At 52.9% G+C, this 282218-nt stretch overlaps 7 protein-coding genes, 3 long non-coding RNA genes and 1 other non-coding gene across 18 annotated transcripts; 1 reads left to right on the top strand and 10 right to left on the bottom strand.

Annotated features, from left to right (window-relative positions):
- Positions 1-15145: 15145 nt before the first annotated feature.
- Positions 15146-89789, bottom strand: CRTC3 (CREB regulated transcription coactivator 3). 4 transcript variants are annotated; one of them, XM_028502215.2, is made up of 15 exons: positions 89462-89789; positions 81006-81104; positions 47045-47161; positions 41026-41087; positions 39602-39664; positions 37953-38053; positions 33262-33297; positions 30997-31094; positions 29230-29279; positions 26407-26624; positions 24501-24802; positions 20670-20870; positions 20501-20581; positions 19133-19235; positions 15146-18711 (listed from the first exon to the last, which is right to left on the bottom strand). In XM_028502215.2, exons 1-15 carry the CDS (start codon positions 89591-89593, stop codon positions 18497-18499), a joined length of 1878 nt encoding a protein of 625 aa, XP_028358016.1. In that variant the 5' UTR covers positions 89594-89789; the 3' UTR covers positions 15146-18496. The 4 variants fall into 4 exon arrangements, with proteins under 4 accessions (XP_028358016.1, XP_028358017.1, XP_035868231.1 ...); XM_028502216.2 differs by having other exon boundaries at positions 15146-18708; XM_036012338.1 differs by having other exon boundaries at positions 33286-33297.
- A 9383-nt stretch (positions 89790-99172) lies between these two features.
- Positions 99173-170594, bottom strand: IQGAP1 (IQ motif containing GTPase activating protein 1). 2 transcript variants are annotated; one of them, XM_028502185.2, is made up of 38 exons: positions 170400-170594; positions 168522-168621; positions 143791-143947; positions 142291-142368; positions 137879-137955; positions 134665-134732; positions 132966-133079; positions 132257-132435; positions 131554-131638; positions 131262-131425; positions 130443-130527; positions 129556-129719; positions 129204-129364; positions 127891-128015; positions 126223-126386; positions 123113-123203; positions 122746-122913; positions 121900-122042; positions 120947-121117; positions 120445-120528; positions 120280-120351; positions 120114-120183; positions 119562-119770; positions 118784-118939; positions 118361-118524; positions 117754-117978; positions 115420-115560; positions 115230-115314; positions 113987-114219; positions 113276-113408; positions 112222-112324; positions 111383-111518; positions 110872-110959; positions 108348-108560; positions 107560-107726; positions 105674-105796; positions 103673-103781; positions 99173-101482 (listed from the first exon to the last, which is right to left on the bottom strand). In XM_028502185.2, exons 1-38 carry the CDS (start codon positions 170452-170454, stop codon positions 101369-101371), a joined length of 4974 nt encoding a protein of 1657 aa, XP_028357986.1. In that variant the 5' UTR covers positions 170455-170594; the 3' UTR covers positions 99173-101368. The 2 variants fall into 2 exon arrangements, with proteins under 2 accessions (XP_028357986.1, XP_035868209.1); XM_036012316.1 differs by lacking the exons at positions 168522-168621; positions 170400-170594 and adding an exon at positions 151763-151767 and having other exon boundaries at positions 101155-101482.
- LOC114488706 lies at positions 147324-147466 on the bottom strand. The gene has a single exon (XR_003683818.1). It is a non-coding gene; the product is annotated as a small nucleolar RNA SNORA57 (small nucleolar RNA).
- A 10960-nt stretch (positions 170595-181554) lies between the features above and the next one.
- ZNF774 (zinc finger protein 774) lies at positions 181555-186320 on the bottom strand. Its single transcript, XM_028502442.2, is given in 6 exon segments — positions 181555-182534; positions 182536-182927; positions 182929-183028; positions 183030-183711; positions 184559-184656; positions 186155-186320. Coding segments are annotated over 6 exon segments (1416 nt in total). The 5' UTR covers positions 186262-186320; the 3' UTR covers positions 181555-182497.
- Positions 186321-197800: 11480 nt separating this feature from the next.
- ZSCAN2 (zinc finger and SCAN domain containing 2) lies at positions 197801-205448 on the top strand. Its single transcript, XM_028502308.2, has 2 exons — positions 197801-198203; positions 202710-205448. Exons 1-2 carry the CDS (start codon positions 197801-197803, stop codon positions 204149-204151), a joined length of 1845 nt encoding a protein of 614 aa, XP_028358109.1. The 3' UTR covers positions 204152-205448.
- Positions 205449-206466: 1018 nt separating this feature from the next.
- WDR73 (WD repeat domain 73) lies at positions 206467-217427 on the bottom strand. Its single transcript, XM_028502415.2, has 8 exons — positions 217337-217427; positions 216752-216819; positions 216430-216518; positions 214765-214853; positions 214105-214169; positions 208924-209088; positions 208273-208626; positions 206467-207280 (listed from the first exon to the last, which is right to left on the bottom strand). The coding sequence occupies exons 1-8, from the start codon at positions 217375-217377 to the stop codon at positions 207045-207047; spliced, it is 1107 nt and encodes a 368-aa protein (XP_028358216.1). The 5' UTR covers positions 217378-217427; the 3' UTR covers positions 206467-207044.
- An 847-nt stretch (positions 217428-218274) lies between these two features.
- NMB (neuromedin B) lies at positions 218275-221943 on the bottom strand. 3 transcript variants are annotated; one of them, XM_036012356.1, is made up of 3 exons: positions 221027-221943; positions 220234-220414; positions 218275-218576 (listed from the first exon to the last, which is right to left on the bottom strand). In XM_036012356.1, exons 1-3 carry the CDS (start codon positions 221181-221183, stop codon positions 218387-218389), a joined length of 528 nt encoding a protein of 175 aa, XP_035868249.1. In that variant the 5' UTR covers positions 221184-221943; the 3' UTR covers positions 218275-218386. The 3 variants fall into 3 exon arrangements, with proteins under 3 accessions (XP_035868249.1, XP_028357983.1, XP_035868248.1); XM_028502182.2 differs by having other exon boundaries at positions 218275-218551; positions 220242-220414; positions 221027-221941; XM_036012355.1 differs by having other exon boundaries at positions 218383-218556; positions 220242-220414; positions 221027-221940.
- Positions 221944-229993: 8050 nt separating this feature from the next.
- SEC11A (SEC11 homolog A, signal peptidase complex subunit) lies at positions 229994-253413 on the bottom strand. The gene is made up of 6 exons (XM_028502293.2): positions 253060-253413; positions 243548-243657; positions 239573-239722; positions 234905-235024; positions 230774-230831; positions 229994-230327 (listed from the first exon to the last, which is right to left on the bottom strand). The coding sequence occupies exons 1-6, from the start codon at positions 253108-253110 to the stop codon at positions 230277-230279; spliced, it is 540 nt and encodes a 179-aa protein (XP_028358094.1). The 5' UTR covers positions 253111-253413; the 3' UTR covers positions 229994-230276.
- Positions 253414-258158: 4745 nt separating this feature from the next.
- On the bottom strand, positions 258159-265136 carry LOC118497572. The gene is made up of 3 exons (XR_004900101.1): positions 264578-265136; positions 258687-258778; positions 258159-258481 (listed from the first exon to the last, which is right to left on the bottom strand). It is a non-coding gene; the product is annotated as an uncharacterized LOC118497572 (long non-coding RNA).
- Positions 261045-262637, bottom strand: LOC118497576. Its single transcript, XR_004900109.1, has 2 exons — positions 262541-262637; positions 261045-261234 (listed from the first exon to the last, which is right to left on the bottom strand). It is a non-coding gene; the product is annotated as an uncharacterized LOC118497576 (long non-coding RNA).
- A 2207-nt stretch (positions 265137-267343) lies between the features above and the next one.
- LOC118497571 lies at positions 267344-270801 on the bottom strand. Of its 2 annotated transcripts, none has more exons than XR_004900099.1 (2): positions 270274-270801; positions 267344-267671 (listed from the first exon to the last, which is right to left on the bottom strand). It is a non-coding gene; the product is annotated as an uncharacterized LOC118497571 (long non-coding RNA). The 2 variants fall into 2 exon arrangements; XR_004900100.1 differs by lacking the exon at positions 270274-270801 and adding an exon at positions 268867-268983.
- Between the last annotated feature and the right edge of the window lie 11417 nt (positions 270802-282218).

The following is a 282218-nucleotide window of genomic DNA, read 5'->3' as shown; positions in this document are numbered from 1 at the left end:
CAGTGACCCACCCAAAGGGTTTGTTCTGCGTTCCCTTTCTGTCTGTGACAACCTCACACAGATCTGGTTGTTACCACATTGGTGTCAGTATCCTTCCCTGTTCTTTAAAAAAAAACAACAACAACAAAAAAAACTGGCCCTGACCGATGTGGCTCAGTGGATTGGGTGTCATCCCACAACGTGAAAGGTGGCCGGTTCGATTCCCGGTCCGGGTTTCGGGCAGGTCCCTGGTTGGGCGCACAGGAGAGGCAACCGATCGATGTTTCTCTCTCACATCGAGGCTCGCTCCCTTTCTCCTTCCTGCCCCCTCTCTCTAAAAAGAAATAAATACAATCTTAAACAAAACAGAGTTAACATTAAAAATAAAAAGAATATCTAAAGACAACCGGATCCCCAGCCTTTTGGGGGAGCTGGCACAGAGTGCCCCAGCCAAACGCCCTGTGTGAAAGGGAGGGCACCTCCCCGGCCTCTCCGAGCCTCTTCTCGGAGCAGACGATCAGCAAACCACCTTCCAGTCTGAGTCCCGCTTCCTCACCAAGGCGGGCCCCTCCCTGCTCAGTGACGGATGCGGTTTTGGGACAAGGGTTTTCCCAGAACTCGGAAAACACTCCCTATTCATTCCGCACTGAAGATGTAAACTGGGTGTTTGCGAGTGAAACGACAACACAGATTTCGGCGGGGCCCCGAGCCATAAACAGTTGCCCCCGTGCCTTCTTCCCAGAAAGAGAGGGAGGCGACGCAGCTGTGTGACGGTGTGGCACGGGTTCCAGGCCGCGGGAGGAGCGTTTAACCACGGGGCTCCTGGCCCGTCTCCAAAGCCAAGTTTCTAGAAAGCACTGGCTGGGTGCTGTGCTTTGCTCTCTCGCCTCCTGCAGGCCAGCGTCTGTGGTTTCCATCCACCCACGGCGCCTGCTCTCACCCGGGACCTCACCGACCTCCCGTCACGCCGTCCAGAGCCTCACTCCGTCAGTCCTCGCTCCTCGCCATTCTCCGAGGCCACAGGGCATCCGGAGCCGCCTCATCCTCCAAAGCCTCCCTTTCCCCAGAGTCTGTGGGCAGCTCTGACACGGGACGCGGGGACAGGAACATGTGGGTGGGTGGGTGGGGGGAATGAGGTGCGTGCTGAGAGAGCTTAACCTCCATCTTCCACAGAGGGAGGCCCGAAATCAGTCGGGGATGATCAAATGGAAAAAATTCATCACTGATCATACGAGCACATTGTGGAGAATTTCAGAAGTCAATGCCAGAAGAACTGACCCAAACGTTTGAACTTTTCGGGGCTGGATGAGGGGACTGTTGCTACTGAACCAGAGTTTACTGAGCAGAGGGAAATCAAATCAGGAAAATAAGTAAAACGGATCAAGCCAGAGCCGCTCTGTGTGAGCCAGGAGCGGGGCCCGGCCCGCCCACCGCTGGGCCTCTCGCGGCGTCACCGGTCAGCAGGCGCACCGTGGTTCCGAGAAACTCCCGGGAAGCGAGAGAGAGAACCACCAAACGCCCCCCACCAGACACAGCCCCCCGGACCGCAGCCTGTGTTCATTTTGTGCTTCAGGATGGGGGGACGTTGCTGCCTGTAGCTCCCACAAAGAGGCCGTGCGGACCTCTCCCCTGCGGGGTCCATTCGGCCTTCAGAATGCAGAAGGAGCGGGACTCTCTGGCAGGCTGCAGGGCCCGGAACCTACCCCCTGTCCTGGCCCCCTCGCGGGAGAAGCTGCGTCGTTGGGGATGGTTCCTGCTGGCCGAGGACGATGAGCCTTCCTGGCCCTGCGTTCACGGAGACACGACGAGGAGGGCTTGACGCAGGGCGCAGGAGAACGCCCGGCTCCAGAGCCATCTCTGACAGCACATAGAATTTTCCCAGACACAATCTTGGCCGGTTTACCTCAGGGAAATTGCATATTTGGGGTGGATGCTTCCTGGGCCAAATTTTTAACATAGATTTCCAGCGATGTCAATGCCAGGTGTATAATTATAGTATTTTTAAACGGCGGAGAGGCTCCATGGAGATGCTAATGCAACATGCCGCATTTAGAAAGCCTTTCTTCCTGAACCGCGTAGAGCAGGGATGCACCCTTGCTATCTTAGCTCACAGTGGCATGCGGAGTGTGTCCTTTTCAAGCCTTGGGGACTCGTGTGTTTGCAACATCTGCAAAAGGCAGTGTGACGGGGATTTCCAGGAGCACCTCTTTTGTGGGGCTTCTAACGGGGAAATTTTTTGCGCTGTGTCCCCAGGCTTTGTGGCTGATCCGAGGACTCTGCACACACAATGCCACCCCACAGGGAGCCCTGCCTGCTCCCCGAGACAGACCGCAGGACAGAGGGTGGCTGGCCCCGGGGAACGCTTCAGAGGTGGGGCCAATCCATCTCTCTCTCTGCCCGGGCGACTTTGCGGTCGGAGTGTTCAGAGACAGGGTTGGTCAGTACGGACACCGAACCCGTTAGGGCCATGGGAGGAAGATCAGCCGCATCTCCGTCGGTCTGCGGAGAGGGGGAGAGAGGAGGAAGCAGGTGTGCTGGGGGAGCAGAGGTGAGAGAGCTCATGTCATTAGAGAGACGGGCTGCCAGGCAGAGACTGAAAGAGGCCAGGAGACAGCAAACGACAGGAAGACGGAAGGACAGAGACAGGGGCACGATAAGGAAAAGACAAAACGACGGAGAGAGAGAGAGAGAGAGGCACAGACTGAGAGACAGACAAAGGGGCCAGGAGCCTGGTCTTGGCTCCCCACTTGTCCACCCACCCCAGGCCAGACCCCCCACCCCCCAAATGCAGAAGCTGGCCCTGCTGCCCTCCGCAGGTGAATCACCGTTTCGCCTTAACTTGGTGGGAGGGACCAGTCGGCACAATCCTGGGCGAGTCAGTGACGGGACAGGGCTTTGTGTCTGCTCTGGGCATTTGTTTGCATCCTTCTTGGGGAGAGGGGGCATTCAGTGCTTTTCTTTGCCCCCCAAAGGGACTGGAGTTAAGCCTGTCAGTCAGTACAATAAAACGTGCTAAGCATGTCTCTGGTCAGACGGTGATATTTTTTTTCCTGTCTCCAGTCATCAAGTCAAGGCTGCTGTAGAAGTGACAGGTCACCGGGTTTTTAATTTTGTCCCCAAGGTACGAAAAGCACTGTCCACTTCTCTCACTGCGCACAAGCTGGGTGATGTGGCCAAAGCGATTGCTCTGGAGCTCCAGGGGGCCAGAACCGAACAGTGGAAATCCGCTGATTTCCATAGAAATCTACCTGGTCATCCCTGTGGAGCCAAAAACCCCATGACAGCCGATTTCGGGACTGCTGTGCCCGCCAGCTTGCAGTGTGTGGCAGCTACTCAATAATCACAGTTGAAAACAATGGATGTGGGATGTGTAAACGGGAATGCATGGATATAACCTGGTCCCAGCTGGCAGGAGTGGGAGGGAGGAAAGCAGGGGACCGAGGATCTGGGCTTCAGGGGTCCCGTCCGTTCCCAGGGGAGCCCTGGGGGCCCCTCCCTGCACGTGGCTGGCCGTGACACTCCCCTGGATGGAGCTGGGCTGGCCGTGGGAGGCCGAGGCTCAGGAAGAAGGGGGCAGGATGTGCTCATTTCTCGCCTGGCTTATATCTGTGCACAAAAGCTGCCTCCTGGTTTGGAGGGTTGAGCTCACAAGGGTGGGAGCCACAGGGGATCCGAGAGAGGGACGTGGGATGCCTTTTCTCATCACAGCGAACAGGTGAGGCTGGGCCCCAGTTCTGCAGGGGCGGGGGGCAGCGGGGCGGTGTGCGTGCCGAGCCCGAGTCCACCCCAGCTGCACCAAGTGCCCGCAGGGTCTGGAGAGACTGCCCCCTGGGCTCCACCCCGGGCCGAGGAGCCCACGGTGCTGCGGAAGGGGCGGGCTGGGCTGCACGGGTCCCCGGCAGGGAAGGCAGGAGTGACCAAGAGCGCTCCCTTTCAGGTGTCCTTTAGTCTTCGCTTTGGCCAAAGGCCCTCCAGGCCATTTTCCTGAGTTTCTGGGTCTGAGATTTCCTTGAAGGTCTGTCTTTCCGACTTCGGGAGTCCTGGGAGGCTCCCCTCCCTTCAGGATTCCGAGTTTTCACTCGACTGCCTCAGGCAATGGCGGCTGCCCTGGGAAGTTCAAAGCCAGCTTGACTATCAAAATTTTTAAGAGTCATCTGGCTTTGTTTTTTCCTGCTTGAAATTTGGGAGAGGTTTTTCTTTTTTTCCACCACATTTAGGAATTCCTACAGGATGTATCTTAAGGTCAGGCTGGCTTCTCATTTTACCTGGTACGGGAAGACCCATCTGGGTTCATTACAGTGTCATCTGCCCATTTACTTAACAAGTGTTAAAGGCTGGCTGTGTGCTGGGCACCGTTTTAGGTTCTGGGGAGACAGCAGTAAAGAAGTGAGAAGGGGGAATAACCAAGTTTCGATCATCGATTCTGTTTCACTCGATTTACTCAGAAACGTCAGAGATTTTGTCTTCATGTTGTGTTTTTTATAAACACTTTAATTATTTTAGAGTGAGGAAGGAAGAAAGAGAGGAAAAGAAACACCAATGTGAGGTTGCCTCTCATACGCCCCCTACTGGGGACCTGGCTTGCAACCCAGGCATGTGCCCTGATGGGAATCGAACTGGTGACCCTCTGGTTCGTAGGCCAGCACTCAGCCCACTGAGCCACACCGGCCGGGGTGGACTTTTCCCCATATTCTATCATCATGCTCTATCCTAGGAGTCTGGCATTTTCCCTAGCCTTCCTTTCATCTCTTGTTAATTCCCCCCTTTGCCACATGGGTTTGTCTGTCTTCTGTTTAACAATCCAGCCCCTGTGGCCCTGCTCCTCACAGCTCCCAGGGACCAGCCAGTGTCACAGGGCACCAGCCTGCCCTGTTCCCCTGCCCTGTCCCTGTCCGACCACCCGAGAGCAGGTGACGGCCGTTCCCTCTTCCTGGGAGAGGCCTTTTCAGAGGGTAGGATCGCCCACACCACGGCCCTGCTTTCCGCTTTTACTCCTGTGCTCGGGGGTCAGCTTCCTTCCTCAGATTCGGGTTTCCTTGCACTTCTCGTGTTAACCCAACAAGAGCAAGTGGGCCTTTAAATAAACTGCAGTGTGCACGTGTTCAACATGGAACAGCGATAAGAAAGAGGGAAGGAGAAGAAAGGGGAAGGGGGGAGGGGAGGCTCGTTTCCTGTCTTTGCACTCAGGGCCTGCCCCACCGGAGCCCAGGTGGACGACGCAAGGGGGCCGAGTTCTCTGGGGGCCCTGGGTCCCCCGCGCCCCTCACACTGTGGGCATCGATCGCTCCGTATGGAGTGAGACTGCAATGTCGAAGAGCGTGCGTTTTTCCTGCAAGACCCAGAAGGCAGCCCCAGCGCTCCCTCGGGTGCTCAGCCGAAGAGACAGCCATCTGTTCCCACTTGGAAAGCAGAAGTGGCTGAACTGGAATTTTTGGAGGCGGTACGGGAGGGCAGGGAGATTTGGGGGTCACATAAGGGGTGTTCACGGATAACTCTTTGACACCGGGGTGTGAAGACTTCACGGAGACTTCAGAGTCGGATCCTCAGGGAGGCTGCACCCCCCCACTGGACGAGACCCGTCAACCCCAGCGTCTGGGATGCCACAGCCCCTTCTGGTCGACTCAGAAGTGGGGTGGATACCTCTCCCCAGAGCCCCCACTTTATAGGTGCCCCACAACTAGAAAGCAGGTGGGGGCCGGTTCGTGCAGGCCTGTGGGCCCCAGCTGGGCGTCTGTACTGTGTCCTGAGGGCGGTGGGGAGTCACGAGTCATTGACGGACCCCCACATCCTGGTGCCCCCACATATGCCTCTGTCGCCCTTCCCACACAGAACACGGCCGGCCTGTGTAACCACCGGCGGGCTGCAGAAACGAGAGGTGAGACTCGGCCTTGCGCTCCCTGAGCGCTGCCTCGGGGGAAGCCGGCCGCCATGCTGCCAGGACACTCAAGCAGCCCCATGGGTGGCTGCTGGTGGGGCACGAAGCCCTCCTGCGGACAGCCGGTGACGGGACATCTCGGGGGTGGCTCTTCCAGCCCCGCCAACGCCGTCAGATGAGTCCGGCTCCAGCTGACGTCTCCGCTCCAGCTTCATGCGAGACCCCGGGCCAGAACCGCCGCCCGGCTAAGCAGCTCCGAGTCCCCGACCCCTCCGCATGTGACATCACCAATGTTTGTTGTTCCGAGCCACCGAGTTTTGGGGTAATTTGCTACCTCTATCCGCTGCACACAGCCGGTGTCTGTGTTGCTTGGCGGGTGCCCATGCCTCCGTATTTTGACTGTCAGTGGGAGTGGTGACACAGAGAGGAGTCGTGAATGAGCCCAAGTGGCGGAGGCAGAGGGAGAAGCTGCACCCTGGGCGGGCTGAGTCACCCGCGCTCGCAGGCGGAGGACCGAGCGCGGATCCGCCGCCCAGCCTGGGGACAGTGGTGACTCCCCCTGGACCCGGAGGGTTCTGGGTTCGCACGCTGACAGCGTCCTCACTGTCTGTTGATGCCCCGTGACTCGGGTGGTGCAGGTCGGCGCCCGCCCTGGCTCTGAGCCTGATGTCGGGGGGCCGGGCAGAGCGCTCAGCCCACAAACGGGCACGGGGCTCGGCCGCTGGCAGACGCCGCCTTCTCTCTGCTCCCCCTGCAGTCACGGCCCCATCCTCGCCCCACAGCCGCCTCCCCGGCCCGGCGGGTGGGACCGTGCGAAGGGAATGCACTCCGTCATCTCTTTCATGAGGTGGGGCCGGGTCACACGGGGCCCTGGGCCTCCTTCTGGGTTCTGCCCGCGCCTGAGAGTCCGTGTGGGTTGATTTCAAGGACACTTCAGTGGGACTTAGGGACAGGAGGTGACGGGACTTCAGCTCACTCTGTTACAGAACAAACAAGGGGGGGGGGGCCTGGGACGATATAAAGAAGCCTCCCAGGTCCGTTATGTCCGCCACCAGAAGAAAGACGTCTCTCAATGCCAGAGATTCGTGAAAAGGAAAGGAAACGTTTATTTAATGCTGTACAGACTTAAAGTAGGGACCTAATGTCTTCACCAAAAATCCTGAAGTCCCTTAAAGCACCCACAAACAGACACAGTCCTTCCTTCCTTCCCCCTTTGCCCAGTCCAGGGTACCGTATCTCCTAAAGCTGCGGGGGTCCCTACTCTGGCAAAGGCACGTGGTCCTCTCTCCCTGGACCACGGAAGTCCCCACCCCATCAAGGCCACGTGGTTCTCTCCCTCAGGGCCGCAAGAGTCTTCACCCTGCTGAAGATGTATGGTTCTCTCTTGCAGGGCTGCACATGGTTCCCCCCCACCCCCAAATGGCTGCCGCGTCTCGGTTTAAATCCCGGCGCCAATCTTCCTCTGCAGCCCCATTCCCGGCTCCTCTCACAATTGGCCACAGCTGCCAGATTCCGGGCAGGTGTGGCCCTGTGGCGTGGAGCCAATTATCTCCAGGCTCTTCTGGATCTTATTACAGGTCCCTATTTGAGGCTCCCCTCTTGGCTGCACCCTGTTACAACTCTAATAGTTAGCTGAAAATCATATACGCAGCATTTCCCCCCATTTTGGGCATTAATTTACAAAACATGTCTCTGATTACTTAGACTTCCTCCGGTTCTTCTCCAATACAAATCGGCCACACTCGCTCACATCTCCACGTGCAGCGGGGCAGGCCTTTCAAAGAAAAGATTCCCAGATGCCTACTGGCAGAGAGTCCGCGGGTGCTTCCGATGGCCCTGCAAGACCCCGCCAGCACGGAACTCTGGCAGCTTCCAGAACGTTCCTCTCCTGCCAACGCTGGACACCATCCACCTTGAAATGTGCATTTCTTGGATCCGTAGTGAGCAGAAGTGCCGTTCCTCGGCCGGAGGCCAGTCTAAGTTTTGCTCCCGTGAACCGCCTGTTCTTATCCTCGGACTGTTTAGGTGCTGGAACGATAAAGCTTTATTTGGCCTTTGGTGGGAAGCGCCTCTTCATATTCCCGGTGACTACGCGTGTTGCATCCACTGGGTCGCTTGTCTTGTGCCTTTGATACGGTCCCTAGTCCTGCTGATGTTTCCCATGTTTGAGGTCCAGTCCGTCCATTTTTTTTTTAGATTTATGGTTTCTAGGTTTCGTGTCTTGCTTAGCTAGGTTTTCCCACTTCGAGTACAAAAAACACTGTATCATATTTTCCTCCAGTACTCTTAAGACTTCCACTTGGTAGCGAATGGCAGATCGTCCTCCGGAAAGTTTGCACCAATTCGCACCCCACCGGCCGGCCGTGGAGGTGACCCCGTCCCCCCACACCCTCCCGGGCCCTGCGCATCCAAAATGTTTTCACATCTCCGCTAAAAGTGAGCCATACGTGTGTCTCATGGTCTCACTCGGCGTTTCTTTAGTTATGGGTGAGATCCAGAACCTTCACAGGGGCACCGGTACTTGTGTTTCGTTCTCTGTGAACTTACTGACACCGTTTTGGCCCCATTTTTCCTGTCGGCCGTTGGTCTTTATCTTATTGATAAAGGGCTGGTTGTTTTTGGAGGAAGTGAGCCCTGGGTCCCACCCCTGCGTGGTGAATGAGTTCCTCATCTATCCTGATCTCCCTGCCCTCTGCTGGTCCTGCTCTGATGGCTGCGTGGTGCTGTGGTTCCGGCGCCGAGGGAGGAGCCAGCCTCCCCCACCTCCCCGGTCACCTGGCCCCACCTCGGAACCCCCCACCTGCCCGGGGCGCTGGGCACGCCCCTAAGGCCCACCCCTGAGCATCTGTGCTTAGATTTTTACCTTCGATTCCACCCCATCTATTGGCCTTTAGCTTTCCTGCATCCTTTATTTATTTCTCATCAGTTCTGATCGTGAGGATATCCCTTGGTAGTTTCTAGCCCCCCGAGAGATATTTTAAACACATCTTTCCAGGCATGTTTCGGGGGCTGGGTTGGAATGGGGGGCTGGGACGGTGGCCGGAACAAGGGCTCAAGCTGCCATCTTGAGGTCATCCCTTCACCATTAGTTCTTACGTAGTCACCGCACTGCTTCCTCTTATTGCTTCTCGTGGCTTTAAGTTTGATTTCCTTCAAGCCCTCGAGCCTAGAATCCTGTCCTTTTCAAACAGCGATCATTCTGCCGAAGACATTGTAACCAGCCTACACTGGAGAGCCACCCTCTCATCCACACAAGCTAGATGACCGGGCAGACATTTTTGAATTGGAAAAAAAAATTTAAAAACCAGCTTCCAGGTCAGAGGCTGCCGGCCAGCCAGCCCGGCCCGGGTCGGGTGCCCCAGGTGGGTCCCACGGGGGGTAGGGGGGAGGAGGGCGAGGCCCCTCCCCAGGCAGCATCAGCCTCGGGCGTGGCTTCCTTGGCAGTGGCTCATTTACCTGAACGTTTGTGATCAGCGGGTGCAACAACATTCATGGCTCGGTGGGAGGCACCTCAGGCTTCCCTGAACAGCGCCGCCCGCTGGGTCCTCCCAGGTGGGGGCTCTGGGTGGGCTCTCGTCCTTTCCCCGGGCTCTTTCTCGGGTTTTTGCTCCACCCTTTCCGCTCTCCTCCTCTGATCCTTTCAGAGTCTAATCCCCTCCCGCGCCCTGCCCTCGTCCTTCCCCTTCCCATGCCTTTCCCAGTGTGTTGCACGGAGTATCGGCCTCACGAGATGGTCCCCACAAAGGGAGTCAGGGGTCAGACAAGTCTGAGAAAGGCTAACTACCACTGTCAACCCCCCGGACGCGGGCCGGCCCTGGACAGCCTCCGGGATGCCCTTCGACGCAGACATGTCAGCGCTGCTGCCCCGGCCCGCGCCGGCTGCCAGGGCCCGCGGTGGGAAGTGGTTAAACGGCACACTGTTCGCAGCGGCGAGAGGCGTGGGATGGTGCGACGCTGCAAGTTCCCCAGAGCCTGGGCAGGGAGGTCATCTCTCTTCAGAAAGAACCTGTGGCTCCGTGGGTTGGCGGTCATCCCACAAAGCAAAAGGTTACTGGTTCAATTCCCGGTCAGGGCACAGGACTGGGTTGCGGGTTTGGTCCCCGGTTGGGGCAAACTCAAGAGGCAACCAACTGATGTTTCTGTCTCATGTCTCTGCCTGTCTTTCTCCCTCCCTTCCCCTCTCTCCAGAAATAAATCAATAACGGAAGGAAGGAAGGAAGGAAGGAAGGAAGGAAGGAAGGAAGGAAGGAAGGAAGGAAGGAAACGTGGAACAAAAAGTGGCATGCTTCGCCAGCTGCCGCCGCCTGGTCCAAGAGAGACACAGAAGGCTGAGCTGTGGAGACAGGAGACCAGACAGCAGGCCGGCCCCGCAGGCCGGGGCCGGGACAGAGCCGCTGCAGCTCCCCGGCCGCTCCCGGAAAGTTCAGACTTCGGAAGCTGCTGAAGCAAGTCCCGGCTCCAGGGGATTTGCAAGGACATGAGTGGGTAGCACCGACTTGGAGTAGCTGCTGAACGCCAGGCTCCTGGCGGCAGAACAGTGGCCACTCGGGGGCCCAGCCCGGAACCCTGTCTCTAGGCCACCAGTGTGGCTCCAGTTCAACAGCCCCCAGACTCTGTGTGTCTCCCATTCAAGCTTTAAGTTGCTGCGGGGAAAACACCTGACTGGCCAAGAGGATGAAGCCAGCGCGCAGGGGATGGGTCTGCGCCCACATGACCTCCAGGCTGCATGGCTCTGCCTGCCCGCAACCAGTCAAACCGGCCCCTTGGAGCGTGCAGGGCTTGGAGGAGGGAAAGGAAGTCCCTGCAGAAAAACCACTTAAGGCAGACTCAGTGCTGGCAAGCACTTACTCACCTGCCAGGCTCCCAGCGGGTCAGTCAGCAGCGTTTAAGGATGGCCGGAGGCCCCTGAACCAGGAACCCGGTGCATCAGAAGCCCCCCGCCCCCGGGGGGGCTGCTGGTGTCCTGGCCAGACTGGTTAGCCTCTCCAGCTCCTCAGCAGGAGGGAGGGGGCTCAGGCAAACCCTTGTGTTGTGTTTCTGAGGTCTAGCAATGTCGAATATTCACTTAATAAAAAGAATAACATGAAAATGATAGCAAGGGTAGGAAGTGCTTCCTAGTGTTAGGCACAACCTAATGCGGTGGGTCTCATCACCCCATTTTATGAAGAAACTGAGGCACACAAAGGCCACTGACTTGTCCCGGCTTCACAGTCAAAGGGCGGAGGCCAGACTGGAACCCGGGTCTGTGTAACTGCAGAACCCACGCACTTGTACCCTAAGCAACACCACTGCTAGGTCTCGTTCCTATTCACGGGCTGAGCCTGGGTCCCTGCTTGCGTCTGCTGTCCTGGCACGGCTATTAACAGGGCCTCCTTTCACTCTCAGAAGTATCCTGGTGGGGATGATAAAGTAGAAGGAAACCAGGCCAGGTGGAACCTAGGTTACCAGGACAAGATGCTGGAGGGCAGAGCCAGGGAAACCCAGCTGGCGGCTGCCCCACGCTGCCCCAGACCCTGGCTCCCAGTGCTGCTCCCCCGTTGGGTCTGGGCGAGGCCAGGGAGCCGGCCCCACTGCCTGGGCACTCTGCAAGGCCGCTCTCTGGGATTCCACACCCTAAGCCTCTTGGTTCGTGTTTGGACAAAGGGCTCGGCACTCTCCCTGCTCCCGGTCCCTACTGCACTTACCGGGGCCTGTCTGCACACGTTACTAGCCTGGCTAGGAGAGCAGCCGCCGGGGTCCCCGGAGCTCCCAGGTAGGGGCGCCTGTGCCTGAGGGTCCTCCCTAGTGGTGGGTCCCAAAGCTCAGGGCTTTGGAGCCTTCCTGTCCAAGCCTGCAGGTGAGTCCTGAAAGCAGCGGCCTTGGGCTCTCCACTCAGACCAGGCTGTCCTGGAGAGAGGGCAGGTGGGAAGGATGACGTCGGGTGCCTTTTAGCTGGGCACCGGGGAGTCGGGATTGAATCAGACAGCCTTTTCCTGACACTGCTCGTGGGCCTGGGCGGGGGCGGTGGGGTGGGGGCAGGCTCTGTCACGACATTAGCCTTAGCATTAAGAAAGCTATGGGAACCAAGTGCAGCTCAGAATCAAAAAGGAAACCAACAGAGGTTGCCAGCCAGTTATTGCCACAGTAACGCTGCAGGACAAGTGGCCCCGTAGCTCACGGCTCCCTGTTACGAGCATTTATTTCTGGCTCCTGTGTTTCTGCAGATTCACTGGGTCAGTCCTGGCAACGTGAGGGAGGCCTGCCTGGTGGCAGGTGGGCATGGGTGTGAGGAGGTGTGCCCCGTCCCTCGTGCTGCTGGAACCAGAGGCGACACAGTGGGGGAGCTGTGCCGGTGGCAACGGCGGAAGCCCAAGGGGCCCGGCTCTGCCATCCGGGGCAGGTCCAGGCTCCACTCTGGGTTCATCCCCAAACAAACACCTCACTGGCCAAAGCCAGCCACAGAACACGGCCCAAGGGCAAGGGGCCCCAGAGGTCGGAGGTCGACTGCCCCGCAGAGTGCGGGAGAGGAAGGAAATATCAGCGAGTGTCGAACAACAGTCCCAGCCTCACAGAAGGCTTCACAGAGGAGGTGTCACTGGACCTGGGCCCTCAAGGACACATTGGGTTTTTCCAAGTGAAGATGAGACAGGGCACCACCCTCGAAGGGATGGAATGGGGGGTGGGGTCCTTATGGTAGTGCCCCCCCACCCCGTCATAGAGGTCCCCTGAGCTAGAGACCTGGTATGAACTCCCTTTGAACACAGGACTCTCCGGGTCCCTCGCCCCGGTCATCTTCTCTCCAAGTTCCGAACCTTCAACTCTGCGTCACCAAACCCGAGCGTTAAGACTCAGTTCTCAGCAAGGAGTCATCTTGTCCCTCAACGGCGGGTTTGTGCCCTCTGACAGCCCCCGGCCACTTCGGGGTTCGGGCTGCCCACCTGGCAGCGCGGAGCGGCACCCCTGTGGTCGCTGCAGCCCTTCCCGAACAGACCCCTGGAGGACGGAGGCCAGGCGGCCACGGGCGAGTCCAAGTAAAGCACGTGGGCATGGGGGGCCGGGAAAGCCGTTCTGCAGGGGCAGGCGGTGCACGGGGACCGAGCACGCACGGGGAGCTGGGGCGGAACAATGGAGGGAAGGACGGCCGCTGGACAGGATGCCACCGGCAGGGACGCTGACAATGTGCCGCCGAGCGCTCACCGGCGGGGCGCAGGGCGGGAGGTGGGAAGCGGGTGAGCTCATTTCCTCCTCCCACGGCGCGGGCTGTCTGGAGATGCCATCTACAGCCGAACGCGGGTCTAAAGCACGAATCCGGCTTCTGGGCATCTTTCCTTTCCTTCCAGAGAAACCATGAGGAAGCACAATGATTTGCAGTTTGGCAGTTTCTAGGTACACCTAGGCTTTCTCTTTTGTCCTGTTCAATTTAAGCGCTTTATCCGAAGACAGCATGTATGTGTCTTTTTTTTTTTTTTTTTTTGGTAAAAAGTTCCGTCCATACACCTGCTCCTTCCCCTGAATACATGGAGGAGGAGGCGCCTCCATTGCTGTTGCCCTCTTCGGTGTCGTGTGGATTCCTGACAGTGGGTGTGCTCTAGTGCGATAAAAGCAAAGCCTTAAAGAAATTTTCTGGAAGAGAAATTGCTTTGCTCCTTAGCCGGCACCTCTCACCCCAGCATCCTGCTCCCAGGGGCGGCTCCTCGGGCAGCTCACCGCCCGCTGTCCGCCGTGAGGAAGGGTGCGTTTGCGTGGTTCAGCCCTGGGACGGAGCCTCTCTGGGCCTGCTTCCTCATGCAGGGGCCCGAGAAGTCAGCCTGGCCCTGCCTGCCTCCCAGGCTGCAGTGAGGGGTGCACGATGGGGTGTCTCGCCGTCCACAGGGGACTGACTGCGCACTAGGGAGGCTTATCTGCATTGTGCCATCAGGGGACGCAGCTCTAGCCAACACCAGTGCCAACCCCATCCGAGTCCGAAGGCTCCGTCTGAGAGCATCAGGGAGCTCTGTCTGGGTATTTTGAGCCCTGAGAGCCACTCTTGTGGTCTCAGCTCCATCTAGTGTCCACATCGGGGCACAGTCACACATAGGGTGTGGCAAAAGTAGGTTTACAGTTGTTCATATGGAAAACAACGTGACCATTAATAAATAACAGCACAATAAACTGTTTTGTGCACTCACAGCTGTAACCCTACTTTTGCCCCACCCTGAATAGCCGGCTTACTGCAGAACCCTGAGGTCCGTACTTGCAGAAGGTGCAGCACTCACTGAGCAGACAGGACCCTGAGGTCCGTACTTGCAGAAGGTGCAGCGCTCATTGAGCAGACAGGACCTAAACAAGACCGAGGCAGGATATTCCTCCCCTACTAAGACCAGGTGCTTCAAAGCACGCATTGCACAAGTTTAGTGTTTCTATAGATTTGTGCATCCTGTCTCTGAAGAGAACGCACTCAAGCGTGTTCAAGGGATAATGACACTGATTGTAACCGACCCTGAGGGAGCTGTGCCCCACCCCCATGCCCGGAGGACAAGTGAGGGCCTTCAGGGCAGGTCCAGGTGCACCCAGGGGCAGGAGAGGGCTGAGTGGGGCTCCAGACAGGGGGTGGCCAAGAGCCAGGCAGGGGGAGGGCTGGGGAGGGGGGCATAAAGGCCACTGACCCAGGGGACTAGGCCTGGGAAGGGAGGGAAGCTGGGAGAGGGTGGACAGGCAGAGAGAAGAAGGGACAAGGGACAGGTTCCCAGTGGCATCAAAGGACAGGGCACTTGGGGACCAAAACAGAAACGAAGGCTCAGGAACCTGGAGTCAGAGCCGGGATTTCTGAGTAAGATTTCAGAAGAGTCACCTGCATGACAACTTCTGGGCATGGCTGACAAGCGGGTCTCTGAGGACACTGGCTGTTGGATGGGCCGGGCTGTGAGCCCTGCTGGGACTCGGGGCAGGGGAGGGGGGCGGGGCTAAAGGCAGGCAGGCGCAGGACCCGGAGGGTCTGGAGGGTCTGTGGCCTGACCTGAACCCCCACAGGGGAGGGGTGTCAGAGGAGGCAGGAGCGGGTCTGCAGGGGTGCGGCAGAGGGAGCAGAACACGGAGGCGCAGCCAGGACGCCCTCTGCCCTTGGTGCTCCCAGCTTCAGAGGAGCCCCGAGCCTTAGCCCTTTCCGAGCTTCCGCCTGGAGTGCACGCATGACCCGCAGGTCCCGGCAGGGCCCGCCCAGCCAAGGACCAGAAACCCCTCACTGCAGGCAGAGCTGCACGGGGGGGGGGGCGAGAGAGAAAGGCTGTCCCCCAGTTCATCTCGTCCGAGGAGAGGCTGAAGGAGAACACCAAATGCAGATACAACCTCATTGTGCTTTTAATTACGAAAGATGTAACATGATGCATTATAAAACTCGGAAGCTACTTTATACAAATTCCAATCCTTAAATATTGTTTAACAAGGGGCCTGGGAACTAGGACACTGGCTGATTAGCTGCTGCGAAGGTTCCGTCACGAGCAGTGCGGACTCGCTCGGGACCGTCTGTGCATCAACCCTAAGAGCCGGCGAGAGTCGGAGCGGGAAACGTCCTCAGATATGCAAACAGGCTGGAATACACACTGTTCAGCTCAGGTAATAATGTACAGTAGACTTAGGAGACAGGAAACGGGACAAAGGAGAATTTAGGTTCATCTTGACACGATCAAGAAAATTTTCCCCTAACACCTTAAGTTCTAAAAACCACAACCGTAGAGAAAGAAAAGACTGGAAACACAGACAGGCTTTAGTTCTATGCTGTTTAACCGCTAGTAAATGAGTAGTACAGCCGTTGATTTCTTGTAACAACTCTAAATATTGCAAAACATTTAATATGCAGCCACTTCAGGTGCTGAGGCTCACACTTGGTTTGTTTTAAAGGCACCTGTGAGTGCAGACTTACCTGCCGACGGTCACGGCAGCCACCTGCCCTGGACACCAGGTAGGCAAAGTGGGTTGTGCAATGCCCAAGACCTTTTCACAGGAAAAGATCGGACTGATGGACCTAAGGATACATTGAATCCAGTGCTAAACCTCACTGTCATTCTTATACTTCCCCAAACAGGTCACTGTTCCGGGGAGGCCCCAGGCCAGGAGCCGCCTGGAGCGAGGCCCCGGGCAGCACAGCCGTCCTGGAGGTCGGTGAGGTGGGGCTGCCCTGCAGGCAGAGCGGGCCGGGACGCCCGCCCCAGCGACCGTGTGCGTAAGGCACTGTGAGTTATGCTGGGAGCTCCGCTCCTCATGAAAACCTCTTCTAACATCAGCACCACTCCCGGTCTGAAAGGCCCCACCAGAAGTCGGGGGCCTTGGACATGGGAAAGGCAGGAGGCAGTCGGCTTCCTTTGGCACAGCGGGGTGCTGCGTACCGCTAGAAGGAAAGGCCCTTCGCTTTAACAGAGCGCTCCCCACACCCTTCTGAGGCGTGGAGTACAAAGGGATATGAAAGTTCGGCTGGAATAAAGCTGGGAGCGCAGGCCAGCGTTCCCTGCCTGGGCCAGCACTTAGCAAGGGTTTGGTTTCCTGATTCAGCAGTGGGGGCTGGGGCTGACGTGAACTGGGAAGCCTCGAGTTCCAGTGAGAGATAGAGTGGTACCCCATCAGGGCTGTCGGAGAGGAAGGAGGGCAGGCAAGCCCCCAGCAGGCTGAAGAGGAATGGGACCTGCGCAGGAGAGGCCAGCAGTCCAGGGCACCGTCCAGGACAGAGTCCTCCCGCCATGAGGTGCGCAAGTGTCGGGTTCAGACCTGCGTGGCTCGGCCCTGATGCTCTGGGCTGGGAGCAGCCTAGCGACCCTCAGGCAGGGACACTCCTGGTATCTCCTGGAAGGCCAGTGGCTGTCTAGGCAAAGGTTCCGGGGCCTCTCACCTCTCCTTCAGTGGCCCTGTCCTCCCCACCTAGTCTGCCGTGCCCGAATTCTGCCTAGACCCCTCCCCAGGGGTGCTCAGCAGTGCCCGCCCCCTCCGCCCCCTTCGAATCCACCCGTCAGGCCTCTCTGGTCAGGGGGTGGCCTAGCCTAAGTTAGAGGGGGCAGGCAGTGGTGGAAATATGGTAATCCTATTCTGTGCTAAGATATTAATAACTAATGATAATTTCATGACTCAGGCCTTCTTTTTACTACAGAATTTCTTCAACCTCAAAGAATGAATGTCTATTTTAAAGCAATTTAGAGCAAAATTATGGGTCTGAGAGGGAAGCACTTTGAGGTGGGGCCTGCCAGGACCCCTGAGGCACCTGGGAGGCCTCAGCTCACTCAGCCAGGCCGAACGCCCTCAGGAGACGGTGCACACCTACCTGCGGTGGAGCGCAGCCCAAGGGGGACAGGTAGGTGCCCACCTAAGTCTGACGGCGGGTTTGGTCACCTAGTGTTAAAAGCGTATTAAAGTGCATGCTCGACTTAACCACAGGCACGAGTGTCTGGAAGCCACAGCTCGGGGGAGATTTGGCAAGGAGCAGGGAGAGCTGAAGATCAGACCGCCTCGCAGCAGGCAGATCGCGCATTCACGCACCCTCCACGCATTCGCTCACGTGTCCATCCACGCGTACATTCGTTCACGCATTCGACATGCTGTGACAGAGCACCCGTTCAGTGCCAGGCACTTGTTGGTAGTAGGGATTCGACGATGAGTAAGGCACAGTCCCTGCCTGCCCTCGAGGGGCTTGGGTCCAGGAGGGCTGACACTCCCGTTCCGCAGAGAGAGCTTCGCTCTGCCGCTGCTCGGCTCCCAGCCAAACCTCCAGCCGGCCCCTCCAGGGGGTTGTCCGGAAGGAGGCCTGTGCCCGTCTGGGGCGGCCCAGAGCGCATCTGCAGAATGCGGTACGTCTGCGAGATGCCCTCAGGCCCCCCTCTTGCTTCCACGGCCCCCAAGAAGCACTGTTCTTTCTCTCCAGGCTCATCCATTAGCAGGGGACTCTCCTTCAGTGACTGAACACAATAGTCTTCCTTTCCCCCTGGTCCATAGGAAAAGGTGAACCGAAGCAGCAGAAAAGAGATTGCAATTGGGAAGAAAACAAATTACTGCTCAGCTTGCTTAACACAAGTCTGTTCTGGGACTCGTGGTGCAAATTCTTCTTCATATTAGAATTAAGGCATCTGAGGGCAAGGGCGCAGCGGCTCTCCGGGCTGCCCCGAGCCCCCTGCCGGGAGCTGGCAGGTGCCCAGCTGTGACAGCGAGGGCAGAGAAGGCCCGTGGTGCTGTGGTACCGTTGCTCAACACTGAGCCGGCTCCGGAAGGCCCGCGGCCCCAGCTGCCACCCACGGCAGCCGGGCCCCATCTTCAGCGTCGAGGGGGATCAGTGGTTCCGAGCACCGCGCAGTGCTGCTGGGCCCTCCGGTCCGCGGTCTTCGCTGCTTTCACACGCTGACCGACTAGACAGCCCACCAAAAGATGTGATGGTGACTGCAATCACCACCCCTCCGGAAGCTCCGAGTCGGCCCGCCTGCGGCCACCTGACGGGCACCGCGGCCTGAGAGGCCGTGCAGAGCTCTGTGATCTGGAATACGCCGCGGTATATGAGAACGGACCTCGGCAGAAAGCCAGGGGCCGTAGAATGGGTTCTTTCCACGTCAGAAGCCCGAGATAACTAAAGCCCAGGGGTGTATTTGGCTCCACTATATTCCGTTTTATTTTAGCTGTTTCAGATGTAAGTTCTCTTGTTCTGTTCTGTTCTGTTCACAGCCGGTCAGCTCGAAATGTCTCTTCAATAGTGGGGTCAAGCAGGCCCATGCTGGGGTCACTTAGCATGTTGAGTCCGTCCAGGCTCAGGGGTTCAATCTGGAGATCTTCTTCCAATGCAAATGGAGTGTCAGTGTCCACACCCAGACTGACCTCTGGCATGGCCGCCAGTGCACCGCTGAGGTCTTTGAAGAGGCTGGAATTGGAGTCTTCTAGAAGAAGCGGACAACAGGGCAGATTAGGAGGCGTGAGGGCCGCAGGCTAACAGCACAGCTGACGATGTCCCCGAGCGCCGGCCAAGACAGTGATCACGGTGTCCCAACCCCTCCCGGGCCCACAGCCCTGCTCTGGCATCTGTGTCCCTCCCGGTCAGCCCCACAACTCCCAGCTTTCGCAGGCTTTCTCCACTGGAGCCACTGCCAATCAATCACTTAAAAGTAAGCCCTTCAGAAAACACTCACTGCCTCAAAGTCTCTGGGCTGGATGTTTGCAGCTTGAAAAGGAAAAGCTGAGCTGGGGAACTTCCATTTTTCGCTTTATCTAACGCTGCTGTTCAAACTATCTTACAGTGGAATCTGTGAGAACACAGCAGAAGAGCCACAGTGAAGAAGCGGAGGGCTGGCTCACACTCACCTGTCAAGGCATTGCTCGGGAAATTCCCGCAGTTGGAATACAGGTTTGGTCTCGGATGAAATGCATCCTGTGGTTCCTGGGGGCCTGGCTGCACCAGGGGCACCTGGGGACACCGAAGGTTACGTTGTGAGGAACAAGCTCTGCTTCCGAGGGGGGTAATGCCACGGGCCCCCAAAGCCGGCCCAGACGGAAAACATCTTCCAGCCCCTTCTTGCAGCACCCCGGAGTGCTGCGCGGTCGCGGGAACCTACTCTGCAGGAAATGCTTCCCGGGCAGGCGGACGCTGGCATGGACGCGGAGGCCCCGCTCACACGCCGCCCGGCCCACGGGGCCACCCGAGGAGACACTCAGGGCTGTGGCTTCCGTGTCCTTCAGGTCTCAGGCCTGCTGCTGCTCCTCAGTCACACTGAGGCCCGTGAAAACTGCCACCTGGGGGAACCCTGTCACAGCTCCCCAAGGAGGACCAAAGGAATGATGCAGCCAGAGGCTCTTTTCTTCGGTTTCCAGAAAAATGAGAAAGTGGAGCCCCTTTTTCTCATGCGCAGAGGGGGAGCCTCGGGCAAGCCCCCGGTCTGTGAGAAAGCCTCTCGGAAGACGGACAACAACTGACCCTACGGTGGGTGCCTTTCTGGAAACTAATGTCCCAAACTGCTTTTAAAAACCTCTCAGCGGCAGGTGTTTCCGTCATTTTTCTGGGAGACGCTGCCTCACCGAGACTACGCCGGCCTCTCCAGACACCGGGGAGGCAGGACTGCCGGTTCTCACCCTGAGGCTTCCCCGTGGCCTCCTCGGGAGACAGGTCTTTATTTATGTCCCTGTTCTTAAGTTCTGGAAAGTGCTCCTCCTGTCCTGAATCCATCCCAGAACCCAGTCATGCTTACTAAACGTTCTAAAGTTGACAGATATTAAAAATGGTCAGTGTCATAGAAAAATTAAAAAGCAAAAGGAAATGGCGGAGTGAAAATATCTTAGGGAAGGGCCCTGCCCACCACGACCAAGCCCTCCTGCGAGGCGGCTCCCGCGCGGGGCACCGCAGCCGGGCCTGCGGGCTCAGGCCCTGCCCGTGGCCCAGCCTCCTGCACAGGACGGCTGAGTCGGCTGCTGCGGCCCTGCCCGTGCGAACAGTTCTGTAGCTCAGCGACCAGCGTGTCCTCAGGAGGCTCCCGCCCCTTGTCCAAACAGTCCCTGAGGCCAGACACGAAGGCGGCCAGCACCGGCACGTCAGGGCTGGGGGAGACTGCAGCTTCTCCTGGCCACCAGGCACGTCTGAAGTCAGAGCAGGACAGTGCCTGGTCTGCGGGCTGCGGGCCCCACATACCGACCGGCTCCTGCTCTGAGAGGGGCGGGCGCTCCGGGGCGGTCACTCACCTGCTGAGTGAAGGCTGGGCCCGGTCTCAAGGACTGCTGGTCAAAGCTCACATCTGGGAAGAAGTTGGTCAAAGCGGAGCCCTTCGGGGAATAAGGAGGGGATGGTTTAGTTTGGAACTCACGGCACAGCAGGCACCCCCTCCACACCACCGCTCCTGCTGGGACGCACCTGGTCCGGGAGGAGCTGGAAGTCCGGCTGCGGCAGTGCGGAGACCGCCTGTGGCTGCTGAGCAGGGGGCTCTTGGATGCAGGGCTGCTGCAGGAGGGGCTGGGGCAGCGGCTGGGGCGTGGGGTAAGGGGGCGGCGGGGGCCTTTGAGTTTGCGCTTCCATTGGCAGGAAGGAAAGTGGGCTTCGATCCGAGGACACCATCTGAAAACCAGAGTCACTAATTAGCTCAGCTTCTGAGTTTCTGGTAGTAGGTCCTTTGAGATGAGGAGGTCGTCTTCACCAAGGCGTTCTACGCTGTGCTCTGAGAAGCCTGTTTATTTCTGCCTCTTCAAAGCACATCTCAAATCTCCCCTTCCCCCAAAGCGTTTCCCATTCCATGACAATTTCTATTGTCCTAAAGAACAAAACAAAACAAAACAAAACCCCCCAGCCAATGTAGCAGTTTCCTCTCAGATTTGTAAGTAAAAACCATGTTTTTTTATTTTTTTATTTCTAAAGATATAATTTCTGGTTAAAGATGGAAGACTGAAAAAAGCATTCCGCTCTACGGTCTCCCAAAATTCTACTGAAAACACTACAACAACACTAAGCAACAGTAAACATTCATAAACAACTCTAAAACAATAAGAACAAAACGGTAAACAACACAAGGACAAAAAGAATAGGAGAGAAGCAAATGGCAACAGAATCTGGAAAACGAAAAGCAGATGGACAAGCAGCGCCTGGCGCGGCCGGGCCGAGAAGGCCAAGTGCTAAGCTGGCAGCGGGCAGACCAAGGCCCGGTCTGCTTTCCGTCACAGGGTCCCGAAGGCAGAAGACAGAGCTGAGGCCGGGAGGGTCTTGCCGAAGTGTAGGTGAGAGGCAGTTAGGCTCCCGGGCCCTGGCCTGCGGGAGCCTGGAGGGTTTGTTCCAGAGAGAGGGCAGCGGGGGTCTCCAGACCGGGCGCGCTGCTGGCCATGCCAGCTGTCGGGGGAACTTGAGCACTCCGCCTTTCTTTCCCAACTCGGCGCTCAGGAAAAGAAAGCGTCACAGAAATGATTAAAGAAAAAACTTCCCAGAAATGAAGGATATGAATTTTCAGATTGAAGAAAGCCACCGAATACCCAGACTCATGTCAAGCCACGTTATCCTGAAGTTTCAAAAAACTGGGGACAGAGCGAAGATCCTATAAACTTCCAGAAGGGGAAAGAAAAGAAAAGATTTCATTCATAGTATTAAGAATCAGGATGAGCACTGGCTGGTGTAGCTCAGTGGATTGAGCGCGGGCTGCGAACCAGGCATCGCAGGTTCGATTCCCAGTCAGGACACATGCCTGGGTTGCAGGCCATAACCCCCAGCAACCACACATTGATATCTCTCTCTCTCTCTCTCCCCTTCCCTCTAAAAAAATAATAAATAAATAAACTCTTTTAAAAAGTTTTAAAAAATTTAAAAAAAAGAATCAGGATGAAATTGAATTTCTCAATAGCAGCTCTAGAAACTAAGAGGGCAATGGATTAATAATGTCAACATTTCAAGAAAAAGTTATTTCGAATTTAGTATTCTCTGTTCAGCCAATTATTAATGAAATGCTGGGTAGAATAAAGACACATTTGAATCTGGCCACGTTAGCTGTACTGAGAGAAGACCCCTCAATTCTGAGGGGTTGGGATTGAATTCGTAAACAGAAGTAGAAAACCAGACCAACAAAGTAAGACATTTATTAACTCCGAGAAGGAGAAAAAATGTTCCTTTTGTTAGTTCACAGTACACTTTATGGTTAAACTCTGACTACATTATTCTAGCTGTGAAAACGTTGGACACTGAGTACTATTCTAAACAAAACCGTAATAAATCACATTGTGGAGAATGAGGAGGCGGAGGAGGAAATATGGATGCGTGTGTCGGGAGCACTGGGGAGCCGGAAGAGACAAAACACTAATCTTCCATGGTAGGATGTCATTAGGAAAAACCTCACACTGAAAATGTAGAACGAAACAAGCAGGAAAGTAGCATGATTATGCCACAGCGATTAGCTAAGATGGTTGCAAGCAGTCACCTCCAGGGAGTGAGAGATATGAATGGGAGGGGAAACACCTCGAACTTTGGAACAAGTCCTTTAGAACTATTTGACTTCTTTAACTATTAGCATGCACATGGCTTTTTTTTTTAAATCTAAATAGAAAGCGAATTAAAAAATGGAAACACCTGAAAGAGGATGTTCTCTATCTACAGTCTCCCTAAAGTGTATCTAGGAAGCCCAAGTAACATATTTTTTTTTAACTTATCAAATAATTACCTGGCTGGTGTAGCTCAGTGGATTGAGTGCAGGCTGGGAACCAAAGTGTCCCAGGTTCAATTCCCAGACAGGGCACATGCCTGGGTTGCAGGCCATAACCCCCAGCAACTGCACATTGATGTTTCTCTCTATTTCCCTCCCTTCCCTCTCTAAAAATAAATAAATAAAATATTTTTTAAAAACTTATCAAATAATTGTTTTTTTTTAAAGATTTTATTTACTTATTTTTAGAGAGGGAAGGGAGAGAGAGAGAGAGAAACATCAATGTGCGGTTGCTGGGGGTTATGGCCTGCAACCCAGGCATGTGCCCTGGCTGGGAATCAAACCTGGGACACTTTGGTTCCCAGCCCGCGCTCAATCCACTGAGCTACGCCAGCCAGGGATCAAATAATTGTTTTTATCCTCACTCAAGGACATTTTTTCACTGCATTTAGAGAAACAGAAAGGTGGGGGGGAGAGAGAAAAACATCGATGTGAGAGAGAAACATCAATTTGTTGCCTTCTCATATGTGCCCTGACCAGGGATCAAACCCACAACCAGGGTCTGTGCGCTGACTGGGAATCGAACCCAAGAACTTTAAGTCTACGGGATGACACTCCAATCTACTGAGCCACGATGGCCAAGTCTCATATAATTTTGCAAAATAAAATTAATATCATAAAAATGACCATTAAAAAAACAATTACGAAATACACTCTTACCCCTCCCGAAAAGCATTACTCATATAATCAGGATCCCGAAGCCAGTCATTGGTAGAGAATGACTTCATAACTGGAGCTGCCAGCCCTCCATTGTGCTCCGCCCACCCCCCTCGCTAAGTCATTCCTCGCTTCCGGAGAAGTGGCTAGTGAACGATGTCATACTGTATCCAGGGAGTGACCAACAGATTAAAAATACATTCATTGATGACTTTGGCAAGGAGAAACACCCTAACAGCTTAGAATAAAAACAAAGTCAGCAAGTCAAAATGTGATGTTTCAGCCCGAGCTTCCTTCTGTAAGAGCACTGGGACTTCAGCCTCTCTCTCAACCTTTTTTGGTTCTTTCATAGTGATACAATACTCGTTATACCTATTATTTCATGAACAATAAAAGCACTGTTTCCCGAATCTTTGGTCATAGTTAGGGAAGAGGTCTCATATCAAGCTTCAGGAATACATTAAATGTCTTCTGCAGCTTTTCCTCATGGTTTAAATTACTTGTAGGGCCAATTCTTGATTTTCCGTACCGATTTTAAAATCCCAGCCTGTTTCCCGTGGCTAAGGTAGACACATCTGGACGGCGTCCTCCACCCCTTGCCCTTGGCCCGAACCCCGACTTAGAGCGTTCCAGTGACTGCAAGCTGTCCGGTGTCTGCTGAGGCACCGTCAGCACAAGGCCGCTCTCAGAAAGCCATCAGTGCACTCCGGGCCAGCCACACTTCCACGCTCTGACTCCTCAAGCAAGCCACCTTACGGATGACGCGCTTGGTGCCATGTACCCAACCCGAACTCAGACAGAGAAGGAAAACAAGTCCTAAATTCTCCAGTCTGTCCCACTGTAGTGATTTTTACCTGCGAGGCTGGGTATGGGTTCAGTGGGCTGGTCGAAGAGAGCTGTCTGCCAAAACCCTGATGTGCTTCCGGGCCAGGAGAGAGAGTGAGAGGGCTGACGGGCGGCTGTCGGCGCCGAGCGGGGGGGACACTCAGGTTGGTGGTGGGGAGAGACGGGTTGCTGAGGGAAAAGAGACGAAGCGAAGGCTGCAGAGCAGAGGCGCTGGGAGCAGATGTCTGCGGGTGGCTGTTCATGGACGAGGAAAGCGCTGTCTTATTGAGCGTGGCCTGGATGGAGGGGTTGCTCCGGGAACTCTGGAGACCTGGAAGACAGCAAGTCCGCAAGTTACTGATCCTGATTTCAGACCAAATCATTTGTTTTCCAAAGATTAAAGAACACTCAGCTTCCTCTGGCAGACGATGACTCTGTATGTGAAGGAGCTCCTGGGAAACCCCTACTGGACGTGTACCACACAGACCAATGGTGAGAAAAAGGCACCCTTGAGAGGAGACCGGTTTTCTGGAGAGGAGGGTGCCGCGTACAGGACGCTGGGAGGGCAGGGCCTGGTGAGCAGGGGTAACAGAGGCCCGTGGGCAGTGTGCTGCCCTCCAGCCCTGGGCGACAACCCGGGGCCGTGCGCCCAACTCCGTTCAGAGCCCCAGAATGCCTCGGGCCCAGGCACCCTGCCCGAGCCCTCTGCCACTTCCGTGTCTTTTCACCGAGACAACTGTGTGTACCGTGCATTTTAAGCCCCACGCACAGGAATCAGAAAAACTTGACACTGGTTCTGACATGTTCTGGAGCAAATAATGCTTGTCTGAGGAAAATGACAGCCAATGATTACACTCAGGGTCTGCAGCTAAAGCACACGCTGGAGGCTGTACTGGAGAGGGCCAGCTTCCCCGAGACCCAGGGGAGCTACGTGCCGATGCCACTGGACTTACGGGACTTATGGGGCCTTGAATGTCTCTGGTCACACAGACTTGACCGGAGTCACATAAGTAAAGCAGCAGAATGAAAAATGACGGCAAGAGCCAAAAATAAAGGTGATCGCTGAAATCGACTCTTGAGACCTAAATTTCTGCTGCAAAGCATCAGAGAGCCTTGCAGGCAACCACCCTGAAGGGGCCCCTGCCATCGGAGTGGTGAGCTCCGACGTGCGGAGACAAGTCACGGCGAGCCCAGGCGGAAGCCAGCAAGCACCTTCCCCACAGGCAGACCACCGCCGAGGACCTTCCGGAGGTCCACCGCGCAAGGCGCAGGACCGCGACCGCGGGGCCGTAGCGTGCCCCTGCGGGGAGGGGCAGGAGTGACGCCTGCCCCCCACACTGACAGGAGCATGTGCCAGGGTTCCAGCAAACGTAGTCACCCGGGGTCTGAGCTGGACATGCTCACACTCACACAGGAACACCCAGGTCACAGGATGGGCAGCATCTCATACAGCTACATGCCACATCGCTTCTGAAAAGTGCGGCCAATCATTCTGAACTGTGGTCAATTTCTACTTAACACACATATCTATTAAGTTTAAATACTGTCATTGTAGTCACTGTAAGTGTTCTAAAATTCAAAATGCTCCCTTTTGAAACCCAGTGGGCAACCGGAGGGATCTAGGGAGACAGCCGTGATGGTTAAACACCCTCGCACACGGAGAAGACCACCAGCACGGCTCGGCCAGCGCGGAGCAGAGCGGACACTGACTTCCTGACTCTCAACTCAAGTCTTACTCTCCAGGTCCCTGGGACACTCGGGCTGAGAAAGGTGATGAAAAAGCAGGTTTAGCAGAGCCAAGAGCTACGAGAACAGGTATGTTGTGTTATCTAACTCGGATGCAGTCACTCTTCCTCCATGACCCACCAACAGGCCGCCTGGCTAGGGACCACACCTACCATGAGGCCACCAGCAGACACGGGCGGGGACACTTACCAGAAGGGTGTCTTATGCCCAGGTGAGTCATAGCAGCAGGGAGGTTGCCCACGCTGTTCCCCATGCTCATGCTCCCGAAGAGGTGGTCGCCGGCGTCCAGGGAGGCCGGCTGGGGCCCCGAGTAGTGGAGGTTGGTCAGATCCGGCAGCGACCCTCCGGTGTTCAGGGTCCCCAGGAAGGGCGTGAGGCCTATGTTTTGACTGTTGTGTGGGAAAGCGCTGAAAAAGACAAGATAAGTATTACTTTCTAGAACCACCAGGCCTTGGGGAGTAGGACGTATCTGAGATGTTTCCTTGCCAGATGAAAGCAGTGGCTGTCGAAGCTCCCGGTCCTCACACAAGCTCTGCCTCTCCTTGTCCTGAGAACTCGCTTTCCGGCCTCACCTCTCTGAGGTGCCACTCCCCACCTGTTAGGTTGGACTGAGGATGCCAACCATGCCCACTTTAGGGGACTATTTTCCAAGACCAGATGAGAACACTAATGCAAAAGTACTTTAAAAATCAGAAGGCACCATGTAACAAGTGAGGCACTGATGTATAATCTGTTTGCTGGATTTCTAAATTATCACTCCTATAAGAAAAAAAAGTTAAAGTAAAGTATCTCTCTATCAACCAGACACCTTCCAAGATGCGGCTTTTCCGTGGCGGTGTGGAGGACGGCTTAGGGGAGCAGAAAGAGAGCAGGGAGGGCCAGCCGGAAACTACCACTGTGGTCCAGGAAGAGGCGGAGGGGAATGAATTCGATGGAGGACACTTCGTTCAACAGAGCACCATCAGCAGGCCACCTCCTAGGAACCAGCCACGGACACTGGGGCCTCGAGAGGCTCGGACAAAGCCGGGAGACAGCGCCAAATGGAAATACCTTGCCATATAACACAACTGGGCAGTGCGCTGCCACGGCCTGGCAGTCTCTGCGTGGAGACGGTACCTGGCAGGCCGGAGGGGCTACCTGGAGTTCCACCTGAGTTGAGTTGGGAGGCTAAAGAATTCGGATGATTTATGCAGGAAAATCACAGCAGGCAGAGCTTGGGCAAAGCAGAAGAGTGTGACACCACAGTGTGCCCTAGGAGCTTAGACACTGCAGGAAGGTCAGGTTTAAGAGAGGTGGGTGGTGAAGGGAGAGGGCCCTGGAGGCGCAGGCAGAGAGCAGATGGGGCTGGAACTGACGTGCTGACGGCAGGAAGCCGGTGGAGAGCTGAGCGCAAAGACGCTCACTCCTTCTCAGGACGGCTGGCCTGCAGGCGGGGGCCGTGCGGGCCGGGGGCAGAGAGGGGAGTCACGATGCTGCTGACCAACCAGACAAGATGTAACTGGAGCATGGTGACGGTGAGAGGCATGGGTTCGAGAGGTACTCAAGGGAGTACTCAGGAGTGATCCCTGACTGTCTGCCGGGGCGGGGTGGGGGGGCCTGACGGAGCCACCCACTGAGACGGGACCCTGTGGAGTAAGAGCAGACGGGGGATAAGGCTGAGTGGTATGGGTAGCGTGACGAATTCTGTTTTAGACACCGGGTTTCTGTCATACAGAAAGACACGTCACAGGGGTGTTTCTTGAGGACAGCTCGACTGGAACAGTGAAGGGGGGGCGGGTGCCAGCCCAGGGGTGGACAGCAGGAAGGTGGACTCAAGACTAAATACTACCGTACCACTGTCCAGCTGTGAGTCCTGGCAGGCCTGCGACTGTCTGAAGAGAGGGTCCACAACCCTCATCCCAGCTCAGGGGGCTATCAATGACACTGCCTGCGGGTTCAGATGTGACCAGCCACAGAGAAGTCTGCGCCGCAGGGGAGAGCCCTGAACTCGGTGCTCCTCCAACCGCAGGGAAAGCGCTGCTGGAGGACAGATCATCGAAGGCCTGCCTGACGGAGACCGCGTTCAGCTCCTGCCCCCCGAGCGTGGGTGCTCGAACTCTGCCGGATCGGGCGAGGGTCCCATTTTCACGCCGCACTACTCTGGCCCGGGGGAGACTGGCTGCTTCTGAGCTGGTCTGACCCCAGGCCACGGCGCAGCCTCGTGCGGCCCCTCGGTGCTCTCTCGGGACACTGGCACCAAGTGCCAGGGGTCGGTCCTCTCTGCGAAGACCTGTGGAGCGCGTCCTCCCCCGGCGACCGCCTGTCCGTATGTCTAACTGACCTCACTGGTGGGCGCCCCCTGGCACCTGTCCGTGCAGGCTTCACGGCCTCTGTCGTCTCCCTGGTCCTCCCCGGCTCCAGCTGCCTCACGAACTTCTCCCTGGACCTTTCTGTACCATGCGTATTCTTGTGAGGTGTCTCAGTTCTTTTAGGGAGTGAAATTCTACACTCCTAAACTCATACATTCATGAACGGTTCCATAGAAACTTTTTATATCATAAATTTTCCTATTTATTTATCTTCCACTGATTTTTAAATTGATGGTAAAACGCACGCCACACACCACTTACCCCTTTTACGTGCACGGTCCCGTGACACCAGGTACCTCTGCAGAAGCCTAACAGACCCCCATGGCCCCGAGGGGCCGGGTCCCTGCAGCAGGAGGCGGGTAGGCCTCTCCCAGCGTCTGCAGGCTCCTGCTCCACATGTGTGTTTACCGACATCAGCTGTGGTATTCTCACATGTATTTATGGCAGTTTTATTTGTTATTGCAGTCATGTAACATAATTACTTTAAATAAATGCAATATGAGTACCCAAAGAAAGCTGTTGTTCTTATAAAAATTCAGTTGACTTGCAACGTACACAGAACAAGCGAGGTTTCCCAGAGTTCTGTGAGGAGGCAGTGAGCCCTTCCTTTCGGGAAGACCTTCGGTTCAGGCCCTGAGCCACGCACAGAAAGAGCGTTACTTACTTGCCACCTGGAACATCACAGGACCGAGGGCGCCCGGACAGGGACTGGAGCTGGGGAGAGACACGAAGCCGGGGTCACTCACTGTACAGCCAAACTCAAGGTTTTAAAAGTGTCTGTGCAGGTATCTCGGGGCTCCAGTCAGTGCGACAGCCAGGGAGCAGCACCCTCCCCCGGCAGCCCTTTCCGTTTGCAGGAGACTTTTCCAGGGACAACATTAATAAGTTTTCTTAATGCGATGCTTTATCAGCTTATCTTCTAGATGAACATTATTTCCTTCAAAAAGGCCAATGTTTTACATTTAAATAAACATTCCTTTACCGATTGGCCCAAAAGGAAAAGAAGAATACAAAAAATAAAACAGGATGCAAAAGAAGAAATTAATATCAGAAGAAAAAAAATATTTCAACCAGAAAATACGCTGAGGCCAGGTGGGGTGCGGGGCAGGGCCTGGGTTGGCGTGTTCACTGCGGGAGCGGCCAGCAAAAGGGGCTCAGACACACGGGGATGTGGGAAAACGTGGATGAGCCGCGGGCATGAGTCTCCTCCCGGACATGACTGACGGGGGGGGGCTGCACACCCTTCAGAATGAAGGGAGAGGCCCTGGGCCCAGAGGAGAGTGGGTGCCGCGGCCCCCCCTGCTGGAGAAGACGCGGCCGCCCTCTGAGAAAGCCTCCAAGGTGACTGTGTCTCCACGGCCGAAAAACTGAGGGGGGCTGCTTATCCCACAGTCAAGGGCATGAACTTTAATCATATCTCTCTTCCCCCAAACGACGGCACACCGAGCACATCTTGCTTTCACAGAAGACCTCCCAAGCCCACTCGGATGCGGAAGGGGGTCCCTGTGGCGTGGCAGGAGAAGGCGGACAGGGAGCGGAAACGGGCGGGCGGGGCGGCGAGGCACAGAGGCAACACGAGCACGTGCATGCTCCCCGAGGGCTGCGGCGACCGTTCCTTTCAGAGCCGCCCAGCTTTCCTGTGGGGCGGGGGGCCGGGCAAGGACCCCGGGACCTGCCTCTGCCCCGTGGGAGCGGGAGCGTGGGGGCTCACCAGCACACGTGCAGGCACAAATGCTCAAAGGCTCGTAGAGATCATGAAACGCATGCCTTGTTTACTCACTCCCTGAAGACCTGGGTCAAATGTCCTGGATTTAAAAAGGGGTACCTCGCCCTGGCTGGTGTGGCTCAGTGGACTGAGCGCCAGTCCGTGAACCAAAAGGTGGCCGGTTGGATTCTCTGTCAGGGCACACGCCTGGGTTGCAGGCCAGGTCTCCAGTTGGGGGCGTGTGAGAGGCAACCACACACTGATGTTTCACTCCCTCTCTCTCCCTCCCTTCCCTGCTCTAGAAATAAATAAATAAATAAATAAATAAATAAATAAATAAAATTAAAAAGGAGTATCTGGTGAACCGGCAATTCTGGACAGATGCTGGTGACTGGCAGGCGGTATTGGCTACAAAACAGAAAAGTCTGCCTGTGGCTGGTAACCAGGGCTCAGCGCTCTCAGTAATATGAATGGGGGACGGAGGACAAGGATAGGTTTTTCTGAATGAGTCAGTTCATATGCAAATCACTTTGCTAACTCATCAACCAAATGTGGCGATTTTTATTTGAACCACCACTCTCTAGCGTATCCTTCCTATCTCTGACCCCAGACAATCCTCTCTCACTTTCCCCCCAATTCCTCATTTTCCCCCCTGCGGGATCTTATGATGACCTCTGAGGTGCAAATATTCCGGACAATGAACACGGCCGAGTCCAGTTCACCCACCTCCTTGGTCTCCCACAGCTGCTTGGGCAGTGGCTTGGGGACGGCCAGCAGGTTCTCTTCTCTCAGCAGGCCCTGGCCCGGGCCTGGGAAAGGGGCCCCTGGAAGGAGAGGGGGAGGAAGCACAGTCGTTGCATTAGACGGCAGCCGGCCCTCCTTGGGCCAAACCGAATATCTTCGTCAAAAGATGATTTCTTTCCCAAGTACGCAGTGCTGTTCTCGGAGAAAGACCAGAAGACAAGGACCAGCCCTCAGGAGTTCAGGGGCCTGCTGCCGGGAAGGGGGTTCGCCGTGGGAGACACTGGCTCAGAGCCACGCACGCAGCTAGGTTTTGGCCACCACGGGAGCTCTGGCTTGACCGTCATGACTGAATGCTGTAGCCCCACACAGGCACCCAAGGGTAACGGACCCCAGAAAGAAGTCACTTAAAATGGGGACCACAATTTCAGAGGAAATCATGAGAAAAAGGTTTGCAAAGTGGGAAGGAAAATTCTAAAATAAGCTTAACTTATAAATGTAAAACTCAGGACAGGCCCGCACCGGTGGACGGCTGGAAGGGGCTGAGGGCAAGGGAGGCCCCACGTCCCTGACGGACGGCCGGAGCTGCGCAGCGACCTCACAGCGCACCCCTCCCCTGGGTGCTGGCAGCTGCCCTCCCCCGCCACCCGCCAGGCTTCGCCCACGCTCCGGGGCCCTCTCTCAACGGTGACAGTCCAGCTACTCTGAAGAACTGATGTTGCCAACATCCTTGTTTGGTTTCCTTCTCTTGGCTTGCTGGGGAGACCTGAGGGCGGTGCCAGGTGCACGCGGCTCCACGGCCGACTCTCCGCCTGGAGGGCAGGAGCGGCAGGCTCGGGACCCTGCGTGAGGCCAGACCACGAGCCTCTGGAGAACAAACAACTGCTCTTTAAGGCACTGATGGATGACCGGAAAAGTTTCAAGGACTGAGCGAGGTGGCTTCGGGACTCAAGGCTACTTCTCCTAAGAGCTTGGTCGCAGGAATAAGGCTGGGGCAGACGCCAAGGCCTTGGAGAAGATTGCTTCCTTAGAGAAGTTCATTGTTTTTAGTCCCTTCTATTCTCCGAGGCTGACTGGGAATTCCTGAGAGAGCTCACTGGGGGAATGCGAGGAAGCTCGAAGCAAATTGCTTATCCCTGCCCCAGAGGACATGTAGGCTGAGGCCAGAGGCCTGTGCCTCTGGGGCAAGGCGCTTACCTCAGCAACACACAAACCTAACTGAGCCCTTCACTTCCAGACTGTAAAAACCAAATTTCATATTATTAAGATTTAGGGAGTAGCCCTGGCTGGCGTAGCTCAGTGGATTGAGCGCGGGCTGGGAACCAAAGTGTCTCAGGTTCGATTCCCAGCCAGGGCACATGCCTGGGTTGCAGGCCATAACCCCCAGCAACCACACATTGATGTTTCTCTCTCTCTCTATCTCCCTCCCTTCCCTCTCTAAAAATAAATAAATACATAAATAAATAAGATTTAGGGAGCAGAAAACACTGCCTGGTGCTGAGTGAACAAGAGAACTGCATCAGATTCTTATTTGTCTGTGGCTTTGTGCGTCACTTCAGTGGATCTCCAAAGTCATGTTCATCGCTTTAAAACTCGGCATCTTCTGCAACATCTGCAATTGCGTCTTGCCATCAATTTACATTCTCTTCCCATTGCTTATTTGCATCTGTCAATCACTGACTCAAAACTTCCTAAATGGGCCCTGGCTGGTGTGGCTCAGTGGATTGAGTTCCAGCCTGCAAACCAAAGGGTCGCCGGTTCGATTCCCAGTCAGGGCACATGCCTGGGCTGCAGGCCAGGTCCCCAGTGAGGGGACACATGAGAGGCAACCACACATGGATGTTTCCCTCCCTCCCTTTCTTCCTCCCTTTCCCTCTCTGTAAAAATAAATAAATAAATAAATATTTTTAAAAAACCCAAAACTTTCTAAATGGGCAAAGACAGGCAGCTCTGGAGGGAGGGACATTGGAATAACTCAGAGTTTACGTGAACAGTTCATTAATAGTTTTATGCGATGACAACTTTTGCTTCCCTGCACAACCCTGGGACTCTGGGACCGTGGGACTCAGGGGATGAGGGACCTCTGTAACCCAACTGCCCATTTCCTTTCTCGTGGCCATGGTCCTGGGCAGCCCTAATGTTACCAAGAGTCTCAGAAAACTAAACCAGCGGGCAGTTGTTGGCATTCTGGAAAGTTCTGAAACGCGAGTATGAAGGGGCCCAGGCGCACGGAGGCAGATACATCCCTACCTTCCCCTCGTCCGTCATGCTCACCGTCACAGAAACCTGGTGGGAGGAAAAACACACACTTTCATCCCGTGTCTCCATCTCACCGATTCCTGAATGAGTCGCTCTTTCTGACGTGAAATGGAATTTTAAAAATCCTAACAAATTCTGGTATACTGCTTGATGTTCATCTAAGGTACATTGGCATTTATGCTAAAATTTAGATAGATACGGCCAGTTTAAGTCTGAAGTTGGTCCCCATCCGCATTTCTCCTCCTTGAAAACCCTGATCTCATTCTTAAGTTGTCTCACTGCCTCTGTCCTGAAAGAAAAACAGTTTACAAGGTCTGAGCACCTCTCTTCAGCTTACGAGGTGAAGAAGTTCGGACGGAAGCCTCTCCCCAGCGCTTTGTCCCGGGGAAGGGAGGGGCCTCCCAGCCCGACACACGGCTGCCCGCCCACCGGGAGGGCCCACATGGGAAGCTCCCTCCATACTGTGTGTTGGTCTGTATATACTTCTTACAAAGAATCACATTATGTTTAAAAAATCATTTACCTGGAGTCTCAGTCAATTTAAATAGTATGTGGCAATAGCTTTTCACAAAAATTTAGTAACTTCACTTTGAATACACTCTGGCTGAATCAAGTATTTTCAACCCCATAACATACGGTGCTAATGACAGGCACGGCACACCCGACTGCTCTAGGCGGACACCAAAGGCCTGTGCCAAGGACGTCAGGTTGTTCTTCTCCTTAGGGGCAGCAAATATGCCAAATGGGTTTTCAGGACAAAATCAGGAGAAAATTTTAAGTTCTCAGCCTTTAAATATAGGTTTACTTAAAGTTTAGATATGTTTCTGGGTAAGCTTAATCTGTAAGCAACCTGACTAGTCTAGAAAGACTTAAAATAAAGACCTATCAACTGTTCCCACAACATATATGAAGTTCCTACAGTACATGCTACATGCGGCCAAGAGGCAGAGTGTGGGGAGAAGCCAACACCCAGGTTGTGAGTTCTGTGACCAGAGACATGGTGGTGGCGGCAGCACCTGGAACGCTGGCAGCGAGCTGACACACGGCCGAGAGACGCGAGCCAGGGTTTCCATCATAGGACACAACTAGAAACGGAGGGTCACACATGAAGAGGAACAAGCGGTGACGGGACCGCTGGGAAGAGGACGCTCACTCGCACAGTCCCACAGGGGGCGGAGCGACCGTGCCTGTGTCCCCAAACCTCATGGCCTCAGAGCCAGGGAGGGGGCTTCCTTCTCCAGCGCACCCGAGTCCGCGCCCCCAGGCCCGACAGAGCCAACTTCTCAGGCAGTCTGCACTCACTGACCGGAGGGGCAGCGAGAGGTGGGTCGCCTACCCAGAGCGGGCCCTTTAAGAAGCCTCTGGGGCCTCAGTCTCCTCATTCTGGGCCCTCCTGACATCTAGGTGACACTTACTGTCCCTCTTTATGGCCTGGGATGTGAGTGCCTGTCCCCTCTCCCTCCAGTGTCATGGACAGGCTCACTTATTCCAGGTTTATCTGCATTTCAAAACTTTTCCTTCACTGCGCAGGGCAGAGTGCGTCGCCTGCTGCAAGGTCACTGCCGTCTGGGCCTCTGCCTGTCCCGGGGCGGCAGCTCAGGGCTGTGCTCGGCTTCCAGAGCTCGGGGTGCAGAAAAGACAAGCACCCCGCTCTCTTGGGTCCTGCGCTCACAGACTGCTCTCTGGGAGGACGCGGGCCATCCCCGGCCCTCTGTCACAGGCTGGCCAAGGGCCGAGGAGAGTTGAGGGACAGTCCTAGGCTTTGGGACAAGAAAGTGCCACGGAGAGCCCTTTATTGCCTCTGCATATGTGTGAAATGATAATTAAGCTGCACAGGCCACCGGGGAAGGATCAACATTTCTTCTTATGGATTCTAGATAATTAAACAAGAAGAAATAACAAAAACCTCATTTGGTTGTATAAAAGTTAATTTCCACCATTTATATCAATGGCTGATCACTTATGCGCAATTGTCATGCCAGTCAATAGCCTTTATGAAAACAGCCACTCCTGTATCAGAACAATGGCTCTGTGTCCTTGGACACAAACCCCTGCTCATGAACCGACGCAAACTCGCTGCTCACGCAGTTTGGCTCTGAGCAGGTGCTGCTCTACCACCCGCTCACCACGACGACAGAAGCCAGTGGGGACGTCCCCTGGTGCTGCCCCACCGCGCTCAGGGAAGGTTCCCAGGGACGGGCGGTGAGCGCCGCTCCTGCCGCGACGCCCCATTCTGGGCTCCAATTACATTTTCCCATCACTCGTTTAATCTTTATTTGGTCGGTCCTAGAATAAGAAATACCTTTTTGCAAAGCTAGTCGATATTTTTAAAAGCCAAAAGGAAAAGAAAAGGGAAAACTTTAATGAATTACAGGGGGAAATGCATGAAACTATTTAAAATAGCTCCCACCAGCAAATATAATTCTCCAGAAATAATTCCCATCCTTGGAGACTTGAATAACATTTTAAACACACTGGCCTTCCCATGTAAACACGTCCATATTTGGATGTGTTTCTGGGTCCTGCGATACTCCAACTGCACAGAAGCAGCCTCGCAGTCAGGCTGGAGGGCCGCCCACCTTCCGCGGCCACCAGGCGTCCAGCGGCCGAGGTGACGGAAGCGCCTACCACGACTCCCGAGTGCACCCAGGAGCTCCGCTCTAGGGCGTCTTTCTCTCGCTGCTGTGCCTCCCTGTCAGGGCCACGTGTGCCCTCTCCTGCCCGCCTTCCTCACACGCACTCACACCTTCGGTCATTGCTCGCCTCTCCCCTCGGAAGGCTGCATCACTCTTAACATAAATACTTAACGCAATTAATCGCTCTCTTTAGTTACTTTCTCTTCTCTTTGTATGCAAGCCTTAAGAGCTCCTTCCTTAAATTTGCTATGGTTTCCTTGTTCTCTCCAGGCCTTTACCCTGGTGAGAGCAAACTCCGCCCAGAAGGAACGGCAGAGGCAGATATGCAGCTCTTTATTCGGGGCACAGACCAACCCGCCCGGTTCGCTCCCGCTGCAGGGAGGCCAAGATCTTCCTGTGGTCACGGCCCCCACCAATCACAGGCTCTGCTTCTCCGGGACTTTGTCTGTACCTTCCCATCTCTACCCAGTCTGAGCTCAGCTACTCCGCCTGCCCAGGGAGCCCGGGTCTCTAGCCCACACCCAATTCCAATGGAACTGCCACCTTTGCTCTCATCTCCCCACGTGGGGACACACGGCTAGATGGCCTCAACCGGTTCTAAAAGGCCTCACCCTTCACCAGCTAACAACTATGCAGGCAAATGTGGTCACCTCTGAATTGCACCAAGGGGACAAATACGGCAACAATTGTTGTTACATTCTATCCTTACTACGTGCAAGAAAATAAGAGCAGGTACATTCACCTTGGCAGGAATAGACTATTTAGCCTTTAAGATGTCTAAAAAGTAAAGAAACCAGAAAAGCTGGTGTTATCTGGTCTGAAGGTTTACTCACCTGTTCCAAGATCAAACACATAAGTGCTTCCTGTTTGTGGACAAGCGTCAACCTGGAATATTGACTGGCGTACGGAAGGGAGAAACCCAAACCACTGCTCCCACTAGCTTACACAGCCCCGAAAGGCAGGCTCGGACCGTGTCTCAGTGAGCCGGCCCCGCACACATGGCCGTTGCGTAGCCCCCGCACACTGCCCCACCGCAGAGGGCTCCCCGGGGACAAGCCCAGGAAGGTGCTGACAGCAAGAAATTCGCCCTGAGCACGGGAGTGAAGCACAACCATGAGAAAGGCAGTCACGAGTGGCACAGGTGCATGTAGGCACTTTGGGGTGTGCGAAGGACGTGGGCAGTTCCGGGCTGGCCAAGACAGGAAGGTCGAGGATGGCTCCACAGACAGGGTGACAAAGCTGAGGTGCTGACCGGGCCCAGGGGACAGTTAAGAAAGGAAGAGATGGGAACAGGAAGAACAGTAGCAGAACCCGACCTGGTTCCCACGGCTGCCTCGGCAAGCGAGAAGGGAGAGAGGCGGGTGAGGGCCAGGGTCCCCTTCACTCTGGCCCAAGGGAGGTGGAACGATGCTCTGCCCGGCAAAATGGGGCGCTAGTGGGCCAGCCATGTCCGGCCCCGGGCCAGCCCCCTCCATCCCAGGGCGCTCCTGCTCTGCTCGGCCCTGCCCTTCCGTCTGCCCTCAGCTCTCTCATGGTGGCTGCCCTGGGCGGGGGCTACGGGGCAGCCAGCCTCATTCTGGGGTTCAGGTACAACAGGCATGGGCTCACAGAGAGAAGCCATGCACGCTGGTTTTCAATAAAGATGATACGTGGCTCCATCTGTCACTTCTGATTTTATGTCTCAGTTTGCTCAGATCTTAGACGGGAAGAGAGGGCCTTCAGACGACCCACGTGAAACTGGATAAGAGGTACACGGGACTGGAAATGAGGAGAGCGGGGATGAAGCTATGATGAGTCCACATGCATATAATGAGTACAGTGGGGAAGAACGGCACCTGCAGGACTGAGAGATGCCAAGGAGGGAGAATCTGCCATAGGAGAGGCAGGAACAATGTGACCTCTTAAGCTCCATTCCCATTTCCCACGAGCACACGCACCTTTCCCCCACCAGCTTCTTGTCTGACGACTACCAGGCCAGGGCAGTGCACGCACCAGGTAAGACCCTCACAGAAAGCCCAGGCAGGAAGCACGGCCGCCGCATCTTACCCGTGTATGGGGCTGGCCAGACCGACTGGCCCCCTCCTCCGTAGGGGTCCTGGGGCTTGGTGCTCAGAGCACTTGTGTGGAGAGCAGAGTCAGAATTGGTCCTAAGGGCGGGAAGAGAGAGTCTAGCTGAAAATCCATTTCTCCTTAGTGAAAATGCAATATTCTTCACTGCACATCACCAGTGGTAGAGAAGGTAAGGATAACGATTTACAATAACCCACAAAATGAGGGGTCTGGACCTACCTGGAGTCCCTGCATCAATAACAGCCTGTGGATCACCCACACCACCCAGATGACTTGAACCTGTGCTCACACGGCTTTACGCCTTGAAGCTGACGCACAGCATAATGACCTATTTCAACAAGGCGTCAGACGTGGGGCCCCCAGAGGCCTGCCCGTCCTTCCTCCTGTGCGAGGCTCGCCGACAGCAGCGGGCTCGCAGCCCCTCCGGGAAGAGCGCAAGTCAAGGTGACTTCCGATTAATCCTAGAAAGCGCTTTGCCCCTTCACTCATCCTCTGCTGGGCGCAGTGGCGTTCTGCGGCCGCTACGGCCATGGCCGGGGCCACGGGCGGGACCGTAGGCAGAGAATCCAGCTGTCAGTCAGGAGACTTGTTAAAGGGATCACAACGCCACTCTTCTCAATAAATGTTTTCTTTTGGAATATGTAACTTTCTTAAAAATATATTTATGCTAACATGAAGTGAGTTTGTTATTTTTATTTCATCGTTTTAAAATTCACTAATTAAGTAATGTTTAAAAATCTCTCAACTGAATTTCTACTCTCAGTAGAGAAATACCAATAGATACACCCACATAAGACATATAGACAGGCATTAGGTAATATTAATGAGTTATGGCTAATTTATTAAGTGTAATAATGGAATTGTGGCTACTTTTTTTAAAGGTTCTCAGCAGCCTTCTACCATTCGCTGCAGCTACAGGGGAAGCCAGTGCCCAGCCGGCGTGGGACGGGCGTGGGGCCGGGAAGCAGCGAGGCTGGTGGGGTGTTGAGGGCTGACGCCGAAGGGTGAGCACCGGGACCGCGTCCAGCTCTTCCTTCTTTTGTGTATGTTTAAAATTTTGCACTAGAAAAAGGTTTTTTTAATCTGTTTCATCACATAGGAGCTAAATGGCCTGGGACGAGTCATGAACCCCTCAGAACGAAGGCATGGGGAAGCCCTCATTCTCACATCCTGATAACAGGACGTTATCAGGATGGAAAAAATGTCCCGGAGAGACGCCAACCACTGGAGCCCGGCCCCAAGTGACTGAGACAAGAGCCGACGCGCACTGACTGCGTGCCATTCCCGTGTGTTCTGGAACCCTCACGGCCACCCCCTGACATGGGCACTACTATCTCCCTTTTCCAGACGAGTAAGCCGAGGCACAGGGCAGTTACAGAACGTGTTCAGGTCACGTGGCAAGAGGCCCGTGGCCCCACCCCAGAGCTCACGCTCCTACCCTGAGCCGTCCTGTCCTCTGTGGACATTCAGTATGCGGTGGGGGCTTGGGGTTTGTTTGTTTTAACACTTCACATAAACAGAACGGATAGGAGGAGACCCGGGCAACTAGACAATCAAGAACACCAGGCGACCGAATGGACTAGCTGTCTCGAAAAGTTGTGTCTACTGGGAAGCGACGCATGTACCTGTTAAGCGCAGATGTCAGCCTGAAGCCAGGATGCTTTTCTTCTTTCCAAGGAGGGTGCTGCCTTTAAAAACCAGAGTAACATAAAAAGACAAGTCCAGTCTACAAGTGGCAGAGAAGAATCTCAGACCCGAGTCGGACAGCTCTTCCTCACCCCGCTGCACAGCCGAGGGCGGGCCCTGCAGCCTGCCCATTTGGTCCCCGCTGTCAAAATGAGGCCAGACCGAACCATCTCTCCAGGCCCATGATCGCTGATTTCAACGGTAAAAACTACCGCCAATCCATGGGCACGGGACTGGCTAGCCGGGTGCATAAGGAGTCTAACAAAGCGGTGGGCAGTAAAGCACCTTCAAATACCTTTTGAAATAGCTGGAATCTATGACAGCTGCTCTCTGGGGCACACAAGGCCTTACTCTAGACGTGTGAAACGCCGCCCTCGTCACACACCCCGCGTGTGCACCGGGCATGCTGGGGCAGTACAGGTGCAAAGGCTTTGCGCTCCTTCACAGGGGGCCGCGACAAGGCATACAACTGTCACCGTCACCCGGTTTAGGAAAACACCCATCCAATCCCAGTGCTCTGGAAAGTGCAAGACCTTTTTTCTCGGACACTAATTTTAAAATATAAGTTTGGACATACCTTTTTATGATTTAAAATACTGCACTTATCCTACAACCTTGGGTCTCAAGATTCCTGAGGGTAGTTGAAAACCCTCTTGAGGTAGGGCCGGCTGCCGCCCCCCTTTACACGGACCGTTGCCAGGTCCTGCCCGCATCAGCCGCAGCAAGTGCTTGGTGACTGTGCGCCCCGCAAATGGATGGAGGACACACCTCCACCCAGAGAGCTAATCGTTTGCAATGTGTGCACTTCACATGCCTCCTGAATCTGGCTTGATCTGGACATGATGCCACGCATATGGTAGATGCAGCAGTCTTTTCAGGTAATTTTATATTGTTACCTTCTATACAGAAAACAAAACTATTTTTGGGGGTGTATACCTCTGTATACCAGAATATTCAGAGAGACCTTTAATCAAATCCACCGCATAAATGACCTCTTTGGGAGCTTCCCAAAGCTTGTTTCTGTTCGTTCCCACAGCTTCCTTCTTATACACCCCGAAGACAGGCGTTCACTTTTCCATGTTTCGAATATCAGAATGACAAGTCAGTATTCTACTGGTAAATGTATTCCACACGTGTTTCTATTAGGTTTTAAAAGTGAAGACCTAGCTTTATTTAAATAACTTTTTACCTTACTTTCATGTAAGCCTATGATTATACATGAAGAGACAAGCTTTATCAGAGCAAACAAGAGCCTATGCTTTATATTAGAAATGCCTAAAACAGCATTCAAGGTAGATAAAATACAGTGAAAGCATCCAAAAATAACATGTGCCCATCATATCTTTAAAATAGGGTTGCTTACCTTGGCCAGCTCTCATCCAGGGGCTGTGAGGGGTAACCGACTCCAAAAGAACTCCCATCAAAGTAGAATTTTTAATAAAGGAAAAATAAACTTAATGAAAAGGTGAAGCAGAACGAAGACACTGGAATTGTACGGAGTTAAACGACTGCGTTTGGGGCTCTTATCTTCATCTCTGCGCCCACTCGCTCTTCCTCCAGGCTTTCTCTCATCAGCTTCCTCCGGAGAGTCCATGCCCCTATCTTCTAACCAGTGCCTCTCTGCATGATTCATGTAGGGTGTTTCTTGTTTTCACGCCTGCCCTGCAGCTTGTGTTCGTCAGAACACCCTCCCCCGACCCACCCTAGACCTGGTGAGGCGCGCTCTGTGTGTGGGCCTCCCGGCCCCCCCGAGGGAGGGACCCAGGCCCTGCCTTTCCGGGCAGGTTCCTTCCTCCCCCGGAAACAGGGACTGGTCCAGGGATGGGCTGATGAGACACGCAGACTGGAGAGTGCTCCCGAGGGGAGGAGTAAGGAGCTCCCCCCGTTGAGGTGGCAGAAGCCCGTCCGCAAGTGGCATCAACCCAAAGGCGGCCTTGCGCACATACAGGGTCCCCGTGCTATTGTTGGAACCCCTGGACCCAGCCTCGGGGTGACATAAGCCAACACATTTCCTTTTTTTCAAGTTAAGGAGGGTTCCTGTTACTCAGGACAAAAAGAGCTGCCCTAGATGGCGGAGAAGCGTAAACTTCCTTCTGTGGTCGGGGACGGCGTCTCACGCAGTCTGTGTTGGTACAGATGCGTGGAGGAACAGGCGTGTTCCCGAGCACACGCACGGAGTGCAGCGGAGACGCTGTGGCTGGCTGAGTTCGCTGCACTGAAAGAACACTTCTCTGCAAGTTTTTGACCCCGTTTCCCTCCTACTAAAAAGCCATCCGTGACTCCCGAGGCAAGGAGCCGTCACGCTGGGCTCGGGAGGGAGCGGAGCCTGGACGGCGACGGGGCCAACACGCAGGCTGGGCTGGGAGCCCCGGGCCAACGCAGACTCTGGCGTCGGTGAAACGTGGGCACGAAGCTGATGAACTCTCAGCGACTTAGTGTGAAACACTTCCTTTGCCAGGAGACGCTTTATCATCACCAGTTTCACTTTCCGTGCATTAGTTTTGTCATGTCTAGTTATCTCGTTTCTTAATTGGAACCTTTTTTCAGAAGAGACCTTTCTTCAGTGTTAATTTAATTAGCCTCAATTAGAGGAGGTACAGATTTAGAAGGCACTACGACAGGAGACAGAAGAGGAAACACCGGTAAGGAAACGAGGAGGCCCCCGAGAGCCGGGCCGCAGCAGCCACCGAGTCCCCCAGCCCGTGGGACCTGCCTTTCTCTTTTCTTCAGAGTTTGCTAACTGTCCAGGACACTTCCGTCTCAGCAGGCAGGAGTCAACTGCTTCTCTCCGCACCTGCCGCCCTCGAAGCCATTGCGTCCGGTCGCCCAGCACCGGTACCACCAATCAGAAAGCAGGGGTGTGGCAGTGACAGAACATCCGACTCCAAGCCCTCGGTGCCAGGCATGGTCGGTGTCGCAGCCCTTCCGATGGCGATGTCACACAGTTCCTCCCGTGTAACGGAGGACACCACCCACCCGGTGCTCCAGGTGGGCACCCCAGAGTCTCCCCAAGTCCCTGCAGGCCCGAGGAGGAAAACCCCTGCCCCGTCTGCCGACAAGGGGACTCCTACTCCTTCCGTGCTCGGGGAGTGGCGGAGGGAAAGTTCTTGCTCCTCCCCAAAGACAGGGGAGCCGCTCTCCTGGCGATAAGAGGAGACGTCTGTTGGCCCACTCACCCGTGGGTGGGGACGCTGAGCCACAGAGGCCCCAAACAAGTCCCACCCTGTCTGCTGTGTGCTGCCCGCCCGTGGCTGGCGAGCAGCGCGGGTTCTTCTTTTGGTTTCCTGTTCCCGTGTGGTAAGTGCACCTGGGGCCGGGCGCAGGAACTGCCCTCCGGGGGCAGCCCGGGGCTGCCTCCTTCCCCCCACCCGACCCTCAGGAACTCGGACCGGGGCAGCGTGGGTAAGGCAGGCCCGGGACCTCTCGTGCGGCTGGTGGGATGAGTGAAGTTGGAGCTGGCTGCACCCACCCCGCCCACCGACGTGTGCTCCAGGGTCAGAGTTAATACATAAAGTTGGTCACTATGTTGGGTCCTTCTTAATTTCCCAAGCGTGCCTTCACCCTCACTCTACTTCCTCTTGTCCTTTTACCTCCAGCTCCGTCCTGCAGAACACACGTGAAGGCACGTGTTAAGGGAGGTGGGTGAGCGGCATCTTGTTGAGTCTTTGCGTCCACGAGAACATCTTAGTTCCCTTAGCTTGTGAGTGAAAGACAGAGGCCATGTGGAATTTTGAAGTCTGAATATTTTCCCCTTAGGACTCTAAAAACCAGCATTTCCTTGTCCTTTGAGATGAAAATCTCTAATGGGTGTGAGGTAAAAATTGGATTTTGTGATCAAATAAATTTTGGAAACCCTGGGCTAAAGATAAGCTTCTTATCTGCAGGGATTCCGGAGCCCGGTATGAACTGACAGAGCCGGGAAGGAGAGCAGCAGTATCCTTGAAACCAACGCTCTGGAACCTTCCCCTTGTTGAATGCAAAGAGCCACAGCAAGGCCTGGGCCAAAGAGGACCGCCATCCCAGCTGGCAGGTCCTGGCTGCGCACGCTGGTTTCCTGGGGGCAGCACGCTCTCCTGGGAACAGAGATCAGAAATGTTCCACACGTTTGTTTCACTCTTTCTAAAAACACGTTTCTTTAGAGGAAGGCATTTTCTGTGATTCGCCAGTGTTTTCCTTTCTTTCTCAATGTGTTACCCACAGGTCTGAGATACCATCACATTTGCTGTAAATGCATGTTAATAGTTCAGAAATGCAACGAGACGGCGTTTGGGGCACACGTCTGCTGCCCGTGAGGAGTGAGGGCTGGGAGGGCTGGTGAAGACCTGAGCGGCTGCAGAAAGGTGGGAGAGCTCCTACTCTGAGTCCTCAGGCCTGGTCCCCGCCTCTCCTCTGCCTGGAGGGTGGCCCCCGGCCAGAGCCCTGCTGGGCAGTGCCCGGCTCTGTGCTCGCGGTGCCTGCCCACGCCGACAGCAGCGCCGGCCTCCTCTGCGGGGACGGCCGCCCACCACAGAAGGAATCTCCCCGTGCCGGCGCTCTGTTCTGGCTGCCCACTCGGGGAGGAAGCTGGAATGTCTGTTAAACAATGTGTGTTTCGTCTGAGATCACAGTATCATAGGGCCAAACCCTTGGCCAGGCCAGCCTGCCCATTCTAAAGTAACACCCAGGAAACAGCTGTGATGAGAGAAATCTGAATACAATTTTTCTTTTTGTTCTAGCAAAGATTCAAACCAGTGTTAATACTTTCAAGTGATACAACTTTATCAAGGAGGCAACTGAGAAGCGGAAAAGGCAACATCAAATGGACGCATGCCGCTACAGGAAAGATGGAATCACAGCCCTCTTCCTCTAAGAGTTCTGCCGAACGTGTTAGCACCTTCACCAGAAGATCACCCCACTCCCGTCTTCCACTGGACCTCACGGTCCCTCGATTGCTCAGAACAGACTCACTGTCCGTTAGCGGGCAGGCCTACGTTAAAGAGCTTTCTCTGATGTTAACTGGGTCCCTGCTTCTCCTCCCCTCAGGAGTCCGTCTGCACTGCTGATGCTCTCACAGAAGCTGAGCCACACACCGGGCCAGGTCAGAGCCCGGGACACATTCCCTGAAAAGAGACACAGTCCCCTGACCCACAGCACGGCCTCCCGCTCCGGGACTCTGCACGAGTTATTCCCTTCCCAGCGACCTTCCTCTCTCTCTGAGATTACCGTCTTAATCATTTTTTTTTTTTACCCGTTTGCTGTTTGTCATATCCCACAAGACTGTAACCTCAAGAAGGCAGGGCATGTCTGTCTCATCACCACTGAGCCCCCAGAGCTCACAGCAGTGCCTTGTACAGAGAAGCAGCTCCGTAAATATCTGCTGGGTAAATGAACACACGATCCTCTAACTTATCCTTCAAACCTCCGATTTCCCTCCAGGATGTCTTCTCTGCACACCCGCCACCCTGCTCGCCCAGGCCGCCCCTGTAAGCTCGCACAGGCCCTGGGTGGCCTGCCCGTCGGCCACCGCCCTGGGCTGTGACCACTTCCTTGCCTAGCTGTCTCTCGCACCGAACTAGAAGCATCCTGAGGGTAGGGGCCGTGCTGCGTTTGCCATAACATCAGCAGCATCTGCCCTGGTGCCTGACGCCAGCAGATACTTAAATCGTTATGTGAATGAACATTCCTCTCCGTGGCTCTTCTTCAATCCCCTTCTCTTCCAAGTGATTCCTTTGGTTGTAACAGCTGTGAGCGAGTGTGTACATTTAGACTCTACTTGCTGCAAAAAGGATCTAACTACACACACATACACAGTATTCAGAGAGAATGCCTACACAGAAAGAGGAAATAGAGAAACAGAAGAAGATACATTGTTAAAACCAAGCAAAGAAACACTCACAGACTTTTGCTTGAAAATTCCAAGAGATCTGACAACGGTTCGAGGCAGGCCCCGCCCACACACGTGTGAATCTGCTGAGGCCCCGCCTCCCTCTCCTGGCCTTCTGCATTCCGTGTGAAGGCGACCACACTTCCCAGAAACAAATTCTCGACATCAGTTGTCATCTTCCTCTCCCTAATAACAGCCGCACGGTATCCACAAGGAGGAGTCAGGGAACCAGTGAGCTATGTCCCTGGGGGCAGGAGGGAGGGGAGAGATAACTGTCCCCAGGGAACACCCTTTGCCTCAAATAGCTGAAAAACTGCAGGGAGCCTGCAGGCAAGAGAAGCAGCAGCCTCCTCTGTGCGCCTCTCTGCCCCCCCTCCCCGCCCCGCCTCAACGAGCCTTCCTTGCGCATGGTCCTGGGCACAACCGAGTGCACATACGTGGTGCAGTGAAGGGTGAGCCCAGGCGGGGCAGCCAGCCTAACCCGAGCTGAATCTGGGCTTCCCCAACCTCAGCAGGGGAATCTTGGGCAAGAAACCTGAACACTCAGTCTCCTCACTGGAAAATGGGGTTAAAAAAATAAACCGCTCGGTAGGTCTTGAGGACTCAATGACAAGCGAGCTGCCCAGCACAGTGCCTGGCACGGGGAGGTGCTCAGTAAACACGGGTGTCCTCCCCGCCACTTCCTGGTTTTCAGACGCCTGAAGCCAGTTCTCCCATCGCTGCCAGGAATTCAGCTGGGCGGCGAGGCTCTCCCCGCCTCTGTGCCTTCTTCCACCTCTGTGTGCGAGGAGTGGGGAGGGAGGGCAGGGCCCCCCGGCACGCTCATCCTACGTCCTCACCCCAAAATCCACATCGGCACCGTGCCCTCCAAGCCGCACCCTCAGCACAACGCTGCCCGTCCAGCAGGACAGCCCGTTCGGCCCCCGAGAAGGTCTGGGCAAACAGGGCCGTCAGGTGACTGCACACCCCTCTCCCTGCGCCCACCGAACAGCCCGGGGGCGCGCCTCACTGTATAGGAATTTCCCTAAACATCAGCTTTATACTTCGGTTGTCATTCACTGAGTTTGAAACCCCATAAATAGAAAATCATACGAAATTTCTTCTGTAAGTTCTAACAGCAGGTCAGGTCAGCAGAAACAAACCTAAATCACGTATCTGGTTAGCTGTTTTAGCTAGATACCTCAATCTCTCAAAGCGATTCAAAGTCAGCTTTAACTCCGACTATTGATTTTTCGAGCAAGTGCTGAGCAGGCCTTGCGATGGGGCTGAATGGCACGCTGCTTACGCTCAGCTGCTTCATCGCACGGGCCCGCCCTCCCTGATGTTTCTGTGAACACCTGCAAGGGCCTTTCCAGCGGCTGCAGGGGTGTCTCCAGTTTCCAACTCACTTATTTTCATTGCCTCCGTTCATCAGGTAAAATGAGGGTTTTGAAGCCAAAGAGGGATCCCAGGGAAGGCAAATCCTGAAAACCGTCCCAACATCTCAGAATGTACACTCTCCGCAGACCAGAAAGGATATTTGTCGTCCCGGCTTGTCTGCAGGACGCCGGTGCAGGGGGTGGTAGCGGGTCCTCGAGGCCCTCTCCACCAGCCCGTGGTGGCGGGTCCCACGTACGCTGTCCACCTGCTGGAAGGGCTGCGAACAGAAGGGGAGGAGAGCGGCCTGTGAGCACGGCAGTGCCAACAACCACCGACAAAAACAAACAAGTCACAGAGCGATCGTCTAGTTTTCCTACATGACTGTGCCTCGCTCGAGGTAAATACCGTAGGCGTTTCTGTATAGTCACAGAGTAATTAAAAATAGTCTTTCGTGTGTTGAGACGAGAGCGGGAAGGATAATACGTTCATGTAAGTTGTCAGAGTTAGGAGGTGGAGAATCAGGGGACTATTAATTCACACATCGAATCCCAGCAACTAGGAAGTACACTTGAAATGTAAAATGTAAAATTTAAGATGGAAATAAAGTGGATACCTACAGTATCCACTGTCCAGAAACAGAGATACAGTATCAGAAATAAAATGAGATCACTACAGACTGGGGACTATTTATTCTGCAGAGTGACTTTTTATAATTTTGACTCAATTGACAACATCTAAAAATTCAGACTTAGCCCTGGCTGGTGTAGTGCAGTGGATTGATCGCAGGCTGAAAAGCAAACGGTCGCTGGTCCGATTCCCAGTCACGGCACATGCCTGGGTTGCAGACCAGGTCCCCAGTGGGGGCCATGTGAGAGGCAAGCACACATTGATGTTTCTCTCCCTTTCTTTCTCCCTCCCTTCCCCTCTCTCTAAAAATAAATAAATAAAACCTTTTTTTAAAAAAATCCAGACTTAGGGGCTCCCAGGGAAAAAGTGGAACCCCTTGGCCACACTGGTCCCACCCCCGTGCTTGCAGTGCTCACGCTGGGCCTCTGGGCCGACTCAGCGCACTGGACATTTGACTTTGTAGCCCAAGTTGAAGAGAAAAAAGAATACTCTCCAAATACAAGTGGAAAGCATGCAACTCATCACTCCCAACATGACAGCAGTGAAAGTACAAACACATTCAAGGTAAATCCATGGTCAATAAATCCCAAATCCTTTCTTAAGGGGTGCAGGGGGCACACCCTTAACATTTTTGAGAATGGCGCCATAAAGGATGTTTTTGGTTGCCAAAGAACGGACCCTCGGCTGGACCTCTGCATCCCGCACGGCAGGGCCAGGCGGTGCGTGCGGCCTACACACAGGTGTGCCTGTGTGTGAAACACGTGAAATAAGATTTTTAGTTCAGCTGAATCATACATCAAATAGCTCGCATACTATGGAAGGAGTCCTCTGGAGGAATATGTTTTCATTGGGAGCTTCCTTTAGCTGAGAATTGATCGAGCATTCTTCTTTGTAAAATATGTGAATTTTCTCACATTGGATTTGGAAATTACTGCTATTTTTCCTGAGTGGGCTGATAACATGTCTGGGCTGATTAAGTTGGTTTCGATCTGTTTGTACAATCTAAATCTATTAACCCCTAAAACAGAGAGATCTTACTAGGAACTGCTTCTGGGCCTGGAAGAAAATACCCGTCGTGACAGGTGCGCTCGAGGGTGCGCGATTCCCTCGGCGCCTGTGCTGACCCAGGGGATGCGCACCACGGCACAGTTCATCGGAACCCGGTCACGACTCACAAGGCAGGTGACTGTTCCCGGACAGTCAAAGGGGAGCACTGTCCAGAGACACAGTCGCCGCTCACCACGGTGACACTCAGTGTGCCTGCACACACAGCACTTCCATCGGGGAGTCTCGGAGCACAGCCAGGACAGACCGGCTCCGGGGGCCAGCCTACCGGGGCTGAGGGTCTCAGACAGCTCTTGGAGTGTCCCCCAGACTCCCTATTACACACATATTTTCTGTAAGAAACCTGCCTTTTCACATTAGCCCCTGCCGGCCCAAATCCTGTGCTGCTTGGACTGAGTGTTGGGGGGATGGGTCTTTGCTTACATTCGATACTTTCTTTTCTTCCTCGCTGTGGCCCAGCTTCCGTTCCTGCCCCTAGAGTAGCAGATCGTCCAAGCTACATTTGGCCCCAGCCTTCTCAAGTCCCAGGGCCCTGCCCTGCTGATTGGTGGAGTTAGAGAGCAGTTGTCCGGCCAGGGATGCTGGGCTGGGGGGTTTCAGAGTGAAGGAGCCTGTCAGACACCATGGTGTGTGACACCGGGCCTAAGTGTCTAGGTCCCCAAAAAACTAGTGACAACAGACACATGGTTCTCTGATTTGCACCAGCTTCTAACTTGTCTTGCTAGAGCTAAAATTCTGTCATTCAAAAGTGTATTTGTTAAGTCAACTTAAAAACAACAACAAAACCCTGCCACCCTGAAGACAAAGTACAAAGGGGAGAGTAGATTTACAGCTGTGAGTACACGAAACAGTTCATTCTTGCACTTTTATTAATTATTGTATTATGTTCCGTATGAACAATTGTAAACCTGCTTTTTTCCCCGCCGTGTACTTCATTTTTTGTTTCTTTGCAAGTTTTATCCATAGTTTTTTAACCATAATTTTACATGGTTGTACCAACAGAGGACATATATTTTTGTGATCTATTTTTGTACTTGACATTACTTTGTAAATAATTTTCCATATATTATGTAATCCTTATTAATTCAATAAGTGTGCGGTATTTCATGTCCAGTGTTCATAAGGCCAACATTCTGTGTTGCAGATCAAAGAACATGTGATTTGGAACCAAAGAAACAGCTCTAGTCCAGGATCCTGTACTTACTAAGAAGTTACTTCATCCTCCTTATCTGTGAGGTGGAAAGGATGACTCTGATAACTTCCTCGCAGGCTTGCGGAGAACACTGAATCAGGTATTGTACACGCTGCCTTACCCCGGGGTACTGGCTGTTGTGGACTGAGCTGTATCCTCCAGACCCCACAGGTTGAAGCTCCAACCTGCGGTGTATTTGGATACGGGGCCTCTCGGGAGGGAGCTGAGAGTCAAGGAGGTCACATGCGTGCACTCTAATCCAGGGGGACGAGTGTCCTTGCAGAGGAAGAGAGGCCAGAGGGAAGGCCACACAAGTACACAGCCAGAAGGTGGCTGTTTGCAAGTCAGGAGCAAAGCCTCACCAAAACCCAACCCTGCCTACACCTTGATCTTGGACTTCTAGCCTCTGGAACTATGAGGAAATACACGCCTGCGGTTTCAGTCCCCCAGCCTGCGGTACTGCATTAGGGCGGCTGAGCTGACAATACACTGGGCACTCGAAGAAGAATGGATGTCCAGGCGGTTGACACCAAGAAGCACCTAGTTAAAAGGTGAGGCGCCACCCTACAGAGTCCTTCTGGGACAGCAAGAGGAGCATCATTGTTAGGGGCTTCCCCAGCCCTCTGAGCCTTGCAAAGTCTTCCCCAAGGGACCGAGACCTCAGCTAGGCATCCACCTGCTGCCCGCGCCGGGCACCTCAGAGGCTGCAGCCTGGGCAGGATGGCTGAAAAGAACGCTAGCAGGGCCTGTGGCTTTCTTTAGGCAACGGCTCATGAGCAAACATGATGCGTATCTTATCTAAACATGCAAATACTCTTTCCTTCTGCCATGAGAATGCCCTGTCTCCAATAGGGGGTGCTCCTTCAGCCCTGGTTGTCATTCTCAGCTCCTGCATATGCCTGCGTTCACATCTGCCTTCCCCTCCCCCACACAGCTCAGGAGGGACAGGGGACTGGCTGGACATTTAACAGGTCGGAAAGGTGCCAGGTAGGGTGAGTTAATGCTTGGCCCTGAGGCCACACTAACATGCATTACTTTGCTGTACAGGATCTCCGCCTGGCCCGTAATGGTGCTCAGCACTTGGCTTCTTTGGTTCCTGGTGAATGCATGAAAGACTACCCCTAATACTGAATACACTGCTCTTGGGGAAGGCGTAGGCAGGCAGGCAAGTTCCTGGAGCTCTCGGAGCTCTTTACTTACATGCAGGGCTATAGTTACGGGAGACAGTCTAAAACGGGCAGGTCTCACAAAGAGACAACTGTGCCCCTCTTGGGAACCCAGCTGGCGATCATTCTAGCCACAGCCAGGGCCTCCTTTGGTTCTCGTGACGAAGGAAGCCGTGAAGACCTGCCCTCAACAAAGATGAGGCTATGATTTCACTGCCTTGGTGTTAAATGGACCGTTTAATTCTACCTTACAAACTGAGTAGAATAAAAAGGATTTCATAGCTTGGGTTTAAAAAAAGCCTTAAAGAGAAATTCAAAACACTTGACAAATGTCCAGGGTCAGACTGGCCAGAGCCTTGCCAGCCCTCCTTGACTGAAGGCCCCCACCCTCTCCCTTTGCCCTCCTGGTGGCGGCCCTGGGCAGGAGCTGGTGCTTATTCATGCCTGCCAGAGGGCGAGGTCCTGGGTTCACGAAACTCCTGAAGGGCTCCTAGCTTCTGGGAACACGGCAAAGCTCTTCTCCCAGCAGCCTGCCAGTACCACGCTATCTTCAAGCTAGACTTATTACAGCCTTGCAGAGTAACTGGAGTCTCAGAGCCCGTGAATCTTCTGGATGGGTAGTGTGTTTGTTGTTTTATTTATTGATTTGAGGGAGGGAGAGGAACAAAGATTTGTTGTTCCACTTACTGATGTACTCATTGGTTGATTCTTGTGTGTGCCCTGACGGGGGATCGAACCTGCAACCTTGGCATGTTGGGACACTGGTCTAACTAACTGAGCTACTAGGCCAGGGCCAATAGTTTGTTTTTGATTTGGTTTTGAAACATGGAGACCATGCCTTTTTGACCAATGGCATTTGGGGTCCAATCTTTTCCGAAGGATGGTAAGAGTCCTCTGTAAGGAAGGAGAGAGGCTACGAAGAGCAGAGCAGGCCAGAGGGGCGCTGGCCCCCATCCTCTGACCCGAGGCCGGGCCTGCCATCATGCCCCTGGTGCTGCTCCTTCCCAGTGCTTACTAGGTAAGGTAATTGAAAGGTAAAAGGGAAGTAAAGTTAGTAAGATAAACTAAGCTAAATAATTATTCTTTAAAAATTCACAGATAAAATGGTTTGTTTTCTTAAGGCGGCAAAAATTCTCTCTCTCTTTCACACACACACACACACACACACACACACACACACGGCAATCAGAATGATCTCAGAGGTCCAGGCTAAATATCAAAATAAGAAATAACAAGAAAGCATAAAAACTCAGACTGCAGGGCCTAGGGTTCCCGCTGGGGGCTCCTGTTCAGAAAAAGGCGATGAGCAAGTCCCCGCCCCAGGTAGGGCTCGGGGATGCTTCTGCCCGGGAGAGGCCAGTGCGACCTTCCGCCGGCCCGGAGGCTGCAGCGGTGAGGCTGCCATCCTGCCTCGGCCCCGTGTCCCCCAGCAGTGTCTGTGACGGCAGGTTCCAACACACGCTTGGCAAACCACCGCTCTGTTTCTACGTCCCCGGGCTGCCCACAGTGCCCATGCCGCCCAGGGGGGAGACGAGAAGTTCATATGGTGGAGAGAAGACACCAGAAGCTCTGTTTCCACTTAGTTTTCTGTTTTTGTGTACATGATGCAATAGTACAGTGGTACACGTGTGTAACTTACAAACACACACACATACCCACATTGGGCATACAAAATTCATGTTTACTACTAGGATGAGTGATCAAAAAGTTTAAATAACAAAATGTTACTAATTACTGAAACTGGAGCATAGCTTAAATTTTCCGTAATAAAATGAGGAGTTTCCACTTCAGATCCGAGGGGATGGGTGTGGGCCTGGCGGGAGTGAATGCAGACCCAGGCCTCGAAGAGCCTGTTCCTGTCCTTCCAGGAAACGCTACTGAGCCCCCACAGAGGTAGAAGTCTGAAACTGCCTGGCCCCCACCCCCACCTTCCTGCCTGGCGAGATGTGTTCCGTGGAGAGAGGCCTTCCGCTGAGTGCAGTTCCCCTTTCAACTTTGCTAGTAAGATCACGACTAGAACAACTAGTTGAGGGTACATCGGGTCTGCCCGTTTATTTCCTCCGGCAGAAGCTGATTTGCTTCTTCTCATGGTGATGACAAATCATGGAAAGGAACTGGAAGAATTGTTGTTTTTTTTTTAGCTAAGACTTCAGCAGTGACAGGGCAGAAGGTGCCTGGCCCAGGGGCAGGCCACCCAGGAATGCAACTGGACAACAGAGGAAGGCCAAAGGCACCCTCAGAGGCCGGAGGGGTCAAGTGGTAGTTTAGGTCCAGTAGGCAAGGAGGCAAAGTGCCGGACCCCTAGTTTCCTCCCATCACCTGCCTCTTCCTGTCGTAGGGCAAGGACATAAGAAATAGTCACTGGCTGGCACTGCCCACCCTCCCCCCTCCTTCCAGTCACGCTGCAATCTAAGCAGCTCAAGGCACACCACTGTGCCTGAACTTGGTAAGACCCCTCACTGGGCTTAACAGAGATCTGTAAGTCAGAATTTTAAAAAGCGGGGCAGGGATAGATGAAACAAAATCAGAAAATGTTGGAAATTATGAGGGGTAGGAATAGGTGAAGGTGGTCAAAAGGTACGAACTTCCTGTATTATGATAAATGAGTTCTGGCAATGGCGACTGTAGTTAACAAGAGCGTACTGTGTATTTGAAAGTGGCTAAAAGAGTAGATCCTGAAAGTTCTCATCACGAAATACAAAATCTGTAACTATGTGAGGTGATGGAGGATAACTAGACTTACTGTGGTAACCATTTCGCAACACAGTTAACACCTGGACAACACGGGTTTGAACTGCATGGGCCCACTTATGCGGACTTTTCTCAGCACCTGTACTGCTTGGGACCCACAGCTGGGAGTCTGTGGGTGCAGAGGGCTGACTGTGTGCATTGATTTATGGCATTTTTACACAGGGGATTTGAGCATCCTCAGATTTTGGTATCCGAGGGAGGTCTTGAAACTAATCCATTGTGGAGGCCAACAGACAACGTAAGCTTTTTGGGAACCAGAAGTTACATATAGACTTTCGACTACACGGGTCTGTGCCGATGTCCTCACGTTGTTCAGGGGCCAACTATGTACATGCAGCAACTCATTATGTTGTATACCTGAAGCGTACAATGTTTTATGACAATTATATCTCAATAAAACAAAAAAAATATTGAAACTGATAAGTATAAAGGAGTTCATTATTCTATTCTCTACTTTGAGTATATTGAAAATTTCTAAATAAAACATTTAAAAAAATAAAATAAAATTGTGCCCTGGCTGGTGTGGCTCAGTGGATTGAGCAATGGCTTGCAAAGCAAAAGAAGGTCGCAGGTTGGATTTCCGGTCGGGGCACACGCCTGGGTTGGGGCAGAGGTTCTCCAACTGGGGGCGTGTGAGGGGCAAACAAACTCTGTATCTCTCATGTATTGACGTTTCTCTCCCTCTCTTTCTCCCTTTCTTCCCTTCTCTCTAAAAAGTAAATAAATAACATCTTTTAAAAAAATAAAATTGTGACACTGTAATAAACTAAGGGTGCCCTTTTTTAGTTTTAACCAAATAACTTCTACAGACATGAAAGAAGAGACAAAGGCCAACACCTAGCCAGCAAAAATTATTACTAAGATTCTTTTGTCCACATGACCTTACAGGACAAAGAAACACCTGACTTCACAAAGGAACTAGAAAAGTATCAAGAGAAAATGTTTCTGGAGGGAGTAAAATAATCTGGAATATTTAGTTAGGTATAACAGCACATGGCAATTCTAAATAAAGCATATTGAGTAAAAAAAAATGTACATCCTGTTTTTGATCTAAAAGAGCCTAGGGTACTTTTTCATCTGGCTACTTGCTTCTGAAGAGGCACACACAGTGTCCTGTTCTGTCTGGATTCACAGTCACAAGAGTTCAGAACGCCCTGACAGGGCGGCCAATCAACTGCGTAGCATCCTCACCCCTGGCCGTCCAGCCTCCGTGAGGCCCCGCCAGAGATGGGAACCACTACTTTCCCAGGCAGGCCACTCCCTTGTCAGACAGCCATGCTTCTGGTTTTTCCCTTAGGCTGATCTGTGAGCGTCCTTGGGGGAATCTGCTCAGATGAGAGGTTTCTAAAAATTCTTCATTGTAAGATCATTCTTTTCACGAGGAAGCAAGCTTCCAAAAGTGGAAGAATAGGTCTGTGGGACCAGGTTCTCCTTTTAGTTTGAGTTAAAACTGCGGATGAGCCTGGCTGCTAGCTCGGAGACTCCGAGTTAAGCTGATTTAGCATTCCTTTGGCCAACCGGACAGACCGGGCAGGACTCACGAGGAGGAAGCCTTTTCTTTTTACCTACAAGTGCCCACCACCTCTGCCTGCCTCCTTTGGATGGGCTATGATTTAATCAATGAAGCCTCCATAACACCCCAAAAGGATGGGGTTCAACACCTGGAGCTTCGGGGAGAGTGGAGCTCTTGGAGAGGGCATGGGAGTTCCTCGTCCCTTCCCATATACCTTGCCCTCACCTGCGTATCTTCATGTTCATGTTCATCGGTACCTTTCTGTACCACACATAAGTGTTTCCCTGAGTTCTGGGTTGATCTAGCAAAGTTACTGAATCCAAAGGGAGAGGTCATGGGAACAGACAATTTGCAGCTAAATTGGACAGTGTCGTGAATGACCTGGGGACATGCACTTGCGGCTGGCATCAGAAGTATGTGTAGGACCGAGCCCTTAATTTGTAGCATCTGATGCTATCTCCTGGTACATAGTGTCAGAACTGAGTTGAATCGTAGGAGAACTGCTTGTTGATGTGCAGAACACCCTCCACACACACCCACACGGTGAAACTGGGTGCAGAACCCTTAAAGGCCCATGAGCCCAGCTGTGACTGACACGGCCAGGACGTGCCAGAGCTGACCCAAGATCCGGGACTGTCCACTTCCCCAGGGCTGCTGGTCCCCAGCAGGGAAGCGTGGAGGAAAGGCAAACATTCACACCTCAGTATTTCCTGGTCCTCAAAGACCAGGGACACAGTCCTCAGGCCAGAGTGTACTTCGCTGTGGTGCACAGATGCAGAGTAACCGAGAAGTCACATACATCCAGTGCCACAGGGACTAGGAAAATTCAGGGTCTGTGGAAACCATTACTTTTAAAGAAAACCAACGAACTTAGATCAAATTATTTTAAAAAGTAATGCACTTCTATTCTTGAATAAAGAACATAGAGATGGACAGTGGAGAAGCAATCTCCAACTCCTGTGGCCCTTCCCTCCAGCTCCCGCCTCCTAATGTCTAACCGGATTACTAGTTCCTCGTGGCCCCTTCCAAATACTGGTGATGCACGCACAGCAAATACGAATATATGTTGCTTCTGCTCCTTTTTGATACAAACGGTAGTGTACTAAAACATTGCTCTGAATATGACTTTTTAACTTAATCTCCACTAAATTTCTAAAACTGATTCTAATTTTTAGGAGTTCTTTCTCTAAATTCTCAAAATATAGAAACAGCCAGACATAAGTCTTAGAAAACAGTGAAATTAGAAGTCCAGCCCATCAGAGAACAGGCAGCAACGCGGTAACTGGAGCACTCTCTTCTCGGCAGCTCACGCTGGCCAACTTCTCGAAGCCTTAGATCCATCGCGGTATTTCCTGGTGCTCAGAGGAGAGGACCGCACACCTCGTCCCCTCTCCCTGTAAACACACCGAGCCTGTCCCGCAAGGGAGGGTTGACACATAACCTGATACGTCATTTTTCGCCCCCCAGCCTCTTGCCCCTTCTCTTCTTCGTGGCCCAGCTTCATGACACAGGAGCTGCCTCGACCCCTTCCACGACTCCCACTTGACCCTTTGCCCCCTGACCCTCCACTCCCGGGAAATTCCCGTCCAAGATAACCACAGACTTTCCTCCGCACCGAATCAAACAGGACTTTTTCAGCCCTTCCATTACTTCATCTCTCAGAAGCATCTGAACTCACTGACAATTCACTCTTTTGAAAACGGTCTCGTCTCTCTTAGCTTCTGTGATCCACTCTTTGCTGGTTTTCCTCCTACCTCTCTGGGCTTTTCTTTCCAGTCTTTGCAGACTCCTGAACTCCGTACCCATACTCAAAATGCTGGGTTCTTCAGGGCTCTGTCATACAAGTCCATCTCCAGCCCAGGGCTCTCTCCAAAGCTTCAGACATGTATATTCAGCAGCCCACTGCACGACTCTTCTAGGAACTGCCTGCAGCCATTTCAAACTCAACAGGTTTAGAAGCGAATCTGTCATCTTCCTCCCAAACCAGCCCTACCTCATGTGTTTCAAATCTCCGGGAACAACACCACCCAACTGCTTCACCCGGAAAGTTTGGGGTCATCCTTGAGTGCTTCCTCCCCCACCCCATCCAACCCGCAGCATCACCAAGCCTGGTCACTCTGACCCCCTGAACACCTCGAAAACCCACTGCTGTCCTCAATTCCCCACCATCCCATTCTACCCAGGATTACTGCAACAACTTTGCAACTGGTCTTTCTGTCTCTGAGCTTGCTTCCCTCAACCCAGTTGTCACACTGCAGAGTAATCTTCCTAAAATACCAGTCTGATCCCATCACTCAGCTGCATAAAACCCATTAATGACAGGATTTAAACAAAAAAATCCTAACAAGCTGATTTTGAAGTTCATCTGGAAAAATAAACATGCAAGGATAGACTGGAAAAATCACTAAAAAGAAATATGAGAATGAATTAACCCTACCAGGATATAATATAAAGCTATAATAATCAGTTAAAACAGTGTAGTTCGCTTGTATGAATAGACACAAATGAATAAAAGAGAATAGCAAGTCTCAAAACATAATCTAACGTCATGTGGGATTTCAGTATAGGACAGGAGCGACCACTTAAATTGGTGGGAAGAAAGGTGGTATCCGATAAGCAGTGTGGGGACAACGGGCGGGCAGACGCAGAGGAAAGGAGTCAGATCCACACTGCACATCTTACATCAGCGCAAACTCCTGACGGATCAAAGATTTCTAAATCTGAAGATGAGGGCACAATGCATTACAAGAAGTAAAGAGAAGAGTTTTTAGCATGGTAAAAATAAACAAGATGAGCCCTGGCTGGCGTAGCTCAGTGGATTGAGCGCGGGCTGCGAACCAAAGTGTCGCAGGTTCGATTCCCAGCCAGGGCACATGCCTGGGTTGCAGGCCACGACCCCCAGCAACCAAACATTGATGTTTCTCTCTCTCTCTATCTCCCTCCCTTCCCTCTCTAAAAAGAAATAAATAAAATCTTTAAAAAAATAAACAAGATGCTATAAAAAACATTAAAAAATTAAATAGCTGCCTTGAAAAACTCATCATAAAGAAAATCAAAGACAAATTGGGACATTATTTACAACTTGTATCACAGGTAAATGCCTACTTTTTCTAATATATTAAGAGCTCCTAAAAAATCAGTAAGAAAAACGCCAACTACCCAAAAGAATTAAGGACAAAAGACATGAACAAATTGTTCACAGTTAAGATAATACAAATGATTCCTAAACATAGGGAACATTGTTAGAAATGCACCTCACCCAGAATAAGAGTAATACAACCTATAACTACACAAAAACATGATTCTTCATCTATAAGACTGACAACGATCAGTTTGATAAAACACTGAGCTGGGGAGGATGTGGGCAAACTCTCCTGCATGGAGGGTAGGATGTGAACTGGTGCGACTTCTACAGAAGGCAACCCGACACTATCAAAACCACGAATGCATACACTCAGTGACCTAGCAATTCCACATCTAGGATTTTTCAGGCAGCTATACCTGCATATGTATAAAATCTGTGTATAAGGTTGTTCATTGCAACATAGTTTGCATATTTTAGAAGCATGTAAAGAAATGTACATCAGTCAGGAACTAGTTGACTGAATTATGATAAATCCATACAATAGGGTACTGTGTACTCAAAACCAAGACAAGAATAAGCGTGTTCTTTGTGAGCGGATAATGGAAAGATCTCCACTATACACTAGGAGAAAAAAGGTGCAGAACTGTGTGCCGTTGGCCACCTTCTGGGCCAAAGGGTGGGGTACAGTGTATCATGTAGTCACATTTGCTGGCATCTCCACAAAATATCCCTGAAGGAATAAACAAATGCTGATAACACTAGTTGCCTGTGGGAAGTGAACTGGGTGACTAGGGCAAACATGTAAGGGATTATTTTTCATTTTATGATCTTTTGATTATCTTCAATCTTGAACCATATAAATAATACACATATATCTCTATTCAAAAACAACTACAATTAAAGTCAAAGAATGTACAACTACATTGATGTGGAAATAAACAGAGAAACAGCTACATCAATGAACAAAACAAACCAAAAACCAGAGAAAAAAACATATAAAAAATAAACTATTCCAGAACTTAAAAAAATAGGTTAACCACAGAGGGGAAAAAAGTGGGATCTCTGTTTCAAGTCTCACGTCAAAATTAATTGCAAAGTAATCACAGCGTTAGAATACAGTATGGGTTTTAAAAGGGGGTGAAATGTTTGAGAAATCTTGAAGTGGTGAAGGCCACTCTAAACACACTACAAATTATAATAGCAGCCATGAAAAGCCCAACACACTGGCTTCATAAAAATTACAGCAGAAGACTCCCAAATAAAAATTACTAAATGAAAAAAGTGTTACGTATATACGGCAGTCTGTGGCACACAGGCTTGAAGGTGTCTACTACTGACCCCCCCCCACCCCCCCGCTGGTGTTCATGCAGTGTGCGATTCCCAGCTGCTGAGGGTGGGCAAGGACCTGTGGTTTTTTTCTAACCGAAGGGCTATGGCAGTGGAGTCATTCTATTTTGGTGTCTGTAAGAGGGAGAGACTCCTCTTCACTGGCCTGCGGGAGCTGAGGGGAGTCTCTGGCAAGAAACTGATGCCTCAGTCCTGCGACCACAAGAAGATGAACTCTGTTGGCCTGGTGGACCTGGGAAGACGAGACGGAGCCAAAATATGGATGGCACAGCCTGGTGAGACCCTGAAGCAGAGAACCCAGACAAGTAGAAGAGAGATTTTTGACCACAAAAACTGTGAGATTATAAGATGTGAGCTGTTTTAAGCCAGTAAGCGTCTAGTAATTGGTTACACAGCAATGGAAAACGAATGCACACGAGAAAACCAGTTCCCTGCACACAGCCTCGGGCACAGCACAGCGGTGTTTCGGTCAGCAAGGGTAGGGGCGCCCGGACAGGAGGCTGGGCCCGTAAGATTACAACGAAGCTGAAGAAGTCCTGTCACCTGTGACGTGTGCCCGTCCTGGTAAGGTCCTAGCAAGGAATTACTACTTTGTGCCATCTCAGTGTATCCATAGAAACGCCTAGGGGTGCTCGGGCCAGACCGAGGGGAAGCTACCGCAGATGTCCACCTTTTCCAAACCCACGTGACAAACAGGCCAAGAACTCTTGTGTTTCTTGTGGTTGAAAGGTGCCCTTCAGCGAAACCCACCCAGAAACTTTGAACAAAAAAATTTTTTTACAGGCCCCAGAAATACAAGGTACCCAGAGAGTACACGAAGAGGTCAGCGCTAGTGACAGCACAAGAGCACAGACGCAAGCACCCACGCCGCACTCACAGACCTACGCCCGCCCGCATTCATGCAGACCAAGCACGTACTGGCACTGATGGACGCAAGTCTGCCCGCATGTACCCTGGCGCCTACGCACAGAGATCACGTCTGTTCCCTGGTATGCACGCAAACCCCCATGCCCCGCTTACACAGATTTACACATGCCCGCATTCAAGCGGACCAGGCACGTACTGGTACTGACGGACGTAAGTCTGCCCCCAGGTACCCTCACGCCTACGCACATAGACCACATGTGCACTCCTGTAAACACGCAAGTCCCCATGCACGCCTCCACGTATGCACACATGCGCCCACCTAAGCACCCCCAGACATACGCTCTGCCCCTCGCACAAACACAGGCCCCGCCCTCCCACAAACGCATGTGCACAATTAAGCAGGGACTCATTGGGGTTAAAGGTGGGGGCTTAAGGTTTCATGGAGGCACTATTAATTGGTGACTTTAAAACCCAAGAGTGGGAATTTAAAGTAGGGAAGAGAAAAAGCGAACGGCCCCAGTGCTCGGTTAGCCCCTTAGCCAAGATCTGAGACAGAGGCGGCAGCCTGGCTCTGTGGCGCCAGCAGGGTGCTTATGGGAGAGAGAAATAGCCTTCGTTGAAGCAGAGATGCCTGTTAAAGCTTAAGTCAGGCACTTTCATTTCAAAAAGAAAACTTGAGTGTGGGCTCAGAGGGCAATTATTCCGGTGTCAACAAATCTCCCCACTGCCAGTCAGTCTCACGGAAGCACTGCAGGGACCATCGCACTCCCGGGCTGGACCAAGCGGGTCGGTGGGAGCGTGCTCTGGGGTGTCCCCGCGACCACAGCACCTCCTCGCGGACACACTTCTCAGAGCATATCCCCATCAGTATGCGGGGCTTGACTTATATAATAAAGAGCTTTTTATACACCAATAAGAAGATAAAGTACTCAATGGGAAAATAGGCAAAAGACCTAAAAACATAGTCTGTAGAACAGTAAATACAAATGTCCAAAGAAACAAAAAGAGATGCTCAATCTATCTTCCGTGTTATGTCCTTAGCACTTTGGAAAAGTGCCAGACACTCAGAGGTGCCACTCAACATCTATTTGTTGAATGAACGGATACCTTCCACTCATAATTAATTAAACACCCATTGGAACAATGAAATGCCATGTTTATACCTGTTAGAGTGGCAAATATTAAAAAGATGTATAACAGACATTTCACCAAAGATACCTTACAAATTGTCAAAAAGGGCATGAAAAGGTACGCAGCATCACTGGCACTGGAGAAATGCGAATCAAACACAATCAGGTGCCACTTCCCACGTATTAGGATGACTGCCATCAAAAACACAGACAATAACAAGTGTCGGAGAGAATATGGAGAGACTGGAGCCCTTGTGTACTGCCGGTGAGAATGTAAGTGGAAAACAGTGTGGCTGTTCCTCAAAATATTTAAAATAGAATTACCATATGAGCCAGCGATTCCTTTTCTAAGCATACATCCAAAAGAAGTGAAACAAGATTTCAAAGAAATATTTGCACACCCATGTTCATAACAGCATTATTCATAATAGTCAAGTTGTGGCAGCAACCCACGTGTCCTTTGATTAATAAATGGATAAACAAAATGTGGAATATACATTTAACGGAGTATTATTCAGTCTTTAAAAAAGAAGGCAATCTTGTCACATGCTATAACATGAATGAGCCTGGAGGACATTATTCTAAGTAAAAAGGCACAAAAAGATGAATACTGTATAACTCCATTTGTATGAGATGCCTAGAGTGGTCAAATTCATAGAATAAAAAGTATGCATTTCTATTCTATGAAATTCAGTGGCTGCCAGGGGCAAGGGGGGCAGGGGGAGGGGGAACAGGGATTTGTTTAATGGGAATAGAGCTTCTGTTTTACAAGAAGAAAAGTTCTGGAATGCACTTAGCCCTGCTGAAACTGTCTGCTTAAAAACGGTAAAGATGGGCCCTGGCTGTGTAGCTCAGGTGATAAGAGCATCATCCCAGTATTCCAAAGCTGACGGTTCAATCCCCAGTCAGGACACATGTGAGCATCACCTGATGAATACACAAATAAGTGAAACAACAAATCAATGTTTCTCTCTCCCTTCTTCACTGTCTCCCTAAAAATTAATAAATAAAATTTTTTTAAAGATGGTACATTTTATCTTATTTTTTTACCACATTTTTTAAAAAGATTTTATTTATTTTTAGAGAGGGAAGAGAGGGAGATAGATAGAGAGAGAGAGAGAGAGAAACATCAATGTGCGGTTGCTGGGTGTCATGGCCTGCAACCTAGGCATGTACTCTGACTGGGAATCGAACCTGTGACACTTTGGTTCACAGCCCCCGTTCAATCCACTGAGCTACGCCAGCCAGGGATTTTTACCACAATTTTTAAAAATGGGTATATGCCATAATGAAGATGATATGAAGAAAGAGACACTCTCACAATGTTGGTGGGAACAGAAAGTGTAACCATATCTAGGGACTAATCTGGAAATATCTACCTTAACTTTAAATACACAAACCCTCTTACCCAGCTGTTTTACTTCTAGGAACATGCACTGCAGATACCTTTACAAAAATACTCAAAGTTGTATATTTAACAAGGATGCCCACTGCCATTTTGATTTATAACAGCAAAAAACTAGACATAGTTTAAATGTCCTTCAGTAAGAGCCCGGGTAACAGCGGGGCAGCTCTGTGCGAACACATACGGTGCTGACATTGACAAGAGTGCGCGCTGCATGTACTGGGAGGGAAAGGGGTCCAAGATGCACAAGCCTTGTTTTTCAGGGGGAAGTTACTCAGTAGGGCCCGGCCCCACTTGTGGAAAGAGAAAGGACGTACCTTATATAATCCGTGCGCACATACACACAGAAAACTTCTGAGAGGGCGCAAAAGAAACGCTTAACAGTTAGCTGGTACCTCTGGGAATCAGATGTGATGCGGGTGCAAAAAAGAGAAGGGGAGGCTTAATGTTCTCTTGTATGGTTCTAAATCATTTGACATTTTGCCACAAACATGTATTACTTTTATTTAAAAATAAAAGTAATCAATTTGGAAGAACAAGTGACCAAGCAAAGAAATACTTTTTCCAGCAGCTTTCCACGGCCCTGAGGAGAAAACCTAAACTCCTTAAGAAGGAAACTCCTTTGTGACCTGGTGCCTGCTTCGCCCTGCGGCCTCACCTGTCGCTACCCGCACCTCCCACTTCATCTACGTTCCGGTCTCACCAAACTTCCAGTTCCTCAAGCAGGACATACTCTTCTCTTGCTTCCCAGCTTTGCCCGGTGCTGTTTCTTTTGCTTGGAACGCTCCCCATTCCAACCTTCAGTTAGTTCCATAGCCCTCAGGTCCCAGCTCAGGTTTCTTCCTCCAGGAAGCCTTCCCAGGTGCTCCCTGCCCCCAGTCTGGATTAGGCTGCATTCAGATGTACTCCGCCGACCCCTGAAGTGCTCCACCTGGGTTTATCAGGTCTCACGGTGATCTGTAAAGTCATCTGCTTCTCCCCCTGGAAGGAAGTTCCCCGAGCAGTGACCATGCCTGTCCAAATCACTGTCCTGTCTCCAGCATCCAGTGTGGTGTCTGGCACACAGACAGTGTCCAATAAGTGTCTGTGAAACTAGACTTTTATTACAGAACAAGTGGAACCACGCTATCGACAAGTCAGGAACCCAGAGAGGGAGGTGGAATTGTAACGCTACCGTCCAAACACAACCCTGTTTTCAGCCAGTGTTTTTGTCCCCCGGGCGCGCTGTTTCATAGCTGTATTCCCAAAACGGACATTTTGACAAGCCCCTTCTGACACAGTCATTTTGGCTGGGGAACATTTTGCACCCTGTCAAAACACAAGGGTTTTACAAGCCAAAGTAAAGATCACTGCTTTTATAATCAAGTAACGGGTACAACAGACCGTGGACACCCCAGACCTTTCTCGTCACTGACTGACCTCCCATGCCTGGGGACTTTTGCTTTTTACTTGATCGCTGGACTGGCTGAGCTGTCATGAGGATGGATTACTATTATAATTTTTTAAAAAGTAGTGATCTAGTTTAAAGTCTACTGGATTAGCTTCTAAAAATTACTATTCCTTCCCCAAAATAATCATTATAAAGAAGCATTAGAACATGACTATAACGTGGGTATGACTACAGAAACAGATAGGAAGTTCACTGAGGTTGTCCCTAACAGCGGCGAGGTCAAGGGTAAGAGATCACACTGATACCCACATATCCTTCCAACCTCCCTACCAACGGTCTACAGAGAAGTTCAAGACGTTGAGAAGAAAACAACAGAAGACACAAGCAACTCCTGTGAGCGTCTCGGAGCCCTGCCTCTCCGTCACTGCCCGCCACCCCTTTCCCCCAGCCCAAGATCAGGGGCTGGCAACAGGGGAAGGCTCGGGCTGGGATCTGCAATAAATGTATACAGAAAAAATTTCATCACTCCCTTGCCAACACTGAGTGTTAACTCAAAATTTTTCCTAATTTAATGAGCAAAAAGGCTACATTGTTACTTCAAAAATAATCAGCCTTCATTGGCATTCCCAGTGTTTCAGGTACAGCGCTAGACGCTTCATACATATCATCTCATGTAATCCTCACAACGCCCTGTGAAATGGTCCCACTATTACCCCCACCTTACAGATGAGGCAACTGAGGCTTAGAAAGCCGTCTATATCCTGACTCCATATGCTATGGTGGCTCATTATTATTTTAATTTACACGTCACTGCTTATAGTGACAACAAACATACTCCTAAAGATTTCTTTCCCGGGTGAATTTCCTATTTCCGGATTTCTCTGTCCATGGCAAATAGAGGTAAATCCAAAGGGCCAGAGACAGCTTGGAAGGCACGGTTTCGGAGCCGGGGTTTCGGCAGTGGGCAAGACAGGGTTCGTCATAAAAGCAGACAGGAATCGAGAAGAGAATTCTCCAGTAGCTGCAGGGACTGGTTGCCTGCCTTTCCTCAATGCGGGGGGTGGTGAGTTCCACGGGCTTCGAGGGCCAGGCGTAGCACCGGCAGCTTCATCAAAGAGCAGGGTCAAGCTCCCAGCCCCCCAAACAGCTCCAGAGTTCTAAAGAACGATCTCCATTTCATTCTTATGGGTGAAGGCGAGGGAGCTGCTAGTACAAGTGAAGAAATCAGGAAATGGTTTCTTTTCCTTCAAGAAATACGCTGGTTGAATTTCTTCAACAGGTTTCAACTTCTGCATTCAGAGAAAATACTTCTGTTTTAGTAATCCAACAAAAGGAGGGGGGGGAAATTGCCGGAAGGACAGCTAGTAGTTACAAGCATGAACTCCAAAATCAAAGAGCCTGGACTTTAAATCTGGCTCTACCATCTCTGGCTGTGGCCTGGGGAAGTTGCTCAATTGTTCTTAGCCTCCCTGGTCTCCCTATAAATGGAGACGGCAACAGCACCTAACTCTGGGGGCACTGGGAAGACCAAATAAGGTATGCAAAGCGCGTGGCCATAGTGCCTGATGCACGGTGCAAATCCAGTACATTTTCGCCAACAGCGGCGGTGGAAGAAGCGGTAGCAGCACTAACACTAATGGTGGTAATCTTTGGAAGGAAGGAAGGGAAGAAGGAAGGAGTGAGTTTCCTTTCCACTGCGTTCGCGAAACAAAGGGCGAGCATGTCGGGCAAATGGTTCGGACAAATGGCTTGCTGACAACCATAAGCTCCGCCAGCCACTTTCTAGCTGAGTAACACGAAGCTAATCACCTAGTGTTTTCTGCTTCCAATTTTATGACCAACAAAGTGAGAGTATTGCATCAAAAGAGCTACAGGGTCTATTCTGGTTCTAAGAACTCTGATTCATCTGCCAGGGCAAGCAGTCAATATGGAAAGATCTCTGTTCCAAATGACGGCCGTCCATTATTGGCGGCAACCCAGTCTGGGCTGCGCTTTGCTTCCCTGTAACGTTCTTCTCTCTGCTTCGCTTTGAGTTACCTTTTAACTTACAAGCTGCTTCCAACCTTGTAAATGGTAGTTTTGAATTAATTCATTCTAAATTAAGCCCACAAACTACTTAGAGGCTGAACAGGCACAGGCTAGTAGAAAGCATCTCTTGAGCAACTTCAGAGATGACAAGGCGGCGGGTGAGAGAGACCGAGAAGAGATACTCCAACGGCAGGTCCCTGGCCACCGCCCCCCACAGCTCTCTCCTTTAGTAGTGGGGGTGGGGGGTGAACTGGCCCCCGTTTCATCCTGGCTTTAGCCTCCCAGGGCTGGCCTTTGCCGACCGAGTTCCCGCGCGAACATCTCAGTTCGGGAGAGAGTTAACTAACCCAAGGACAGATCTAGATAGCCAAGGGAAGGACTGAAAGCGGGATTCAACTACAGCAAAAAGACTTCTCAGGTGGCTGAGGGAGTGAACCAACATAATATCATCTAAGAGAAGGAACCAAGCAAAAGTCACAGTGACGTGGGCATCCGATGGACCCAGGGGACTAGGAAAAAAGCACACCTATCCAGACCGAGAAAAAGGAAGAATAAAACATTTCCTAACTGCAAACAAATTGACTTGGTGTGTCCGTAGTTGTTTAATTTACAAAATTAGAGCAAGGGACTAAAAAAGATAAGTCTGGGTTTGCACCTGGGCTCTGTCACATTGCTGCCTAGGCGCCAGGGAAACGGGGCGGTGGCGTGAGCCTTCACGGACGCGGGGTCCACGAGGCTGTCAGGTGCTCGCACCCGCACTGTCTCCTCACCCTGCTCAGCGCCCCCTGGGGAATGCTCTCCCCCGCAGCGGAGCGAGCTGGCAGAAAAGAAGGTGGCTGCCTGCTGCGCAGGGAAAAACGGGGCGGGGCAAGCCCTCTGAAGTCACATCCCCAAGAGGCCGGAGGCAAAGAGAGAGAAGGGCTAAGATGTCAGCTAGTCAGCTAGCTGTTGCCAGTTTCCACACCCGGGGGGTGAGTTCCTTGAAGCACAGACTGTTGCCTTGGAGGGGGCAACCCACTCCAGTGTCTGGCATCCAGGCCTGTGTAGAATCTTCTACAGATGTTATCCCGACTCTTGGAAAACGTCCAAAGCAATCATAAACAACTAAAGCTTCATTTTAAGGTTTAAAGTATAAAAACGAACTGTTTCATAACATAGGGACCAATTCTGACTATTGTGAAACTTTGCAGGGAATTGGAACAAAACTTTGGCTGGTTCTACTACCAAACAATGTGAGAACTTGAGTTTAGCTAGAGACCATCCCTGCAAGAGGGGCCGTGCCCCTCCCTCCCTCCCTCCCCTTCCGAGTCGGCGGCGGTCAGAGGCTCAGTTCAAGGAGGAATATAAGAGGGCGGCTCCTCGTCAACAGGACTCGAGCCTAACGTGGGACCTGGGACCGCAGTTTGAGGGAACTGCAGACCCGGCTCTGCCCCGCCGCTGGCTCTGCCGCCGCCGGGGCCCGTCTGCTCTGTGGGTTTCCCTCTGCCGCTCCTGGACGCGGCCTGGGTCGGGCTCGGCATCCAGCCTGCTGACCCCGGGCACGGCCAGCGAAGGCTTTCAGCAGGAGTGCTTTCATCTCGTCAGTGAGGAACGAGTAGGATGTAACGAGCCTGTCTGGAACATAAGAAGCTTTACCTGAACAGCAAAAGCTAGTTCTCTAGACTTCAACGGGGGACCCTGCAATGAGAGGGGGAGATGGCACCAACAAGGCAGCGAGGAGGCCGGTGCGCCCGGCTTCCAGCACCGCACGTGGCAGCAGAGTTTGCTCCCGAGCTCCTCACTCAGGAGCTCTGGAACATGCATTGAGCAATAACTACGTATCGGGGATATACATGTTCTAAAGACACACACTCATTAACCGATTTAACCCTCACAACACCTTTATATCGGGGACTATTTAGTAGCCAACTGTCACTGAGGGGTAAACTGAGGCATAGAGAGGTTACGGATCTTGTCTCAGGCCCCAGTGCTAATGAGTGGTGACAGTGGTCACCAGGTCCCACCACACTCTTGATCTCCAGCTGGGACACCGAGGCAGAGCGCGGAAGCCGTGTTTATTTTCACGCGCTGGATAGCAGGCTGCGGAGACTGATGGCGGAGATTTACCGAAGCTGCTTTTTCCAAGCAAGGACTTGTGTGGTATTGAAGGTTTCAAGGGACTCGTTTTGTTGAACCCCCAAGTAGCTAACCAGGCAGTTCTCGTGTGAGACATCTCCACGAGCTAGACCGGAACCTGGAGGGTGAGACAGGGGCCCTGGCGACTCTTCGAGGGGCTTCTGTCATTCAGACTCGCACTGGAGCTGCAACACCCGGACCTTCGAGGATCCACAGAGGCGGTGGCCCGACAACACGTCACACGACCTTCGGAAGAGCCTCCCGTTTTGGACCAGATGAACTACGCGCCCGGTTTCCGAGGCTGCCCGCGGGGCTCACCGCACTGGGACGTCTGCGAGGTCGCCACCTGCCCGAGCCCCGGGGGGACTGCGGGGAAGGTGGGGCAGGCCTGCGGACGGGACGGCGCGGGCCTGATCATTTGGAGCCAAGCCCATCCATTCCAGAACTCTTGAAATTTTTGACTAAGTGGCCAAAGTCTGGGAAACATTTGGGTCTACATGACTCTGAGAAAACACACTCTTTCAAAAATCTGTTAAAACCAAAGCTGAGAGCCGCCATCAGTGATGCAAACGGGGGGTCAGGATTCACAGCTGCCCTGACGGCACGGACACCCCACGGAGCCCGAGCAGTCGGCACGCACCTGCCGAATGAGTGATCTGCGTTCCCACGGACCCGGTCAGTCACTAACAGCGGACCTCTGTCTATATGAGTCAGAGATTCCAAAAACATGACCGAAGGACAAATGATGGTGGAAAACTGTAACACATAGAAAAACAGGTATGTCTACCACTCGAAAAATTTTCTGCAATTTTATAAGAAAAAAAAGAAAACTGGGCAACAGCCATTGAACAGGAAATTCACAGAAGAAATCTGAATGGCCAATAAATATGTGAAAAAACTGTCAACCTCCCTAGCAATCAGGAAAACATGTATGAAAATAACATACCCCTGACCTCACGCAATCCTTCTATGAGCAAGAATCACTGTCCCTATTTTATACCTGGGATGCAGACAGTCTAGTAACAAAGTCTACGGTGACTCCGCCACGCCGCCCTGTCAGGGTATCTGTGTCCTAGCTCAGATCCCCGTGGCCAAGTCCATTAGCCCCTTTCATCAGACTCGGTGTTCTCGCAGGCACGGCGGGAACCCCGAGGCCCCGTCACAGCCACACCGAGTCACTGTGGGAAGCGGAGGAGACAATGCGTATCACACGCCTGGAACGGTGCTGACACCGGCAGACGTTCAGACGTCTGATGCATTCATTCAACAAACATGCCGTGAACTCATGCCCTGGCCTGCTGCAGACTCTGGCAATTCCCCAGCGGACCAGAGTGCCCCTGCCCTCAAGGAGCTTGGGCTTTAATGAAGGGGACAACGCATAAATGAGATAAATACATAGGAATATACAGTATGTTGGGTAGTGAGAAAATGAAAAATTAGGCAGGAAAGAAGGTGGAGGGGGTGGCGACTTTAGAGAGGGCGGGCCGCACTGACAGGAGACAGCGGGGTAAGGAGCTCGGAGAAGGGGAGGAGCCATTCGGACACCGGGGGCGGGGGAGGAGGGGCAGCAGTCCTGGCAGAGAGGCCCTGGGAAGGAAGGGTCCAAGGAGCAGAGAAGAAGGCAAATGTGGCTGGAGTGGAGAGGGAGGGAGGGTGCCGGGCAGCTGTGTGGTTCATAAGAGTGGGGAGGTGACCCGTCAGGGGCCACACAGGGCCCTCTGCGCCCTGGCCTGACACCGAGTGAGGCGGGAAGCCACGGAGGGCTGTGAAAAGAGAAGTGATATAATCTGGCTCATGCTTTAAAAGGATCACTCGGCTGGCCGTGTGGAGAAGACCTGAAAGGGGAGAAGGACAAAAGCCAGGAGACCAATCAGAGGCCACCGCAAGGATCCAGGGCCAAGACGGCCCGGCTCAGAGCAGGGTGGTCAGTGCCTGGATGGACTGTAACGCAGAGCCAAGGGTTTGCGGAAGGCTGGGCTGTGGGATGTGCGAGAATGGGAGGAGCCAGGGTGACTGTGAGGTTTTGGCCTGTGTAACTGGAAGGACAGAGCTGCTGTTTGCTGAGATAAGTGTCCGGGACAGAGGCTCCCTGGCTGCAGGCGCTGCCGAGCGGGGAGAGAGCCGGGCACCCTGGAATCCGATCAGAGAGGCAAAGTGGGCGGGTGCCATCAGGAAAGCGCACTGGTCAGTGTGCTTTAGGGCAGGACTTCAGTCCCCGGGAGGGAGCTGATAAAAACAAGGCACCGGGATAGGAGGCAGGTTACCATGGGATTCTGGCACCCACGAACCAGACAAGAGTCCAGTTATCGCGGCTGAGGCACAAGGCCAATGATGGTGACTTGAGGCCAAATGACAGAGTGTGCAGTGGCCTCGGGCCCTCTGGCTCAGATGGGCTGTGTCCTAGAGACAGGCGAGAGGCCGGTTAGTCCGGGGCCAAGAGGCCCCAGAGCCTGGGAAGGGCTACGCCAGAAGCCAGATACCACACAGTGCCGACTCCGTCTTGCACCCACAGCCATGTCACCGGGGTGATGTCGGCGTACTGTAGATGGACTCTAGCCCTTTGACATACTGGGCAGGCCACAAGGCCAGGTCACCACATGAAAAGTCCAGGAGTGCAGAAATCCGAGTCCCTCCAAGAGGGAGCAAAAGGCAGGTCCCGGGTGGGAAGTGTTGGAGTGTCAGTTTGCCGTTGGACTGTGAAATAAAAGCAAGAAATATTCTGGGGGCCAGATGGGGGCAACTGTAGCCGCCGCCAGCACTGTCTCCGAAAGGAGAGAAGCAACCTCAAGGGGAGGGGAGCTGCTTGGACCGGGATGTTGGGGCTGCTGGGACGGGCGGGGGCGGGGTTCCACTTACAAGTCCAAGGTTAAGCAGAGAGTCGTTTCCAATTGGTCTAAGCAATGTCTCCTGTGCTAAGTTTGTTCTCAGGCTCCTAAACTCAGATCAAATTGTTTCCTACACACTGTCTTTCCTAGCTGGAGTACAACACATTCCCACCAAAATACAAAGAACTTCTTTAAAATCTAGAGCAAGTAAGGGAGAAATACTATCTGTAGCAGCTCACTGTCTGATGATTTGATTAATGTATTTATTTTCACATATTATTATAAAGGTACGTATGTATAACCATTTCATGATTCATGATAAAGAGAATCATTTCTATAGTTGGCACTAAAAATGAAATTAAACTTATTTTCTAGAAATGACAGGTTAATACATACTATCAGCGAACTAGAAAGTAGCAGACCTTTGCTAATCTTCACTTTTGTTACTAAGGAAATACCTGCACGAACTCCTGGTTTGTTCTTGAGTCGCATTTCTCTGACGGCCAAACATTTTTTATGCATATTCGCACGCCATAAATTAATGGTCTTTTCGGTTGTGATGAAAGTTCTCCACACGACACACGTTTGAAATGTAAAGCAACATACGAGCCGTGCTGCGGAGGACGCCAGGCGCCAGTGCGGCACGTGCTGGGCCAGGCGGTCACTCGGCCGCCCGGGACTCCGCTCTGCACAGCAGCCTCAAGGCCCCTGTGATTAAATTTTGTGCTTCAGTAACTATGCAAACTACTCTATGTCATGAACTTTGGAGTCGTTCTTGAATAGTCAACACTTGGAATGTTAGATCCACAAAGGCTCAGGATCTCCTGGAGTTAAAGTAATAAATATTCAAGTCAATCAGGGTCAACAGTTTTGTTAGGTTAATAGCTCTGCCAAAAAACAACAAAGCTAATAACCTTACAAATATTTCTACTCTTTGACTGAATAGATCTACCTACAGAAATCTACGATCGGAAATGGGATGACTCATACACCAAGGTGTTTATTATTATACTGTTCATAACAGAAAAATCGGAATCAACCAAAGTGTCCAACATATAGGCAGTGGTTATAAATGATAAGTCATATATGATTAAATATTATCTGGCTATTAACATTATAAAGTATTTTAAAACCATAGGGAAATAATGATTATACGATGGCTGAAATGAAAGAGAAGACAGGATGTAAATATAAAGAATGGTATCATCTGTATAAAAATTGCATAAAAAATAACTTAAAAAACACATTAACATGGTAATTTCTACTTGATAAATTATGGATAATTTTCTCTGTCCCTTTTAATCTTTATATATTTTCCACATTTTATACAATGAGCATGCAATACTTTTTAGTGAACAACAGGTAATTAAGGACCAAGCTATAAGCAAATACAATGTATCACTTTTCCCGAAAGTACAAGCTTAAACATGGAAGCAGGGAAGGAGGAAGAACACTGGAGGCATTGTGTTCCTGCTCCCGCTCTGCGAACACAGCCTGCCCATCCACCCTGATGAGAAGCTACAGAATGGACATTCTCCCAACCATCTCCATAAATCCGGTAATACCTCACACGTAACTGGCACTCAATAAATACTTATAAATGACAAGTGACACTAGCTGTTGAGAGTAATAGGAAAGTGACTTTAACAGTCCAGCAGGGGTTTTCCCGGCATCTGCGCGTCTGGGCAGGCTGGGCAGGCGGGGTTCGGGGGCTATGGCCCTTGGCCTGGAAACCACAGGGACAGAGGTTTGCACGTGGACAGGCGTGACGATGGAAGAGTGGGAAGAGCACCCTGTGTGGCAGCAAGGACAGCACCAGAAGACCGGCAATTCTCAGACTTGCTTTCTGCCCCCACACAGAGCACCCAACTTTCCGTGTCCGGCAGGTGCGCCGGGGGCCCATCCTGGGAGCATGGGCTGCCTCCGAGTGCCCCCGACGCCTCACAGTGGGAGAAAACCGCACGAATGCTGTTGTGAGGATAACTGACTCAGCTCTGATTACTTTTTTAAAATAATTTTTCCTTATTAAAGTGAAACATAAGTTTGGCTGATTGGTAAGGACAAACCACCTGGGACACAGTGCCGCAGACCAGCACTCCTGGGCGGATAGCCTCCCAGCCACAGGGCAGCACACGGCTCAGGGACACTCCCACTTCAACTTCACCGTGACCCCATGAAACAGATACTCCAAGCGCCGCTATGTTATCATTGCAGAAACGATGCTCTTAGACTCAACCAGGACCCCAGCTGATCAGCGGCAGAGCTAAAACTCGAGCCAGGGTCACGTCACAGCCCACAGTGTAGTTGTGGCCCTGGGGTGGCGGTGCAGGCAGAAGGAGCTACAGCGGCAGGAGAGGGGCGTAGTAACGATGCTGAGAAGGAGGAGAAACGCCTCTAGCACATACCGGGCACTGCTCTGTGACTGTCACACACGCTAACCCATTTCTTCCTCCCAACGAGACTCTGCTTCTGCCGTCGCTCCCACCCCCACTTCACAGGGGAGCAAGGAGGCAGAGAGAGAGCGAGTGACTTGCCCAAGGTCACAGGGCTGGAACATGGCAGAGGCTGGATTTGAACTCAGAGTCGGACCTTTTGGCCCACATACTGTGCAGCCCCAGTATTGCCCTAAGCTTTTACTTTAAAACAAAGCATACGTTGGCACATTGGTCCTCCCAGTATTTCTTTTCAGACAGAACACTGGTCTTACCCACAGGATAGACTTCTCAGGAGAAGTTCCCATCTCTTCCAACTTTCCTGGCTTAGAGCCTTGAAATTACTGGGATGTGTCAGCCTTTCAAGGCGCCACTGGGAGGTCCGCGCTGCCCGGACTACCAGGGAGCATGTGAAAGGTGGGAGGGGAGTGTCCGTATTCCAGTTCTCTCGTTCAAGTTTTCACGGAGGCAGATGTTCCTAACTCAGCGTGTGGGGCCAGTGTCTCCTCGCCCCTTCCGTCATTTCAAAGACCTTTATTCCCGATGACCAGAAATTCACGGGTTGGCTACTTTCCCCTTTCATTCCTTACGGCTTCTATTCAACACACATGGGCAGATCCGAAGGAAGAGTAAAGTACTACTCAAACACGCATTAAAAATACGATGACCATATTCTTGGCCGCAGCTCCCCTTTTGGGATAGAGGCACATTCCAATGCTACTCAGTCAGCCCCTAGCTTTCTGGGATTCTCACTGTTTCCTTCGGCAGAAGAGAAGATGCTGCCGGAAGTCAACATCAAAGGCAAACCAGCGAGCAAATCAAACGCAGAAACAGTAAAAAAAAATCACAGTTGCAGCGTGCACGTGGTTTGGGAGGTGTGGACTCCTACACAGAATTTCGGGACAAGGTCCAAAAAATGTCCTTCTCTGAGAAAGAAACTAAGACAGGACATAAAATAGGTATTCGTAATCGGTGAAAATCTGTCCTGGAAACAGCACGTGCCGACATGATTTGTGAATGTGGTCTTCCAAGTCTCATGCAGAGGCCCAAGGTCGCTGCCCTATCTCATTGTATCTAGCAGCACTTGGATAGAAGGGTATTGTTGCAGGGCTGGCAGGGAGCATGCCGTACCCGAGAGTTGGGCTGGCTAAGGGCTATGACCTTGGGAACAAAATCCCCTCTCACTTTTCAGTTCTGAGCAGATGACCAGGCCAACAAAAGCCACAGAGGCTGGCGAATGGGCCTCCACAAACGGAACTTACTCAGTGGCCTGGGAAGGGATCAGTGATCTCTCCACCGTAGTTCCCTTAACTCACCCCAGCTCCCCGACCCCGGGCCAATGCTTCCACGCCAGCCACGGCTCAGTCTACCCTACGGACAATTACTATCGGCCCTGCTCTACATGGGAAAGCAGGCGTGGAGAGGTGGAAGACACATCCAGGGCCACAGATCTGAAGAGTGGTGGAGAGAGGACGCAGGCCCGGCCTGTTGGACGCCCCGCCACACACCGCATCGCAGCTCAGCCGCGTCCTGGGCAGCGGCGGAGGAAGCAGAGGCTCAGGGAGAGGTCGCCTTCCAAGTCGCTACCAAAACTCCAGGACACAAAAGAGCTGGAGGGGCGACAGTCAGGAAGCACGAGGAGCTGGGAGCTGAACGCAGAGACAGACGGAATTTCTGAAGACCAATCAGTACACAGCACAGGGTCTGTTTTGGTGTTTCTGTCTGCACAGAGACTCTGTCTTCTGTGCCTCAAGACACAGCCACGGGGGGACAGGCTCCGAGGGCCCCTCAGCGCTCACGGCTTTGGGCAGAGCAGCGCCCTTCGGAGAGGGGCAGCAGCCAGACGCAGGCTGCCCAGCCTCCGGACACAGAGCTGACGGCGCTAACCAAGGACTAACTGGGCTGCAGCATTCTTCTGTGGAGGGGCCACTTTCTTCATTTCTGGTTTTCCTGTGCCTCATACACAAATAGTATAACTCTGCCACCATAACAGGTGCTTGAGAAATATTTGCTGGATTTATGGTCTATCTATCAATGAATGAGCAGTGAAAAAGAAGCGTAGCTAACCCCTACCTCGGAGGGAGGGAGAGGAGGAAGGAGGAGAATGCAAACCCCTCCCAGTCCCTGTGTTCCCGCAGGTGCAAATGGGAGGACCGGAGCCCGGTGGAGCTCAGAGAGGGGAGCTTCGACTAGACAGCGAAGGTGCGCAGATGACACGTGGTGGTGTCTATGTGCTACTTGCGACAAGCCTGAAAGCCTAAGGAGCAGCTCTCAACATCCGGCGAGCCATTATGCAGCCACCACTGATTTTCTGCTGAGAAGCTGCCTGGGGATGACGGGCGCAACGGCAAGCTCTCTTGCCGCGTTAGAGAGTCAACCACGGAGTACGAGTTTCTGTGCACAGTGATTTCCCTGTGCTCGTAATCGCACTCTCCCTTATCTCTGTTTAGAACGCGTCGCTAGTTTTGGCTTTCTGTAATTTGTTGTTATGTTATTTCATCATGTAAAAGTCAAACAATGCTATGGCCATTACCAACACATACACCAACCCCAAGGGTTTTGGGGAAGATTAAATAATCTGTGCAGAGAGCTTAATGCAGCGCCTGGCACAAACGCACACCCACTGAACACTGGCTATTGGTACTACTAGTATTTTGAGATTACCACTGCTACCTATGTTTTCCATTTGTTTGGCTTTAACTGACATATCTTTTGCCATTTATTTTTTTTAAAGAATCTTAAAAATTTAAAAGAAAAGGCAGCAAAGAAAAGCCATCGGCACTGACAGGTAAGTGCTGGTTCTTTTACACTGCTACCACGCAGACTCCGGCTGGCACACCCCCGCCCCGCGTGCTGGTGGCGGGCCTCTGGACGCTGCCGCTCCGGGCCGGCCCTGCCAGCCTCACTGCCCCGCAGCAGGGCGTTCTCCCTTTGGCCACCAGATTGCTCCCTACAGCAGTTAAAACTCATAAATGCTCAGTTATAAACACGATGATGCAACTGTGCCAAAAGGTAGCAGTCAGAAACGTGTAAGGCGGGATTTGTTTTTAGTGGTGCAACTGGAAAGGACTGGGTGGGTAACATGGAGGCTGCGAAAGCCTATGACCGACCATACCCAGACCGTCCCAGACACAGAGAAGCCCTCTGTCCCTCTCTCTGCAGCTGACCTCCACGCCACACAGCCAGCAGGTGCCCCAGCTGCTCTGCAGGCGAGAGAACTGAAATCCGGCCCCTACCCAGGAGAGGCAGCCCTAACCCCCGGAGAAGAAGGTGATGCCCACTTCCTCCCCTTGCCCTTCGATGTCCACAGGCCAGGCCCTCCCTGACTGATGGCCGGCCCCTTACCAAGGATTATCACAAGGAAGCCCGAAAGGCTTGCTTTGGCTTGCTCATTGATAAGTCTGTGTTCTCTGATGGGGCCCAGTGGGTTATGGGAGAAGAATGGGCTTTGACATCCTCCATGAGGATAGAAAATTGGTCTTTAACCGATATTAAAAGAGTACTATGCTTAGCAACTGAAGTTATAGTACAGACCAAGTAAAATAACAGATGTGAAAGCATTCTGTAAACTCCAAAGGGATCTAAAACATAAAAGGAAGTGGACTGTGTTCAACTAAATAATTGTAAGCAACTTAACTTGAATCAAAACCTGTGCTCCCGCGCCACATTCACGCATCGGCAGGCTCGGTATTAGGAAGCCATCAGTTCTCCCCAACCTGTTCCACAGATTCAGTGCAACCCGTTTAAAATCCCAGCAGAGTTTTTTTTTTGTAGAAATCAACAAGCTGATTCTGAAATTCTATGGATAAGCAAAGACACTAACAAAAGCAAGACAACTCTGAACAGGAATGAGGTCGGAGGACTCCCGCCGCCTGATTCCCAGCCCTCCTGGAAAGGCGAGCAGTCAAGAGACACAGAGACTGGTGGGGCGGAAGCCGCTGTTGGGACGTGGGTGCGCACGCACACGCGTGCACACACACACATACGGTCAAGCGATTTTCAACCAAATTGCCTAGGCAATTCACCAGGGAAAGGTCTTCTCAACAAACGGTGCTGGAATGAGTCCACATCCAAACGCAGAAAGGGTCATCCTCAATTCATGCTGTGTCCTTCATTAAAAAATGAACTTGAAATTACTTCCGTATAAAACCTAAAACTATACAACTCCCAGATGAACACAGAGAGGAAAAAACTCCCAGATCCCAAGTGAAGCACAGAATTCTTAGAAAAGGCACGAAAGGCAGGAATCATAATAGATCGAAATGATAAGCTGGACTTCATCAAAGCTTAAAACATCTGCTCTTCAAGACTTTTGTTAAGAAAATGAAAAGACAAGCCACCGACGGGGAGAAAATATTTTCGAAGCGCGTATCAGATAAAGAATTGGTATCTAAAATATATAATGAACTCTCACAACTCAGTAATAAGGAAATAAACAATTCTATTTGAAAACTGGGCAAAAGACTTGAAGAGACACTTCAAAGATGCGAGCATGGCAAACGGGCACATCAAAAGGTGTTCCATGCTATCAGTCATTAAGAAAATGCAAATTAAAACCGCAGTGAGATAGCACCACACATGTAGCAGAAAGGCCAACATTTTAAAAACTGAAATACCATCACCTCAAATATACTGTGATGACTAATATAAAAAACAAAACAAAAAAGAAAATCTCAAAGGTTGGTGATGATGTGGAGAAATTAGAACTCTTACACGGTGTTGGTGAGAATGTAAAATGGTATAGCAATTGTGGAAAACGGTTTAGGAGTTCCTCAGAAAATTAAAAATAGAATTACGATAGAATCCAGCAATCCCACTTCTGGGTATATACCCAAAGGAATTGAAATCATGTTCTGGAAGAAACAGCTGCACGCCCACGCACAATAACCAAGAGGTGGGAGCAACCCACACGTCCATTGATGTATGAACAGATAAACAAAGTTTGCTTTATACAAAAGGCGAAATATTATTTAGCCTTAAAAAGGAAGGAAACCCTGTCACCTGCCACAATATGGAGGAGCCTTGAGGACATGATGCTAAGTGAAATAGCCAATCAAAAAAAGAAAAGAAAAAGGACCGCAGGATGTCACTTATATGAGGTCCCTGGAGTGGGCGAATTCAGAGAGACAGGAAGTAGAAGGGTGGCTGCCTGGGGCTGGGGAATGGGAGTGCGATACAGAGTTTCATTTCTGTGAGAGGAAGGAGTTCTGGAGGTTGGTTGTGCTACAATGTGAATATACTTAACACTATTGAACTTATACTCTAAAATGCTTAGGATGGTAACTGGTGTGTTGTGTTCTTCGGGGCAATTTAAAAACACCTGAAAAACAAGTGCTGGAGGAGACAGCAGGCGGGCCCTGGCACCCGCACACGCCGCCGGTGGGAGTGCAGAACAGTAGGACCAGTGAAACAGTACAGCAGTTTCTTGTAAAATAAAATACACACTTACCTAGTAGTTACACTTCTGGGTGTTTACACAGAAACCGTGTGTGAATGGCTACAATATCTTTACTCACAACTGCCAAAAGATGGAAACAATCCAAGTGCCCACCAACTGGTGAATAGCTAAACAAATTGCAGCTCCTCCATGCAATGGAAGACTATTCAGAAATAAAAAAAAGGAATGAACTAAAAGAACCTATGCACCCCAATGTTCATAGCGGCACAATGTATTATAGCTAAGTGCTGGAAGCAACCTAGGTGCCCATCAGTCAATGAATGGATCAAAAAACTGTGGTACATTTACACAGTGGAATTCTATGCAGCAGAAAGAAGGAGCTCCTACCCTTTGCGACAGCACGGATGGAGCTGGAGAGCACTATGCTAAGTGAAACAAGCCAGGCAGTGAAAGACAAACACCATATGATCTCACCTTTAACAGGAACCTAAACAACAAAACAAACAAACAAACAAGCAAAATATAGCCAAAGACACTGACATAGAGAACAGGCTGACAGTGACCAGAGGGGAGAGGGGAAGGAATTTCAGGGGAATTTCAGGGGAAAATGGGAAGGGTTTATAGGAACAAATATAAAGGACACATGGACAAAAACTAGGGGGCGGGTAGAAATGGGAAGGAAGTGGGGAGGGAGAGGTGGGTGGGCTGGGATGGGAGTAAAAGACAGAAAACTGTACTTGAACAATGACTAAAATAAAATTTAAAAAAGAAAAAAAATAAAAGAAATGAACTACTGATAAACACAATGTAGTGGGTTGCATTACGTGCCCTAACAAAGACACGTGGAAGCCCTAATGCCGAGTACCTGTGAAGGTGACCTTGGGAATCTGGGGAAGAGAACCTTTTCGGATTTGATCAAGTTGAGATGAGGTCAAACTGGACAAGAGTGTGCCCTAAATCCAGTGACTGGTGTCTTTACAAGAGAAGGGAGAGGAAGATGCGAACACAGAGACAGAGAGACGTAAAGAAGGTCGTATGCAATGGAGGCAGACGAGGGGCTCCAGGGACTGGCGGCGACCAACAGGAGCTAGAAGGAGACTCTCCCCTAGAGTCTTCGGAGAGTGCAGCGGGCCGACACTTAGATTTCGGACTTCCAGCCTCAGAGCTGGGAGAGAACACACGTCTGTCATTTTAAACCACCCAGCTTACGGTGCCGTGTTAGAGCAGCCCTAGGAAAGCAGCAGGCTCAGCAACGGGGTGAAAGCACGAGTGACAATGGAGACGGCGGCCTGCGCCTTACGTCCGCACTCTGCGGTGCGGCGGACACGGGACACAGGAGGCAGTGAGGTGTGGCCAGTCCACACTGAGATGTGTCTCCGTGTAAAATGCACGCCAGATTTCAAACACTCAAGACAAAAAATAAAGAATGCGCGCTATTTCATTTAATAACTGTTTTTCATATTGATACATGTTGAAATGATACTATTTTGGATATAGTGAGTTAAATAATTATTTAAGTTATTAAAATAAAATTCATTCTTCAGTGTGTCTACTGAAAAAGCTTAAATTACAACCCATACGTGGCTCCCATTGTATCTCCCTGGACGTTGGAAAGTCACGTTACCCTACCCTGCAGAGAGTAGGAAAGAGAACAGCACAGCGTGCCCAGAACACTGCACTGTATGTAGGCCAGGTTTACCCTTCAAGATCTAGTCTTTTTAAGGGTAATCTCTGCCTATCTGTTTCAGGTCCACTCAGCTTAAAGAAGTAAATATCCAAAGGTACCTGAAACTCGGACGCGCTGCCCCGCAGCTGGCTCACATTGGGTAAGGATCCGCCATGGTACTGTGTCAGGCGCAGTTGCTGAAGCTTCTGAAATTGAACCTGGAGACAAAGAGATTGCAAGGCTTTGAGAGATGACAGCAAAGGCCTGGAGAACGCATCAAAGCAGGCTGCCTGGTAGTGACATGGCTCAGGAGTGAGAGTCTTGGTTTCAATTTCTTCTCTACTTAAAACTGCCAGGTTTCCGGTGCTCGGTGGTTTTTGATTAGTCTATTTTTGGAAAGAATTTACCCGTGTTCCAAATGTCCTGTGTGCCATCACGGTAGACATTCTTGCAAAGTCTTTTGAGTGTGTACGTGAAGGGGTGCAGGCACAGCCTTCACCAGCAATAGAGAACTTCTTGAAGAGAAACTAAGCCCCCATCTACAACTGACTGTGCAACACGGCTGTCCTCCCTCCCCTGCTCCTTCCCAGCCACCCCCTTGTACCTGTGACGACTGCGTAGTTGTAATCACAGCACAGGTACAACCCTAAGCCTTTTCTACGTGACACATATATCCCATCATATTCTATGGCAACATTTCTTCTTCCAAATTATTTCCAAAGGACACATTCCAAAGAGCGATTACTCAGTCTCTGGGTACGGGCCTTTCAGTGGCTCTCAGCACATGCTGCAGAAATGCTTTCCCAAAGGGTAAACCCGTGTACATGTGAGAAAACAGTTTCACCGGAAACCTCGCCAACACTGCAGACGATCTGTGACTGGGGTGCGGGAGGAGGCCGATCCCACAGGTACGCAATGGTATGCCACTGTTTTAATGTGACTTTCTTCTGCAAGCTCTTCCTTGCTTCATTTTTCAAAAGGCAATAAATTGGTTATAGTTCTTGTAAACCCCCAAGTGGTCTGATCTGGTCTTTAAGAGTTCTCTTTTTAAAATAATAAATTACCTCTGTGGTTATATAATCCCTGGCACTTATAATTCACATTGGGAAGAAAGGGTAGATGGGAACCCCGAGGCAGACGTTTTCCCTTTCGCTACTCTTTCTCTTTGCCTAATCAAAAGAGACTACCAGGTCTGAGTCTCCCTTGCCCACCTCATCCCTAACCCTCGCCACAGCTACCACGGGAGATGGCACTACCCCAGTTTACAGACCCGGACACCCAGAGCTTGGGAGCTCAGAGACTGGCACAGGGTCACGAAGCTACAAGGAAGCCAAGCTGTGGCGGTCTAACTGAAAACCCACGTTCTTTCTTATTTCTTCCATATTCTTTTCCTTTTTTCTTTTCGTTTCTCCCTCAATAATCGCACTATTTACAAGCTCAGAGAAAAGTGAGGTTTGGTTGTCCAAAAGCAACGCCGAGCCTATGAAGCCCTCTGATTTTTTTTTTGTTTTTTGTATTTATGATGAAAACTTTCAAACATATACAAAACCCCGCCTAGCCATCACCCAGCTTCAGCAATGTTCCCAACTTATGTCTAGTCTTGATGCATCTTTTTCAACGTGCATCCCCAAAAGATAAGGACTTGCATCTCTTTGGAAGTTGAAAGGCATACGCTTTCCTTAGACCCACAGAAGAAGCTGGTTTCTCAAACACACTCCCCCGGGACATGCCCTCGTCACCAACTCCCAGACCTGAGCGTCGTCGCAGCAGAGAGAGACGCGGCGACTGAGCTTCCCCACCTACCAGCTGAGCTGGAAGAACAACAGCTCAGCGTGTGATCTTCGCATTGTCAGAGCACTTCCCCAAAGCATTTGACTCTGTGTCCTTCAAGTGTTCTAGATGAAATTCTCACCCTTCTTGGTCTAAACCCTTTCATTCCTTCTTCCGTCAACCCACCCATTTACCCCCTTACGTAAGAACTCCGAACTGTGGGTCCAGTGCTAGGCCAGGCACTGGCCTACGAAGGTGAATACGTGCCATGGCTCCTGCCTTCAGAGTTCTCGCCAAGGCTTCAGCTCTTACCCCACAGCCTCGATCGATGCTTCAGCCAAGCGAAGCTCCACGTGTAGCTAGAGGCCTGCCTTCCGCTGAGTGAAGGCCCACTTGGGGTCTCCCACATCTGCTCTCCCTCCCAAATGCCTGTTTCTAGAGCTCTCAGAGACGGTTGCACTGCAGTAGAAGGAGCGCTGGAGTTGGAATGAGAAGACCTGGCTTTGTAACCTGGGGCTGCCAGGCGGTGGGGCAGATTACTCGGCTGCCTACTTCCCAAAGACAGAGCAGACAGGACACTGGTAGGTCACGGGAAAGTGGCCTAGGTAAGGTGGAAAGGTCTGGACGACTTCTCAGAATATCATTATTAACTGCCTACAAAACCCCTGAGAAGTTTTCATATTTTCCTTATTTGAGACGTAGAATCACTGAACCAAATAGAACCTCCGAGACTGTCCATGACACTGTCACGCTTACTGATGATGACAGTAAGGACCAAAGAATGGTTCGCCTGAGGCAGAGGCCGCAGACGGGCGGGCAGGCCACAGGCTACATTCAGCCTAGAGAGTTCTGTTTGACCCCCACGATACTGCCCCACTCGATGTTTTAAATTTTAATTTGAAAATTAGGAGGCTATAAAAATCTGGATTTCCAGCTTCTCTTTATTGAGAGTGCAAACCATACTGGACCCATATTCTCGCGTGGCAAAACACCCGGAGCTGAGGAGTGACGGCCCTCTCAGCCACGCTGAGGTCCTCGTGTTTGACCAGCTCCTCATTGTACCTTATGATTCCCCCGCTAGGGCCTGAGATCGGCTACTCTTTACATCTCATTGCTGACCCCTCCGCCCGGCTCCCTTACCTGCCTTACCCTGTATACCCTGTAACTCAAGTTAGCAACTGCTAGACTTTAGTTACATGCTTTAGTGGAATTTCCTTCAATGTCTACATGAAATGAGATCCAATCCTCACTAGCTCCTTAAAAAAAAAAAAGTATCTCAATAGTCAACACAATCCCAAACAAAATCCCAGCGGGCCTTTTTATAGAAATTGAGAAGATAATTCTAAAATGTATGGATATGTAAACAACCTAGACTAGCCAAAGTAAGTTCAAGGAACAAGGTTGGAAGACTTAAGTTACCTCATGTCAAGACTCACCATAAAGCTACAGTGACCTAGGCAGGGTGCCACTGTGAGAACAGGGGATGTGTAGATCAACAGAACCAAAGAGTGTTCAAAAACAGGCCACACACATATATGGCCAGTTAATTTTTGACGAAAGTGTCACAGCAATTCGATGGAGAAAGAGTAGTGTTCTCAACAAATGCTTCTGAAGTAGCTGAATATGCAGACACTCAGTGCAGCCGCCAGATTCAAACCCCAGCTCTAGCACTTAGCAGCCCTGCAACCTTAATTCTGAAGCCTCAGCTTGCTCATCTGCAAAATGAAGAACATTCTAGAAACCTACTTCGTAGGGTCAACTGTGAGAACTATATGAGATAATGAATGTAAAGAGATCAGTACAGTGCCTCGTGGAAAGATAATGCTCAATTTTTAGCCCAAATCTAGTCTTTCTCGTCTCCTCTCTCTACTCCTCTCTGAGACCCCACTTCTCCACAACATAGGTAATGTTTGTTTGTTTTCATCTAAAACTGATGGTTTTCCCCCAAGTATCCAAGCCAAATCAATGATCCAGGTTGATGTACCAAGTTTATCCTGAGGTTTCTCAACACTACAAGTTGTCCTTCGGAGCCGAACTTCTTGAACGAGTTCCCAGCCCCGTCTCCATTTTCTCCCATTCATTCCTCAGAGCCTTACAACCTCCCTACCTGTGTGTGAATGCAGTGGCCTGCACCTCAGTTACCAATGGCCTCCACGTTACTAGTAGACCGAAGGACGTGGCCTTATCAGGTCAGACCAAGTCAGCAGCACTGACCTAGGCTTGTCGACATTCCCCCTCTTAACAATCATCCTCCCGGCTTTTCTATCTAGTGGCTCTTCAGCCTTCTTTGCTGGCGCCTCCCCCTCCTCTTCCCCTCTCCCTCTCCTTTAAATGGTGAAGCCACTTGGGCTTCTCCTAGGCCCTCTTTGCAGCTCAGTCTGCATAGCAGGGGTCACAAACTCAAATGCCTACAGGTGCCAAGTATGGAAGGTGACAAAGTGAAGTGGGCTGGAGTCACTCTGAGGAACACTATAGGGAGTGGTGGGGAGTGTGGCAAACTGAAGAACACACACCTGCCCTATCTAATGGTGAAAGCACACTGTTCAGCTCCAGGTAACTGCTGCCATGCAGAAACGCTGGGTGAGTGTTGTCAGATAATCTCATTTTTTTCAAAACAAGCCAGAGTTCATATTTTAATGTAAAATCCCAATATTTATTATTGGCCCTAATTTTTTTGAAAAAATACATGCATGGGTGCCCCACATTAAAAAACATGTCGGAGAGTCAAATTAGACTTAGGCTACCAACTTGCAAGGTGTTCTCTAGACATTCTTCCCAGGCAGCTGAATCTCCTTTTGCAGCTACACACCAAAATTCCCACATTTCTATCACTAGCCCAGACTTCCCTCCCGAGCTCCAGGACCCCTTACCATCTGCCTGCTGGACCCTCTCTACTTACATGACTCAGCGGCACCTCAACCTCAGCATCTCTCGACACTGAAGGGTCTGCCCCATCCTTGCTCCTGCCAGTGTGCCCTCTATACGGAGGGGACCCTGAAATGGCTCACTCTGAAAGCGAGGGAGCATCCTTGAGTCCTCCCCCTCAATGCCATCGCCACATCCCCTAGAATAGTACTACAACCTCCAACCAGTTTCTCTGCCACCTCCTCCTCCGTTCCAGCCACCATTCTGGAGCGAGAGGCATTCTTTGAAAATGCAAAGCTCTGCTGGTTTGACCCCTCAGTGACTCCCCGTAGTTCCTGGGATCAAGTCCCAAATCCTGCCTCTACAATCTGAACCCTGTGAACCCCTCATCTCAAATCACCCTCTTTGTCCCCTTGATGAACCTCTGTTCCCTGTGCCTGAAACATTCTCTCCCCCTCAACAAGCAAACATACATTCTCAATGCCTTCCTCACTCCCACTCACCCGTTGGGCCACTAGCGGAGGTCAAGACTCCCTACCATACACTCTAAGAGTCCATCTGCTTCCCCTCTGTAATATTCATCAAAGTGTGTCCTTACTTGTCAAATGAATGTCTTTCCCATTAAATTCTAAAATCCATGAAGAGACTGATTTGCTTGCTCACTGCTGTATCCCCAGTTTCCATCCTCACGCCTGGCACCTACAAGGGACTCATTCAGTAAGTATTTGTGGAATACATTAAGATCTTTGAAGCTACCATGGCTGGCGTAGCTCAGTGGATTGAGCGCGGGCTGGGAACCAAAGTGTCCCAGGTTCGATTCCCAGTCAGGGTACATTCCTGGGTTGCAGGCCATAACCCCCAGCAACCGCACATTGATGTTTCTCTCTTTCTCTCTCTCTCTCTCTCTCTCCCTCTCTCTCTCTCTCTCTCTCTCTCCCTCCCTCCCTTCCCTCTCTAAAAATAAATAAAATCTTTAAAAAAAAAAAAAAAAAGATCTTTGAAGCGAGATACCATGTCTCCCTTCACCTTCCCCATGCACAGTCGACCACAGTGGGCACTCCAGCACTGACAAATGAAGGCACGAAGGGACGGCCTCTATCCAGGCATGCCTGCTCCCACTCCTTCCCTCTCCTCACCATCCCAGGGACTACCTCCTTGCATTCTCGTCTGAAAATTTTCCCAGTGCTTCCTGATAAGGAGGACCCCCACAGCTGGAATGAAAAATTCTCCATAATCTAGCCCATCCCACCTACTAGGCAAATAGGACTTAACACTAGCACTTGAAGGATCGGCTGTGATTGTACAGAGAAGGTCCGGAAGCCCGGCGCAGGCTCAGAGAGGAAAGAGCACCTAGACTGCTGAGGGATGCCTGCTGTGGGCTGGTCACGGAGAGTCAGTGTGTCTGCCGTCCAGTTACCAATGAACAACAGATGGGTCTTTCTCCGTGTGGGATCTTTGGACTGCTGGAGGTTCACAGGCATATATGCCTGGGGATCTGAGATTTCTCTCGAGTGCTCGTTCACCGTTGTGATTCATGATGAAAATAGCCCTTAAAATTTTAAATGAGCCAGTATTACTAGGCAAACTCAGCGTTATCATTTGTCTTTGTGTTTATGAACACAGCAGAGTCAAACTGCAGTACCTTACTTGCAGTCCATACAGGAGAAAAGAAACCAGGGAACATTAACACGCAAGTGATGCTCTGGACCAGGAGATGGGCGCAGTGGCATCATAATTTTGTAATAATTAGAAATAGAGAGAAGTGGTGGCTGAATGGTCACGTGGGGCACAGATGACCAGGCTTGCTACACTCCAGAGAATCTAAGCGACAGGGATCAGCATCACATTCACATAGGGAGCTCCGGGTCAGCTCAGCAAAGGAGCCTTGGTCCCATAAAGTAATGTTAATTGCACTTGAATTAATTGCATTTTTAACTTTGAATTTATTTACATATGCACTTTGGTTTATGGTTCTATCACAGCTATAAGCAAAGGACATTCCATACAACTTATGTTTGAACGTAGTTGAGGAACATAATCAAAATTCATTGCGGTGAACATTGAGGATCTGTGAAAAAACCTTTGCCTTTAAAAAAGTCTGTACCTTAGTCATGACCTGATCTGTCAGGGATGTTTTAAGGGGGATTCACGAACTGAGTGAAATATTGGATCAACTCTAGGTGCTGTATTTTGCTGTGTACAATGCACACTTTTTTGCCCAGATGTTTGAGGGAAAGATACGGGTGCACATTATGCTTGGGTATAATGATAGCTATCACATTCCCGTGTTTAATGCACACAAAACTGCAGGTGTGCATTAAGCACAGGAGTGTATTACACACGGCAAAATACGGTATGCAGACATAGAGAATGCATGTATTTGTATGCACATAATTCCTTTATCCTAACCACACAGAACAACACAGGCCCAGCACTAACCCTCAGCTTTCACCCAGTCGTTCCCCTCCGTGTGCCCTGAGCTTGTCATGCTCATCCCTGAACCTAACCAAGGTCACATGGAAATGCCTGTGGACACCAGGCAAGTAATAAATGAATAGAGCCAGTCAGGATGTGGGAAGAAAATTTTTTTTCTTGAAATCCAGCTTTTATCTACATTAGGTTTTTTCTGAGTGTGACAGCAACGTAAGCGCAAGAGTATTTTCGCTTTCCTCCTAACTTCACTACAAGACAACGCCATCAGAAAGATGACAAACGGCAGGTGACACCTGGCCTCAGTGTGTGTGTGGGGGGGGGGCATAACAGTGAGGGGCGCTCACTGGGGCCCACGAGGAGAATCCAAGGTCCATTCGAGGGGGCGCGCGAGGCCACCCAGCTCGGTCCAGTGGCTGTCATATGGGAATTCAGGCTGAGTGTCTCCCAATATTATAATTATAGTTATATATAATACAATATTATATATTCACACCTGAAGAAATGTTTATACACATAAATTCTATAATTATATATATATATATATATATATATATATATATATATATATAATTTCTGTAAAATTTTTTCGGTTTTCTGTGATCTCCCAATTTAAAAAATTCTGACAACAGAGTCAAGGAGTTTTCCCCCAAACGCTGTGCTGACCCCCAAAATGACGGAGCCCGCAGCTCGGGGAGCCGGGGCCGCCCTCCTCCCACCCAGCGGCCTCCCGGCCCAGCATCCGCCGCATCCTCCCCCATCCTCCTCCATCCTCCAAGGTCAGCATCAGGCTCCTCCGGAGAGGCCCGCCCGGCTCCCGCCCCGCAGCCCCGCGCCCGCACCGCCGCCGCCGGCTCCGCATCCTCCGCCGCCCCACGCCGCGGCGGCCCCGCCCCGCCGGGTGTTTGTCCCGCTCGCGGCGCGCTCGCTCCTCCCGGACCCCTCGGTCGCCGGCGACGCCGCCACGCACCTTGCCGCCGGCTGAGAGACCCGCGGCCGAGCCCAGCGAGCGGCCGACGGCGCGGCCCGGAGCGGCGAGAGTGGGGAAGGCGGCCCCCGGCGCCCCGCAGCCCGGGCCGGCCCCGAGCGCGCTCCCTCCGAGGGCGGAGGGACGCTCGGGCCCGGGCCCCGACGCCCGGCGGTCCCGAAGGGCTCGCGGCGGTGGACGCTCGGGGCGCGGAGCAGACGCACGGCGCGCCGCCGGGCTGTTTGCGATTTCCTCCCGGGCGCCGGGGCGCCCTCCCCTGCGGGCCGCCCTCGCCCCGCCGCCCGCCTCGCCCGCGCCGCTCCGACCCCGCTCCCCGCACGCCCGGCCCCGCCGTCTCCCACCGCCGCGGCGCGCGGGGGGTCTCCCGGCGGGACGGTGCCGAGGCCGCGGCCGGGCGGCCCCGCTCCCGGGCGCCGCCCCGCCTCAGCCCCGCCGCCGCTTCGGGCCCGCGACCTCTCACCCCACGCGCGGGCCCCGTCCGCGCCCGTGGCCGCCCCCGCCCGCACCGGCCCGGGCCCTCACCCGCGACAGGGTGAGGTCGGTCATGAGCTGCTCGAAGGCCCGCGTCTCCTCGGCCTGCCGTTGCGTGTGCAGCGCGATCTTCTCACTGAACTTCCGCGGGTTGGCGCTGCCCGAGCCCGGGGAAGAGGCCATAGCGCCGCCGGGCGCCGGCGCGGGGGAGACAGCGGGCGCGGGGCCCGCCGCTCAGCCCACCCTTCGGTCCGTCAGTCCGCAGGCCGCCCGAGCAGCCGCCCGAGACCCTTCCTCCGGCTCGACCCCTCGGAGGAGCCGCCGCGGCCGCAAAGCCAGTGAGCAGCCGGGAGCGCGCGAGTCTCTTCTACGCGCTGGCCCCGCCCCTTCCCCCGCCCCGCCGCCAGGCCCCGCCCCCGTGCCGCCCGCTAGGCCCCGCCCGCTGGCCCCGCCCCCGCTACGGTTCTAAGTCCCAGGGCTTCCCCGGGTTCCCCACCCCGCAGGGCTCAGACCCAGAGGGAACCCCCATCGGCACAGCAAACGGATCCTACACGTGGATCCGTGTACAACGGATAGACTACAATAGACTATTGTAGACAGTAGTCTACAACTTCACGGAAAAACCGCACTTTGGGGATAGCCAGACTTCTGGATTTATGTTATAATTTTAGAACACTTTTAACAGGGGCGTGAAAATTAGGGGACTTGGGTTTGAGCAATTCTCTCCCTTAGTTCCCACACTGGGGCTCTCCAGCTCCCATTACGCTCCCCCTTTTGATTCGTTTCGCTGACAGTCTGCTCAGGCCCACCCAAGACAAAGGTACTCAACCCGGATCTTTTAAAAATCATCTCCTGCTTTGCACACAGTTGAGACACCACCCCCGCCCTGGTGCAACCCCTTCGCTCTCTCAGCCTGGGCTCCTTTTTCAGGTTCTTCCCGAGTCTCCCTGTGGCTGCTGGCCTCTGCTCCAGCTGGATGTCACCCTCACCTTTTACAACCAGCCTGTCAACCTCAGCGTCTCCTTTCGCCGTTCAGAAGCCACTCAGTATCAACGCTGGCGTGCATCAAGATGTCCAGGACAGCGCTGAAAGTGTCTGTGTTTCGTAAATCAGAGATACACAGAAGAGTGCCGAAAATAATACAAACACTCCACGCCCTCCACCACCACGATGAAACACATCAAAACATTTTGCTTCACTTACTTGCTGTTTAATAAATACAAAATTAGACATAACTAAAGCCCCACCATTATTATTCTCCTTCCTCCCTAGAGGTACTCACTGTGCTCAAGTTGGTTCATTGCATTCCATACCTCTTCATGTTTTTTAACATATTTTATTTATTTACTTTTAGAGAGAGGGGGAGGGAGAGAAAGAGAGGGAGAGAAACACCAATGTGTGGGTGCCTCATGCTCGTCCCTCACAGGGGACCTGGCCCGCAACCCAGGCATGTGCCCCGACTGGGAATTGAACCAGTGACCCTTTGCTTCACAGTTCAGCGCTCAATCCACTGAGCCACACCAGCCAGTCCCTCTTCATGTTTTTTATATTTTTATTACATGTGGTGTATGGACCTACCCACTGCATATGGAAGGCCAAATTCTGTTTTTAAATTTTACAAAAATGACATGCTGAATACTCTTTTGCAACTTTTTTCATTTCCTATTGTTTTTTGAGATTAATTTGCGTTGACTCATTTGTTTTAACTACTGTGTAGTATTTCATTATGTTTTTCATGTCTCATACAGCAACTAGCTGGATTTTTTAGAACTGAATGTGACCATGTATCTCTATTAGCTAGAGTTGAGCTTGTTTTATTATAACTGATTTTTTTTCTGTTTCATTTTGTGCTCTCTACCATACTTTTTAATATATTTTTAAAGATTTTGTTTATTTTGAGAGAGAAGCGAAGGGAGAAAGAGAAACAGGGATGTGTGACGGAAACATGGATCGGTTGCCTCTCGCACGCCCCCAAGTGGGGAACCTGGCCAGCAACCCTGGCAGGTGCCCTGACCAGGAATCAAGTCCGAGACCCTTTGGTTCCATCCAGGTGGGCACTCAATCCACTGAGCCACACCAGCCAGGACCTTATATGTTACTTTTTCATTTCCTGTTATATTTTCTGGGTTCAGTTGTGAGGACAGCATTCATTCTTTGTAGTTTAAGTACAAAAGGGTTGTTTTCAATAAGGGTCTTGTTGGGCAGGGGGCTGAAGAAGCCGACTCCAGGCTGAACGTTGAGGAAGGACTTTGAGAGCCATGCTGGTAGGACCAGGCCACCGGAGGAGCCACCGCCTCTTCTGAAATCTGGAAGCCACCTGTTGAATGAAAAGGCTGTCACTAAACTTCCCAGCTCCTGAACCATACAGCTGTTATCCTAAGAAGCCACCGCAGAAAATTCAGACAGCTCCGTAACAGTCTCCACCAACTTCACAGGCTCTCCTTCCCCTGCACCTTACAAATCAAATCAGAGAGGAAACGTGACTGAGGAGCCAAAATTGCATCCAGAGTCCTACCTGCAGTAACATCTAGGACAGATGTAGTTCTAGATGTAGTCCTTCAGCTTCTGAAATACAGTAAGGCACAGGAGGACACGGGAATGGGTGTTACCCTACATCCGCCCTCTTCATCACCAACTCACCAACCCAAGTATCTATCATAGCTGCATTCTACTGCATTGAATGCTCTTTTTTTTAAAATTTGCACATTTCCCCTGTTGGTTCGGAAGATGCTCATTGCATTTCTACTTTTCTTATGGTTAACCTAATAATTTTAAAATTTAATTTTAAGTCAAATAAGTACATGTGCATTGTTTAAAAAGTTGCACAAGATCTATAATTTTAAAGACGTAATCCCAGCCCTGGCTGGTGTGGCTCAGTGGATTGAGCACCAGCCTTTGAAGCAAAACGTTGCTGGTTCGATTTCCAGTCAGGGCACATGACTGGGTTGTGGGCCAGGTCCTCAGCAGAGACACATGAGAGGCAACCACACATTGATGTTTCTCTCTCTCTCTTTCTCCCTCCCTTCCCCTCTCTAAAAATAAATAAATATTACTATTTTAAATAGAATTTAAATAATTTTATAAATTTTATTTTTATTTTATTAAATAATATTTTAAATAAAATATTTTAAGTAAGATTTTAAATAAAATCTTTTAAAAAACATAATTCCAAATTCCCACTATAAATAAGTTTATCATGCTGTTTTTGTGATTTTTCCCTTCAATTTTTGATAGTAACTACTCATTCTTTAGTATGGAAAAGGATGTTCTGGCTATTTTGTGTCCCCATCAAAAATGTGATTGTTCTTGCTCCCATCCTTTCAATGCAGTTAAATGATAATTTGGTGTATATTAAGTATTTACTATAGTTCCATTTTTTAAAAGATTTTTTAAATCTATTTTTGAACAGGGGAAGGGAGGGAGAAAGAGAGAGAGAGAAACATCAATGTGTGGTTGCCTCTCATGTGTCCCCCACTGGGGACCTGGCCCACAACGCAGGCATGTGACCTGACCAGGAATTGAACCTGCGATCCTTTGGTTCTCAGCCCATGCTCAATCCACTGAGCTATGCCAGCCAGGGCTATAGTTCCATTTTGCACATTTTTTTTGTGTGTGAGTTAAAAAAATTGCCTCCATTTTGTCCCTGGCTGGGTAGGTCTGTTGGTTAGAGCATCTTCCCGATACACCAAGATCACAGGTTTGATTCCCCGCTCAGAGCACACATAAGAAACAACTGATGAATGCATAGATAAGTAGAACAGCAATTCAATGTTTTATTTCTCTAAAAACTCAACTAAAAAAAATAAAAATAAAATTGCCTGTTTTTTTTGCTTAGATTTCTTTCAACCCCTTACAGACCCTTTCCCAAACTCCCTGGTTTGTATTCGTGTTTACAGCCCTGTTCCTCCCCTTTCGGTGCTGTCTTTCTGAAACTCTCTGAAAGAACTCAGAGAGATGTCACTGCATCTGGGCCCTGGGTCTGGGGGAAGCTTCTCTCCGGGAGCGCTTTCCCGTAGCTCCTCTCCCCTGGACACTGTGCTGAGGGCGCCTTGGTCTCCTGCCCCTCCACCACCTCTGCTCCCTGCCTCCCCCCTGCCTGGTCCTCCTTCACTGTAATGGAGTACACCCTCCAGTAGTTTCCTGAGGGGCGGGGTGGGAGGGGAGAGAGACCATGTAAAATCCTGGGGACCATGTGTGCACATGTTTTTATTTTACCCTCAGGCTTGATTGATAGCTGGGCTGAGAATAGTCATCACAGGAAATTCATCTCACTTACATCTGGGCATCGCTTCTCCTCTTCCTCGCTCCCGGCGCTGCTGTGGGGAAGGCCCCCTCTCCTTTGGAGGTGACCTGCTTTTTTGAGGTGGTGTTTATCTTTTACTCCCCCCCACCCCACTATTCCCTGAAGACTTAGTGTCCTGATACGTGACCTTGATGACGTGCCTGGACGAGGGGTTTGGCTGCCCCTTGTGCCGAGCACCCGTGTGTGGGCACAAGCTGGACGCTCGCATCCTGCGGTTCCAGGAAATGGTCTTCTTTTTGATAATTTTCACTTTTTGTCCTCCCCCCCCCCCGCCGAAATCCTGCTAGCTGATGGGTCTTCTAGATTGCTCTTCTGCCACCTTTTCTCCCCTATTTTCTATTGCCTTGTCTGTGTTTTGTTGTTCTATTTCCTGGTAAATTTTCTCAACTTGATTCTCCAACCCAGACTTCTGTTGAACTTTTATTTCTGCTCTTGTACTTTGAATGTCTAAATGCCCTTTCCTGATTTCGGAGTGTTTCTTTTAAAATGGCATCCTGTATTCACTTCATGGATGTGCCTTAATTATAGGTTATTTCGGTTTTTACATTTTCTTCTACTCCTTGCATTGTCTCTGTTATTGCCTGACTTAATTTTTTTTTAGTTTGTTTATTTTGGTCTGCACCTACAGCTGTCCTCAAAACTCTGGTGATCCTTGACTCTCTGTTTAAAATTAAGACAAAGACACTAAATATGTATAGATTCCTTGTTTCTGGAAACAAAAATGTTTATATATATTATATATGTGTGTATATATATATGTATATACACACACACACAGATTGCTATCTGCAATTTTTTTTGTTTCCCAAGTCATATTGACTAGTTATTAGCTTGAAGCCGGGTTCTCGTCTAGCCTCTTTCTCCAGCATTTTGGAGCGTGTTCCGTGGAACATGAGTTTCACAGATGGCTAACAGGATCTCTCTGAAAAGAGGGCTGAGATTGCAGTCACAAATACATTTGGGGAGAGATCGGTAATGGGAATTAAACAGATTTCTTCACTGAGGGACTTGGCAAAGCTTTTTCATACGCTGACGGGTCTTGACTTGCGCGTAGAGCGATGGGAGACAGCACTTCCGGAACTTTCTGGTTCCTAGAACCCTTCCGGGGAGCACTTGCAGGCCCCGTGCTCCGCCGAGTCTACTGCTCCCCCAGCACCCAGTAAATCAACTCTATCTCCTAATAAATGTGTCTAGCAGGCACCCCTCTTTCCATCCTGACAACCACTCTCCAATTCAGGCCACCAAATTCTCGCTAATTGAGACCTTAATTGGTCCCCTCGTGAATCAGCAAACGGATAGCACTCAAACTGGTAATTTGAGGAAAGGTTAATGAAGAGACAGGGCAGGGTCTGGGGGATAATGTGGGACCCCTGGGGTGAGGGAGAGCAGGGACCCTCCGTGCTCAGAGCCTGGAGGGACGGCTTGCTGCCCCTAGGGGAGGGTGTGTGGGGGGAGCTGCGGGCTGGCCAGACTGAAGTTCTGGTCTTCTGTAGGAAGAGGCAGCCACTCCAGTGACCTGGAGTAAACCCTACCTCACCTCCTTCCAGAAGTCGTCTCCCTGCTGTGCCTGGCATGGACCAAACCCAGCCAGAAGCTGCAGGGTCACTGCGATGCAGGCCCTGGGGCCAGTGCCCCAGGGAACAGAGAGGAGCAGAGGGCGGACAGCAGGCCGTGGGGGGGGGACAGAGGAGACGCAGCACAATCCGCCTTTGCGTGTTGCATCGTCCCCGTCCACCCCCCCCACATTTCTAAAAGCCTAATTCTGACCATTTCTTGCTCGTTTTTTTTTTTTTTTTAAATCCAACCATATTCCCTGTTATTCTTGGGATAAGCTCAGCAGTTTTATAATAGCTCAGGAGAGCTGGTTGTTAGCGTCTCTTCCCAATTCTCCACCCAGTGACAAGCGATGTCAAACTTGGAATCAGCAATGGGGAAGCATTTACACCACGGGATGGACAGAAGTTACTGATCAGGGTACTTTTATTTTCTTCCACAGAGGTGCACATATGTAGATAAAGGTGTTTCACTTAAAACCTTGTCTTATGAACTCAGATGTTCTCTTTTAAAAAAAAAAAACAACCATTTCCATTGGGAAAAAATCTTTTTTAAAAAATATTTTATTTATTTATTTTTAGAGAGGGAAGGGAGGAACAGAGAGAGAGAGAGAGAGAGAGAGAGAAACATCAATGTGCGGTTGCTGGGGGCATGGCCTGCAACCTAGGCATGTGCCCTGACTGGGAATCGAACCTGTGACACTTTGGTTTGCAGCCCTCACTCAATCCACTGAGCTACGCCAGCCAGGGCCGGAAAAAATCTTAGAAACAATGTCCAACTCAGTACTGACGAGCGCCCGGCCCCTGGGCACCGGGACCGTGTTCTCTACACACCGTCTCCCACCGAGAGCAAGCAGGGCTCCGGGGCTCGGGCGGGAAATGGAACGAGGCTGAAACACCATATGCCAGCAAGCAGGGAAGCCACCAAACACAGCGAGGGTCATCTTCCGTGATTCAATTGTCCCTGTGAAGGTACTTCCACTGCCCAAAAGGGACAACTTAAGCACTTAAAAAAAAAATCTACAGTAGCCCTGGCTGGTGTGGCTCAGTGGGTTGGGCACCGTCCTGCAAACTGAAAGGTCACCGGTTCAATTCCCAGACAGGACACACACCTGGGTTGCAGACTAGGTCCCTGGTTGGGGGGTGTGTGACAGGGAACTGACCCTTCCTCCCTCCCCCTCTCTCTCAAAATAAATAAAACTTAAAAAAAAAATCTACAGTGGATTGAAAGACATCGAACATATTAAAAATCCAGTCATACTAAAAACAACCACCTCATTGGCCAACTTTCTCGGATGTTAGGGAACCATCCTGCGCTGAAAACTGGTCAATAAAGAGAAGCACGCCTCTTTTGTTATGTGAGTGCTCTTTAACATAACCAAATAGTTGATGACAAAACCCTTTTTACAAGCTCACTGAGGAATGGAGGAATGGCAGACTTAGAACATCACCCTTCTGCAAGCCCTGATGCAATAAGAAACCCTGGCAGTCACCAGTGGCTGCTGAATGCATGTAATCTGTGATGAAAAGCTGATGGGAATCCTTATAACAAAGGGGTCGGACTGGCAACATTTGGACACAATGACCAGACTGTTGTCCATCGTAAAGAGATAAGACCCTGATGTGATGTAATAGGAATTTCAAAATAGTCTTGCCGAAAGGTTGAAGCTGTCTGATCCATAAAGATAGATGAAACCTAGAATGTAAAAATGCTACAGGATCAACATCAAATAAATTGCATGATGGAAAAAAAAAAGGCGGGGTGGGGAAGAGTTTATAGCTTAAGGGACTTAAGAAGCCTATCAATTAGATGTAATGCGTGGACCGTATCTGGCACCTGATTCAAACACAAGAATTATTTAAGCAATTATCTGACGACTGGAGAAGTGTAAGCACTGCATCTTTGATGGTCTAAAATTACTTTTCAGGTATGATCATGGTTTGAGGATTCTTTTCGAAAAGTCCTCATCTTCTGTCAAGAGTGGGATTCCGTTGATGAACACGGTGGCCGATTCGTGGCTGTGCCCTGTAAGATGCTCCACCCCGTGGGTGCCGGGAGCATCCCCCTCGTTGGGACAACAGAAAACATCTCCAAACATTGCCAAATGTCTCCTGGGAGCACATTTGCTCCCTGGAGAGAAAAATATTTCAGTATTAATGGTTGAAAGACTGTATCTGGGATTTGTCAAAGTAACCGGGGGGCGGGGGCTGGGCGCGGTGTGGAGACGACGGTCTCAGCATCCGTGGAGCCTGGAGCCTGGGTGGTGGATGCACGGGGGTTCACCACACTGTTCTGTTGATAAAGTAGAAGTGTTTCGTAATGAAGACGTTTCAGATGGGCAGTGCAAAAGGAGCATTAAAATATTTCTATTTTCCCAAAGCATCTTTCGCATACTAGGTTAAACAAAGTGGACTCTTAAGTCAAAAGGTTATAATTGGTCGTAAAAAAAATGGGTGACTCTGTCGTAACAAAACAACTCCCGTTCCCGCTGCTTATTTACCCAGACAGTGAAGTTCCCCGGTTTGCGTTTGTGAAAATGAAACCTGGGAAGAGCCCGATCTCATTCCAGCAAGTAGTAACAACACTTATCCACACGTTTCTTAAACCTTCATTTATCTCGTGAAGAAATGCATTTCAAATCTTGCTTTCAGAATTCTTTGTCAAGACTATGCATTCCATTGCTTTCATCGAATACATACTGACAATAACTATGATGCAAAATATTTTCCTGGGCTGAGTTAAACAGCTTTATGGTCACAGGAAATAAAAGTCTGTTACACGTAATTGTAACAGGACGACCAAAAGTTAAGACTCATGCTTAAAATATTACATGAAGATAAAATTCTGAGGAAAATGGACCAGAAATGGGAGTTTGAAGAGAAAAAGAGATGTAACATTTCCAGGTGACAAAGTTTTTTTGCTCAGGTACCTTTTACAAGGGATGGAGGGGGGTCAGGTTCCACTGGATCCCTTCATAAGTGAGGTCGTTTTTATCTCAAAACTCGCACCGTGTTGGCAAGTACACACTTTACAATTTAAACATAAAAAATGAGATGTCACAGTTCAGATGGTGGTGGTGATTTCCCCAGGTTCCTCTTGGGCTCCCCCGAGCCTGGATGAGGGAGCAGCGGGCTGTGGCCCCCTGCCAGGGGTAGGGGACCCCAGGCACACTTGCTGCCCGCTCCTCCCCAGGCCCCGTCTTGCCTTCCTCTTCTTTTCCCCGTGTTCCGATTTCCGCTCTTTAACATCGTGATGCCTTGATAAACACCCTCCTAACTCCACTGACTTTTCGGCAAAACAGTGCAGAGCACAGGTGCTGAAATCCAGTTTATTTCAGGTTGCAGGAACACGCCTAGCAGACACCATCACCCCCACGTCCGAAGGGGAAAACGGGCTCAGAGGTGGAACTCCCCACAAGGGCGCACTGCCCGGGAAACGCACGTTCTCACCACCTCCCCCCTCTTCCTCAGAGCGGGGGCTGTGGGGTCACCCCCGGCCACTCACACGGACCATCACGTCCGAGTTTTCACTCACGCTTCCTTCAGGATTATTCCGTTCCCCTTATTTCACTTGGTCGTTTAACGCTGAATGCTGCTGCAATTTAAAACTTCCAGCCACTGGCCAATCGGTACCCATAACGTTATGTTTGTTCTCCATGCTCCCTGTTTCTTTGTTTGTTCTCCACACCCCCTATTTCTTTTTATGTCGAGGTTACTGAAAGCGCATTACATTTAAAAAGGCTACTCACACGGTTCTAAATCTCTCTGAGGTGATTCAGTGATTTGGGAGCTGTGTTTGCTCCTTCAAAAAACTATAAAGGGTTGTTTTCAATTGTTAAGTCTCACTCGAATCAACAATGTTTAGCAGGAACTGCAAACAATGAAACTGAGAAAAATAAACACAAACACGGACAAATGACCTTTTTATTTCATACAAAGAGATACAAAGGCAATTGTGTGCTGCCGCGATCTGACGGGCAGTCCAGATTCTTGGAAGGCGTAAATTCACGGTCAATGTCATGATGGCTGTTGGAGAAGGTCAAAGGAGGGAGAGACCAGACAGCGAATGCTACAGCTAATAAATAAAAATAAAGCCTACACGCTTGCAATGCACTTGGGTTCATCGGGCTTTTCTCAATGGCACCGACACCGCAACTCCATATATAGTGACCATCCAAATTCCTGAAGTGCATTTTGTGCTCTTTTGCATTAAAAGTTGGGACAAGGGAATGGCAAAGGTTACACATAATCGCGAAGACATGTAATATGAAAGGCGTCGTAATCTTGGCTCAGTGTCTGTCGTGGGTGTGCCCTCCGGGGCCCAACAAGCCTGGGAAGGGTGTCCTCTGTGAATGTAAACGGATTGACACTTTGGTTGGTCCCAGGTTTTGAGACGATGCCACCTGTAAGAGCATCTTCTTTTAATCTGAGGAAACTATTTACTAAAAAAATTGTCTGAAAAACACGACAGGGGGCAAGGTCAGGGAGTGGAGACGCCTTCCACGGCGCTTGCCGCCTCGCCGCCCCGCCTCCTCGCCTGCCCGCGGGCTGCCCGAGGGTGTAAAGAGTCCCACAGCGGCCTCTGCACCCACGGCCCCGACCACGGTCCGTGGTGACAGCCTACTGTGAAAAACATGTCTCCAGTCCTTACATCTGCAAGAGGGACACGTCACATGATTCGTTATTAACAAAACAGTTTATTGACTTTAAATATACATGGGTAAATTTTTAATTGTTAGTTTTCTTTGCGCAGTTTTATGTTTTATGATAAGAGAATACTGAACCAAAACATCAGAGACATTGGAGGCTCAGCGGCATGATTTAATACATTTTCCTGGATAAACAAATTTTAAAAAAAGTGTATGACTTTTTGTCTAAGAATAAAAATGTGATGTTTAGAATTGAATTGTTTTTTACTAAACTCAGAAACCTGGAGTTCACAAAAAAAAAAAAAAAAGCAGAGTATGGGCAGTGAAAAAGAGAAGGAAATTGTAAAAAATAGATTTGCGTATCAAGTGTAACATCAGTTGGCTGAGTATTTTTTTTTATTTTTTTCAGTATATATAAGACAGGATTATTTCTCTGCAACCCTGCAGATAAATCCTAGTGTTTTAGCTATAAGAAAGTATTAAGATTTCAGATATACAGATAAGCCAATTTTTAAAAACCTTTTCTTACAAAGTATTGTAAAGACTTTGAAGCATTATATAAATCTTTAAAATTCCTATCACCCACACTTTAAGAAATAAATCTACACTTTAATAAGGCACTCGTAAGATACACCAGTTCTGAAAACATTACATCCTGTGCCAGGCCGGCCCAGCCCTTTGCCCCAGGGATGGGGGGGCGGGGGGGGGGGGGGAGCAGCTTCCTGAACCCGGTTGGCCTCGTGCACCACCACCAGCAGGGGGGTGCCTCGGGCGGCCTCGGTTTACCCAAATGGCTGAATTTTATCAACGGGACCCTACCATCCACGGAATTGTCAAAATCTAAGGGCGAAGCTGGAGAACATCATCCCCTTTTGTGGAACTCAGAAAGCGTCCTTTAAACCCAGAACAGTGGCTCCTAGGGGCTCCTGCCCATCAAGGGAAGCGGAGCGGGGAGGACCAGTAACCCCTCACCCTCCCCTTTGGCTGCTGAGACGAAAAACGTAAAGGAACTCCGCCTTTGAATGACAACCTAACGGGCAAATGACCCGACCTTTTGTTTGTGTCTTATATATATATATACATATGTTGTCGGTGCCGGTCGCTTCCCCTTCCAATCAACAAGACCGAACCCCACCGTCACCACTGCTGACGGAGACAAGCACCACGGCCTACAGCACAGTAATGCAGCCTCTGAGATCAAAACAGCGCAGAGATTCGAGTCAAGTTCCCCTTCTTTCCTAAGTGGAAGGGGAAAACAAAGGAACAAGGAGAGTCACACTAAGCCTGAAAAACAATTTCACTGTGAAAAGGGGGCGATGACTGTCCAGCCAGAGGGAGGAGTCAGGAAGGGGAACCTGGAGTGTGTCGGGGTGAGGCACGGGGGCGGGGGGCCTTGGCGCCCACCAGGTGGAGGGGCCTGGGGAAGCAGGCGCGAGGCGGCGGCGGCGGCTCCTCACTTCCCGTAGAACTTCTTGTTGAGGAGGAAGATCAGGAGGTTGACGTTGACTTTAGCTCTGTCGAACAGTTTCATGACCGCGACGCCTTCGTACTGCAGCTGCAGCAGGTCCTGTTGGGAGAAACGCTGTGGCGGTTAATCAGGTCCGGGGGACGAGAGAAGAACAGACACGCGGGGACGGGGTCCGGAGGGCACGGGGCGCTCCTCCGGGGCCTGGGGGGACGCGGGCTGAGAGGGCAGCTCCCGGCACGGAGCCGCCGCCCAGTGCACCAGCCCAGTGCACGTTGTCAACTGAACTTTCCAGCACGCTCGGAGTTCAGTCGTGTGGCTCATAGCAAAACACACAAAACGTGCCAAGAGAAAGCAGCGCGCTCAGTCATCACACGCCGCCGCGATTTCTGTTTCACAAGCACGTGTCTCTGGTTTGTCTGCGTGGCGGCTCGGGCTGGAGAAGGGGAGGGCGGCCCGGTCCCCGAAGAAACCCGCGGTCCCTGGGAACAAGGCACGGCCGGCCGGGGGCTGTTTCATAGGAAAAAGCTTCTCTGTTCTGAAGGCGAGGGGAAAAGTGGGGGCGGAATGTGCACTCGGTGTCTGCCACGTGCTCGACGTCGCGAGAGCATGCCACGTGGTGTCCTTTCGAGTCTGACAAAAAGCCCCTGACGGGCGGTTACCTCAAGTCTAAAGACGAGGCCCAGGGACTGTGACCGACGTGACCCACAGCTCCCAGTGGGGGCTGACTCGGGACCTGCCTACGCGGCCGCCGCTCCCCCCCCACCCTCCGCCGTCCAGCCACGCTCGGGGAAACCGGCGTGGCCTCTGCCCTTCACTTCCGAAGAGCGGTGACGAGAGAGCAAGGGTCACGGGCTTGAAAGGGCCCCAGAAGTTCAACCAGTTCCTCTTTTAAGGGGAACCCTAGCAGCTCCTCAAGGCCAGGCCCCGGCCACATCACCTGCACCCCGTACCTGCAGTTGTCCCCCTGTGCAGGAATTTGTCCCCAGGGGACACACGACCTGAGGTGGACTGGTCAGCCCGTAAGAGTCTGGGGAACCTGGGGGGATAGCGGGACCTCTTTGTGCAAGTGCCCGAGTTAGCCGTGGCGTCGCACAACCATCTCACACGTGCTCCGCTCCCATGCTCTGAGGGTCTGCGAATCACTGAGGAGGAAAGGAAGCGGCACCGTGTGTTCGCAAGGAGCCCCAGCGCGGGGGTGAGAGGAAACCGAGTCCGCGCCTACAGGACCAGAGGCGCCCCTGCAGGCTGCGGGGCAAACGGGAAACGCACTGCGGCTCAGCGGGCCCCAGGCCCTAGGGGCGGCACCACAGTAAACGGGGGAAGGAGAGGCGGGAGGGGAGGGAGGGAAGGGAGGGGAGGGAGGGGAGGGACGGCTCCCGGCTGGAGCACAGCAGCCTGTGTGAAAGCACAAGTGCACGAGCCGGAAGGCGGCCCAACAGGGCCAGTGGCACGAGGGACGCACGGGCAGCGACTCTGAAGGCTCCGCGCACAGCGGCCCGCTCCCCGGGCCCCTCTCAGTGCCCTGGCGTGTTTTGGTGGGTGCCACGCAGAGATACTGCAGAATAAAAACTAGGAACGGTTGCATTGTACAGAGATTCACCGCAGCACTCCATCTGCATCTACAATGGGATTCGGTTTACAAAGATGCAGTTGATGCACACCTGTCAGCGATGGTCCTGAGCACCTACACCGAATCAAAACTCAAAAAAAGGATGTCGAGGCCCTGGCTGGCGTAGCTCAGTGGATTGAGTGCGGGCTGGGAACCAAAGTGTCCCAGGTTCAATTCCCAGCCAGGGCACATGCCTGGGTTGCAGGCCATAACCCCCAGCAACCGCACATTGATGTTTCTCTCCCTCTCTCCCTCTCCCTCTCTCTCTCCCCTTCCCTCTCTAAAAATAAATACATAAAATCTTAAAAACACACACACAAAAAAACAGTTAAAAAAAAAAAAGGATGTCGAGCTACTCAGCGGGCTCATAATTTCACGCTGTCAGGACTTGTACTCGAGCCTTTGGTTGAGTCCAGGCATAAGCCCAGTTCAGCGGCAACACTAAGCAGGAGCTTCGGGCCCCTGCTCTCGGAGGGTTCCCACGTCTCGGAGCACACAGGCCGAACCAGACGCCCAGAAAGCGAGCACGCCCCTTTCTCCGCAGTGTGGCGCCCACCCCCCGCTCACTGCACACGGACAGCTCTCCCCAGGTGGGTCCCCTTCCTGTCTGTTCTCCGACCTGGACAAGGGCACGGCCACCCCAGACACGGGGCTTCCGGTTCCACCTGGCGCTGACCCACCTGATAATGCAGCATAAACGTCTCCATCTGAACGCCCATGAACTTGGCTTTCACTTCAAAGTCTCCAACTTCTTCTGTTGGACTGATTTCAAAGATAACGTTCTTAAACCTGTCGAAACAGGACATCAGAAGGGTGTGAGTTTTTTCAAGGTCTCATATAAAAGCATCCTGTGAAGGCAAAAAGGAGATGAACAGTACCCCCCAACTCCCCCCACCCCCGAGCGCTCCTTCCCCCAGGCAGAGGGACCCTGAGGAACGCCACCGGCGGCCTTGGCAGGGATGCCATCAGAGGCCTCTCCTGGCTCCACGCGGCCGCCGCCGAGTCCTGGGGAAGAGGAGAATCAGGAGCACACTGGGCTGGAAGGAGGGGGCGCAAGGGGGGGAGGTGTCAGAACGCACGCAGCGTGAAGACCGGAAGGAGTGAGTGAATCGACGAGAGGGGGCGGTAACAAAACGAACCCAGGGAAGAGGTTTGCTGGAAAGAGCGGCTGCAGCTGTAAACACACTGCGCGCCACCCCAGACACATCGCCCGTGCTGAACACACTGGAGACACCACTCATCCCCAACCGGGCACACGGCCGTAGATCTTACGGCACCGGGAGAAGGTGGGAAAGTGCCGTTTTCCAGGCGATCACAGCGTGTCACTCAGATTCCCAGAACTCACCTGCGGAGCAACCTTATCTGCTCTGAGCTGAGCTGAGCTGGGAACCGTGGAAGGCACAGCAGCGGCACCGAGAGGCCCGGCGTCACGAACCCGTGTGCCAACTGCGCGCATTCCACCCCGCAGGAGACCCCCCGACGGTGTCCCCTAGAGACAGCTGTTTTATGTAATGAGTAATTCCGTTTCAACTGGCTTCACTTGTCACTTGGTTTCTAAGTCCGCAGCAGCAAATTAAAAAGAGGTAAAAGAGGCAAATAATGGTGCGCACTTGAATAGCAGTAGGAAATGATTACAAAATAAGATAGTAAATATTACGAAACTAATTTGAAGAATGCATCAAGTGCTCAACCCCCCAAAAGAAACAAAAACCCCAAAAGACCATGATCCCCAACTGAAACAATGGCCAGAGAAAAATCAGACAATGAGCCACATTTACACACACACACACACACACACCAACCAGAATTCACAGAAATGCAAAATTTAAAAATATGATACCTTTTTAAAAATGCTGAACTTAAAAACATCAAAACTTGTTATTCAACGATGGAAAGAAAGGAGTGAGCTAAGGAGGCACTGTCGTACACACTTTAGACACTGCTGGAAAATATTTTGGCAACACACATAAAATTTTTAAAAAATTCCCCACTAATGTGGAAAACAGTAAGTCAGTTTCTCAAAGAGTTGGAAACAGAGCTATTGAAGGACCCGGCAGTGCTGCCCCGGGGTGCACACCGGAAGAACTGAACGCAGGACCCCGAAGAGGCGTGCACACGCCCGTGTTCACCGCAGCACCATCCACAACAGCCAAGAGGTAGACGCAGCCCAGGTGACCAGCGATGGGAGAGTGGGTTTATCCATGAAATGGAGCCGCGTTCTGCCTCAGAAAGGAGGGAAAGGCGCTCCCCGTTACAGCGTGGATGACCTGCGGACATCACGCTCTGTGACATGAGCTAGTCAGCCAGCCAGCAGGGCGGCTGCCAGGGGCCGGGGAAGGGGGCTGCGTGTGGGTGAACAGGTGCAGAGCACCAGGTCTCCAAGACGCCTTTGTTTGGAAGCAGAAGAAACGGCAGAAGCGGCTTCCTGCTGTGAAGGGAAAAAAAAAACGGAAACAAGATCCGCACAGCAGGGGGCAAACAAGGAGAATCACTTCCTGTGGATAACAGACCACGAACTCCGATGACCAGGTCAAACTCTGCACGTAAATATGTATGAACAGATAGGAAAATAGAAAAATGATCATCCAGCCGAGAGAAATCAAGGCAGTAAGAGAAAGATGTGATAAAGGCAGAATTAAAAAAACAAATGTACAAAACAAAGTCAAACAGTAAATACTCACTGATTCACTTGTAGTTCCTCGATTTCCAGAAGAACTCCTTTCTCGTGTAGCCTTGCTGCCGTGTATTTCAGAGAAATCTTTTTGCTTTTCTTCCCCTTCATTTCCCTGGGCTTCTTGGAGACCCTGTAACAGTGATGTCATGTCACTTTCCATAAATAACCACCTCCCCCAGTCCTGCCGGCAATCTGAGGATATGAGGTCAGAAGATGGACTTCCCATACACAGGGGTAACACACCAATTCTAAAGCGGCAAATTAATGTTCGGATTTGCTCGGGTGCTTTTGTTGCAAGCCAGGGGAAATCCACTATATTGATTTCGTCTTCAAATCACATTTGAGGACACCTCATGAATTTGACAGTGTCTTAATCTCTCTGCGCCCCTCACAGAGCCTAAGCCCCCACCAGGAAGCGTGGGGGCCCGGGACCCCAGCCCGGGGTGTCTGCTGAACCCCAGGGTGAAGGGTCATGGCAAGTCCCTTGGCTGTATAGGGAAAAAACAGAAACATTGCAGACGAATACTTTTTGAGAGCTTAAGCCAGCACAGCAATTACAGAGGAAAGGGAACAAGGAAAAAGAAACAGATGTTAGGGGCAATTGGGACAAGTGAGGGGAGAAGTGACAGCAAAAGCAAGCAAAGGAAAAACAGAGACAACTGGAAACCAGGGTTGCGGGCGGGTCCCAAGAAACGGGGCAGAAACGCAGGTAGGACTGCGAAGGGAAGCGTCCCCACGGAAGGCGGCTGAAATGCCTGTCCCAGTCACAACGGCACGAGACTTCTGAGCTAGCAACTCTACTTCTGGGAATTTGTCTTTTAAAAGATGCCCGTGTTGGGGAAAATAACATCTGTACGAGAGGCTATTACAAATTTTTTTATAATAAATAACGGGGAACGACAGAAACGCCCATCAATGGAGAGCGTATTGAATCAGTCGTTCTATCCATCTGCCCAAGGGAATACTACGCAGGCATTAAAAAGGAGTGTCAACCTGGCTCTGTCTCAGCAGGCCTAGAAGCAGCGACGACTCCAAGGCAATGTACCCACCGGGTGCCCAGACCTTGGTTTCTAAATACCAGTCTCCATGAAAGGGAATCAGGAATGTTTGGAAAAAGAGCTTAATTCCAAGCCTGGGGCGGCGGGGGGGGGGGCAGGAAAGTACAAGTTGAACCAGAAGCATCCTGGTACTACAAAGTCAGGCAGTTCTTAAGAATGAAGAGGACGGGTCGAAAGGACACAGGAGCCAGTCCCGCACGCTGGGCGAGATGGAACTGATTTCCGAGAAGGGAGGGGGGAGAGGCAGTGGATTCTGTGGCAAAAGGTTAAAAACGGGTGAATTTAGGCAAAGGGTATATGGGTGTTTATTGTTCTACTCATTCAACTTTTCTGAGGTTGAAAGTCCCTACACTGAAAAGTCAGGAGCAACACCCAAACCAGCCCACAAGGAGCACCCACACTGGCCACCCTGTCTCCCTCCCTGCGACACGGGCAGACCGATGGTTCCCGGCCCGTGCCAGCCTGTCCGCAGCAGCCAGGGAAGTTCGGGGACTGCCTTTGCCTGTTTCATGTTCCTCACATGACTTCGAGGCACAGCCAGGTTTGGGGACCACGAGACCATCTCCATCACGACTGTTGAATTTCTAGGCCCGGGGCGGTATTTTGGAATAAGGAATGCTTAGCAGTAAGCACCCGTGAGACCCCCCCGCCCCCGGGCAGCCTCTGCATCACGCAACAACGCGCCGGACCGGGAATCTGCACAAACGGCCAGACGCAAAGCGACGAGCTGACGTACTACGGAGGTCCAGTGTGCTTTCAGCAAGAATTTCCACGTTGCCTCCGTCGCCGCGGCTGCTCCCCCCCGTAACGCGGCTTCTCCGACAGTGATACTCACTTGCCCTTGCTGGCCAGGTTGTCCAGGCAGGTCTTGATGTAGCTCTTATAGTAGTCCACCTGCTCCCCGTAGAAGGTGGCCTTGGAGTTCAGGGCGGCGTACGTCTGCTGCAGCTTCACCAGCTCGGCCTTCCGCCTCTGCCGGTACCTCCGCTGATTCCGGATGTCCTGGGACGCGAGGGTGAAAGGGAGGGAAATAAGGGCGGACGTCCTGGGCTTCTCGGGTCACGAACACGAGGACCCGGGAGCGCTTCACCTCGCCTCGCGGGACCACCCATCCTTAACACGCAGCAGGAATTCGTGTTCAATAACCAACAAAGAAATTCAGATCCATTCCCCCCCCATTTGCATCTTCTACGGGGAGGGAACTGTGTTACTTTTACAGACTTCCTTCCACATTCTTAGAACTGACTCGCAAAGCTGGTTTAACTCTTAAACGTGGTGTCAGAAGAGGGAGACAATGACAGGGGTTGGAGGGGTCCACTAGTGTGCACTTATTACATAGAAATCATGAAGGGGACCCGGAAAATTCCAGAGAGGTCAAAGACAAATTAAACGGAGACACGGGAAGTTCTAGTTCGGTCTTCTTGCTATTAATTCAGGCTCTGAAACCAGCTATCGGGGCGGGCAAGTCCTCGCCTTAGCAGAATCGGCCCGAGTCTTCAGGGGAAAGGACACCATTTGCCCGTGGGCTGGAGGCACGGGGTCCTCTGGGCAGTCACCGCCCCCCACGAGCCTCAGAGAGAGCTGCGCGCGAGGCCGGGCCCCCGGCGCCCCCTAGTGCCGTACCCTGGCGATGTCGTTGATCAGCTCCTGGTATCGGTTCTTCGGGTTCACGGCCCCGAGCTCCGTCAGCTTCTTCAAGCCCGCCTGGATCTTCTCCTTCTTCTCCTGCAGAGTGAGGTTGCTGTCCTCCTTCACGGACTTGGACTTTTTCATCTTGTCGGGAGTTTTGGCATCACGGATGGCCCGTCTCTGCATGGCCCTCTGGTGCTCTGTTTCCTGCGCGGAAGAAACAGACGTTCCTGGTGAACCCGGGAGGCCAGTCCGCGGCCGGAGCTCACGCGGCCTGTCCGCGCCTGCCCAGACACGGCCCTCGGGGTGCATTCCGGGGCACAGGGAGACAACTTCGCCCACAGCCCACAGACGGGCCGCACGGAGCAGAGGCAGACCTCTTAACCACCTGGCTCCTCAGGGCTCCTCCGGGCTTCTCAGGTACAACTAGGAGACTGGGCTCTACTGGCTATAAAATCCCTCGTTTTTCGACTGTCACATGAAAGCCACCTAATCTTATTTGCCACACAGCTGGATGAGTGCTACAACCCCCCAGGCAGCACCGGCACCCCGGAAACTCTTGCTGACCCCTTGCCGCCGTGTCCAGGCTGAACCACACCCAGGCCGCCCCTCTGCTTCCAAACACGCTGCTGGTGCCGGCAGCGTGAGTGTGCCAAGGCGTGCCCTCGACTCTCCTGTCCTTCCTGGCCCACACCCAGGACAGGTGTTCGCCGGCGTGCGCCTCCCCGCCCCCCGCCCCGACGTTCCATCTGCTCAGCAGGTTCCGAGTTATCGCTTTGCCGGGGGGCTGCTGCGCCACCACACTCGTCACCGGGGACCACCGCCGCCCCCAAACCAGGGCCCCTTCTCAGGGTCGCCTTGCTCATCTCTGCGTTTCCCTCTCGCTCTGAGCACGGGTTTGGCACCTGGGGGAGGCCTGTGGTCACTTTTCTGTAGCATTCCCTCTCAACACTTCAACACTTCCAAGATCGCCTGTGCTGAGGGACCCCAAACCTTTGCCACTCAATAAAGCTCCAGGGCCATGGTCGGAGCTGTCTGCGCTGAGATGTTCCAGCTGGAGTGGCTGGGACCCCCCCCCCCCCACGGGGGCATCTCCCTGTCCGGTGCTGCCTGTGCGCCCCCTAGTGTCAAGGCCACTAACTCCGCACCACAGGAGGCAGAGAGCGTGGACTCTGGAGCCAGACGGCCGGGTCCCAGTCTGGTTCTCCCCTGCTACAAGCAGGGGACCTGGGGCCGGTTAGTCGCCTCGCAGGGTCCCAGCCTCATCACTGCCAAATGAGGCCGAGGGCACTCGCCTCGCAGGGAAGGTGCGAGGGTCAGGTGGGAGAACGTGGCTGGCAGCACCAAACCAGCACCACGCTCTCGGGAAAGACGCCCCCCCCCCCCCCGTAACTTCCTTGTAGGTGAAGCAGGTCGCAGGTATTGCCTATGTCTCCTCTCCTCTTTCCTTGTCCCTCACACGCATCTGCCTCTTTAGTCATCAGTCACAGCTTCCAACAGCGGAGAATTCGTTTAAAACCTTGGTTTTTGAACAGTCCCCTGTGCAGCCCGAAGGGACGCCCACAGGGGCCACAGAGTCCCAGAGAGGGGGGGGTCCCGGGGCCCCAGTCTTGCTGCTGTCAGAGCAGCTCCTGCTTTGCCTGCATTATATATGTGGTTTCCAAGGTAACTGTCACTTAACGGAAAGGATTCCTGTGTTCAAAATCTGGGAACAAATCACGCGACCTACTTTTCCCATTTCATGAGAACCGGAGGCAGGGGTCTTGACCACAGAGTGGCTCATCCGCGTCTCACCGCCGTGCCGCCACCCACCCAGCTGCTCTGAGGGCACCACCGGATCAGTCGGCATGAAACGGTCCCGGAGGTCACAGAGCCCCGACCGGTGCCAAGCGTGTGCCCGGGGCTGAGGCTCTGCGTCATCTGCTGTCGGTGCCAGCCGCTCACCCGCACCCAGGCCTCCGCTCCAGGGACCCGGCCTGGGCGCGCCCCCCCGCCCCTCCCCCGTGCCCCTGCCTGCGGGCCCCCCGCCGGTGCCGCAGCCCAGCCCTTCTTCCTAAGTGGGGTTCAAGCCCCATTTCTTCCCGCTGCTGAGCCCCTCACTGGCCTCTTTCCTGAGCTTTCGGCATTTTTATAGCCAACGCTACAGTTAAACTTTAAAGGTTTCCTAATTGTTTCTGGTGTATGTACCACGTTTCCCCAACCAGATCAGGAATTTGTTGGGTTGAGGAGCCACATCCTGTACTTTTATTCTATCTACCAAGGCACTTAAAGTTGTAACAACATAGAATCCAGTAAATCACTGGGCAGACACACTGATTCTGGCCCGGGTTAAATTAAGGTACATGCGAGCACACACACAGCATGTGCCACTCAACGAGCCTGAACCACCCCCACCCTCGCGTCTGCCCCCAGGTCACCACCTCCCGTCCCCCGCGTCCCCTGCCCCCCAGCACAGGAGCACCCGCCCCCCAGCACCTCTACGCCTCGTTACGGCGCGTGCCACACCCCCACACTTTACCTGCTCACTGGTGGCTGGTGTTTCTAGGATTTCAGTCAAGGTCTCTCCTGGCTGGAACCGGATGACATCCACAATCAAACGTTTTGTGCTGAAAGGAAATGGGGGAAACACTGAAATATTTATTGCCAGGCGTTCTTCTTCCTCTCGATGGACGTCAGCGGCGGTGGCACAGACGCCACTCCCCAGAGGTCCCGCCAGGCAGCTGCCAGCGCCAGGCCCCCGGCCCCGACACAACCCCGAGGCTGCAAGGGAGCGGGCGGGTGCTGCCGGGGCCGGGATTTCCACAACGTCATTGTTGCTTGAGCATCCCGTTGGCAAAAAGGCAGGTAAGCCCCGTGGCACACGTTACACGTGGGGTGACCGCCATCGCAACAGGCTTGCCAGACCATGGTGGCCGCGCGTGTCAGGAGGGAACGAGCAGACCCGATCACCGAGGCTGAGGGGCCGCCGGCGTGGGTCTTCTCCAGCCCCCGCCCCCCCCCCCCCCCGCCGCCCCCGCCTCCGTGCTCACTTCAGTAAGATGGTCCGGGCGTCCATCTCCGCGTTCTCGTCCCCCGGCACGTCGAACTTGTTGGTCAGCGTGAGAGACACTTCCGTCTTGGCCAGCGCCTCCTTGTTCGGGTCATTTAAGTTGCCCGCGCCTTCTCCTGAAGTTTTGGAGGGGTGGAGAGAGTGAGTGGAGTGGAGGCAGGAGCCAGGGGGAGGAGATACAAGCACAAGGAGCAGGTCGCGGAAGTCGAAGGAGACCCCTGAACACGCCGACGCGTGCACGGGGGCAAGGGTGCGCTCTCTGAACAACAGAGGAAAACGTGCCAAACGATACAGGTGGAGGGTCCGTCACGAAACAACTCCACGAACGTTTGATGGTCACTTCAACTCTGCAGTTTAATTCTCTCTTCTCTGTGCATTTCCTTTACAGGGCTTACGACTTCTAATTAAATGATCACATGTATATTGTACACATTTACAATGACCTCTTCCCCTGGCTGCTGTGGTTCAGTGGATTGAGTGCTGGCCTGAGAACCAAAGGGTCTCTGGTTCGATTCCTGGTTAGGGCACACGCGTGGGACGTGGGCCAGGTCCCCAGCTGGGGGTGTGTGAGAGGGAACCAATCGGTGTATCTCTCGCACACTGATGTTTCCCTCTCATTCTCCCTCCCCCTTCTCTAAAACTACTCAATAAAATATTAAAAAAAAAATGATCTCCTCCACCAGACATCAGTTCCTCACAGGCAGGGCCACGTGGACTTTCTCCCTGATACGCATCTGAGCTCGAGCAGGGCAGACACCCAGAAGCACCCGTGACGACCCGCCCCGGCCCCACACCCGGGGCGGGCAGGTCGGAACGCACCTATCAGGGACTCGATGGTGGGCACCTCGCCGAGGTCATCCAGCAGCTCGTGGATCGGGTCGTTGTGCTCCGGGGCGATGGCGTCCTGGTGGTCTAGCAGGAGCTGCACCGGAGGTGGAGGGGTCGGTTCCCTCTGCACGCTCAACCCTCCAGCCCCGCCCACCCGCACCGCTGGCCGGCGGAAGGAGAGCGGAGAGCAGTGGCGCTCCAGCCCCCGAAGAGCTGACAAGCCAGCCCTCCGCAAACCCCCCCACCTGGCCTCCGTGGGACGGCTCACAACACGTGGACAGAGAACGACGGTGCTCTCTCAGCCCTGGGGGTACAAGTACCCCGTGGGGAGAGAACAAGGCAGCCCACAGATCCCCACACCCAAAGCCGCCCGGGCGCCTGACGACCCATCCAGAGCACGTGCAGCCCTGCCCTCCCAGCATGCAGCGCCCACGGCCCCGAGAGCAGGGCGCCCGTCGGTGCTGCCATGGTCCGGGGGCACGCCGAGCAGGGCCCCTACGCTGCTATGAGCCCGGGTGACAGCCTCGGAAGTGACAACACCTAGCGTTTCCCTGACACCGCGTATGCCTTCTCGTGTCCTGTTGTATACGTCAGCAAGGGGGCAAGGACTGAGGTACAAAGTATCTGGGGGAAAAGGGAATGCCCAGGGGAAAAGACCTCCAAGGCAGCACGGAGGGAGATGCTGATGCTCTAGTCACGTGAGGACAACAGCCCCGAGGAAAGGATGGTGAAAGCTCCGTGGGGGCCCCAGGGTGGGGCTCCCCGTGGAGGTTCTGGCGTCCAGGTGGGGGCTCTGGCCCAGGGGCCTGCGCGGGGCTGAGCAACCCCATCTCTAACAGCTGGCCCGGCAGGCTCTGCTGTAGGCGGCCAGGGTCACTTTGAGAAACCTGGTGGATACTGTTAAGAGTAAAGAGCAGCAGGCAGATGGGAGGGCAGTGAGATCAAGGGCGGTGAGTAATCTGGCTTCCGGAGAGAGGAGGGCGCAGCCGGGGAAGGCCGTTTGGCGCAGCGCCCCGACATTAAGTCATTAAAGGGAGAGGCTGACCGTGTGGGTGTTGATGATTTCGCCGATGGAAATGTAGATCACGGGCTTGGTGAGGGTCACGAGGTCCGAGTACTCGTCCACGTTGAATTTGTCCTGCAGCTCCGGGACATCGCAAGCAGCCTGGAAAAACCGCCTGGGGAGCAACACGAGAGCCACGGCCGGACACGAGTGAGGGCCGGCGAGCGGACGTCCCACAAACCGCTGCAGCGTCGCGTCCGGGCAGAGGCCGGTGCAGACCGTCGATTCCAAAGAGAAGAGCCGCGTGTCTGCGGTGCTGGAGGCCCTCGGGACGCCGCTCTGGGGTCCTCTCTCCCGGCACCGCCCCCGCCCCATGTCAGCTCCACCCTCGGGACCCCGCCCACCAGCTCCGGAGAGCGGGCAGGAGAACAAGCTCTGTCTCTCACGTGGTGCCAGGGACTCACAACTGCACGTCTAATTGACAGATTTACCGAGAGTGCTCTGCGACCCCTCCCTGGTTGCAACGTGGCACGTGCCTGAGGCAGAACCCCGTCTTCCCGTGCGGTGCCGTCTCCTCCACAGGAGCACACTTCCACAGAGCACCCCCCGGGGTTCTGAGCACGGCACCCACGGACCCTACCCCACGGCAGCCCGGGCACGGAGAGCGGGGCGAGGCTCTCAGCCCCGCCTCTGCCCTCGGCGACACAAATGCCCCCGCAGGGCCCTTCCAGCCGCCGACCCCTCTCCCCTCACCTGAATTTCTGGTAGGACTGGGAAAGGTACTCGTTAATGATGCTCAAGTGAGCGTTATCTCCCAGAAACATCTTATTGGAAGCCGCGTGCTGGAGCATCTTGGCGATGGAGCCCAGGTTCCGGCGCTGGTCCGTGGTGAGCTGGCCCCCTGCCGACAGGTCGATGATGTCGAAGGCGTCGGGGGCCACGATGGCCGGGTTCATGTAGCGGTAGTAGAGCAAGTTGCCGATGATCTGGGAGCAGATGAGAAAGAAAGGCGGGTGTTGAGAGCCACCCCACCGAGGAAGCCGCAGATGGCTCTGCGACAGCGAAGAAAACCAGACAACGCAGCCGTGTGAGTAAAAACACGGACGCTGCCCGCACAGGCACACATGCAGACATGCGCACACACGGTCTCTCAAGGCCTGAGCCCACACGGCCAGACGCCCCTTGTTGGGATGCAGAAAGGAAGAAAACGGGAACGGAACCGAAAACCACCGCAGGGAAAGCACAGATTCAGAGGCAGCACTGAGGCTTGGCGCCTGGTCCTGAGCACGCCAGGGCACCCTCTGCTCACGCACCACGGCAGCAAACCCGCCTGTCGCCATGGACACTGTTCGCTTTCCTGTGGGCGGGCTTTCGTTCTAAGAAGCTAACAAATACAGTTACAATCACCCCTTGAACTTGGCCTAATTAGCACGTGCTGTCCACCCCCCAGCGTCCTCATGCTGCACACGCCCGAGGTGGCCAAGGTCATGCGTCTGAAATTAAAGTCACTCAACACACGACTCTCCCACAGAAGATTCAAGGACAGTCACAGCATCCTCCCTCGAGTATCGTTCAAAAAAAAGTAATTCACCTGAACAGAAAGTCTAGAATCGAGGCCTCACTGTAGGAAAGCACAGAACTAGGAGAGAGAAGAAAAAAGCGTTCAGATTAAGAGGGGAAAAAAAAAAAAAAGAAAGAGAGGAGCACAGCCAAGTGAGACAGTTACCAGCAACAGCCTTAGCAGAAACCATGGGGCTTGCTCCCATTCACCCGGCCACCAGCAGGGGGAGCACTGTCCAGCGCAAAGACAGGACTCGGACATTTCTCTCCAGACGGAAAAAACACCACGAAGACTTGTTGGGTGTGGGCCACTCAGACTCCTCAGAAACTCAGGGAGGTGTCACTTACGATTTACAGTGGCTTTCAAAACCTCACCACCCATGGCAAGCTGCCACCAGCATCTACGCTTAGGCAGCGCCAGCCCGTGGAGGCTCACCTTCAGCAGCTCGTCCTCACCGGCGTCGGGGAACTTCTCGTGCAGGGAGTCCTTCAGCACTTTGGCGATGAAGCGCATCCCGTAGCTGTGAGAGCGACAAGCCCGTGAGGAGGGCCAGGGGAGGGGGGGGCCAGGGGGCGCGAGGGCCCTGACTCGGGGCTCTAAGCGGGGTCACCGTGGGCGCACTCACGGGATTTTGTCCACGGAGCTGATGATGGCCGAGAGGAACTTGTCGGTCACGGCCCGCATGTTCCGGATGGAGTTGTCCAGCCGAGTCTTGACCTCCTCGTGGGCCAGCGCCTGCTCGGGGGTCACGTCGTAGGGCAGTTTGCTGGGAAAGCAGAGGGGACCCTCAGTAACGCCAGACCGGACGCCGGGGGCGCCTGAGGCAGGACCCCGGGGGCCCTGTCTTTCACCGACACAAAGACCAGAGGGATTAGGCAACTTGTCACGCTCGCTGGCCTCGGGGCCAGCGGGGCGGCCCTTGACCTCAGGATTTCAACTGCGAACTGGGTGCCTTGAACTATGTGCCACGCACCACGACGGGCACTTGGAATTAAAGGTAAGAGACAGGACTGCTTCCTGAGTCTCTCACTACCTGGTGGGGGAGACACACGAACAGGCATTTATTTAAAACATTTTGTGCCCCAGGTAGGAGGTCGACCACCAGAGCTGTGGGGCCACCGAAGGGGCTTCACCTTAGACCGGAGGAATCGAGGAAGGCTTCCCGAAGGAAGGAACACTTGGGCTGAGGAACAAGGACAGAGGGTCTCCTCGGAAAGATCAAATGCAAAGAAAGCGAGGTGTGGAAACGAGGGTGGGAGAGGGGGCAGGGCCGGGTCCTGCGGGCCCCGGGGAGGACGCCGAGCGGGGAGGACGCGGAGCAGCGCGGACTGACCGTCCGGGTTGCCGGGGAGAGCCGTGAAAAGACAGCAGGTCTGAGGTCGGGGGCAGACGCTCGGGCTCGCCGTGAGGGGTGACGCACAGAAGGGCGGTCGGGGATGAAGGGTGGGGCCCAGGGAGACAGAGCGGAGAGACAGAAAGGCAACCTCTGGCCCTGCAGGCCCTGTGGGCACCGCGGAGGGGGCAACGGTTATAGGCACTGAAGCCCCACGAGCTGGCACGACACCCAGAGACAGGGCACGGGGAGAGAGGAAACTGGCGGGAGAGCACAGCGGGCGTGCTGGAGCGGGGCCTGGGCCCCTCTAGCACGGGATGGGGCGGAGCCAGCAGAAAGCCAAGCGTCAAAGGCGGGGGCGGGGTCTGGACTTTCAGTGAGGCCAGAAGTGGTGGTGACGACCTCGGATGAGCTGGGGGCCTAAGTGCAATCCCAGAGTCCTAGTGAGAGGGAGCAGACGAGATGTGGCACGCACGGGAGCGGAGGCAGAGACTGCACTGATTCAACCACCACGATGGCCACCCAGCCACCCGAAGCTGGAGAGGCAAGGAATGAATTCCCCCCTGAGCCTCTAGAGGGAGCCGGAGGCGCGCGGTCATCCCTCTGTGGAGCTCTAGGCAACTGGTGCAAGAAGACAGGGACACCCCTCCATCCGTAGGCCCATCACCGATTCGCACGCATGGACAGACGACGAACACAAGAATTGCCCCCAAATCAACCACAGAGAGGTTTGCTGCGAGACACAGGCAGCTGAGCTCCACAGGTGCTCAGTGAGGGCAACGACTGTCAGTTCCCAGTCGGCCCCTGGTCCGGAGAGCTCCCCCACTCCGCTCCAGAGCAAGGAGACACCCGCAGACTCACTTGGCTGCTCACGCATCCGTCCTTCACCCCCTGCATCCTCCCCCGAGCCGGATAAACCCTGAAACAGCCTGGCCCTCTGAACTGTATCTGCCCAGCGTGACCCGTGTTCTACCGACGCACCTTTGCTTTCCGTGTGTTGAGGCCGGTGGTCAGACCACACAGCCCGGCAGAGGGTCTCCCGAATCCTGTGAGCTCAGCCCATCCAGCCCCCAGCCCCCCGGGGCAGCGCACCGCTCAGCCCACACCTCCTCTGTTTGCACGAGACAAGGACAGCACTCGGACGCGAAGGCTCTGGGCCTCGCTCCTGGCAGGGCAGCCCCGCCTTCTCCGTCGGGTCTTGGTGAAGTGGCCTTCGACCTTCTCGGACACGCTCTCCCCGCCCACGGTCCAAGTCAGCTCCCTCCGGCCTCCTCCAGCCAGTCCCTACACGAGGCCCCGTGAGAACGCCCTTGACCTCTAGCTCTGCTCTCGCTCCCGTGCAACAACGAGCTACAGAGAGGGTGCAGGGAGCCGCCTCGCTCGTTGCTGCGTTATTGGGTCACGCATCTGACACGGTGCCTGGCACACGGTCGTAAGTTCCAGCTCCGTGAACACATGCCGCATATGTGAACATGCGAGCAGGTCGACGACCTGAACAAGAGGTTTCTTAAGGGAAAACTATTTGAACGATTATTAGTTTGTACATCGAAGGTCAACTGCTTTTCAAAAGAGAGAAAACTGCATGAACACGCGGCAGAAGAGGGGGTCGCGGCTGCCGTGCCGTACCTGGCCTCTCCTGTCTGAGACTCCATCTGATTGACCCAGGACTTGTAGATGTCCACGGGGTCCGTCTTGATGTTGAGGGACTTGTCGTCCATGATCTCCTTCACAACCGGGGCCAGGATCTGCCGCAGGGCGTTCTGGCCCCGCGCGCCGCGGTTGAAGCTCACGACCATCTTGATGACTGTGGGGTTCCCCGTCACGATCTCTTGAATCTGGTCCACCTTCGACCTATGAGAACATCAGGAGCGAACTCGGTTCACGCCAACCGCAGGGTGCGTGAGCGTGGAGATCCCTCCCACTTAACCGTCCCATCCCCGGACACGGGAGCAGCGGGAGGGAGGGAGGGAGGCACTTGTTCTCTCTCTGCAAGACGTGCCGACCCTCGTCTGAACCCAGAGCACCTTTCTGCCGCGGCAGGCTCCATCTATTTTAATGTGGAAATGTCCCTGAAATTAGTTTAGCGAACGCATCATTTCGGCACCTCCCCAGAAGCATGTTATGTTAGTAATTTAACAAAAGCGGAAGCTTCTTCCGAGGGTTTCGCACGAGTCGCAGCGTTAACCGAGACGACGGAAAGGCAGCCCAACTCTCCCGCTGGGGGCCTCCCTACTTGATTTCCTCCTGGAGCGCCGTCTTGAAGAGCCGCAGCAGCAGGTACTCCTCCCGCTGGTTGGAGGCGTAGTTGTAGAGGGTGAAGATCACCGAGTCCATGAACTTGGTGGACTTGTTTTGGGGCATCTGGAAAATCAGCTTGGCCAGGTAGGTGGGGTTGGTCTGAAACAAAACCAAGGGGGAAGTCACTTCTACTAGATCACGTAAAGGCTGGAAAAAACATTCAAGGCTTTTTAAGGTGAAGGCTTAGAATGCATCTGAGTAAGGAAGTAGAGGCAACGTGAAGACAGAGAGACAGGACAGCTCTTTGCTCACTGCTCAGCGGGGAGCAGAGACGGCTGCACAGAGGCCTGCAGGTAAGGCTCTGCCACGCCAAGCGACCGAGCCAGATCCGGGGACGCCGCTCCCAGGCGCCACTTGCCTGCAGCAGATAGAACAGGTGCTGGTAAGCCTCCAGCTTCTCTCGCTTCTCCTTGCTCAGAGCCTTGAGGCCTCCCTTCTGCTTGTTGAGCATCATCATATCCGACAGCTGCTCCTTGTTCTTCTTGGTCAGTTTCTTACTGTGGGACACCACATCCTGCACACGGGAAACACCCCCACACACGTCAGAAAGCTCTCAGAGACGGGGCCCCGGGCCCCGCGGGACGGCCTCCCGCCGCACTGGCGGGTCCCAGCGCGCACACGGGGCCCGCTGCCCCAAGCGCCACTCAGATGCGGTCCTGCGTCCACCGCCCCGTGAAGACCCTGACCCGTAATGACACCCGCTGAGTCCGCAAACCAGCCCCTGGGAATCTATCTGAAAAGCGAAGCTTTAACTACAATGAAAGTTACACGTACACCGAGGCATTAACTGCCATGTTATCTGTAGTAACGAAAACCTGTTAAATGGTTGCAAACCAAAGATGTCCATTATAGTGTATCTTCTAATGAATTATAATGCTGCCATTAAAAATAATATTTATGACTGTCATGTGGAAAACATTTTACCCTTTAACATTAAATTAAAATGTAGCATGCAAAATGATGGCGGGGTGGTGGAATTATGGGATGGTTTTTATCCTCTTTTCTCTATATGAAATTTTGCTATGAAGTTACAGTACTTCACGTCTTACATGACGTTTGAAAGACTTATGTACGGCAGCTGCCGAGAAGAAGGCCGGCCCGCGCCCCCGCGAGCCCGCTGGGGAAGCGCACCGCACCTGCAGGGTGATTTTGTTCTTCACCAGCAGTCCGATCTTGATGTCCATGAGGTTGAGGTCGTTCTCCAGCTGCTGGTTGGAGCGAATGAGGGTGATGACCTCCTCCCGCATCTTCATGAGATCCAGCTCCTCCTGGAAGTCCTGGTCGCTCTGGTCGAGCAGGTGGACAAACTTCCGCACCACGATCATCGGGGGGTCCTCGGCGTTAACTGACGGAAAGAGAGCGCGTGTCAGACAAAGGGTGACATCCCCGGGGAGCGTTCTGGGGCCTGAGAAACCGCCTGGAAGAAACGGCCGTGTTCGCAGACACTTGTTCATGTTTGAGGCGTGCAGACACAAGCACCACATGCGGTCCCCTCGGTCGTGCTGTTGCTGTGTTGTGACAAGGGCCAACAGGCAAGGAAAAGGGCACGGGGCCACAGGCGAGCGGGGGGGTTAGGTCACAAGCAGCGCCCGCCCCCAGCCTTGCCTGCAGGAAAGGAAAGAGGTCCGAGGAGAAGACCCAGACCCCGACGGCCTCAGCTGCTCCTCCGCCCGGCCACCGCTACTCACTGAGAGTCTTGTAGTCGTCGCGAGCTTTGTTCGCCCGGATGAACGCCTGGATTTTGATGATGTCATTTATCTAAGGAACAGAGAAGGAGAAATTCTCCTGGTCATCCGTCCACCCAAAACACAGCAAAGCAGAGTCTACCGGCCCGCGTTACCGGAAAGCACTCACGTGGTCTCGGAAATACTGCAGGCGATCTCTGTAGCGCTTTCTAGCCTGGTGCATCCTCGCCAGGGACTGGATCTGTGGGAGAAGGGCCCCGGGAGTCGTAACCGTCCTCCCCTCCACCCCGGGCCCACTGCACCCCACCCGGGGGGCCCTGCCCGGGCGGCGTACCTTCACGACTTCGTCCCTGTGGGAGCGCAGGTACGCTAGGCGGTCCTGATAGGCCTTCTTCTGCTTGTATCCTCTCCACTGCGACTGAAACCATCAAACAGGACAGCGGGCCCGTTATCTCCAAGGTCAGAGGGCGCCGAGAAGTCTCCTCTTGATACACTACCCGAGGGCAATTCACGGCGAGGCTTGGAGGGCCTCATCCTCCAGGGACGGGAACACAGGCGGAGGCTGCACCACCACCAGCCTCGAGCACGGGCCCCGGCCCCGCCCTGCCAGCGCTCCCCACCCTTCAGAAGTGGCTCCACGCGGCTCTGTGCTGGCTCCGCCCCGCAGACCCCCTGAGGGAGAGTGACCCCGGCACCCCACTCGTGAGGAGCAAACGGCGGGGAGAGGCCCCCCACTCCCTGGCAGCAGTGGGGCCGTCGTTCCTCGCTCACGATTCCCGTGCATTCGCCCTGCTCCGGGCGCCCACCTGCTGTCTGCGCGCTAGGCCCCGAAGTACCTGAATGCAGGTGATGGCAGGGATTTGCTTCTTCAGGAAATTCATCCTGGACCGGAACTCCTGGCGGACCAGGTAACCGCGGCAGCGGGCCTGCAGCCTGGTGATCAAGCCCTCGTTGGCCAGCCAGAGCTGCTCTCGGTTATAGGCAGCCGTCACCCCGGAGATGGAGCTCTGGAGGAGCACGCGGCCACGCGGGAGGACGTGCGCAGGTGGGAAGGGACACGGGTTTCACATGGGGCCGCCCACAGCGCACACACCAGCCCTCACTGCTGCTTTCCCAGCCCGTCCTCGACCTCTGAGCAGCGGGAAGACTTCAGGCCCGTTTTCCACGGCCAGGTAGTCCTCACGCCCCAACACGCCACAGCCAGAACCTTGATCTGGTACCTCCTGCGTACCCACTCATCTATCTGCCCAGCGCTGACGGCACCAGGGACCGTGCCTGGGTCGTTGCTGACAAGGAGACAGAGTAACGGGGCCAGCAGAGGGCTGAGCACCAAGTCCCGGACGCCCCTGGCAAGCCGCCGTGGAGGACACTACAGGGAAACGGCCAGGCTGCATCTGAACGTACAGGTACAGGTGCGGCCCTACTGCGGCGCAGCTCGGAGTGTGTGGAACAGTCAGAAAAGAGGGTGAAAGTGTAAAAAGTGGGAGGGATTAACATTAGCTGCATTTCATTGGGAGTTAGAGCAACTTTTCATTTTTGTTTTCTGGATCATCCAAGTTTTAATAGGCACACGATGTACCTGACTTAATTCTACAATCCTGATGTTTTCCTAATTTAGGCCTTAGTCCCTCCCCTAGCCACTAGAAAAGTAACTACTCTGAAACGGTTGATTATGTCGCCTTAATTTCAGTCTGGGGCTCCCGACCACACGCCCTGCTCCTCCTCGCTAACATTAGCCCTAACCCACTTTTTAACACAGCTTCCTCTTACGTGAAGGAGCGGGACCTACCTGGATCTCCTCCCGCGCAAGCTGCAGAGAATTCTGCACAAAGCCTGGGGGTTCGTCCCATCCTCCTTCCTGAGTCTCCAGATTGTGGTAATAGTAGTATCCACCTTTCACCCAGTGCTTCACCCACTTGCTGTTGTTATCGCCTGGCAGACAAGGGAGGGAAGGCTACAGAGACCCAGAGACGCACTCCCTGCACTTGCATGCCTGCTGCAAGGTGGTTCCGATGAGCTTTACCGTCTAAACGAAGCCCACTCCACATACCTGTCCTTGGATCTATGGGGACACAGGGGCACCCTAATTTCCTCATAAATTGTGGCTTTGTGATGTTGCATCTAGCTCACTCCCATCTACATTACAAAAACAAAATAGCTACAAAGTCCAATTGTGGAATAAACTTTGATTAGCTTTATTCCTTCCAAAACCAACGTCTATTACTTTGTGTATCAGGACACTACTTTTTGATTAAAAAAAAACTGCAATCATTTCGCCTCTCTAGTTAATAAAAAAAGGCCATTTAAAGGGATGAAGAATTTTATCTTTGTTCCCCTCCTTTTGCAGATCAACTACTTTTATCTACCTAGAGGCTCGGAAACCACAGGAGCTACTGACAGCCTGTGGAAAGATAAACAGTCCGATACCCCGATCCTTCCTGCATTTCCATAAAATTGGCCTTTTTAAACTCAGTGGACCGTAAGGGGAAAAAGTACATTTTCAAACACAGGGACATCGACGTCTCCTCGAGTATTTAAAAGAAGCCCAAACACCGCACTTCCGCACGGAAGCGTCCCTCCCCACACACTCCCCAGCCTCGGCTCCGGGGCACACAGGTGTGCCCCCGCAGCTCACCTGCTGCCAGCTTCCTCCTCTTGGCCTCGGCCAGGTCACTCAGGTACGTCTCCCCGCACTCGGGGATGACTCCGTACAGGCCGACGTCCGGGGACCGGAGGGCGCCCAGCGTTCTGCCCACGTCGTTGCTCTCCACGGCCTCGTTGATGGCGAAGATCCCCGAGGCGACTGTCGTGGAAGACAGCCGTCACCGGGATGGTTCGGGAAGCACCGGCACTCACACACGGGTTCACCTGAACGGGCCTCCAGCCCCCCAGCTGTTCCCCCGGACACGGACACGTCTCCACATCGGTCCGGCTGAGGGACGAAGGCCGAGGCCTAGAGCGGCTGCCACCGCCCCCCCCACCCCCGCCGGAACAGTACGTACACCTCTGGGCCTCCTGGGTGTCTTTGTTGGACTGCCAGATCCCGCCTTGAATTTCATCCAACCACAGCACAGCCGACTCGTCCTGGGTTTCCTACAGCCAAGAAAAGCAGAATGATAGTAAGAGCCGTGAAATCAGGGTGCACGCGACAGAGGGGCTTCTGAGCCTCAGCCAAGCACATGAGACACATGGAACAGCCACGTGGAAGAAGCCGGGCCTCCAAAAACTGGTGAGAGGTTACGAGAAACGCCTCGGATAAAGCGATAAAAACACAAAGAGGAACTCAGGTGGTTCAGGGGGCCAAGAGCAGCCAGAAGGGACCAGAGGACCAGCCTGGGAAGGAACCCCGGGAAATGTTAAGGAAGTGCCCGTTGAACCACCAGCGGACCGCCAGCGGACCCGCAGAGACCCCGGTGGACATGCGTGAGGAAGGGCACAGACGCCACGGAAGTCCAAGTGGCCAGACAAACAACGACAGTAAGAGCGACAGCAGCAGATGCGGAGGAGGAGGAGGAGGAGGAGGAAGCTGATTTCGGGGCTGCCCTGTGAAAACGCCCAGTTTCCACAAACGACACGACACACACGGAGACGAGAATGCGTGGTCCCAGCAAGGAGACAGCGGGTGACAGAAATTTTCCCAAATAGGACATGGCAGACAGAGACTTGTATCAGCTACTTTAAGTATGTTCAGAGAACTAAAGGATGTGAGAGCAGGGTCCCCCCAGAGCATTATCAACAAAGAGACAGGAATCGTGCTTTGAAACGATGGATCGAATGAAACGCTGGAGTCGTACAGTCGTACGGAAACTGAAATGAGAAAGTCCCGAGAGGGACGCCACCGACGTGGGCCCACTGGCGTGGCCCGGCCCGAGGGGCAGCAGGGAAAAGGGACGAAGGGAAGGGAGCGAAGCCCCAGGGGCCCGAGACGCCGTCGGTCACACCGACACAGGCACGAGGGGACTCCCAGGGGCGCAGAGAGAGAGAGAGAGAGAGAGAGAGGCAGGAAGATGACTTGCGGGAAATTCGAGAAGACCTATAACAAATGCAGAGATGGAATAATCATCGAAACATATCCTACGGAAAAACGAAACCAGAAACACGGGACCACATGGCTTCACTGGTGAATTCCACCCAGTATCTGGAGGAGAATCAAGACCAGCCCTGGACAAACTCCTCTGAAACACAGAGGACGAAGGAGAACTTCCCAGTTCACTCTGGGAGGCCAGCAGCACCCCGATACCAAAGCGGACACAGAGAGAACTACAGACCAGCTTTAAGGCCGCTTGCTGGCTAAATTTGGAACTCAGAGGATTATTTTTAAAACTGGTTCCGAGCTGGCCCGGAGAAGCTTGGAGGCTAGGCTGAGGCCTCCAAGACGGCAGTTCCGGCGAGCGTGCAGTCCACCCCGGCCGTGTCAGGCGCACTGGCCCCGCACGCCCCCCTTCCTCAGCCCGTGACGGACGCTGGGAGGCTGCTCCCCAGCAGAAGGAAATGCCTCAGGCTCCAGTCACATCCTCTCTCGGCAGGAGCGAGGGCAGGTGCCCACTACGCTCTCCGTCCACTCTCCTTTTTTAGGCGTGGAACCGGCCGCGGCCGCTCGCCCAAAGCCCCCTCCCCCCGCCCCCATCCGTCACACCCAGGACTCCGGCGGGACTCGTACGGCAGCAACGGCAAACCCTGCCACCGCGGGGCCCCCGCCTGAGGCTCTGAGTCAGCAGAACGAGTATGAATCTTCGGAATCTGTGCCTTTAAAGTGACCTTTTCAAGCGCTCCGACGACCGGCCAAGTCTGGGGAGCACGGAGCCCACTGATGCGAGCGTGGTTACCAGAGACACAGACCCCCCTGCGCGGGCGGGTCAGCTCACCCCGCTGTCAAGCTCCCGGCCACGAAGCAGGAGCCGCGAGCCCGCACGCACCACAGGGCCGCCCGCACAGGCCCCTTCTGAGAAGCCCGGTACTCGCCACGTTGACAGGATCAGGACACGGCAACGTCAACGACGCTGATGACAACGGAACCGAAGATTTGTCACCCTTCTTGCCCACGACTCCTCCACCCGCACCCGTGGGTGTCGGTGCCTTTCACAACAGAAGCCCTGGCCTGCGTTTCTGCCTTTGGGTTCCCAGACAGAACCTGGCCCCCTGAATCAAGAAGTTCTTTCAGCTCCTCTGCTTGCTACAAGAACCTCACTGGAGGGGTCTTTTAAGTCTATTTTAAAACAAAAACAAACAAAAAACCCACCGCATCCCTCCCTATCTAGTTGCGGATAGTCAGGGAGAACTTAAAAGCAGACTGGCCATAATTAGAAAAACAGGTATTTGTCCTTCCATCACACGACTAGTATCCGAGGGCCGACTACACACAAACTCACTCCCGGCCCAGCAACAGCATAAAAGAAAAGGTATAAATCTTGTCCATCTCCTCAGCAAACTAGCTGAGAGGCACGACCAACTCCCTCCAAGATGGCTTTGTGCTACAACGGCACGTTCGCGGCGGCACTTCCCTGACAGCCAAACAGCGGGAACCGCCCGGTGTCCGTCAGCTCACGACCGGAAAACGGCCCCACACAGCGGACACTCTCCGACAGTGAGAAGGGGCGAAGCACGAGCACGTGCTGCAGCTCGGGGACGCCAGCCCAGGGGCAGACGCGGTCTCCCAGGGCCGCCTCCTGCGTGAACTCGCCCACCGGGAAAGGTCCGGAGCCCGCAGAGATGGGACCGAGGGCGCTGAGCAGAGACGGCCTCGGGCCCCAGGCCGCTCTTGGGGCTGATGCTGCAGCATCAGGACAATGCTCTAACCACCTGAGTACCCTGCCCGGTTACTGCTTTCTATAAGCTGCATACCAGTTACACAGTGTGTGATGCATGTGTTGAGTCTTGTATTTCAATACAGAATTTACTTAGAGACACAGAGACCTGTCGACAACAATAACAATAAAAACAAAACGTGCACAAAAACGACGAAGCTCCCAGAAGGCGGAGCGCTGCAGGCCAGCCTGCCCTGGAAGAGTCCCTGAGCGACTGGGGGCGGGGTGGGGGACACTCCCCTCCCGCGTCTCGGAGCCCCGGGCCTCGGGGCACAGGAACGCTCCGCTGCCCACTGCCGCGCCCTCACCTGGGCCTTCTCCCTCTTCGCCCGGATCAGCGTGTCCTGGTAGTGCTGGGCCACCTCCGCCAGGACGCCCTCCAGCTTGGCGGCCGGGATCTGCAGGGCCTGCAGGGTCTTCTGCGCGTCGCCCTCATCCAGGGCTTCGTTAATCAGCCCGATGGCCAGAATCCCTGCCGGCGAAGACACAAGGGTCACTGGTTCCCTCCCTCGAGACATTCTACAAGCAAGTCAGTCTTGAAACGTGCAAAGCAAGCATGAATCCGCCCGGGAGCATTGCCACGATTCAAACTGTAATGTGTCACCCGCAGTACTGAGCAGCACTGACTTTTAAAACTTCAGTGTTCGTTTCATTCGAAGTAGACGCCCTCGCACCCATACTCCTACGGGCAGCTCGGGTCCTCCGGTCTTACTCGTGACGGCTCTGCCTTAAGAGCGCGACCACGCTGATGGGACTGGCTGTATGGTGCACTTCGCAGACCCACGTCCACGTGCAATCACACCATTCTCGATTTACAAAGAGTCAGAATCAAGGGATCGTAAAAAGTCGCCTAATTCGATCTTATCTGGGGAAAAAAGATGAGGCTTAGGGGTCTCTCCCCCAAGACCCTCGGCAGACGAGTGGCAGACGGAGCACCCAGCCCGGGCCCCCTCTCCGAGGCAGGGCTCTTTCCACTAAGGCGGCTGCACGCTCCTCACAGGACACATAAACTAACCTAGAAACATTCCTCCCCACAGTGTCTCGGTCAGCCGTGCTGCCTTTGCAAGGGTTCCCTGTGCAATAAAGACTTGGGCTGGTCTCTGTCCCTGGTTCCTGAGGAAGAGCCTCTGAACCCCTAGAACTTCCCGGGTGAGAGGGTCACGCCGCTCCTCACGGTGGGCCCCTTGGCAGGGCCAGGGCGGAGGCCGGCCACACCGCGGCGACCTGCCAGCGTCCAGAAGCCTGGGGCTCTGAGCCATGTGCTGTATTGGCCCAGGCTCCCCACGTCCCTCCCTATCTCCAGGGAGGGGAGACGGTCTGGAAGTCAAGTTCAATCACATGGCCAGTGCCACAATCAATCATTCGTGTGTAATGACGCCCCAAGGTGAGCTTCCCTGGCTGTGACACATGTGCACGTGCGGGAAGGTGGCACGATCTCAGGACGCCCCCCCAGACGGGGTGGCACAGGGTGAGGACACCCTGCGGGTCTCTTCCTTTGGCTCATCCCGACTCAGACTCTTTCCCGTAAAACTACACTCATAAGTGCAGCACCTCCCTGGGTTCTGTGAGTCAGTCTAGAAAGTCACGGAACCCGGGTGGGTCAGGGAAGCACTGAATTCGCAGCGTGTCGCGCAGAAGTGGGGTGGCCTGAGCGCGCCGGCGCTTCCGGCTGCCGTCTGAAGGCGCAGCAGCCCGGCGAGCACCTGTGCGACGCGACCCGACTGCAGGCGGCCACTGTCAGAACCACCCGACATAACAGGTCACGTTCAACCCACCTCCCGAAGATTTTAGTTATCCCCTGCATACCTAATTATAGCAGTTGTCTGCTGTATATATATATTTATATTTATATTTATATTTCCATTTTCAAAACTCCTTCCAGGAGTAGTGAGCATCTAGAACCAGCCCCTGGAATCACACCAACTTCCACGGAGACGCTGGGGTGGGGGGGGGGACGGGGGTCGCGGGCCACTCACGCTCGTGCTCCTCCTGCACCACCAGGTTCACGTGGTCCACACAGGCCTGGATGTCGTTCCACGTGACAAACTCGTTGTTCTCCGCGTGCGCCTGGGCTTTCAGCTTCACCAGCTCATCGAGGTACCTGCCCCAGCGCCCCACCAAAGAGACAGTGAAGTGCAGCATGAGAGAAGGGACCCCCGGGGTTACTGGGGGGCACGGATGAGAAGACAGGGGGTGAAGCCCAGACAGTCAAGGTGTTCATTCCCCAGTCTGACGTCTTCCGGAGGCCAGCACTGGGACTGAGAAGTCACCCCAGAAAAACGTGGAAACGTGAGGCTACCCCCTACTCTCATCGGCCTCTAAACTCCAGGTCGGACCAATTCCAGGAGCAGAGAGAGGCAGCAGCTCGAGCAGTTCCTCTAAAGACAGGAGGACAAGGCCATAGCCCAGCCAGGGAACGCAGACGGAAGGGCAGACCAACACGAAGTCACTCAGCGGCTCTTACTGAAAGTACAGACTTCGGCAAGAATTACTAATTGGGGTTAAAAATATGAAGTCAGTGGTTAATGGGGAACTGGACATTTTGATGGGGCAAAGGTGCAAAAACTGATCATGGTGTGGTGAGGGAAAACACAGGCAGGTACCTGTGGGAGGGATAAGCAGGCTGCCTAACCCGAGGATCAACCCTACTACTGTTAATGGCAGACAGATTTCGTATGAGTCTCGATGAGAAAACTTGAACAATGTTCAAATGAATCTTTAAAGCCTTTGGACCTAACTTCCGATTTGCAGGAATAAGACAAGTATTAGGGAACAACCAGAACCAGGAGATGAGACATTCTGTGGGCCAAGTGACCCCATCGCTTTAACAAGTCAGTGTCGGGAGGAAAGGGACCGTTCCGGATTACAAGATACCAAAGGGACACAGCAGACAGACGGAACGCAGGCCGGGACCGGCTCCCCCGAACGCCACAGCTGGAGGAGCCCGGGAACTAGTGAGGAGGCGGGGGGACAGGCGGGACGGGGAGGACGCTGCAGGAGCCCCGCTGCGTTTGTCAGGGTACAAAGTAGCGTGCTTGTGGCTGCACGGCACACGCGCTCACAGTTTAGATAAACATTCTCCCATGTTTCGGAGTGGAGTGACACGGTATGTGTTCATGTGCTATAACCCTTCAGGGTAAAAAGTGTAAGATGAACCAACACAGAAAGAGGAAAAGATGACCCCGCGAGAGCCGCACGCCCGTGCCGAGGAGAGGACAGCGGACACATGAGAGCAGGGACAGCTGCCCGCCCGCCCGCCCGCCCGGGCTCCGGCCCCAGGGGTGCCCACCTCTGGCAGTTCTCCTCCTCGATGTTGGTCAGGCCCGTGACCGCGCTGCTCAGCTGCCTCCACACCGTGTTCATGTCCCCCGACTCCAGCGCCCGGTTGATGAGGGCCACCGACGACAGCATCTCCACCGCCACGGAGAGCTCGGGGTGCGTGAGGCTATGCTGGACACGCGGGGACGGGCCGCCGTCAGGAGGGCCACCCGGGCGCACCGCGGGGGGCGGGCGTTGCGGACAGCCACGAGGCGCCCAAGTTTTCGGCTAACGGACCCGGTGCCCCCAACCACCCCTCCCAGTGGGTGTCCGACCCCCTCCCGCCGCGTCTCGCCCCCGACCGGACGGCCCCGCCGGCTCACCTCGGGGCTCTGCTGCTGCAGCGTGGCCAGCTCCTTCTGGTACAGGTCGGCGGCGAAGGGGTACACCTGGGGCAGCTGCGCTTCGGGGTTCATCAGCTCCAGAACGGTCTTCTCAGCAATGCCCTTCTGGATGGCGGCATTGATGGCCGCCACGGCTGCCAGCCCTGGAGGGGAACGGGGTCAGGGACGCGGCTGGCTGAGCGCCGTGAGGGGGAGGAGCCACCGGCAGTGTTACCCCAGGACAGAGTTACACCCCGTGCGCACGCCGTCAGCCGTGCCGCCTGCGGTGCCGGCTGCTTCGTGTGTGTGAGCCTCGCAACAAAACTATTTGAAAAAGCCTCCTCATCTCCTCTCCCGAACCTTCTTCCAGCCCCAAATCACCCGCAGCCACGCTGCTCCCTGCACCCCTGGACACCCCTCCCCTCCCCCGTGGCCGGCAAGTAAGGCAGCCGCTTCCTCAGCTGCCGCTTGGAGCGTCCCACGGTCTCCTCCAGCCTCTGCCTCACGCAGCCCAGCGCGAACCGTCTGCGGAAGCTGTGTTCGGCCACCGTCCCCCTACACACCTTCCCCCTCCGGGCCCTGTGCTCACACCCGCTTTCCCCGCTGCCCCGCATTAAGAGCATCCTTCTCTCTCCCCTTTCACCATCCGAAGGTCACCAATCCCTCCCCGACGTCTCGCCGGCTCCAGATGCCCCCCTCCCCAGCCGCAAGGCCGACTGGCCGGCGGGAGCCGCTGGCAGGAGAAGCCCCACTGCCACGGGCGCCTGCTGGTGGGTTCTGGCGAGGCGGCTCAGGAGGCATGACGGGTGATGGGCTCCGACCTCAGACCCCCGGTTACATCTCCTCTCCTGCTCAGGACCCCCGGACTCCCCGCTGGGGGCCCGTACTTCTCTGATACTGCTGGGCGGCACTGTTGGCGGCGTCCACGGCGGCCTGGAGGTCCTCCTTCTGCAGGGGCTCGGCCTGCCCGCCCTGAGGGGAGCAAGCGGCGCGTGCGTCAAGCCGACCCCGCCTCTGCCTCGGGGCCTGGAGGTCTCGAGCCCCCACCGCGGTCACTCGGGACAGGAGGCCCCGGGCAGAAGGGGCAGCCCTGGCCACGCCCGGGTGCAGGGACCTTCTGGGCACCGGCACATTTAAAGAAGCGTTTTGAGAGCAGCAGCGAGATGCCGTGAGGTGACACGTTTGCAGGATCACCGGCACACGATGCTGCTCACTCTGGCCCGTATCGGCTGGGACCAGTAAAATGCGTGCTTGTCCCATCCAGACAAAAAGCCCCTCGCAGGTGCTCTGAACAACCCCACACGGCCTCCTCCCACACGGGGAGGCCCCCCCACCACCCGGGGCCAGCCAGGGGGCACTGGCGGGGGCCGGGTTTTTAACAGGGAAGTTCCCGACGAGACAATGTAAAAAGCTCAGGTTTCCTCCAAAGGTGTTCCTTTCTGACGGGGGTTCCGGGGGTGCTTCCGATGAAGGGCGGCGAGATCGGGAGGGCGGGTGTTATTTACTTTAAAAGGGGACTTACAACTCTAAACCCAAACAGAGCTGAACACCACGTGCGCTTTGCCGGAGGATATTTTAAAATCCTGGTTTATATGTAGGAGGAAAAGTTACACCAGGAGAAAGAGGCCCCCTAAGTCGGTGACAGCGTGTGATTCAAACGGATGCACGTGGGCATCCACGTGCAGGCGGGGCCCAGGGTTCCGCACCTGTCGCTTCTGCTGTCGGTCGCTCAGCAGCTGCTTGAGGTACCAGTCGCTGTTCTTCTCCTGCAGGCCTCGCAGGCCCAGCGCGGGCGACTGCAGGACCCTGAACAAGCCCGAGGCGGACCCCTTATCCAAAGCCAGGTCCACGTTTGCCAGCGCAGAGAACACTGAGGAGCAAAAGGGCGAGCACGGGAGAAAACACTGGGGTGAGGCTGTCCCCCGGGACATGGCCCCTCCCCCGGCCAGCCGACCCCGCCCAGACCGGGGACGCGGAGCGCCTCAGAGGCCTACTCACTGTTCACTTTGTTGACGTTGCCCTGAATCTCAGCCTGAGTGAGCAGCTCCTCGTACACGTCCCTTTCTCTCTCCGAGTTGTCTGTCTGGAAGGGAATTGACGGTGTGATTAGGTCAGCTCGGGGCCCCAAGGAGACTCCGCAAATGCACGTGAGCTGCTCCCCCACCGTAAGAGAACCGGGAGAGAGCGAGTTCGAGTGTGGCTCAAAATCCTCCGTCAAGAGCAAAGCGGAGTGCTGCCGGCCGTAACTAAGACAAAAAGACCAGGTCCGCTTCCGACGGACGAGCCCCAGGTTCTCCCAGCCCCGGGTTCTCCCAGCGCCGGGTGGCACCGGTGGACCCTGCCCGGCCTCCCGCTGGGCAGGACTGCCCGCGGGGACCAGCTCTCAGAGCCTCTTGCTGGTCTTCATAAAACTGAAGGAGAGAGTAGAAGTCACAGTACAATCTACAGTCAAGAGACTACCCACACGCTGTGGTTAGTCCACTTAATCTCTACGAATGTCTCGAAAAACTACAGGGATAAAAGCAGACTGGTAGCTGACTGGGCTCAGGGCTGAGGAGAGGGGGACAGACTGGGAAGGGGGCCTGGGGACTTCGGGGGTAACGGTTACGGACCACAGACACTTGTCAGAACCCCGCAAACCACACACTTAAAGGGGTGAATGTTATTGCGTGTATATAAATAACAGAGGTTCCATCTTTACCCTGTTTTTAGCATTTGTCATCTTGTCGTGCTTGGCCTGATAGAGGACATCCTGGTACGTGGATGCCAAGGACTCGTCGAGATTCACGAGCATGGCATTGGGGTTTTTCAAAGCTACAAATGTGTCCGCTGGAATTCTACGGTCCACGGCTTCGTTAATAGCAATGACGGCGGCATGCACTGAAAATAAATTCCAAACACAGAACGCTGAGGTCACTCAGAGTGAAGGACACGGGTTACACACACAAAAGAAACCACACCGCAGCACACTATCCGGAGAGGGGCCGGTTTTCCCAGCGCAACAGCGGCTGGGGTGGGGGAGTGGCTGCCTGGGGCCGGGGAGCCACAGCTCCACATTCCGGATGCCGGGTTTGCAAACTCACAGGGAAATGGTCACCAGAGAGCCCCGCAGGCAGCATTTGCTAGGGAAATGCTCGCCCCTCATCATCATGTAAATGCCATAAAAACATAATCATCTCAAAGAGACACTGAAATGTAGAACTCACTCTCGGAAGTGTTTGAATTGTAATCAAAATCGATCACTTATTCCCAACTAATTGTGGCATAAAAGATTATACCAGTGTTTAAAACTAGATTTACTGACCCAAACTTGCTAGCAAAACCCCTCATGCCCAAGGTCATCATTAGAGTGCTAAGTACTGGGAGCGGGAGCAATGACCCCGTGCGAACCCCCCAAGTTTCTGGCTCACAGGCGGCCTCGTCCACGGATAGCTCGTTGGCCAGGATGCCCCCGATCTTGCTGAAGGCGGGCATCTGGATCCCGTACTTCTCCAGCTCGATCTTCATGTTGTTGATCTCTTCCTCTGCGGGGGAACGACACCCAGGTGAGCGAGCGCCTCCCCTGGGCAGAGGGGGACAGCGATTCCGCAGCGACAGACACGGGGTGAGGTGGCACCAGCCCCTTAGGGCTGTTAAAAGGCCCAGTCCACACGGAGCCCTGAACACGGCACCTGGCACACAACAGGAGCTCGATGGACATGAACTATTTCTGCTGCTTTCAAGAGCCTCGGAGATAACCACAGCACGAGATCAGCCCCGCAGAAACCAGGCTCTCAAAACCGCTACCTATACGGCACGTCCCACAGTGAGTGTCTGAACGGAGCCGCGTCACAGGAAGCTCAGCTAGAACCGGCGGCCAGCCAGGGGGCTACCTCGGTCTCCAGGGCCCAAATCACTAGCTACGATTTCATTTCTAAGGCAGGAAACCAGATGATAATGAATACAACGGGCAAGGTCAGGCCCTTCCCCGGGTCTGCTGAACGACTTCCCTGGAGGGAAAACCGTCACAGATAAAAAGTTTTATTGACATTTTTACAGCTCCCAGGCCTCTGGAATATCACCAGTGAGAAACACCTGGCTTTGTCTTACCCCTCACCGACATCGCCACTGTCCTTGCCCCCAACGGTCACAGTTCCCCATCTCTTCAAGCATCTGACTGCAGCAAACACTCAGAGGAGGCTGAAACAACTGAGTGCTAATATTACATAAGGTACGTTTTCAGCCCTGGCTGGTGTAGCTCAGTGGATTGAGTGTGGGCTGCGAACCAAAGTGTCACAGGTTCGATTCCCAGCCAGGGTACAAGCCTGGGTTGCAGGCCATGACCCCCAGCAACCGCACATTGATGTCTCTCTCTCTCTCTATCTCCCTCCCTTCCCTTTCTAAAAATAGATAAATAAAATCTTAAAAAAAAAAAAAAAAAAAAAGGTAAGTTTTCGCCCGGGCCAGGTAGCTGAGCTGGTTACGCTGCTGTCCCGCTGTGCCGAGGCTGCAGGTGTGATGCCGGTGGGGACACGCACAGGAAGCAACCGGCGAGTGTGCAAGTAAGCGGGACAGCAAGCTGGTGTGTCTGTCTGTCTGCCTGTCTGTCTCCATCTTTTCCTTCCCATGTCTCTCTCAAATCAGTTTTAAAACATGAGCTAAATTTTTTAATGAATGTAATTTTTTTTTAAATTTAAAAATTACAAAATCACCATCTTTGCCACATCTCACTCCCTCCCATCCCCGCTTTGCCCCCAACAGCTGCTCTTGGGAGGGCGCAGGGAGAGGCTGCCACGGGGTTTTGTCCCGTGAACATTTAACGTTGCATGTTCCTATGATAGGCTTTCTCTTATACGCTGCATGTTAACATCGTTCCCAGTTTAGATGTAGGAAGACTGAGACTCACTAGTCACATCCTCTGTCGCAACGGACAGAATGGAGCCTGGAATCCCCAGTTCAGTGTTCCTCCCCCCCCCCCCCCCCACCGCAGAGAAGCAGGTTATTTATGCTTCTTTCACCTCTGTCGCCATGGTATTTTTCAAGCACTACGTCACTAAGATTGATTTTGTTGACTCTCCAGGCTATTTCCACATAAGCTGGGTATTTCCTGCCGGGCTTATAACTCCTTACCGGTGAAGTCAACCTTTCCGTACAGGTCTTGAATCTGAGGAGCCAGGCCTAGTTTGAACAGGTACAAACTAGAAGACAAAATACGCAAAAGATTTAGACCTCTCGGCCATGTCTAGCTGCTTCTGCTGCTCTTAGAGGAGGAAACCAGCGTAAAGAACAGAAACAGCCCTGGCTGGTATGGCTCAGTGCACTGAGTGCTGGCCTGTGAACTGAAAGGGTCACAAGTTCGATTCCCAGTCAGGGCACACGCCTGGGTTGTGGGCCAGGTCCCCAGTAGGGGGTGTTCAAGAGGCAACTACATACTGATGTTTCTCTCCCTCTCTTTCTCCCTCCCTCCCCCTCTCCCTAAAAGTAAATAAATAAAATCTTAAATAATAATAATAAAAAAAAAGAACACAGACCTCCTGAACACAGAGTCTCCCAGGACAATACAATATTCCCTTTCGCAGTTACACCACTTTACCTCAGATCTTTATGTCCGTTTTACATAACAACACTGTCCTAAAAAGCCACATAATATAATGGGAAAAGTGCCGGGCTGGGAATGAATAGACACAAGTTCAAATTCACCTTCCAGCATGAATCCAGTGTGTGATGAAATGTCTGAAGCAACATTTTAGAAAAGTCTCATGAAAATTACCCAGATGAAAAATCTTACTTAAAGTGAATTTGGTTTACGGATGGAAAAGTTTTGGGTTGTTTGAGAGTTTTCAATAGAGCACACAGTGCAGACTTCCCTCTTTAAATGAGAACCTGCCGGACTCCAAGGTGCACGCATGCGGGGACAATAAATAAAAGTCGTGCCCACCAGTGTCTGCTCAGAGCCTCGCATGCACTGACAGCACGAACCCACACCTCAGAGGCGGCCGGGTGCAGCGGCGGCCACCAGCCCGAGTCAGGCTGGCGCACTCTAAGGCCCTAGCAGATCTGACTCAGCAAATCGGGCATCAGAAGGGCACTCGCTCTACGGGTGGCCGAGAGCAGACGCTGACAGCCTGGCAACAAGGAAGGGCAGGAAAAGTAGCTTGAAAAAAATTGGAAAAGTGTCGAGGAAACAAACCACAGAAACTCAATCGAGTAGTCTACAATTTCTGCAGATAGCCTGTAAAGCTCCGTATTGACGCAAACACAAATAGGGGTAACACGCACATCACGTTCACAGGTTGGGTCAGAACGCAGAGCCCGTGGATGCCTGCTCAGCACAGGGCGCGTGCCGAAGGGAAGTGGGAAACAACAGCCGACTTCCTTTCTCTCCCTGCGTCCGCGCCAGAAAGGCACAGCCAACGCTTCTGCTCCGTCCCCCAGACCCGAGGACCTGGGACCCGGGTCACAACTGCGGGGACCGGTGGCCGCGGACAGGAACCCGGCAGCTCGGCCTCCGTGCTGCCAAGCGCAGGGGCCCACTGTGGCTGCGCCCGCCCCAGGCTATCGACACAGACAGACCTCCGAGGGCACGGATTTTATCGGGATTAATCTGGTTTGGGCTCAGATACATACATTTTTCAGTTGCTACAATCTGAAAATTCGCCTAGGTATCACCCATTCCTCAGCCTTGTCAAAGAATTCTCCCATTACCATTGTTTGTCCAACATCACGCAGGCTACGAGCCCTGGGGCGGGGGGGAACGCAGGACATGACCTCTGTCCCTGAGATGAGAATACTGCAACAGGGAGGAGGGGTGAAACGTGTGGGAGACACAGCACGAAACGAGAACACCGACACTAGCAAGACAAGCAAGAAACACAGCCTGGGGTTCAGCTGCAGGCATGGGCCGAGGCGCTGGGCGTCACCGAACCTCAGGGACGCGGTGGGAATGGAGCCGGTGGGAATGGAGCCGCCACTGCACCGGCTCGGCCAAGACAAACAAAGTCTCCGATAAAGGGAAAGTGCCACTTCCTTCTCACATTTATTTATAGGGCAGAAAATATCCCCTCCCGCTGAAGGGGGGGGCAGGAAGGCTTGTTACAATGTATGTATGGTTTAGACACCCACGTGCTGTTTACGGACTGGACTGCGGGCCGGGCATCTGAGTGCCAGAGACGCAGAGATAAGGGAAGAATACAGGAAACCGCTCTGGCCTCCAAGGGGTCCACAGAGAGCAAGTCCTGCGTAAGAACAAACAACCAGAGCACAATGTAACAAGCACCACACTTGAAGTAAGAGGAGCACAAAGACGGGAAGTAGCTAATTCTGCCTGAAACATAAAAAGTTAAAAAAAGCGTGTCAATGGAGAGGTAGCACTCCGGGCCAGCGGGAGAAAGGGCCTCCCGCAAAGGCCCCCCTGCACGGCCCAGGCAGTAAGGACACCAGCGCGCAGCTGCGGAGGAGGGAATGGCCAGAGGTCGCAGTATTTCACCGAGGGGCTGGTGTGAGCAGGGCTGTTGCAGGGGACAGCATGGCAGGTGGCCCTGAAGGCAGGGAGCCTACAGGGGGAAATGCCCGGAGCGGAAGTCAATACGTATTAGTCCACAGGAGCGATTCCCTGGTCAGTCCTCAGTTCTATTTTTCTTTTGTGGGTTTCGTGTGGCTTCCGGGGAAATCAAGGATTTGACCACACTGAGGAAAACGGGCTTCTTATGGGCCAGTACTATACACACATTCCTATCAGTATAATGAACATTAAGCACACAGACAGGATGAGACACAGAACAGGAAGCCCTAGCGAGAAATCTCACACTCGGTCCCGCCCCCTCCGTCAGTCCATGGCCACCAAGGAGACGCGGGCCGCCCTGCGACACTATTGTTAACACCCACACCCGTCCTCCACCCCCCCCACACACAGCCCTCTTCCTTCCAATTCCGTGCTCTGTCGATTCTAAGAATCAGGGATCTAAACAAAGTCATCTTCCAAGTTTGCTATAAAATTGCGGGAAAGTTTACTTTGTGTCAGTTCCTATTCATTAGCGTTGGCATAAACACTATGTAGTGAACGCATGGCTTGCTGAGGATGCAGAAAACGAAGCGAATTATAAATCAACCGTTCGATATTCACCGGTACGATTTGAAGATGCTGACAAAATTGGATCGGACTACTAGGGTATCAAGACACAGTCTATTGTGTAATTCAGCTTATCAGCTTGAAATAAAAAGGTAAACAATGAACATTTTCCAAATGTAAACACTTGCTATAATTTTAAGAGATTTTTAATTACAAAGGAAGAGGCTGTTCTCTGTATCTCCGCACACCACACATGCTGTCACGGGAGCCGGTTACCTGAGTGCGTGGATGCAATAGATGCACCTGGGCATGTTCTTGCGGTCATAGATGTCTGTGGTTTCCGGGTAGAAAATCTGAGGAGAAACAGAAGACGCAGAGTAAGGCAGCCAGCCGCTGGGTCTCTTTTGATCTTTTCGCCAGTCACCAGTAATATGAAGCAAACACTGGACAATCAGAGAACACGGTTGGCATGCAGCGAACAGCCTCCTTACGGTGAAAAGACACTTCGTCCTCAGTAACGCAAGGGACACACTGCTACGGTACAGAACGAAAAACACTGCTTGACCAGGCCTCTTTGGTCAACCCGCCGAATCTCCCCGGGTGCGTGAAAGTGGCTTACGTACTGCAGACTCAGACGAGGGCAAATCAAACCCAAGTTCCAGTCCAGTTGAAAACACTGGCTCGGAAGGGTTGCAGTCCCGCTGCTTACTGCCTGCCCTGCCCAGACTGAGCAGTAACGCAGCAACGAGCACCGAATAGGAGGTTCAGTCTCTGCAAACCCACTACGTGCAGACACTGGAAAGCACTCGGAAGTGTTAAGATGTGTCACCCTGCTTGGGGGAGCCGGGCAGGCACGCAGGTGAAGCAGCCAGAACAGAGGACGCGCAGGGATGGGACCGTGGGAGGTGGGTGGTTTTCCTCGGTCGCCCTTAGCACAACGAGTCCGTTGTTGGGGTTCACGTCTGTCTGACTCCTCCCACTGACTGCAGGCCCCACGCAGGCAGGGGCCACGCCTGAGCTGCTCACTGCTCCATCTTCCATGCCAAGCCCAGAGCCAAGGTCACGGAAGGAGCACCGTGTCTGATGAATTTATGAATGGGGGCCAATGGAGACGGAGCAGGTTGGGACTGGGGACAGCCTTGAATTTCCCAACCTATTCCCACGGTAATGAGGCACCACACAGTTCATTCTGTAACTTAGGGGGCAGGGAGGAATAACACTGGATTGGAGAGGTAAAAACGGAAGGGTGAGGTAGTTAGTAGGATCTGACCAGGCGGGGGGAGAGACCGGCGGCACCTGGTGTCCACGGCAGCCTTGACCTCCCTCCCCGTGTTCGAGTCCGTGTTTCCAGGTCCTTCCCACGGTGACCGTGGCTCCCACTAGAAAGAACCTCCCGCCCTGAGAAACAGGATGTATCAGAACCATCCTTTTTTTTAAATTCTTTATGTATTCATTTTTACAGAGAGGGGCAGGAGGGAGAAAGAGATGGAGAGAAACATCCACGTGAGAGAGAAACGTCAGCTGGCTGCCTCTCGCCCGCGCCTTGAGCGGGGACCGAACCCACAGCCCAGGCACGTGCCCTGACCGTGCCCTGACTGGGGAATGGAACCGGGGCCTTTCACTTCGCAGGCCGACGCCCAACCAGCTGAGCCTCACCTGTCAGGGGAGAATCATCTTCTCTGATGATGTCTCCAACCATCCACACGCTCACTGTACTGAGCTGTCCTCTCCTGAACGGAGAAAACCGGTCGCGGGGAGCCAGCCCTCCCGGAAATGGCAGGGCACGCGTTTCAGACAGCAACAGAAAAACGAGGTGGGCAGGTAGGGTGGAATCAGATTACGAGGACCTTGAAAGTCAGGTGAGTTTGAACTGGATATGCAGGCCACGGAGAAGCCCCAACTTTGGAGGCAAGGATTCAAAACAGGGCCTCAGCGCCTCAGGGAGATCGGCAGGAGACAAGACACAGGACACACCAAGCAGCGGGGAGACAGAGGCCAGGGGGCGGGCTGACAGGCTGGGCGCACAGACAAAAGAGACGCTTCAGGAAGTGAGGAAGGCCTGGGGAGCAGCTTCATTTAAGACGCCAAGGTGACTCCCCAGCTCTGAGACTGGATGGCCCCGAGGACGGTAGCCAGGTTCCATGCGTTACAGACGAGGGGAGTTAACGTGACGGAAGGGGTAGGTTGAGCTTGAGAGGAGAAATGTCAGGTGATGGAAAGCTGCCCCGGGAGAAAAGAGTCTTCAAAATAACTGAAACCTTGAGAATGAGAGACTGTATAGCCAAGGTCAGGATTGTATCTTAAGGGATGCCCACCACCAGGATATGGAAGGTAGACCAGAGGACTAGCAGGGCAGACTGAAAACAATTTAAAAAATTAAACTCAAGCCTTGGCTGGCGTAGCTCAGTGGACTGAGCGAGGGCTGGGAACCAAAGTGTCCCAGGTTCGATTCCCAGCCAGGGTACATTCCTGGGTTGCATGCCATAACCCCCAGCAACCGCACACTGATGTTTCTCTCTCTCTCTCTCTCTCTCCACCCCCCTTCCCTCTCTAAAAATAAATAAATAAAATCTTAAAAAAAATTAAACTCAAAATAACTAAATATTCCATGGAGGTCCATGGTGGTCCATAGTACCAACTATTATAAACAGTCAAAAAGGGTAAGAGCCAAAACGTTATCACAGTGAGTTTCTGCTACTAACTGGCATGCACCATATAAAGAGATTAGGGAAGACACCCCAATAAATTCTACACGCGTGTTGTCGGTTCCATACCGTGCACTACATACGCCAACACTGCATTTCTAGGCCGGGTCCCTTTAGCCCACATCACTCAAAAGTCTGCGGGACCTGAGTCATGGAGGGTGGACATTGCAAAAACAGAGCCCCGAAAACCTGTTGTCCCCGAAAGCCCCAGGAATCCCATATTTGTCGCAACGGTGGCCCGGGACAGTTCCCTCCCGCTAATAAACGAGAAAGCCAGGCAGATACCATTGTTAAAAAAGCACTTTACAGTAACAATACTACAGCCATGACAAACATCAACAAAGCTCTTAGGACCATTTAAAAAGAGGTTCCGTCGCCACTGCCCAACGGGCAGAGCACGCAAAAAAACAGGAACAGGAAGTTGCAGGTGCCAAGTGGCCATCACAACCTGACGTGTTGCATTTCCTGGCACTCTGTGGGGCCTGATTCTCAAACCTACCAGAGCAAGGAAGAACACTTGAACACTTTGCTCTGGAAAAAAAAAGGGGGGGTTGGGAGGGTGAATAAAAGTTCGTCTTCTGCAAAGCCTCAGCTTTGGCCTCGCCCCCCCCCCCCCCCCCCCCCCCGCAGAGAGATGGGCAACCCGCTGGGTCCTGTGCACACGAGCAGTCCGTCACCTGCCCCCCCCCCCCCCCCCCCCCCCGTGCTCGTAGCCGCTCCCGACGCCCTGCATCGCACTTTCGCGTGGGTCCAGGGTGGTCTGGCCGTGGACACGGCTTTGCTGTCTTCAGCTCCCTTTCTTAGTTACAGAAACTTAGAGTCTGTAGTCAAGTATGAAGAAAAAAACCCCACCCCCTAATCTCATCCCACAGAAATGAAAACGGTTTCTCCTTACAGATTCTTCCCAAGAATACTCACTTTGTTTTTACACAAAAACAGTGATCTCATCGTAGCCGGAACACGAATTCCTACAACCTTAGCCCAGTGTCTTCTCCACTGAGCACATCCTGGGCAGCCCCCCTAGTCCCCACAGGGTGATGTCAGCCCTCTCGGTGGCTGCGGGACACCTGACCGGCTGTGGCACGATGAAGACCCCTAGTCACAGAGCGTGTGGTTTGCTATCGATTTTTCTGCCATGAGCAAGGCTTAAAACCCCTTGCATCTACACCTTTCTGAGCTTGTCTGGGCATTGGGTGGGGGGATAAACTCCTAGAAGTGGGATTCTCAGGCCAAAGGTCCGAGGCGGGGTGGTGGGGAAAGGTGTCCCCTCCTGCAAGAGCGACACCCTGGGGCGGCCAGGGCGGCTGCAGGGGGGCTGGGCCGCCAGAGGGGGGAGGGCACTCAGAGCGACACCAGGTCAACTCCTAGCAAAGCACCGGAGGGCACACTCTCCCGTCATCGGCGCCACAGCCACCACTCCACACTCACCGAGCTGCACGCCCTCCACACGGAACCTCCATCGCACCTCAGTACCGCTGGGGAAACCTACAGCCATCACCAAAACTACTCGGGAGTAACTGTCATTACTGCCTCAGTAATTTGAAATATAAAACGGCCCTTCACACCCCCCCCCCAAACTGGTTATTCTGAAGCTGGAAGATGACATGTCTACAGTGTTCGCTTATATTTCCTAAAGTCAAATTTCAATGTAACAACTTTGTGAATGATAACTTTTTTAACAAAACAGAGAACTGTAACTTTAAAATGGTGAATTTTATGCTCTGTGAATTTCAGCTGAAATCTACAACTTGAAGTAAAAGCACATGACATCACCGGGAATTTCCCTAGGGCGAGGTAAAGCAGGGATGAGGAATACGAAACAGAAACTATTTTCTAAAAGAAAGAGGAGAGATCTTGAGCACGTTGTTAAAAAACAGCCACCACAGATGCCGTTGAACGGGAAGCACACTTTCCCGGCAGAACGAGAACCCTGCGCCCAAACGGTCACCGCGGGGCCAGACCCGGGGCCAGCGTGGCGCTCACCTTGGGCAGGCCGATGTCGTCCATGGCGTTCAGCCACTGGATCACGTTGTCCGTGTGCCGGAAGTGGAGGCCAGTCGCCTGGAACAAATAAGAGAGGGCTGGGCACTGCTGGCCAGAGCGACATGGATGCTAAACAAAAACTCTCTTTAAAAGTTCCCTGTGAGGCTTCCCAGGTCCCCTAAAATTCAGTGTCTGCCTGTGGTGTTCCGCTCATGTTCCAGACCCGAAAAGCCAGACCCACAGCCACGCTCCTCTCACTGGAGAGCGACCGGGAGCCTCCCTGCACCTGGCGCACGCGACAGGACACGGCCTGGAGAGCTCCGTTGTCTTGGGTTCTGCTTCTTGCCTGGCCATCTACTAGTGGGCAATCACCCCGCCCTTCTGAGTCCAAGGGGCCCACCCGTAACACCCACTTTACACGTCTGCTGTGAAGACTAAATGAGAAAACATACAAAAAGCCCTCAGGGTGGTGTCTGCCAGATGACACAAAGTAGTACGTGTTATTAAACATATTTAAATATCAGGGTTTGCATGCTACAAATACAAGTAGTCCCCCTAAACCTCCACATCTGATATTTTTAAGGAAGATTTACCCTCAAGCGGGGCTGAGGCGGGACTATGGTTTTCATTATTGCTGCAGTCTCCACTCTTCCTTAATGCCCAGCTATTCTGCCACACCTTTCCCAGGCTCTCAACAGAACAGCTCTGGAGTGGTCTTCAGAATAACCGCTCATTTAAAACTCAATATGTAGGTATTTGCTTTTTGATTAAGAAAGGTTCTATTAAGATTTTAATTTGGCATAAGGTCTATACCTTCCTTGTTTTCCTTTAAATTTAAACACAAAAGTCTCTTTTGATTGTATCTCCATCCTTAGCTCATTCCGAGTTCCGGCCAAATACTTACACCCAGCCCCTTTAATATCGGTGCCTGGCTCTGCAGTCCTCCCGGCCTCCCACAGGCCCCCTCCTTCCAGCCAGCGCCCACGGGCAGGCCCCACGGAGGCCCTGCAGACGGGAGACTCCGGTCCCTGTCAGCCTGGCTGCGCCGGCTTCTTCTCCAGGGCCCTGGGCCGCCACAGCCAACCAAACCCTTTTACTCATCTCTGTGTGCTGAAACTGGATCGCTTTCCCCTTTTATCTCCAATCCTCCTATCACAGGATGATCTTTTTTCCTAAATTTGCTTTCAATTTGCCAACGAATCTCAGTGCCTGGTTAAAATTAGATTTAAAATAAGAGTTCCCCTAGTTACTTCCTTTACCTTCTAAGAAATGAAGAATTTCATTAAGGGCCATGTCGGTACCCACCATCGTTAAGAAAGGTGCCCAAAATACCGACGGCCAATGTTCTTTTACTTCCGTATCTTGACTTTGCACTATTTGCCCACTCGGCCGGTGGAGAAAATAAACCTCTCCTCTCAGTAACTCTTGCACACGACACAGCGTGCTGGCCTCCTCTCCCACGGTCACGAACAGCGCAGCGGTGAGCCGGGGAGGACTCACCTTGTACCTGGTCTGCTCCCGGTCGTAGATCTTCTTCAGGGACACCACTCGGGGGGAGAAGAAGTTCCCCAGCTTGGCCAGGTAGACCCCATTCCGAAGGCCCTCCTCCAGCTCCGTGGTGGGGGGCAGGTCCTCCCCGAGGCAGGCTTCCATCCACCTGCGCAGAGGGAGAGGGGGCGTGAGAGAAGGCAGGAGGGCCCGAGGCGTTCCTCAGGAAAGGCAAGCTTTATTTCCACACTCTCCTTGGGGAGGCTTATGATGACCGTAAGCAACAGTCTTTCAAGGTCCAGTTTCACATCAGTCCTCGTCCTTGCCCGGTCAGACCGCAGCGGCGGGGACTTGGGGAAAGTCCTGAGCACAGACGCCGCCTTCTCCTGCACCCCACTTTGCGCTCCCGGGCGGCGGGGCGGCTGGCTCCCCAGGCCCCAGCTGCCCCGTGGGCCTCGGATCCTTTCCCTCAGTCCTTAGGTTACTCCTTAGGAGTTCTTAAGGAAAAACTATTTGTAACTGAAGACACCACCTCAACTGTTCAGAAATTTAGGTTTATTGTTGCAACTTTCTCCCGGTTTTGCAACTCAGAACCCACAGTGAATTTCTTGGTCCAAGGTTTTAGGGTTGTGTGGGGTTGCCAAAATAGTCAATTATCGCAGCTAAAACACTGATGGCGGCTCTGAGGGAAGCGACGAAAGTGAACTGAGTGTTTTTTAGAGGCGAGGAGGCCGGAAAGGCAAAGGGAAGACTGCGCTTCCCCCCCGCGAACACCTCTCGCAAGATTCCAGGGAAGCGCGAGATAAAGCAAATCAGAGTTTAGTTTCCTGTGTTTTCCACAAGCAGAAACGTACGTAACTGAAAACCACTGAGGGCAGTGGTTCTGAAACCATTTTTTGAATCACAGAATCCCTTAAACATCTAAGAAACGCTAGAGATCCTCCCCCAGAAAAAATACACACATACTTAAAATATATATTTCAGCCCTGGCTGGTGTAGCTCAGTGGATTGAGCGCGGGCTGGGAACCAAAGTGTCCCAGGTTCGATTCCCAGCCAGAGCACATGCCTGGGTTGCAGGCCATGACCCCCAGCAACTGCACATTGATGTTTCTCTCTTCCTCTCTCTCTCTCTCTTCCCCTCTCTCTCTCTCTCTCTCTCTCCCCTCCCTTCCTTCCCTAAAAAAAATATATATATATATATATATATTTCAGAGATTTCGTTCACCACCTGATAAAACCCTCTAATTTAAAATTATTCGACTCAAACATCACAAGGCTGATGGTAGAAGAGCAATAACTTCCCTGCTGTGGCCGAGTCTGCAGAACAGCCTCCCGGCCTCACTCTCTAACACAGAGTCTGCCGTTGAGGCCGGCAGCACACTGTCTGACACACAGCGGGTTCTTGAATGAATACTGCCCGGGCACAGGAGCGGACCGGAGAATTCGGGGTTAATTCCTAAACTCAACGATAATAAATGATATTTTGTCTTCCGACTTTCCTTTCAGGTAGAACTTCAGTGCCCGGAGGCGGGAGGGGAACAAATGAGTTTTCCAGAAGAGACACCCCAGTAGCTAAGTTAGACGGCAATCTGTGACTGTCACAAAACCCTCGGCACACCGCTGGGCGGGCCTGGGGACCAGAGGGCAAGGTGGAAGGAACGCAGGCCATCGGTAGGGGAAACGGTTGCAGTCTCAGGCCAACTCTCGCACAATAATGGTCCCTCCGACATTTTCCTGCTGAAAGGACACAGCAGACAGCTGCCGGCGGCCCGGCTCTCGGGGGGGGGCAGTCTGACTTGTGGTGATGAACGGGAGCAGACCCGGGACTACTCGAGCGTGAGTCAGCAGCAGAAAAATTACTTTTCTCCTCGAAACCAGGTGAAGGCACGGGGAAGGCGATGGAGGAACAGCACGGTGAGAGACTCTCTGCCTTGGATCAGAGCCAGTCACAGGCGCTGGGCGGGAGTTCCTCTCTCCTCTGGGCTTACTCGGTCAATAACAAAGTGGGGGGAGGGACGCGTGACATCCCCCACAAGCTCCGTCTGTGACACCCCCCGCCCCAGTCTACCTGCGACCCAGCAGGCCTGATGACCGGCTGCAGGAGGACGGTCACCACGGGAAGCCAAACACCCTACACGTCACACAAGTGTGAGGCTGTCCGTGGTGAGACGGGAGGCAACAGTGTTGGGGAGAAGGGGGGAAGAGGGGGCCCTCGGGCACTGTCGGGGCATGTAGACCAGCGCAGTGGCTGTGAAGGAAACGTGGAGGTTCCCCCCAAAATCGAAACAGAACGGCCATGGATCCCGCCGTTCCACTTCTGAGTATGCGGCCCAAGGAAAGGAAAGGAAATCTGGGTCTCGGAGACGGGTCTGGGCTCCCGTGTCCATTGCAGTGTCGTCCACAAGGGCCAAGACATGGGCACAGCCCAACTGTCCCCCAGCATGCAAACGGGTGAGGAAGACTCGGCGTGTGCATGTATCTGTATGCGCGTCACGGGATATCACCCCGCCACGAGGAAGAAGAGGACCCTTGGTTCTCTTCTTGAATGAATACTGCACGGCATCACTTACGTGTGGAATCTTCAACACACCCTGCCCCCACGCTTCACAGAAGCAGCAGAAAAACCTCGGCTACGGGAAGAAAACGCAGGGGCTACCGTGGGTAACGCTATACTGTGCGGCTGAAATTCGCCGAGAGAGTGGAACACAGATGTCCTCGCCAGAATAAATGGACCTGTGAGGGGACGGATGCGGCAGTTAACTGCATGGTCCTTCCACAGTGTGTGTGTGTAACAAACCGTGACAATGTGCACTTGGCATAGCTTACAATTTTGTGTGCTGATTCTTCCCCGAGGAAGCTGAAGTCAAAAAAATAAAACCATCTGTGCACAAAAGAAGAAATCATTGGCCAGCACCACTTTTTACCAAGTCTCATGTTTCACGCTGTCTTAGCAACCCTCACCGAACCTCACGGTTGGGAAGCTCCTTGAAGACCGGCTAGCCCACACCAGCTGCCCCTCCGCCCCCTCGCCTCCGGCTCCCCACCGCTCTAACTCGAGGCTCCCCTCCCACTCCCCTCTCACTTGAATGCGCCAACGCCCCCCAAAACGTCTCAGTCAGACCATGACACGGGCTCAGCACTGCCCCTGCTCGCCGGCCAAGTGCACGGGAACCGCTGGGAGGCAGCGGTGCGTGCAAGGCTTGTCTGCAAGGCTGTGACGCCTTTCCTTCACGCCAGGCATGGGGACACCGCAGGGCTTTCCAAAGGGGGGTGGCCTGAGCAGACCCGCGCTTCAGAACACCACCCTGACAACAAGGTGGGGCTTGCGCATCCTCCTTCAAGGGCAAGTCCCAATGTTTCCACAAGTACAAACGTTTAACAAATAAGTCACTGAAAAAAAAACCAACAACAACACAAAGTTCTGAGAAATCTTGCCTAGTGGTGACGGGACGTGAGCACATCCGGCCTGGGATCGGGACTCTCGGCCACGGCCACAGCAAAACTCACATTTCTTTCCTTCTTTCTTTCTTTTTTTTTTTTGAGACCCGTGTCCCGGCGCTTGAGGATAGAACCGGCGGACTGGAAACCGCCGGCACCGAAGACGTGGCGCCGAGGGGGCCAGAGCCCTCTCCCTCCGCACATCAGGGGGACCGGGACCGCACGCCCGGTCCCCGCCAAGAAGAGGAGGGTCAAAACTCGCATTCCTTACTGAGTAGTTCTCAGAAGAGTGGGAGCCAACGGGGAGAGGAGTTCTTGGCCCTTCCTCTCACCACAAGGGATAGAAGCTTGCAACACTTCACCCTCCTCGATGGCTCCTTTGCCACGGAAGTAACACTGGGAAAAATCATCTCTGACGCCGCGTGACAGAGAGTAGGCCAAATAAATGCTCGGCATGAACTATCTCACCTGGCGCTTACAAACCCCCCAAAGGGAAGTAGTATCATGGGCCCCTACAACTGCTCTGCCCCAAAATACCCATCTGGTTTGCGAGTGGCTGAGCCCACTCTCGAACCCAAGTTGGTGTGACTCTGAAGGCCCCACGCCATCGCTACAACACACTGCCACCACCTTCGGAAATGACAGCTGCCACCCGGTGGACACCCCCGGACACCCCCGGGCGGGTGGAGGCTCCCGCTCTGCAGCTGGAGCCCCGAGGCACCCTGCACTGCCCGGAGTCCAGGGCCCGCAGTCCCGAGCACCCTGGGAATGGGCGCTTTCACAAATGCCTACCTTCTGTATAATTACATAGTTCTTCTCATAAATAGTCCTTATCCACCGTTCATATTTAGACTATTTTTATAAAGCTCTGTTTTACACACATTCTAAGTCAATCTACCCCCAAGGTCATCCACTCCGGCAGCTACGCATCCCCTCGGGGAACATCTGTGGCGGCCGCTCCGGGCCACGCGCACTAAAGGCGCTGGTCACCTGTCCCCGCCCTCGCGGAGGCCACCTTCTGGGAACCGGGGTGCTTCACCAGCGGGCTGCCACAGGAAATGACGGCTGAACTCTGTAAGACCAACTGTACTCGGGGGTGAAAATCGGGGAGAGGAGACGGTTAAGATAAAGGAAACAGCTAAACGAAGGGCAAAAACCAAACGGCGCACTGAGGGAATGGTGCAGCGGGGTGCTCAAGCGCTGGGGCGGGGGATGGTCTGGGAGGCTGTTGACCCCGCAGGCAGCGGGAACCGGCACGTGCTCAGACAGACCAGTAACCAGGACGACAGCGCGGAAGGACTCAAGAGGGAGAAGGAGTCCGGAGGGAGATATTGGACAACTATCTCAGGAATCCAGGTGAGAGATGATAAGGCCTCTAGCTAGGGCAGCGCTGGAAACAGACAGGAAAATGATGACTCGTCACAGAGGAAGAACCTCTGCCTGTCCGTCACACTGCGGGGGGCGGGGTCAGACTGCTGGGGGCGGGGTTCGCGGGGCACAGGGGAGGGGGAGGGCTCTACGGACAACCGAAGGAGGACGAGAAAGCAAAGTTAGCTCCTGACCCCACATGTTGCTACTGACATTAAGCCTCCAATGCATTAGAGATTTAAAAAATAAAAGTATAAAAATAGGGAAAAAATATGGATGAATGGTTGTACAATCTTGGAATGGGAAATATCTTTCCAAACAAGACTACGGAAGCAGAAATCACGAAGGAAGAGGGGGAAATTTTTTGCTACACAAAAAGCAGCTAAACTTCTATGCTATTAAAAATTAAATTTAGCCCTGGCTGGCATAGCTCAGTGGATTGAGCGCGGGCTGTGAAACAAAAGTGTCCCAGGTTCGATTCCCAGTCAGGGCACATGCCTGGGTTGCAGGCCACGGCCCCCAGCAACCGCACATTGATGTTTCTCTCTCTCTCTCTCTACCTCCCTCCCTTCCCTCTCTAAAAATAATCTATTTAAACAAATTAAATTTAAAAAAAAGAAAAAATAAGTGGAAAGATAAACGGGGGGGGGGAATATTTGTAGCATATAACAAGGAACTAATAATTTCCTATAACCTTTATAATGCATATATGCATTTTAAACGCTTGAAATAAATGAAATGACAAATATTTCCCTAGGAAAAAAATGGGTTAGAAACACAGAAAGTTCACAAAAGAATACAAATGGCCAGTAATTACAGGGAAAAAACTCTTAAACTCATTACTACTCAAAGACATGCAAGTTAAAGGAACAGTAACACCAGGTTCAGCCGTCAGCCTGGCAAAGACAAAGAAGAACGAGAGCACGGAGTGTCATCCAGCGCGTGGGGAAACGCCACGCTCTCACATCATTCCAGAGGAAAATCTGGCACCACGCACCCTCCACAGTAAACTTGCAGAAACTTCTATAAAAGGAAAAAGGCTGCTTTATTTTTAAACGGTGATTTGGTGACTTGTGGTTGGATGACTAAAGAAAAGATGACGCCATGAAGCAAGGCCGGGGACTCCAGGAGAAGCGGGCCAGAAAGACAATAACCCTCGTCTGAAACCGGCTCGGGCCGGCACGTCAGGGGCCTGCGGGCAGCTGGGACTCCGGCCCGACGGACTCAGGAGGGACCAGGGTGGAAACCCGGGCGTGAACAATGGCCCCACGGGAGTGGCTGGGCTCCCTGGAGGAGCAGGCTGCAGAGAGACAAAACCGGTCACGGACTGGGCCTCAGAAAGGGGCCTTTAGGAGACAAATATTTCAGAGAAAGGACAGTCACTGTAGTAAATAGGATGGAAACCATGAGACAGCCACGTGATGGCAACCAGGAAGGAAAATGCTGCAAGAAGCTGGACGAGGTCGCCAACTTCAAATGTTGCCGAGGGAAGCAGTGGCAGAGAGGAGAGATGGTGTCAGATACGGAAGAAGGCCCCCCCCCGCCCAGACCCCAGTAAGGGGCGTCTCGGTGCATCTCAGTGCGGTGCGGCGGGGGAGGCAGATTTACTGTAGCCAGGAAAGCAACTAGGAGCGGGGAACTAGAGGCAGCAAAGGCAGGCTGCTTGTTCCAGAGGGTTAAAAGGGAAAGAAAGGGCTAATCTGAGAAGGTGGCCCGTCCAAGGAAGGAGTGTCTGCCTCAGAGTGTGTCCGTGTGTCTGTCACCAGTCTGCCCCCCCTTCTCCTTCTCCCCTGACTGAGGAGAGGCACGCATTGCAGCCTGCAGGGAAAGAGTCAGTGAGGGGGGGGCTGAAGACAGGACACGTCAAGAACAGCAGGAAGCGAGGTCCGACAGCTCGCTGTGGAAGGGACCGTGCCCACTTCTTCCTTGAGAAAAGAGGGAAGGAAATGAGAACGAGCAAGAACGACATTTGTCTCACTAGCCCCTCTGAACTTCAGTTTTCTGTCTGTAAGACAGGACCGGGAACAGCCCCTGCTCTCGTCAGACTGCTGCAGAGCGAGCTCACGGACACGAGCACCAGCAGGCTCTCGACAACAACAGCTACGTGTCTGCGTACGTAGCTGTGAGTGTGTGTGTGAGACGGTCAGATCCCAGACACGAAACCTGCCTCTAGAGCCTAACGCCCAGCGCCTTGCGTGACAACACCTGTCTACCTTGTCCCACTGACATTTGTCCAAAGGAGAACACGCGGGCGGCCCTACCCACTCCACCCTCGGCAAGGCAGAGGAATGGCCAGGTGGAGAACTCCGCCATCGTAACCCTAAAGCAGCCCAGGCCAACAGCACACGGAGAGAGGGATCAGAGCGTGCACTGGGGCCTGCGAAGAGGAAATCCGCTGAACAAGTCCGGCAGAGCACATGACTTCAGCGGTTTCCCAGCTCTGTGCAATACAGAAGGGGAACCTGCCAATGCCGGAACTGACTCCTCCAAACCACCGACATTCGGTTCCTCCGGGGCAGCCACCCTGCCACCACACCCAGCTCGCACAGCAAAGGCCCCCGAGTGCCGGGGGGCTTGCTGCTGCAACCCCCCCCACGTGGGGCCACCTTTCCCCGCAGTTAGGATTCCACTTCGCCACGAACACACCTGAACACCATCTAGGCACGGGAAGCGGCCTAGCGATTTCATTAGTGTGGTGAGAGCAAGTCCGGGCAGAAAGGAATGTAGGGCATTCAATAAAGCGTTCCTCGCCCTGTGAAGAGGGAGGGGCACGAGGGCTGGTTTCCCAGAGAAAACGGCACTGAGGTCGTGCAGGGCTCTGTGGGTGTGCGCGGGTGTACGTGTACCCATGTGCGTGTGCGTGTGCGTGATGGGGGAGAACACGCCCGAGGGAGGGGAGCTGTGCAGACCCTGAAGGACGTGAAGCAGAAATGCAATGATGGGCCTGACCTAAGCAGCCACTCTAAGCAGTACGGGCTGGGAGGAGCTGAGAAAGTCCTGAATGCCGTGACCCTGGCCAGAAAGGGCACAGGCTTGTTCCCCAAGCCATGCAAGCAAAATGAGAAACCTTATTATCTGCTTTTTAAAGAAACTTCCGAGTATAAATTAAACCGACCTGGTCAGCTATAGGAACAAGTGAAAAGCAGTAGGGAAACTCTTCCTAAGTAACTTATTTAACCTCTGTGCTTCCTGACACCTAAGGCCGACCCATCCCCGGGCAAACCACTGAACTCTCTGAACTGGACGAGGCACATCAAGTCCACTGGCCAGAATCAAACACCCAACTGTCACCACATTCCCAACGAGGCCACTGGAGTGACAGTTGTGCCACTCGGCAGATCTACTCAAAACCGTTCCGTTGTATATTAAACATGGGAGAATTTCATAGCAAGTAAATCGTAGTTCAGCGAAGTTTCTAAAAAGTCCCTGGGCTCAGAGGTCAACTCCTCACTCCCTGACCAAGCCTTCTGATGCAGAGCCTCGTGAAACATCCCACACTGGAGCAATCTTTCCATGTACAAAGACCTTTTGACCTCAAAGGAGAGGAAAAAAAAAAAACAAAACCTTCAAACCGCGTTAAACCTCAACGATAGCTCAAGTCCCGGCAGCTACACCCTAATCGCCACTGGCTCCGAGCAGCACCCGAGAGGGAAACGAAGAAAACCGGTCCCGAGCCCTCTGAGAGGAGAAGGCAGGTCTGTACCCTCTGCACAGCCACCCTCTGAGTCACCGCCCACGGCAGCTGCGGCTGCCGGAGCCGGAGCCCGGGGGACAGGCAGAGCCTGCAGAGCAAGTGCCACCTCGAAAATTTACCTTTCAGATCTGGTGCTTGGTGCGAACGTGCCGGGGGGAGGGGTTAACTGCGACACTCATTACAGAGAGTCCGTGCCCTCAGAGGCGCACAGGGCGTCAGGGAGGAGAAGAGCATGGGCACTTACTGTAAGAAGCTGTGATACAGGTACACTGGGGGGAGGGGGTGCTACGGAAACACGAGAGGAGCCTCCAACCCAGACCTGGGGAAAGGGCGGAGTCCAGGAAAGCTTCCTGGAAGAGGCTCTAACCGAATTTATTTTCCTAGATGGGTAACATCCTTACCCAGGTCAAAGTTCAAGAAGTACAAAAAGGAAGAAAATTTCACGAAGTGAGCAAACGAGAGTGTCATATGCTGCTGAGATTGGGAAAGAAGGTGCCGACAACCTTCCAGTGGGTGCAGGAATGAGGTCGCGGGTGAGCTGAGCAGGAGAAACTTCAGTGGGGGAAAGGGGGGCCCATGAATCCCTCCCACGCGGGGCGAGGCAAAGCAGTGGGGGGCCAGGGAGCCAAGACGAGTTTTCCCTGAGGGAAAAAAGAAGGGGCAGCGATCACAGTGAGTCTAGTATTAAGAGAGTGTATCTTGAAGGGGGGAGCATGGTTATGTGCTAAGGAGAGAGAGTGGGAAGGAAAAAATGGAACAGGGGCCCAAGGAGAAGCGGAAGCAGGGTCCAGACCACAGACGGGGGGAAGAGCCTTCTCCCGCTGCTACAGGGAAGGAGGCCGAGACGGCACACTGGACCAGCTGGGACAACCGTGTCAGAGCAGGAAAACGGAGGTCATCTGCAGGGAACACAGAGGTTCATCAAGCTGTGATACGGGCGGCTAGGGGTGGAGATGCCTACTGAGGCTCCAAGTGGGGTTAAAAGTTTTGATCAGCCTCGCCCACCTCTGACAATTGACGTGTTACTTTCAGAAGTCACCTCCTCCATGAGCTCTTCCCTGATCTGCCACCGGAAACAATCTCTCCGTCCTCCAAACTTCCTCCAACTTTCCCTAGGGCGCTCTGTACGCCCCTCCCTCTCTCTTTAAAGACTTGATGCAGTTGTGTTTAGAAAGAGGGGAAGGGAGGGAGAAAGAGAGGAAGAAGAGACAGGACCAAACTCTGTATCTTCGTTTCTCTTTACCTCTTAGTGCAGTTATTTAAATACAGAGGAGTGGAACCCTCTTCCGATTTATCTTGGAAGAGCTCTGCATATAACTGCTGGATGACACACACTGTCCCTGGCCTCCACAATGACCAAACAATAATAATTAAAAAAAAAAAAGACATTCCCTAACCTCTCGCACCACGCCCCTGACATTCTCCTCGCCACCACAGCCCCCACACCGCACCGAGTCCACTGCACAACACTCCTGGGCAGCCGCGTGGTGGAAGGAGGTGCGGCTGGACACCGAGAAGGACACACAGACCGTCTGGACCCTGAAGGAACGAGAAAGAACGGGGCAAACACCCGTGTGGCCAGGCTTCCCCTCATCCCCCACACCTTTCCGCTGATCTTGCCAAACTCGGCCGTAAAATAATCTTTCCCCGTCTAAACGCTCACACTTCCACTGCAGCATTTCCTTAGCAACCATTTACTGCCGGTGACATTCGCTACACCTTGCATGCTCAGGTGCTGAGTAACTTCTCGAGCGGCCCCGCGCCGTCGGCCCCGTCGGCCCGTGAGGCCCCCAGGGCAGGCCTGGGTGGCACTTCCGCACTGGGCACCTCCCCAGTTCCCCCAGACAGTCCTGGACACCGCGGGAGCTCCAGACTGGTCCTCACCGGTTTTATTTCACTGACAGTGTTTTGCCCAACTGTTTTAGCCATGTCACAAAAGAGGGGGGTGGAGAGAGCAACAGAATATCATCAAGCCATTCATAATACTTGTTAAGGACAACACAGGAAATGGAAATAAAAATGGTTTGAAGTAACATGAGAAAGTACTTGGGTTAGAACACAATCTTCCATTAACTCTCATACAGTCTATGCTTGAAAATCTGCAACGTGGGTTTTTGCAAAGCAAATTCCCTTTTGCAGAGGGAATTTTTTTTTTTAGAAATTTCTTACTGTTTTCAAGTTCTGCCTCATATTATACACATATTTGTTGCCTAGCTCCGTTCCTCTGACACCACATGTGACAAACTGAACCCCCTCTTCCAGTTTCCAGGAGCTTTTCTGGAAACGCAGACACAGGCACAATGGGAACGGCTGAATGAACTCCCATACTGGATGACAGCTTGAACTGTGAGCGTCTGTGTTGCTCCGTTCCCTCTGAATCCTGTTTCCGGATCACGTGATCTCAGTCCTTCCCATGTCCCCACCCCCTCCAGAATGCACTGACCCTTCCGCGCATCCCGGGCACGCGCTGGTCCTGTGGCGAGAACCAACCCCACTGGGGGGCCCACACCCACTGGTGGGAGTGGCTCCAAAGCTCCCTGTTGAAAAGGGCCCGCCGTGGGCGTGAGGAGCCCTCCGCACACCTGTCCTCCCGGCGTGAGATGACCGAGGTCCCTTTCAAAGGCTGGCCTCCGGCTGAAGACAACACGGGGACCTTCGATCGGCCCAGAGGACGAGGGGAAGGCCTCCTCCTGCCCGCATCTCCACACGTGCACTGACGAGCGAACACGCGTCTCAGATTTGCTTCGCTGTCTTCTACGTTCCCGCTGATGTTGCTTCTGCAGTAACCACCCCTCAGGCAGCAGGCCCGGCCCGGCCCGGGTCAGCACCTCGCTGAGGCGCCCTTCCGTCCCACCCGAAAGGCCTTCCACGGAACAGGCCCTGCAGGGCTCCTTCGAATCAGAAACCCAGCAGCTCCTTTCTCTGTCGAGACGAAATTCATACGACACACGTTCGCCACTCTTAACCGTTTCAAAGTGTGAAATCCAGTTGTTTTCAGTGTACTCACAGCGACATACCACCACAGGTCTCTCTAACTCCGGGGAACTTTCACCCTAAAGGAGGCCCCACCCCCCTCGGCAGTCACTCCCCACCCGGCAGCTCTTTTTGAATACAGTTTACTCAGCTGGTGACAAATCTTAATTACACGACACTCCAGCCCGCGTTTACCCAGCCGGTCTGCAAAAGCAGCACAAGACATACTTCCACAGGCCTTACTGAAATCTGGACTTTGGATGCCAGGGCTTCTCTGACTCAGCAATCTGGCGGCCCTGTGCGCAGGAATGATGGCGACGCGGCGGGGCCTTTGCCGGGGGTCGGGGGTCTGCTGGACTCCGCGGCGTCACCTCTCACCTGCGCCCGTGGGAAACCCGCTCGGTCACGGGCAGGGAAGCGCTGCCAGAGACCAGCCCCCGGGGCCAGAATCTGGGACCACCTCCTGTGCCTCTTCAATAACAGGCACATTTGCACTCCCCCACTTTTTGAAAAACACATTCCTGTTCTTCACAATGCCTTGAAGACCCTGCCACAGTTCAGCAATTGTACCCATCCCACTGGTACAACCACGCCTCTCACTCAAGCTCCGCAGGCCACCGACCTGAGAGCCCAAGAGCGAATGGCAAGAAACTACAGATCGAGCGTGGAACAGCTGAGCCCTGGCCGGGAACACATTCCACATCCTTGCTTGAGACAGTCCCTGACACCCATCACCCGGACAGAGAACGGTGTTTCCCACAGCAGCGCGCCCTGGAGCACCGGTCCTAAGCAAGACGACACGGGGGGAGAGTCGGCCAGGAAATGAGGTTTGAGGAATTACCGCTCGCACGCTCCTCGTCCGTGGACACTCAGAACGCACGGCCTGTAACAAAGGATCTAAACAACCCACCGGTGAAACAATCTGTTTAACTCGGTTTAATCCAGTATTTCGGATGCCTGTTTGACCACGGAACTCTTCCTCGAAGTCAAACACACTCATTAATAGAACAAACCTCAAAAATAGTGATGCAGGAAGTCATCCACACAGCTTTCCAATCCCAAACTGCACCCTCCTTTAACAAGAAGAGTCAGTTACGTCAGTTAGTTAGTTAGTTAGCACCGTTCCTCTCTTCACGGTACGCACATCAAAGCGGTGGATGCAACACCTGTTCTCTCAGCGCCAACTTCATGGTGCATTATGCATCTCTGCAACGTCACAACACATCCTGCTTGAAAGCCCTCTGAGAGATTCTAGCCAATTTCTCCAAAAGGAAATTTAAGCCACAGGTTACAAAAATCTCCAAAGTTGAAACGGCCTTGTTCTGGGGGGCAGGGGGAAAGTCAAGGTCTCAATGCATAGACTACAAAGCATGGCAAACTCCAGAGCACATTCACAAGAGAGCCACTGCTAATGTCCAATGTTTAGGATACCATCCAGGCCCTGGCTGGGTAGCGCAGTTGGTTAGAGTGTCATCCCAACACACCAAGGTTGCAGGTTCAATCCCTGGTCAGGGCACATACAAGAATCACCCAATGAATGCATAAACAAGTGAACAACAAATCGATGTCTCTCTCTCTCTCTCCCTTCCCTCTCTCTCTTTCAAATCAATAAAAATAAACAAGGTATCCAAATATTATGTAGAGAAAAAAATAAAGCAGATTCTCTACCTCATTCCTCATACTGACATAAATTCCAAAGGGACCAAAGGGTCAAATGTTAAAATTCCCTATATACTAAAAACACTAGAAGCACAGGGGAATGTTTCTGTAAAATCTCAGTACAGATAAGAACTTTCTAAAAGTAACATAAAGTCCCAAAGCTAAAAATATAACAGATGTTTTAAAATTGTAAACTATTCTGAATACTTTAAAAGTCAAACGTTACAGAACAAACTGGGATAACCCTGGCACGCGGCATCCAACGGGCCGATCTCCCCAACGTGCAAAGACCTCTCTCGAATCAGTAAGACAAGACCAACAGCCCGTAGGAAAAAGAGCGAAGGATTCTGCCAAAACTGACAGGAAGGGAAATACAGACGGCTTTCAATCACATGTGAAGATGCTCAGCTTCACTCAAAATTAAATAACCTAAAAATAAAACTATAACAAAAGACTATTTTCACCTATGAAATTCACAATTAAACACACACACACACCACAAAGCCTGATCCTCCAATTGATGAAACTGTGGGGAAAGCAGCCCTCACGTATGACTGAGGACACCTCAACTAGGACAAGCCCCACCGGACTGCGAACTGGCAACACTTACCCAAACTAAATGGACAGATTCCCTTTGACTCGGAAATTCCACTTTTAGAAACTGATCCTACAAGAACACTTCTCAAGTGCAAGTACAAAGTTGCTAGCTACAGCATTATACATAATAGCAAGAGCCGGGGGCGGGGACACGTCCATTAAGAGGTCCATTGAGAGGGAAAAGGACACAACTGTGAAGAAACAAATGAAGCACAATGAATGACTTAACACAAGGCAGGATGGATAGAGTGTTACCAGTTCTAACAAGCAAATCAAAGCAACCTGTATGTGTCTGCACAGAACAGCCCCCCCCCCGCAGGGCACACGAGCGCGACAATCCCTGCATCTGGGGAAACTGCGTGGCTGGGAAACAGGACTAAGGAGACGGACTTCTCGCACTGTACATCCTAGCATAGTTTCTGAATTAAGTATCAGGCCTATGTATTATCTATTTTTTAAATGATTACAAAAAAATGCTTTCCTTAAAAAAAATTAACACTATGCCCTGGCTGGTGTGGCTTGGTGAACTGAGCACCGGACTGAGAACCGAAGGGTCGCCGGTTCGATTCCCAGTCAGGGCACATGTCTGGGTTGCAGGCCAGCCCCCCAGTAGGAGGCGTGGTAGAAGTAGCCACACACTGATGTTCCTCTCCCTCTCTTTCTCCCTCTCCTTCCCCTCACCAAAAATAAATAAGTAAAACCTTACAAAATAAAAAATAAATAAATAAAAATAAGAAAATTAACACCAAATCTGCCTAAAATGGTTTGTGGGAATTCTCCAGTTTTTAAAGAAAAAAACCCAGAGTCAAGCCATTGTCAAGCACTACTTTTCAAACTGTCAATGATTAAGAAGCACCGTCCAAACTAATGACGTAACAATATGTCTTCGAGGCAGACACACATTTTGTTATAATCGTCATGCAAGTAGTTACGTTACGTTTGCTTCCTTGTACGTGATGACTATTTAAAGGTCATCTGAGATGTTACTGGTAATAAAATGATCTACACTGGGAGACTTCCCATTTCAATTTTATTTTTATATAATTTTCTAATTTTTTAAAAGATTTTTATTTATTTGTTTTTAGAGAGCGGGCGAGGGAGAGAGAAAAAGAGGGGGAGAAACAGCGACGCAAGAAACATCCATCACCTGCCTCTCGCCTATGCCGCAACCAGAGGACGGAACCCGCAACTCAGGCACGCGCCTGGACTGGGAGTCAAACCCAGGACCTTTCGCTTTGCGGGACGACGCCCAAGCAACTTAGCCACACTGGTCAGGGCTCATTTTCCATCTGTAATGATCAGTTTTTCTTTCTTATTTTTTTAACGCTTCACAAATGTGCGTGTCCCCCGTGCACGGGGCCCGGCTGATCTCCTCTGCATTGTTCCCGTTGTGGTGTTTGTGCTGCCCGAGCAAGCACATTTTCCTTTTTTTTTTTAACTTTTCTAATTTTGCCCTGTTCTCTCTTTTTATACTTCAATGTCTTCTGCTTCAGTTTTTAGGATCACTCATTAATCCTCTTCAAGAAAAATACTTTTAGATTTTTATGTTGCTATTTCGTGATCCCGGGCCACAGACTGATACTTTCCACCCTGTGGAGAAATACCCATCACGGTAACAGTGTTCCCTTCCAGTACAAAAGCCTCACAGTTTGTTCTGAGAGCCGGAGTTCTCTCAGCCACCAGACATCTGTCCTAGGAGAAGCCAAGCCCTGGGCTGGCGGCCGCCTCTCCAGTGCTCCCTTCTGCTTTTCGTTATGATTCCCAGTGAGTCAACAGGAAGGTATTCTGAGTAAAGAAGAAATAAAGGCCTTCAGACAGCCTTTCCCCCACCCACAACACGAAAAAACACAGTTCTCGCCAAATGATCCAAGGCAGTTTCCAATCCAATTTGCCACTCCTGTCTGCATGAGGTCATTATTCAAAAAAAAAAAAAAAAAAAATCAGCGACTGGGAAGAAGGAAAGCCTTTCTAAACGGAACCAAAAGCAGATACCAGGGCATGAAAAAGAAAACCTCTGGCCTCCCCAGAGTCACTGTGTGTAACTATACAACCTCCACCGCATCCACTTCCACTGCCAGGGAGACCCGCCTGTGGGCAGGAGTCAGGTCAAAAAAGCTAAATAACCCTGGCTGGTGTAGCTCAGTGGACTGAGCTCAGGCTGTGAACCAAAGGGTCGCTGGTTCGATTCCCAGTCAGGGCACATGCCTGGGTTGCAGGCCAGGTCCCCAGTACAGGGGCCATGTGAGAGGAAACCACACATTGATGTTTCTCTCCATCTCTTCCTCCCGTCCTTCCTCTGTCTCTAAATAAATAAATAAAATCTTTTTTAAGTCAAATATACCCATTTATCACCAGCCAATTATCATGTTTCTAGACACCTACATAAAAACCACTTAACTGAGAGATTGTGTTTTACAGTATTTCTTACAAGCATGGACACACAAATCTCTCACTCGTCAACAAATACTGAACAGCTATGCAGGTAAGTCCATCACTGTCTTCCGCTCTGCAGGGAGTAAAAGACGTGTAAGACAGAGTCCAACAACCTACATACAGACACACACAAACACACACGAACGCCGAGACTCGCCCTCACGCAGTCGGAGGGGCAGGTGAAAGCCCGGCTGGGCCGGCACAGGGACAGCGCCAGCCGCGGGTGTCAGCCAGGCCCGGGCCGGAATTCCACGGACAGCAGTGGGACCTGGGGACACGGGATACTAACTCCCGTGTCCCCTCTTTAAAATGAAAACGCCAGTCTCACAGCGATGAGCGTCAAGTACTACGGCATGGTTCTGCTTCATCACTGGTAGCTGCCGCCGCCGTCCCCGGCATCTTCACAGAAGCTCCCGTGGTACGCAGGCAGAGGGCTCGGGGGCCCTCGCCCAGCCTGGGATCTGGACCCACCACTGACTACATGGGCGAGTTCAGCTCCCTGAGCTTTGCTTTCTTTCCTGTTAAACGTAGGTGAGAACAAGCCCTTCCCGGAGCTTCCAGAAGAGCTAACTGAACGATGCATATGACTGCTCAGCCCTGTGCCGAGCACATAGTGAGTGCTCCAAGAACGGCACCGATGACGACAGGCGGGGGCACTGATGCAGGGCAGATGGCAGGGCTGGGTTTGGGGTATTGGAGAGGCTTTTTTGGCTACCTTGTAGCTGTTGTAAAGGTACTTGAAGTATTACAGTTTCTAAAATGAAAAGCCTGCCCCGGCTGGTGTGGCTCAGTGACTGAGCCCCCGCCTACACACGGAGGGGTCGCCGGTTCAGTTCCCGGTCAGGGCACATGCCTGGGTGCAAGCCAGGTCCCCCCGCCCAAGTTGGGTGTACAAGAGGCAACAGATCCATGTATCCCTTTCACATCAATGTTTCTCTCCCACCCTTTCCCTCTCTCTAAAAGTAACTAAATAAAAAATCTGTAAAATAAAATACCTTATTGAAAAATAACAAATGTCTCCCAACATAGAATTATGAGCAAAATTTTTTTAAAACATTCAAGCTTAAGCAAGTAAACTCTTTAAAAGAAACCATTAACCAGACCTCTCATCGGTCTGTTTAACATTCTCTGAGGCACACGCGGTAAAGGCTCAGGCGTCGAGCAGACCGCCAGGGGCTCTTCCAGAAGAAAAACGAAGAAGCGGGGTCCCGGCTGGGGCAGGCAGGTGAGGGCGCCTCGGCAGAAGCAGCGCTTCACTCGGCCGGCTGCGAGATAGTCTCCCGGCAACCAAGGCGCACACTACACAAACAGCCCCGGTGCTGTGAGTCACTTCCGGATGGGCTCCCCTTGCCTGCCAGCACTCTCTTACAAATACTTCCTGTGAACGGGTTTATTTAGCAGCCCCAACTGGAGGCAACCAGGAGTCCCACACAGCTTAAACATGCTCGACAGTTCCTGCTGCCAACAGGTATCCCCGAATTGCTGAACTGCGAAGCAGAAGAAATTCCGCAGAAACCAAAGAGAGAGACAGGTCACCGTGCAAAGCCAGAAAATTAAGTTCCCAGAACATGCTGACTTAAGACCTGAAATATATTTTTCGCTCTATTTTCACATACATAATTGTTGCTCTGATCTATAAGAACAAAAGAATCACATCTATGCTAAATTAGATGGAATTAATGGTCACTTACCCATCTCAGACTTTCCCGACCTTGACTAGCAGGCAATTCATACACTCCAGCTAGCAGCTAATCGACTCGGAGACTTAGTGAAAATCCGGGGAACTGGTCAAGTATTAAACCCAATTCTCTTGGCTACCAGCTCTTTTTTCCCACCTGAGAAGGATCTCACGTGTGTCACACTATTCTTCATGAACTAATAACCACAGACCACTTAGCCTATCATCAAGAGTAGAGAGGGAAAAAGAGTTAATAGTCCAACATGAAACCTGCAACAGGACAAAGCAACTAGCATTAACACAACCAATGAAAAAGACCGAGAGAGAGGAGAAAATTAAGTCAGCGAAGCAGAAGACGTATGAGAGACACCTAGAATGCCGATTTAACTGAGATTAAAAAATCAACAAAACGAGGAACAGCCCTAAAACTGACTCTGCCAACCTGACCTAACAACGGGCAGAGCGAACGAATCAGAACCCATTCATTCATTACTCAAGGTGTAACGGACAGTTTCCTAGAGCTAAAATAAACAGAAAAGATACTATACATAATTTGGGGAAACCTCAAGAAACGAGAATTGTACAAGTTTCAAGTCAGGAAGAAGTATAAAAAGAAGTGACTTGTCATGGAGTTCAAAACAAGCTAGGTTCACATGTTGTTTCTCAATCCTAAGTACAGGAAAATGAAGTCACATACACGCTTTCTCTGGAAAAGTGAAACAGGGCTCACCATAACAGAAGGAAGAGTCTGGAAGTAGAACTACATGCAGCTTACCATCTGAGAAAGCAGGCATCAGTTGCTAATACGTAGTAATAAGACTGTTCTTAAATGATATCAGAATAACTTAGAAATACCATGAGAATTAAAGACCTGGATTCTTAAAAAAAATTAAATCACTAAATCAAGGAAAAGGTAACAGCACATAAAACTTCAAAATTTAACAAATCTTTACAGAAATTAAACTATGTACACTTTGAATTTATGGAAGAAATTACAAACAGAAAGATTAACATTTAAACACTAATAAATTTAAAACTACAGAGTGAATAAGCACATAAAGTGGAAAATTAAGGGAAAGTATTTGTAGCAAATATGACTGAAGGTTGCCGTTCATATTCTTCTCTTTAAGCTGAGGCATGTGTGATAACGTTGTATTAGTTTCATGGGTGCACGAGTCACTATCTGTGTGCACTGCAAACCGATCAGCGCGATAAGTCGGGTTAACACGCGTCCCCACACGTGGTTACAGAGAAAAATGTTCTCTCTTGTGATGAGGACTTTTAAGATCTACTATCTTAGCAACTTCCAAATATGCAATCCAGTGTCATTAACTGTAGGGCACCCACCCTGTAAGAGCACGCACAGAAGTTAACACGGGGACACCAGAAGGCCAGGGACAGACAGCCATCCACAGCTTGCATGCTAAAATAAATCTGGTAAACAAATACGTGGGGAAATATTGAGCCTTTCCAGCAACCAAAGCAATGTAACATTAAACTAGAATGAATCCATTGTGAACGTTACGTGTCCACTGAAAACAGTAATTAAGACGACACTATGGCAATGTTAAAAATCTGAATTTCTGATTACAGCAATCTAAAAATTATGTACTTAGACAGTTTTTCCCTTTTCGTAATTCCTTTTTTCTTTATTATAAAATTCATCTTTAGCCTGGCTGGGTAGCTCAGTTAGTTAGAGCCTCATCCCGATACACCAAGGTTGAAGGTTTGATGCCCAGTCAGGGTACACACAAGAATCAACCAATGAAGACATAAGTAAGTGGAACAACAAATCAATGTTTCTCTCTCTCAAATCCATAAAAATAAATTAAAAATTTTTCACAGTCATTGCACAAAGCATTTTAAATAAACAGAAGGGCATTAAATAAAAAGTGTGGGTCACACCGCCCACCCACACTGCACCCCCCAGAGGCAGTCTCTCTCTGTGGTGTTTCCTTTTTAAGACAAAAACTTGAAGTCTGAAGTGAAAACACGAGGGTTGCCAACCTTCAGGACCTTGAAAGTGCCCAGAAAATTCCCCAGAAAAGTTTATTAACACCCTGTCCTCTTGACAGTAAATCAGCTTTTGCCCCCAAGGACTGGGATGAAGAGCATGTTCATTGAGTGACTGCTGTGTTTCAGACGCCGGGCCCGGCAACTCCTCACAGCGGCTCCCAAGATGCACGCTACGTCCACACTGCCAAGGACAAATTTAGACTCACTCCCTAAGGTAAAGCAACTTGCAAAACCAGACTCAGAACTCACACCTGCCAAAACCGAAAGTCCTCCTCCTTTTCACGCCGAGAATCGTGGGAGTCCAGACTTTCAAAGACATTTTCATTTGACTTTTTCAAGTTCTGCTTTACTTCATTATTAGCATTATGGGATTAGCGTCATATGACTTTCGTTAGTAGTAACGATAGCTACTAACGAGCCAGCTGACTGCTAATATTTACCAGATTACTGCCCGCATTTCATAAATGTGAATTTTGCTGTCTCAGCTACAAGGGTAGGAACAGCTTTTGGTGGCTGCACTAGGAACTAACCTCTTCCCATCTACAACATTGCTAACTGTGGGAATGTGCTCTTCGTTTGAATCACTTTACAACAAATCGCTTTTACAGGCAACCCGCTTCTTACCTAGGGGTCTGTCTAAGGCAGCTGCACTAAGTTTCAGAAAGGAGAACAGAGGTTTTTATTTCTGTCACTGTCGTAAGAGTTAAGAATAATCCCACCCCACACTTCCTCCCTCGCCAATTATGAATGCACGGATGCCTCCAGCTGGCGGTCCCCAACGTGCCACTAAGTAGTCACGTGCCATGGAGCCCCTTAATCACACTGGGTCTCCCCAGGTGATGAAACTAGTTTTCTCATCTGTAAAAGAACTTGAGTCACCTCCTAACAATGATCCCCCTCAGTGTTTAAATGATATTCCCCCACTGGAAAATTCTAGAAGCCGGTGGGCAAGCTTCCCAGTCACCTCGCCTATCCGTTTTATTTTCTTGCCTCTTCGGTGTCTGTTAACTCCTGTTTCCAGGATCACAGCGGGCCGGCCGGGATCTGCCCCAACGCCACGGGAGCCGCGACCCCACTTGGAGAAGAGACCTGAACAGCCCATCCCGGAGAATGCTCCACGCCGACAACAAGGACACGTGCACAAAAGACAGTTTGTTCTTAAGACCTGATTTCTTTCCAAGGCACTTTTCTCAGCTCCCCTAAACGACAGAAGCTGAAGTGCTTCTATTCAGTGCTAGGCTCTTGTTAGCGCTGTGCGGCTCCTGACAGTCTCCAGCCAGTCACAGCCCTTCCTTTCCCTTCCACGGGGTAGGGTGTGCCCTGCCCCTGGCGCTGGGGTTTGGAGCCTGGGCGGCAGGAAGGTGGCCCACGACGACGGGCTCCAACGCCACGCCGGCGAGCCTCTGAGAAAAGGATTGCTCGCTGGGAGAGGGCAGGAATTAACCTGCTCCCGGTGCCCCGGAACCTGACCGAATGCAGTCCCGTGTCCAGTACCGCCCTCCTTCCCTTTGGGGTGCCCTCCCCGGGACGTTCCCTTCCTTGGTTTTGGTCACCTGATCTATTTTTTGTCACCCGATCTATTTTTTCCCTGATTTAGTACTTCTGCCTGGGCAAGCCCTGAGTCCCTGCTGAACCTCACATATTTAAGTCTCACCTTCTTCTCTCGAGTGGAAATGCCACTCGTCTCTATTACCCCTTAACCAGAACAAACGTAAAGCCCGTTCAGAACAGGCAGAAGGAGGAAAGCAAACCCACGTTTAAGCACAAACAAGTAATCCGAGATGCCTCCCCTTACGAAGTCCTTGATCAGCTGGCTCTGCAGCCCTTAGCAAACAGCCCTGTGCCCTCGGAGGGTGTTTCACCAGAGCAGCAACTTGTTTTCCACATTGAAGCGGCTCTCCAAGCCGTAAAGGAAAGCAGAAACTCTGTATTTTCTACTTCCCGGCCACTCCCAGGGCACCCATTTGAGGAAGCACCCCTAAATTTTCCCGGTTAGCTTTCTGGGGTAACACCCACGCCCACGACGCGCTCTCCTGTCTCTGCACACGCTCACACGCGGTCTCCACACTCACTCTCTGCGCGCTCTCCGCTCTTCCCACGGAAGAGCTCGGTGACAGGCACAGGAGAAGACAGAGAGTCCCAGGCGGCACAATGGGGCCCCTGTGCTGCCAGGTGGAGCTTTCAGTGGGAGGAGTGGCAGTCTTATAAATAGAACTAAAGAGGGGAACCTTTTCTTCCTTGGATCTCTCAGATCTTTCTTCCTGGCCTTGGAGCTGGTGCAAATTCCAGGCCTCGAGCCTCCTCCCACAGGGGAGGGTGGAGGTCGGAAGGAAACAGGACGGGGCCAATCCAAAAAGGCAGAGCGGCTGGCGCAGCACAGCGGGTACAGCCCAGCACTCCAAGGTAGGAGACTCCCTGGGCGGGCAGGCGCTGGAGCCCCAGGCTCCCGGGGAAGAGCATGTGACCCCGTGTGCAGTGCACCTCCAACAGTTTCTTGGGGGTGGCAGCAGCCAGAGAAGGTGGCCAGGAGGGAGCCAGTCCTCTTTTCTCAGCACGACCTTCCAGGGCTTCTTTTCCTAACCCTGACCAGTTGTAACATCGAAATAGGTGCTTCCAAAAGCAAGTTTCTAATCAAAGCTTTAAACAAAAAACAAAACAAACAAAAAAAAATCACCGCATCCAGGTTTCGTATGATTGACTCAATTAAATAAAGCAAGCACACTTCCACAACGTCAGGCCAGCGGGCGGAGTGTTCCAGGGCCGATATGCCACTGTCACATGCTCCCTTATAATCAAAGCATAAGAAATAAGTACTATCGCAAAGGTCTCACTGCGCTAGTCACCTCCTGAGTGTGCAAAAACACCCAACTAAAACACACCCCCGGGGCTCATGGCCCCCTCCATGGGTTTCAAAAGAGATGGGCTACCTTCCCAGGCTGGAAAAGCACCTGACAAACGAAATGCCTTGCTAGGGCAGCAACTGAAGAAGAAATGTGATTATAAAAGCATCATTCTATTCAGGCTATAATATCCCAGCACTGAAACGAGATGGTTGGACTAGATTAGCGGTGGCAAGAGGGTGTCAGCCAAGACACCCTCTGCAGCAAGGAGAGTTCACTGCAGAAACCCAATATTAACACTGAGGCGGGACTGCTTTGGATGCGGGCAGGAAGGTGAGCTGAGGGCACCTGCCCCTGCTCATCTCCGAGGCTCCACCGAGCACAAACCGATCTCTGAGGCCCGCTGCAGCTTGCAAATTCCTTGACCTTCCAAAACTAGACCTAGTCCAGGACTGAAGGAGCAGGGGACCTCACATTCTTGTTCAGGGGGCCCTTACAAACTTTGCATAAGAACCAACTGCTGCCCTGGCTGGCGTAGCTCAGAGGATTGAGCGCGGGCTGGGAACCAAAGTGTCCCAGGTTCGATTCCCAGCCAGGGTACATTCCTGGGTTGCAGGCCACAGCCCCCAGCAACCGCACATTGATGTTTCTCTCTCTCTCTCTCTCTCCCTCTCTCTCTCTCTCTCCCCCCCCCTTCCCTCTCTAAAAATAAATAAAAAATAAAATCTTAAAAAAAAAAAAAAAAACCAACTGCTTTTCTAATAACACATCTGTCTGGTGTCTAACCTTCCATTTAGAACAACAGTTCTCCCCACCTAAATCATCACTCATCCCACCCCACCCCTGCCCCAGTCTCCTGGAAGGGCTTCAAGCTCAGAAAAGCCTGGATGCAGGGGAACACACCAAAGCAAGCCAGGGGTAGCCCCAGGGACGGGAAGAAGGGGAATGGAACCGGGGAGGGGCACAAAGGGAACTCCACTGTGTCTTTTTCAGAGGAAAGGGGAAGATCTGAAGGGCTCAAGTTCCTCCTGAAATACACGGATGTGCGCTGCATTGTTCTTGGGCTTTCCTGCGGCGTTTTAATATTTCCAGAATTTTTTTTAAAAAAACCTGTTTATCAGCCCTGGCTGGTGTAGCTCAGTGGATTGAGCACGGGCTGGGAACCAAAGTGTCCCAGGTTCGATTCCCAGCCAGGGTACATGTCTGGGTTGCAGGCCATAACCCCCAGCAACCACACATTGATGTTTCTCTCTCTCTCTCTCTCTCTATCTCCCTCCCTTCCCTCTCTAAAAATAAATAAAATATTTTTTAAAATACCCTGTTTATCAGTAACATTTAAAACATCCATGATTTTTATTAATTAGACTGTGGATCACAGATACCTTTCCTTATCCCTCGCTGGCCTCTTCCACCAAAGCTCCCGTACAGGATGCCTGATCTGTAATTAAATACACCTATCCGCCCCGGGACATTCGGGAATACGGAATCAAACGACGGAAATGAACGCGGACAGTGTGTCGACACTCGGGGACCACCAGGCCTTAAAGCCCCTGAAGAAGGGAAAGAGCGCCTACACACTCACTTCACAAGGAATGCGGAGGATGCCGCCGCTGCTGAGCCGTCTGTGCATACTGCCAAATGCATGGACCTATCTGTACCCACAGCTCTAACAAGGGGAGAAGGAACCCAGCTCATGCAGAAATCAAAACCAGTGAAGAACCAGTGAAACATGAAAGGCAAGAACTTCAAATTCTAAGAAGGCGATCTCGTGCCCACAGCTGGCAGCGCCCCAGACACGCACCACAGGCAGAACGCAGGACACAAGTCTGGACGTTTGTCAGTACACAAAAATGGCCATCGGTGCTTCCCGAACCAAGGGCCAGCAAGGCGGCCCGGTCCTGTGAACAAACACCCCACCCACATTCATCCCTTCAGATCGCCGGCTCCCCTCAGGCACCTCTGCAACCCACGCAGAGAGGTCTCCGTCAGTGTTCACGCCAAGGCCGCGCCCTTCACCGGGTCTTCCTTCCCGACCGCCGAGCCTTACCTCTTTGCCTCTTCCAGATGACAGAGGTATTCGTAAGCCACGTTCTGCCGTCTCCTTTCGTCCATCTCCTCTGCAGTGAGTCTCTCATTGTCCAGGACGGCTGAAAGGGGAAAGAATGGGAACAACAGAACCTGTAACCTGGCTGAGCGACCCAAGGCCACCCCCGCATCGAATTCCTGCTCCTCGCCTCAGAGTCAGGGTGACCGGCAGACGCGTGGCCAGCCAGGGACATGAGGACTTTCCTGACACAGGAACCATGGGGCTTCGGGCCTTCCCATCTCACCTTTTTCTTTTCTTTTCTTTCTTTTTTAAAGTATGATAACATGAATATGTACTATATTTTAGCTTAACTTGAAAAATAATGGCTTGAGATCTAGGGCCAAAACTCCGTCTGCCAGACTCTCTCTACACACAGAGATGGTCTTGCTGTTTCCCTCTTTTACTAACAACCGAAGTCAGCAGTCCCGTCACTGGGAACAGAGTGGCAGCCGCTGAGCCTCGCACTTCACACGCCCTCTCTCATGGGAGCCCCGCGGCAGTCCTGAGTATCCCTCACGTTAACAGGCGAGGGAACGGAGGCAGGGCGATGTAACCCCCTGGCCAGCAAGTGATGGGGCCTGGATTCACCCCTGGGCGGCCCATCCCAAAAGCCCGTGAGGCGAACCTCAGAGCAATCCACCTCCTGCATGGGCACCCAGGGTATGGAATAAATCCCTAACTCCTTGGGATGGCATTCGAGGCCTTTCCCAATTTAGCTCCAACTACTTTTGGAAACTCTCCCCCCTCCCTCCCTCCCTCCCTCCAGTGAGCACTCCACACCACAATTCCCAGCACCTTTCCGCGGTTCAAAACCATAGCTCATGCTCCCCCCACTCTGAGTCACCTCTCCTGCCCCACCCTGCCCCACCAAACCTGCCAGCATACTTCAAGGCTCTGTTCAACTGTCACTGCTGCGGGTCCCCTCTTTCCCCAAGCCCGTCCCCAACCATGGTGCCATTTGCTTATGCCGAGTTTGTGCACACACCTTTTATCTTTATTGTACCTCATTATCACTGGGTTGTACACCTGTCTCTCTCTCTCTGATTAAAAGGTTCTTTGAAGGTAGGGCCTGGTCTTACTCACCTTGAATTTCACAGAAGTGACACAACACCACACATGTAACTGTTGGTGAGTGAAATTACCCTGAAAACTGAACATGACTCCCAGGATATAAAAGAAAACCGAAAACCTCGAGACTCCAAAGGACTCCCCTTTGGCCGGTACTAACCATCCTGCCTGCAGTTCAATGACGTCCCGGGGACAGCTACAGAAAATGAGGAAGTCAGAGGGGCTTTTTGTTTGTTTTGGGGGATTTTTTTTTTTTGGTTGTTGTCCTTTTAGTTTTTACTTTTGAAATCCTGTCGAGGGAACTGAGCCGGAAAAAGCTGAAGTGACTCGCCCAGGGCCGGGCAGGGCCGGACCCGCCGGGGTCTCCCTGGCACAAGGGCAGCAGCTCCCCTCCAGAAGCAGCAGAGCCCTCGCCTCCGGCCCCGGGACACGCCCTGCACGGTCCTCCTGCCACCTCACCCTAGGCCGTCCCCCTCAATCACGGCCGAGCTGGGCGGTGGGCGGCGCTGGGTGAGGCCCTCCAGCCGCAACGCCCCGGCTAAAGCGTGGAGACCGCCTGGGTCCCCCCTCGCCGCCTCGGAGACCGAGGGGCGCGGGCCGGGAGCCCCGCCGCCCGCCACCCCTCCCGCCCACCGCCCCGGCTCTTCCGGGTCCGCGCGGCCCACGGCCGCCCTGCCCCACCCGCCCAGCCGACCCCCTCCCGGGAAAACGGCGCCTGGGCAGCAGAGAACCCAGCCCCGAACCCCCCGCGCCGCAGATCCCCGCACTCACAGCCATAGTGCGGCCGGGACACGCCCAGTCCGTCAACCTCGTCCGTGGCGGACATGGCGGCTGAGCCCAGGTCTCTGCAGAGGAAGCGGTGAGACCTCGGAGGCGCGGGCGACGGCGGTGCGGCTCCTACAGAGAGCGCGGGCTGTCCTGGTCCCAGAGGCCCCGCCCCCGAGGCCCCGCCCCGGCGGCCCCGCCCCGGGGGCCCCACCCTGCCGCGCCGTGGGGAGCGGGCGGAAGGAGGCGGGGCCCGGGCCCGCCTGTCCCGCCCCTAGCCCCGCCCCCCCGAGCTCTCTAGGCTCCGACTGGAGGCGGAAGAAAGGAGGCGGAGCCAGCGACCGGTCCGGCTAGCGAACACCTCCGCTGGCGAGGAAGGCCCAGAAGCCTTAGCCTCTCCCGCCCCCACCTCATCCTCTCCTCGGACCGAAAGGTCGCCATTGTCAGTCGCTTGAAATAAAACACGTGGACTCCGTCCCCGGCCTGCCGAGCTACACTCTGCACCAAAAGGCGCAGGGAGGGCGCCCCTCGAAGTGGCCCGGGGTTCTCATTGGACGCCAGCAGGACCCACACTGTCACAAGGGACCGCAAAGTCGGGCAGTCTGGCCTCAGCCCTCTCCTGGGTTCACCAGCAGTCGCCGGGTTGGAACTGCTCGACCCTCCTGATATTTCAGAAGTGGCTGCTAAAGCAGGAGATGTGTGTGTCCAAACGTCCTTCCGTTAGATTCCCTGCCACTGACCTTCGCAAGTTCCTTTTAGGGGAGACTCTGCCCTTTTGGGGCGGGCCTCTTCCCCTTGCTCCTTGTGCGCTGCCCTTAAAATAATGGGTCTTCGACGGAATTCTGCCCTCAGCCCTCCTCCGTTTCTTTCTCTCTGCACTCTTTCTCAGTAACTTTATCCACGCTCACCTTAAAGTGGTGTAGCGCCCTAAAGACATCTCCAGACTACACCATCTATAAGGGGTCCCCACTCAGCATTTTCAGCGGCGTAGTGGGGCATTTTCACCTCTGAACCCCGCACATACTCCAAATTTAACGTGCTCGGCGCTGACCCTGCTCCTGCTATGGCCTCTATATTTTACCCATCACTTTTCAGAATCTTTTAAGAATTTTTGGTCCCATTCACAAACTGAGTTCATTCAACACCTTCAAACATTTAAAATCATGTCAACAAATTTAGTGGATTTTTAAAATTTCTTCAATTGTCTGACCTAGAAACTTTTCAATGCTTAGTAACCCTTATAAATCAGATAAACTTACAAATATAATGAATCTAAGTTCACAGTTGGCCCAGTTCCACGTGTAAGCTTAGTAAGATTCCAACTTGAAATCTTAAGCCTAAAACTAACTCAAATATACATTTAAAATAAGAGTTTTAAGGTTGCCGCTCTTAATAAGCCATTTTTTAATCACTGCAAGTGCATAAAATGTAAAATATGAACATATTTCTTCTTAACTTCAATATATTAATCCCATCGTTTTTACCCCATTTTCCCTTCCTGTACTTAATCTTAAAGAGTCTCTAAGTTGAAAGACACAAATCTGCTAAGAAAGCTTCCAACCAAATTAGCTAAGGTTATTTTTTTGTCAGAGGTTTCCACAGTTCAGCAGCGGGGTTCCAGAGCCGTCCTTCTCACTGTGCCAAGTGTCGCTGTGAGCCCCTTTTTACACTATGCCAGCTACTTCAAAACTCTCCCATCTTCTGACTACTCTTACAAATCTGTGAGTCCTACCTACCCAGTTTATCTTTGGTTTTGTTTTATATTTCTTGGCTATTAAGATACATACATACGTTTTCATTTTAATTCTAAAGACCTGTGTAATAATACATGCTATCCAAATAAGTAAATGTATTGTCTCTCAGATGGTAAAGGTTATGAACCTAATGGGCTCTTGCATTCTTTCTTATTCCTAGGCATATACAATTCTAACTGGTATTTGAATCAACATCCCATTGAGTTTCAGATATCTCCCATAGCTTTATCTGGTGGCCACAGATTAAACCATTCTTCATAACTATAATAAGTGAATGTACAGAGTTTTCACTAGACTAATACTTTTGTAGACTAATAGTTTAGTTTTTACTAGACGAATTGTTTTGTATCTATTTTCTTATCTAAGCCTCATAATAAACCTACAAAGCTAGAAGCATTATTATCTCCAATTTGAGACAGATGAGACCATGGAAAACTAAGTAATTTGACTGAAGCCACACAGTGAAAGGTGGAGCCCGAACTCAAACCCAGGTGTGTCTGACAGCAAAGCCCACCCACCCATCTGGTCAATAACCACATTCAGGGAAATGCACACAAAGACTGTAACTGACCACTTACCACTTCTTGCCCATGGGAGTTGCAACATTTTGTTTCATTTTTTTTTAATTAATACCATTGGCAAAGGGATGAAAACTCAACCACGGTCACGGCCTGCTGCCTGGACTGTAAACTGACGCGGTCTGTCTGAAGTCCCCCTTGGCATTATGCAGTTCTCCCTCAAACAAGGAATTCCGCCTGTTGGCACAGAGCATAACAAAATTATTCTTCGTGGTGAAAAAAATGAGTGATGAAGATACTCATTGGAAAGGTCGCTGGGTTTTTAAGTCAGCGACGGCGCCTCCACACAACGCCATGCTGTGCCGCCATCCCGGGGACGAGGTGAGGTGCTGGTCAGGCATGCTGGCTGCAAGGACCAGGGACCCACTTGCCTCAGCTCTGAAGGGAAAAGGGCCAGAAGGGAGGCATTTAGGATGAATACACACAAGGGCCCAGAGCCAGAGAAAGCAGGACTCATGGAAGACTGAAGGCATGGGATTGGCTCGTCCTGCTGGGTATCTCTGCTTCTCCTTGGGTCTGCTCTACCCTCCTCTCTTCGGCGCCAGCTTCCTCCATTCTAGTTTCTCCCATTCCCTCACGACTCCAGCTCCTCGTTGACCTGCTGTGGCCTTACTTCAAGGCCGTGGCACCCTGACACCATCAGCTCCGTTGTGGATGATCCCAGTTGCCCAATTCCGTAACACGGTGTCAGATGATTGACACAGCTCATCTTTGCGCCCCGTGGGTATGTCTGTGACTCAGACACCGACCTTGGATCGGATACCAGCCCTTTAGCCCAGTCAGGAGATGCAGCTGGTGAAGGGCAACACACTTGAGATGGGCGTTAAATCCCTCAGTGGGAGGCTGGGTAGGCGAACAATGACCAGCATTTGTACTGTACTGGCCAAGTGAAAATAATAAACTATGAACTAATAAACATGTTGTGATACCATTGGGTGCTCTAAAAGTGTATGGATACAGATGTGCATAAGAAAAAACCTTGAAGTATATACACCAATACATTCACAGTGGTTTCCCAAGGCGGTGGACTTAGAGTGGATTTCTGTGGGGTTTGTTTGTTTATTTGCTCCTCTGTATTTACCAAGTTTTCTACCAGGAGCTACTTGAGATACTATTTGTCAGCAAGTATAAAGTTAGCAAATATTAGCAAATATAAGATGAATAAGTAAAATTAAATGGCAATACTGAGCTAACTGGCCATTTAGGGAGCTAGAATTGATCCGAGACCTCGAGAATGTGGAAGACTCTCGGGAGTGGAGCGATGTGAACAGGGCGGCTTCAGGGAAGCTCTGCAGCACAGGTTATTCCGGGCCTGGGGTGCCTTTTAACCCCTTAACTTCCTGGGAAACTCCTGCTCGACCTGCCAGACCCGACTCCAATGCCACCTTCTTCCCCAGGCAGAATGAATCACTGCCTCATTTGTTTCCCAGGAGCACTTTAAAAACCCTAATGCCTTCAAAAATAAGTCCCAAGTTTTTTCACATGGTAATACTTCTGAAATCGGGATAGGTCTTACAATCAGCATGAGAGGAAACTCACCAGATACCAGGGAGACAGAACAGCTGGTGGAAAAATAACACAGCTGTCATTGCTTGCAGATGGGTGACCTGAACTAAATTCTCAGTCATGGTCAAAACACCTCCCGAGATAGAATTGATCAGATTCACATTTTACGAATGGCTGCGTGGGTCCAGAGTTAGACGCTTCACAAAAACCTTGTCTCCAACACCGATTTAGAGAACAGACTAGTAATTCCAGCGATAAGTGTCTGCCACTGTCTATCAAGTTTTAAAAAACGTATGCACTTGATAAGGTATTCTCAATGTCCCAAAAGGCTGTTGGAATTTGAGGGTGCACCCCACAATCGAAGGTGTCTTTGATTAGAAAAAGCGTGTGACCTTGTACGACCCTATCAGAGCATTCATCTCAGTGAATCACAATCACTTCTTTGCCTGTCCATCCTCCCGGACAGATCGTTAATGCCCCAAAGACAGAAAAGTGGATAAATAAACCCAGCGTGAAACGTTAACAAATGTAACGTCCTTCCTGTTGCATGTTTAAGATTTGCTTTTTATATATTTTACATAGAAATTTTCCAGAAGGAAGGATTCCCCGGGACAAACACTAGCACTTTTGGCTGACTTGGTCTCTTGTCTTGAATGAGAAAAAAACAGATACCAGCATCTTGAGAACGAAGCTGGGAAATCTGAGGCTTCTGCTCAGTACTGAAAGAAGGGAGCCGCATACCAGGTAGCTTCTCAACATTCAAGAACAAGTGTCAAGGACACTGAGGGATAACTTGTCAGGGGATTGTAGCTTTGCTGTGGTAGGCATAACACTAGGATGGCTACCCAAGATTCCCAATCCTTGGTTACTCGATCAAACACTAATTCTAGGTACTGTTTTGAAGGGTTCTTGACAATGTAATTAAGGTTACTAATCAGTTGACCTTAAGATAGAGAGATTATCTGGTTAGTCACATAAGCCCTTTAAGAGCAGAGAGGTTTTGCCCTGGCTGGTGTGGCTCAGCGGGTTGGGCATTGTCCCACAAACCGAAAGGTCCATAGTTCAATTCCCAGCCAGGGCACATGCCTGGGTTGTTGGTCAGGTCGGGGCACATGCCTGGGTTGTTGGCCAGGTCCCTGGCTGAGGGTGTGCGAGAGGCATCTGATTAATGTTTCTCTCCCTCCTTCTCTCCCTTCCTTACTCTTATCTCTAAAAATAAGTAAAATCTTTCAAAGCAGAGAGTTTTCTTCAGCTGGTATCAGAGGTATAAAAGAGACCCCAAAACACTAGAAAGATTCGATGGGCCAATGCCCATTTTGAAGATGGAGGGGGCCACATGGCAAGGACTTTGAGGAGCCGAGAGTGACCCCTGGACTACAGCCAGCAAAGAAACAGGGACCTCAATCTATAACAGCAAGGAACTTGATCCTGTCAATGACCTAAAGGAGCCCAGAAGCAGCGTCTTCCCCAGACCCTCAGGATAAGAGCCCAGCCCAGTAGCCACGTGGAGCTTCCCCTCGTAAGACTAGAGCAAAGAGTGAAGTTAAGCTCACCCCGTCTGCAGTAGAAAACTAATACATGTGTCCAAGGACATTCGGGTATATGGCGGGGCGGGGTGAGAGGGTTCACAGGTTAACTGTTGTCAAATGCACTGATGATAACATGTTTGCATAAAAAGAACCGTGACTAGCTGGGCGCCCTGCTCCTCTCAGATAGGACCGACTCCACACATCCAGTGAGTCCTCCGGGCAGATGTAGCCAATAACAACATGAGTCCTCCGTTTGCTCTGTGAAGTCGCTAATCTCATCTCTGTCTGTTCCTTGGGTAAACTCAGGCTAGACACAGGACAAAGGGGACGACATGGAGCACATGACTAAATGCATCCAGTGGGTCTCTGTTAAGACCGGGTTTTCAACTTTAATGAACTTTAAGTGTTACCTACCACTGTGTAACTCTCCTTTATTTCTTCAGGTGAAGAAAACCAACTGTGTCTCGTACTTCAAGCATTCGGTTATGCTGGATCTTCTGCACGGGCACAGTTCCTGCCAGGGGGTTTGACTTTAGACACCTCTTCAACCTCATCATTTTTCCAAAAGGAGCAAAAGTTTTTAACTACCTGTTTATGATTGCAGCCATGGGCCCACCGCTTCCCACGTCCCAGAATGTGCTAAATGCTCTCTATTGTCTCATTTCATCCTCACAGGAACCGTACGAGGAAGATAGAATTATCCTCATTTTGTAAATGGGGAGACAGGCGCAGAGAGGTTTGGTGTTTTGCTCAAGTCCTAAGATGCGGAGTTAGGAATCAGGCCTAGGTTTTTCTGATTCCGAAACCCCTGGCATCTCACTGTGCGACACCGCGTCCCAGTTTCTAGTTAGCCTGTCACCAAGAAGGTGTGCACTCCCTTCCTCCGTGGGCCGCAGTGCCTCTGAAAACCCTTCAACAAGCCCTGGCTGGCGTAGCTCAGTGGATTGAGCGCGGGCTGCGAACCAAAGTGTCACAGGTTCGATTCCCAGTCAGGGCACATGCCTGGGTTGCAGGCCACAGCCCCCAGCAACCGCACATTGATGTTTCTCTGTCTCTCTCTCTCTCTTTCTTCCTCCATTCCCTCTCTAAAAAATAAATAAAATCTTTTAAAAAAATTTACAATTCATAAAAAAAAAAACCTTCAACAAACGTGTGTGAGCACCCGAGTCTTGGTGTAAAGACCACTGACAACAGAGACCTGAGCGCTGTGGGAGGAAGACAGGAAGTCAGCCCAGAACGGGATGGGGAATTGGTTTCGGGTCAGGGGTTAGAGCAGGCCACAAGACGCTAATGCGGACTCCAGGCTAACGACAAAGGACAAATGCAGGGACCCATCCAGAGACACAGTTAGGAACCGTGAGCCAGATCAAAGTAGACAGACAAGAGAGGCAGGGGGGCCAGAGAAGAGCAGGCGCCTTCACAAGCCTGGGTCCTGGGCCAAGCCTGCCCGGGCAGGGCTCCCTCACGGCACGTGTTTACACATCTGCAGAGCGACAGCGGGCTCCTAGCAACAGCGGCTAACCTGTGCTTAGTCCACAAATGACAGATTCAGAGCAGAAGCCACGCTTAGTAATAAAAACAAGCCTTTGGCTTCAGGATTCCTCGAATGTCTCTCAAAGAATCTGATGGGCAGCTACCACAGGCGGGATCAACCTGCCATCCCGGCTGCGGGGAGGAAAGCCAGACGCTCGCAGACTGGGCCCTCATTGTGGACCGAGAGTCTGGTATCTGGGGCAGAAGGCAGGGTCAGGCTGGGAGAAGCAGCAGGAAAGGCAAGTTGATGCCCACGTGAGGGTCTTAAATTCGACACTAGAGAGGTTCCGTTCTCTTCTGTAGACGAGAGAAAACTATTTCAGTCTTTAAAAGCAGGGGAGAGTTATAATTTGACTCAACAAAGATTTATGAAATGTTTGTTTTGCACGGGGTACTAACAAGGTCATAAAGTTGAATTAAATATAGTCCCTGCCCTCTAGCAGAGTGCACAAGGGACTTTACAAGATGAAATAAAAAGTGTAATCCAGGATGCACTGTGCAAAAGGTTACAGGGATCCACAGGAGATCCCCTCTGCCGGACGGCGGAGACCTGGACACGCTCCGTGGACAGGGAGGGTTTCCAAGGGCCTTAGGGAATGAGGGCTTTATGAGCACGGCATTCCCTGAAGAGGTCAAAGGAACAACCAACAAACTTGTAAAAAGCTGTTCAACTTCCCTGGCAATCAGAGAGATGCATATTAAAAATGCAACATCATTCCATACCCCTCAGATTGGAAAAATGTTGAAGTCTGACAGTACAAAAAAAGTTGACAAGGAAGAATAATTAACAGAATACCTACTGTGAGAATGGAAATCAGTCCAACTACTCGGGAGAACAATTTGGCACTAGGTAGTTAAAGATGCACTTGCCCTGGCTGGTGTGGCTCAGTGGACTCAGCACTGGCCTGTGAACCAAAGGGTCACTGGTTCAATTCCCAGTCAGGGCACATGCCTGGGTTGCAGGCCAGGCCCCCAGTTGGGGGTGTGTGAGAGGCAACCACATATTGATATTTCTCTCCCTCTCTTTCATTCTTCTTTTTCCTCTCTCTAAAAAATAAATATATATTTTTAAAAAGATGTACTTAACCTGTGACCTCAGGTGCACATACCCAGAGAAACTCCTACACATGTATGCAAACACACACATCAAAATGTTCCTTGCAGAAATGCCTGTGGCAGCAAAATCCACAAATGGTCTAAATGGCCATCATCAGGAAAACAGATAGATTTCACTGTGATCATATGGAGAATATTAAAACAAAGAAATGAATGAAGTACATCTGCCAACGCGGGCAACTCTCACGAACGTAATATTGAAGCGGGGGGGAATGTACAATACTTACCTTGATACTCACTCACAGACGGTTTAAACAGCTTTTTGCAAACCAATATTATACATTGCTTAGGGATCTGTGTGACTATCTCTTGATAAATACATAGCGAGATAAAGCATAGATAAGTGGGAAGGCCTGTGGGTGAAAACCACCAGATTCGGGAGGGTGGAATAAGGGCTGGGAAGGGGCTGCAATTCAGGAAGAATTCACAGGGACCTCTAAGTGCACTGGTAAAATTTACTTTTTTTTTTTTTAATTAAAATGGAGTTGACAAAATTTTATTTCTTAAGCTGAGAGGTCGATACATGGCTGTTCTTTGCACCCCCGTTTATACCTTCTGTACATCCTACATATGGAACTTCTTAAAAGTAGAGTGGGTACCGGTTCGGTGGGAAAAACTGAGGCCGGAAGTCATTTGGGAGAGAAGAGACTGTCCTGCAGAGGGCGGGCTGTGTCGGGGGAAATGCTGTCATCATTGTGCGGGGCGCAGCAAAGGTCATTTCAGGGCATAAGAGCAGCGACTTGCCTCCGTATAACATCCTGCACTCCATAAGTCACCTTCACGTACACTGGCTCTTTTAATTATCAACTTGGGAGACGCGTATTCTTGTTTTTATTTTTCTTTAATATTTTTATTTATTTTTAGAGAGAGGGGAAGGGAAGCAGAAAGAGAGGGAGAGGAACATCAATGGGTGGTTACTTCTCGAGCGCCCCCTACTGGGGACCTGGCCTGCAACACAGGCATGTGCCCTGACTGGGAATCAAACCAGCGACCCTTCGGTTCTCACGCTGGCACTCAATCCACTGAGCCACACCAGCCAGGGCATATTTGTTTTGTTTTTAGTAGATAAGAAAACAGGTTCAGAAAAGTTAGGTGACATATTTATATTTTTGTTAAAAAATGTGTCAAAAGACAGACAATAGACGGTAGCATTTAACTCTGCAAGGTGGGATAATAGGTGATTTTTTGTTGTTGCTGCACTTTCTGATATCTCCAAAATGAACATGTATCACTTACGAACGCAAAAAGTAACAAAGCATTGAGGGAAAGGGAAGGGAGCGGGAGGAAATAAAGTGAGCAACTTCTCGAAGCCTATCAACAGAGCGTCTCGATTCTGATTCTACACTCTAAATGCACAAATGACAAACAGTAGAAAGTCAAGAAAGAAGCTGGGAACATACAAAAAAAATGTTCAACTTGGCAAATCACAGAAACGCAACGAAAACAAGATGTACCAACCCTGGCTCTTGCCCTGGCTGGTGTGGCTTGGTTGGTGGGAGCGCCGTCCTGCACTCTGAAAGGCCAGGGGTTTGATACCCAGTCAGGGCTTCGAGGGTAGAAAAGTACTATCGTGCGTGCTTCTCCATCCAGTGGGTATAAGCTGGAAAATCAGTAAGTATAACATAAAGCCCTTCTAAAAATCCCGCCTCTTAAATTAGCGAAACTTGGTCTTGAGACTGAGGGTGCGGTAGAACCTGTGGTCCTTTGCTGCTGGCAGCATTGTAAATTAGTACGATTGGCTCAGAAAATGATTTAGCAGCAAGTAACAGGAGCTATAAAAATGTTCACACCCTGTAGAAATAATCAAAATTGTGGGAACATATGTTTTCTGGGAGGAGAAGAAAAGGTGTTCATGAGAGCCTTATTTCTTTTGTTCTCTGCAAAGCCATTTGTTTTTTATTTGTAATAACACAAGAGCATTATTAATACAGCATGGCATCCTGCATTCAGACAGGTGGTCCAAGGTTGGCAGATCACAGAAGCCTGGGGCTGTAATTTTCTGGACATTTATTGGTACTTATATAAGGGGAGGGTCTGTTTCTTAGCACTCACATTTTGAGAACCCCTGCCCTGGATTAACCAAATTTCTTTTTTCTTGGTCAACTATCTAATTTTCCTGTCAAAGAGCGAGGTCAGGCTATCAGCGAATTCTGTGCCCTGTGAGTTACAGCCCTCAGGTGGCCTTCCACATGGAAGAGAACAAACCAGATTCCAAGGCTGATGTAATCCTTTAGTCGGTGTTAAAGGCTTCAGGCATCCACTTTTCTCTCCAGAGCGTTCAACGCCCAGAGCCCATCCCCTGCATCTGCCCTTACCTGTCGGCTCTTACTGCTGGAGGATCAGGGACCCCAGCCCGGGATCCTGGAAAGCTGCTGGGAGCACAGGCTGCCTACCTGGGTCTTTTGCGAACTCACAGTGGTCTGAAGGCTGGACGATGGGCCCTGCGGTCTTGCAGTGTTCCAGAGACCGCGACAGATTCCAGCGCGGGTCTGTGCCAGGTTGACGAGTGGACCGGCGGCCAAAATCTGGCTCTGTGGTGAAACACGTGACCTGCAATGGGTCGTGGGGCCTTTTCAGGCCTTAGGTTTCCAACGGGTGAAAAAAACAAGTCCCTCATCATGAGAGACAACAAGACATCTGGAGAAATATTATCCAGAGTTCCTCGGGAAAAAACAAAGACTTCAGCGACAATACTGCAATATCAAAGTCCACAGTTTAACAAGAAAGTGCCCGTGGGCCTGCATTGCAGGCTTGTGCCCACGTGGGTATTAGACCACGAGAGGAGGCAGAGGTCTGGCCGAGTTAAGTGTTGGGGCCAGGGCTCGAGTGACTCATCTCCTCAGTGATGTTCATGTTCTTTTCAGCACGCTGACCTCCCTCAACGCATTTCAGTTAAATACAGGAATGTACCAGTGGTCAAATGAATGACCCTCAAAGGATCAGAGAGTCGCACTAACTTAAAACAAAAAGGCAGCCCTGGCTGCTGTAGCTCAGTGGATTGAGCACAGGCCTGCAAACCAAAAGGTCACTGGTTCGATTCCTAGTTGGGGCACATGCCTGGGTTGCAGGCCAGGTCCCCAGTATGGAGTGTGCGAGAAGCAACCACACATTGACATTTCAAAGAAAAAAAACACACAAAAAAACGAAAAGGCAATGACCCAGCAAACTGGAAAACAGGAGTCCTTCCCTACAGCTGAACAAACGCCAGGAAACACCCCTGCGATAGTATTTAACAGTCTCGGGAATGTTGCTTCCGCAGCCTCACTGCAGTCCTCTCCCAGGTCCCTCTTGCTGGCTGGTCACCGGATAGTTCCTGTGCCTCCCGAGGCAGCAAACCCCAGGGGCAGCGCCTCAGACAGCGAAGCGCAAAAGCTTCTGAAATTGTCTCAGCGTCTTAGTCACAAGCCTGCAGATGTCCTCTGCGGGAACCCTGCCCCGTCAGGGCGATGAGACAGCTGGTGAGTAATGCCTGCAGAGCACTGGGTCGGGAGAGTACGCTCTGTTTTATGAAATCCGTGGGCTCACACCCCAAATCTTCTAACGCCAACCTAATTCGTTGCAAGTCCCGGGCTGCACTAATTAGTGCAGGACTGCGCTAATAAATTCCTTCGTGAGTAATAACTCTGATATAAGCCACCGACTTTGTATGGAGTATCTTTTAAGGAATAGACGCTGTATTGCGGGTTTTCTATAAGATCTCAGGTGTTGATCATCATAGTGATAATGTGACCGGTCGGTTACTGAGCACCTACTATGTGCCAGGCACCATGGGAGGTGGCTTCCACGAGATCTCTAGGTCACATTTATCTTGCTTCTCTTTCAGTAACCAGGCATCAATCATTAAACTCCCATTTCCCTGTCTAAGAGTCCATCAGAAACACGGAAGAGTTGCCTTTTGTGTTCAAAACATTCTTCGGACCCTAAAGCTTTCTCCTCACCATAAAACGTGGGGAAAAACAGAGACTGAACAGGTCAGGGCCCTCCGGGAGCCGCCGAGGCCCGGGTTCGGGTTTCCTCTCCGTGGGGGGCTTGAAGCCCGCAGCAACGGAAACGTGGAAGGGAGCGGGAGAGCCACTGGAGACCATTTCCTAAGTCAGATGAGTGTTTTGATGGCATAAAAGGTGCTTTCTGGCGGAAGCGCTTGTCGCATCTGCCGCAGCGAAAAGGCCTTTGTCCCGTGTGCGTCCTGTGGTGCGTCAGGACGTGCGAATGCTGCCCGAAGGTTTTGCCGCACTCAGGGCACCGATAGGGCCTGCCCCCCACGTGGGCGCGCTGGTGGGTCGCGAAGTGGGAGCTCTGGCTGAAGCTCCTCCCACACTCGCCGCACGGGTGGGGTCTCTCCCCCGTGTGGGTCCCCTGGTGCTTAAGGAGGGCAGCGCCGTCAGCGAAGCCTTTCCCACAGTCACCTGTGTGCGTCCTCGCGTGCGCGACCAGGTGTGAGCTCTGGCTGAAACCGCTGTGGCAGGAGGGACAACGGAAAGGCCTTTGTCCGGCGTGAGTGCTCCTGTGAGCCAGCCGCGAAGTGAGAGCCGTCTCTGAAGGCCTTCGCGCACCGCGGGCATCGGAAGGGCCGCTCCCCCGAGTGCGTCCGCCGGTGCTTCGCCACATCCGAGCTCTGGCTCCCCGCAGGTATCGCACCCGTAAGGCTTCCCTCCCGTGTGCGTCCTCGGGTGGGTGATGAGATTTGAGCTTCGAATGAAGCTTTTATGGCACTTGAGGCACGTGTAGGGCTTCTCTCCGGTGTCGGTTCTTTGGTGCATGACCAGGTGCGGCTTCGGCCCGAAAGTCTTCCCACACTCCGGGCACGCGTAGGGTCTCTCCCCGCTGTGGGTTCTCTGGTGTTTGCTGCTGAGCGTGGAGCTGTCACTGAACTTCCTCTCGCAGCCACCGCACGGGTAGGGCCTCTCTCCTGTGTGGGTTCTACGGTGGGTGGCGAGGTCTGAGCTCTGTTTGAAGCCTTTCCCACACTCGGCGCACTCATAAGGCCTCTCCCCGCTATGGGTTCTTAGGTGCCTTACAAGATAGGAACTCTGGTTAAAGCTTTCCCCACACTCTGCACACACGGGCTTCCTCCCTACATGTCCACCCAGGAGCTGGGTTAGGTCCCCGTCCTGTGAGGAGGGCTCCCCGCGGCCCTGTCCTGGATGGAGGTCAGGCTGTCCTGATTCAAGTCCCCTCTCCCAGGTTCCTCCCGGGCCGGGAGTACAAGTGACATTTTTATTGGCCCTTTCTGAGGATGCTCCACATTGTCCTGCTGTTTCGGAAATGTCCTGATGGAGTTTTTCTACCTGATTCTCAAAGTCTGAAAAATGAACAGAAGTTGACAGAGAATAACGTTATTAGGGACAAACATCAGAAAATAGCAAGAAAGATTAAAACTAGTGTTTTTGCAACAGGCTATACTTAATTTGACTACTTTGGTTTTTGCTTTGAGAATAGTTTATTGACGTTGCCCCGGCTAGTGTAGCTCAGAGGGTTGAGTGCCGCCCTGCAAACTAAAAGGATCGCTGGTTCGATTCCCATTCAGGGCACATGCCTGGGTTGCATGAGAGGTCCCCAGTAGGGGGCGCATGAGAGGCAACCACACATTAATGTTTCTCTCTCTTTCTTTCTCCCTCCCTTCCTCTTTCTCTAAAAATAAACAAATAACATTTTTTTTTAAATCACAACATTTTTAAAGATTTTAATTATTTATTTTTAGAGAGGGAAGGGAGGGAGAAACAGAGAGAGAGAGAGAGAAACATCAATGTGGGGTTGCTGGGAGTCATGGCCTGCAATCCAGGCATGTACCCTGACTGGGAATCGAACCTGCAACACTTTGGTTCGCAGCCTGTGCTCAATCCACTGAGCTATGCCAGCCAGAACAAATAAAATCTTTTTTTAAAACGTTTGTTGAAGTTCATTAAGCTTACAGAAACCACGACGTGAACTTCACATCCCTCAAGAGTAGACCACATATTGTCAAAACTGGGCAACTCCTTTCAGAGATGTTATCATCAAAACAGAAGTCAAATGCTTACTTAAAAAGAGACTTCAGTCGGCCAGTGACTGACTGCCCAAGAACCCAAATGTGAACTTCCGACAGGAAGAGCGAAAGTGCAGAGCAGTATCCCCGATCCTTCTCCCGCTGGGCGACACTCACGGCTCACCTGGGTGGCTTTCCCTCAGGATCGTCTTTGTCTCAAAAGTTTGCACCCAGGGCTCTTCTCTCTGGTCCAGCTGGGAAATGACACTGGGTCTAGAAACCCTACGGAGGAAGATGAACACGGGATGTGAGTCTGAGCCACTCACACAAGGTCCGGCCAAAATGTAAGCCCCCGTCCTTCCCTGGACAGAAGAGAACACCCAGAGAAACTCTTACGTGCGTTTGGTCTCATTAAAAGGGCAGCCATGATGAAGCGATAAAACAGGGGGATCTCCCCAAGAGGCTGAGAAAAAGCCTTTCCCCTCTTATTTAAAAAAAAGAACAAAACACCTGAGTTGTCATGAAAACTCTAGAGTAAGTGCAATAACTCATCTCTGGAGGCACAAGGCTAAACCCACGGGGAGAGAGAACTTTATCAGAAACAAAGTCTTCATGACCCTAAGGAAGTTAATTATAACATTGGACTTTAAACTTTTCCCAGAAGGGAAGCAACAGAGGCAGCTATGACAGTGACTTTCAGCCAGTGCGCCGCAAGAATTTTTATAACACGCAATGCCTGACTATTTCGTCAGGGGCCCTGACCTACTGACCTCTTTTCCCTTAGAGTGTCAAGTGAAAAAATGACAACGGCCAACACAACAATAGCTGTTTGCTGTGAATGAATTAAAATTATACCTATATTTTGTCAGATCATCAAAAAATATACTTTGTGGTGGGCTGCAGAATTCTAGTAGTTAGTGTATGTGTGCTTTGAGATGGAAAAGGTTGAAAATCGCTGAGCTATGAGAAAAAAGACTAGTGTCGGGGGGAAAATGGGCATAGGGCATGAATAGGCAATTCACACACACACAACAGTAGCCTATAAATATATGGAAAACCTTCAATCTTACTATTAACCAAAAAAATTAAAATTTGAACAATGACACATGTAGGCAATAGAGCATAGAGATGAGTACAAACTCAAGACTCACACTGCCTGCGTTGGAATCCTAACCCTGCCTCTCACGAGCTGTGTGACCTCAGGAAGTTTACTTAAACTCTCTGTGTCTGTGTCTTTATCTATAAAATGGGGATAATGATAAGACCTATCTCACACAGTTATGAGAATTAAGTGGTAAGTTAGCTGTCATTATTAGTAAATAATGTTAGCTATCATTATTAATTAACCCAGACTTATAGTATCCACCATGCTGGTATAAATGGACACTTTCATATAATGCTTGTGGGAATAAATAAATGGATTTAATCTTTTTACAAGGCATTTGGCAAAAATATCAAATACCCTAGAAATGTACCTATTTTTTGACCTAGCATTTCTAATTCTGGGAATTCTAAGAAAGTGAAAAAAAAAAGTTGTGTAACAGATAATACATACATCAAAGGGTAGGGTGAGCTATTAACAAGACAATAAAGACCAAAGACATCTGCAAACCATAAAGTGCCATAAAAAAGAAAGTCCTCCTTTCCCTGCCAGGGCGGTAACGGTTATTCACTCTCACAGGGATCCAGAGCTCTGAGGCACCAGCATCCCCAGAGACCGCTGGGACCTGGGCCTTCTTAGAACACATGTTTTAAGTCTAAAGGAGCGCGGCATCCTTACCCTTCTGGAGCCCCTTCTTCCAACTGCACCAGGCAGTCCCCCTGAAGAGGGTTCTCTAAGCACCGCCCACTCTTCCCGAGGTCGCCAGCCCCATCGCTAGGGGTCATCAGGTGCTGAAACTGGCGACCTCAGGATGTATCAGTAGCTCTCTGGATGCCCGTCCCACAGTCTACAAACCAGAAGACACCCGCCCAGGATAGAGGATACCCGTGGGCTCAGACAAAGCCCCCCCCCCCCGCCCCCAACTCCAGTAGCTCTCAGGGAAACTCTGTCTACCACAGAAGGTTTGCTTTTCTTTATTCGCTTTTTACAGAACCTTTCCCTCGGGCAACTTTCCTGTTACTAGAGAGGCTCACGCCTCTCAAACGCACGAACGGGACCCTGTCTTTGGACACGCGGACTTTCTGAGGGACAAATTGCCCGTGGGAAACAAAGCAGAGGGTGTCCAGGTATAACGTGATTTCTGGAAGGCTTTAGATTCTTTCCAACCACATTTTTTCCTCAGCAACGAGCAAGTGCGGACCTAATCATACTCATATCAGTTATGAGAAGAGTTGGCTTTTCCAGGCTTGGAGATACGGTGTCAAACTCAAGGGACAGATCAAGCAAAACCCCAAAGACAAATGCCCTGGGTATCATTCTATTTCGAGGTGTTTTTTAAATTATTATTTTTAAATTTATTGATTTAGAGAGAGAGAGAAACATCGTTTTGTTGTTCCACCTATTTATGTATTCTTTGGTTGCTTCTTGTCTGTGCCCTGACGGGATGGAACCTTATCGGGAGGATGCTCTAACCAACTGAGTTACCTGGCCAGGGCCCTACTTCAATGGTTTAATGGTGTGAAAACATGAGATGTAAAAAGACATGGATTTTGCCCTGGCTGGCATAGCTCAGTGGATTGAGCTCGGGCTGGGAACCAAAGTGTCCCAGGTTCGATTCCCAGCCAGGGTACATTCCTGGGGTGCGGGCCATAACCCCCCAGCAACCGCACATTGATGTTTTTCTCTCTCTCTCTATCATTGATGCTTCTCTCTCTCTCTCTCCTATCTCCCTCCCTTCCCTCTCTAAAAATAAATAAATAAAATCTTTAAAAAATAAGATATAAAAAAAGAAAGACTGTAGTAATGTCATTTAAAAAAAGACATGGATTTTAAAAATAACAGTTAAAAGGTGGATAAGCTGTAAAATTAAGTAAACTTCAATGGGGATAATATATGATTATCTAATCACTGTGCTGTACATCTGAAACTAATAAAAATACAAAAAGAAAAAGAAAGAAATTCAAGTGGGGATAAGCACAAAACAAACCCTAGGGCTGAAGACAATCAATCCCACTAAAACCAATGTAATAGAATTGGCAGCAGTATCCAGCACCATTTTTTTTGGTGGGAGGGGAGGACCAGATTACCGGATGGACCGGTAATTTATTCATTAACTCCTACACTGGAAGGCAGCAGGAGCCGCCCAGAAATAGAAGCTAGGCCCCTCCCCCTTTAGAGAGTTTCCAGCAGGAACAAGCACAAGCCAGCCACTGAGTCCAGCTACAAAGAGTTTTCCCCGTTGCAGCAGCGCGGGGTGGACCGTATGGGGGCGAGGACGTGTGACTCTTTCACACCGTTGTCTTCCCCAGTGTAAGCACCTAGAACCTCGAGAATGCACACACACACACACACACACACACACACGGGCACTTCTCAGGGAAACGTGTATGCACGTACAGCCACTAAACCCGTGGCAATACCTGTCATCTATCTCCCCGGCTTAAAACCTCCACGAACACACTATCACTAAGACGTCAACACTGGGCTGAGCTTCGAGCACGAATTTGATTTCTCCATCCATCACCCCCCCCCCCGCCCCCCGGCGGCACGGCCCACGGGCAGGAGACCGCGGGAGTGAGCGGACGGAGTTCCCAGCGGCGGTCGCAGACACCCCGCCTCCCACGCCGTCTGCAGCGCCCCCTGGGCCGGAGACCGCTAAGGCCCCAGAGCGCTCGGCGCGGCGCCTCAGTGCCCTTGCGAGAGGCACCGGGGTGTCCCTGGGTTTGTTCATAGGAACAGGAGCGCCCCGGTCGGCCGCCACCCGTTCGCCCCCCTCGCCGCGCTGCAGGCCCTCAGCGGGGTGCGGCGGTCAGAGGGTCACAGAGCTCAACTGCGACCCCGGGGACCACCACCGAGGAGCAAGGGAAAGGAGACGAGGATCGCTGTGCCGAGGACGGCCCAGAAACCCGCTGCTACCTCCGCCCCCTCCTCAGCAGACCCGCGGGCTCCGCAGGGCGAGCGTCGGGGCTGCAGGCGAGCCCCCTCCCGCTCTCAGCAGCGCCCCCGCTGTCTCCCTCCCCGCACCCACTCACCGCCCCGGGGCCCACGAGGGGACGGAGCAGGAGGGAGAGTCCTCCACCGCCGAGCCGCTCCCGGCCCATCACGGGAGCCGGTCCCTCCGTACCCGAAATCTAGCGGGATTCGTGGCAGGACTGCGTCCGCACAGGTGGGACTCTGAGCTCCAGGGCCAGCCACCGCAAAACACCGCCCACGTCCCCTTGCCATTGGCTCTCAGCTTCCGAGACGAGAAATCTTCCCCATCCATAGGCTAATCGAGCTTTCAATCACCGCACGGCCTTCTGGGAAACGTAGTCTTGAGAGCAAGCCCTCGAAGGATTCAGTGTCCCCGGACGCCCAGTTGCAATAGGTGACAAATGCTAAACCCAATTTCCCAGCTACCCGATTGTGGGAACCGCCACTCCGGAGCTGAGAGGGGAATCAAAGACTGTACTTCCCGAGATGAATCTACAGATGCGAACCTCCCAGCCTCACCCGACAACCGCGGAGCAGCCGGGTACCAAAAGGCGGGGTCTCCCGCTCTGGCACCCAGCCCCTTCCAGCGCGCGCAAGCAGCTCGCAGCTCGGACCTTGCACGCATCCTCCTCCCGCTGCTTCCCCGCCCCACCCCCCTGCGGCCGGAACGTGAACTGTGTCTGCCTCCGCCGAGTTCAAAGCCAAGTCAGACTGAGTATAAGAAACCCCAAGCAGAAACCGTTAGTGGAAGAAAGATGTTCTACTTCTGGTCATTAGTATCGCAATTCTCAGGCTATCCCCTTTCCATTTGTTAATACACCTGTTTGTAGCCAGAGGAGGCAGGCAAGGAGTCAGAGTTCTAGGAACCGTGTCCTAGAGGGTGCCTCAAAGTTCCTCTTCTTCGACTCTCTGATCTATCCAGCCAGTCGTTCCCCAAGCAGGGGCTTCCCTGTCCCCCACTTCTGCAACGCTCGGGCTGGCCGAAGTGGTCCCCACACTGCCCAGCCAAAGGGGCCTGTCCTGCCGGCACAGTTCCCAGCTCAGCTCCATCCGCCTTTCTCTGTGCTCCCCGTTGTCCTGGCTCTGCCACCTGACTGGCCTGGGGAGGGTCGAGGAGACTGGAAAGACTCCGGAGGGACACAAACGTTTGGGCCTCTGTGCCCTGGGCTGCCGGGCCTAGAGGAGGTGCTTCCCCTTCTCCTGCTCTTCCTGGAGGCCTGCCCAATATCCTTACAGATGCGTGGGAACTTTCACGTCGCTAGGGAAATCGCTTCATTTTACAAATGTTTTAGGTCGACCGAGAACTTATTCCTAGAAATGAATGAAAACTGTTTGACCACCAGGAACTCCCCAACAGCTCACTGGCTCCTTAAGTTTTAAAGCCTTGAGAAGACGCTAAGGTGGCAAAACAAGTGGACAAACAAACAAGCAAACAAACCCCAGAAAGACTGCAGTGTGTGGACTATACCTTGTTTTATTGGAAATTTGGAAATGTAAGTAAATATATTTATGTTTTCTAGGCACAAGAAGTAATTCTAGCTTTTCTTTCTTTTTTTTTTTAAAGATGTTATTTATTCATTTTTAGACAGAGGGGAAGAGAAGGAGAAAGAGAGGGAGAGAAACATCCATGTGTGGTTGCCTCTCGGGTGCCCCATCCTGGGGACTTGGGCTGCAATGCAGGCATGTGCCCTGACTGGGGATCGAACTGGTGATTCTGTGGTTCACAGTCCACGCTCAGTCCACTGAGCTACACCAGTCAGGGCGCTTCTCTTTCTTTTTAAAGGAAAGGGTTTATTAGGCTATTGCTAGGAGAAGGAAGGGGGAGGAGGAGGAAGGAAGGTGAGAAAGAGGAAGGAAGGGAGGAAGGAAGGAAGGAAGGAAGGAAAGAAGGAGTTGTTTACTAAAAGAATCCAGACCATAAGCTATTAACGCTTAAAGGTAATGTTTTAGGTATTGGCCAGGTGGCTCAGCTGGTTGGAGCGTCATCCCCAATATGCCAACGTAGTGGCTGGATCCCCAGTCAGGGAACAAACAAGAATCAACCAGTGAAGGCATCAACGAGTGGGAGAACAGATTGATGTCTCTCTCTCCTCCTCCTCCTCCTCCATCCCTCTCCCTATGTCTCTTCCTCTCTTTAAGATACTAAGAAGGAGTGCTTGGGAACTGTCAAAGGATTCTGCATTAGCTGATGCTGTGGGAGTGGAATTTTTCCTGCAAGGCACTTCACAGGCCAAGGTCTCAAGGTCTAGACTGGCCTACAGCGTCAGATCGATTTGCGCGTGCAGAGAGTGACATCTTGTGGTGGCTCGGAGTAATTGCAGAAAGAGCCACAGTCCAGGGCTTAAGCGGAACGCTTTGGACTTTTCCCCCCCAGGTGTGAGCGTCCACAGGGCAGCTTTGTGCGGTACAGAAACTTCAGGGTCCTGGGCAGTCCAGGAGAACCGAGAGCTCCAAAAAGGCTATTAGCTAATTCAGTAGTTACAGACTAGAGCTAATTTTAGTTTCCTTTATTTTGGAAAAAACTTTAAAGGCCTCCTGATGTGGTGGTACAATTCATATTGGCTACACTCATGTGCGTAGAAAAAAGAGTGGAAGGAAACCCACCCCATCAGCAGCAGAGATTATATTTGGGTACTGAAGTTATACATAATTATCTTTTTAAAGGTTCCTGTATTTTCCATAATTCTGACAATAAGCGTATGTGTATATCATTACCTTGCTTTTTCGTTTGTGTGCAGATTTTTATGTGGACATGGGTTTTCAGTTCCACTGGGTACACACCAAGGAGCATGACTGCTGGATCATATGCTAGAGTATGTCTACATTTTTAGGAAACCACCAAACTGTCTTGTAAAAGAGCCCGGAGTATTTTGCATTCCCACCAGCAATGGCTGGGAGTTCCTGTGGCCTCATACCCTCATCAGTGCTTTTTTCCTGATACCAAACGTTTTCAGATGGCCCTGGCTGGTGTGGCTCAGTGGACTGAGTGCCAGCGTGCGAACCAAAGGGTCGAAGGTTCAATTCCCAGTCATGGCACATGCCTGGGTTGCAGGCCAGGTCCCCAGTAGGTAGGGGGCTCACAACATGCAATCACACATGGATGTTTCTCTCCCTATCTTTCTCCCTCCCTTCCCCTCTCTCTAAATATAAATAAAATCTTTTTTTAAATGTTTTCAGGTGAAATATCAAAATTCTTCAACTCCATTGTTATTATATTTTTAAAAAATAAATGCACACACATGGGAAAACATCCAAAGCTTTAGGAAACTATAAAATTAAAAGTAAAAAAGTCCCCATCCTGTTTTTCAGTCCCTCCTTATATAGCTAATGTCTATTCACACTGTCTTGTGTTTGCAATAAGAAAGATCTATTAGGTGTCTCTTACCATATATATTAAATTTTTCTTCTCTTAACATTTTTTCACAAAATGTATGATACACTGTTGTACATTGTATTGTTATATGATGTTGTTTTGGTTCACCCATCTGGAGATTTTTCTCTATTAGCACATAGAAATCAATCTCATTTTTTAAAAAGCTAATAGGATTCCAAAGATAGATGTTCCAAACATTCTCTATATTTGCTTTGACTTGCATTTTAAAAATTATTACTGTGGTTGAGCTTCTCTCCCTCTTTCTCTCTGTCTGTGTGACCTACTTAGTCTCATCCTTCAGCCATTTTTCTATTGAGTTCTTGGTCTTTTCCTATGCTCACTGGGATAAACCCACAGTAAATTAGAAATTGGCCCCTGGTTGGTAACATGTATTACAAATATTTTCTTTCTTTCTTTCTTTCTTTCTTTCTTTCTTTCTTTCTTTCTTTCTTCCTTCCTTCCTTCCTTCCTTCCTTCCTTCCTTCCTTCCTTCCTTCCTTCCTTCTTCTTTCTTTCTTTCTTTCTCTCTCTCTCTCTCTCTCTCTCTCTCTCTTTCTCCTCACTTATGGCCTATTCTGGCATGCAGAAATTTTCAATTTTGTGTGTTCAAATTTGTCTTTATTTTTCTTTCTGAATTCTCAGTGCATTGGTTTTATAATTTAAAAAAAAAATCAAGTTGCTCCTGAGAAAGAGAGGGGGCAGGGGAGAGAGAGAGAGAGAGGGAGAGGAAGACAGATGTCAAACACACAGTAGTGAAAGCCCATCAGGGGAAAGTCCATGGCACCAAACTACCCCCAGAGGACTGTCTCGACCTCCCCCGCCTTGGGTCTCCAGAAATCTCATTGTGAGGGGCTTCAGTGTGTAAAGGAGCAGCTTAGGAGGAGAGCCCTGGTTTGACAAGTTGGTTATGGAACTCGTCTTGAAGCCTCTTTTGCATGTGAACCGTATTGCAAACTTTTACTGAAGGTTACAAGATTTTTATGTCCTCTTTCCAATGGTCAACTAATGAATCCAGTGATAATTTCCTTCCTATGAACTAAGCAGCCTAGAGATTGTGTGTGAGCACGTGTGTGCATGCATTTAAATGTCTTCCTTCTCTTTTTCCCCTTCCTAGCTTTATAATCTCTTTGTATTTGTGATAGCTTGGCGGACACGGACATTTCTAGCGCTGGATCCCCTCTAAAACACGCGGTGTCTCCAGCCACCCCTGTGCCCCTGGAGCTGCTGGGTCTGGGCAGGCACCGCCTCACACTGGGGCCACCTCCCGCGGGATTCTGTCCAGCCCAGAGCAGCCTTGGTCTTCCCAGAAACATCCTCGCATAGAGCAGTTCAGGGCAGAGCGTGGGAACTGGCCAGAGGCTGCAAATCCACTCTCCTCCTTCTTCTTGGCACGGAGGGGCTCGAGAAGCCCAGGCTGGCACAGGACCTCTGGGAAAGAGAAAAGCTAGCGTCTCTGAGGAGCAACGCAAGGTCCGAAGGGCCTCCCTCTGTCACACTAAATAAGCACAAACCATTCATTAAAAAAAAGAAAAAAAAGAAAAAGATACTGGCCTTGAAGAGTAAAAAAATATATTTTAAAAAAGACAGTTCTGCTTTAGCTTCTTTTTGCATGGGGTGGGCATATGATTTCGGCTTGGGCCACCGCAGGCTCCATCCCTGCTTTGGAGCCCAGAGAGGAAGGCAGGCAAGCAGGCAAGGCCGGAGCAGTCCCAGGTTCACTCTTGGGCAGGCTGGGCTGTTCCTGCTCAGAGATTTGTGCCGTGGTTCTTGGGGCCTTACTCTGTTTCTTGGTTCCCGACTTCTCCGGCCTGATCCTTCAGCTCCCACTTACTCTGTGAGTTCCCTGATATTCTTGAAGGAAGTCCCTTTTGCTTAAGTTAGCCAGAGTAGTTCTCTGGAGCTTTTAACCGCGACTGCTCACTGGTAGAACAGAGCCTCTGTCGCCACTCTGGTTTGGAGAAAAGAATCAATCACAAGAGCAAATGGCGCTGTGCTTCTAGGCTTGGTTGTTGTCCTAGGCTGGTCTTAGGGCGCTGGCTCAGGGACCAGGTTATGGCAGGAACTGGTTTTAAGTGTGACTTACTATCTGTCTAAACCTGGGACTGTTGACACTAGCCAGGACCAACTTCCTAGAAAACCAGGCACAAGGCAGAGATGGCTGACACCCCAGGATTTTCCTGTAACGAGATAGCGCCAGTTTCTCGGGGTCCAGGGTTGGCTTGGGATAGATAGAAGCAGAGGTAAATGCTCTCTTAGGCTGCTGGAAGGTTTCAGTGCATCCCCCCACCCCAACCAAATATCCTTTTGGTTTTGTGTAAATTTACATCCCTATTGAGGATGGGAATGTGGAGAAACAAATCTTTGTTAGTACATGATCATCCCCCAGAATTATGCTCGAACATTTTGGATATGCTGTTCTCCTGGCATACTGACTTCTGGAGAGGGGATGGATGGCGGGGATTCTGCATTCAGGTGGCCAGTGTAGACTTCTCAGGCTAGCCTGGAGGTGGCGCTGTTTGCACGTGGTCACTTTGGGCTAATCAATTAAGACACTACCAGGGACGAACAACCACCGAACCGCACTTGGAGTCTTTAAACTTGGATTAGTTAAAGGGGTTATAATTAGTGAAAAATAAGTGAAATTCAAATAATGTCTGGAGTGGTGCAGAGAACTTTCTAAGAATAACGCAAATCTCGGAAGCTATAAAAAGACAAGATTGACAAAATTGACATCATAAAAATGTCCAAGGTCTATGTTAAAAAAAAAACAAAAAGCAAACAAAACACTGAGAAAAATTGTAGCAACTTCTGTGACAAACAAAGGAACCATTTTCTTAGCATACAAAAAGCTCTCACGGGTAAATTCAATATAAAAAAATGGGAAGAAGATATGAACAGTCAGTGCATAGAAAAAAATTTAAATCACCAATAAACATAAAATATTTCTCAAACATCCATGAAATGAAAATTAAATTTGCATGAAGTGAAACTGAAATGAAAATGAAAAACAACAAATATAGTCATTTGTGTGTGCCTCCAGTGACTGCTCTGTACAAACAGGATTGTTCTACCCTCCATCTTTTTTTTTAAGATTTTATTTATTTACTTTTAGAGAGGGAAGGGAGGGAGAAAGAGAGAGAGAAAGAAACATCAATGTGTGGTTGCTGGGGGGCCATGGCCTGCCACCCAGGTATGTGCCCTGACTGAGAATCGAACCTGCGACACTTTGATTCGAAGCCCGAGCTCAATCCACTGACCTACGCCAGCCAGGGCTTACCCTCCATCTTTTAAGAGTGTCTTTCTCTCGATTCTTTCTTATCTTTCCCCCCTTGGATTTCCACGCAGTTACTTACTTGTCACACAGCATCGGGGGAGCCTTTTCTTCAAGAAAGCCAGGCATGGGAACGCCACGGCAGAGGCCAGCTTTCCAACTTGCCTTTCAGCGCTGAGCTTGACGACGGGGAGAAACGAAAGCTGTGCCGAGGACGGTGTCCCTGCCTGGGGAGCTGCCGATGGGGACAGATGAAAGAATGGCAGTTCCTGGCAGGAGGGGCAAGACAGGTCTTTCCTTCAGACACACGGATACTACCTGCAAAACCAAAGGTGTGTGCAAAGGCCAGGTGCACCTGCACGTTGGCAGCGGGGTGCTGGGCTCGGGTAACAGAGGGCTTTTGCTATGCAAATGCCTTTCCTCCTCCGGGACTGCTTTTGGTCGTCAAGGGGCCTAACAATAGCTGAAAAAGAACTTCAAGTCCCTCTGTCTGACTTTCACTTTTTATAGACAAATATATACCAGCCTTAAAGAAGTGTAATGACTGGCCTGTTCCAGGTCACAGCTCTGGCCGACACTGGGGTCCTGATGGCCAGCCCGCAGCTTTTCTGCTCTGGCCCTCGGATGCTGCCCGGGCCATCAACCCCAAACTCCACTCTCAGTCCCGCAACCCGGGTGGTCTGAGTGGATGGACTACAACTCCCACAATGCCTTCGGTCCAGCCTCTTTCCCGCCGCGGGCTGGGAGTTGTATTCGCCAATAGAAAAGCAAAGCTCCAGGGGCCGTTCTCGGTAGCCAATGAGAACGGTTGGGGGCGGGCCTCTACCGTCCATTGTTCTCGTTGCCCCTCGGGCTGGAGCAGTCTTGACTCCGGAGGGGCCGGTCCCTGGCCGGGGCGCTTTTGCATGCGAAGCCGCCGCCGGAACAGTATCTGGCCTCCGGAGAGGTGAGCCTGGAGACACAGTGCTGGAGCCTCGTGGCCCCTGGGAGTCGCGCGAGGCGTAGGGATAACGGGCCTGGAGCCGCTGCTGGCAGCCCGCTGGGGGAGGGGCGTCGGGGGCGCTGTCCGTGGCCCGGGTCCGGGTAGACGCGCCGGTTCGCTCAGCGGACGCACCCAGGCTGTTCTCCCAGCAACGAGTTCCTTGCACATCGAACCGGAGGCGCAGGGTTTGGATGGAAGCACATTGGACGACACCCCGCGCAGCCCCTCATTTTACACCGGGGGAAACTGAGCTCAGAGGGGGAGTGTCTTGCCCCGGGTTGCACAGAGAATTAGTGGCTTACTAGGAACGGTTTACCCCGGTTCCTAAGGAAGAGTTGTTATCCCTGTGCTTCTTCTAGTCACCGTGAATACACATTGGGAACTTCGGTTTTCCCACCAGTATTTGTATTTTGTTCTTTAAATAAAGTTTTTCCTTCTCTCCCTTTCTTCCTTTTGTTGTGGAGGGGGAACTGCTATCTTGAGTCTTTATGAATCAATAATGATTTTTTAAAATGAATTATTGCTTTTATGGCCTTTATAGTCTTTAAATAATGTGTAATTTCACTGCCCTCAACATGTTGTAGAATTTCCGTCCAGACCCCCTTTTTTGTTTTTCTTGTGTCTGTTCATTTTGAAAGGGAATTGGGGTCATACTGTTATCTATGGCTTTAAGGCCTTGCTGGTTTTGTTTTTATCCCTAATTTTCATATTACGAGGATTATCTTAAATGTTCAAGGATTAATGCTCTTTGTTATTGTAATTTTAAAATATTTCAAAATATTTTAAACTTACAGGAGAATGCACAAATCTTAAATTTCATACATATGTTCTGGGGCAACTACTGTCAAATTAAGATACAGAACTGAGCGCCTTCTTGGTCATAGGTAGACATTTTTATATCAACATAGTTTTTAATACATGTTACTTAACGGATGTGACATAATTTAGTAACCATTCCCCTGCTGCTGGATTTGTAATGTGTCCAATTTTTTTTTGTTGTTTTTTCGATTAGAAAGAATGTTATGGTTGGACTTCCTTGCGTATAAATTTCTCTTTGCAAAGACGGTTATTCTAAAAGATAGATTCCTGAGCGGCCAAGGCTGAGTGGAAGAGCGTGGACACTTTAGAACTTCATGCTTTGAAATATGATAATAACTCAGTTGAGATGTTGCCTTCCCTCTAATGAGGCTCTAAGTCTCTTGACATCTGATCCATTGCTAATCCGGAAGGTGTCCTCCTACAGTAAGAAGGATGGATGTTGCTACCTCTACTTAGTGGTGGTCGGAGAGGTTGAGTGTGTTGCGTCCGGGTCACCGACTTAGGGCAGGAAATCTCAGTCCTGGATTCCCGCACGGGCTTTGAATGTCTTGGCCTCGTGCCTCGGTCTTTTGGAAAGAAAAATACTGTATATGTTGTGTTTATGATTCTTCTGAACTTTTCTTGCTATAGAGACAGGCTTTCGGGACTAAGCCATCTTTCCTTTAAGAGGGACAGGAAGCTCGTGTTGATTTGTGGATGCGAGAATCACTTGGTGGTCCGACCCGGGCTGCTTGAGTTGGATTGTTTTAGGACCGTATATACTTAATGATTCTCGTTCTCTTTTTCATTTCTCTGCCAGGCTACTTGTTGAAACTTGAGGAGGGAGGTGTCTTCTCAGAGAGCTTGGCCGGAGGAGACTGCAGGGAAAGGCCAGAAGCCTGAGCGAGTGCCCCAAGGACGCGGGTGATGGCTGCGGAGGTGCCGAGAGCAGCCAGCCCCCTGAGCCCCGTGGTCCAGGTACCCCCAGAGGAGGACGAGCAGGAGGAGGAGGTCGCCACCATGATCCTGGAGGATGACTCTTGGGTACAGGAGGCTGTGCTGCAGGAGGACGGCCCTGAGTCCGAGCCCTTCCTGCAGAGCGCTGACAAGGGCAGCCCCCCAGAGGAGGCGGCGGGAGGGCCGCAGGGTGCGCTCAGCCGCCTCCGAGAGCTCTGCCGGCGCTGGCTGAGGCCGGAGGTGCACACCAAGGAGCAGATGCTGACGGTGATGCCGAGGGAAATTCAGGCCTGGCTGCAGGAGCACCGGCCGGAGAGCAGCGAGGAAGCAGTGGCTCTGATGGAAGACCTGACCCAGACCCTTCAGGACAGCGGTGAGCCGCCGAAAGGCGCAGGGGGAGGGTGGGGCCGCCTCCCAGGTGGAGGAGGAGAAGGCGGTGGCATCCAGGACCGCGTTCGGGACCGCCCCATGCCTCTGCGCTGTCTGGGAAAACCGGCTCACTGTTGCCCGTTTGAAGTCCATGGGCTGCAGCGACAGCCCCAGAATGTCGGTGCAGCAGGGGCGCAGAGGAGCGTTCCTGGAAGCAGGTTTGTGCAGCCGGCGTGGCTTTCGCTTCTGCATTCACCCGGAGTGTTGGGGAGCTGACGGGGCGGGGGGGCGTTAGGGCCCCCATAAATCACTCCTTGGCACCATCCTGTGGTTGTGCAATAGATATCCACACATTTGAAGTTCCGGCAGCTAGAAAAAAACGAATCCTAGTTTTACAAAAGGGATTATTTTTATGAGACGGAGGTGAAGGACGCGTCAACCAGCTGGTAACCGGGGACTTTCTGCGGCACAGAGTCGAGCCGGCTCTTAAAGCAGGAGTTACGAACTGGGGTCCTTTGCAACAGTCAATGCGTGGGCCGCCGTGTTATTAGTAAACAGTGGCACGCAGGTATGTCCCTGGACTGTCCGTCTCCGTCCTGCTCTTCGCTTGTAAATGGGACTCCCCTGAGTCACGGGTATTTGCTTCCAGTCTGCCCTGGGACGGCCTCAGGACCCGTGGGCGGTGGCTGCCTGTGTGCCGATGGGGACACAGGAGGAGAGGGCAGAGAGGCTGCGTGCAGGACGTGGGCCTTCAGCAGAGCTGCGAGCTCCGGGCGGGGGGTGAGGGGCAGAATTTGCAAAGGTGCGGGGCAGACAGAGGGCCGGCCTCTGGGAACAGCTGTGCTGCTTAGCAAGGCTCGGAAGCGGGGCCTGGCAGGGCCCGGCTCCGGTGCCGGTAAGGGGTAAGGAGGGCTGGGACGGGAGTGGGACGTGTGCGTTGAGGAAGTGGTGGGAAGTCCAGTTTGAGGGAAGGGAGGGAGGAGGCTGGGACTGCCTGTCACCGGCCTCAGCAGGTTCTTGAACGGGGCCCAAGGGGCAGGGGAGGAAGCCGAGTTTGGCAACAGGATGTGGGTTTGATTAGAGCAGGGAGAGGCTGGAGGCAGGAGATCAGCCAGGAAGCCACTTAGACATCAGCTGGACAGGGGTTGGGCCGAGGTGGGGACAGCAGGGGAAGGGGGGAGCCTGGACGCCTGTGAGAGCTGGCATCTGTCGGTCCCTGTCCGTGGGCTAGAGAGTGTGCCTAGCAACACTCACGGAAACTACCCCCTGTGGGGGGGAGCAGAGTCACCCTCACTGCATCACTCCGTGCGATAAGTGAGCGAAGTTCAGTGACTCCTGTAAGGTCACGCAGCTAGTGCGGGGCTGAGACTCGAACTCACGGCTCTGAGCACGGGACTGCCGTTCTCATCCTCTGGGAGGCAAAGAGGGGCACGCAGAGGAGGCCTGACGCCAGGGTGACCGGCTCGGAGGCATCAGGTTCGGAGAAGGCAGAGAACCGGGAAGGGAAGAAAGGAAAGGAAAGGAAAGGGCAGAGGCTGTGACAGCCTTCGGGGGCCCGGGAGATAGGAGTGCGCCATCTCTGGGAGAAAGGGAGTGCCAGTGAGGGCCTCCCGGGAGCCCAGCCCTGCGGCGGGCACCTTCCCGGTCCCCCTCGCTGACAGCCCCGTGAGGCGGGCGGGCTGGCGCTGTGCGGGCGAGGGTGGCCAGGCGGCCCCTCCTTGCTGCCACGGGGAGGCTGAGCGGCGGAGCCAGGCCGGCAGCTCCCAGTGCATTCGCTTCCACACGTGTCGGGTAGCTCCTCGGGTGCGTCTGAAGCGAACTTCCTGATTTCCTTTGGCCTTGAAAAGTAGCTTTTAGCCCTGACCGGTGTGGCTCAGTGGGTTGGATGTCGTTCCCGCCAACGGAACGGTCACTGGTTTGATTCCCGGTCAGGGCACACGCCTGGGTTGTGGGCCAGGTTCCTGACTGGGGGCCACGCAAGAGGCAACCGATGGACGTTTCTCTCGCCCATGGATGTGCCTCTCCCTTTCTCCCTCCCTGCCCCTCTCTCTAAAAATAAATAACATGAAATCTTTTTTTTAAAGTAACTTTTTTTAAACATTTTATTTATTTATTTTTAGAGAGGGAAGGGAGGGAGATAGAGCGAGAGAAAGAGAGAGAGAGAGAGAGAAGCATCAATGTGTGGTTGCTGGGGGCCGTGGCCTGCAACCCAGGCATGTGCCCTGACCGGGAATTGAACCTGCGATGCCTGGTTCGCAGCCTACACTCAGTCCACTGAGCTACGCCAGCGAGGGCTTGAGTAACTTTTAATTTTACTCTTCCTACTTACAAAAACACAAAACCTCTCATCCTATGGAAACACCGGGTTTGCCTGCCCCCGACGGATGGGACGAGTCTGTCAGGAAGCAGAAGGTTAGGTCCCAGCCGGCGCCTCGGGTGGAGCAGGGACTCCCTGACCTCGTTTTTTCCGCGACCCTGGAGAAGACGGGCCTGTCAGTCCTCTGGTTTCTGCCTGGGAGGTCATCTTCGCTGGTCTCGGTGTGACCTTCCTTGTGACTGCGCAGAGGGTCACATCTGCCCGGCAAGGCGGCCCCGGTTTGTAGAAGGGACATGACAGCACACCCCTGTGCGGGCAGCTTGTGAAACACAGTTGCAGGACATTGGGGAACCTGCGACCTGCTGGCCCTGGCCAGTTGGGAGCCTGCACCGTGCCCCTCCTGCCCAGGGCCAGCCCCTGAGACCCACCCGGGGGAGGGGACCAGAGGGCAATCATCCGAGCTCAGGGATTACCCGCAGCACATATGTTCGTGTGAGCACAAAATGTAGTTGCAGACCTACTTGCAAGTTTAAATGCAATCTTACATGGACCAAAGGCACAAGCGGAACCCAGGTTCTTCCTGAAAGATGCGTATCGAGGCCCTGGCTGGGAATGCAGGTGGCCAGAGTGCTGTCCCGATAGTCCAGGGTCGTGGGTTCAGTCCCGGGTCAGCGCACAGACAAGAATCAGTCCATAAAAGCACCGATGGATAGAACAAATCAATAAATTCCTCCCTCTGGAATCAATAAATAAAATTTTAAAAAATATGTTTTAGAAGATGTGCATCACATTTTATCATGCACATAAGTGGAAATTTACATCGTCATGGAAACTAATCACTGAATTGAGCATTGCTGTAAACAGTTTATTAGCCTTAATAATGGAAATGTCACTAGGGTTGCGTGTAATCATTTTGCTAATTGTCTTCCCTGCTGTGGACAGATTTGCTTTCTAAGGGCGTCTGACGCTAGGCCTGAGGAATAAACGGGCTGTCATCTTCATCAGTAAATCACTGAGTTATTTTTGTATATGCTACAGACTAAAAAAAAGGGATTTAAGACACCTTATAGACAGAGTGCACAGGAAATTATAGTAGGAAAGAAAATAACAGGAGGAAAAAGTGCAAGAACGTACGTTGCCTGCTGCAAAACATCCGGTGTTCTTACTCTGCGTTTTTGGCTCCGAACTTCGAGGCTGGCAAGGCAGGGACCAACTCACCCACAAATGGGTCGCCTTCTGGTGTTTCCGTCGGGAGGAGGTTTCCTCCTTGGGCTCATCAAAAGGACATTGTGCGGCAGAAACAAGAAACAATGTTGTCAACAACTTCCTGGCAGCGTTAATGTTCCTGACAGCCATTAAGTACTAATGACACTCCTTCGAGCGTCCCCGTCGGCCAGGGCCATTACACCGACACACGCAGTTCAGTGAACCCCGTTCTCTGGGGTCAGAGCAGCGTGGTCCAGGCTCACAGCTTTCTGCGGCTCTGGCTTAATCCTGGGGTGGATGCGTCAGTGTCCGGTCTAAGGAAGGGGGTGCGATTTCTTTCTGTAGCACTGCGAGTAGAGGGTTTGGCCGGGCTCTGGAAGGTAGATACTTTGTGTTGCTGGTGGGAGGTCTGTCTAAGGGCGCTTTCTGCAGATAAAGCCGAGGGCTTTTGTAGCTGCTACCTCTGGTTTCCAGTGGTCTGGGAGATCACAGCGGCCCTTGTTGCAGGGGTCCTGGTCTGTGTCTCACACGCCAATGGAGATGATAAGCACGAGACATACTTTTAATGCATGAGATTATTTCATGAGCTCCTTTTGAAAGGAGGCTCAGCTGTAGGGAAAGTTCTGTGACCAATAAAAACCTCATTCATTCATCGGGTTTAACTGAGCACCTGCCAAGCAGGAGGCACCGTGGTGTGCCCTGTGGGTCGTGATTGGGATCTCCACATTCCCGCCTGCCCTCACGACCCGGTGGAGGGACAAGTAGAGATAAGCCCACAGCTTGAAGCCCGAGACATCCTGGGTGACTGCTGGGTAACCAGATAACCAGTTAGAAGGAAACACACCTGGTTTTTTAAAAGTTTCAAGGATTCTTTCGCCTCTTTATTTTCACTAGAAGCTGAAATCTTCCCAATCTCTCCTTTGGTTTCCTTTTCTCTTCATTGTAGGGAATTGTGTGTACACTGTCTGTTTTTCTCCTTTATTCCAGATTTCGAGATCCAGAGTGAAAACGGGGAGAACTCCAATCAAGACCTATTTGAGGACGGGGAGTCGAGCGAGATCTTCTCAGAAATGCCGGAGGGGGAGGGCGTTCGGCGGCCCCGCTGGCAAAGCGACTGTAAGAGAGGCTGTGGCTCCCGGGCGCCCCGGAGGAAGGCCCCAGGTGGGGACCGCGGGCGGCTGCCGGCGCAGCGCAGGGGGGCCGGGCAGCTCATCGGCCTGCAGGGCACCTACCTGGGCGAGAAGCCCTACGAGTGCCCCCAGTGCGGGAAGACCTTCAGCCGGAAATCCCACCTCATCACGCACGAGCGGACCCACACGGGAGAGAAGTACTACAAATGCGACGAGTGTGGGAAAAGCTTCAGCGACGGCTCGAACTTCAGCCGACACCAAACGACTCACACCGGGGAGAAGCCTTATAAGTGCAGGGACTGTGGGAAAAGCTTCAGCCGGAGCGCCAACCTCATAACCCACCAGAGGATCCACACGGGGGAGAAGCCCTTCCAGTGTGCCGAGTGTGGCAAGAGCTTCAGCAGGAGCCCCAACCTCATCGCGCACCAGCGCACGCACACGGGGGAGAAGCCGTACTCATGCCCCGAGTGCGGCAAGAGCTTCGGCAATCGGTCCAGCCTTAACACGCATCAGGGAATCCACACGGGAGAAAAGCCCTACGAGTGCAAAGAATGCGGCGAAAGCTTTAGCTACAACTCCAACCTCATCAGACACCAGAGGATCCACACGGGGGAGAAGCCGTACAAGTGCCCCGACTGCGGGCAGCGGTTCAGCCAGAGCTCGGCCCTCATCACCCACCGGAGGACGCACACGGGGGAGAAGCCCTACCAGTGCAGCGAGTGCGGCAAAAGCTTCAGCCGCAGCTCCAACCTGGCCACGCACCGCAGGACCCACCTGGTGGAGAAGCCCTACAAGTGCGGGGAGTGCGGCAAGAGCTTCAGCCAGAGCTCCAGCCTGATCGCCCACCAGGGCGTGCACACGGGCGAGAAGCCCTACGAGTGCCTGACCTGCGGGGAGAGCTTCAGCTGGAGCTCCAACCTCATCAAGCACCAGCGGACCCACACGGGCGAGAGGCCCTACAAGTGCGGCGAGTGCGGGAAGTGCTTCAGTCAGCGCTCCCAGCTGGTGGTGCACCAGCGGACCCACACGGGCGAGAAGCCCTACGAGTGCCTCATGTGCGGCAAGAGCTTCAGCCGAGGCTCCATCCTGGTCATGCACCAGAGAGCCCACCTGGGCGACAAACCCTACAGGTGCCCCGAGTGTGGGAAGGGCTTCAGCTGGAATTCGGTTCTCATCATACACCAGCGGATCCACACGGGGGAGAAGCCCTACAAGTGCCCCGAGTGTGGCAAGGGCTTCAGCAACAGCTCCAATTTCATCACACACCAGAGGACTCACATGAAAGAGAAACTCTACTGATGTGACAAGGAGGAACGGCGAGGGGGCCGGCCCCGGGGAGGGAACTGTCACCGTGCACAATGCCCCCACGTGGGATGTCTCACTGGATAGAGGAGCCCTGCTTCCTGAGTGGCCTTTGGGGGTTTGTGCCAGAGTCCCCTGCTCGTCCTTCCTCATTCCTAGGACCCCCGGGCGCAGAGGGCGGAGCCACACCCTGAGAACAGCTGGGCTGGGAGGTCGCACAGCTGGGTCCTCTTTCCTCTCACGGCTTGACTGGCTCCCTCTAGTGGCCCCTCTGTGCCCAGTTCCTCTGTGGTGGGGCAGGGCGGTGGTGGGACGAGACAGCCGGCCCACCCCCACCCAGTCCTCAGAGCAGTGCTGGCCATCTGCTGGTGCGGCCAGGTGGGTGGGCGGGCTGCTGCCGGGCCTGGCTGAGGGGCCCTTGCCCATGTCAGCACCAGCTCCCTCCCGGCTCTGTCCTGGGCTTTGATTTCAGGTCAAGGGGGGGAGACTTCTCCAGTTCTGAGTCACCATGTGAAGGTCAAGTCCTTTTTTCTTTTCTGGGAAGTGTCGGAAACACCGACCACGGGGTAGGTGCGGGAACCAGTGTCCCGGTAGCCTTTCCACCCACGGTGGGGCAGGCAGGCCTGCCAGGGGAGGTTGACGGTTGCTGGTCCACTGTTGTCCTGTGGCAAGTTGGCCGCCGGGGGCACGCACGAGTTTTTGTGGGGCTTGGTTTTTTGAGTGTGAAGGCAGAGACCCCCAGCTGTGTGCCGCTGGGGGGTGGCAGCTTCTCCCTCAGGGGGGGAAGAACCCCTCCCCCGGCTCCCTCACCTGCAGGGTGGGCCGGGTCTTACCCCCCCACCCCCCAGGACACTGCCCTCCATAACCATTACTCCGCACACCTAGCATTCCCCAGTTTTTTTTTTTTTTAATCTTACACGCACAGAACTAGAATTCTGTCTGGTAGCTTTTGCACGACGAAGGTCATTTCTAAGGAAGTCTTGGTTTTGAGGCCACATCACCTGTCCCCAGGGCAGCCCTGGGCCTGAATCAGGAGCTGTGCGTCCTCCGGAGGTTGCCCTCGGCCTCAGGGTGCCAGCAGGGCTTTGTTGGTGGGACCGTGAGCCCCCAAACCGTGCAGGTGGCCCTGAGAGCAGGTGGGGGGGTTTGCTGTGGAGAGAGTGAGTGCAGCTATGGCGTCTCTGGAGGTCAAACCGCCTCTTCCTGCCACGGGCCTGCACTCAGAGCGGGCCCCGGTTCTCACAGGGTGGGTGCTCGGTGCTCCCTAATAAAGTAGAGTCTGTTCTTCTCCTGACTCTGTTGTTTATTTATTTACTAACTTATCTTTTATCCTCACCTGAGGACATACCTACTGATCGTAGAGAGAGGACACGGCAGGGCGAGGGAGAGGAACACTGACCGGCTGCCCCCCCCCAGCACACCTGGACCCGCCCCCCAGGTGCGTGCCGGACCGTGTGGTGCACAGACAAGTGCTCCAACGCAGCCGCACCAGCCAGGGCCGGACTTGTCTTTCAACGTGTGTCAGAACCTGAACTTGACTGTCGCTAGCAAACCCACACCTCACTTCCCTGCCGCCCCCCTCCTGCCCGGGGCTGGAAATGGCCTACGACCTTGGGGGGGGGGGGGGGAGTCGGTGGTTTCAAAGAGCGCGCTCCGGGGAGCCCAGACCCGTGGGCATGCCCAGCGCTCACCCCGCCCCCCCCCCCCACCCCGGGCCCTGTGCCAGCCATGCCCCGTCTGCCAGCCTGGACTTGGGGCAGCGGCCTCGGCCGAGGAGCTGGGTGGCCCCCTGACTCATTTCCACGCAGAGTCGACCGAATCACACGTGGGGAGGGGGTTCCGGACCTAGGCCGTGGCTCAGCCACACCACGCGGGCTGGGAGACCCCATCGCTGATTCCGTCAGCCACTGTGCTGGGTACGGCGGGAAGGCCGAGAACAGGAGTCCCGTAACCCGCCTTTATCGAGTTTCACTAGAAGGAAGTTCCCCCCCCACCCCGTCTTCTGTTCTGGATGCTCACACCCACACTCAGGGCCCCGACTCTGTCTCCAGCACGCAGCTCAGGGCGTGGGATGGGACAGGAGCTCAGTGAACCCCTGCCAACTGAGTTCTCCTCAGGGACACAGATACAAGGTGCAAGAGGCAGGGGAGCCCGCGGGTCCGACCTGGAAAACGGACTAGGTTTCCTACGCCTCCCGGTGGTGGGAAGGGACACGTGAGCTGGCTGTGCCTGCAGTGCCCTCCCCGCTAAGGTGTGACCTTCTGCTGTGGGTGAACGGAGACAAAGCTGAGACATGTATAAAACAGCCAATATCCCAGTGACACAACTTGTATTTTTGAAATGTCACAGGTCACCAAAAGCCACTCCGCCAGGTGGTGCAATGACAGGCCCGTGCCACAGAGCAGAGACCCGAACAGAGCCAGGACCCGGGTCCTGGTCTGTCCGGCTCCAACACGAGTGTCTCCGTCACGGGGTCACGTGAGCCTCCCAACCGGACAGAGAGCTGGGAGCCGCGCTGCGTGGGGGTGGGCTGCAGGGTCGGCACGCAGGGAGGGACGACGGTGCAGGTCAGCGCGACGTGGAGATGTCTCCCACAGCCGGGAAGGTGTCTCTGGTGCCAAGAGCCTGCGGGGTCAGACCTGCTGGAAGCAGCAGGGTCCTGTCGCCCCCAAGGGCCCAGACCTGAGAGTAGCCAGGTATAAAGCGTTGCATCAAGCATCCTACCTGGTGCTTTTCTATAGACTTCCCCTAACTTCCCCAGCACCCCCCCGAGGTTGTTACTGCTACTCTCATTTCAGCAACCCGGACGCCCGAGCGCCTGAGCCCCGAATCAGTCCCCTCGGGGTGTGCACAGCACTGTCTCCCCGGAGGCCCGGCAGGAGGCCCGGCGTCAGCGGGGGTTGCGGAGGTCCACCCAGTCCCACACGTGCAGAGAGGCGTCGCTCGCTGCCGACAGCAAGGTCCTTGGCTTGCGGGGGTGCCAGGTGTGGGTGGTGACCAGCGGGGCGGTGCCTGCCCCATCGCCGTACAGGAAGACGTGACCTCTGTGAGTGAAGACGGGGTCTGCCCGGCCCTGCGTTCCGTCCCAGGACGTGACGTTGTGCACCTGGACTGTCCCGTCAAAGCCTGAGGAGGAAGGAGAAGTGAGAACACTGGCACGGACACGCAAGCTCTGACGCGGCGACTCTGGTTCGCGCCACAGAGCCATAGCAGGCCCCGGGGAAGGGGTCCGGCAGGAAACGAGGTCCCTGACGGCCAACCAGGGGCGCGGGCCCCTGCCCTCTGCCGGCAGCTGTGGATGCCCGACCCGGGGCGGGTAGGGACGGTGACCTGCTGCGCGTCACTCAGGTGCCAGGCCTGAGGCTGACCCTGGACACACGGTCTCTCCCTTAGTTTTCACAACTGTACGAAGGAGGTGCGGACACTCAGCCCAGGAACCCGAGGATTAAGAGACTTTTCCAAGCCTTTCCCACCTGCCCCAAGTCCTAGCCCATCCGAGTCTCCCCCCGCAGACGGCCGTCTCCCACCTGACAGGGGAGGGGCAGCCTTTGGAGGAACGTCCTCAGCGCTCCCGTGCCCCGGCTCCACCCACGCTCACGCCTCCCCCCCTGCCCCTCGGCCCCGGCTGTCCTGCGAGAGGCCGGCCCCTCTGCCCACGCTGGCTCTCCCACTCCCTCTGCGCCCTGCCGCCGTCGGTGGTCCTCTCTCGCCCTTTCGCTCATCTCTCGGCCTCCCTGCCCCTCGGCGGGTGCTTCCCACTGGCCTCCAGAAGCCCTTGCTAAGGACCCCACTCAACCAGACGCAGTCAGGCCGGCTCAGCAGCCTGCTGCCGGCGGGAGGGGCCCGAGCGACACCCACGTGACCCCATCGCCGCTGCCTCCCCGGACAGCCCGTGGCCGCCCCGGTGTCTCCCCAGGCCTCCCAAGCAGCCTCAGAACCGAACTCCTGCTGGGACAGGAGAGCCCGCCTCCCCCTGCCCCCGTGTGAAGGGTCAGCAGCCGGAATGGGGGGGCCTGCCCCTGGAGAGCCGGAGGGCTAACTTGGGGGGCTCTAGGCACCCGGAAGCAGCCTGGAAGAGAAAGCGCAGACCACAGACGCCGAATCCCGCTCGGCGGTACCTGAGACGGCCAGGCAGCAGTCCAGGCCTGGGGCCCACGTCACCCGCAGCAGCTCCGGGTCGGGGCTGGGTGTGGACACGGGGCACTGGCGTGCGCTCACGGGACGGCAGAGGTCCCGGGGGTCCAGAAGACAGAGCCGCCCGTCTGAGCGAAGGCCGGCGATGCTGGGCCCGGGGCCCGGGGCCTCGGCCCTGACCTCTGCACACCAGCGCCCTCCGCCAGGCCCGGCGGTCTCTGACGGCGCCCACTTCTGGCGGGTGTCCACGAGCCCCAGCCGGCCCGAGGTGCAGCAGAAGGCAAAGGTGTCTGCGTCCAGGGCCTGCAGGCTACTGAGCGCCTCGCCGTCGCCGACACCTGGAGGACGGAGGGAGGGAGAGAAAAGCTGCAGGAGCCGCTCGGGTCTGGCGATGTGGCGGGGCCGGCCGGCCACGAGTCCCTCCTCTGGGACGCGTCCCCCGTCCCAGGCAGAACGAGCCACGTCCCCCCCTCCTGTGCACCCCGCCACTCTGCTCCGCCAGGTGGGTGCCGGCCCCTCACGGCCTCCTGCAACCCTGGAACAGGAGCCCCTGAAGCCAGGGCTGGGCTCGCATTCATCCTGGGTCCCCAGCCCCGAGGCCGGAGGGGCCGGCAGGGGGCACACCGCGGCCGCACCTGAGGCGTACGTGGTCTTCTGGGACTCCAGGTCCACGGCCTTCAGATCGCTGAGCCGCGCCCCGTGCAGGACTGCGGGGGCCGCTGACGGGAAGACGGAGACCCGAGGCCAGAGACTCCCCTCGCTCCCAGGCACAGCAATGGTGCTGACGGCTCTGATCACATCTAGGGGGAAGGGGAGGCGGTGAAAGCCCACAGTGCGGACGCAGGCCGGCGTCACCACAGGGAGACAGCCGGCCAGCCTTCCCTGCACACCTGAAGGTCAGGGGAGACAGGGAACTGGCAGCGGGCAGGAGACGATGTGGAGACACGAACTCCGAGTTACGTTCACATTTGAGACTCTCAGGAGCACTACAACTCCTTCATAATCTGTCCTATAAACTGTCTTGCAAGTGGGAGATAATGAATCACGGCCACCATCCTCAGAGCCCCACAGGCGGTTCTGGCTGTTCACAGCTTTGCGGAGCTCAAACAAGGGAAGAGAGAGGGCAGATGACACGGACGGCGTCGCTTACACCCTAGGTGAAAGCACAGGCACGGGGCGCACAGACCGACACGAGTTCCCCCCAAACACACTCTGCGACCTCAGCGCTCCACCGAAGCCTTGCAGGCGAAGGTCACGGCGCACGTGTCCTTGTCCTCAAACACAGACTGGACAAGAAAGCCCGTGTCCTTTTCACACTGAACAGGAGGCAGACACGTGACCTCGAGCTGAATCAAGCTTCAGTTGTTCCCGTCGGCCTCGGCTGCCGGGGGGCAGGCAGGCTCTGTGTCTGCGTCTGCGCCTGCAGCGGAGGCCTCCCGGACAGACGCCTCACAGCCCCGCTCGGAACAAGGCGGCTGCTGTCCGAGCCGCTCGCAGGGAGACGCCTAGGCTGCTGCTCCGAGAGGCGCCCGTTGTTTGCTGCCCACGCTCTCCGGAAAAGGGAGACTGTGCATCTCCCTCCATTCCAGAGGCCAGGTGAGCCGGAGCGTGCGCAGAAGGGATGCAGAAGGAGCACCGGCAGGACCGGGGCCGCAGGCCTGAGAGCATGAGCCGCTCGGCCAGCCGCTCACACGCATGGAGCGCACGGAGGGGCCTCCTGGGCTGAGCCCGAGTCTCGAGCCTGCTCCCGCCACAGCAGCCACAGAGGGTCCGGCAGACACAGCAGCTGAGCCTCCGGACCGGAGTCTGTCTCCGGGGAGGGCCAGTGAGGCCGTGACTCAAACCAGCCCGGCAGAGCTTCCCGACTCCCCCAGGCCACACGGAAGCAACGCAGCTCCCCCCTCCCCTCCCACCGCCGCTGAGGGGCCTGCAACAGATGCCCCAGGACTGGCTGCTCCGAGACGGGCCTGGTCCCAGAGGCAACCTGTCCCCTGATGGGGGAAGGCTTCAAAGACGGATTTCAAAGTCACAGTGGGAAACACGGGCTTGGGGCCCCAGGACCGAGGGCTGCTGCTCTGCGACCAGCACAGAAGAGGAGTGCGGGCTCCCTCCTCCTCTCGCCCTCGTCCCGGCAGCACGCCCCCTCCGGGCAAACCCACGGCACAGTTACCAAGGCAGCCCCAGCCGCACAGCGAAACCACCGGTCAGAGCAAGACACAGGCAGGCAGCCCCGAGGCCTCGGCGCTGAGACAGAAGAAGGCCGTGTCTGAAGACGCGACCGACACAGGACAGCTGGGTGCAGAGCGGGGCACCCTTCAAGAGTCGGGACGGCCAGCACCGCGTCACTGAGCGCATGTATGGACAGACAGACGCCCCAGAAGCCGTATCCCTGAGAAGGGTGGATCAGCCGAGGAGTCAAAGACGACACTGAGGCCTGCCCAGGGCAGAGGGAGCCGCACCAGACTGGAGACTTCTGTTCAAAGGGGAAGCGGCGGCCGGGAGGAGGACTCCAGCCCTGCCAGGGGCTGGGACAGCGGGAGGAGGCCGGGGCAGCGCGGCCTCCACAAGGCTCGCACCTTCCGCCTGAGGCAGCTGTGAAAACACGGCCTGGGCACCTCTGCGCCCATCCCTCCCGCTGTGGCGCACGTGCGTCACGCAGCCTTGGGTCAGGTCAGGTCTTCCACGGGCCAAGAACGGGACCTGAAGCACCCCCCCCCCCACTAGGGGCACTGTGTCTTCGCCATAAAGTAACGAACTTGCACTCCGGTGTGCACGCAGCCTCATGCATCTGCCCCGTGCGTCTGCCCCGTGCGCAGGCCAGACCTGTTCCAGACGCTCTGACAAAACCAGGGTTTCTTTTAGACACGGAGGCTGTGGCTCATAACTGGACCTTGGAAAAGTCTCCAAAATAACGCCCTGCTTTTAGGTTTCTAGGAAAACAGCGGCCAGCTTTCCCCAGGCTCAGAGCACTCTGCGCTGGTATCTAGGGAAGACGCCTGCTTATGTGACCTCCTGCTCTCACGGGAGTATCGGAGCCAGCCGCCCGGGGGGGGGGGGGGGGGGGGCCGCAGGTTCTGCAGGGGGCGGCCTGGCACCGCAGCCCCGTGTGGACCCAAGGCAGCAGCAAGGTGCCTCCAGGCGGAAGGCAAGACCCCCTTCCCCTCCCCTCCGAACCGCCGCGGCACCACACAGCCCACCTGTGGGCAGACTACGAGGTACTGGCGTTGAGGACAGACGTGAAGATCAACGGGACAGAACGGAGGGTCCAGAAGCGAACCCTTCCGTTCGTGGTCAATCCACCCGCAATGCGGGCGGACGGGAGAGTCACAGGCAGGAAGTAGGTGCAGACCCCCTTCCTCACACCGCACACAAAAGTTAACTCTAGAGAGAGCACAGACTTCAACGTGGGAGGAAAGAAATCAAAAGTTTTGTGAAAGAAAACACAGGGGAAAATTTATGAGTCAGGTAAAGATTTCTATACATGTTTTTTTATCTTCCTTTCTTAGGTAAGTCCCTTTAGCATTTCATAAAATAAGGGCTTGGTGATGATGAACTCCTTGAACTTGACCTTCTCTGAGAAGCACTTTATCTGCTCTTCCGTTCTAAATGAGAGCTTTGCTGCACAGAGCAACCTGGGTGTAGGTCCTTGGGATAACTGTAACAGATCTCTTAGCTCTGTCACGAGCAGCGCGGTCCCTCGCAGTCAACAGCGACCAATCAGACCCCACGGCGGACGACCCCCAGGACCTCGCCCAGCGCTCCGCGTGGGGGCGCACGGCGAATACGCGCTGACTGGGGAGGTGTGGCTGCTGCTGCGGATCACGGCAATTATTGTCATCATCATAGCCGTGCCCTTCCCTCGACAGACCTGCCGCCAGCGGCCACTTCCAGGCCGCTGGTCGGTGGGAACGCCGGCGCCTCTCCCGGAGCCCACGTCTGCTGTTACTACTGCAGCAGCTGTCCCTACCGAACTGCGGTCGCTGCCCGGCAAGGTCAGGAGCAGACCCCGAAGCCTGGCCTGCGTCTCGGTTCGGCTACTGTCCTTGTGCATGGGAACCGGTGAGCCTCTCCGAGACGGACTCTGCTCTCAGACCCGGGGGCATGTAATGGGATCTCACACTCGGAAAGCGCCCAGCCCAGTGCCTGGGGTGTGACGCGCATCCACGAGCACCCTGGGCCGCATCTCCCAGACTGTGGGTTAACCTGAACAAGCACCTGTGAGAACGCACAAGGCAGAACATCGGGGGGCCCTCGACAGCCCCTGCCACAGCCGGGGAGAAGCAGCCTCGCCACGAAGATCCGGGTCGGCACTTCCCCAGAGGAAGTGCGGGAACTGCTAGTAAGCACCAGAAAAGACGCTCCGCACTGTCTGCCAGTCACGGAGAAAACGCAAAGGGAGCCGCAACGGTGTACAGTCTCACGCCCATTGGGACGGAGACTCGGGGATCCTCGCACCCTGCTGGTGGGAACGCAAGTGACGACGCCATCTCGGGAAACAGTGTGGAAGTTTCTCAACGTGTCGAACACGAACTCACCACACGCCCCGGCAACGCCACCGTCTGCCCGGGAGACGGGAGAACACGCGTGTGTCCACGGAGACCGATCGGTGAACCTTCCGAGCAGCACTCTTCGCAACAGCTGACCGTCGAGCCCACCAGCCGGCGGACGAGTGTGTGACACACGCGGCACACCCACACAGGGAGCACCACTCAGCCACAGAGGGGGACAGGCTACTGCTGCGCACCGTGACGGGGTGTGACGGGTGGGCCTCGAAGCGTCATGCTCCGGGAGAGAAGTCACACACAGGAGACCACGTACTGCGTGCTGCCATCGACACGAAAGGGGACTTACAGAGACGGGAGGCGGACTGGTGGCTGCCTGGGGCGCGGTGTGGGCAGCAGATTAGCAGTAAATGGCATAATGGATCTTCCTGGAAGTTATGAAAATGTTCTAAAGAGTTGATTTATAGTGACGGCTGCACGGCTTGTTAAATTTACTAGAAATCACTGAACCATATACCAAAAATGGGCGAATCTCGGTAAAAGTACGTAACGACGAGGAAGTGATGCGAGCACCTGGAGGTGACAAGGAGTGCCAAAAAGCAAACAACAAAGGAAGGTGCACGGGCCCAGTGACCTCCGGGCGAGGAGGCCCACGAACTGCCCTTCAGCAACAGTGACTCTTGGAGAGGAGCCAGCCCCGAGGCCAGTTTCTGGGAAGCAGCCAAGGGAGGCGGCGTGGGGACCCGCGGGCAGGCAGAGCACCCGTCGCACCGGCTGGCCGACAAGGCTCTGGCTGCAGGAGGGATGCCGGGGCTGGGTCGGCACTGCGGGCTCGGCACCCGAGACAGGGGACGCCGAGGGGACTCCCCTGCACTCCCAGGCGCTGCAGGAGCGGAGTGACTTCTCAGAGGGTCGGGTTCAGCCAAGCCTCCCGCCCCCTCCCTCCGTTTCCTTCCCCGAGGCTACCGTGCCAGCAGAGAGGGGACCTCCACTACCTCCTCCCCCTCCACAAGGTGAGCGCACCTGCGTGGTCATAGCTCTGTCCTAGCCACTGCCACTGCACCTGCCTGGGGGAGAGGCAGTTCACTACCCGCCCCACCTGTGCGCGGGCTGCTAAGTCCCATTCCTGAAGCGAGTTACAGGGAGCTCCATCTGGGGCCTGTGTGCTATGCCATGGCTGCTAATTCATCTCTGCCTGCATTAAAGTAGACACTGAGTTTCAATTCCTGCCCGGCTCCGGGTCTACTTCCTACTTGGCTCAGATTAGGGGATGGAGCTGGGTGTGACAACCCACACCAAGTCGAACCCACTCACCGCTGTCCTCGGCGACCTGCCACACCTGCAGGGAACAACCCGGAAGGCCACTGGTCACCAGCAACCTGTTCGGGACAGACAGGCAATCTCAGGTCAGCCAGCGGGGAGCCCACCCACACGCCCTTTTTCTTCTCCGGCCCACTCAGCTTGGGATTCCCACACGCCCACTCAGGAAAGCTCGCTGCAGGAAGGGACTGTCCAGACCAGTCACCCTCGCCGAACAGGAGGAGCAGACTCGTCCACCCTGGGGACAGGGCCACAGCCGTGGGGAGGCACGGGACTGAGCTGGGCTCCCCTGTGGCACGGGGCGTCCTGGAGAGGACACCAGCACGGAGCCCGAGCGCACAGTCCTGACCCGACTCTTAGCCTCGGCCAGCCAGGCTGTTGGCCCCGTCACACGCCAGCAGCTCCCGGAGAGCCTGGGAGCGCCCTGCTACTCTCTCTCTGGAGCAGCTCCAGAGGTCTGTGGGTTACAGTGGTTGGAAGGTCTTCGGAGGGACCACGAAGCCACCAAGCAATAATAGCTCCTCTGTATCCCAGTTTCTGTGTGCGCGTGCTGAGGTGGGAGGGAAGGGCAGGTGACGGAGGGAGGCGGAACACCTGCGACACTTCCAGCCACCCCATCCTGCAGGGAGGGTCTGGGTCACCAGCTGACCGTACCTGGTGTCTGGCATGTGCTTCAGATCAAAGACGGGCCTGTCCGAAAACCCTCCGTGGCGGACCTTGAAATCTCTTTCTGGGAACAAGCCCTGCGACACAGAGCGGAGGCCAATCAGACACAGCCTGCTCCCCAAAGGAAGGCTGCAGGTGAGCGCCAGGTGAGGAGCCAGGTCCCAGCCTGGCGGGAAGCCAGGGGAGCTGCTCTGCTGGCAACAGATGCTTCTCCCTGCGGGGCCTCGAGGGCCGCGATTTGTCGGCGTCGGTCTCAGCTGCCCGCACGGACAGCTTCCTTGCTTCCTCACACATCCAAACCCCCCTCCCTACCTCTCCCCAGCCCCTTTCACTCTGGCACGAGTGTTACACTCCAGGCCTTCTAGGAGTAATCACAGAGGCTTAACAGCTTCATGGCGGGGGAAGCTGGAAGTTACTTCTCCTGCCACCTCCCACTGGAAGTCAGATGGGTCTTTCTGGTAATAAAAATATAGCTACCAATCATCCAGCATTGAATGTATCAGGCACTGGGCTTAGTGCTTTATCTACTTTATCTCACTGGATGCTTACAAACACCCAGTGAGACGTAGGTGCCAGAATTATCCCAATTCTAAAATGACAAAACTAAAGCACAGAGAATGTCAGCACGTTTTCGAAGATCACACAGGGTTACACTGTGAATCTGAGCCCCAGTCTGCCCACCGGGTCCATGCTCTTGGTCCCTAGACCACGGTCTCCGTGCACAGAACTGTAGGCGAGGGAGAGGAAGTGGCACACGAGGGGAAAGGAAAAGCCAGCGGTGAGGCGGGAGGTAACGCAGGTCTCTCACAAAGGCCCCGTCCGGGCTCCAGCTCGAGCAGAGGAGATGGGGAGACCAACGCACTCGGCAGCACCCGCAGGAAACGTCCCCCCGGGGAACGGACCGGCGGCCCTATCAGACGAGGGCGGCGACTTCACAGCAACACCAGGCAGACGCTAACTCTTTCCTTCCGACTCTTCTCTTCTCTTGGCTTCTGAAACACTGACCTTTCCTGAGAGTCCTCCTACTTTAAATATTTTATTTTTTATTTTTGATCTAGAGCGAGAGGAAGCGGGGGCGGGGGGGGGGTAGGAGAGGGAGACAAATATCAACTGGCTGCCGTTCACATGTGTCCTAAGGGACCAAAACAGCAACCCGGGCATGTGTCCTGATCGGGAATCGAACTGGCAACCTTTCAGCGCGAGGGAAGACGAGCCACACTGGCCCAGGAGCGCACCAGGTTTAACATTATTCCTTCTTAGTATTCCTTGTGGGTTCCTCTTCCTCTGCCCGATCCTTCTGTTTTTAATCACCTTCCCCTCTTATTCCTTATACATTACACATTCATTCTTGATCATCCTAAGGGTTTTAACCGCCCTCTATACCTCAATGGCGCCTTAACTCTATTTCCGATAAACTAAAAGTGATCTTTTCCTCTAGCAGCCCTCTGAAAAATCACAGGACATTCCCTAATACTCATCTCTGTGCATTTCTGCCTCCCTCTTTGGGACCGGAAGGGCAGGCTCAGAGTTTGTCTCTCCGTCTCCCTCCTTCTAGTACCCAGGACGACAGCTGCTCGACCACGGAAGGTCCATAAAGGTTTAACAGACGACTAAAAGTAGACACATATACGCAGCATTGATATTTCAAGTTACCTGGTTTTCTTTTACAGACAGCCTGAGAGGTAATGTCAGATGAAGAATTTCGTTTTTTTTCAGGCTGTCGTAGCCAGCGACAAGAACTCCTGGAGAAAGAAACAGACGGAGCTGCGACAAACTGCTAGAAAGATTCTGGACCATGGCTGGGTCTAGAAACTCCGTCAAACCCGCAGTGGGGGATGGGACAGATCCCGATCTTAGGAAGTGCCGGCATGACACAAAATCGCCCCAAGTGACCAGGGGGATCTCAGAAGAGTGGGCTGGATCCCTCGGGGCTGAGCTCCTGTGTCCCAAGCTGAGTGGGATCCCATCTCCTCACCTTTGTCACCAATCCACTCAAGGACGCGAGTGGCACCGGAGAGGTCGAACGCATGGAAATCCTGGTACCTGCACGACAGGGACACAGGGTCACACGGGACACAAGGTCACACGGTGTACGGTACTTCACAGTTGTTAAAGAACTCTGGCATGGTTCGGCGTTGGGGGACCCGGGCTCTGGAGTCAGCCACACCCAGGATCAAGTCACGCTCCACAATTTTCTCCCTGTGTGACTGCAACCAGGCAGTCAGGCTTTCCCTGAGGCTACGAGCTCTCCGAGCACCGAGACGCCCCCAAGTTCATGGGAGGAATCTATGAGATAATCTGGGGTTCAACCCAGAGGCTGGCGCAAAATAACCGGACACGTATTATTACCCTTCACAAGCACTGCTCCCACTGGCAGCTCACACCACTTGGCCCACGCGGGAATATGCGACTTCCCAGAGGCGGAGTCCTCCGTGCGGCCCCGCCCCGCCCCGCCGCCTGCGCCCGCGGGGCCCAGAACAGGGTTCCCTACGCGCTGCTTCTCGCGCCCGCCTGCGCAGCTGTGCCACCGAGTCCCCGATTCCAGGCCCACACGACTTACAAGCGCAAGGATTCCACCAGCCAGTCCTCCTCAAGCTCCATGGCAACTGTCACTTCCGGTACCCAACTTCCGCCTCGGAGCCTTCCTGCGCCGGAGCAGTCTTCTCGCGAGGAGTGGGCGCGACCTGCTCGGAAGCGGGGGGCGTGGCCTCACGCCAGGGGGCGGGACTTAGACTTGCGGGAGCGGGAGCGCAGACCCCGAGCCGCTGGGCCCTTCGCCCGCCTAGGTTCTGGCTTCTCCCGGCGAAGGCTCCGGGAAAATGACGTAGGATCAGGAATTCCTAGGCTGTCAGCTCCGGGCAGGGCCTGAGGGACCTAACACCGATCTTTACGACCGGGTTATCTGAAGCCCAGTGGGCCGGGGCCAGGTACAATACAGGACGCCTGGTAAAATTCCAATTTTAGGTAAATGAGTAACTTTATCCTAAAAGCATACCCATGCAATATTAGGCCATCTTATAAAAAAAAAACAAACGATTATTTATTTGAAATTCTGAGTTAACTGGGCGTCCTGTACTTTTTGCTCACTCTGGCAGTCCTACGGAGAGCCAGAGGAGAGGCGAGAGCGCGGCAGGGTCGGAGTCCCGCTGGGCTCCCCTCAAAGCTTGGCGAGAGGGTGGAATGAATGGGATCGGCAAAGCCCCGCGTAGTGCAGGCAACTCCCTTCGATGGGCAAGCAAACATACGACTTGCCTGTAGGTGGCAGAGGCGAGAGTAGAACCAGTTGCCGGGCACCAGACCTGGCATTCGGCAGGTGTGGAGTAACCTGCTTGCTGAATGAGCGAGCGGACGGGTAGCAGTCCCGGGTCGGTGCCCGGCTGGTGCCACGGCGTGTTCTGGGTTTTGGGGAGCCAACCCTTATCTCACGTGAACACCCCATCATCCAGACCCCTTTCCCTCTCATTCCCTCAAACACACTGGAAGGAGGGGGACCAGACGTTCTGTGTAAAGAGCAGCCTTTTTATTCACCACTTCGACAGGGAAGCAGGAAATACAGCAGGAATATACTCTGTGTCTGCACTGGCGATGTTCCTGGTGACGCGACCAGACGTCACAGTAGTGGAGTAATGGAGATTTGAGCCCAGGGTTTACAGCCAGGGGAGGCCACTGCCAGGGTCCCATTCAGCACCTTCCCTGCATGGGCACAATCTAAGCCGTGTGGTTGCATCTTCCTCACTAACGGCATCACTTCTGCAGCATTCGCACCAGCAGCCTCCTGTACTGAAAGGGAACACACATTGACCCGGGAGGAGGGGGCAACTGATAAGGGCATCCTGCCACTCCTGGGCGCTAGGCATCCGCAGTCCCACAGGGACAGGCTGTCATCGGAGGCAACCCCCTCACCTCTCTTCCTGAGGAGGGGCCTGGCAGGGGTCAGGGCAGTGTTTTCTCACAGTAATGGCCCCACCCTCACAGTCATGACAGTGAAGGGAGCTCATGGAAGTCAAGCCCGCCTATGGTGACGGGCCCTCTGCCAGGGTCAGTGTTGTCACCGCCCCCCCCCCACTCACCTCTGAAGCCCGTCCCCCAGGTCCAGGTACAGCGTCATCGGATTTTCTAGCTGGTCTGCCTGTTTCAGGCCTTCAAGACCAACGGCCCCAGAGGTGACACCGTCTCCCTTCAGACTCAGCCAGCTCCAGCTCCTAGCTGACCCTTTCACCTGAGGTCCCCAGGGCAGGGTGGTTCTGGGCATCGGCAGGGTCAGGAGGGTGGACTGCAGCGCGACCCTCTCCAGGGCACGCCCCTCCCTTCTTTCAAAACACCCCGTGCTCGGCGCAGCGGGGGACGCAAAGGTGAGTCAGCAGCAGGCGCTGCCAGGGAGCTCGGGCTACCCCAGCTCCCGTTCACTGGCCACTTTCTGCGCACCTGGCATCACGCTAGGCATGTGACATGGTCTCATTTCATGGGAGATGGGCGCTATGGCCCCCATTTCATGGGTGAGGATGATGAGGCTTAGAGAGGTTAAGTGACATGTCTAAGCAGCTAGGTTTTCGGCCTAGCACACCATCACCCCTCGGCTACCTCCTCACTCTGCCTTCCGCACACAGCGCACACAGCAGCAGAGCACCAGGGAAGGTGGGGGCGGGGGGGGGGGGAGGGGACAGCACCGGCAGCAGGGAATGGCTAGAGACTAAGGCTGGCTTGGCTTTAGCTTTGGGGCCCTGAGCCCCACAGGTCTGTGGTTTACAACCAAGGGGGATTTTAACTCCGGCTCCTTCCCTTCACCGGAGCCCCTCTGGCAGTGTCTGAAGACCTTTCCGGCCGTCACAGTCAGGGAGGTGGGGGACAATGTAGTAGTGGACAGCCACCAGGGATGCCGCTACACTTCCCCCGGTGCACGGGACTGCCCCCACCGGGGAGAATTCCCCGGCCCAGAACGTGCCGAGGCTGACAAGGCCTGCCCCCTGGTCGCGGAGCCAGATGACAGACTGGGAAGGGCGCCGGTCAAGGTGAACAGGGCTGGACTCTGTCTCGGCTGCTGATGGACTCGTCTGCTCCCTCTGTGGGCCTCGGTGCCCCAACGTCAACCACAAGCATATCCGGGGCACCCCAAGGGGGCCACGCTGGGCGGGGGTGCACCTGGACCGTCTGGGGAAGGTCCGGCTGCAAGACGCTGCCTTCAGACCAGGCACCTGGTGAGGGGAAAACTTCTGCTTCTCACTCTGGGGGGGGCTGCTGGGAAGGTCCGTTTCCTTTTACTGTTATCATTTTCTTTCTTTTGATTTCTTCACCTGCTTTTCTTTCTTTGGGGTCCTCTCCCTTCGAGCTCTGGAGCTCTGGAGCACAGGGGGAACCCGGAATCCCTGGATTTCTGGGGCCCTTCACGCCCAACCGGGCAGGCACGCCCTAAACCCAGTGCTGGCGCGAGGGGCAGCCCCGGCTGAGGGCAGGGTGGGCCGGCTCACCTGGGTGTGCGGCGGTGGGCCGCCGGGGCGCGTGCCCAGAGCTTTCCTCAGCAGGAGGCTCCTGAGCAGATCGTGACTCAGCTGCGGTCTCTGGTCCCTCGGGGAGATGTGGGGGGCCGTCCCCAGCAGGGGTGGGCTGGGGGGTTTCACACTCTTCTTGCCCATGAAGTGACCTAGACAGGAGGCGCCGAGGCACAAGGAAGTCAGGGAGCGAGGACCCTGTCACGGTGGGGAAGCTCCCGGCCTCGCCCGCCGTTTAGCTTCCCGGCAGGAATACGTGCCACCTCCTCCCTCCTCATCGAGGAGCCATAAGGACCCCTGGCGGGCGGCCAAGCCTGCACCTCACCTTTTCCTGAACAGCTGGAGGGGTGGAGAGGACAGCGCAGCGGGGAGCGGGTGGGACGGGCCAGGGCCCGCTCACAGAGGGGGGCAGAGGGCAGAGAAGGAAGTGGGGAAGGGAGAGGGGTCTGGGAGGCGGAGGTGCAGCGAGAAGACACGCGGACGTTAGAGGAGAAGTCAGCGGGGTCTTGATTAAATTAAGGGAAGGGCCACCAGCTGGCGGGCAGACATAGGATCCAGCCTCTCAGCTCTGCTTGAAAGTGGCCGAGGGACCTCAGCCAACTCACTGCCCTGCCTGGGTCTCAAGCTGTCCATCTACTACATCAGATGAGCTACAGGGTCCCCGACTGCCCAGTGGACTGTCTGTGGCTGAGGGGCGGCCAGAGAAGGAAAAAGGGTTGAGAGCCCGGTGGTGAGGGGCACCTGCCCAGGTCCCAAAGACTTACCGGTGGCCCAGAGGTTGCCTCTCGGGTGCACTCGGGTTTTGCTGGCCCGGCTGCGGGGCTCGGGGAGATCCCAGCTGAAGGAGGCAGCGCTGGCAGCGAGCAAAGCGAAGAGCAGGATGCTGCCCAGCCGCCGGGCGCCCCGCGCCCGCAGGGCCATGGCTGTGCCCAGGCTGCGCCGCACCGTCGCTGCGCTCCCGCTGAGCTGCGAGCCTTTCCTGAGGGGCCTCCTTCCAGCTTTTAAACCCGCGCCCTGGGGCGGAGCCTGCCTCGGGAGCCGCCCCTGCTCTCCGCCCCGCCCCACCCTGCCCCGCCCCGCCAGCCCTTTCACGGGTCCTCCACAACCTGCACACCCAGACTCCCGCACCAGTGGGCACCGCTCCGGCGGGCTGTCCGGCCTTCCCCGCGCACGCCCCCCTCTACGCCCCCCTTTGTAAGGGTAAGAGCGGGGCGAGGATGCTCCCCCAGCGTCACACCGGCGCCCAAGCCCTGCAAAGACCCAGGTACTAGGGGAGCCCCTGGCTCCCTCCCTGGACTCGGGCCGGCGCTCTGTCCGCTCCAGGCTAGCACTCGGCACTCAGCAGAAATCACAGCAGGTGCTTGGGACCGGAAAGCAGAGTGAGGACGGGATAAGGAGCCCCGCCCCATGGCCGCCTGCTGGGGAGAGGCCCCGCAGCAGCTGCTGGGCCGGAGGAGGCGGACCTCTGGGCTGGGGGAGCGGGCACTGGACCGGGAGCCCTGTGCAAGCTGTGTGACTCCCTGGAACCCCACGGTTCTTCACCATGAGACGGGAATAACCACACGGCCCTGTTTTTAATACTTTCACGTGTTTAGCAGTTTTCCGTGGTGGAAAGCAGCCGTCCTACAACACCGCCCACTCACACTCAGCACGCCCCCCCCCCCCAGAGCTGTCCAGTCTTGCTCGGAGAGAGGGTCACAGGCAAAGCAGCGGCGCTCCAAAAATGTTTACTGACCACCGCAGTTCGGGGCACTCTGCCAGGCGGGCACTGAAGGAGAGGAGACACAAGGGGGGTCTCCTGGAGAGACAGAAGACACAGAGTGATGGCGGGGTGGGGGTGGGGTGCAGGCCAAGCCCTGGAAGCCCGCACAGCACAGCTGTGTTGGAGCCTGCTCGCTCGACGGACCGCCGCCCCGAAGGGAAGCATGTGAGAGGAGCTGCCTCCCAGGAGCACGACACGCGGGACAAGGTCACCCCGCTTCCGGCCCTGGCTTCCCCCCAGTCGCCGTGCTTCTGTCTCCCACCCCGGCCTTTACACCTCCTCTCTGCGTTCCCATCACTGCTTAGCCGCGGTGCACAGATATAGCTCTTGCCACCTTCCCGCAACAGTCACCCCCTGGCGACCCCTCCCTCCCCTCCGCGTCAGTCACACGCCCGTCCCGCCTTCTCCGGTCCTCGGTGCAGTGGCTGCTGGGAAAACACAGGGGCTGGCGTTGAGCGCTGCCCTGCAACATGTCTGCAGGGGTCTTTCTCGGCAGGTTCGCCTCTCCCTTCGGAGCTGGACACGGGCTCCAGACCGAGTCACTGGCCCAGACCCCGCACTGGGATCAGACTCCGGGCCTGCTGGGACCGCTCTGCCAGGGCGGGGGCTGCTTTCCCCACCCCGCCCCCGCTCCGCTTTACTGTCCCCACTCCAAACCCCAAGGCGGGTTAGATTTCTCAGGGGGAGAGGGAGCGGGCACTGAGTCTGGAGTTTCACCTCCTCCTGCAGGGACCTCGGGACGCTGCTCTGAGTAGCCCAGGCCTCCTCTGACACAGCCGGGTTCGCCGCTCCCACGGCGGCTCCAAGGCTGCCCCAGGTGCCCCTGGGGCCACTTTATCTGCCAGCCTCGCACAGGAGGAAGGAGCTCCGAGGACCCCCGGAGAGAGCAGCAGGGCAGCCCCTCCACAGCCCGCTGTGAAACGCCCCTCAGGAACGAGGAGCGTTGGGCACGGCAGAGAGGGTGGCAGCACTTCCTAAGGGATCTCCAGGGCGTCCAAGGCTCTGGGTGTAGGACAAGGACCTCCATGGCTCCCCCAGTTCGCCGAGATGGCCGGGGAAGTCCCAAGGCCCCCATCCCTCGCACGGGGAGAACCGGCAGTGAAGCACACGGCGGTGCCTGTGGAAGCTCCTCAGAGCTCACTGCTGACCCCCCCAGGTTTCTACCGCATTCTCGGACATGCACAGGAAGTGAGGGAGAGATTCATCAGATAATCCAAAAGATGACTTAAGGAGGGAAGAATGCATGACAAATCCTGGCATAAGTAACATCAACAAAACATTAAAACTGCACCCTGGCCGGCTAGCTTTGTTGGTTAGAGCATTGTCCCCAGGTGCCAAGACTGCAGGTTCGATCCCGGGTCAGGGCTCGTACAAGAATCCACCAATGAATGCACAGGTAAGTGGAACAACAAATCCATGCTTCTCTCCCTCTCTCTCTCTCTCTCAAAGATTTCTGTAAAAACGCCATGGTTTTAAATCAAAGGTTGCTTAAAATAAAGGGCACGTATTATTGTTTGCTACATTTTCACTAAATCAGAATCCATTACGAGGAACACCTTTCACGACCGAGTCTTTGTTGTTTTCCAAAGCACACACATGCCCCCGTGACCCCCAACACCGCTCTGATGCACTGAGGACTGGTATCACGTCCCTTTCATGGAGAAGCTAACTCACGCACAAAGCAAGTTAGTTCCAGAGAAATGAAACAAATGGAGAAAACGAGAGTCCGACTTCAAACAAACAAAAGGTACAGAGAACAAAAAGAGAAAGTGAAAGCAGGAATTTCCATCAGACTTCAATGAGCCTGGTAAAAGCAGCGACGGCAAGCGCAGAGCCGGCCGGTCTGAACAGGACGGTGTAACACCAGTCTCCTAGCTGACCTCTGGGTGCGGACGCCCTTCCACGGGGCCGGGGGGGGCCAACCGGAAGCATCCTGAGACGTCTCAGGTCTTTCTCTTCGGAATATCAGAACGACAGCAGACTCTTTAAGAGAGGCAGGAGGAGGATCAGGGATATTTCATACAATTTCCCCAAATCGGAAGGAGCACAAAGGTATTAGCTAGAAAGTCGGAACCTTAGTCACTCCTAAGGAAATATTTCAGAAACTGAAATTGTCAAAATGCAGTTTTTTAAGAAAGGCTATCTTCACCAAAAGAAAAAAATACTGACGTGCAATGAGAAGGTGATGGCAATCCCCGCAGTGGCTAGGAAAGCTCAGAGGCTCCCGGTGAGGCCCCGGCGAGGCCCCGGGGAGGCGGTGAGGCCAGGAGGAAGCGGGAGGCCCAGGCCCAGCCTGAACGGTTAGCTGGGTGTTAACAGCCACATATTTCAGGGGGCATTTCAGGAACTGCAATAAATCCTCTTGAAACCTCAGAGAGCTTTACGTGCTTGGAAACCTGCCTGAGGATCTCCCTGCGTCCAGGAGATTTACTGACCTGAGCGAACCCACACAAGCACCACCCCGAGGAGACTCTGAAGAACAGTCCCCAGGGGCTTTGCTGCTGTGCAGTTTACCCCGAACAAGAGCCTCGCCAGACTCTGCAAAGGTGGGAGACGGGTTACGACCCTCAGCACCGTGACAGGATCCAGCAACCGGCCTCAAGTGCTGGCCTGTCATCCAGGAGCTGGAAGGTGCCGGGCAAATCTCCGAACTTCTGGCTTTCCTCTTTTGTCAAGTGGAGTTTATTTTGAGGAGTAAGTGAAAGAAAACAAAAACCTATTACAAGTTCAAAAGTACTTAGCAGAGCACACGGCGATTCTAGGCACCCAACGTCGTTAGCTGGGTCCCGGGAAAAGTGAGACAAAGCCCGTGCTGGACCCCAAGCCCCAGCGCGGGGCGCACAGCTTCCCTGGACAGCGGCGGAGGCCCGGTGGCAGCAGAATAGCCCGCCAAGTGCCGTGGCCCAGCGCCCGTGGCACGGGGCGCTGCCTGAGCCACCAGAACGCCAGCACAGCTCCTTCAACTCCTGACCAAGTCCAAGGAACGAGTTCTACTAACAAGGTTCTCTCTTGTCCACGTAAACCAGCCGCCAGGCGGGCAGCTTCGATGGAACTAAATGCCGGCCGGCTGGCTCCTGTGCGTGAAGCACGCCCTGCGTGCTCGTCCTGGGAACCGGACGCCTGGAACCACCGCTGACCAACCCACGTGAATGGGCCGGTTGGAGGGAGGGTTCGAGAGAAATGCTGCTGCTTCTTCACCGTGAGCAGGCGGCGTCCCAGAAACTCCCAGACCGGTAGAGCAGCAACCTGCCGTTTGAACGCCATATTCACCATCATAATGATATAACTGTACAGGACAGTAAGTGGTTTTGTAACACCGGCTTAAGAAGCAGCGAGGTAAAATACTCTCAGCTGGCGAGGATGAGAGGTTGGATGTAATGGACGAGGGAGGTTTCATCAGAGGGAAGAAGAGGTAGGAGAGTTGTGGTTTCTTCAGAGAGGCCGTGAGCTGTAGTAGGAGGTTAAGGAGCACCACGTTGCAGAAGAGCCAGCTGGGGGCTCTGGGGCAGACCAGGCAGCCGGCCGGTTTCCTGCGAGGCGGCTCTCGGCAGAAGCTGCCAGACCGGACCTGCGCTGAGGGCGCGTGCCCCGGGCCCACGGCAGCAGGCTGGCTGCACAGAGGCTACTGCACGACGCCCTGTGGTGCCTGGGGGGGGGGGGGGGGGGGGGGCGGGGAACTCCTCGGTCCTCGGCCTCAGTCCATGTTGCTGTCGCTTCACCCCATCAGTCCCGTCCCACCAAGCACGGACACCACCCTGTCCCTCTTCACATGGACCGCCCCCCCCCACGTAGGGGGCTGAGAACCAACACGCACAGCGGTCTTCTGGTGCACCTTATCCCCTATTTGCTTTTCCTTTTCTCTTCCTACTCACTTCGATCCCAAACTCGTCAATTATTTCAGACCTCATCACCTATCTTGCTTGTGCCGGACCTTTTTTAGCCGCCCCAAATCCCCTTTGAAACAACACGAGGCAGAAACAGACCTGAAACGCGCAGAGCACTGTGACGGGGACCTGGAGACGCACAGGGCACATCAGAGGCCGGCCTCGGCGCTTCGATGCTGGCAGGGAGCCGGCGGGGAGCAGGACACCCCCATACACACCCCGCGAGGCCACAAAGGAGCACGAACAGAGCCTGGCAGCACCGAGAGGGAGCACCGTGCACTCCAGAGCGCGGTCAGGAACAAAAACGCTCCTCTTCCGAGCTCCCTGGGCACCTCGCTGCTGCTGCTGCTGCTGCCCCCAGGGTCCCATGTGGAAAAGCTCTGCTTCACTTGCCTCTGTTAGGGCGCTGAGTTCCCGGCAGAGGAGGGACCTGGCCTCACTCCTCTCTGCATCCCCAGGGCCTAGAGGCTGGCCCGGAGTAGATGCTCAGTGACCGCCTGCTGGGCGAGAGGGCGTTCGTTCGGCAGCGGGGCAGTGGGCCGGCACCCCAGGCAGCGCGGCCGGCGCGAGCAAAGGCCGGGGGTCCATGCAGTGAGGCCAACGGTGAGGGTACAGGACATGGGATCTGCTGAGAGCTGAGGCTGGAAAGATCCTGGGTGCCTAGAATGACACTTCTGTAACATTTTTTATTTACTGATTGCGTGTGTGTGTGTGTGAGAGAGAGAGAGAGAGAGAGACTTGTTGTTCCACTTATTTATACATTCAGTGGTTGATTCTCGTCCGTGTCCTGAATGGGATTGAACTCACAACCCAGAGCATCAGGACAATGCTCTGACCAACGGAGCTACCCCGCCAGGGCTCTTCGCCGCTTTCTGATTGCACCTGCGTATTCTCATCTCTCGCACTCTTTGGTTACACAGAATTCTGGGCCCAGACTCACCGCTGCTGTAGGTGAAGGGTCCTGTTTGTTGTTTTATTTCTAAAAGCCCGTCTGCTACTGCTCACAGTCCCAGGGAGGGAGGACAGTGACAAAGATACCCCCAACCAGAAAACAGTCGGAACGGGCGCGCCTGACCACAGGAGCCCCGCGAGGGCACCCGTGCAGCTGCTAGCACCGGCCGGGTCACTTCTAAAGCTCAGCCGAGTGATACACGCCATGGGAAGGGCTGCCTCAGAGGCCGGACAGCCCCCACGCCGCGTTCCAAGGGGGCGCTTGGACTTGGCAACACATGTGTGCGCATCACCAACACACGTTCTCAGGAACAACGGGGCCTCACTCCAAGACTGAGCTCTCTGGAAGCCTGAGACTCCCCAAGCACAGTGACACGCACCAATACTGCTCCCAGCGGGAGACAGCACACACACAGAAGAGGCCACGGACACCGCGCGGAAGGAGAACACAGGGTTCCCACTAACGGCTCTGGGAAGGGAACAGGCTGCACGAATGGACCCGTGGAGAGAGCAAGTGTTCAGATTCAAATTTGGCCAGACCGAGGTGATGCGCTTAGTAATTAACAGGGAAGCACAACTCGCTTTAACGGTTCATATGCTCTGCCCCAGAATAACAGCTCGACACTAACGCCGCCCTAGGTTATTACCACCTCTGGTTCCCAGGCATGGTTTTGCTGAACATTCAGTCCACGCTGCTGGATGCCACGGGGAAAAGCGAGCCATCTCCCCAGAATGGAACTCCGGCCCCGGAGCAGCTCACCGCCGGAGCAGGGGCCTGGAGGAGGCCGCGGCCAGCAGGGGCTCTGGGCTGCAAACGCTGGCGGCGGGGAGCAAGAACGATGGCCTCTGAAGACAGGGAGACCCAGACGGGCAGAAACAAGCGTGCACGTGGAGAAACGGCCGTACGGCACCCGGGAGCTTCACGGCCGCTGGGTTCAAAGTTCGGACTTCACACGTACGTAACACTCAGGGCAAACAAACTTATGGTCCAAGAGCGATACTTCTCGGAGTAAAGGGGGTGCTAAGACAAACAGGTGGACGTGACCTAAAGTCGGCAGAGACTGGCGCGTCTCGGGGAAACCCTAGCGAGAGGGAGCCACTGGGGTGACAGCAACGACAGCAGACGGATGGCAGTAAGCGCGGGACTCACCAGGGGCTGATTTGGTGGGGAAATGAGAAACCCAGGTGTGGACACCTGCACAGGAACGGGGAGACCCGGCGGGGAAGTCTGCAGGGACGGCCGTGAGCGCGCGCTGAAAGACGGGCCAGCCCAGGGCGGGCGCCCCGGGGGAGCGCCGGGGGCGTGGGACAAGCACGTGCGGGCCGGACAGTGAGAGTAAGGAGAGCGGCCCAGTGCCTGGTGCCGGCCAGGAGACAGCCCCATCGTGGGATCCTCATCTGGAGTTTCATCGGATCTTCCTCTCTCAGGTTCCCTTGGCTCACAATGACCACGCCCGCCCAGATCTCAAAGAGCTTACCATTCCATTAAAACAGCAAATTAAACATCTCCGGCATTTACATTACATTTTCAGAGAGCTTTTCAAATACACTGTGTTTACAAGTACAACCTCCCCGTTTGAAGCTATGTTTTCGCACTAAACTAGATCACATAAAACCTGGGGACATAACACCTATCTCCACAAAAGATCTTTTTATTTTTGGCTAACAGAGCAATTCCAATATTCGTACGTGATTTCTTGACTTTCCAGGGAAGTTTAGCCGTTGCTTCCAAGCAGAGCACCCAGGCAAAGGGGGACACACAGTGACGTCACAAACTGGAGTGTGAAACACGGAGGCGGGAGACACGCAGGCGATGTCCCCCTCCCAGGGAGTGCACGGAGGAGCACTCTGGGCCGCTGGGGACGCGGGGCCAAGGCCGCCTGTGCCCAGGCGCGCTGGAGCCCTGGGGACCCCGGAGGCCGGTCTGTGAACAGGGCCAGGGCGTTGATTCTGCGAGCGGGAAGCCCTGCCCCCGGGGAAAGAGGGAGGGAGGGGCCACTCTCCCCCACCCACCCTCAGGGGCTATTTGGGCACTCTGCCACCGGGCTCGTGAGGAGACAGAAGCCGCCCAGGCAGGCTCCAGGAGGCACTTGTCAGCGGCGATGCGCCAAGTTCCAGGCTCTGCTGGGACCACTGAAGGCCCACATGCAAGGCTTGGGGACCGAAGCCTCGATGGCGGCCAGTGTACCGCAGGGGCCTCCCGGTCCCTCCCGAGTGAACTGAGGTCCACCTCAGGTGAACAAACACTAGAAATCGTGTATTTAGCCCGAAACAGAATACTTGTTAGAGATTTCAGATTAACCCAAGAAGAGAACAGAGTATTCAAGAGTATTTTGTGCTTAAAACACATCGGCTTTCCCTCCGTTTCCTACTTCCCTAACTGCCTCAATAGTGAATGAGGAAACAGACCTGGGCTTTGTGTCCACCACCCGGAACCCGGCCTCCGACGTCCGCCCAGCACAGCCAGGAACTCGAGAGGGCGGGTCCCGGCAGGTGAGAGCTCAGGGAAAACAGCAGCCGGCGTGCCCCCCAGCCGGCTCCAAGGCCCTGCCCCTGAGGCCAGAGCATGCCGCACCAGGGGCCGGGAGACAGGGCGCAGCAGCGTCTCAGGTGCAGGGAAGGGGGTGAGTCTGCAGCTCGGGGAGGGTCTGAGCCTCCCCGCGGCTCTGGCTGGGCTGACACACATCTGAGTCACACCCTAGGGAAGAATCGACTCTGTGACTCAGGCTTCCTGTGCACACGAGGCCACTCCGGCTTCACGAAGTCAAACCATCACAACGAGCAAACAAAGAAGCGTGCGGAGAGGGAGGACAGCCTTCAGGCGGGCGGACGCCCACACGGAGCCACACGGAGCCACACGGAGCCGGCTTCTCCCTGAGGGCGGAGGACCGGCACGGAAGGCAAGCTGCGCGGGGCTTTCCTGGCAAACACAAGTCAGGGATAGAGGGTTCAATATGCAAAGTCTTTTATTTAAAATTTTGAAAAGTTAAGACTCCCCACCGCCTCGGTCTGTGCCATTCCCACCATGAGGCAAACTGGCGGCTTCGAACTCGGGCGGAGCTGCGTGCTCCCGGGCAGAACTCTGTAGGCACTTCAGAAGTGAAGCTTGGCTTCAAAATACAAACACTGGGGGCTTTGGCTCAACCTTTTAATATAAAAAATTCACCGATGTACAAAAATGTGAAAGTGTGACAATGACAACATGAAAGAAACCCTGTGACGGAGAGTCCCCTCGGGCGCGCGCCGGGGTGCACGCGCGCCCGCCCACAGACTCTGGCGTGGAAACAGAAACTAACGCAAACCAGCGCTACCAAAGGGGCCGGCGCGTGCGCCGCACTCCGGTCCCCACCAACATCAACTCCGAACATCGGCAACGAAAAGGAGGGCGTCTCCCGGGAGCGGCGCGGCGGCGGCGTCCTACTCACGGTGGACCAGCACGAACAAGCCCAGCAGGAAGAGGACGGCGTACTGGAAGAGAAGCACAGGGCGCGTCAGAGGGGGCGTCAGAGGGGCCCGCCCAGCGCGCGGTCCTCGGAGTTACCGGGCCCGTGACACGTCACTCACCTGTCCACTTAGTCTTCTACCCTTTAAGTGGAATCCACTTAATAGTTTCCAAAATTTAGCAAAAGATCACTTATTTACTTATTTATTTATTTTTAATTTCTTTTTTTTTAAAGAGTTTATTTATTTAGTTTTAGAGAGAGGGGAAGGGAAGGAGAGAGAGGGAGAGAAACATCATGTGTGGTTGCCTCTCACGTGCCCCCGCTGGGGACCTGGCCCACAACCCAGGCATGTGCCCCGATGGGGAATCGAACCTTGACCCTTTGGTTCGCAGGCCCACGCTCAGTTCACCAAGCTACACCAGCCAGAGCAAAAGATCACTTTTTAATGAAATATAAAGCATAGGCTCTTACCTTAAACTTAGGATAGTCATTCATGAGGATTGTCACAATCCCAATATATGGAACAAATCTAAACAAAGAAACAAAACATGGATGGTCAGAGAGCGTCCTAAGCGGCTACCATCACTCACCACACATTCTCAGCGTCTCCCACAGAAGAGGAATTTCAGGTCACAAAGTCTGTCTGTGTGTGCCGCGTCCCACCGGAGCCTCCTTCCGACAGCCCGCAGGGAGGGGAGGTGGGATAGCGCCACTTTATAGATGAGGAAACAGGCTCCGCCCACGGCACGGGCTTCCGAGCTGCGGGACCAGCAGCAGCTCCCAGCCCTCGGCCCCTGTCCGGTGACTCCTTCTACCTGCTGACTCGGCGCCGGGGGCGGGGCTGTCAACACAACCCTCAGGGAGCTGTCCACCTCGCTGGGGAGACCAGGCGAACGGAGCAGAACACTACAAGGCCCTCCGTGCTAAGTGTCCAGCGAGTGGCTGTAAGAGCCCTGTCCCGGTACTTCGGACTCCGCGCCCTCTCACCCATCAACCACCTGCCATCTGGCTCCGGCTCTCTCTCTTCCTCCTGCAGCTTTCGGGAACAGCCGAGATCCCTCTACGCAGCAGACCAGCCTCGGCTCCCATCGTCCTTTACTCCGCAGCTGTGGGCCCCAGTGACCACAGACTTGCCCTTGAAACCCCTTTCTCCTCGGTCCTGCCACACACGATCCACTTCTCCACCCACCTCTGGGCTCCTGCATCTTTGTGTTTTTCACCAGTGCTTTCTTTCCTCTTGCCCTTGAGTCTGTCCCCTAGAACTAGGTAAAACCACCTGTTCAATACCTCATAGCACCTGACATACATCCTTGAAGTCTCCACTCACAACTTCAGTGACACAGACGTGTAACTGGCTGTATCGCGCCTGTCTCTCCTCCTGGACTCGAAGCTCTAGACGGGCGAAAACAATGCCAGTGTCGGTCCCCACTGCAGCCCCAAGGCCAAAGGCAACGCCTCACACACAGGACGCATCCAGCAGGTACTGCCTGACTGAATGCTTGAGGGTCCGGGCCTCTTGTTTTCCCTTCCCCTCGGGGACCTCACTTTCTCCCAGGACTCCAATTCTCCCCTCGATGCAAGAGACTCCGCACATCCTAAGAACTCAGGGGAGAAAGAGGAAGTTGGCAGGGTACCCCCGCTGTGGGAGCAAACTGCCCTGGGCTTGGGCGGACTGGGGGATACCGTCCTTGACCCTACAGAGGTGAGGTGGGCTGGAGGGCAGACTGACCTCCGCGGACTTCCAAACAACCCGGATGCTTTCATTCTGAACACCCACAACCTTTGCACCATTTCAAAGGTGCACAAACAGAAATCACCTCCCACGTAACACTTCCACCATCAGAGCCTTAGGCAAACCTGAAAAGCAGAAACTTTGTCTTCAGTACATTGCACTGCCCTTTGGGAACTCCTTACTTCCTGTCTCCTGTCCTCACCCTGTCATCCCACCACGTCCCCACGGACAGAGGCAGCTCCGCTGCCCTCAGTCGTCTTCCAGGCAAACCAGCCGCCCTTTCCTTTCACTCATGCAGGCCAGCCTGCCAACGCAGAGCTGGTGAGAAGCAGCAGGCTTAACGTCCGTAAGCCAAATGCCGTCCCCACGGCCGCCTCCAACAGCAGCCTGGGCCCGGTCACCGCCTGGAGGGTGCAGTGTGAGTGTGAGTGTGTGTGCGTGGCCTGGGTGTTGCGGGTCCACGTGCGGCCGAGGAGAGAATGCTCCTGCCGGGCGTTAAAACGGACCGGTGTCTGGGAAGTCTGCGCCCCAACGCCTGACTCGGCGAGGGCCACTGTTTCTGTCCCCAAGGAACCTGTTTCGAGTTCAGCAGAGAGCACCCTTCAAAAGCCTCCATAAAGCCAACAGAGAGCTCAGTTACATCACTCCTCCCGTCTGCTTTCACCCCTCTGCTCAATGTCAAGGCGCCTCCCCCCGCCCCGCCAGCTCCCCACATTCACCATCACCCCGGTGACGTAGTGGGTTCAGTGTTAGTCTCACTTGCTAAAATTGTTTTCCTTACACGTTACGACACGAATGAACCTTGAAAACGTGCTACACGAAAGAAGCCAGCCACGAAAGACCACACAGGGCAAGATTCTGTGTCTATGAACTGCCCAGAGCAGCCAGGAGTCCACACACAGAAAGCAGCTGTGGTGGTTGCCAGGGGCTGCAGGGAGCAGGAGATGGGGAGTGACTGCAAATGAGCACTGAGCTTCCTCTCTGGGGTGCAGGAATGTTCTGGAATTAGACAGTGATGATGGCTGCACACACCTTGTGAATATAATAAAACCTAACAAACTGTACACTTTAAAGTGGTTGAGTTTTATATTCCAATACATGCAAATTATATCTCAACAAAGTTTTCTTTATTTTTCTTAATTTAATTCATTTATTTTTAGACAGAGGGGAAGCGAGGGAAAAAGAGAGGGAGAGAAGCATCAGTGTGTGGTTGCTTCTGGTGTGCCCCCTGCCGGGGACCCGGCCCGCACCCCAGGCATGTGCCCTGACTGGGAATGGAAGCGGCGACCCTTTGATTCGTAGGTGGGCCTGCTCAATCCACTGAGCCCCACCAGCCAGGGCTTTCTAAACTTGTTTTACTGAGGGCCTTTGGCCTCAGCATAAAATTTTTCAGTGTACAGGCAGCTTTTTGAAAAAAAATTTTAAATGCACATTGACATTTGTACCACAGTCACAGAATGATCTGCCAGAGGCTCTGCTCCCACGGTCCGGGTACGGTCTGACTTTGAAATACCAGTTTAGGGTTTTGTAAACACAATTCCCACCGGGGAGGCAGTACGGCCCATTACGTGTCACGGTGAGGCGGCGGCGCGATCAGCGGAGAGCGGATCTGCGCGGTGAGCACCCGCACCCCTGCTGCTCGCGCCGCTGCTCCGGCCCAAGGAGCGTCTCCCATCGCGTCAGAGCGCGCCAGGCCACCACGTTCTTTACTGGAAGCCACAGGAGGGTCTAATCCTCAAAGCGGAATTTCAGAGACATCACTGCATGCGGTTTGCAATTTTTCAAAAACTTGTCAGAGGACAAGTGATTTCAGTGCAAACCTCTCCCCTTTCACAGGCTGATGTGTCTGGTGTGAATGAAGCAAAATTATACCCATTTTCTTCTGTCAGGCTGGCAAAAAACCCATTTTTTAGTGTGCCACAGGATTTTAGTGGTTAGTTCACGTACTGTGAGAGGAACCGCCTGAACCCACACCGTCGGTTCCCGGCCAGCGGTGCATCTGGGGGGCGAGGACCAGCTGCTCCCCACTCCGGAGCTGCTGGGCCTGAGGTTTGGGCGTGGTGGCCCGCGGGGTCAGCCGGCCCCGTCCCGTCAGCGCAACCTTGGAGAAGCAGCCCGACTGCCCGTGTTTCCTCATCTATGGAATGGGAGTATTAGGGCTGCTCTGAAGTCAAGGAGAAGGAACACGCGTCAGGCACGTCGAGTGAGCCGCTAGCACGGGGTGAGTGGCAACGGGGTGAGTTACTGTTAACGCTATTAATAACACGGAGGCGGTCACAGCCCCGCACTTCCTCGTGCCGGTCACTTACAATTCCTGGCCTCCACTCATCTGTTCTCCTGACACAATCTGAAACAGACAGGCTTCATATAACTTTTAAATTTCATTTGACCGCAATAGTTTCAAGACTAGAAATAAAACAGTATAAAATAATGTGACCAAATTAACCGAGATGAACGTTTTCTGCCGCTGGCTCGGGAGGCACCGGAGACACGGACGCCCCACGAAGCGGGGCTGGCGCTGCTCCGGGCCCCCCGAGGCCGGCAGACCCAGGCGCCGGGCTGCGGGACGGCGCCCACGGACAGTTCCCCACGGCGCTGGGTCAACGAGTGGGTTCTCAGCGCTGCCGCGCCGGTCCGTCGTCTCGCCACTGACGGTGTTCTCCGCGCCTCCCTCCCTCCCCTCTGGCGCAGTGAGCCTGAGGTCTGAGATCCGGTTTAAGACACACTTTTCAAGGGACACTGGTGATCTGGTGGAGCCAGGACCCAACCGCCACGCTCACCTGCGCGTGGTCAGACCCTGGGACCGAGCGGGCCACGTTTCAAGGGGCGAGAAAAACCCAGCCGACGCCCCCCCCCCCCCCCGAACTTACCCCCTTGCTCTCCCCACGACATCCTTCTTCTCCAGCCAGTGCTGTCCGTGCTTGTAGAGGCCCCGGTCGTCAACTGCGTTATTGTCTCCTTTGGTCAAAAACTTGATATGCCCGTTTTGCCTTGAAAGAGTAAGAAAAATCCAAGTCATCAAATACCTTGATGTCATCTAAAAGCAGAAAAAATTCCTGCGGAACTGTGGTATTTTATATCACCATTCCCAAAATCAAAATAATTACTTGTATAGCTAAAAGGATATTTATAGCTATGTAGTTTTATAACTTTATAACAGGGAAAAACTGGAAAAAAGCCAACAGTCTAACATTCAGGAGCCGAGATACTAAGCAAGCATTAAGGACATGTTACGGAAGACTAGTGACAGGGGAAGATCATACGAATTGTATTCATCAAAGAAAAGATTACAAAATAGCACGCAGTATAATCGTATGTTTATATTAAAATAATACAGGCCACCAAGTTTTCTGAAATACAAAGAGCAAAGGAACACATCAAACCACCCCACAGGATACAGCAGGCACAACGAAGGTGGTTGTGTGAGACCACAGACTGACCCAACTTCTTCAACCAGTAAGTCGCAAAGAACAAAAATAGTTGGAAAAGTGATTTGCATATTAAATAAAAGGGACTATAAAGCCATATCAACCAATTGTACCCGAGGACCTTATCTGAACCTGGATTCAAACAAACTGTCAAGAAAAAGCCCAGGGGTTATGTTTCACAGATATTTACTGAAATATTTACGTATGACATGGCATGATACCTATGACTGGGTTCACAACAACACGGGCGGGGGCGGGGGAAGGGGGCTCTGCAGGTGAGACAGACCGGCCACAGATCCGTAAGCGCTGGACCTGGGATGGGCGCACGCGGCTGCACTGTGCTGTCTCGTCTGCTTTTCCCACGTTAGAAACTCTCCATGTTTAAAAATTAGGAAAAGTAATAACAGCATCTTACTTAATCAAAAATGTACTAGGTTAATTCTTCTAAAGAAACATGAAGTTTCTAATAATTTTAAAATTTAATTGAAAGCAAAATATATTTCACAGTTGATAAAAACAATCTTAAAATTGCTCTGGCTGGTGTGGCTCAGTGGACTGAGTGCCAGCCTGCAAACCAAAAGGCTGCCTGTTCCATCAGGGCACAGGCCTGGCCCGCAACCCAGGTCCCCAGGAGGGGGTGTGTGAGAGGCAACTGATGGATGTATCTCTTGAACATAGATGTTTCTCTCCCTCTCTTCCCCTCTCTCTAAAGATAAATAAATAAAATATTAAAAGTTTTAAAAAATTATCTTAAAATTAATTCAAGTGCGTTTGGGTTACCCATTATACTAGAAAAAAGAAAATGAGCTCCAGGCTCCTGCTGACTAATACCCACTGAGAAGCCAAGCCAGGAACTGACTCACTAGACACTAGATCTGCAGATGAAACTAAATCGAGAGGTGTTGCCAACACCAAAAAGAGCTAGGTGCAAACAGTCACATTAAAAATAAGATTCCAGTAAGAAAAAAACGCAGAGAAAAATCGTCTGCAGCTGACAACTCACTACGTGAAAACAAATGTCTGCAAAACGACGGAGGGTGAGAGGACGGGCGGGCCTGCCGGCTGCCAGCTGCAGGTCAGGAGCCCGGGAGGGGAGAGTCGACTCAACCACTCAACCCCGAGGAACCAGAGAGGCAGGAAAACGCATCATGGGATGGGAGGAGCAGGAGACTGGGGAACGGGGAACACCCCAGGAAAGGAAAGGGACCTACAGGAGATCTGCACCGTCCCCTAAGACTTGATCTGCCAACCAACCAACCAACCAACCAACCAAACACACTGGACCCTTCCCCCTCCCCCGCCCCATACAGTCAGGAGAGACCACTACAGAAAAAGCATAGGTCTCCTTCATCTGCTTAATGGTGTAACCAGTGTTCTCCGGGGGCAACCAGCTCCTACTAGACCTATTCCAGCACCTCTCAAGTCCTAGGCCCGACATACTGACTGACAGGCCCCCCTCACCCCCTGCCCCAGCACAGCGACCAAACCCCTCATATGATCCACCTCTGCCTCTGCGGAGCTCAGCAGGCGTACAATTCACTCTAACAACATGACACTGTGACGGTGGGCAGGAGGAAGCAAGCACTTTCCAGGTGGTCGAATATAAACTATGCAGTGTGTTTATAAAACAAAAAGAATTATCCCAAATTTAACTTTCTCCTTGGGTGCTAGGATTACATGTAATTTCATTTTCTGTATTTTCCAATTTGATGCAGCAACACATGTAATGAGAATGTTTGTAAGACGGAGATACGTGGATAAAACAGCCTTGTACGATATTTACAGATTCACAGGGAACTTCTGTAAGGAGTGGGTCGTGGAGGGGAGGAGGCAAAAACAGAGGAGAGAGGTCAGCTGAACAATTCCTACCTCTCTTCTCCGTAAAGCTCAGGATTTTACTTCTTCCGAAAGAAATGAACAACGCAAGAACGAGCCTGAGAGCATTCAAGCAGACTGACTAACACACTTCAATCATTCTGGTTGTTATTTGGCCCCACATTTAAAAACAATGTTAATACCATTAAATCAGATGATTATTACAACCAGGTATCTTAGTTTCCCTGAAAGAAAAAAGGAAATCGGGAACTTTGGAATATTAATAACAGTCCTGCAGGTTGAAGGCATCTCAAGAGTTGAAAATAAATCAGCAAAAACCCCAGACTGCAAAGTATCATACGTCTTAAAATACTCAAACTTCTGTTAAAAAATTACTTTTAAAATTTAAGGATCTGCGGTTGATATAACATGACCCTGCCCTGAAACAAGATGAAGTGTTTTAAAATTAAAAACAAAAACAAAACAAAAAAACCCCACTGGGTTGCGAAGGCTCACACGTAGAAACGGGCAGTTTCTGCGCTCCCTGAAGCAGGTCCGGGTTGAATCTGATTCTCCCTGATAAACGCAGGGGAGCTGGTTCTGCTCCGTGTGCACAGGCAGGGCTGAGCACAAACAACACAAACAGCTGGAAGAATCTGGAAAATGCCACCCGTGCTGAATAAACCCTCACAATTCCAAAACATTTAAGTCGTTCCCTCCTAGTCAACAGTAGAATGCCATTTTCAAATGATCGCTTTCGAAATACATGCTCGAGTCTGAAGAAAAAGCAGTCAGGTCTCTACGTCGCCCGTGAGGAAAACTCTCCTAAGCTGGGACGTTCACAAGCTACCGCCGACAGCGGCCTCTCCTGGAGGTGGGGGGGCGCCCTGCGTCAGAGGGGGGGAGAACAGGGTAACGTTTACTCGGCGCTTCCTCACACTCAGGAACTTCCTTATCCTCCTCATCTCACCTCCCCTCTGGGGGTCCTGCAGCACACCCGCTTTATCCGTGATCCTCCGGTCCTTCCTTCCTCTAGCTCAAGCGCCCCTTCACTAGGAATCCCACAGGTTTGGAGGGAGGGGCCGGGGACTGTGCGGTTGACAGGGAAGCACAGGTTTAGGACTCAGAGATCTCGTAATTCCTTTTCCTAAACCTCTGTATATTAGAAATAAGGAAACTGAGGCCCAGAGTGGTGAAGTTTTTTTGTTTATTCCCATGCTCCCCCGCCCAAGGACTCCGAAGGTATTTCATACATCCTTTCTAATTCTAAAACGCAAGTCATGCTTAAAAGAATAACTTAAATTTTCAAAATTTTCTTTGGAATTTGAAAAAGTTGGTAAACTTATTTTTATTTGAAATGTCTGCTAGACTGCCTTAAAAGTTGTTTTTGTTTTTAATATTAGGGCTTCCTCATCCATTGTATCATAAGATTCTATAATATTTGGGCCCTGACTGATGTGGCTCAGTGGGTGGGGCATCTCCCCACGAACCAAAACTTTGCCGGTTAGATCCCTGGCAGGGCACGTGCCAGGGCTGTGGGCCACGTCCCAGGCTGGGGGCCTGCAAGGGGCAACCGATCAGTGTTGCTCTCACACATCAATGTTTTTTGCCTTCTCCTTCTCTTTCCCTCTCCCTAAAATACATATAAATAAAATCTAAAAAGAAAAAAAGAGAAGATCCTATTTGGGACCAACCCTTACATCATTTGGGGGGATTATATCTATTACTCACACACACACAGTAACTGCATGCTGTTCCTGTGGCCTTTGTCTACAATACGGACAACTGATGTCACAAAGTGTGACAACTGTTCCTCCGTCCCCTCAGAGGCGCAGGGACCATTCTGGAGGGAAGGGGCGTGTGGGATTGCAGGAGCCGATCACGAGGTGTGGGGTGTTAGGCAAAATGGTGCTCGACGTAACCAACGCCATCTGAAGCTCGCTGCTCTCTGAGTGACAGCCAGGCCCCCATCACTCGAAAGGAATGTTCTTACACACACAAATAGGCCCGTTAGTTGTTTACTGCTTTGGAATACACAGAGTTAACCATCTGGTTGGGAAGCAGAAGAGAACCAAGAGAAAAGTCCAGAAACCTTCAGGGAAATAAATGAATTAATAAATAACAATTTAGTACCCAAATGTTCACCAAGCCTTCAGACATTCATAAAAATGAACTGGAAGAAGGCCCTAGGAGTTTCCCACCCTTTCTTAATCTTTGGGCTATCAAAATTAAAGACTTGTAAACACCAACACATAAAAAATAGTTTAAAACAGGAAACATACAGTTTGCACGTACTTTTCATGAATCTTCAAGACTCGGTGAACTATAGGAATCTCTCTTCCTTCTATTCTAAACACAACAATCTCTCCCACTCGTATGGGGTCCTCAACTCGATTTGTTAGGAAGAGAAGGTCTCCTCTATGAAACGCGGGTTCCATGCTGCCACTGGGGGGTGGGGTGGAGAACATAACAGCAAAGAGAAAGTCTGAGATTAAATTTACTTTCAAAATTAGATAGTCAACAAAACAATCAAAAGTATCACCTTTGAAATATACTCAATACCTTAACAAATTACTGACATAAATGTATGCTGTTCTGAAAACACGGTGTCTTCAGACTAATGAGTTACACAAGTTTTCTTCAGTTGTTAGCATTCATTAACTAGTTCCATTTCAAGCATTACTATTCAAAGGAGCTTAAATTTTTGAAAAGGGCAATGTTACTGATTCTTTAACCTTTTAAAATTTCAAGTGACAAACAGAATATTAAGGAATGAACTTTATAGTCACTGCCCTTATTCTCCCTTCATGGGAAAACATATTCAAATATTCAAATGAGAACCAGATCATCCTCTCCTGCCATTTATAAAGATACAGACCCAGATGACCTTATGATTCTGCACCGTGAGGAAGGGAGAACGGCTCTTCAAGTCAAAGAACAGTCTGTGACTGAGATAATGCTTGCGTCTTATCCATTTATTTATTTATTTATTTGTTTATAAAAGAGAAACCAGAAAGAAAACCAGGGACAAGGGCAGAGGTCTTTGCCTAAGAGACTCAGAAATGAGCAAAGGACCCAACTCCACGGTAATGAGCGAGGACAGACCTCTCACCCCTGACCTGCTCCACCTGACACCCAGCGCTTCACAGGTCCTCAGACATCTGCACTAATTAATGAACCTTTTCTTTCTATGAAGCAGCAGCCCGTCAGTATTGTTTTCAGGAACTCAAGCTCCAGTTTTCGGTAAGGACAGATTTAGGGAGAAGAAAATGGATAGACGGGGAATAAAAAGCAAGCCAGGAGTAGCGACAAAGCCCGACACTTCTGCTTGAAGACTCGGGCTCCCCGCGCACGGAGACCGAGAGCCAGGCAGGCCCGAAGCGCCGCGTCAGGGCACGTTCCGGGCGAAGCCGAAACCAACCAAGGGCGTCAAACAGAACCCGCTCTCCCTGTGCTCGACTGTTTCCAGGCCACTCTAGAATTTTAAACAGGAAGCATCAGAATAGTATTTGCTGCTAAGATCCATCACTTCAGAAGCTATGGAGTGTACAGACGACACTTCAATGTTTACTGAATTAGGAAGTAAAGGGGAGCAGATGAGAAGGCAGACCAGGAGCCCAGCCGTCCAGGCTATCACTTGTAACTGGACCCTCGGCAAACATTAACTGTTCTTTAAAAAATGGACACAACAGAATAAGGGGGAAAATACAGAGAAAAGGATGTATATACACAGTTACCTCAATTACATAAGAAATAATATGCATGAAAAAAGAGACCAAGATGTGAACAATGATGATGATCCCACAACTACAGGCGACATAGTTTCATCCAGAGTTTTATGTTTTTGATATTTCATATGATGAAAATGTATGAACTTTTCTCCCGATTTAAAAAGCATTTTTGTAAAGGTCATGCCAAAGCCCAGGCAGGAAGTGAGAAGGGCCCGAAACAGCACAGTAGCAGGGCCAGCTCGGATGGGCAGGTTGGGGACAGAATAGGGGACAGAACAGATCTGATGGCCAGTGCACTGCGCCGCGGTGACTCCTCAGCTTCCGACACCGAGCAGACGGCAGCGGCAGTCACAGAAAGAGAAGAAAGAGCAGGTTTGTGAGAAAAGATGGATTTCATTTTTATTACGTGGCTTTCAAGTGCCTGGTTGACACGCACAAGCAGAAGTCCAGGGCAGGGTGAAAACGAGTCCAGACCCAGGGGAGAAAGGCAGATGAGAAGTAAAAAGATTTAAGATTTCAGATATGAAACTCTGGCTGGTGTGGCTCAGTGGAATGACTGCTGGCCTGCAAACCAAAGGGTCACTGGTTCGATTCCCAGTCAGGGCACATGCCTGGGTTGCGGGCCAGGTCCCCAGTGGGGGTGTGTGAGAGGCAACCACACATTGATGTTTCTCTCTCTCTCTTTCTGCTTCCCTTCCCCTCTCTAAAAATCAATAAATAAAATTAAATAAAAAATATTTCAGGTACGGATGGCAATTAAACATAGATAAAGTGAGAGGATCATTAAAGAAAGAAACCAGGGGAGGCTTTTTGAACATTAAATAAAATTATAAGTAACCTTCTTAATATTATCTGATCAAACTATACTCTTAAATTTAAATATCAAGCATGACAAGTTTTATATGATATTATATATAAATCACTTAAATATTTTTAAATTGGCTTCAGGTCTGTGAAGGGGGAAGTTTTTAATGTCCCCTGAAACCTCAGTTAATAAAACAAATAAGAAGGTATCTGTCCTCGCCCCGATGGGCCACACGGCAGCCCCAAGAGGGGCTTCTCCGCGGGCCGCGCCCCCCGAGGAACGGCCCGCCTCCTCCAGTGTGGGCTGGTCTCTACTGTCTCTTTCCTTTGCTGCACGTCGGCCATCGGAAAAGCTTAGTGCGGAAATAATCTACCTGCCAAACAACTCACCAAACACCACGTTTAAGCCCCAACTGATAATACAAACTTTCCAGCTACAGCAAAACGGACTCTTCAGAAGCACCAGCGAGCAAGTCCTCCATCTGACCCCCACCGCCCGGGTTCCAGGTCACTGGACGGTCCTCCCCGCTGCCGGCAGCGCCGCCTGGAGCAATCCCAGAGGCACCGGCACAGGGAGCCCGCCCGGCCCTCTCTCCCCGCTTCCCCACGGCCGGCCGGCAGTGCAGCGCCCCTTCCCTCGGTGGCCGCGCTCCCCGCTGACTTCAGGACTGCGGGAGCTGGGGACCACGCGATCTTAGAACTGGGAAGCTCTTCCGACACCATCTAGCTCTGGCCCTCTCTCTCTTGGCCTTCATTTTATAGAGGAAACTGTGGTTCGGTGAGCACGTGACTCGCCCACGGCTGTAGTCAGACGTGGGGGGGACAGAGACCCAGGTCTCTATACGCCCAGCAGTACGTCAGACGCTTCCCCCACTAACAAATCCATACACGTCTTTGGATTGCTGAAATTACCGCTGCATTCGATTATTAACAAAAACAGAACTAAGGTACAAGCGAGACACTGGAGACTCAGTGCTCCCCACCACTTGCTTCCGCAAGTGTACCTCAGCGACGGTGAGGGAGTCAAACTCGTCTTGTTAAGAGTAACGTACTATTAGCCAGACTCAAGACAATGTTAATGATTTGGTTCATTTTATGTGTATACTCCATTAGCTCTAGAAAAGACTTGGGAGAGCTTACATAATTAAGCCCAAATTAAGGCAGAACTATAATGATTCAATTATGTAACCAAGTGGTAATTCTCCAAAAGTGAGTAAGTTAGGCTTTTAAAGCACTAGGGGTAGGACTATAAGGAGGGGGAGGAAGTACAGTGGAGGGAAAAATTCGGCCCTACGAGCACTTGTCACTCTAAGAGATGGCATTAGTGTGTTCAGTCGTCCCGAGGTCTGTTCAGAAGTGATGTTCAAGGTCACAGGAAACACGGAAACGGAGAGCGATGCTTCTGCACTTGAACTGAGGACTCGCCACCCCAAACTCTGGGAGCTGGCACGTACTCTCGCCAACTAACCACCAAACGTCCTCCCTGAAGTACCAAAGTGAAGAGTGCAGGAAGATACTTCAGAAAACAAAGCGCATCCTGACAGAGGCGCTGAGAACGGAGGTCACAGAGTGAGTGCTGGAAGAGAGGTCACAAGCCCCCTGGGGCCTGAGTGGAAAGGGTCTGACTCGTGGAGAATCCGCACCTCCGAGAGGCAGGACCCCGCGGTTACTCAGCACCTCAGCTTCCCTCCCAGGCAGCGCCATGCAAGCCCGTGCCTCGGAGGGCGGTTCTTACCTGAGCACCACTACAATGGGACTCTCACTTCCGGTTATGACCATTAACCCCTTCCAGATCATTAGCGCCGAGGAGACGATCATCCCAAAATTTAGGACCTGATAATAGAGCTGTGAGAGCAAAGGAGGAGAGGTCAGCTGTGTGACTGTCCCCGCCCAGGACGGCGAGTGACAGCAGTGCCACTGTCAGAGTTTCAGGTCGTACCCCTAGGGCAGCTGGAGCCCCGAGACAGCCTTTCAGCCTCTGTACTCGCCACACCCTCGGCCTCCTGGGACGTCCCCGCTCTCACCCCGAGTACCGGGCTCCACTGGGTTGCTGAAGCACGTCACACGCACACAACTTACTGTTTCCAGAACCTTTCACAGAAGGTATTTCGTCTGGACATCATGACCTTTCAGCCGAGATTCAATCACATCCACGACTCACCAGCCCACAGGGCAAAGCCCGCCTGCACGGTCCTCCAGCACTTCCCGTCCTCCGCGTGCATCCCCGGGAACAAGGGCTGTGGGCTGGTGCTCAGCCCCATCCCTCGGTTCGCAGCTGAGGAGGCAGCGGCAGGGAGGGGAAGGGACTGCACCTAAGTCACAGAGCCCGCCAGTCACACTACTAGGACTCCAAGGCCAGGCCTCCTCCTGCCTTCATAAACTCCCACCGCCTGACAAAGGACAAACTCTACGACCCGAGGAAGCAACGCTAGAAAGGCATGTCCAGCGGGGGAGATGATGTGAGCTGGCTGCGCCGGACAGAGGCCGGACCGTGGGCGGACGCAGAGAGGCCGGACACCCCGGGGCAGGGTCGGAGGGCACCGGGAGAGATGCGAAAAGGCACATGAGACTCATTCTGGACAACCTTGAATATACCATTTTAAACTCGAACCTGAAAAGACATTCATAGAATGCTTTAAAGTGAAAGAACAAAAATTTCAAAAATATGTACAATGCAAGTTCGCTTTTGTTATTTTAAAAATATACGTGCAGACGGACAATCTGTAAGACAACTGTTCCAGTCTTCAAAGATGCAGTGTCATGAACATAAACATGGGAGGCTGTTCTAGCTGAAAAAGGACCAAAGAGACATAACCGAGGACAGAAAATTCAGCAAAATAAAAGTGACATAATGTTCAACACTGTCATTTAACAGGCCACATCTAAAAGTTACCTACTGCTCATTTATCTATTATAGTCATCAAACATAACAATTCTATTTCTATTCCGGTGAGAGATATCTGAAGTTCAACACACAGGATATTTTCACAGAAGTCAGACTGCCAGCAATTTTGGGCAAAGACAGAAGCGACCATGGAAGCAACAAAACAGCAGGTGGCCTAAGTCTTATTCAGGACCAGAAACTCCCAGACGCCCAAACCGCAGCCACGACCCCTGCGCGCCAACTCACAGGCGCCCCGACAGCGGCTGGCTGTGACCCGATGGCCCCGGGCACACTGAGGCACGCTCGGAACGCACACTGTTGTTACGGCCCGATACAGTCGCTGTGGGCCCCGTGAGAAACTTACATGGAATGACGGCAACCCTGAAGAGTCCAACAGGCATGACATTAGCAGTAAAAGACAAATTTCATTTAAAAAATCTGTTCAAGTGTTTTAAAATCTGACAAATGAAAACATATCTGTACAACACAAGTACAGCAGCTTCATTCACAATAGCCTCAAATTGCAAAGAAAAGTCCATCAACAGATGAAATAAATAAACTGCCCCATTTCCATGTCACAGAATACTACTCAGGAAAAGAATGAACTACCAACACACACAACACAGATGAACCTCAAAAACGTTCCATTTAGGTCAAGTGGGAGTGACAGGGACCAAGTTCACCTCCGTGCCTGAAATAACGGAAACGCTGGACAAAATACACGGAACGAAGCCTGCGGACGCCGCACACGAGACCGTGTGCTCACAGCGCAGGGCCGGCGTGGCTCCGAGAGGAGAAGCAAAGAAGGGAGCCCCTGAGCGCCCTACTCACAGACTGGGGCGCTCCCAGAACAAGGGCAAAGGGGAGATGCGGACAGAGCCTGGGAGTCCCCGGGACCTGTGGACTGAGAACAGGGAGTCTGGGGAGCAAAGGAGGCTGGAGACCCCGGAGCCGAGAGCCACACGAAGGCCTGCAGAGGGTCCCCGCTCGGGTCCTCGGCTGAGATCCGATCGGCGACCACCGCACAGGCACGTGAGGGAACCACCCTGGGGGAAAAGAACCTTCTAGAAGGAGCAGGTGGAATAATCCTCAGCGCTCCTGTGGAGCGGGAAGAGCCTGAATTCTGGAAACAACAGCGGACTTCTTCAAAGCACTAAGAGAAAACTATCAACCTGAAATTCCACACCCTGAGAAATTTCTTTAAAAAATGAAGGCAAAATAAAACCTCTTCAAAGACACAAAAACTAAAATAATTCATTATGAGCAGACCTACAATACAAAAAAGTTTTTAAAAAGTCCTCCAGGCAAAAGGAAAAGATCAAATGAAATCTGGATTTATACATAGAAATAAGCAGCATTAGGAGTAGTATATGTCAGGAAATACAAAATATATTTTTTCTTATTTAAAGTTTGTGGGAAGCACCTAAAGCAGTAAGTAGAGGGAATTCTATAGCAGTAAAAGGCCTCACATTATATGCCATATTTCTGTTTACACTCAGTTCAAATTATTTTGTAATTTCCCTTGTGATTCACTTTTGACCTATGGGTTATTTAGAAATGCACTATTTAATTTCCAAACATTTGTAGATTTCCCAAAGTAAGCTTCCACCTTCAAACACTAGGGAAAGCGGCCCTGGCCAGGTAGCTCAGTCAGTTACAGTGTAGTCCCCGATACGCCAAGGTTGCAGGTTCGATCCCTGGTCGGGGCACATGCACGAAGCAACCAGTGACTGCACAGATAAGTGGGACAGCAAATCAGTGTTCCTCTCTCTCTGCCTCTGAAAAAACAAAACAAAAAAACTAGGAAAAGCAAATGAAACTCACAGTAACTCATAGAAATACTAAAAATAAGAAAAGAAATAATGAAACAGAAGACAAAAACAATACAGAAAATCAATCAAACCAAAAAATTGGTTCTTTGGGATCAATTAGCCGGACTAATCAGGAAGCACTGAGAGAGGTGATATCACCAGAGTAATTTTATCTTAGCTTGCAGTGATGCACAAATATGAAAAGAATAGTAAGCATTATGACCAGTATACCAATATATCACCAATTCCTTGAAAGACACATGCTACCAAAGCTCACTGAAGAAAAAATAGATAACCTGGACAGGTCTACACCTATAAAGAAATTGAATCAATCTATTGTTTCAAAACCTTCCCACAAAGAAAAACTCCAGGCTCAGGCGGCATTCACTGGGAATTCTACCAAGCAATTAATGAAAAAATCATGAACAATTCTACACCAACACTTTCAGAAAATTTTAGAAAACAGAATACCTCCCAACTCATTCTACCAGGCCAGCATTACTGATACCCAAACCAGAAAGAGATGTTATGAGAAAATTAAACAACAGTTATCATGGGTATAGATATAAAAGTTATTAGCAACATGTTAGCAAATCAGACCCAACAATATATATAACACATTATGAGCAAGTAGAATTTATCGCAGGATAAAAAGTTGGCAACTTTAATATCCCTTCCTCAACAGCTGACGGGAGACAGAAAAGCAGCAAGGATATGGAAAACGTGAATACCATCAAAGGAGTAACAGCTACAGAACGCTGCCCGCACCACAGCACAATACGCATGCCTTCCTTTCCTTTCCCTTTCCTTTCCCTCCCTCCCTTCCTTCACTGAATTTATTGGGGTGACACTGGTTAATAGACATATAGGTTTCAGGGGTACAAGTCTGTAACACATCCTCTGTATGTTGTAACGTGTGTTCACCGCCCCAAGTCAACACTCCCTCCATCACCATTTACCCGCCTTCGGCTCTCCTATCTACCCCCCCCCCCCCACACACACATTCTGTTCAGACTCACGGGAAAGGTTCTCCAGAGCCAGGCTCTAGGCAAGCAAAGAGAGTCTCCACTTTAAATTACTGCAGCCACACACACTGTGTTCTCCAACCACAGTGGAGTTCATTTAGAAATAAGCACCAGAAAGAAATTTGGGAAGCCCACAAATATTTGGAAATTAAACAACATTTTCCTAAGTCACCCATGGGTCAAAGAGGGATTGCAAGGGAAATTACAAAACATTTTGAACTGAGTGGCAACAAAAACACATCAGAATTTATGGAACGTACCTAATGCATTGCCAAGACAGAAATTTATAGCTTTAAATACATATACTAGAAAAGACCTTAAAACAATAACCCAAGATTCCACTTTAAGAAACTAGAAAAGACAGCCAACCAAACACAAAGAACCAAGGAAGAAAAGAAAGGCTCGAGCAGAAATCAGTGAAATAGAAGACAGATGAACAACAGGAGAAAAAGCAATGAAGCTCAAATTCACAGACGGAAAGCAGAGTGGTGGCCGCCAGGGGCTGGGCAGAGGGGAGAAGGGGGCGTTTTGAACAGGCACCGAGTTTCAGTTTTGCGAGGGGAAGCCTCGAAGATCAGCCGCACAACAACGTGACTGCGCCTACGACTACTGAACCCTACACTTACAAATGGGTCAGCCCTGGCTGGGGGCTCGGTCGGTTAGAGCACTGTCCCTGATACACCAAGGTTGAGGGTTCGATCCCCCGTCAGGGCACGTACAATGATTGACCAATGAAAGCACAGATAAGTCGAACAGGGATCAATATTTCTTTCTTTCTCCCCCCATCTCTCCCTTCCTCTCTCTTTAAAACAAACAAAAATTTCAAGCATGTAAGAACCACAGCAAGTCAATGCCTTAATTCTCACTACAGTGCTGTATTCTATATTTTGCTCAAAGTTCCACAGGGTAAAGAATGACTTCTGGGTGCTGAAGAAGAATGTTTGTTTGGATAGTAAGTGTAATTTATAACACAGCTTTACTTGTGCTTTCCTGTGTATGGAATGGAGACCGATGTTAGTATTTCTACACCAAAGCTTGCCCATTCATTACTGGATGTTGACACCCTGCCTCATGTTCCTGATCCTTAACAAGATCAGATGAGTTTTCAATGATCAAAGAGGTAACGCATCTGTCCGCTGTGCTGCCTGCACCACCTGCTTGCTGCACACTCCCTCGTACTGGGTTCCCGTCTAAGGAAGGTCGCCTGGCTTTCTGTTTGCTTCAGTAACGGGCCAACTCATCAAAAAAAAAAAAAAAGTCACCAACAATCCCCAAAATTCAATCAGGTATCACCGCAACAGCAAAAGCAATTGAGAGTGAAGTGATCCCAGGAGACAGGAAGACATAAAAAGAATAAGTGACTCTGCCAAGCCCTGACGTCACCTGATTTGGGCAGGAAGAATGGAGCCAGAGAAGCCCCATCACAGGGCTCAAGCGTGGATTTAATCACCCCCTGGCCCACATCCACTGGCCCTTCAGAATTCTCAGAGAGCAGAGGACAAAATCCCAAGAACTACATGTGAAAGTAACATAAAAATTATTTGGCATGACAGACATAGTTCCTTAGTGAGGAAACATTTTTGACCTTCCCCTCAAATAATTAAGAACAGAAAAAGGTATGTGTAGTGTTAACATTTTAATGTTAAGGGCTTTGTGCATATTTGGCACTTCAGTATTTTGTAAAACTTAAGAGAATCTGGCCTATTAAAGTAATAGGTCAGGTTTGTAATTCCAATTTACAATGTACAATCAATTGTTGTAGGTGTATTCTTTTAATCAGAAAGTATGCCACCTATATAGTGTTGAAACATTTGAGAGAACTTAAGAGCTCAGAATTTATAAAAATTACATAAGCAAGCAGTGATATGTATTGAGTCTTTAAAAAGAAAATTTTAAAAATTTACACAGTAAATGTAATGTATGCAAGATGTTTAAGTTTGTAAAATAACCCAAATATTCAAAGGCCCTTAAAAGTGCCAGTTAAAATTTGCTAAGCTTTAAATACATTTGTCAAGTGATTCTAAACTTTAAGAACTTCGTTTTAAATGTTTAGCTTTTACAAATTGAGTATTTTTTATTACACAGATTTTATTTATTTATTATTTTTAGAGAGAGGGGAAGGGAGGGAAAAACGGAGGGAGAGAAATATCAACGTGCAAGAGATACATCGATAACACATTGGTTGGTTGTCTCTTGCATGCCCGCAGCTGGGCACCTGGACAGAAATCCAGGCATGCGCCCTGACCGGGAATCTAAGTGGCGACCTTTTGGTTTGCCAGCCAGCACTCAATCCGCTGCGCCACACCAGCCAAGGCAGGCATTTTTTTAAAATGACAACTCTAATAGGCTTTTCTGAGCACAGAGGCCATCTCAATGGGCATCAGGAACCAGTGGTGTGCTGGAGCCAACCTTGTGAATTTTCAGGAATTTTGTAAGTTGACTGTTAAACAGTGTTATTAAAGGTTAGTACAATTACATTAAAAGCAAAGGTAAAAACATTCTAAATTCTAAACTCATGAATCCCTAATTATTTTATCACATTTTATCATGAGCTATGTTGCAGTTATTTTTTCCCTATTTTATCCATAAGGTAGAAGTTACAGTCACATGCTACTGTTATGTTCCTAATTCCACATTCAGTGACGCATGCCAGCAGCTTGAAATCAGCCTTCTTCTTGGGAGGGCTTACACCACAGAAACAGGCAGGCTCTACAAATGAGGCCTTCCTGGATGAAGAAAGGTCTCAGGAAAATGGTTATCTGACACTCTAGGAAAGGAGCCCCACTCCAAGGGGAAGACGACGAATAAAACAGTATATAACAGCTAAGAGGACTTCAGGGACCACATAATGCACAAGGGCAGCCTACAAAGACGCAGAAAGAACACAACGGAAGTTCAGAAGATGGTTAAACACACATGGTTTGAACAGAACAATGTTCACAGAGACATGGACACGCAATAGGCAGGAACAGCAAGCAGGCAGGAACCGCAAATAGGTAGGAACAGGGGCAACACCGAAACAGTGGGGAACGGCTCGCTGCAGAAAGCCTGGGACTCACAGCAAAGGCCCGTGTAGGGAAACGGGAGCTGCTGAAGGTTTGAGGGAGGAGAGAGATCAGACTGGCAATACTGTATAGGACGCACTGAAGGCAGTGACACCCTTTATTTCTGAAAACTGTTGAAACAGACCCCAAAAGATCACATTACATATAATAAACAAAGGTCTTGAGTAAGGCATTAAAAATCAATTATAACGGAAAGAACACACACTCTGCGATTCCATTTAGACAAGGAGCAAACCTGCCCACAGTGACAAGAAGCAAATCCGTGGCTGCCAAGCACTAGAGGAGAGACGGATGACAAAGGGGCTCGGGGACCTCGCAGGGGACCGAAGTGCTCCATGTCGGGGTGTCCAACCCCCGGCCCGCGGGCTACATGTGGCCCAGGATGGCTGTGAATGCGGCCCAACGCAAAACCCTACATTGACTTGAAACATTACTTGGTCTTATTACTAAGTTTTATACTAAGTTGTATCACTCAGATACGTACATTTCCTATATTAGTGATCACAAACTGGGGACCTGCTCGATGATGCTAAAAGATTTTCAACAGGCCCGCTGCATAATTAAGGTCATTATGTAAGGACTTTTTTCCTTATCTGTGGTGATGGATATCACGAAAACTATGATGGACCTTTTTTTTTTTTTTTTGCTCATCAGTTTTCATTAGTGTTTGTGTATTTAATGTGTGGCCCAGACACACCACAAGGCTGCATGCCCCTGCTCTGCATCTTGACTGTGATGGTTGTATGTAACTACAGAAACTGATCAAATCATATACTTAAATGGATGGAATTTATTGCACTAAACTATTCCTCTATGAACCTGATGAGAAGAAAAGAAAAACCACTTACAACTCAAATGTATTAATGAGACATTTGATGATATGCATTCAGGCGTCAATGGAAAAGCGATGCAAGGACAGCGACTTCAGAGGAGGACTGTGAAACCAAACTTCTGGTTTCCCTTCTTCATGGGATGAGCGCTCACTACCCACAGTCACTGCCGAGTCTCTTCCCTGAAGTCGTGCACAGGGGCAACCTCAGTTCATTACGCTCCCTGTCCCCATGCTACCCAGTCCCTCCCGCTTCCTCCTCCTGTTTCCTCTTCCCGGCCGCTGGGAGGTTGTCAGGTTGTCCTTTTTCTTCATCTGCACAATGGGAGTAAGATCACCCACCTCACAGCTCCACAAAGCACTTCACACTCAGCAAGAGCTCAAAATAGTTACGGTTCTACCTCAACCATTTTCTACACGTTTGTGCCCCTTGAAGGCACAGTCTCTCTCATCTACCTCTGCACTTTCTCTCACTGTATCTAGCATATGGCACAATGAATAGCAGGCCAAAAATATTTCTTCAGAGCAATGTCTGTGGTACCTAGAAACTCAAATACAGATGAAAGAGACACTCTACAACCAGGGAGATTCTGAAGTGTCATCTTAAAGACACGACCGTTTTGTGCAATTTGAAAAGCATGGTCAGATATGACTGCAGGAATTAAGAAACCTAAGAGAAGTCGACGCCGAGCCAACTGAAGTCTGAAGGAGACTGAGGGGAGGCTGCGTGTCTACTTCCTTAAAATAGAAAAGTCCAAGAGAGAAATGTGTAATAGGGACATCGGGACAATTGTTCACCGCAAAATACCGCGAAAAGGCCCGAGGCGAGCAGAAGCAGGCTCTGCCCACAGGCACGCAGAGGAGACGGAAAGCAGCGACCTTTCCTACTGACGGAAGAACCACAACAGCATTCCCGGTACCATTTGGTGTACGGTCTGTAAGTTCGAGACGGAGTGCGACTGATTTAAGGACCAAGCCAGGAGACCCGAACTGCAAGATTCCTGTGCCACTAATAATTGGGCAGTACACCCGAGGCCTCCGAGGGCTGCCGCCTTCACGCTAAATGGACTCGAGGGGCGAGTTCAGCAACTGTTCCGACGCCAGTCAGCGGTGGTCCCAGGGAGGGTCAGGGCAGGCCGCGGGGGCCCAACTGTCCTGGAATGGTCGCGACCGGCAGAGAGCAGTAAGACGGCTTTTGCGGGGCCTCCCAGAAGCAATGAACTAACAACCCTAGTCTCCGACATCCCTCGGGAGCCGCTGCGATTGGAGAAACCCTGAGCTGGCCGCCTCACCGAGTCTCAAACAATGAGCAACCCCAACTCCCACTTACAAAGCGCCCTCCGGTTTCCAGGAGATCCTCTGCCTCACCGGGAGGAATGGACGGTGAAGACTCGACTTCCCGCTCCGCCCCTAGGAGGCCCAGGAGTAACAAGGGGCTAAAAATAACAGGGGGCGAACGAAGCGACCTCTGGCCTCGGGTTCCACAAAGAGACGGTTCAGGAGTCAGACTCGCTCACGCCCTCACGCAGGGGGTCCACAGACCCGCAGGACCCCGCAAGGGCAGCGTCGGAGGGACAGGGGCAGCGTCAAAGGGACAGGGAAGCCCGGAGAAACAGCAGACCGACAACCTCACCTGCCGCTTGTTCATCCGCCGCACATCGTCCAAAAAATCTAGAGACAGCATGGTGGGGCCGGCGAGACAGAGAGACCCGCGGTACAGAGGGGCGCAATGTGACCGGCAGGCGGAACGACTGACGCCGGGCAGAGCTCGCAATGGGCAGGACCCCGCGGCGCCCTCACTTCCGTTTCCGGGGCGGCAACCGACGCGGCCCGTCCCTTCGCTGCGGTGAGTGGACAAAGGGACTCGCAACCTCCGCGATCCAGCCTCCCGGCCCGGCCTCGCTATAGAAGGGCTCTCCCGCTCCAGACGTCGCCTTCTGAGAACCTGAGAACCGACCGCAGCCCACTTCCGCGCTCGGCCCCACGGCCCCTCAAGGCGGGATTAGAGGGGAGGCCGCCCTGCAACTTCCGGAAGGCGGGCGCTCGTGCAAGCCTAGCCAATGGGGAGCCGAGTCTCCGGCGTCTGAGCGCAGAAGCGGCCCCTGAGTGGTCGGCGCGGTTAAGCAGCGCTGGGTGTGGCACCGGAGGTGTCGCCAGGCCTAGCGGTCTGGAAAGGGGCGGGTCTCCTGCGCTAAGGGAAACTGACAGCTGAGATGGTTTCGTAAGTGCTTTTCTCGTAAAGGTGGAGGATGCGAGAGGCTTTGAAAGCACTATCTAAATCTCTCAAGTTTAAGAAACCTTTGGCTGGAAAAAAAAACCCCAGTACGATTAGAAAGCCACCGAATCACGCAGCAGTGTGATGAGAGCACCAGTGGTGCGAGTAGTCAGGAAGTCCCTTTCTCCCTGAACTTGACCTCGTTTACGGGATCTGACTGCCTCCCTGAACTCTACCTCCTGCACCTTGATGTGACCCTTCTCTCGCTGCCGTCTGTCTCGCTATGCTAGCAACAGCCCTTGCTTTGACTAGCTGAAAGCTCCTAATGCATCTAAGACAGGAAGGACCGGAGCTGGTGTCTTGCTGGTTTTTTTTTTTTCCCCCCAAAATTCTGTTTGTCTCACATTGGGGGACAAGCACTTCTTACTAACCTGTTTACCCCCTAGTGTCTTAACCTGAAATAAGCACTCAAACAATGTGGTCAATGAGTGAATGAGTGAACGGAGGTCTTAAAACCCAGAAGGCCCAGCCTACCCAGACAGATGCATCAAGCAAGACTCTAAGGATAGGATTATCCTCACTCAGATCAGCGGGGATGGTGGCTGGCAATGCTTGCTCAAGGCTGAAAGAGAATGTCTCCAATTAAAAAGCAGAAGATCGCCCTGGCTGGTGTAGCTCAGTGGATTGAGCGCGGGCTGCGAACCAGTCATTGCAGGTTTGATTCCCAGTCAGGGCACATGCCTGGGTTGCAGGCCATAACCCCCAGCAACCATACATTGATGTCTCTCTCTGTCTCCCTCTTCCAACTCTAAAAATAAAGTAAATAAAATCTTTAAAAAAAAAAAAAAAGCAGAAGATCATAGCCATAGTCCTCAAAGAACTTGCAGTATCACTCGCAGCAGGAAAAAAAAAAAGGTTATCTTTATGAAAGGAGACAACAAATTAAGGTATCACTGCTAGCCTGTACATGCTATAGAAACTCAAAGAATCTCTCAGGCATGGCCTCAGTCAAGCAGACTGCTGAGGGAAGCTGGGCCACGGCTGGGCCAGCTTTGCATTATAAAAGAGGAAGCATATGTCAAGCACAGATTAGAAATGGGGTTCAGTGTGGGGAGGTGGCCAACACTCAGGTTTCATTTCTGGAAGCTTACCGTCTTGAGGACAAGATAGACCGAGCGAGAAATCCTTGGAGTGAAAAGAATGCATTAGGCAGGAATAGGTCCGGGAAGGATTAATATAAACTGGGGAGATCAGGAAAGGCTTAATAAGGTTTCCCTGCAGTGCTGGGGAGGAAAGAGTATCCCTCATGAAAATAATTCAGATATTTAGGACAGGTGATCCCAGACTAGATAAAGACATAAAGCCTAAGGAATTAAGTTTTCCAAATGGGGGACTCTGACATGCTATTTTCTCTGCTCACTGGGCTGCCAACCTTCCCAAACATGAGTCCTTTGGACTCCATCAGTCACAACGGCATGTCTGGTATTTTCCTTCATATACAGACTGTTGGCCTGCCTAAAGCAGGCACCTTATTGCAGAGATTAAGCCAGACCTGCTTGGCTTTGAATCACAGATCAACCACTCGCTAAGGTGTGTGATCCTGGGCCAGTCGGTTAACTCTTTTTATCCTCAGTTTTCTGGTGCGTAAAGTGGGAATAAAAAATAATCTATATCATTTGAAGATTAAACAAGGCAGTACACATTAATACCGCTGTTGGCACAATGGATGACAAATGGTGAGTGCACAATGCTATTGAAAACAAGAAGTGGCCCTGGCTGGCGTAGCTCAGTGGATTGAGCGCGGGCTGGGAACCAAAGTTTCCCAGGTTCGATTCCCAGCCAGAGCACATTCCTGGGTTGCAGGCCAGAACCCCCAGCAACTGCACATTGATGTTTCTCTCTCTCCCTCTATCTCCTTCCATTCCCTCTCTAAAAATAAATAAATAAATAAAAATCTTTAAAAAAAAAAAGAAAAGAAAACAAGAAGCGGATTCAAACTGATATCCAAACACTGGGGGTTAAGAAAGCCTGCCATTATAGTTGAGTCCTGGTGAAGGGTGCCTAACCAGCAGAAACAAAGTCGACTCCATTTTTTAAAATGCTACTCAAAATAACCATGATCTCCCCCGTTTCTCTTTGTTCTTCAGAATGAAGGAAGTGGTGTGTGGAAGGAGAAGGTCCCCTGACGGCCCTGCTGGGAAAGGAAGTGACCTAGGTGTGTCAGGGCAGGCCACTGCACAGGCCACACTGGAAGCTTAGCTCTCCCCTGGCCCCGTCTCTCCAAAGGATCTCATCCACCCTGCCTCCCCCAGGTCAGATCTGGAGTGAAGGAGAGGGGACTTTCTGCCTACCAACCCAGTAGCTATGGACATCAGAGACCATGGTTTTAAAAATGCAGCAGCTCGCCCTGGCGGGCGTAGCTCAGTGGATTGAGTGTGGGCTGTGAACCAAAGTGTCACAGGCTCGATTCTCAGTCAGGGCACATGCCTGGGTTGCAGGCCATGACCCCCAGCAACTGCACATTGATGTTTCTCTCTCTCTCTCTTTCTCTCTCCCTTCCCTCTCTAAAAATAAATAAATAAAATCTTTTAAAAAATATGCATCAGCTCTAAGACAACTATGGGACATTTACATGGTGGAACACTACTCGGCTGTAAAAAAAGAAAAATTTTACCCTTTGAAGCAGTACGGATGGACCTGGAGAACATTATGCTAAGTGATATAAGCCAGTTGGAGAAAGACAGATACCATGATTTCACTGACATGTGGAGTCTAATGAACAAACTGAACTGACAAAGAAAATGGGAACTCAGATGGGGAGCAGGATGACAATGAGTTGGGGGGAGAGCCAGGGCAAAAGGAAAAAAGGAGTCATGGACATGGACAAGTGTGGTGATTGCTGGGGCAAGGGGCATATCAGGAGGCTAAAAGGTAATATAAAAAAATACAAGAATGATCAAATAAAAATAAAAATGCAGTAGCTCTTAGTAACACGGGAAGAAATCTCATTCCCTAAAACCAAAGGTGTCTTCTGTGCAGAGGCATTACTGGAGTCACTCAAGTCTCCCTGGAAGGGTTTTGGAGAGCTCTCTTTAAAAAGCCATGGACAGCTGCAGAGGCAGCTGGGGGCGGCAAGCGCCAGCCTTCTGGGGTGGTGTGTGTGTGTATGTGGTGCGGGGTGAGAGTCACCCGCTTCCTGTTCGGCCATTCGGATTTGGCTAAAGGAAGACAGGGGCCTCGCTGTTTGTTTTGTAGGTTCTCAGAGAGCAGAGAGCTCTGTGGTGGACCTGGGGGTCCTGTGGGTGAAGGGCTGAGAGCAGAGGCAACCTCAGACTCTCCCCTGGAGCAGAAGCATCCACCTTGCCTTTTGGACTTTTGCATCTCAGAGCTGAATGACAGGGGGCTGGCCCTCGCTGACAGCTGAAGGGATCCTATGGGGAGCTGTTGAGGCAATGAATCACGCAGGAAATGTGGCTGGTGTAAATCTGGGTTTGAACATAATGTTCTCTTAACGCAACCACATTTGAAGATGTGATCATTAACGATCATCTATATGTGCACTTAAATAATAAAAAACATTCACCTACAGGCTACTATGGCGCTTGTGTTGAAAAGCCATAGGATTTGGCCACTGCCTGTCTGACCTTCCTCCCCAACCCCTCACCCTACAATCCTGGGCATGCGCAGCGCCGGCATATGACAGAGGGGTCAATGGCGTGAGCTCCGGGAACACACAGCTCTACCCCTTAGAAACCGGGATGCTAAACGAGTTCCATTTCCTTTCTGTGCCTTCGTTTCTTTACCTGTAAACAGGGGCTGTGGGACCTAGGGGCTCTCTATGGACATCGAGTGAGGTAAGAATGTAAACTCCGAGAACAGAGCCTGACAGTCAATAGTGGTTTTCATCACAGGAATGTCCTTCCAGGGAAGGACGGCAGAAAGCTGGGAAGATTCCTTGGCAAGCGAAATGGGGAAACTGAGGCAGGTGGCTGATTCGAACTGGTCCTATTCCCACCTTGACTCACCTGCCTCCTTACCCCCCCCCCCCCGTGGGGGACCACTCCTCTCAGCATTAAGCATTCAGGACAGTGAAGTGCTGACCCACATCAAGTAATCTTAGGAACAAGGCCTGGGGTCTGTTGACCACAGAGACACAGTAGAGATCGAACCAGAGATACCATCTGGGCCTCAGTCCTGTTTCAGCTCCCGGCCCCGAAAGGCAGCAGAACCAGATGAAGCTAGAGGCCATGGCCGGCGTGAGGACCAGGAGCAGCATCCAATGACCCCCTACCCCAGCACCGGCCAACCCATAGAGACCTCGGCTCTGGAAGAACACACTGGAAAGCTGATGGCTGTTTCATTGACATCCTTCCCTGAGACCACTCCTGAAATCCCTGCCTTTAGAAACCAGATATAAACCCTAAGGCAAAGGACCCCGTGCGCCCACGCTCTCCCCAGAACAGGCCCCTGCCTCCCACCTTGTTTCCCAGTTCACGTGTCTTTGCTTTCTTTCTCCCAAGGCCCTTCTTCCGCCTGCGTGGCTTTCTTTCGAAAGGGCCGAGGCAGCCATACCTGGGCTCAGTCCTGTTGTGATGATCTTGCCTCTTCTATCTTAAGCCCTTTTTTTGGTCCACTGTCCCTAGCTTTAACCAACATGCTCTCAAAATCTCCTGAGGTTGTGTGATGAACGCTTTCCCACAAGACGTCAGGAGCTGAGAGCCTACATCGCCACTAGCACTTCCACCTGCTCCCGTGTCATCTTCTGTGCAAAGCCCACGCAGGTCTCCCATGGGAAGAGTTCCTGTCCCTTCCCCAGGTCCACTTCTGTAGTTTACATGGACTTTTTTTTTTTTTCAATTTTATTTATTTATGTTTGGAGAGGGAAGGGAGGGAGATAGAGAGAGAGAAAACATCAATGTGCAGTTGCTGGGGGTTATGGCCTGCAACTCAGGAATGTACCCTGGCTGGGAATCGAACCTGCAACACTTTGGTTCGCAAGCCTGCGCTCAATCCACTGAGCTACGCCAGCCAGGGCTTACATGGACTTTTATAAGTCCTTTATCACACAGAACGTCCATCATGTTCGGTTTTCAGAATCAAACCAAATCATAAGGGATCAAGCGAGACTTGACATCCTCTGAAAGGAAAATGATCCCTGTGCAAGGGATTCTGGCCTTTATAAAGAACAGCTCTAGCCCTTGCTGGCGTGGCTCCGTGGATTGAGCGCGGGCGGCGAACCAGTGTCGCAGGTTCGGTTCCCAGTCAGGGCACATGCCTGGTTTTCGGGCCACGGCCCCCAGTAACCGCACATTGATGTTTCTCTCTCTTTCTCCCTCCCTTCCCTCTCTAAAAATAAATAAATAGAATCTTAAAAAAAAAAAAAAAGAGCAGCTCTTTAACCCACTTGCATCTGGAGCTAGTGAACTAGTGAGCGGATTGGGGAGGGAATGTTTTGGGGGCGGAGTACTTCCTGAGCTGGGCCTGCCTGTTCCAGCTTCGTCAACATCCTGCCTTCCAACTCCCACCAGTAAGCAGGCTGCCAGGGAGTGAGACTTATCAGCTTGACCTCTCACCCCGGAGGCCCCGGACGACACTGCTCTGAGCTCTGGCCTCCCAGCCTTCCCTCCGGCTGCTCTTTCTGCCCCGAGCGTTTTCCAGGCCTCCCTCCCAATCTTCATTCTCTTATCTCCCAACATGGTGAAATTATTTTTCTAGGCAGCAGCTCAGGCCCTTATGCTGCCCTATCGCACTTACTACATTTTATTGTAATTACAGGTCTCTTTTTCGGGCTAAATTGTAGGGTTTACAAGCCAGGAAATACGCCTGTAAAACTAGCCCGAGGGGCACCGTTGATGTTTAGTAACTGTTGTTAAGAGAAACAATGAGATAGATAAGCAGAAGGAATGATGTTCCGGCTCAGGCACCTGCATTCCATTCCCGGGGCCTTTCTTATCTTCTCTGGGGATTCCGCGCGCCCTGGGGGAGAAGAAAGCGGTCCGGGGCACAGGAAGGAAACCCACAGGGAGAGCTGGATCTGAAACCTCTAAAACGTCAAACTGGAGGCTCTCAGAATCCGCGCGTTTCCTCCCATTTCCCTCCAAGTCCAGCCTTACCCAATTCGGCGTGTTGTGAAAGAAAGAATACGCAGACAAAACACTTGAATGCCGGCATGTTAAGGATGGTTTTCCCCGAGCCTGTGCGTCTGGCACAAAAACCAGTAGCCGCATGGGCCACCGAGCCTCCGACATGGGGCTCGTGCGGATGGATACGCGCTGCAAAACACACCCCAGATCTCCAAGACTTCGTATGGAAAACGGAATGGAAACCACCATTGGTCATATTGATTACAAGTGGGAATGATAATACTTTGATATATCGAGTTAATGAAAATATAAAATACATTCCACGTGACCTCACCTGTTTCTTTTCTGTGTTCCTTAGCACTAGGAGCTCATTTAAACTTGGTTTTGTGGGCACGTAGAGGTTAGTTTGCCAGCTGGATCGGGTGGCTACCTCCTCTCTGCCCGGATCTGCTTTTTTTTTTTCTTTTTTTTTTTTTCAGTTTTTCCCTGGTGCAACTCGTCAACTAGATACCCTTGAACCCTGGCATTTTCTCCACTGCCCTTGGTGTGATCTGTGGGGGCGGACTTTGGTGTGGCAACAGGGTCTGCCCCCTGTGTCCTGATCTTGGGTCCTGTTTACCTGACACTCGCCGCAGCTCTCGCCTTCCCTCTCTGGCTTCCGCCTGCAACCGACCATAACACCACCCAGTTCCCTTCGGCCTAGGTTTTGTTTTGTCGTCCCCCCTGCCCCACAGTGTTCATTGCATCAAGGAGTTTGGCAAAAAGAGATGAAGTTTGTTCTTTCCTCAGATATTTTGAAGTAACCTACAGGAAAATATTGATAGATGAGAAATATACCACAAAATGTTTCCAGATGGTAATTATAGTAAACAACGTGTTAATATGTGCCAATTGGCTTCTCCTCCATTCCCTTGAATTAAGGGAAGACTGATTTTCCCACGAAGCCACTGGGAAGAAGGTTGGGTGAATCAATTGGCCACACAAATGTCCTGAGTCTTCAGCTGGAACTTTCTTGGCCATGTCCAATTAATTGTCTCACTACAGAAGGGTCAGCTCAGTTCTCTGGCTAGAGCTTGCTTGCTTTCTTTCTTTCTTTCTTTCTTTCTTTCATTTAAAGATTTTATTTGTTTTTAGAGAGGGAAAGGAAGAGAGAGAGAGAAACATCAATGTCTGATTGCCTCTGGAGCGCCCCCTACTGGGGACTTGACCTGCAACCCAGGCACGTGCCCTGACTGGGAATTGAACCAGCGACCCTTTGGTTCACAGGCTGGCACTCAATCCACTGAACCACACCAGCCAGGGCCAGAGTTTTCTTCTATGTAAAGTGATGCTTTCTCAACTATGTCAACTTTAAAAGTTCACATGCTCATGTATGTGAGTTGGGAAGGGCAGTAATTCTAAATAAACCCAGATCTTTAGCACAAACATCTTTTCCAACTTTTTCTTCCTTCTCTCAGTGCCTACAGAAGCATTCCTCCTTCTCCTCTGTTGTCCCAGCTTCTCTGCTCATCTGTGGTATAGAATGTATCTGTGAGGGCGGACCCCAAACAAACCAGAATTACCTTCTGGAGGGCGGGCCCCTTGTCGTCCAGGCTTCCCCTGCCAGGTGAGTGCTCTGGGAACCCATCTGTATCAATGCACCAGCTGGTGTTGTGGTGAGAGGCTGCATTTGGCTTCGGTGAAATTTTGTGGAAGATTCTCTCAACATGGTTGCCCATTTCATGACGGGTGATTACGAGCACACCTGCCCACTCTGCACTGAGTGTTCATCAGTTTTTGACCAAAAAAGGCCATGCCCCACCCTCCCTGTTCACCTGATCGCTTCCCAAGTGACTTTTTCTGCGTGTGTGTTTCCCCAGATGAAAATAGCTCTCAAAGGGAAACACTTTGCCGATGTGGAAGAGGCGAAACAAAAACCGGCAGAAGCACTAAACGGCATCACCACCGACGAGTTCAAAACCTGCTCTGGCCGTGGAGGAGGCATCTCCATCTGTGCACGGTGTCCAGCGGAGAGTCCTTTGAAGGTGACTGAAGTTTAAACATGTGAGAATACCCGTTTTTTTGTAAATAGATTCCAGGGTTTGTTTTTGGTTCCTCCTCGTACATCTAGCTCTTCGGACTTTCAGGGAGAAAGACCCCCCTCACTGGACTCAGCTACGCCCTCTGGTTCGTGTCTTTTCTCTTTCATTTCACGTCAGTGCGCCTGCGTGACACCTGGTTTCCCGCCTCCCCGTTCTTTCTGTGCTCCTCTGCCACGTGTCACCTGCTCTGACGCTACAGGGACCCTCAGGACACGGCTCCAGTAGTGGCCAGTTCCTCGGCAAACCAGGGGTCCCCATGCTGTCACCACTCCTCCTGACTTCACCACCACGACACCCAGCACTTGCAGCCGCGTCTAACGGCCCTTCTCCTCCTGCAGCACCCGCAGCTCCCACCCCGCCGGGAGCTGTCCGGGCAGGCACATGGGGACTCCTGTGAGTGAACGCACTGGCCCTGAAGAATCCCCGCCAATCTTGCCTCCTTCTTCTCGTCACCGTCCCCTCTTTAAAATGCACATCACAACTTTTCTCCTCTCCTCAGGCCTCCCAGGAGCCACCGTGCCTCGCTCCTCCCCCCACCGGTGACATTCTGCCCTCCTCCTCCCCCACCGGTGACATTCTCTGTCACTCGCCTGTGGTTACTTCAGAGCCAGCACCTGCAGCCACACCGCGGGGTTCAGCTCCTCCCCGCCAGCTCACAGGCGGAAGTGGCTTCCTTGGCCTAAGCCAGGCCCTTCCACCTCTGCCCTAAAACCCTCCCCTCGTGCCATCGGGCACCTCCAGGGGACGGACAGATCCTCAGTGCAGAGTGTTCTGCCCCTCCTGCTCCACTGCATCCTCCCTGCCAGCGTTTACGATGTCTTCCAGCTTAAAAAAAAAAAAGTCTTCCTTGCTCTCACTTCCTCTCTGGTTACTGCCTTTTCCTCTTCTTCCATTTCAAACAAAGTTCTTGAAACCAAGCCCACGTTCTCTGCTTCCTCCTCTTGCTTTCCACTCAGGTTTCTGCCTTGAGGCTCCACAGGGAGCTCCCTGCATGCCCTGAATTCTAAGTGCTTTCTGGGAACGTGGGATTCCTTTAAAGATGACTGTGGCAACAGTACCGTCTCTGTAAAACACCTACAGAGTGCAAGGCGCTCTCTAGTAAGTTATCCAAGCTGACCAGGCAGGGCTTTAAAATCAGACAGTTGAGCCCTGGCTGGTGTGGCTCAGTGGACTGAGCGCCAGCCTGCGAACCAACCAAAGGGTCATGGGTTCAATTCCCAGTCAGGGTACATGCCGGGGTTGCAGGCCAGGTCCCCGGTGGCAGGCATGTGAGAGGCAACCACACATGGATGTTTCTCGCCCTCTCTTTCTCCTTCCTCCCCCCCCTCTCTAAAAATAAATAAATAAAACCTTAACAACAACAACAAACTGGTCTCGGAGCCTGGGTTCCGGACCACCATGCCCTTCTGCCCCAACCTCTGCTTTGGACTGAGTAGCTTTGTTCTCGGCACACAGCACGGTGCCGGGCACTCAGCCGGAGGGCAAGAGATGTGCCTGAATGAAGGAACACCTGTTGCCGCCGTGGTTCACGTTCTCATTCTCACTAGTAGAATGACTCACCGGCGAACGGTTCTGAAAAAGCACACGGGCCTCGGTTTACGTCTACCGTTCTGAAAGAAGGCACCGTTTGCCTGAGTTTTTCACAGGAGTCTGTGTCCAAAAAAAAAAAAAAGTTAGCAAGTTCTTGATTCATTCATTTTTCTGTCTTCGGTTTCATTTTCACCAACCTCCTCCCCCCTACATCCTGTCCATCGACTGCCGTTAGGTGCCCGGGTTGGGAATGTTTTGCCTGAATTCTGTAACTCACACACAGGCAGGGACAAATGACCTCCTTCTGCCTGGAAATTCCTGACCGCCGGCCCCGGCTGACTGTGTCCCAGATGGAAATCTCACGCTTTCCTCCACGGCCGACACTTTCCGTAATCAGGCCCCAGCACGCGTGCCCGGGGACATCGCCTGTGTCTCTCCCCTATTCCTCTGGTCCCCTGTGATGTCACAACTTCTGTTCTAGCCCACCTCTCAGTGTTTCGCTCAGTAGTGCACGTACTACATTCCTGACCGGCCCGGGCACCATGTCTGGGCCTGAGAACACAGAGGTGATGAATACAGCATCGCTCTCACCCTTGAGAAACTATCGGTCCCGTGTGGGAGAGAGATGTGAAACGAACCCCCCCCTCCCCCCGCAAACGGGATGACAAACTGTTCATGGAACTTATTCCCGCTCAGAGGCAGAATGGAGCCGAGAGCAAAGGAGGCTTCCTCTTTCTTTTCTTTTCTTTTTTTTAAAGATTTTATTTATTCTTAGAGAGAGGGGAAGGGAGGGAGAAACACCGGCGTGCAAGAGAAACATCGACTGGTTGCCTCTTGCCCCCAACCGGGGCCTCACCTGCAACCATGTGCAGGCATGTGCCCCGACTGGGAATTGAACTGGTGACCTTTTGCTTTGTGGGCCGACGCCCAGCCCACTGAGCCACATGGGTCAGAGAGAGCCCTGGAGAATTTTAAGCAGGGTGCTGTCATGATCCATTTCAGGAAGGTTCGCGCAGCTGAGTAAAAGGCCAGGTCCAGGGTGCTGGAGGCAGGAAGATCAGGACGTCACAATCTCAGTCCAGGCCAGAAATACTGAAGGCCTCGCTGACACAGGAGGTCCGGTGTGTGTGGGTCTGTGTGGCCTAAATCGAGAGATTTTTAAGTCGCATGGGCATAATTTCATTTCCCTGTTCTCCTCTGCCCTTCTTCATAGCATTTCTCACCCTTGACATGTTTGCTCACCTCCAGCATGTAAACTCCAGGAGAAAAGGGATGTTCATGCTGTTCCCTCCATCCTCAGGGCTCCCGGCAGGTACTAAACAATTATTTGTTTGAGGTCAGACGTTTAGCTGGGAAGGAGAAACACAGGGTGATATTGAAATAGGGGGAAGGATTTCTCCTGGGCTGGCCTCATAATTTAGCTCATTCAGTCTCCTCTAATCTCTTCCAGAGGTCAGACTCTAGCTTAGCATTTTATCAAAGCAACAGGTTCCCTCCCCAGGCCTCCTCCTTATCTCAGCCCGAGTTACCGATCTGTCCTGACCTTTTACCTGCCCGGCCTGCTCTCTGGCTATCTCCGCTTTGCATCTCTGAAAACCCTGGTTTTCCAGGTTGCCTGAAGGTCCTTGGTCACGTGCCTGGCCAGGTTCCACCTTGTTGCAAGATCACATACCTGCTCGATATCTCTGCCTTTGTTCCTCCAGACCCACTCTCCACCCTTCCCAGGGCTGGCCTTCAGGAGCGGCATCCTCTGAGCTCTCTTGGCCATAGTCTTCCTCCTGGGTTCAGCCCTGGGAGATCCGAGGGCAAGAGAGAGGGGGGGGGGGCCCGGGTTCCTCTGAGTTGCTGCTGGCCCTGCCTCCCACTCAACTACACGGAGCACTGGTTGGTCTCATTGCCTCTTCAGGCCTACAATGACTGATAGTGGTTTTCCATCAGATCTTAGCCTCGGGTGCTTCCTTATCCCTTATGGGTGTCCCACACCCCCGCCCACAACTTTGTATTCTGTCCAATGCACATTTTTATAGTCAGCCACCTGTGGGCTCTGATGCTGATATCTTGGCTGATACAGGAGCAAAAAAAAAAAAAAAGGGCAGATTGTATCTTTAAAAAAAATTGAGACAGGAGCCACAAAATTTCCTTTTTTTAAGTGCCGGATTCAGTGGTTCTTAGTGAAGTTGAGCCAACTGTATCTTTTTTTTTTTTCTCATTTTATATGGAATGAAATGTTTTCCAAGTTACCAGTTGCCTGAGTTCTCGTTGTTACCAGTTGTACAATGTTGCACATTCCTAAGTTACTTCACGATTCATATGTTTCAAACTTTCATGATCACAGAGAAGGCACTCCGTAAATACTGTGCACGTGGCCATTCTCTTTTGGGGAAGGTTATTTCTCAAGGGAAAGTTTCTAGATACTGATGAGTCAAAAGGGAATCACATCTCTACTGAGGCTGTTGAGAAGTATGCTTTTTTTAAAGGATTCTATCCATTCACAGGCTACAGCTTTCTCTACACTGCCACCGGCATCATCTCATTAGCATGGAGAAGTACTTAAGGTATACACACCCTACTAAGGTAGTAGGTGGTATTACCACTCGAACTTCCTGGATAGCCAAACCCATCCTAAGCTATTTAAAGCCATTGTTAGCTAAATGGGAATGAAGAGGCAATGATTTTGCGGGGCTGAGGGGGGCGGAGTTTCTCCTCATTCTTCCTCCTTGGCCACCCAGTCTCTTCATCCTGTTTACTATCCTCTTTTTCCTCTTCAAGGAGCTCTGCATCTCCAGGGCCCAGCGCTGTGTCGGGCCCTGTCCTGCGTACCAATAAACATTTATAAAATGGACCACTCTTGGAAGAACGTTAAAACGTATGCACGCCGTTGGTCACACTAGTTTATGGGCATTAACGGTTTTCCTTTTAATGGGCTCTCTGGAATCAGCACTTCCCACTCCTGCCAATAAGCACACTGACCACCGTGCACGGCCTGCGGGATGCTCTGGGGCAGTGGTTCATCTCCGGACACCTGCACGCTGCCTCCTGCACAGGCGGTTAGAGCCCTAACAAGAGTCTGTCGTGTTTGGTCCCAAGCTTGCTTATGACAACTGCATGCCAGCACAGAATTGATTTAATTGAAAAGAAACAGTTATGTCTGTGAAATGTCAGTGGAATGCTTTGGAAATATTAACTAAAGACAAGTCGAAAGTTACTCTCAAACCAGATGCGGGTGAGATGAGTAGAAAGATTTTTATTATTTTTTTGAAAGAAGGATCCTCTTGCTTATATTACTTTGCAAGGAGCTTTAAGTCCTCAGTCAACTTTAAAGAAATGACTTGGAAACCACAGAAAATACACCATGGGTGTGATTTAAGTAAGAAAAAGAGCTCAAGAATTCTAACCAGCACTCTTGCTCACGGAAAAGTTTTTGCCTGACGTAGAAAAATTGGCAAGTGGATTCCCTAGTAGGTTTTAAATGAAAATAAAACGTTTAGATGTATATATATCATTTTTAAAAAATATAATTCACTGCTTTAAACCCTGGCTGGTGTAGCTCAGTGGACTGAGCGCAGGCCTGTGAACCAAAGGATTGCTGGATGAATTCCCAGTCAGGGCACGTGCCTGGGTGGCGAGCCAGGTCCCCAGCGGGGGGCACAGCAGAGGCAACCACACATTGATGTTTCTCTCCCTCTTTCTCCTTCCCTTCCCCTCTCTCTAAAAATAAGTAAATAAAATCTTTAAAAATGGCACTGCTTTAGTAAACTTTTTAAAATTAACTGACCTATTTTTGGGCCAGATCCTATTTGCTTGGGCCCAGATCAATCCTTATTTCCTGACCCTTTTGCTGTCATAGGAGGGCAGGAGGAGGAGAATTTGTCCCAGGTCTTCCAGGAGGTGAAGACTGGCCTCACTGGTGAGTCCAGATCCGCCCGCCCTCAGAGCGAGTGCCGTCTTCTCCACGGAGGCCTCCTGGAAGTTGCTAGGCCTCTGCAAGGGGGAGGTTGAAGTTTTGGGGGGGAGCTCACTTTAACTCAGGGGATATTAAAAAGACTCTTGGTTGTCATCCCAGTCACATTCTTCAGTGGAGCCTTGTGTGTAATAACGTCGATATTCTCGCCTTTTCACTGGCCCCAGACTTGTGAGAGACAGGTGGCACTCGCTGTCCCTGTCACACTCCGACGGCGCCGGATGGGACGGCCTCCGCCCACTGTCACAATCAAGACTCACTAGTCTCCCTTCGACTTTGGTCCGTGATCCGGTCCGCTCAAACAACACCTGGTCTCTGGTTTGCAGGTGCCGGTCTCGTCTTGTCCAAAGTCCGACCCGTGACTCACGCTGGAAGCTAGACAAAGAAGAGAATGTTATGGCCCCGGAGAAACAGGGACGTCCGGAGGTGTTCACTGGGAAGGGAAGAGGCTCCCGCCAATCCGTCCGTGTTTCCGGAACGGGTCCCCGGGGCAGACTCGAGACCACAGCCTGTGTGGCTATTTAAATGAGAAATGGCAAACAAAGCAGGGAGCAGCCTGGGCTCTCCTCCACGTGCTTGAAGGCATTTTGTTACCTTCTAGTGGGTCATAGTAAATTTGGAACTATCAGCATGTGACAGGTGTGTGTGTACTTGTCAAAACAAAAATGTGAAGCCCTGGCTTGCATAGCTCAGTGGATTGAGCGCGGGCTGCGAACCAAAGTGTCGCAGGTTCGATTTCCAGTCAGGGCACATGCCTGGGTTGCAGGCCATGACCCCCAGCAACCGCACATTGATGTTTCTCTCTCTCTCTCTCTCTTTCTCCCTTCCTTCCCTCTCTAAAAATAAATAAATAAAAATCTTTGAAAAAATGTGCATTTTCAGTACATTTGGTGTATGTCAACTATATACCTTAATACAGCAGTAAAAATGCCCCCAAAATCCTCCTTAAAATAAAAATGAACTTGAAGTAGGAAAGCAGCCCATTGGCCTGCATTGCGTGAAGTAAGGGTAATATTTCGGGAAACTCCTGTCTCAGATGTGTGTGTGTGTGTGTGTGTGTGTGTGTGTACGTGCGTGACTACACTCTGGGCTGAACTTCTTATGGAGGGCCACAGGGAAAAAAAAAAAGCTTGCAGAGAGTATTGTTTGGCTACAGAAAAGGAAATCCAGCCCCTGTCAACACCGCGGAGGGATCCCGAAGGCGTTCTGGCATACCAAGGAAGTCAGGCAAAGACGACAAAAAATACCGTATGGTCACAGATGTATAAGGAACCTTAAAGAAGCCAAGCTCATAGAAAGTGGTAAAAAAAAAAAAAAGTTTGCAAAGCACTGGCTTAAGGTGCACATTTCTCTTTCCTTTCATTTCTGCTCTTTGCTAATGTGCTCTGAAACTGCTTCCTCGTGACTAAAACTTGTAACTAACACCCAGAACGGCCCTGCAAACACTAGTGCTCCCACCTCGCTGCTCTGAGGGAATCAAATGTCCCAATACCAGGGAGACGGAAGGGCTGAGATCTAGACCCTCGTGAAGGAAGAAGTGACAGGAGAATTTACTTTAAAATTTACCTACACAGCTCAAGGTCCAGTGGTTCTTCCCAGCGGGCAAATTACAAAGGGTTCAGGCTGGCATTCCAGGACCACAGCCCTGACTTACCTTCCCAGACTGACTTGCTTACTGACTCTTCTCCCTGTGCTCCATCCCAACGGACTTCTCATTGTTCCCAGCGCACTCCATGCACTTCTCACTCTGCCCTGGACTGCACTGTTGCTTAGGCCTCGGGCAGCCCCCTCCCTCACCTGGCCTGTCCCAGCTTGCTGCCATCCCGTCCATCCTTCAAAGGTCTGCGTTGGATTTCCTTGCTGGATTCCTAATATCTTGCTTTTGAACTCCAAAAGTATCTTTTAAAGAAATACTTTCCTGCTCTGGGCAGACTGCAAAGTTGGTAAAAGTATTGTTCCGATGCACCAAGGTTGCGGATTTGATTCCGGGTCAGGGCACAGGCAGGAGCCAACCCGGGAATTTGCATCAATAAGTGGAACAACAAGTCAATGTCTGTCTGTCTGTCTGTCTCTCTCTCTCGCTTTCCTTTCCTCTCTCTCGAGTCAATAAATAATAATTTAGAAAGAAATGCCTTTTTAAAAGATACTTTAATATTTAAAAACACCATTTTTCCTGACTTTAAGAGAAACATTGACGTACTGTAAAAGTAAGAAAATACCGAAGTCACAGAAGAAAAAAAAATCCCCTTCTTTTAGGATATGTAGATGAATATTTGTATATTACAGACTGGCATTATATCATCTTAATCTGTTTCTTCAACATGATTTTTAAATGGCTACAAATAAACTGTAATTTATATAACAATCACAACATTGGGCATGTTGCTTGTTTTTACATACGCTGCCGTATTTGCGGGGGAGTAGACATTGGGTAGTAGTAGCAAGAGTACAGGGACAGATTTCCTAAAAGAGCACAATGGGGTGTGTTTTGGGAAACAGAAAGTTGGGGTCAGTGATAATTAGGAAAAGTGTAAGTTTCCCCCAGGGATCTTTGGGGATATTTTGGTGGAATAGGGGTTTGAACCAATCGCACTTGTTTTAAAGGGAAACCCCAGCATTTCTATGGATGACCGGAGGCGGGGGTGTCACCCACCCAGGCAACCCGTGAAACCTGCAGGGCTCCGTAAGCAGACCCCCCCCCCACCTCAAGACATGTCTATCTTCAGGCATCCTTTAAGTGTCCTCGGAGGAGGTGTGCCTTTTCCCACCCCTGTATCTGGCACCATTAATTATCCTAGCTCTTATCTCTTCTCCCCTCTCAGTTCCCTGAGAGCTCCTCCTCAAATTGAAACAAAGCACATGTCTCTTTTACTGTCACTACCTCTAGAGCTACAAGCCTGCTCCCCCCGCTCCCAAACTTCTGGAAAGGGTCACCACAGTGACTGCCTTCAAGGCTTCAGCTGCGCGTACTCCTTACCCAAGTGCTCAGCTCAGCTCAGGGGCGGAAAGTCGGCCGCAGCCTCCTGCAAACGGGCTTCTCTTCCCTGCTGAGCGGTGGATGCTCATTGCTTCACTCCGGGGCCTCGCCCCGCGCTCCCGCACCCAGGCCTGGCTGCCGCCTCCGTGCCGCGCATTCCCAGGTGCGCCTGCTTCTTGGAACGCCCTGCCCGTCACCCCGCTGGCCTCGGGGCGGTCGGTCACTTCGCGCAGTCATCGCTTCCCAGGACCCAGACTTCCAGGTGCGCGCCCGGGAGGCCCCCCCGCTGCCAGGCCGATCGGGGCCGGTCTGCCTCGGGCATCGCAGCTCCCGGCTGCAGCGGCGGCAGCCTGGCAGGGTCCCTGCTTCCTGTCACGGCCGCCGGCCTCCGGCCCGCCAGGGCCGCGCTGCAGGGGCGCGCTGGGGCGCCACGGCCGCGCAGGCAGCTCCCGGCCCCCTAGCGGGCGACCTCGGCCGCACCCCGGGCCCCCGAGGCCTGCCCCGCAGGCGCGTCAGCCGACCGACCGCCCGGGTCGCGGGGCGCCGGGCCGTGCGGGGCGCTCACGGGTCCGGCGGGGCGGGGCCCTGGACTGGGGGCCCGGGGCGCGGGGCCCGGCCCCGCTCGCCGCCGTGGGGCCCCGCGCCGAGCGGCCCGACTCGGGCGGGGGGCGGAGGCCGGGCCGGGCCGGGGCAGCCCCTCGGCCGCACCGCCCTGGGCCGGTGCCCAGGTCCGAGTCGCCTTCCGCCCGCCGCCCCGCCCGCGGCCCAGCCGGGTCCCGCCGCCAGCCCGGCTCCCGCCCCCGCTCCGCCCCCGGAGCCGCAGCCCCGCCCGCCACCGCCGTCGCCATGTTGTGGCTCCCGCAGCCGGCGCCGGGGACGCGCGCGGCCGAGCCCGGGGCCTGCCGCCGCCGCCGCCGCTAGGTAAGCGCCCCCCGCGGGCCGGGCCGGGCGGGGTCGGGGCCGGGGCCGCCGCCGAGGCCGCCGGAGCGCGGGGCCGGGAGCTGCGCGGGGCCGGGGCGAGCGCGCGCCCGCGCCGCGGCCCGGCCCTGCAGGCCCCGCGGACCCTGCCGCCGCCCCGGGCGCAGCCGCTGCCCCGACCGCCCGCCGCCGCCTGGCGGGCCCGTCCGCCTCCCACCCCGCCCCCGCGCCCCGCCGCCGCCCCCGCCGCGCGCGCCGCAGCCCGCCGCGCGCGGGACACAGGCCGCCCCGGCGGCAGCCCGCGGCCCCCGCCCGGGCACCGATAACGGGGCACTTTCCCCGCCGGGACGCCCTGTCAGCCCGCCGCCGCCGCCGCCGCCGCCGCGCGAGGAGCTGGCGCCGTCAGGGGGCAGGCGCTCGTTGGAGCGACCCTCGCGGGCGCCCCGCCGTCCCTCCCCCACCTCCGCCCAAGTTCTGACCCGGGGGAGGGCTCCGCGCGAGCGGACAGGTACTCGCGCCCCGGAGCCCGGGGTCCTCCCGGGGTGGCCGGGCCTGTTGGAAATTGTCTGTCTGCGGAGGCTCTTCCTGCCAGCCTGGGGGTGAGGCTCAATGTGACCCGCGGGAGGACAGGAGCGTCTGCTGGGCAGATGGCCTCCTGGCCGAGGATCGGCGCGCGTGAGGGGGAGGGGTCCGTCCGACCTTCGGTATGCCTGCTTCGGAGAACCCGTGGCCGGTGGGAGCTGCCCAGGGATCTTTTACCTTTTTTTTTTTTTTTTTTTTTTTTGAGTAGGCCAGAGGTGGCATTAAAAGTCCTGGACTGGAATAAACCCACAGGCCCATGCAGGGGAGCCCGTGTGGCACCCCGGGCTTACCTAGAGCAGGACCCGCAGCGAGCGAACTGGCCTCGGGGCAAGACGGTGGTGCCTGGCCTGGGGTCGCCCCCTCGCCCTCACTTGGCGCTCACTCGGGGGCCCGTGCTGAGCATCTGCTGGAGCGTGTGGTGTGGCTGAGCCTACAGGATGTGGACAGACAGATGTCTGCCCTGGGCGTGCTTGGCGGGACCTCAGGGGTCTGTTTCCTCCAACGCACGGGTCCCTTAGCGAACGAGAAGAGGAAGTATGGTGCGTGAACACATCTCCACCATGTTCCAATTTCCCCCCTCCAGTTGGTCGTGGCTTTGATTCATTCAGTATATTTTTTACTGAGCACTTACTACGTGCCAGGCACTGGCCTAGGAGTTGGGAATACCGTGGTAAACCAGCTCGTAGCTCAGGGGCCAGGCTCCGCGATAAACAACTACCCTGGAAATGACATCCAGTGACACTATGGATTAGTAAGGATGTGCCAGACCGTGTGTCAGATGCTGCAAAGAGAGCAAGCAGAGATAACTACCCTTCTGGCACTTTCATTTTCGTAGGGGGAAAGACAATACAATAAAATACATAATAAAAGATAGACTCTCGTCAAAAAAAAAAAGTGCCAAGTGCTAAGGAGAGAAATAGGGAAGGAGGATATGAGATTTCTGGTGGGGGTTGAGTTCACATTCGCGTGCCGTGGGAGGGCCTCGGAAGAAGGTATCTTCTGGATGAGACTTGGAAGGAAGGGGCAAACGACAAACGAGCCATTTCGAATTGTGCAAAGAAAGAAAGAGGAAGAGAGCGGTGGGAACCGGGAACGGGCCGTGACCTGGGTGAGGGGATCCGGGAAGGAAGTGATGTTCAGGCTGAGACCCGGAGGAGGGCAAAGAGTTAACTGTGCGGCGGCGCGGCCGGGAGCTGGCAAGTTGGAGGAAGTGAAAGAGGCCTGTGTGGCCGCAGGGGGAGAGCGAGAGGGGAGGGGAGTCTGTGGAGAGGTGGGTCAGCTCCCTGGGGGCCCTAGGGACAGGCATTGCGTTTGCATTGTGTCCCGTGCTAGGAAGAGCCTTGGAAGGGTTTTAAGTGCGTGACACGGGTGACATTTACATTTTAAAAGGTCGCCGGCCTCTGCACCACGGGGAATGTACTCAGAGATAAGCAGGTAAGGCCAGGCTCTGGGCTCTGAGTGGCCTAAGGACTTGCTGGGCTTGGGAAAGCCTCCAGCGGCCTGGGGGGAGATCCTTGTCCTCCGTGGGTCCGTTCTGCCCCGATTTTTGGAAGGGAAGGGAAAGTATTTATGGAGCGCGTGGTAGGCGGGGTGATCGATGTTAGAGACTTGGGCCTACGCTATGTTTAGTCTAATCCAGGGGTGTCAAACTCATTTTCACCGGGGGCCGGGCCGTATCAGCCTGGAGGTGGCCTTCAGAGGGCCGCATGTCATTTTAGGACTGTATACGTTTAACTGCTCCATAACAGTTAAGCGAGCGCTCGGTGCTGCCGCAGGGTAGAAACAAGGTGCAGGGCCGGATTCAGCCCACGGGCCTTGTGCTTGCCACCTGTGGTCTAAACCGCTCTGCACCCTGAGAGCAAAGGGCTGTCCTAACCCTGGAGAGATACAGACCCGGGGCAGACAGAAAACAACCCCAGAGGGGATAGCTGACTTATCTGAAGCCACCTCTGTAACACAATCTGCCTTCAAACCCTGGTCTGCCTGATTTCCAGAGCCCGGCCCTTCGCCCCAGGGCTAGGCTCCTTGAGTTTGCGTCTGGCTCCCTCAGCTTGCTAACTGCATGGTCTTGAGGGTTTGTTTTTTTTTTTTTTTAACTTCTCTTGTGCCTCAGTTTCCTGTTTGGGAAAGCTTTAGGCTTTCCCCGGATTACCTAAAGACGAGAAGGACCTACCTCATAAGGTTGTCATGCAGATCACATTAACTAAGCCATGTAAACATTGTAACACTTGCTTCAAATATTAGCTACTGTTGTCATTTAAAAATGTCAAACACCCATGCTGCCTCTCAGCATACTGCGTGTGGTCATTTTGGAGAAGGTTAAATATGTGGATAATTACATTTTTTGAGTTTTGCGAGACTCGTGTTCTCTCCTTTTCCCTCTAAATAACTTAATGCCATGTTCCAGGTGATCAATCATTCAGCATCGATCTCCCATTTCATTCCTGATACTGTGCTAGGACCTATGGCTGCAGTGGACTTAAGAGGGCTCTGCTGCACCTTTCGTTGGAGACCTGTCGGCAGAAGTAAGCACTGAAGGCCTGGGGAAGTAGGGAAGGCTTCAGGGAGGAGGCGACTTTTGAACTGGGCTTTGCGGGAAGAAGAGGAGTTTTATGGGCAACACTGGGCGAAGGCTATTCTAGGTGGAGAGAACCATGTGTGAACACACGGAGTCACGAAAGGCTTGCTTCGTCTGGTGGTGAGGCCGGGACGCCGAGTCGCAGCTGTGAGAAGCAGGTCAAGGAGTTTGGATTTGAGTCTGTGAACCATGGGGAGCGATCAGGGGAGCATTAGATACATCCAGTACTTACAGTGATGGGCCTTGCCCTTGAAGAGCAGGGACAGATGTCATCCCGAAGGGTGGCTTTCCATCGCTGGGACCACCAGGCTTCAGGGTCTCGTTCTCCGTTTCGTAGACCCAAAATTTAGCTTTTGGTAGGGCGTTCAGGACTGCCTGGGGTCCCGGGAGACAGACTTGAGAATCAGCTTGGAGGAAACTGATGCGTAAACTCAGGGTACGAACTGGCCGCAAGAAAAGAAACTGCAGACAGACAGATGTTGCTGTCCTCTGGCCGCCGCCTCCCCACCCCCACCCCCCACCCCCGCAGGCCAGGCCCGGGTGCACTGACAAACTCTGGCTCCCCAGCCCCTGTTTGTTTTTCCCAGGCTCCATGAAAAGGAACCCTTTCTGTTAACATAATCCCCCCCCCCTCAAGCTCTGCATACCGGAGTCAGCAATGATTATTAATTGATAGAATGAATGATTCTGTGTCGGCTGAGGGGGGTCCTGTGTTTGTGAAACACAAGGGAGAGGAGGAATAACTTTTTTTTAAAAAAATCAACTCTTAGAAATAAGGGTTCCCTGGAATTGTGTTCCTGGAGGGAGGTTTGCAGGTTCTCATGTATTTATTTATTTACTTACTTATTTGTAATGGGCTTTATCGGGATGACATCGGTTAGCAACGTTACACACCGTAGGTCTCAGGCGTACAGGTCTGTCTCACACCATCTGTATTTGGGGGGGGGGGTGTGTTCGCCACCCCGAATGGGGTTTGCAGGCTCTAAGTGGCATGGGTCATCGGGTGGCTGGGGGCGAGGGCTGTGGACAGGTTCGCTGCACGGTGTTCCGGAAGCAGAGGCCTGTGGACTTGTGGAGGGGATGGGGGGCTTCTGCCTGTGCTTGGAGGAGAGGCTGGTTCAGAGTCTCTGTCTTCCGTACACACCGGAGACGGAAGAGAGAGTAGTGCCTCCTGCCTTCCGTTCATCCTGGCGGCAGTGAGCTTTCCCGTTGGGTCGCAGTGTTCACGGGGCTCGAGCCCTTCCGTCCTTGCTGCTCCTGCGACGCCGGGAAGGGTGGCGGTGGACCTGCTACCGTTCTGAGTGTGTGTGCTTCTACAGTGGAAGACGAAATCCAAAGAGACCGGCCTAGATCGTGGCTTAATTACTTTTCTTTTACGGCTCTAAAACGAACTCCCCAAGAATATTCATGCCAAGCGCTTAGGAATTGCAGCTGGGCACACAAAGGAAAGAAAAGTAGCAGGACCTGGAGCTCCTGTCAACATTTGCATATTTAGTGTTTGTATTAGACCTTTATCTTGAGCTCAGTCTTTCTATGCAGGTTCGTTTTTAACTTTTTCTTGCCCTGAGAGAACAGGGGTCCCCTGAACAGGAGAGAGTCCTCTGAGTGGGGCAGTTGCATGCACCCCCAAATCTCTGCGTTTCCGTTTGTGGGCATCTGGGCCAGTGTTCTCGGCCCCCCCCCCCCCCCCGTCCCCCTCTGGGAGGGAGTGCAGGGTGCGACGCCCATTAGCTAATTACTTTTGAGAAGTGTTTTCAGGGGATCCGAGGGTTGCTTCAGCCAACCACTCGCTTTCATTTGACAGTGGGGAGTGCATGCGTGTGTGTGTGGGGGGGGGGGGGGGAATGGCATTGCCGATCCGTTTATGACTCAAGGAAAAGTTAATGAACACCTTTCAAGTTTGCTATCACCACAGAGTCGTTTGTGAAACCTGTTAGCACCACGGGCTGCCCTTGCTCACGGCGTGACTTTCGGTAAACCCTTCTCCTTCTCCATTTCAGACTCTGGAGGTGTCGTGTCAGGCGGTAGTGGTGGCCTCCCTTAATCTGGTTAACGCACCCCGGGAGTTGGAAAGGGCGATGGAGTCTTTGTGTGTGACAGATGAACTCCCGGCCTCCCGTGTGACAGCGTCCCAATTATCGGAGCCCCCTGAAAATGTCCTGAGCAGTGCACGGGTGGCATGAAGGGTCTTTTGCAAGAATAAAGCCACAGACCCACACCCCAGGTTTAACTCCGAGTAGCTCACTTCTCTGCAGAACAGAGTTTACCGAAAGATTTCTCGCCTCTGATTAGTGGGGTTAGGGTGGTTTTTACTTTTCAAGTTCTATAATTTTCCTATCATACGAATTTTCTACAGGCTCATAACATCATCTTGACGAAAACAAACCAATAACCAGTGAGTCTGTTTTCATTTTAGGGCCAGACACTGAATGCCCTAAAGCCCAGAACTGTGTCCCCAATAGAAGACGCGCTGTCCCAGTCGGCCACCCCAACTTGGTCACGTCTCCAAGAAGACGCCTCGGTTAGGTGCGCGGGAGACACAGCCCTCCCAGACGGGGCCACCAGGCTAGGGCTCGTGACCGTGGTGGGCCCTGCCCCCGCCTGGGGGGCCACTGACCAGCCGAGTCTGACGTGGCTGCTGCTGCTTATTCTTTTTCCCTCGGCAGTGGAACGGTTAAACGCAGCATCTGAACGACTCGGCTTCTAGCTTCATCTGTCGGGTGTTTTCCGTGAGAGCGCTTTTAAAGAAAGCTCTCCTTCTGGGTGTGGCCTTGGGCTTTCTCCCGGGGACCACAGGGCCCCATGGGCACGCGGACATGGGAGATGCTAGAGGCCTCGGTGTCACCACCTGGGGACCACTTCACTCTGAAGAGACGGGGTTCTTCTTGTGTGTAAGCCTCACAGGCATCCCTGGGACTTGTCCCCTTTGGGGGCTCAGCCTTTCTCAGGGGTGGGGCGGGAGGCCATTCCTTCCTTACGCCCAGCCGGTCTTTGGGCGTGGGAGCGCGTGGCCCTGCGTGGCCCTGGGCCAGCGGGAGTGGGCTATGGGCTGTGGACCAGCGGAGCGGCCCTGGCCCCACTCTGCCCGCCCCGGCTGGCCGCCGTCGACGGCGCTGTCCTACTTCCTTCTGCCAGTCCAGCGCCCGAAGGTGAAGGCGTCCCTTCAGCGGCCAGCGAGCAGAGTGAGACCAGAGCGGGAGGGGCCTGAAGGTGGGTGCCCAGGTGTGCCGCCTGCTTCTCCGCGCCGCGCCGGGGCCTGCCGACACGTCTGGCGGAGGCGGCGCCCGCGGCATTTCCCCGGGGAGAAGGGGGCCTGGGGGTGGGCGGCGAGCAGCTGTGCGGAGTCGTCTGGGGTTGGGCCCGGCCGAGGCTCTGGTCCGTGCGGGCAGGGGCTGCCCTCTGCCCTCGCCGGGTCGGACGGACGCCGGCCCGGCCCTGGACTGGCGGAGGCCGGCGGGGCTGCCCTGCCGTCTGGTGCTCCCGTGGGGCTGCGCGTGTTCGGGCGCTCTCGGATGTTTGCCGTGCAGCGAGCACCGCCGTTCTGTTCGCTGAGAATGTTCCCTTGCGTGGAAGGTTCTGTGGCGCCTTTTTGCAGTCGGGTCGTCACCGGTCGATCATCCACAGTTGCTTGTGAAAGGTCCACCCGGGGCCCTCGCCCCCCCCCCAGAGGTGACCGGGAACATGAAAGAATCATGCCAGACGAACTTTGCCCTCCAGGGCCCCCCCCACCCCCGCAGAAAGCAATCAGAGCACGCTCTGCTTCCAGACCAGAAGTGTCTCACCCCGGGGGCTCTTCTGTCCGCGGGTGGCCGTCACTTTCACACAGCCCCCCCCCCCCCCCCGCCCCTGGTTGTCAGGGGGTTCCCTCTGGGGAATGTTCTCTGGTACCCAGGGTGGCCCCAGTGGCCATTCAGGAGGAAGGAGGGGGTGGCGATGATGTCATCTCATCTCCCCTTGTCTCCCTGTCCCGCTGCCCCTCTGAGCAGCTGCCCCCTCAGGAGAAGGCGGCCACCTGTCCACAGAATAAGTGCCCCAGGGCCCGGCCCCACTGCGGCGCCACCCCTCCGGGTCTCGGGCGTTTGCGTTTCCACCCCGAGTCCCCCCTGAAGATATTTACACCCCCCCTGGGAGAGGTCAGACTCTTCGCAGTTCATCACCAAACAGTCGCGTTAATTACCAGGAATTAATTAAGCCAACAGAGAGAAAGACGGGGACCCAGGCAGGCGCTTGGGGGCAAGAGCGCCCGAAGGGACACAGCCCTGTCGGCCGGAGAGAGGCGAGGGCGGGAAGAGGAAGGCCGTGCACGTCCGTGGCTGTCGTCCGTGGCTGCCCGCGGCGGGTGCTGCTGAGCCCACCCCGTGGCCGGCTTGGGGCCACCCTGGTCGCCCCGCCGGTGGGGCCGCAGGTGCAGCCATGATAAACGGGGCTTGGAGCCGGGATGGCGGGGTGGGGGGAGCTTCCAGCGGAGTCTTACGGGGTTGGGGGGGTTGTTTCTCTATGCTCAGGTTAGACGCTTTTGGAGCATCCAGGAAGAAGAAAAATCCCTCGTCATTGTATGCCTACAGACAGACAGACAGACAGCCAGCCACAGGGGAGGGGTGTCGGCCTGGGTGACGGGGGTTCTGACGAGCCGGTCCGTGGGGCTGGGGCTCCTGTGCTAGGCTGCGGGTCACTCCTTGACACTTGAGAGCAGAGCGAGTGGCGAGATCACAGTGGGGATCGATCGGGGAAGGTTGGTCTTAGGCTGAGGGTGGGGAGACTGGGGGGGGGGGGCGGGGAAAGAGGGTAACAAGGACAGGGACAGAGCCTCGGGGAGGGACCAAGGACATCAGCGAGATGTGATTGAGGCTGGAGGCTCCCCAGCTGCTGTGCGAAGGTTACCAGGGCTCCCAGCCCAGTGGGGCTTAAAGCTCTGTCGTGGCTTTGGGTGGGGTGCAGGGTGGAGGGAGGTCAGGGGCCTCCTCACTGGGCCTGCGTCTCCAACGGCAACCTGGGCCAGGAGCCCGTCTGCTCTTCCTGGTCTGTCGGAGAGCTGCTACGAGCGCTCTCGGAGCTTCCTCCCGGACCCCCGCCCCCCATCCAGGGCGGCGCCCGAACCCTGTGTGTCCGTCCACTGTTCATCCCCGCTTTCTGTCGCCCAAGTCTTTATCTGTTTCTCAGAGCAAATCAACTTTGACTCACAAACCCATTTGGACTGGTTTAATTGACTGGAAATACTTATTATTTTTAAGTGGTTTCTGTTTCACTAGGCGGCTAGCCTGTCTTCAGAACGGCTTTGGCCAAGATGAGATTAGCGGAGAAGTGAGTTTAACACAATCAGCTTCTTACAATCTTTTGGTGCAAGGCGTGTTTTGCGATCGGTGTTTCTGTTGTGTACATTTCTATTTTTTTTTTGAAAGATTTTATTTTTAGAGAGAGGGGAAGGGAGGGAGGAAGAGAGGGAGAGAAACATCCATGTGTGGTTGCCTCTCACGCACCCTGAACTGGGGACCTGGCCCGCAACCCAGGCATGTGCCCTGACTGGGAATTGAACCGGCCACCCTTTGGTCCACAGTCCAGTGCTCAATCCACTGAGCCACACCAGCCAGGGCCATTTCTATTTTTTTTTAAATCCTCACTTGAGGACATACTCATTGATCTTTAGAGAGAAAGAGAATGCAGGGAGGGAGATGGAGAGCCAGAGAGAAACATCAGTTGGTTGCCCTCTGTAGGTGCCCTGACCGGGGATCAAACCCGCAACCTTCTGGTGTACGGGACAACGCTCCAACCAACTGAGCCACCCGGCTGGGCTAACGTATTCATTTCTAGAATAAATACTTCAGTGGCTGCTGCATGCTGGGCACTTTCGAGGAACCGGGAATATAACAGAGAACAAAAGAAGAAGAAGAAGATCTTACCTCCGTGGAGCTCCTCTTCTAGTGCATGTGGACTTACAGGCAATGAGTAAAAACATCAAGTCCGACAAGTGGTGGAAAGTGTTTTGGAGAAGAACAAAGCAGGGGCGGAGGACGGGGAGGCTGGGTGGGGAGGGAAGTCCGAGCAGCCCCACTGATTGAGAAACGTTGGAGCAGAGGGCTGGGGGAGGCGAGAGGGAGCTCTGCAGAGAGCTGAGGGCGGGGCTGGAAGCTGGAGAATGCTCGGGAGTTGATGGAACAGCGAGGAAGTGAGTGTGGCTGCGGCTGGGAGTGAGGAGGGCAAGGCTGGGCGAGGGGGCTGGGCGGGCTCCCGGGCACGAGGGAGCCAGGGAGCCGGAGCACCACGTGGGGCTGTGCGGGGCACGGCGGACCCCACCTCGTCTGGGAGGGTTGCCTGGGCTGCCGGGGGCGGAAGCAGCTGGGCTCAGCTCTCAGCTAAGAGTGGGCATCGGAGCTGGAGTTGTCCGAGAGCCTTTCCCGGGCCAGCTGTGTGTGGGGGTGGGGCTCAGGGCTCCGGGGTCAGCCGGAGCGCACCCGTGACCTCGGGGACGCACTCCACGCCCCTGTTCTCTGACCGCCGGCTGGCTCTCCGTGTCCCAGGCCCTGGGGCCCGCAAGTCTGCGTCATGTAGCTTTTTGGGGCGATTTTTGAGGCCAGTTGTTTTCAACCCCAGACAGCATCCCACACGTGGGTGATTTTAAAAAAAAATGCCTGACCCCCACCCCCAAAGACTCTGGTTTGACTGGTGTAAGGTGGGCTTAGGTGTCAGTATTGCTCCCAGAGGCGAGTCCAGGGGTCGTGTCACTGGTCGGAGGGTTGGTGAAATAAGCCATGTGCCGGGTGTTTGGTGGGGAAATGTGGGCGGTGGCCGCGAGCTGGAGGCTTCAGCCCCTCGGAGGAGGCTGGGTCAGGGCCTCCCCCCCGCCAGGAACAACGAGTGGAGCGTCTTTCCTCGACCCGAGTCCTCGGTGCACGTGCGTGCTCGATCTCCTTCGGTTGCCCTGCCTCTCTGGGCCTCTGTGCTCCCAGCACAGACTCAGCGACTTCCGTTCAGGGGTCTCCTAGGACCCCCTCGGCTCTGGCAGTGCCTCATCTTTCTGGTGTCGGGAGAACCGCCGAGCTAGAACACCGTTCTGGAACGCCGTCTCCTCTCCTTGGTCTTCGAACCCCCGGAGGTGTGTCACAACTGTGGCAAAGGCCACGGTGGCTGTCTCTGTACCCTACGGTGGGAGAGCCCGTGCCACCTGCCGCAGCGGTGTGGGACAGCGAGGCTGTTGGGAAATCGGAAATGTGAAATCTGACCTCCTGGGTCAGAGTCTCGGGCGGCAGGCCGCATGGCCCGGGAGGCGTGCGGGGCCCCGAGAGCCGGCCCTGGCGCGTCCCCTGCGAAGAGGGGAGAGTGTTCTGCGCACTGTCAGGCTCCCAGACCTCGGAGTGTGCCCGTGTGTGGGGCCCCGGCCGGCCGGAGAGAGGCCCGGGAGAGGCCGCCGGCCGGGGTCGGCGAGGCCGGGTGCTGCGGTGTGCCAGCTCCTCTCTGCAGCCGGACTGTGCAGCTGCGGGAGACGGTTCGAAGAAGCGGCAGAAAGCAGTGGCCGCCCCGGACAAACCACCAGCCAGGCTCCCCGGGAGGCTGGGGACTCCCTCCCTCACTCGGGACAGCGGCCCTGAGACCCCCCCCCCCTGCCGCGGCCCCTGCTCTCTGACCCCTGTCCGCGTGCGGGCAGCACACCGTCTGCGCGTTGGTTTGTATTCCGGAATGTGACGGTTGGAATAAGAAAAGGAAACACTTCAGGGGAAAATAATTTTTTTTTTTTTTTTTTTTTCCTGTTTTCCTTCTGTAGAGTTGGGATCAGGAATTTTCGTTCCTTCCCCTCTAGATTTCCCTTTAATACCGTCTGTGTCTCTACTCAGAATCCGAATCCAGTGCCGGCCCGTCAAAGGGAAGACAAGCG

The sequence above is a fragment of the Phyllostomus discolor genome, chromosome 12 (genome assembly GCF_004126475.2).
Source record: "Phyllostomus discolor isolate MPI-MPIP mPhyDis1 chromosome 12, mPhyDis1.pri.v3, whole genome shotgun sequence".
Taxonomy (NCBI): Eukaryota; Metazoa; Chordata; class Mammalia; order Chiroptera; family Phyllostomidae; genus Phyllostomus; species Phyllostomus discolor.
Note: the sequence above shows the minus strand (reverse complement) of the source record. Positions and strands in the feature narration are given on the sequence as shown.

Coding starts and splice junctions, on each gene's coding strand:
- CRTC3 (XM_028502215.2), bottom strand. CDS start 89,593: ATGGCCTCTTCCCCGGGCTCGGGCAGCGCCAACCCGCGGAAGTTCAGT. Junction 20,871..24,500: donor ACCCATACCCAGCCTCGCAG/GTAAAAATCACT, acceptor TCTGGTTTTCAG/ATGGTGTCCTCGGATCGAAG. Junction 19,236..20,500: donor GCCCAGCCTTCACTCAGCAG/GTGAGTGACCGC, acceptor CGGTGTCCCCAG/GTGCCCCTGGTGCAGCCAGG.
- IQGAP1 (XM_028502185.2), bottom strand. CDS start 170,454: ATGTCCGCCACGGACGAGGTTGACGGACTGGGCGTGTCCCGGCCGCAC. Junction 129,720..130,442: donor CGCCCAGCAGTATCAGAGAA/GTACGGGCCCCC, acceptor GTTCCCCTCCAG/GGCTGGCAGCCGTGGCGGCC. Junction 107,727..108,347: donor TGATCAACGACATCGCCAGG/GTACGGCACTAG, acceptor CTCGCGTCCCAG/GACATCCGGAATCAGCGGAG.
- ZSCAN2 (XM_028502308.2), top strand. CDS start 197,801: ATGGCTGCGGAGGTGCCGAGAGCAGCCAGCCCCCTGAGCCCCGTGGTC. Junction 198,204..202,709: donor CCAGACCCTTCAGGACAGCG/GTGAGCCGCCGA, acceptor CCTTTATTCCAG/ATTTCGAGATCCAGAGTGAA.
- WDR73 (XM_028502415.2), bottom strand. CDS start 217,377: ATGGAGCTTGAGGAGGACTGGCTGGTGGAATCCTTGCGCTT. Junction 216,820..217,336: donor CTGGTGGAATCCTTGCGCTT/GTAAGTCGTGTG, acceptor CCTGTCGTGCAG/GTACCAGGATTTCCATGCGT. Junction 214,854..216,429: donor TGTCTGTAAAAGAAAACCAG/GTAACTTGAAAT, acceptor TCTGTGTCGCAG/GGCTTGTTCCCAGAAAGAGA.
- NMB (XM_036012356.1), bottom strand. CDS start 221,183: ATGGCCCTGCGGGCGCGGGGCGCCCGGCGGCTGGGCAGCATCCTGCTC. Junction 220,415..221,026: donor AGGCAACCTCTGGGCCACCG/GTAAGTCTTTGG, acceptor CCTCCTGTCTAG/GTCACTTCATGGGCAAGAAG. Junction 218,577..220,233: donor CCGCACACCCAGGTGAGCCG/GCCCACCCTGCC, acceptor CTCCTCCCGGGT/CAATGTGTGTTCCCTTTCAG.
- SEC11A (XM_028502293.2), bottom strand. CDS start 253,110: ATGCTGTCTCTAGATTTTTTGGACGATGTGCGGCGGATGAACAAGCGG. Junction 243,658..253,059: donor GGCGGATGAACAAGCGGCAG/GTGAGGTTGTCG, acceptor TTGCTCTCACAG/CTCTATTATCAGGTCCTAAA. Junction 239,723..243,547: donor CCCATTGTAGTGGTGCTCAG/GTAAGAACCGCC, acceptor CCCACCCCCCAG/TGGCAGCATGGAACCCGCGT.